This window comes from Heterocephalus glaber, unplaced genomic scaffold (genome assembly GCF_053883595.1).
Source record: "Heterocephalus glaber isolate CG9 unplaced genomic scaffold, H.glaber_assembly_v1.0 deba00000621, whole genome shotgun sequence".
Lineage (NCBI taxonomy): Eukaryota > Metazoa > Chordata > Mammalia > Rodentia > Bathyergidae > Heterocephalus > Heterocephalus glaber.
The window spans coordinates 16,143,200-16,386,992 of record NW_028258153.1 but is presented as its reverse complement, the minus strand read 5'-3'; the positions used below and the strand labels follow the sequence as shown (position 1 = coordinate 16,386,992).

General features: G+C 36.6%; 1 protein-coding gene and 3 pseudogenes across 1 annotated transcript; 2 read left to right on the top strand and 2 right to left on the bottom strand.

Annotated features, from left to right (window-relative positions):
- The first annotated feature begins 1,735 nt into the window (after positions 1-1,735).
- Positions 1,736-121,913, top strand: Pth2r (parathyroid hormone 2 receptor). Its single transcript, XM_004851337.4, has 13 exons — positions 1,736-2,245; positions 43,244-43,346; positions 53,921-54,031; positions 54,154-54,269; positions 68,819-68,916; positions 72,271-72,457; positions 73,950-74,103; positions 84,434-84,494; positions 94,955-95,018; positions 110,119-110,213; positions 116,394-116,532; positions 117,958-117,999; positions 120,705-121,913. Exons 1-13 carry the CDS (start codon positions 1,778-1,780, stop codon positions 121,098-121,100), a joined length of 2,034 nt encoding a protein of 677 aa, XP_004851394.2. The 5' UTR covers positions 1,736-1,777; the 3' UTR covers positions 121,101-121,913.
- Positions 121,914-147,509: 25,596 nt separating this feature from the next.
- On the bottom strand, positions 147,510-148,150 carry LOC101724324 (vesicle transport protein SFT2B pseudogene; annotated as a pseudogene).
- Positions 148,151-174,631: 26,481 nt separating this feature from the next.
- Positions 174,632-176,685, top strand: LOC101704922 (protein SDA1 homolog pseudogene; annotated as a pseudogene).
- Positions 176,686-187,531: 10,846 nt separating this feature from the next.
- LOC101704564 (limb region 1 protein homolog pseudogene) lies at positions 187,532-189,018 on the bottom strand (annotated as a pseudogene).
- Between the last annotated feature and the right edge of the window lie 54,775 nt (positions 189,019-243,793).

The window sequence follows — 243,793 nt, the reverse complement described above, 5'->3', positions numbered from 1 at the left end:
CTAGATCCAGCTACCTCCAAAAAGTCTCACCTATGAACTATAAGTATGTGAGGCTTTTGGGGGCCATCTGGATACAAGCCATAACAACCTCCTTTAAATGGCCAGGACTTTCCCTGTGTTAGCTGCCTTCTTCCTGACTTCTACCCAGAAAACCCTCAGTTCTGAGTGTAGAAGCCTAATTTCTTACAGTATTCTGAATCTAACAATCTGATACTCAACTTGCCAACAATTGATAAAAAGAAACTATAAAAAAGATTAATCAGTTTAGATATATAAAAATAATTTTTTAAAAATTCACTGATAATGATATTAAAAGTCAGATAAAAAATAAAGTTGGAAAAAATTTTGGCATTTATGTCAGAAAAAGTGCTAATATTTTAAATATAGACAATGCTTTTCTATATGAATAGGAAACATTCAGGTGCACCAGACCTTTTCCCATTCATAGACTACAGTCACAGACCCAAGTCATCATCTTTGTCATCATTGTCATTGTCATTGTCATCATCAGCTGCAGTAGGAGCATCAAGTAGTCTTAACCATAACAGCTCACACTTACTGAGCATTCCACCTGGACTGAGCATTGTGCTAAGTGCCTTCTATTTGGTAACTCATTCAACTTTTCCAGTCAACTTTTGGGGGGGGGGGGTGAACAATGGACTGAATGTTTATATTCCTTTCAAATTTATATGTTGAAATCCTAAACTCTAAGGTGATAGTAAGGGGTGGGCCCTGTGGGAGGTGCTTCAGTCCTGAGGAAATTTCGTAGGTTGGATTATTATCTCTACAAGAGACCCCAGAGGGATCCCTCACCCCTTCTACCATGTGAAGTACAATGCAAAGACAAGAGTGGTTATCGTGGAAGTCGACACTCATCAGACATGGAACCTGCTACATCCTTGACCTTGGACTTCTTAGAACTGTAAGAACTAAATTTTTGTGGTTTATCAGCCACCCAGTTTATGGTATTTTATAGTATCTGGAACTAAGACAAAGGGACTCTATTTTTCCTATTTTACAAGTGAGAATATTAAGACAAAAAGAGGCTAGCATCTATATTGCCCAGGATTATACAACTAGGAAATGGCAGAGCTAGAATTTAAACCCAGATTATCCAGTTTCAGAGTGCGGAGTACTTCATTTCTTCATTTCTTCCCTCAAGAGGCAAGAAAAGGAGATTTAAAAAAAAAAAGTAATACAACCACCCAACAAATGTATACATGTATAGTCAATCTTACTAATATACTAAAAATTAAAGTAATCATGAGATGTAATTTTTGCTAAATTGTGAAGTTTCTGAAAAATATTAGCAAAGAAGGCTAGACTATAGGGAAATATTTCAGCAAGACTATAATGGGTTCAGTTTTAAATATAATAAGCATTCAATTTGAGAATACTTTTGAACATTTTAATTTTTAAAAATGTATTGAAGATAATACTTAGTGGTTTATATAAAGCTGCAATTTCAAGGACAAGCATTACAGTGGTTAAGCAGGGCTGAGGTAAAAGCCAGGAATACGCATTTCAGCATTTCACCTGATTCTGGTGGCAGGGGTCAGAAGGTAACACAGTGGGCCTACAAAAGATACAAACAACAGCAAAAACAAACTGACAGAAATAACCAAGTAGTTTCCTTGGGACTGTGATTTTTCTCAGGATCGAGTCCCTTTAGTATAAAAATCCTGTTTTCCATTTGTAACTGGTGACGATGGGACAGAGACATACATTACCTTCCACCCCGCCCGGCCGGCGCGTGCACGCTTACGGCACTGGTGCAATGGTTCGGAGGAAATCAGTTTTAGAGGGCTGGGGACTGTTGAGGACAGCCGCGGACGCGCGACCCTCCCGTTCTCCGAAGCCTGTGTCCTCACGAGCGCCGCCTGCCCGGAGGGGACTTGTGGATCCTCCCCGAGGACCCACGGCGCTTGGGACCGAGAAGGGAGGAGCAGAGGCTGTGTCCGTGGAGGTAGCGGCAGCAGCTGGAGCCCCAGGAGCTACGCCCGCCTCGGTGGGGCGCAGGGGCCACCCCCTCGCGAGCCCTCCGGGAATTGGAAGACCGCGCATTCCCCAGCCGCGACGCAGCGGGGCCCGGGCTCCCCGCAAGTTTGTCCCGCGCCGGCCACGTTGGCCCTTGAAGGGGTCCTCACTTCTCCCTCCCGCAGTGTCGGGCATGGCCCGGCTGGGCGCATCGCCCTACGTCTGGGGCTGGCTGGTCCTCCTCAGCTGTCTCCTCGCCGGAGCCCAGGTAAGAGCCTCACCCGGGCCCCACGCCGCGCCCGCGCCCGCGCCCTGCGGTAGGCAGGCGGTCAGTGCGCTCCGGAGATGCATCAGGCCAGTGGTGTCCTCGGACCAGCATCTTAGCATCTGCAAACCAGGGGGCTATGTTTGAACAAAGAGATTCTGGATCAGGGATGCGAAGCTGGAAGTAAAGGAACTTTTCTTCCTCTTAGACCTCGTGATACTCGTTTAAATAATTGAAATTTCTTTCCTCTGCTGGCAATTTAGCACCGCTCTTGAAAACTTAAAACTTCTAGCATCGCTTGGCTCACTGTCTGAATGGACAATTGGCTGTCTCTGATACGGAATCGCGTAACCCCGAAGCAAAGAGAGTGGAAAGAAGAAAGATACCCTGTTAAATACAGCTCGGTTGTTAAGGAAAAGGAGTGGTTGTTGTTTTCTTGTTGCTAATATCGTGTAGGGATTTTTCTGGGCTATCTTTCACAATGAATCCTCAGGAATGTGCAAGGTGCTGTTCATCGGCACTTTTTATTTTAGTGAAATAAAATGTAAGGTTTACAGTCAGTTTTTCAGATGAGCCAGAAAGACGCGTGCGGTGGTTGAGCATCATGCAGTTTGAACGCTCAGTGTAAACGGATCCAGGTTATTTCTCTGCTGTTCGGTGGAGGGCGCCCCTTGGCCGTAACATGAAGTCCTACTCTTGTTTTTAGAATTCTTGCATTGACAAAAAGCAACGGCTTTGATTTATGTACTGATACCTATTATTGGAAGGTAAAACGATGTCATTGGCTTTAAAAATGATCAGGTTAAATTTTGATTATTTTAAAAGTACCATTTAAAACATGGGTTTGTCATAGTTATAGCCATGTGAGTTAAAATTTAAGAGGGATTTCAGAGGGAAATATGTGCATAGGGGTCCAAGATGCTTCATGTAGACTTATTTTTATTAAAAAATCAAACAATCTGTGTGTCATATATTAACTAATAATGTTAACAATGGATGCTGAAAAGTAGGGTATGCTCAAACCAGAAAAAAGTCACCAAGTTACCAGAATAATATGATGAATGTATGGAAAAAAGTCCTTAAGAATTGGATGATAAATTTGCATGAGAGTTACAGAACTTTGGTAATCTCTAGTGTTTTTCCTACTTCTCTGTCTCATAAATTATTTGGATAAAATGGGTGCAACCATCATCTCCTTGTATAAGGGGCAAATGAACTCTAACCATTTATTTTATGCAATGCTCTAGATTACTTCTTTCAAGTAAATGGTGAGATGTTGCTTAGTACAATAAATTAAAAAAACACAATTAAATAGTGGACAGACTATTTCCTTTTCCTTTCAATAAAGTAGGGCATTGAATACCTTTCCTTATTAACTTTAAACTGGAATTTTCCAACCTTGGCACTGTTGACATTTTGGGCCATGTAATTCTTTGTTTGGGGGGTTGTTTTATATTTTGTACATTTCTTATTTTGCAGTCACTAGATGCTTGTGGCATCCCCTTTGTCCCCCACTGTGAATATTTCTAGTTCTTCCCAAATGTCCTTTGGTTGGCAAAATCCTCCTGATAGAGAATGATTACTTGAAACTGCTTTTCATTTATGTTTCATTTATGTTTTAAAAATCTTATAAAATGACAGCTTGTGATAATGAATTATATATATATCAATTTTTTTGACTTTAAATAAAACCTGCAGGTTAAAGTGATTTATATTGACATATTTACACATTCTCAGTATTTCTTTGTCTTAGAAAGAGTCATCCTGGATTAAAATTCTTTTAATTTTATAATTCTTGTCTCATTCATTACCTACTCTGAAATTCCATTATTTAACCTGGAGGAATAACAGAGGCTAAACACATTCTGAATATCATTTATCCCAAGTGTGTATGAGAAACAAGTTATGAAAAAAGATCCCATCTCAATTTATTTTGAGAGGTTACTAGTGATGATAAATACAGTCCTATCTAGACATTTAAAAATTATAATATATTGATAGAGGACTAAAGAGAAAGTTTCCAAGTAGAATGAGCTGGTATAGAAAAAATGTATAGTATCCAGCAAACATTGGATCACATCACAAAATAGATAGCATAGATTAGTGTTCATCGATTATGTTAAAGATCTCTGTGCATTTTGGGTGGTAAAGATGCGCCTGTGCCTCATATGCATTTCAAGGGCTGTGCATTCATACATCAGGTGTCACTCAGCAGTGCATTTCATGTTGTGATGTCTTATTATCACATGGTAATGAGGACCACCATGTAAATATGGTTAGTGTTTCTCTATTGTGCCATGGCAACCTCCTGGAGACAGACCTTGAAATGGAAAAGTGTAAGAGTTTTAGTTGGAGCAGAGGGTAACACTTGTGAGAGATAGAAGAGTGAGGATGCAGGACTGGTCAGGGCCTCGGATCAGCAAACCACTCAGACAAAGTTTTAGCCAACTCAGTGGAGAGCTCTGGGCAAAGGCTGCTGGTCAGAGTCCCATGTGAAACTAGCCAGGTCCTACTCCGTGTGCTGAGCCCTTAACTGGAGGCTGTTTGGAAGATCACAGAGTCAGCTCCAAAGCTGAGACAGGAGCTTGAGAGCACTACAGTGGCTGCTTCCCTTACCACATTATCAAGAACTGACATTGGTTTTGCTGGACCCGAGAGTGGGATGGTCCCTTCCTGATTCTGCTGCCTGGCCATGAAACGGTGTGCCTGTCAGACAGTATGTGTGCCAGGAGAAGAGCATAAACCAGGTGGGTCCAACCTGCCTGTGCTGTGAGGACTGCATGAAGCCCTGGACAGACTTTTAACCTTATGTGATTTTTAGCAATATTTTCCATGACTTGATGGTGCAGTGTTTGACTCTGGACTATGTAAGCAACAGCAGAACACTTTCTAGGAGAGGGTGCTGTGTAGTGCTAACTCTGTCTCCTGCACCCACCCAGCACCGTCAGTTTATACTACCATCTTTTAAAAAATGTTATGGTAGAAAATATTAAAAATGGTTCTATCCCCGGTACCAAAAAAGGAAAATATTAAAAATGAGAGAGATTTTGTTACTTATAAACATTAACTATATTATAGATTTTACATGTGGCCCAAGACAATTTCTCTTCATTCAGTGTGGCCCAGGGAAGCCAGAAAACTGGACACCTATGATATGAAAAATTCCTGAAAGCTCACAGAGTGAGTGTGATGAGTGGAAGTACGCACAACCTGTACAGTGCAGTGTAAGGAAGGACCAGGGGACAGATTTTGTTTGCTAGTTCTCCCTCAGTTTTGCCTGTGTGGAATCCCAGGGCTGCTATGGGTATTCTCTTACGGGGGAAGGAGCCCTGGCCTAGGAACCTGAAGCACTCATTCACATCCCTCCTCTGGTAACATCCAAACACCTTGGACAGGGGCCTCCATCTTTCTACTTTTATTGTCCTTTCGGTGGGGTGAGGAGGCTGAGCTGTATGGACCTTCTAGTGCAAAGATTCAGTCTACTGGGCAATCTTTTCTGGAGTGGGGAAAAAAATGACAATTGTGATGCTATTTATTTACTTACCAAATGCCAAATACTGTTCTAAACATTGTTGTCTCATTTAATTCTCATAGTAACCTTAGTAGAGGCAATGTAATTGCTTACACTTTTATAAATGAGAATTTGGGGCCATTCCCAACGCACATAGCTAACAGCAGAGTAGTTGTGAGTTACACTCTGGCTTCTACTTTCAGAGTCTTCTCTTTCTAATGGTGCTTTCATGGTGGAGCTCAGCTGGGCACCATTCAGTTAAATTATGTGCACACATATCCACCAAGGAATCTATTCCATGGAATTTCTCACATAGGTTTATGATAGTCATGGCAGCAATTCTGTGATGTTATAGAATTGGGCACAATCTAAATGTTCATAGTGAGGTACTGTGCAGCAAAATTAAGTGTACACTGGGCCGAGGATTTAGCTCAGTGGCACTGCACCTGCCTTGCAAGTGCAAGGTCCTGAGTTTGATCCCTGGTACAAAAACAAACAAACAAACAAAATTAAGTGTACACTAACTAGCATGATGAGATCATCAAAGTAGAGTGAGATAATGATAGAGGAACAATATATACCATATATTATTATTTACATTTGTTTAGATACATACAAAGCAGTAAAGCATATGGCATAAACATGTTCAGATAAAATATATGTGTGCATGTGTCTCACATAAATATTTGCTAGAGAATTAAAAGTGTAGGCTAGAGACACAAGGGGAAAAATCAGTGCACAGGTAAGCCTACACTTTCTACCTCACTCGATCTCTGTGTTAATTGCAAATTGTGAAAATAGGTGAAATTATTGGTGGGTTTAAGTATGACAACAGTCCTAGGATGTAGGCATCTGCTTCAAGGTTAGGAAAGCCAGGGGACTGTCCTCAGCCAAGCCAAACTGAAACTTGACTGTGGATGGTCTCTCTATTGTGTTTATTGCCACAAACACTGTTGTAGTTAAATACCTATAATTGATTTGTTTTCTGGCTTTCCTGTTGACAGCCAGGAGGTTTCCCTTTGTCTTCTAGGGCTGTACTGTGAGTAGACTCTTCATCCTGGGTATTTGAGAGGCAGTGAGATGGAAGGAGGCCAGATGTGGCTTTTTTCTTGGCAATGCACTGAGAGTTAGGTTTCATTTCCTCAGAACTTCAATTCTTTGTGAAGAAACATCGAACATTTTTCACACAGATATGTGTTCCACTTATTTTCCTGTCTCTAGCTTTGGCTGTTTTTGTCATCTACCAGAAAACATCCATGTTCTTTCTCTTCTCTGTTTTGTTTTTGTCTTTTCTCTGGGTTATTCTTTAAAATTTTAATGGCCATTTGATTTTAGGCAGCTCATCTCATCTATTTAAGTCCAGTTTCTCCACTATAACATGAGGGCAATAATAACATTTATTTGTAAAAATGTGAGTATTGAATTTAAAAAATATATAAGCAAGCAGAACCCCTAAGGGGTTTGAGAATGAAAATGTCAGCTTTTCCCTCTTTTTTCTATTAACAGATTGGTCAAGTACTTTTTAATGAAATGATTATTAGATTGAGCTTACCTCTGAGTATGATTGGGAGTGGTAGGCTTTTAAATGGGTGCGTGTGTGTGTGTGTGTGTGTGTGTGTGTGTGTGAAAGAGAGAGAGAGAGCGAGATGGAGAGAGAAAGAGACAGAGAGACAAACACACACATACACACACACAGAGAGAGAGAGAGAGAGAGAGAGAGAGAGAGAGAGAGAGAGAGAGAGAGAGAGAGAGAGAGAGAGAGAGAGAGAGAGAGAATATATTTGTTAAGGCTGTTTCCCATCCATACAGTGACCTTCCTTTTATTCCTTTTGGCTTTCCCTTCAGAACCCAATTTCTTTCTGAGAGTAATTGGACACTATTCATAGTACTGATAGTGGTTGTAATGTATGGATTAATATTTTGATTAGTATTTCACCTCCTCTTTCATTCTGAAGACAGACCGATTATTCAGAATGAACTTGCAGCAGTATGGATAATGAAAAGTGTGGCCTTGTAGAAGCTAAGATGAAAGGAAGAAGAGAGATTCAAGAGACAGCAGGTACATTCGACTGAAGGGAGAGCGGGTTGTGGCAGGTTTGATAAATTATATTTTGGAGAGCTGAGTGTGAGACATTTAGTAGACAGCTGGATATTGGATTATAGAGCTTAAGAAAAAGTCTGAATGGGTCTTAAAAGGTCTTGGGTGTCATCAATATATAGAGAATCCCCAAGTTCACATGTGTGAATTATCCTCTCCATGAGAACACAATGGAATTAAAGGGGTTGTTCAAAGTGTTTCAAGTGAGAGTCAGGTTTTTTCCCTACCTGACAAATCACTTGGAACTTCCTGTGACAGCATAGTGCCTTAGGGGATAAGGTCTGTATAAATGTTTGAATGAACTGATTTGTATTTGTTCCATTCCAAAAAAAAAAAATCATCTTCTTTGATTCCATGTGGAACTCAAGTCTCTAATCATTTACTCTGGATTTAGGTTTCAAAAGGTTCCTCTCTTTTGGATCAGAGGTGGGTGCCCTGGGTACAAATAATGCAGTGGAACCTGAACCTGCCTGGTCACAAAGATGTACAGAGAGGCTACACCTTGTTGCTGGCCACACAAGTCTCTTAGAGAGTTTGATGTCTCCGGAGCTCTTTTGTTTTAGTAACTAACAAACAAGCTGGCTAAGTCTCCTGCATAGTAGCTCTTCCATTGGCTGATGGAATTTTGTAGGCTCTCAAAGAAAATCAGATCACTCTAGGGTGGGAGGAACTATACAAAATAGTGAAAATTAGGATTTTGATATGAGAACTGAATCTAGAGTCTATGTTTCCTGCATTCTAACTGCTACTTAACATTTCAAAAATGTGTAGCTTTTGGGAATGACCTAATGCCCAGGTCACTGCATTGGTGTGTGGATAACAAGAAAAGCTGAAGAGAAACATTTAAAATACTGCTTGTAACTGAGTTTGCTCACTATTACTGTTAGTTTTGATGTTGGTCATTATCATCTTTATCATAATTTCTATTGTGTGCAACAGATGAAAAGTGCTCAACTTTCCCCTCTTTTTTCCCTGTGATGGTTGAGGGGGCATGGCTTGACTGACACTGTTGTTTCTGCCCCTGAGAAGGGACAGGGACACCTCACCTCTTGCTGATTAGTTACTGCCAGTAGGAAGAATATTATTTTTTGACAAATTGATTTATACCTACAATTATCTCCAATATCTGAAACTGTTATTTCTTTTCATCATTTGTCTTATCATCAGGATTAGCAATATGATTTCACTTTAACTCTAAAACACTCCTACTAATGGGTTTCCTAACTAACATTTTAACTATATATCAATGATGATGTGATATTGTATGAGAAGAAACTTATCAAGGCCACCACACAACAATTGTATAAAAGAGGCCTTGATATGGAATAATCTTGCTTATCATTTCAGAAGTATTTTTCTTCACAGGATTCTTCTGAGCTTTCTACCATTCTAGTCTAGCTCCCACTCCCAAATTAGGAGGGTGCTGAACTCCCACAGGAATTAAACCTCTTAACCCACTAGAAGTTTCACTACTTAACACATCTGTCCTTCTAGCATCAGGAATCTCAATTACTTGAGCCTACTGCAGCCTAATAGAAGAAGATCAAAAACATATAATTCAAGCCTTAACAATCACCATTATTTTAGGCCTTTATTTTACACTTCTTTAAGCTTCAGAATATTTCAAAACATCATTTACCATTCAGATGGAATTTATGGTCTTACATTTTTTATAGCCACAGGATTTCATGGTGTCTATGTTATTATTGGATCAGCATTCCTTATCATTTGTCTCTTATGACAATTATATTATTATTTTACATCTAAACATCATTTCAGATCTGAAGCAGCTGCATGATATCGACATTTGTTGATGTACTCCGACTATTCCTTTATGTATCAATTTACTGATGAGGCTCATACTTTCTTAATATAGATAGTATGGTTGACTTCCAATCAGCCAGACTCAGTAAACTCTGAGAGAAAGTAATTAATATTATAATTTCACTATTAATCAACTATTCCCTAGCCTTTATCCTTATTATAATTGCATTCTGACTTCCACAAATAAATATTTACACAAAAAAATCAAGCCCTTTTAAATGTGGATTTGATCCTACAGAATTTGCACAACTTCCATTCTCCATAAAATTCTTTCTAATTGCCATCACATTTCTTTTATTTGATTTAGAAATCGCTTTACTTCTTCCTTTACCTTGAGCATCACAAAGCAATGAGCTTATTTTAATAATTATAGTATCTTTAATGCTAATTTTAATTTTAGCACTAGGGTTAACTTATGAATGATTACAAAAAGGATTAGAATGAATTGCAAGGTGTGATGAGCTACTAATAAAGTGTACTTGATACCCACTCCTTTTAATCAGTCTTAGATTTAAAGGGCATTCTCACTGGTATGAGGACTCTTGCATGTATAGTTTTGCTTGTAATTAATAAAAAAGCTAGGACCAAACATTTATGTTTATGGAGTTGGGTTAACTCATCTAGGCATTTTCAGTGCCTTGCTTTAAGTTAAGCTACATTAACTGTTTAAGCCAAAAAGAATTCATAGGTTGGGAAATATGAATTTAAGGTTTAAATAAGGAAAAAATGTGTAGAAATATATTAAGTAAATGTAATAGGTAGAATGTTGGTTGGGTTATTTTTTTGTAACTCTATGAAAACAAAGTTTTTGGGAGAGGTTATATATTATCAACAAATGAATATAAGTAGTTCTTGATTTTAGGGTTTGATAAGGGTATTATTGGTTATTTATATTTACATGTGTGTTATTTTTGTATGTCCTCTAAGCATTAAATGAAATTATGACAGAAATAATATAATGTAAGCAACAAGTACTAATTCCTTTTTTTGTATATCATTTTATTGGTACATTTTAGGTATACAATATAATAACATTCATCATTGGAGATATGCACCTTTACATACTCTCTTGGTTCTTATTTTTTCCCCCTTCCCTCTGCCCCCCTTCAACTCCTCCATCCCTCCCTATTTACAAAGACTTTGTTTCCTTTTTTTCATTTTCTCATGTTAATTCCACGCCCTTCTTTCCTTTCCCCTACCCCTTCCACTTCCCCTTCCCCTTTGCCACTTTTCTTTCTATTTCACATAACAAGTGCTAATTCTTAAAGTTTGGCTATAGTTATATATGTTTTGTGTAGGGTTATGTCCTCTGAGCATTAATTAAAATTGTGTCAGGAATATACTATGGGAAACAAGAGTTTTGATTTGGAAGTCCAGCTACAATTGACTTGTCTGAGACATGACTTGCTGGCTCTGGTGAGTCACAGCATCCTGAAAAATAAAAGATACCAAATGCATGAAACTACAGTTGTGTGTGGGCATGGGCTGATTAGTCATTAGTCCATTGAGATGTCTTTATTTAAGGGTAATGAGTGGGTGATCTTCATTTTATGGCCCTGAAGTAAGAAACAGATATCTGATAAAGTTTCAGTATAAAACCCCCACATGTTATGGGCCTGGAGCGAGAACAGGGACACTTGTCTAGCAGGTCGATGGTTTCATAGAGGATGGTAGATTAAGACACCAACCATTGGAAAGTGATAAGCATATTGACTGGGATTGATTTGGCTTAATGTGCTAATGTCAGATAATACATTCAATGTATTATGTAATTAGATAGCATTAATTGATAAGTAATATTCATGTTGTAAGGGTATTATTTGGAAGTTTAGTTTGTTGTGTTTGGAGCACTGATGTTATGTACTTGTATATAAGCATGGGGGGATGGGTTTAATGTTGATTAAATGTAGTGATTTATGTAAAATTATACATATATGGTACTAGTACCTTAATGGGGGAGTACATAGAATGCAAGAATAACATAGTTTCTTGTTTTTATTACACTCTTTGAGAATATTATCAAGGAGTAGTTTAATGAGAATTACAGCTTTGGGTGCTGATGGTGGAGGAGTTTTTTCTTCTTCCTTGAGTAATGTCCTAGGAGGAAAGAATCTTCATTTTTGGTTTATAAGACCAAAGTAATAATTATACTTCAGGGACTCTTCCTTTGATATTTTGTTTTCTGCTAGGCTTGTGAGTGATATTAGGATTTTCTGTGGAATTTTTAAATATAATATGAAGAAAGATATGAGCCTAGAATTCCCTTTACATTACAAATAAAGTGCAAATGTAAAAAAGCTTTACTTTTATATTTTCATTTACTCTTCAATAAGCGAACAATACTTCATCAATAATTACTAATAGCTACTTGACAAATATAATTTTCATATAGTATTTTGAGAAATCAAGAGACTACTGTATGTTTAGAAATTAGAACTACTCTACAATACTTTCAGATTATTTTCAATTACATTTGCCTTTTCTCTAAGTGAAGAAAGGTATAAAAAATCAGCACTTTTCAAAATTAAGGTTTTACATTTTTTGACTAATGGCAAAATCTAATTATAAAATTATTATATTCTGATATGAACCTCATTTGTTTCAGGTGATACCATAAGGCTGCATATACATAGATCAACAAGAGAAACATATGAAAGCAAATTTATCAGAATGGCTTGCAGTATCTTCTTAAGTGCAACAATTGAGAAAACATTACAAAAACTAACTTAAACACTAATAAATGAACAACAGAATTATGATGTAAATATTTGTGAATTAATATGCTTTAATATACCAAATTATTTAATCCAAGATGTGTGTTTAATAGGAAGGTGAAATCATTCATTAGATGGTGTAGTTTCCCTACATTGAAATTGGTTGTTGTTATGAAAATCAGCTTGTTCAGCTATCAAGTATTTCTGAATTTCATCGCCTTAGTTGTAAAACAGAGGTATGCCTTACAGGTTTATAGCTGTCCTCATGACTACCATTATTTTTGTTTCTGTGATCCCTCCCTCTGGATTGTTTATTTGGCCTTCCTATAATGAATTGTTCTTTTTACACTTCCAATTGTACTCCAACTATTTGTGCTATTCATTTGAATTTCCAATTCTTACGTTGTCTCCAGTCCTTGCAAATATTTCCACTTCAGTTTCATCACAGTTTGTGTTCTTCATATTGCATAAGAGACAAAATAGGATATTAAAGCTGACATGGTTATTTATCACCACTTTTACTAGACTTTGGACTATTTAATGTACACAAAAACAAAAGAAAAAGCCCAAAGACTGACACATTACTGTTTTTTAATATAATGATAATTACATTACATCAAAATTTTGTACATGGTAAAATATGGACCTTATAATGATCAAAAGTTTCCAAATTTCTGTACTTGCTACATGTTAAGGTCAAAATATGTTACAGATTTAGTTTTTTTTTTTTTTTTGTTTTGAATTTATATTAAATGCTTTATTTAAAGGCTGTAACATGAAAAAAGAAGAACACAACACAGATTATATTATGATGACCAAGTCAGTGTTCTACATGACAAAAATCAAAACAAAACAAATGTATACAGTAAATATACCAGTGCTGAACACAGTGCTTGAAATTTAACCCAAGCTACATATGCATAAAATGATCTGACTATAGGATTATGCAAAATAATTTTTTTTAGAACACCAGGATGTCAACCACTCTGACTATAAACTGACTTATTCCTCTAAAGAGTACTTTGAGACAATTTCTATATGACATGAAAAGAACTGATGTAACACTTAAATACTACAAAAATAGTTGAAAACATATTTGTAATGCAGTTCTCTATAAAATATACAGTTAATCTTATTACTTAAAAAATTGAAAAGCAAAAGACCACCCTGAATAATGGTGAAAACCTCAACAAAGGAGAATGCTCATCATTTGGATATCATTGGCAGAAAACTGATAAGATTTTGTTGAGGGGAACAAGGAAGGTATGTAATAAAGTCATTCATGTAAAATTTGTTAAAAAATGTTCATAAAGTTGTAAATTTCTGCTTGTAACATCTTAAAATATTATACCATGAACACACTTTCTACTATTTAACTGGAGGACAAAAGAACATCTTGAAGAAAGTGTTTCTCAAAATGAGGTTCAAAAGCCCAAAAGAATTCTAATGTAGGCCCAGTAATAAACATGGTAAACAAACACCCCAGGTGATTATTCTACATTCTGAAATGCCCTACGGAAAAGAGCAACACTTAAAATCAATATCCTAAACATATTCCTGACATGTTAGAATTCTCTATAAGTTTATGTTGTGAATACTGCTTTTTGTTTTAAAACAAGTTCTAGGCATTAAGAGAATCATACGTGCTTCAGAAATGAACACATGAATGTCCATAAACATTTTCCTTTGATGTTTTCATTAGTTTCAAACTAAATTATATGAAGAAAAGACAATACATGACTACAAGCTTTGGAAAAGTAATATTTCTCATGAAATGGGGCATCTGAAAAAGATTAAAAGATAATTTATTAAATGTTTACAAATTTTAAATCATTCTGAATTTAAAACCAGTTTGTTAACTAAAATTAGGATGTTATATATCATCCTTCTGTTTTAGTATCATTTTTATGCCAAGGATTTGAAAGGTAACCATCATCATCTAAATGTAAATAAGTTATAATGGTACAATCTTAGTTTAATTTAATTTTAGTTAATGATCTAGTTTTAAATTTAGAACAATTTAAAATTTATAAACATTTAATAAAATATCTTTTAATCTTTTTCAGATGCCCTATTTCATGAGAACTATTACCTTTCCAAAGCTTGTAATAGTGTATTGTCTTTTCTTCATATAAAAATGATACAAGTATATGTGTTTTTATTCACAATTGTTGGTATTTTTTGGATTTTCCTGAGGACTACATAAACTGAGCCCAAACGGTACAGGTAATGTGGTTGGAGAGAAACTAGCATAGGTAAGATATTTTACTGAAAAGACAAATTGTTTTCTTGTATCATAGGTAAAAAGAAAAAGTATTAGGCATTATGCCCCACTCAACAAATGGAATGAATATATAAGTGTGGTTAACAAGTGACTGGCTCATTTTTATTTAAATCAGTTCATAAAAATCTAATCTATGAATAAAAAATTCTATATTCTCTACTATAGACTATAAGAATCAAATATTACATCTAAATATAACTTCAAAACAATAAATTAAAATTAGCTTCTAAACAACTCTGAAATGGTTAATTTTATCCAGGCTGGTAACAAGTTTTTCCAAGCATTAAATGGCAACATAAGCAAAAATCTATAGTAGAAAAATGAAGATCAGACCCCTTTTTCTTCATACATTGTAAGACAATTGATATACTCAAAACCTCCAAATTCATATCCATCAAGCCCCTTCACAATGTCATTATTATCTGGGGTGAGCCAGACAGGTTGGTTAGTAAATTCAGGATCAAAGCTGTCCAAACCAAATCCCTGAGAGATATTTGGTTTAAATGGAGGCACCACCTGCTTTTGCTCCATCATGTCCCAGTCCACATTTTGAAAGAATGGATGCTCCTGAACATCAGCAAAGCCCCTGTGAGGATGACAACCCAGTCGTTCTTTTGGGTCCCTGTTCAGAAAACCCTCTAGGATACTTGCAACTTGTATAGACACTGAGGTATGAAAATGTCTCTTTCCAAAATTACTTGGAAGAGATTCTCAATTGAGTCTTCATAAGGGATATCAGAGCTCTCATCAAGATGGAATGGAGACTCTCCGGATCATCCTCATGTACATCAGTACTCCAAGAGCCCATCAGTCCACACCAAAACTGTAATCTTCCTCTCTTGTAATTTCTGGAGCCACAAAATGAGGAGTGCCACACAAAGTGCAGGTCGTGTCTTCTGGCTATAAGCCTTCCTTACTCAAGCAATAATCAGTGAGTTTAATGTGCCCTCTGAGTCCAGTAATACATTTTCCATTTTTAAATTTCTGTGAATTATTTCTTGCTGGTGAAGATAGTTGACTACTAAACTGATTTCTGCAGAGTAAAACTGGCATGTTCTTCAGGAAGCATGCTTTGTTGCTGCACATGAAACAGTAGATCTCCCCCACTGACATAGTCTAGAACAAGGAACAGTCTGCTTTCTGTCTGGAAGCAAGCATGCAGTGCAACTAGAAAAGACAATTGGATGTCTGCTGTAGAATGAGCCTGTCTCTCTGTACCTGATGAATGTAGAAATGCTCTTTTTTCATTGCTTTCATGGCATACATACGATCTGAGTTTTTCAGTTGGACTATCAGTATTTTCCCATAACTTCCTCTGCCAATCACGCAGAGCAAGTCAAAGTCCTCAAGACCTAGACCAGATGAGGCTTTGCCACCTTCCCCGGTGTTCCCTGCCTCATTCTCTTCATCAACTTGTTCTAAAGCCTCATGAGTTGAAAGGTTATGTGGGGTTGCTGTGTGTGCAGGGTCTGAAGCCATGGATGATGGATTGACTGGCACCATGGGCCCTGATGGTAAAGAATGCTGCCCACATTCAATTGTGACAAGTTTGTGGCACTTCTTGTGAACTGAGAGTTTGCAGTTGGTGCACTTATACATCTGGTGGCCAAGTCCCCCTACACGGTCTGTGCAGACAGCACAGTGAGCTCACCTGCTGAAGCATTTGGCTCTGAAAAGTGTGACCAGTCACATAATAGAGCTTTCTCCAGTGGCCTGCAGCTCTGTGGTGGATGGATTTCTCTCCTCCTGGACAAGGCACTTCAGCATGTTCTGGTATACAAGGTGATGAAGGAATTAAGAGCTCAGAAACATTCTTTATCTCAGAAAGCCTAATGGCCTCTTCTAACTCCAACTGAGGTGACACAGTATACAGGTCTCCTTCCTTCTCTACCCAGTGTGTGGTGAAAAGCTGTTTATTGTCCAAACACCACACATCTCGAGCTTTATCACACAGGCCTTCAAAGTGCATGGAATTCTCAAGAGACCTTGTCATGATGTCTCGTCCCAAAATCAGGGCTGATCAGGTAGAGGTATAGGTGGTGGAGGTCCCTGGGAAGAAGGGACCATAGACGGTTTGGCTGCCCAGGGAAACAGGCAGGCAGGGCTCAAAGAACGAGAGTGGCCTGACTGCCTGCAGGGACCACACTGGCCAGGATTCTGCAAGGCTTTCTGTGAAGTTGTTTCCAATAGTGGCAGCCAGGCCTGGATGGATGTACACCAGGCTTCTCAGAGTCTCTCGGGGGCTGGTGGCTGTGACTTCAATCTCCCCCCTGGACTTTGACTCTCTAGGTTTTCTGTGCCCAGCTCTGGGGAGGCCTGTCCAGAGCTACTGGGTGTTTCTGGGCCTGGTGATACTTGCCCCATGCTCTTCCCAGTTTCTGTGCCATTGGTATTTGGGCTTAGGGAGCCTTCACTGGGGTACCTTGATTTTGGTAGGTCACTGGTGGTCACTCCCAGGGAGACCATCCCTGGGGTGTCTGTGACAGTCATGCAGCTGCTGCAGCATGGCCTGCGGCATCTGGATGGAGTCAGCCATCTTCTTAATCTTTCACAGACACTTTCTCTACCTGGGGTCCTGAGGCTGCGGCCTCTCAAAGTGGAGAAGCAGTTCAGCATGTTCGCTGTTGACCATCTCTGGCCTAATGAGCTTGGGAGATGGCTGTTACTAGATTGTGACACCCATTAGCAAGGGTTCCAAGTTCTGTTTGGAGATGTTGCCAAGGAAGTGAGCTCATGTCTTGGGGTTCCATAACCTGAGTCTCCATGTAATAGAAAAGCCTATAGCCCTGTAGGGTTAGAGACCCCTAGGCAGGGAGAGATGAGCCCCTCCCCAAAGGAGTTCAGCTAGCTGGCAGAACAGGCTTAACCACCCATAAAAAGCTGACAGTCTGCTGAGGTTGCACCTCCTCTTCACGCTGTAGCCTGCAAAGCTTGGTTTGGTAAGATCAAAAGGAAAAAGAACCTTGGCCCTAAGATGTAAATGGCCCCTGAAAAGGCTCTTCCCTGTTGTCCCTAGTCATGAGCTAAGTTATCATTAGCCAATCAAGTAGGGGTGCCCTCAGCCCAGAGGGCTGCTACTTTAAAACCAGCATCTTGAGCCCCCCTGCAATGGTGGCTCCGTTTCGGGCACCCCTGCCTGTCTCTCTGAGAGAAGGCAGCTGTATTCTTGCATGCTTGCTGAATAAAAGTACAACTTTGCTCGTACACTTTTGGTCTCTATCTGATTCTTCCACAACCTTCTGTGTCGTCGGGAGAGTCAGGCCCAGGACTGTGGGGACTGTCCCCCTGTCTCCACCCGTGACAGCCATTTTTTCTTCATACTAAATAAATCAGTGGCCACTTCTTTTGTTATTTTTATCTAAGTATCTATGAATATTTTTTTCTATTTCTCATCTATCTGTTAGTTTTTCACTTTTGCATTACTGGGGCTTGTACTCTGCATCCCCTCAGTGAACTCTATCCTCAGCCATTTTACTTCAGATACCCACTAAGGGTCTCACTAACTCACCAAATTGGTGGGGCTGGACTCCACCATGTGACCTTCTTACCTCCGCTGTCCAGAGTGCTGGGACTGCAGTCACACACCATCCTGCCTGATTCAGTGTGCAACTACAGTGGTCTGGGGTGCCTTTATTGCAGAGATTTTCTTCACTTTTCCAGTGGGCTTCCCTTTTCATCAGGGAGCCTGAGAGAGGCCCTCTTTCTGTTGCTCACTTCTGTTCTGTCTTCTGGAGCTCAGAACAACGTCCTTTATGACCCCCTGAGCCTCTGTGCTGTGGATCCCAATACTGTCTCAGTGCAGCCTCCGGGGTGGGGGAGAGTGGTGCTGCTGGCACCCACGCAGCTCACGTCCTCGGCACTGGGGCGGGGGGGGGGCTCTGCTTCTCCAGTTTTTTGTTGTTTTGCACTGTGAAGTCCATCTGAGGATTTTATGTGGCTATGGTGTCCCTGGGCCTACTCTGGAAAGTTGTATAACAAATTTCTTCTACATGAGGGTCAACCTTATACCAGCAATGTTGAGCTATTGAAATCTTGATTTCAGGATCTGCAAAGAGGTGAACCTGAAGAAGATAAGCTTGTACAGGACAGTGCCCTTTGGAGCACTGCTTCATGTTTACCCTTCATGACTGTGCGGCCAGCTGGGAGCAGCAGCATTTATCAGGAAGAGAGTATCAGGTCATGTGTGGCCAGCAAATTGTTAACTGCTTCCAGATGTGGTGGAGGATGCTTGTAATCCCAGCACTGGGAGACTGAGGATATGCATTTGAAGTCAGCCTCAGCTACATACTGTGTTCAAGGCCAGCCCAAACTACATAGCAAGATCCTGTGCATGGGGCTGGTGTGGCTTCCGAACCTCCATCACAGGGGCTCTCTGATGTCCAAGAGGAGACAGCACAGCTCCTTGTCCTCCCCTCCCAGATCCTGATGTCGTCACAGGAATCAGCATCCGGGTTCAATTATCACTGCATAATGAACCATCTCAGAATATAAAGACTTCAAATATCTTCAATATTAGGGACGATGAGTCTGGTTGCATGGTGGCTTCTTCAGCTGACCCTGCTTGCATCATTCTTGAAGTGACATTCCATTAATGGACATTCTCAGTAGTATCCCTTGAAAGAACATCTACAAGACACTGATGGATACCATCGCTGCTGTGCATGATGAGAGGCACAAATCTTTCTTGCTGAGATCAGAAATAGTATATAGCAAATCAGTATATAGCAAAGATTTCTCTTCTCACAAGTTTTCTTCAATATCACAGTAGAAGTTGTAGCTGTGCCTCAGAGCCAAGCCCAGCAGCCGCTGGACACTGAGGCCTGAGCACCTGTGTGTGGTGGCAGGAGTGCCATGGACTTCCACTGCAGCCAGTGTGTTCATCCGGGGGGCGCCGGTACCTTTGGGTGTGTGGCTGGGATTTGTTGCCCTGTCTCAGCCATGACTCTAGTCCAGGGTGACTGTGCAGTTGGGCAGTGTGTCCCAGGGCAGGACCTGCTCGAGCTCCAGCCTGCTGCACACCACCTTGCCCGGGGGGCGCCTCCGCCCTGCTGCTCCCTCTGCCCGCCGCCCCCCCCGCCCCCCTTGCTTGCAGTCTGGGGGGAGCTCTGCAACTCCTCCCCTCCTCCCCCTCCTCCCCCTCCTCCTAGCAGGGCAAGCACCCCGAGCCACAGAATGAGCGGAGGCAGCAGCCGCGGCCCTGGGGGCGCCCAGAGGGCTCCAAGCTGCAGGCCGGGCCTGCGGGCCAAGCGGGTAGTGCTGGCTTAGCAGGCGGCTTCCGCGCGTGGGCAGGCGGGCGCGCGGGGCATCCAGGCGGCTGTGGGGCCGGCGCTCCTCCGCAACAGCATGCTCCTTTGTCCGAGGCCACCATGCTCGGCCTCCGGTATTAGGATTAAGATGATAGAAAGTATAAAATTGATGTTAATTGTCTAATTAAAATGAATGGTGTTCAACATGTTGTCCTCCAATTCATGTACAAGGAAGGAGATTAGCTACTAGAATTCAAAATAAACATTGGCTAGTTCGTCAAAATATTATACTTTGTTGTTTTGCTATATGGAGTATTGAAATGATAGAATTAAAATTGAAAATACTAAGGCTAATACTCCTCCTAGTTTATTAGGAATTGAGTGAAGGATGGTATATGCGAGTAGGAAATATTCTGGTTTGATGTGTGGGGGTGTATTGAGGAAATTTGAAATATAATTGATAAGGGGGCAATTTTTGTCATGTAAACAGAATTATTTCTGATATTAAATTAGTTCCTTGTGTTACTTCTGGGACTTATAGGGTAGCTGGAATGCCCAGTATGACACTGAATGGTGGCAATTATTGTGGAAATCTTACATTTCTTGCTTCAAAGAGATTGCTTCTAGATGTTTATCATTAAAATTAATATGTACTCTAATTTTTTAATAGATGTAACACCTTTTCTAATTTTGTTAAATTGTTAAATGTTAGGCTAGTGTAGAAGTTTTGAATTGTAAAATGCATGATTTTTAAAGTCGTGATGTTATTTCTTTAAAAACAGGACATATCAGTTATATTGTGTACCTATTACAGATATGGGGCTACCTGGGGACAAAAATTGAGTTTTAATCATTTTCCTATAGTGTATGGTACCCAGAAGATATTCAATAAATATTGCTAAATATTTGCATGATCATATGTAGAAAGGCTAATGTATATTCCTACTTGAGTTAGCATATACATAAGATATTCCTGTTAGTAATAAGATATAATTTGGTGACAAATTAAAATATTCAATAAACAAAAAGTCCCTTAATACTTTCTAGCCAACTATATAGGCAACAACATTGGAATAGACTTTTTTTTTTTTTTTTGGTACTGGGGATCGAACTTGGGACTTTGTGCTTGTGAGGCAGGAGACAGTGGAATAGACTTATATGTGTGACTTTCCTGAAGGTAAGCTTTTGTCTTTCCTTCACAAAACCATTTACATCCAATTGTAAATTTGCTGAAATTTCCTAAATGAGAATAATTGATACTATTCATTACTTTCCTTACTTACATGATAAAGCTACCTCTGTATTCTCTGAGACAAAGGTCTTTTTATGTTTTAAAAAAGATTTTTTTCTCTGAGAGCAAAAGTTGTTTAAAAATGAATTTAAAGGAGCTCTGTGGGCACGAGCTATGTCTAAGCTTGCATATCCTGCCTACACTGCGGAGAAAAACACTTTCAGGAAAGCACCCATGCATATAATGAATGCCAAAGCTAAATTTCTCTCTCACTATGCTTCCTAGTGTCTTGTTTTCTAGATGAATAGAGACTCTAACATTATTTCCAAGCTTTTGGTGATCATGTAAGCAAAGCTTAAGTACAATTTTCATGTTGATTAAGCTTAGGGCTCCCTAAAAGCTGGTAAAAAGCTTGATTAGACTCATGGGGCTTTCCTGCAACCTCAAAAATGCCTTTTCACACCAATCTTACAGATAGTATGCCTCTATTTCCTACCAGTTTAGTTGTATATGGCTAATGACATTTTGTTTGTTGAGCATATTGATTTTTAAAAATACTACCAGGGTTTGAATCCAGAGCCTTTGCACTGAACTATATCCCCATCCTTTTTTATTTTTTATATTAGTTTTGAGACAATCAATCACTCAGGCTAGGCTCCAACTTTGATCCTACTACCTCATCTCCCCAGAGTGCTAGGCTTATTGGCATGTACTACTGTGCCCGGTAGCTGAATTTTTTTCTTTTTCTTTTTCTAATCATTCATGAAAGCTGTGTTTTAAGAGCCTGATGCCTATATTGCATTTCCTGGCCTATAAATGGGCCAGATCTGCAAAGTGACTATCTTTCATACCTGTCTTCTAACATACTGCCTACAGTGTCTAGCCCACATCAAATCTCAACAAATATTTACAGGATAAATATGCTCAACATTCCTCACTGCTAAACCAGCAGAGTCAGGGTAAAATAAGTAAATACCAGTAGAGCTTTTTTTGGGGGAAAAAATAAAGACATTCTCTCCAATTAAAATTCTTCACCCCCTAGGTCTTCTCATTTTCAATTCAATGAAACTGTGTTAGACTGACAGGCAGTATCTTCTTGTGCAGGCTCTTAGACTGACCAAGATACAGACCAGTCCTCAGAGAGCTTGCACTCCAGAGGAGGAGATGGACTGCTAACCATGCAAGATGAGCTCTTTGCTCCAAACTTTCCTGCAGTAGGCGGAGTTTCCCCACTGTGGTTTGCCTGTCACTGACTCTCATGTGTGTGCAGTATGGATGGAATATTCTCCCCCGGGGAAGAGAAAGCCTGACAAAGGTTTCTCATGTTCACTTCTTTTTCTCCTTGTTTATTTTGTTCCTTGTTTACTTTGGTCAGATATGTTTGTGATAAAAGTATAGATTTGATGATGATAGCAATAATAATAGGCTGCATTTATACAGTGTTTATTACAGGAAGCTAAGTTAGATAGAAATGAATAGGCAGTCAGATAGGGCTAGGTCCTTGAGGGACACAGTGCAGAAGATGCAAACATATCACAACTGTGGCTAGAAGTGCATCTGTCAAAGGCCCAGGCTCAAGATGAAGAGGCAGTGGCCATGCCTATATGCCTCCCTGAGGGATAAGTGATAACTTGAGATTATACTCTAATTGGTATCACCTGGTCCAGTAAAGTCCAGATAGCAGTCGTCTAGGTGGGTGACCAGAGCATCTGGACCCATCCCTTTCCCAAAATGCCTTTTGTCTTTCCCTGTACCCTTGCTATGTGACTCACTTCCCTATTGGATCAATATTAACTAAGCAACTATATGTAATCTTAATAGCTGATCATAGTTTGGCCCATGTTGTACTCACCTCATGATTTTGTACTCACCTCAAGATTTTGCTCTATAAAACATTCTTAGGGAAGTGACTCCTGTGGTAACCCACTTCTGGGACCCCTCCTATCTCTTAGGAGCTTTCGCTCAATAAATCTTTCCTATTCTTAGTGTCTGTTGTTCCTTGGAATTCATTCTTCTATTTTGGGACACATGAATTCGGCATGTCTGACATCTAGCAGGTTGGGAGTTATATTTTCCTATATCATGTTCACTCTATGAAATGATAATTAGGCATCTCTATGTATTATTTTCTGTAATCTTCACAACAGCCTTATGAGGAAGGGAAATGTATAATTTGATTGCTTCTCCCACATCCTTCTGTTCCTCACCAATTATTACTTAGTAAAAAGAGCTTAGTGGTACAGTGAGGATACACAGAAAATGGTGAACCTGAAACTTCCTAGCTTCATTAAGTTTGCCTTCTCTCATTCTCTGGAAACCTGTCCTCCTTGTGAATTCTGATATAAATGCCAAGAAATCTCTTCATGTCATCTAGTTAAATGTATATTGGGTACAATTTATATAAGAAATAAATAAAGTTTTCCCCTTGATTATATAGATTCTGGAAAACAAAGACTAACTTACCTAGCAAAGAAAAAAACAAACATAACTCCTGGCAACTCAACTCAGCTAGTGCTCTGAGGACCTTTCCTGTCCCAGATGCTGTGATACTCACTGGAAATTCCAATACAGTGAGACACATAACCCCATTTTAAAAAAGATCATGTTCAGAATTTTTGAAATATTTCTAAATTTGTTCCAGTATTGACAACAACCTTTGAGTGATGGTGATTCCTATGGGAAAGAAATCAACCTAGTAAGCTTCTTATTTTTGAGTTGCTACCTCTTATGTCTATCCTCACCCATTCAAAACTTTGGTCCCAGATTACACTTATTTTTCACAGTCTTATCAAATGTAACTTTTTTGAGTCCTCAATGGGGCTGTACTTTGCATACTCTTTTAGAAGACTCTTACTCTTTTAGAAGCCCTTGATTGTTCCCAGACCTGTTGGCTAAATTGCTGAGTACATTTTACCACTTTTTACTTTTCTTCTATTCACTCAGCAAAGAAAAATTTTTCCTTCTGTTGGATGAGGATATCTTCATACCAGAAATTAGGGAAGCCAAGCCTTAGTTTGAATATTTACCTTTTTTTTTCTTTGAAAATTGTGTAATTTACCATTGTCATAATTTTTCTTTATGCTCTTAGTCTATATTCATAGATTTATAGTTAATGAATACACAGAATGTCTACACATTTACTTTATATTTTGTTGATTTTATTATTAGTGGTGATTTTTACCTTGTTGCTTTTGCTCAAATTTGCCCTTCTCATTGCTGATGCATATCAACCATATTACTCTTCCTAGTCCTACTCCTCCTAGGATGGCTCAGTTGAGCACTGTGGCAGATGTGGTGCAAGGGTGGGTGTGGGGTGGACTAGTTACAGACTAGTAGAACATGGGCCACTGCTGCTATTGTGTGTTTATCTGTCAGTGGTCTAAAGCCTGATTTTGCTGTAATGTCAAATCCTGGCTGCCCCTTGTATAAAGGCAAAGACCTTGGTATCTGTCATGTCCAGACTGAGGTCAACGCTGTTAGGACAGTGACGATCATAGTTGGCCTTCATTTCCACATGAAACTCCATCATAGGCCTATGCTTCAGTAGGACAGTTTTGTGTGACAGAGGAGTGCTACAGGTGTGAGAAAGTTGATGTGAGTCAGAAGAACTGGCTCATTGTCCACATTTTATTGTGAGTTAATTAGGTGGCCACACATAAGTGGCCAAACTCTGCATCTCATTTTTTCATGTGTGAGTAAAAGGTTTTAAACTCTAATACATAAGAGATTTAGATTTCTTCAGGCTATCAATACAGTTAGCTTTAAAAAGAACTGTTTTGCAGTATGTTTGTAAATATGATAGGGGTCTGAGACAAAATCTGCCCACATTTCCATTTAGGCTTTGTCTATGCGGTATTCAATTCATGAATACTTTCACTTGTATCAAAAAGGAGATTTCATATTTTTATTTGGGATTGTGCAATGAATTTTTTCACTTTCTTATAACTAGTTTCTTGTTTTATAGTCTCATTCTCCTTCCTTCTTGCTCTCGCCACTTTACCAGCCTCTCTCAATCCCACTGAGATCCTAACGTGTATTCTTCTATCCTGATCTCCATAGCCCATTTTGCAACTGTAAATCACAGGTACTGTAGTTGTTTCCGTCCTGCTTGCGTACAAGTGATGACCAAACATACACATGTGTACATGCAGGCAAGCGTGCACGTGCGCGCGCGCGCACACACACACACACACACACACACACAATGTAAAATATGCAAAAATTTCAGGTTGTTAGTTTATTTTGCAAATGAGCAGAGAGCCCCGGTTGTGGATCTTGAGTTGCATTTTAGGTCACACTCCCCACGTGGTGCCTGCATAGGAATTCCTGACACAACCACGAAGCAGTAATTGTTCCTGAAACCCAACATAGTCAAGTGACAACTTTTAGATACTATCAAGAGTTGCAGATGAGCAGAAAAAACAATTAGGCTTTAAGGAATGAAGTTGTTCATAGAAACAGTAAAGTGAGCTGTGTGAAATGGAATTTCAGTTCTGTTATGATTTTAATATTGTAAGAACAATACATAAATATCCCTGCATTCAGCATTATTTTTATAGTTTTGAAAATGGTTGACATGAGGAATGTAAAATATTTATGAAATTGAGCATGCATTATTTTTACATTTTTGAAGTGTTCTGTTACTGAAAATCTTTTATCTATATTATCTAATAAGCTACCTTGAATAATTTCATAATACGAGAATAACACTTGCTGCCTTCTCAATATAGATTATGACAATTATAGTTAGTGATTTTTTGTATTGAATCCTAGTCACTTTTCTCATCACTGGGAATAAATACACAGTCAACTAAAAAGAGAAGTTCACTTGGTTCATGTTTCAGTCCATAGTCATCTGGCTCCAAGTCTCCAAGGATAGCATGGGACAGATGCGTGGCAGAAAAGCATCTCTTTACCTCAAGGCAAGGAGTTTACTCCAAGAGAAAGAGTCAAGGGAGGAGCTGGGAAGGGAAACATGCACTTCCTGGTCAGGCCCATGGTGAATCTCCTCCTCCACACAGGTTCCAACTCCCAGTCCCAAGCCAACCCAGGTTCTATGTTCTAACAGCAAGTCATCTATAATGCCCTCATAATCCAATCACTTTTCAGAAACCCCACCTGTGAGTCCATGAGGCTTTGGGGGGACATTTAGATGGATATCTAGATATAAACCATAACAATATGAGCATGCATATTCTATTGAGTTACTTTCCCTACAGCATTCTTCCATGTTCACTGAAAGCAATAACCATTATGCTGTTTTTCTTGGTTATCATTTGCATCTTTGGTGAGTTAGTGAGAGCACTGCACATTTTCTTACAACTATTCCTACTACAATAAGTAATTTTGAGATGATGTACCCTCCATTATCAAATTTTATCCCCCAATTTTTACCTATTAGAAAATAAATTGGCAAACCAGAGTCTGGGTCTTTCAGCTCTGGCCCACTACATTTTTTTATATGCCTTGTTAGTTAGCAATGATTTTCACATTTTAAATGTTTAATAAAGATCAAAAGAAGGATCTAGATTAACATCAACAGTGAAGTCATGTTGATCTATGTATTTTGGATCTGAAGTTTTATGACTGGCACATTACCTGTATGGTCTTCTGTCCTCAAATATATGACCCTAGTCCAATCATGAGAAAACCATCAGACAAATGCCAACTGAGGGACATTATAAAATCACCTGACCAGTCCTCTTCAAGGCTGTGAAGAGAATTAAAAACAAGAAAATTTGGAGAAACTGTCTCAAGAGCCTAAGGAGACATGATGAGTAAATGTAATATGGTATCCTGATGGAATCCTGGAACAAAAGAAGACATGAGAAAATTTGAATGATGTAAGACCTTTGATTAATAATATATCAATATTGGTTTATTTTGTTATTTCATTCTATTTTTAAAAGTTTTTATTAGTTCATGTTTGGAGTACATAGTGGTTACATTCATCCTGGGGAATTGGTACATGTACTTAACATGTCTTGTTTCTTTTTATTCCCCTTCCCCTCCTCTCCTATCTTCTTTCCTCCATCTCTGTCTCTCTCTCTCTCAGTTAATGCTTGTGACATAATGATGATATTTGTGGTAGGTAGTTGGTACATACACAGTAATAAATCTTCATTCTTTTTATGCAAACCCATCTCTTGGTCTGCCCTTTCCATTTGTGAAAGATCTATCTCTCTGTTTCCTTTCATCTGTCTTTTGTTTTGCTGTTTATTTTATTTACACTTTGAATTTCTAATATAAAAGTTTATAATATTTAAGCTTGTATATCTGATTTATTTCATTTAAAATTGTGTTTTCAAATTGCATTTTCCTACAAAGTTATCCTTATTTATGGTTGAGTAATATTCCATAATGTATGGACACCACATTTTTTATCCATTTGTCTATTGATGGGCATATAGGGTGCTTCCAAGATTTAATTTTATGAATTGTGCTTCTGTAAACATGGATATGCATATAATACTTTAATATGATGTGCACAACTCTTTTAGGAAGAAGCTGAGTAGGGAAATAACTGAGTTGAATGGAATTTCTATATTTATTCTTTTGAGGAGTCTCCATAATGGTTTTATGAGTTTACATTTCCACCAGCAATGGAGGAGTGTTCCTTTTTCACCACAGCCTTACCAGCATTAGTTATTGTTTGACTTTTTTTGATGATTGCCATTTGTTTTCTGGAGAGATGAAATCTCAGTGTTGTTTTAATTTGCATTTCTTGAATGGTTAGTGATGTTTCATGTATTTATTGGCCCCTTGGAGTTCTTCTTCAGAGAAGTATTTATTCATTTCAGTTGCACATTTTTTGATTGGGTCTTTTATTTTGGGGAGGGTCTACATTTTTTGTGTTCTTTATATATTCTAGATGTTAGTCCTCTGTTCAAGGAATAGCTAGCAAAATTATTTTCCATTCTGTAGTTTGTCTCTTCATTCTGTTGTTTTCTTTGCTGTACAGAAGCTTTTGATTTATACGATCCTATTTGTTGAGTTTTGGTATTATTTCTTGTGCATTTGGGGTTTCATTCAGAAAGTCCTTGCCTATATCCATGACTTTAAGAGTTTTACTTATTTTATCTTCTAGCAGGTTTTATTTATGTTTTAATATTTAAATGTTTGATCTGTTTTTTGATTTTAATTTAGTACATGGTGGGCGGTATGGGTCTAGATCCGATCTTCTGCATATTGATGGCCAGTTTTCCCAGCGCCACTTGCTAAAGAGGCTATCTTTCATCCAGTGTATGTTTGGCCCATTTGTCAAAGACCAGGTGGCTATGTCTGAGATTGTTTCTGCATCCTCTATTCTGCCCCACTGATCCACATGTCTAGTTTTGTGCCAATACTATGCAATTAAAAAAATCATTATAGCTTTGTAGTATAACTTGAAGTCAGGTATTATAATGTACCCGGCTTTGCTCTTGTTTCCCAGGATTGCTTTTGTTATTCTGGGTCCCTTCTTGTTCCATAGGAATTTTAGGATTTTTTTCTAATTCTATGAGATATGCTATTGGTATTTCATTGGGATTGCATTAAATCTGCTTAGCAGTTTTGGAAGTATGGTTATTTTAACAATATTTGTTCTGCCTATCCAGGAACAGGGGATATTAATTTTCTGATTATCTCTTCAATCTCCTTTTTCAAAGTTTTATAGTTTTTGTTGTAGAGGTCTTTTACTTTCTTGGTTAGTTTAACTCCTAATTTAATTATTCTTGATGCTATTGGAAATGGTACTATTTTCCTAATTACTTTCTTGGTGAGTTCATTATTGGTGTAAAGAAACACTATTGATTTTTGTGTGTTGATTTTGTTTCTTGCACATTGCTGAATTTGGTCATTAATTCTAGAAACCTTTTGGTGGAGTATTTTGGATCTTCTATGTAGAGGATCATGTCATTTGGAAATAATGATGATTTGTTTTCTTCTGTTCCTATATTTATCCCTTTATTTTCTTTTTCTTTTCTGATTCCTCTGGCTAATGTTTTGAGTACTACATTGAACAGGAGTGGTGATAGTGAACATCCTTGTCTTGTTCCTGATTTTAGAGGGAATGCTTTCAGCTTTTCCCTATTTAATATTTGTTCATATCTTATAATAAATGTATAATATTAGCATATCATGTTAATAATAGGAAGCTGAACATGGGGATATATGGGAATTATTTATACTATTTTGAGTAATTTACAGTTTTTCTGTACAACCTGAAACTTAAAAGTGTAAAAAATTTAAAAATTAAAAGGGTAGTATTTGGTAGATATGAAAATTAATTTACATTAAAATTTCATCATCCTTAAAAAGTTTTATTGCAATACACATTAATTTGCTTACTTATTGTTTAAGCTGCTTTCATTCCACAAGGAAGAATTGAGAAGCTGTATTTTTTTTTGTATCAGGGATTGAACTCAGGACCTTGTGCTTGCCAGGCAGGTGTGATGCCACTGGGCTAAACCCCCAGCCAGAATTGAGAAGTTGTAACAGGTTGGTTGGTGCATTGTAAATCACAGTGATACCATTGTAACTTGACATATTTCAAGTGCCGCTTACATTAATCTACATTTTGGTTTTATTTTTATAAAACTTCCAGTTCAAGCTTACCATGTTAATAAAAGAAAAATAGACCACACACTTTGCATCTGAGGCACAGAGTAATGCAGATTCTTTTATTATCAAATAAAATGAAAAGCATTGTTTGTTATTCAGTGACACTATAGCTGTGCTATGAGAACACAATGTATGTTGACATCAGCAGACTGAGCATTAGTTACAGTATCCCCAGTTTACAGTATAACATTGAATAGGAAAAAAATAGAAGATTTAAGATGGGATATTTTACAACATAATTTTTTAAAAAATGAAGCTTCAACTAAAGTAAGATTCAAGCAATATTTTCATTTATTAGTCAAATGAGGAAAGTCATTTACTAATCATATTTGATTGTATACAGGGGTAACTGCAGGTCAGCCATATTTTAAGGGGAGGAAGGAAAGCTATCACAAAATAAACCCATCTTACTTACCACTGCAAAACATAAAACGTCAATCCCAGCTTTTTGTTAATATAAGTACCTTATGACTACTTTGGGCTTTATTCTGATGATTTTGTTATTTGTAGACATCTGTAGTACTTTTATAAAAAAGCTACTAAGAATTTACTAAAAGCTATTAATACTAAAATAATTTCAGTAATGTGACCAGGAATGATATAAAAGAAAGGTATAGTAAGTTCTTTATGTATAAAGTGACTACTTAGAAATAATAATAACATATCCTATTACTATTAACAGCTTTAAAATAACTAGATATGCACAGTGTAAGCTACAACACAGAACACCCTTCAGCCAATTGCTTCCAATGGTAACACCTTTTTTATCTATAGTACAATATTACAACTAGGAAATTCACACTGATATAATCCACCTACCAAATCCAGATTCTACAAGTTTTACATATACTCAGCTGTGTGTATATGTATTGGTTCTATGCCATTTTTAAATTAGGACATGTTGGCAGTACAGTATGGTCACATTCATCTTGGTGAATTTATACATGCATGTAAAGCATCTTAATTCCTGTTTTTGGTCCACTTCCCCTCCCCACTCTCAACTCTCCTTCCCTCTCCATTTGCCAAAGCTCTATTTCCATTTTTTCATTCAGAGTTCTTTTCCCTTCCTTCCCTCCCCACTCCCCATCTCTAGTTCCCCTTTCCATTTGAAAAAGGTCTTCCTGTGTTCTAATATCTATCTTCTGTTTTGCTCCTTATTTATAAGAGCATAAGAGAAATAATTTGTCGACCTTGCTGTTCACTTTCTGGGTATCTCCTTGAAAGAGTCAAAGTTATATTATAGAAATATATGCATACCCATGTTTATAGTAGCACAATATGTAATACTTGAATCTTGGAAACAGCCCGTATGCCCAACAACAGATAAAGAAAATGTGGTATTTACATACAATGGTGTATTACTCTGTTGTAAAGAAAGATAAACTTGAGGTACCTTCAGGTAAATGGATGCACCTGAAGACCATGATCTTAAGTAAAATAATCAGACACACAAATTCTATGCAACTTTGCCACATATGGAGTTGCATTGGTTGGCCAAAACAGAGCCATTCCAGCACAAGGATCCCTTGTCCTATCCTTTTATGGCCATAATCACTGTCTTCTTTTCTACTGTCCAGCACCTGGAAGCCTTTAACCTATTCTTCATCTCTACAGTCATTTTCTGACTCAAAAAAATTAACCATGCTTTGTTTCTAAATGGTAATTGGAGCTCTATAGATATCTACAATAAATTCACATGTAGTTAAAATCAAAGAGAAAAGGATGAATAACAGATTTGAAGGATGACAGTTCACTGTAGTCACATTTCTGTCATTTAACTGCCTCTGAGCCACGCTGGAGACAGATTGTTTTATCTTGAATCATTTCATTTTGCTTCTTGCATGAATATAGTACTGAAATTTTCATAAGCTACAGCCAAATGTGCTAAACAAACTAGTCTTCATGTTTATTTCAGAGTTAAATACATTTTGTGAAGGGATTAAAAATGTGAGAATCCCAGGCACTTTTTGATTATCTGTATGTGTGGACGTGTTGGCTTGCGTGTTTGTGTCCATATTTATGATGTGTAGTTTATCTATTTTCACTTGTTTTATGTGGAATTAGAAAAAGAGAAATACAGAAATATTTGCATGATTGGTGATTTAATTAAAGGTGGATGACTTAATATTTCCCCTGAAGCTATCACTTTCTTATATCAGATTTCTTTTCTCCATTTTAGTAGAATGTTATAGACAATAAATTTTAAAGAGTTAAAATCATGTTTTTGTTTTCAAAGTTCCTTCAGCAATATGAAAGCTTCAACTCTCCTGCCCCCTAAGGAATCCTGAGAGTGCTGTGTAAATGCCATGAAAGATGATAATCTTAAATCTATATGAGCTTTTGAGATCTATGTGAAAACATGGAATAGAGCACTAATAAATTTGATTATTTATTATTTGGCCCTTAAGTTCTAGAGTGTATGAAAACTCCTGAATTCTATGCAAATCTCATATTATAGATCACCTCACCTATCTCTTGGACCATGGAAAATAGTATATCCAGCAGTATTAAGAGTTTTTCAGAGAAATAGAATTAATTAGATTATTTATAAAAACTGTTATGAGAAGGTGACTGACACATTGTGAAGGACTTGCTGTTTGTAAGCTGGAGACCCAGGAAAGCAGGCAAGTCTGAAAGCTGGAGAACCAGCGGAAGCTGCTGGGTGCTTGAAAAGGTGAGAGGAGATGTCCAACCTTATGCAGTGAGGTGGGAGTAGGGAAGAGGGAGGAGAAGATGTGAACTTTTTCTTCCTCTGCCTTTTGTTCTTTCCAGGCCCGCAACCATTTGATCAGGGCACCTACACTGGGAGGATCTACTGAGTCTGCCAGTTCAAATCAAATCTCACCTAGAAACATCTTCACAGACACACTAGAAGCAGTGCTTAACTGTAGCACTCCATGCCCGCCCAGACTGACACAGAATTAACCATTATGTCCTCTTATTCACTGTGTCTTCCATTATATGTTCTTTCTTTTCTCTCTTTTTCCTTTGTCAGCTTGCTAGAAATTAATTTTATTGGTCATTTTAATGAACAGTCTATTTGTTTCACTGATAGACTGTATTGCTTTTGTCTTAATTTCATTGGTTCCTCCACATATCTTTATTATATCCTTCCCTCTATATGCTTTGGTTTTATTTTGCTCTTCTTTTTGTAGGTTCTTGAGGTGAAAATTTTCAAAATTGAGATGAGACATTTCTTTTTTTCTAATGGATGTATTTAGTGCTATAAATTTCCCCTAACACTGTGTGAGCTATATCCTCATCAAAATTTTTTTTTTTTGGTACCGGGGATCAAACTTGGGACCTTGTGCTTGCAAGGCAGGTGGCAGAACCACTGAGCTAAATCCCTGGCCCTCCCCATCAGTTTTTGATACAGTGAATTTTATTTATTTCAATGTATTTTAAACTTCTTTTGCTATCTCATTTTTTCACAGTCATCTTTTTGTTAATGTATATTAATTATATAGACAAATGGGTTTGATTTTGGTGCATTTCTACATGGACATCACATACTTTGATTATTTTTATCTCTCCATTATTTCCCTTTACCTTCCTTTCATTGTCCCCCGATCCTTTTCCCACCCAATATAGTCTCTCTTCTACTTTCCCATCAGTTTTTTTTTTCTCTCTCTCTCTTTTTTTTAAAGATTCCATGAATGGAGAAAATATACAATATTTGACTTTCTGAGTCTGGCTTATTTCACTCACAGTGATGGTCTCCAATTTCTTCCATTTTCCTGCAAATGACATGATTTTGTTTTTTCTTTATGGATGAATGATACTCTACTGTGTGTCTATACAACATTTTCTTCAGCCATTCATCTGTTGACCGGCCCCTTGGCTGGCTTCATAGCTTCGCTAGGAACTATGTGAATGCAGCTGTCACTGAATTCGACTCCATGACTTTGGTGCTGAGGAGTGGGGAGGAGAAAGTGAGAAAGAGGGAGAGTGAAAGAATGATTTGCAATCACTATTTTCAATGTTTTTGGGCTGGCAGGTTTCCTCAGTCTGCTTTGATTCTCAGGTGGTTCTCTGGGCTGAGACTCCAGGGTCTACTCTGATTGTAAACACAAGCTTTCTGTGGTGTTAAAAGAAAATGCAAATAATCCCAGGGCTGGAGGAAATACTGGCTCTGCTGAGAAATGGTACCATACTGACTCAAATCCATGCAATTAGGAATAAAAAGGGTGAAATTACAACAGACCCAGTAGAAATCCAGAGGATCATTAATACCTACTTTGAGAATTTATACGCCAATAAGATGTAAAATACAGAAGAAATGGACAGATTTCTAGATACATATGAATTAGCAAAGTTGAACGAAGAAAACCTAAAAATTCTAAACAACCCAATATGAATCAATGAAATTGAAAACATAATTAAAAACTTACCAATGAAGAAAAGTCTGGGTCCTGATGGCTTCACTGCTGAATTCTACAAGACATTTAGAGAAGAACTATTATCGCTTCTCGGCCTTTTGGCTAAGATCAAGTGTAGAGAAGAACTATTGCCACTTCTGTTTAAACTCTTCAATGAAATTGAAAGGGAAGCAATACTCCCAAATTCATCCCTGGAAACAAGCATCACCTTGATCCCCAAAGCAGAGAAAGACCCAACCAAAAAAGAGAACTATAGGCCAATCGCATTAATGAACACAGAAGCAAAAATCCTCAATAAGATATTGGTAAACAGAATGCAGAGGGTCATCAAGAAGATCATACACCCTGACTAAGTGAGATTCATCCCAGGGATGCAGGGATGGCTCAACATATGCAAATCAATAAATCTAATACACTATATTGACAGAACCAAGGACAAAAACCATATGATCATCTCAATAGATGCAGAAAAGGCATTCGACAAAATCCAACACCCATTCATGATAAAACCCTACAGAAAAATTTGCATATATGAAGAAAATTAATCAAAGATGAAGATGAATATAAGGTGAAGCTTGAGATTTCAAAATAAATTGGATTGCCAGCTGTGGTTGGCCAGCAGCTTCAAGAACAAACATTTGCGGGAGAAAGGAACCCTTCTCCATTTTTGGTGGGAGTGCAGACTGGTACAACCACTGTGGAAATCAGTATGGAGATACCTCAAAGAAGTAGGGTTAGAGGTCTCATTTGACCCAGTTATTCCCCTGCTAGGTATCTTCCCAAAAGAATTAAAGGAATCATACCACAGCGATATATGTGCACCCATGTTTATAGTGGCACAGTTCATAATAGCTAAAGCTTGGAAACAGCCCAAGTGCCCATCAATTGGAAACTGGATAAAGAGGATTTTTTTAAATAAATGGAGTACTACTCAGCCATAAAGAATGAGAAACTAGAGACATTTATAGCTAAATGGATGCATATTGAGGCAGTACTCTTAAGTGAAATAAATAGGACACACGTGTAAATACCAAATAGTTTCTCTAGTGTGAGAAACTGAAAGTGTAAATAAGGATTAAAATGATTAAATTAATAATTGATAATTTGAAATAGGAAGAAAAGGTTCAAAGGGGTAGGGAAGCAGGGGGAAGGGAAAGGAAAGAAGGGAAAGGAAAAATTATGAGAAAAGAAAAAAATGGAAACAAAGTCTTTGTAAATAGGGAAGGGTTGAGGGGGTGAAGGGTGCACAGGTAATGGGGAAATATAAGAACCAAGATACATCATATACAGGTACAAGCACCCAGTGATAAATGTAAATGTATTGTATACCTAAAATGTACCAATAAAAGAATTTAAGGAAAAAAAAAGAGCAAGGATTTGCATTTTCCAGGAGCTGGGTACCTTAGAGACAGCTTCTGGGCAAAGTTGGGAAGAGTTGGAGGAAAGACAGACTTGATGACCTAAGAATACAGGCACAAACTGTGCTGGCACTATGGCCTTGGAGTAGGCAAACATTACAGCAAAGTTACATCTTATGCTACAGCCAGAGAACTAAATGAAAATAGCTTAACATCAAGAATACTCTGGGAAAAGCCAAGTTCCCAGAGTCAATATGCTATCTCCTTTTTAAATTCAAGGATTATATAGAAGTATGCTTAATTTACAGGTGCTTACAGATTTTCCCATTATCTTTCTTTTACTGATTTCTAGTTTGATTCCATAGTGGTCTGAGAATATAATATACTCCATATGATGGCAGTATTTTAAAAGTTGTTAAGATTTGATTTGTGGTTCAAGATAAGATTTTCCCTTGTATTTATTCTATAAGTACTTGGAAAGAAAGTATATTTTATATTATTACATGAAGCAGTCTATAAACAGCTATTAGATTCTGTTGATAGGTGATGTTGACTTCTATATCTTTGATGATTATCTGGCTTGTTCTATCAATTGTTGAGAGAAGGCTGTAGAAGTTTTAATTTATAGCTATGGATTTGTCTCTCTTCTTTAAGTTTCAGTTTTTGTTTCACATATCTTGCAGCTCTTTTTTTGATGCATACAGACTTAGAATAGCTCCATTATCTTGGTGAAATGACCCTTTTTTCATTGTATAATGACCTTCAGAATCTGGAGTAATTTTATTTCCCCTGAAGTTTACTTTATCTAGTATTCACACAGCTGATGAAATGGGGTGACATTTTGTGTCTCACTTACTATCTCATTGCTGTGACAAAATATCTAACACCCACACTTAAAGGAAGAGAGATTTATTTTGGCTCACAATTTCTGTCCATGGTTGGCTGGTTCCAAGGCAGGAACAGGATGGCAGAAGGGCCTGCTGGAGGAGAGAGTTGCTTAACCCCTGGAAATCAGGAAGCAGAGAGAGAAGGGAGGACTTGGGCCACATACATCCTTCTGCTGACCCATCTCTTTTAGGGGACATTTTAGATCTAAACCATAATATTCCATCCTTGGCCCCAAGAAGCTCATGTCCACCTCATTATGCAATATGCATTTAGTCCATCTTTAAGTGTCACCGAAGTCTTAACAGTTCCAGATGAAAAGCCTACATTCAAAATTTCTTCTAAGACTCAAGCAAACTCTTAGCTGTGAGCTCCTGTAAAAATCAAAAAGAAAGCTAAATACTTCCAATATACAAGTGCACTGGGTAAATATTCCTGTTCCAAAAGGGAAGAACAGGAAGATAGAAAGAAATAGGACAAAAGCAAGACCAAAAACCCACAGGGCAAACATTAAATCTTGTCATTCCATGATCAGCACCTAGGGCAAGTTGTGGTAAGATGTGCACTCTAAAAGAGTTGGATGGCCCCATGTCTAAGGCATTGCTGGTTGGAGTCTACACAGGCTTTCTCTTAGGGTGGCTGCATTCACTGCTGTGGCTTTCTTTAGCAGACATTCCACATTCCTGGCATCTCCATGTTAGGGTTTCCACTGCACTTTTGTCTTCATTTTCACAGCTTCACACAGTCCTTTCAGGAGCACTGCCTGGCCTCCTAGGGCTTCTTCTGAAATATATGTAGAAGCTTCCATGACTCCATAGCTCTTGCATTCTACATGCCTCAAAAACTAGCACCATGTGGATAATGCCACGTCTGCTGCTAGCTTGAGCCGTAACAAGGTTCCCTTGCTGTAGAAGCCTCTGAGTTCCTGGATGGCTAAGCATTGTGAAATGAATCCCAGTGGACCAATTTTCTTGAATGGGGGGCCAGAGGTTCTTTTCTCAAGTGAAAGCTATACACTGTTTACTTCTGAATCAGTCTTGCTCATTCCTGAGATACCTTTAAGCCATTTTTTCTTATGGTCCTGATGCAAAATACTTGGCTTTTTTTAAATGCTAATCTTTTCAGCACCCATGCTCTCCTCTGCCTAAACTTTTTAGGCACTTTCTTTTTCTTGAAACTGAAAACTTTTCAAATAATTCAGCTCTGCCATTTGCTCCTGATTCTCACTGTAAATGTGACTAAAAACAGCCAACAGTACTCATACCACAGCCTGAATATTGGGCTGCCTTCAGATTTCCTCAGCTAGATTAATTAGTCCTCTGCCCATAATTTCAGTCTCCCATAAAGTCTCAGGATTTGGAAAAAATGTGGAGAAGTTTTCTTCCACAGTGTAACACACATGACATCTAGTCTAATGCCGAGCAGAATCCTTATTCCCAACTGAAACCTCCTGAGCTTGGCCTTTACTCTCTGAATTTCCAACCAGAATCTCCCACTGAGCTTGGCTTCGAGTTTTCTAGGTCTTCTCTACCCTGCATCTTCAAAGCTTTCCACACTCTTCCTATGAATCAGTTCCAAAGGCTTCTGAACCAATGATCAGGTATTGCCACAGCGGTAACCCCTCTTCTCTGGTATTAATATCTGTCTTAGTTACTTTCTTGTTGCTGAAAGAAAATACTAAACACTCACAATTTAAAGGAGGAGAAGTTTATTTTGTCCATGGTTTCAGCCCATAGTTGACTGGCTCTAAGGGAGGAAGAAGAGAGCAGAGGGGCATAGTAGAGGAAAAAGTTGCTCAACCCAAAGCAAACAGGAAGCAAAGAGAAGAGAAGAGCCAGGAATACTCATACTCCCTTCCAGATGCCTTCAGTGACCCTACCGTTTTGATCATCTCCCCCACTTCAGTACCTGAGACTTTCATGGAACATTTTAGATTTAATCCATAATACCTTGTTACTACTCAGTGGAGGCAGAAGTGTAGGTTCCCCAGGCAGTGATCATTGACACCCATGGAGGGTTGCTTATTGGTATTGATGGGTAGAGATAACATTCTGATCCCAATGTGGTCTCTGCTGACTGCACGGTGGGGGTTTGTTACTACTAGGCTGACTCCCCATTAGGTGTTCTCTGACACCATCCCAGCAGGAAAGTGGGTGGCACCTTGTTTCTGGCAGGTGGGGATGGAAATCCAAGCTCCCCAAACAGTGTCTACTGATATACAGGGAGTTGGGGGCAGGGAGTGGGCACCTGGGGTCTTATTAGGCTAGTGTGGGTGAATGTTCTGATTTTCTACTCTCTTTCAAACTATTTTGGGAGATTCTAGGGGTACTTTTTTCAGCCTTGCTGGGGTGGATGTTTAGGTTCCCTAGATGGCCTTCTGTGGTGTGGGCTGTGTGTAGGACCACAGTTTTTTTTCTTCTGTAGTGTTTGGCTTGAGTCAAAGCGTTAATGCCTAAAAGTTTTCTGTCTTGTCAGCTACTTTAACTCTATGTTGGTGATGTATGAGTCAGAAAGAAAACCTAGAAATTTTACTTTCTCCAGGATCCAAGGTTCCTTATCTATTTTGTTTTCTTTTCTCCACCTTTCAGAAACTTCTCAATGCTCATATTATAAAAAGTATATCAAGGCTTTTAATTGTACTTGCTAGGAACAGGAGAAATTTTTGTCTACTCCATTATGCCAGAAGTAGCAGTTCCAGAATGCTTCTTTTTAAACACACCTAACTTATGGCTTTATGTTTACCTAAAAATAGAATAAATCTGAACATTGTAATTATGAGGATTTACATACTCTGATGTAACAAGTAGTATCTATTCTGACAACTTTACAGACTTTCAATAAAATATACCCCATTGGGATTTCTTTTAGACATTAAATCTATGACATTGGAGTTCAACATTCTATTTTAAATCACAAATGATCACTTGCCCAGGATATATTATTAATATCTGTTTTTCAAAATGTAATATTTTATTTTGGGTACAATCATTGCTTTTGGAGATATTGAATAGAGAAACTGCTCTTCTGTTTAAAGTACACTATTATTTTAATGTCATTCTGCACTAAGGAACACTTGTATCTGTAACAAAGAAGGAAGAGAATGTGATATTAAAGGATATTAAGCACATTTGCTCTCGCACTGGAAATGACTAAACTGACTAAAGATCAATTTAACAGGTCATGAATCAGCATATTCTAATCAAACTTACTAAATTTCACATTTTTTAGGACAAAATATCTGTAGAAGATATAATGTATTGATAGAGAAGTGCTATATAATAAGACAGTTCCTTGCCTTGCCTCCCTTTTTTTTCCCACAGAAAGTTTTGTTTTGGAAATGTAAGTTTGTGCTGCTGGCCTCTTACCCAATGTATCAAAATGGTTTGTGACTGTTTGAACCGTGTGACCTTTCTGTTCTGTTAAGCTCTGCCTCCTCACAGGAAGGTTCTGTTAAACTCCACCCCTTTGCTTCAGGAGTGTTCAGTAACTCTGCCCTCCCCCCCCCTCCCGTTTCATTGAGCATGCTCACAGGCATGTGTTTCAGAAATGTTCTGTAACTCCGCTCCCCTACTTCATTGAGCATGCTCGCCTACCCTGTAGATCCCTATATAAGGAGGCTTTCATTTCTGGTAGAGCACTCAGACTCCTCCGAGCCCATTGAGGCTTGCCAGCGTAATAGAGGTTATTTTCAACCTCTTCAGCTGACCAAGATTCTCCAGTCTTCTAATTACGAGAGCTATAAATGTCTCTAGTTTATCATTCTTTACGGCTGAGTAGTACTCCATTTTATAAAAAAGCCACATCTTCTTTATCTAGTTTCCAGTTGATGGGCACTTGGGCTGTTTCCAAGCTTCAGCTATTACAAACTGTGCCACTGTAAACATAGGTACACATATATCGCTGTGGTAAGATTCTTTTAATTCTTTGGGGAAGATATCCAGCAGAGGAATAGTTGGGTCAAATGGGACCTCTAGCCCTAGTTCTTTGAGGTATCTCCATACTGATTTCCACAGTGGTTGTACCAGTCTGCACTCCCACCAACAATGGAGAAGGGTTCCTTTCTCCCCGCACTCCCACCAGCATTTGTTATTGGTTGATTTCTTGATAAGTGGATGCATATTGAGACCATACTTTTAAGTGAAATAAATAGGACACACACATGTAAATACCGAATAGCTTCTCTAGTGTGAGAAACTGAAAGTGTAAATAAGGATTAAAATGATTAAAATGAATAATTGACAATTTGAAATAGGAGAAGGTCCAAAGGTGTAGGGGTGGTGGGAGAGTAAGGGGAAAGGAAAGAAAAGAAAGGAAAAATTATGAGAAAGGAAAAAAAAATGGAAACGAAGTCTATGTAAATGAGGAAGGGTTGAGGGGGTGAAGGGTGGACAGGTGATGGGGGAAAAATAAGAACCAAGATACATCATGTACAGGTACAAGCATCCAATGATAAATGTAAATGTATTGTGTACCTAAAATGTACCAATAAAAGAATTTAAGGAAAAAATTATGAGAGCTGTGACCCAGAGCTGCCACACTGAGCTATAAAGCTCTGCTGCAACAGTATGGGATGCTTTGGTTCCAGAAGTTTATCCCAGTAAAAAGGCTACATCTGCAAGAAGGAAATAAAACGAATATATCTAAGTAAAAGTTGTGCAAGGGATGATTTAAAATGATCATGTTTGATAATGAAATTACATTTCTCTGAATCAAAATTTATAGTTCTGCAACTTGCTTAGAACTTTTCCAGTGTTTTTTAGGATTGAAGTAAAAGAAAGTATTTAACTGAAAAAACAGCCAGGAAAAAATAACCCAAAAGTTTTGAAAACAAAAGAAAGAAACAAATAAAAACCTTGAATGATGCCTCATTGTTCCCTGAGAATGAATGGAAAGGAATCATGTTTTTTTGTTTTTTTTTTGGCCATGCCTAGCTAGACGACTCATTTCTTTCCATTTCATTCTCTCTTTTTGATATGTGAAATTTTATGGCTCACTTTTAGTGTAGCAACTTAGATCTCAGTTGCAGTATCCTGATAGCTAAAAATCCTAGTCTGTATTTCAGTTCTCCAAATTAGTTTTTCCTTATTCTTTTCTTTAATTCATGTAAATGTGAGCATTGAGCTACGAATGTAACCATAGCAATCACCAAAACTATACACCTATATAGTATTATATATATACTATATATATATGATCATATTAGAAAATAATAAACATCATGTATAGGAATTTGATGTTTTTTTTCTTATGCTCAGAAGGTCACAGGGGACATGTTTGTATCTCACACACATTGCAGCTCCTCTGCTGATGCATCTCACTGCTGTGGGACAGCAGCCACATCCATACCTGGTTCCACTTTCTCCTGATCCTTTAGAGTCCCTGCTTCCAGGTCAAGTGTGGGTTTAGATCTGCGATACAGTCTGCTGCCTTCTCCTGTTGCACCTTACATCATCACGGTCAGAGGGCCAAGAGTGAACATGGGTTACAAAATGTCCTTGTGGTTTTGAGCCCATGTTCCTGGTTCCAGCTAATTTTTACTCTTCCTCCCTGTCTACTATAAATCTTTTCTTTTCAATTTCCTGACCTGTGGCAATTGAATCAGACACAAAACAAGTACCTTCCAGATATTTTAAAAGCAGCTCTCCCAGTTGCATAAGGTTGATTCCTTAGAACAAATCATTTATTCTACCCTATTTCTATCTATCTCATCCTCTAGAACCTATGTTAACATCTCAGTAGTTCTCTGTTGAAACCTTGACTGCTAGAATGATCTTCACCATCATCTCAAACTTGCAAATATCATGATACTCAAACTCATTAAAATAAAGAATTACCAGATTTCTGTTAAACATGGTTTACTAGTTCCACCTGTGAATATTGTATCACATTTAAAAATGTATATCATTGAAATTAAAGTTTTCCAATAACAGAATTTTCTTTTCATTTCTGGTGGTATTAAAACCAAATGCAGGTGACTTTATCCAACAAGTATTGATTATTCACTTGTTATATGTTAGAAATAATATTTCATAGAGGGAACTGGGTATTAAGTTATCTGGTGAAAGGAGAAAGAAACATGTGTTGCAGTCTTATTGAATGTTATTAGAGCTCTGTTTATTCAAATTATTAGTGTTTTTTTCTGACACCGCTTGAAGAAGCCTTGTGATTTTTGAAAGCAGGTTCAGGTGTGAAGGAAAGTTCCAATTAGTGAGACAGTGTGATTTTGCAATTGCCATCCTTAGGCATCCAAAAATGTGCCACATAAAAATATTTAAAAACTAAAGTCTAATATCAAGTTTTTTCATATTAAAATGTTTAAAAACAGTGATTAAATAGGTAATGGATATAGTGGTACATACTTTGCCATTATAGAATCTGCTTATTAAGGCAAAAAGGCAGCTAGAAACCATGTTGACTAATTGATTTATTTTCTAGATGACAAACCAAAGCTCAAAGATGGTGAATATTTTTTCCCAGGCTTCACTGGTAATTTTTTAGCATAGTTAAATTTAGTCTTATAATCCATTTCTACTTTAATGTTCTATAATTAAATAATGGGTCTTCTTAACATTCCAGAAAATTTTCAATGTATATTATTTTTAATGATATCATCTCTAATATAATTACTTAACTATATTAAAATTTTTCTCACACTTTCTGGTATTACATTTTTATCTTTAAGCCTAATCAGGTAAAAGTTAAATTTTCCATTCATGGATTTTACATTTTTTTTCAGATAAAGGACTGTTCCAGATAGCTTGATATCAAAGCTCAACATCAATTATATTAGAAGGTAAAAATAATGAAAGTTTGTTTCATGGCTTTTTAAGAAAGAGGATGGGAATATTTGCATTTTGTTCATTTTCACAGCTGGATTCTGATGGCATCGTCACTATAGAGGAGCAGATTGTCCTTGTTATGAAAGCTAAAATGCAGTGTGAACAAAACATCACAGCTCAGCTCCAGGAAGGAGGTAAGGATGGTCAGAAAACTGTACTCCCTTTGTGCTTCTCCACCCTAGTCCTCACTAGCACTGTTTCCCTCATTTATTTGGGAGATCTTCACCAGTCAGTCTGTATTTTCATGTGGAAGGGTATGTGGCAGAATAACACCATTTTCTTTTCTCTGCCCCACTTGCTCTTTCTTCCTCATGAGGAGAAATGACTCAGCCAGTTAGTGAGTTTGGAGCAGTAATGGGCAATGGGCATGTGCACATCAGGCCTACGCTGGGATCTGTCTGTAGGACCAAGCATACAGGGTTTCCTTTGATCATGTAATGAGCGTGGAGGTGGAGGGTCCGTCTCTGAGGAGATTGCCTGAGCATTTACATACTAAGCAAGCTTATTAATACCCAACCAAACCATGTTCTGCTGAAAAAGTTCTGTTAATAAACTGATAACTTATTTCCATTTGCCTGTAAATTAGTTGTAAATTCGAGTGGGAAGTGGAGTTTGCTGAGCTCCCTAAATTTCCAACAAACTGAATGCAGCACACAGCGTCCTTAAAGTTAGGCCTCTATAATAAAATGTGCATCTGGTATCTACTTCATACTGGTTTTCCAATATTGAAACCTTGTGATTGATTTCTCTGTTGATATGATCCCGAGAATGTGCTTTGCATGATATTGATTAAAAAAAATACTTAAGCTGTATGGTGGAGCATTTGCTTGTTATACACGAGCACGAGTCCTTGGGTTTAGATCCTAGCACATGCACAAAAACATGTTGAGACTTACTGTAGTTAATTCTGACAAATATTCATGTGCTACTCAAAGGAATATATACTCTCTTGTTCTGAGTATGCTGTCTTAAAGACTCCACTAAATTAAAGCTATTAGTTTGTGATTGGTGTATTCTGTATCCATAATGATTTTTAATGTGCTTGAGCAATTTACTGTGATACATATCTTAAAATGTAATACTACAATGATAAGTTTTTCACTGAAAAAATTCATTGGATGTTTTTCTTCCTTTTTTTTTGTTAGTACATATTGGCAGTACACAATGATTACATTCATTGTGAGGAGTTGGTACATATAGATAACACATCTTAATTCTTTTTATGTCTCTCTCTTTTTTTTTGTACCAGGGATTGAACTCAGGATGTTGTGCTTGCGAGGCAGGCGGTGAAACCACTGAGCTAAATCACTGGCCTCTCTTTTTATGTCTCTTTACCCTCCCTTTTCTGCCAGTTGTATTTTTTCTACTTTCCTTTCCCCTCCTCCCATTTCTTTTTTCCAATTATCTTTTATTTTGATTTTAATTTAAATTTTGAGTTTCTCATATAAGAGAAACCATGCAATATTTAAGCTTGTGTGTCTGATTTATTTTACTTAACTCTATGGTCTTTAGGTGCATCTATTTTCCACAAATGATTCATTTATCCTTTTTTATGGCAAAGTAGTACTCCATTGTGTGTAAATATCATATTTTCTTTATTCAGTCATCTGTTGATGGACATATTGACCACTTCTAAGATTTAGCTATTGTGACTTGTGTTGCTATAAATATGAGCATCCCTGTATCATTGTAATATGATGACTTTAACTCTTTTGGGAAGATACCTAGGAGGGGAATAGCTGGGTCAAATGGAATTTCTAGTTTTAGTTTTTCGAGGGATCTCTGTACTGATTTCCATGGTGGCTGCACTTGTTTACACTCCCACCAGTGTTGTAGGTGGCTATGTGACTGTCTGCTCCTGACAGCTGTCTGTGGGTGGTGAGCTGGAGATGGTGAGAGTCAGCAGAGACCCTTTTGCTTCATACATTTTGAAAATATGTCATTAGGTATGTTAGTTTAGATATTAGTTTGGAAATGTTGTATTTTCAGGTGAATTAAACCTTTTACCAATATAAAACATTCTTTTTTATCCCTAGGACTGTTTCGATTTAAATATTAAAATATGTATTGGTTAAATTATTATATTAAAAAAGCAATATTTAATAACACTAGTTTCTTTCTTTTATGGTAAGTATTTGCCTGGCATAACTTTTCCAATCCTTTAAAATGTTTTAACTGTGATAAAGTGCTTATAAAATTGCCATATTAACCATTTTAAATGTAGTATTCTATAATGTAAAGTATATTCACATTGTTGTTCAATGTCAAGAAATTTTTCATCTCGCACAGTTGACATTCTACATCCATTATATAGCTGCTTCTTCCTACCCTTTCATTAAACTTTCTACACACAGTGGTACCTTGGCTCATGAACTTAATTTATTCCATGATTCTAGAGAAGATAGGCACAGTTGTGTTCACCACTCCACGCAGAGTTCATGAATAAAAAAAATTTTGCCAAATTCTTCTGAGTGCAAACCAAATTATTTGCAAACAAGAGCATTGCTGAACTGTGGTACCACTGTAAACATTTTGGAGTATCTTTTAAAAGCAGGATACATGTCGTCTTCTTGTTATTCATTTTGATAACTTTTGTCTATTAAATGAAGTCCAATTATATAAGTTGTGACTCTCTCTCCATATAATATATATGTAATAAATTTATACATATATAATGAATATATAATATATAATGAATTTATGTACTTATATATGAATTTATGTATTTATATATAATGAAATTAACTCTACCATCTTATTTAGGCTTTCAGTTTCACTAGGTCTTATTATGTGTCCTTTCCATTCCCCTGATAACAACTTTCTTTTAAATTAATGGAGTTTTCCTGCTTATTTCATTCCATCTTGTCTCTCCCTGTCCCACAACTAGTTTGAAAGAGATACATTGTGTTTATTTATGGTAGTGGTTACCCCAGAGCAGTGATGGTGAACTTTTCAGAGCTTTCAAAGATATAAGCAGCCTGCTATGGCTCTCCTGCCATAGATTCGTTACCACTGCACTAGAGATTTTTAAAATGTCTTTTAGAGAAATTTTAGAGTTTACCAATAACCTTCTGCTTTCCAGATAATATAAGTGGTATGGCATACACTGATTGCTTCCCAAGTTATAAACTATTGCTCAGGATTGTAGTTTTGCCTTAGTTTTATGTCATTTCAATTTTTCTTCTTCCAGAAATGTTATTTATGTATTTATTATTTTCTTTATATAGGAATCTACTGGTGCTCACAGTTTCTGCTTGCCTGAAAATATCTTTATTCCATTTGCAATCTTGAACAGTACTGTTTCTGGAGATAGTACCCATGGTTGAGAATTATTTATTGTTGCCATTGTAGGTATTACTTTACTCTTTCCCTTGTGCCCATTGCTATTGTTGACAAATCAGCTCTCAGTCTTTGTTGGTGACTGGCTTTTTCTCTCTGGCTTTTAACAACTGCACTTTGACTTTGATGTTCTGTGGTTTTTATCTGTATGATCCATGTTCGGATTCACTGGATTTTCTGAATCTGAGGATCTGTGTCTTTGTTTAGTGACAGAGATGTTTCAGTTATGTCTTTGAAAATCTGTTCCCTTTCATTCTCCCTCTTTTGTCCCTCTGTAGCTTTAAGTAGATAAATGTGAGACCTTTCCATATTGCCTTCTGTAGATCCAGGTCATATATTTTCTTTTTCTTTGTTTCTCCACTGGAGTCTTTTGTGATTTCTTCAGATTTATTTTCCAGTTTGTCACTCTGTTCAGCTATAAGAGCTGTTTAATCCATCCACTAGTTAATTTGATTACTTTTTCATTTTCTGAAATCTTCATATTTGATTTTGATAGTCTCTTGTACCATCAATAATCATTCAAGTTCTTCTTGTTTCCCTAGACATATACTTCTTGTCCTGCATTTGATAATTCTTATATCCACAGGCTTTGCTGATCAATGCTGACAACGATGTGTGGTAGCTTGTGTCCTTATGTGTCAGATTTATAATAAGGTACTTGGGGTCCTTGGTTAAAATGTTTTCCTCCTGAGAAAACCTGTTTGGTTTTCCAGGTTTCTAGAATAACTGAAGTCTACTTTCAACTCAATTTAGAGAAACATGAGTGGGGGTGAATTTAGAAAGTTTTAGAGAAGCCTCCCCCCCGCCTGCCCCCCCCCCAACTATTTCCTCTTTCAACTCTTACTTCAGCCAACAGCTAAACAGGGCAATCTCTTTTTGAAGGATGGTTTGGTTTCTTATTCACCAATTAATGAGTGGGTCATTTTTTGACTTTACTGAGGGAGATTCTATCTAATTTTCCAAATTTCTTAGGCCCCAGGCTTATCTTTTGTTGCCAAAATGTTTTCCAAACCCAAGCTCTTAGCCAAATGGATAATAGGGCTAAACTAAGGTCTAAATGCAGTGCTTGCTATCCCCATAGAAAAATTTCTGTCCCCACCTTCATTATTTTACTTTATAGCCATCTAAGCCATCTTAAAGAGAGGAGGTTTTATATTAACCTAGCCTTTGTAGGTGTCTTGCACTAGGGGTCCTTTTATTAATGATCAGTCTAGTAGTGCCCAGAAAGAGAGTCAGTCACTCATGCTCCTTGCAATAACACTGACCCTGGTATCTCAGTCATGCAAACCTACTAGCAAGGATCAGCATTGTTACTGTTTGGCTGGTGAGTTCGTCGTCTCTCAACTCAGAAAGAATTACAAGGTAGAGAGTCAAAAGAAGACTGAGCACAAGTATTTATTGTAGAAGGAAAGCAGCAAACAGCATTTAAAGTAAAGCCAGAGTAAAAAGCCCCCAGGCAGATGAACCTGGGAGGGGACCTGAATGGACTACCAAAGTGACTCTTTGTCCAGGGATCTTTATACACAAAAATGACTACACCTCAGCCAAGTTGAGGTCAACCTCTAGGGTTACAAGTAGGAAAGTCTGACTTAGAAGTGGGCCTATGGGAACTCAGATGCACCATTCATTTTAACTGTAAGCAGGATAATTCCTGGGGGGGAAAATCTCACCAATCCAATGTGGCCTTTGTTTGTTGAGCCTCCTGCACCCTGGCCTTGGATATCACATCCTTCACTGAATCTTCTCTGGCTGCCTGTCCTGTCTGTCCACATTCCTCTCCCATCATGGGCCAGTGTTACTGAGAAATCTTTTTACCTTTCTTTCCTCAGGTTCTTGCTCATTTAACAGAAACCAATTGTTTAGATTACTGTTGGGTGCCTCTTATTAGGTTACAAAAATGATATCCTGACCTTAGAAAATGGAACCCAAGCCCAATCACAATCACATGAGGGTGGAGGGCTCATGGTTCTATTCTTCTCAACTCTCTTGCTATCTCCATTTCAAGCATCACCATGAAGGAATTTGTTGGGATTATTATCTGTGAGGGCTGACAAACTCTTCTCTATGAAGTCTCATGACATTTGGACTGGAAGTATCTACAAGATTACTAGGAGATTTCTTCAGTGACTCTGTTATGGTTCAGCAAATAACTATTATGTGTCCACAGTATGTTGCTTCTGTGGATGGCATTGAAGGGCATAAAAGATTGTGTCCTTAGGGCTGGGGATTTAGCTCAGTGGTTCCGTTGCTTGCCTTGCAAGTGCAAGAACCCGGACCCGAGTTCAATCCCTGGTATAAAAAAAAAAAAAAAAGATTGTGTCCTTTGCCCGTAGGCTTGACAGTTTCATAAGGGTGGTAAATATCTTTCAGGATGGTGTGTAATTTTATGACAGAAATATTCATAGCTATAGATAAAGGAGTGGGAATTAGATGTGTAGAGGAGGAAATGAAAAAGGCATTCCTGGAAGAGGGAATAGGGTGGACAAATGTCATTATTAGCCGGTCATATGCCATAATAATTACATATAGAAGAATAAACTAACTGCATGTGTAAACTTATGTAACATCTAAAATTTGTGAATATGTAAATAACATAAAAGATGTAGACAAATACTAAAAGAAAAAAATTCTTTTGATATCTTCCTCCATACAAATGGAATAGAATTGAATATGTTCATATTTTGGCCTACCTTTCAATGAAAATGTCTAATTATATGTAAATTGACTCAAAAGTTCTTCACTTAAAATTATCAAAAATTAAAATGACATTTTAATTTCACTGGATAATTTAAGAAATTGTCATTATTAAAGGTGAGAGACATATCAAAATATTTAAGATTGAACAGCTATACTGACTATAATTTATTTTTAAATTGTTGCAGAAAATAGATGAAATAAATATTATAACACATAAACAACTGCTAATTTTAGGCTATGGATATACAATATGCTGCTTTATTTCTTAAATCTTTGCACAAAAAAAGGACATAAACATTTCCTAATACTTACGAAAGAAAGAAAAGGAAATGTAAACACAAATACATAGTTATGAAACTACTGACATATTTAAAAACAAAAAGCAGGATACTATTCATTTTGGTTCCACTTCCAACCATAATCACATTTTGTTATGTGCAACTGAAGAGATTGAAAAAGAAAAAGCTAGATTCTACAAATTTTAGATTATTCTTTAAAAATATCATGGTTGAAGAAGCTTCAGGAATAATTAGTTTTTCCTGGCATACACAAAGAATTAAAGTCCTATAATTAATGATGTTATTGTATAAAGGGAGAGCAGTGAGTCATTAGGCAATTAATTAGTTTCTCACCAAATAATGAAAGTATTTACTCACATGATGATCAATGAGAAGATGTTAAGTAATATCTCTATTTTCTGTATGAGGTCAAGGATTCCCCAGTCTTTTCAACCTTTTGTGAATATTCACCACTCTCTTTGTCAAAGAGCCACCAGAGAAATAATCATGATCTACACAGACATTATTTTGAAGGAGTATTGTTTTCTGAATTTTGCAGGTTATATCTGTGTATTTACATATGTAGTGTAGCATTTTGCAGAGAACTAGAAAACTGTCCATTTTAGAACATGAGGAAAAAATCTTTTTCATAGCAATTTAAAAAGTAATTACAGGGCCAGGGATTTAGCCCAGTGGTTCCACTGCCTGCCCCGTGGGCACAAGGACCCGAGTTTGATCCCTGGTACCAAAAAAAAAAAAAAAAAAAGTCATTACAGGATAAACTGGTGACTGGGTATTACCCTTATTTGAAGACCTTTTTCCATCATAGGTCTCTTATCCAAAAATAGCATGTTAGTGCAGCATATGTTTTAGAGGGATAACTAATTATAGGAAAACAAGGACACAGGTCTGGATCGAATTTATTTAGATTGTACAGTAGACATTGGGTATTTGTCTACTGGACAGTTAGTCAACTTTCCAATAGTATAACAAATACCCTAATAATAAATTAACTTATAGAGAAGAGGTTTATTGGCTTACAGTGTTACAGGTCTTAGTCCATGACTGATTATCCCCGTTGCTTAGGGTCCATGGTAGCACATCATGGCTGGAGCATGTGGCAGAGCAAAGCTGTTTAACTCATAGCTGGGACTCAGAAAACAGAAAGGAGGAAAGAGGAAAGAGCCAAGTTCCCATGATCTGCTTCAAGCACACATCCCCAGTGACCAGAAGACCTCCACTAGACTCCACCTCTGACAATCTCTGCCATTTCCCAAAAGCGCCAAGCTGGGAACACATGTGCCTTAGGAGGATGTTTAAGATGCAAATTACAGCAACAGTTTAGATATATAGAGACATACAATTTGTGAAGGATAAATAAATGGGGAGGAGTTATATGGGATTCTCTCAAGATATAGAAGAATATCTTGTGCAAAATGGGTGGGCAGACTTCTGACCTACATGAGGTTGACTCTTTACGCTGTATAAGCAAATCAGATAATGGTGGGAAGAGAGGTAGGTAGACCTACACACTAGAAGCAGGAGCCAGTGGAACGAGCTCCAGGGTTGCCTGTGATATGCAAAGCCCAGGCTTTCATTATGTGCGCAAAGCAAGGCTGTTTCCAAGAAAATGTTCTCTTCTACAAGTACAGTGTGGGTGAGGGAAGATTTTTTTTTTTCTCTCATTCCTTCAGCAACTCATAAAGGAAGTCAAGAACTTGTTTCTATGTGCTAGGTGGATACTAAGAAGTTAATTTCAGGTTTATGGTGAGGTATTTTTTTGTTTTTGTTTTTTTGGTACTGGGGATCGAACTCGGGACCTTGTGCTTGCAAGCAGGCAGTGGAACCATTGACCTAAATCCCCAGCCCTATGGTGAAGTACTTTTTGTAGAGATCAATGTTTGTATGAGGTTCTATTATGATGACTTCAAAACTGAGCAAATAACTTGACACGGTGAACATTAGCTAAGACAAAAATCCTCAACTATAGTTAGTTTAATTGGTACCTAAACCTTAGAGAGAGAGAGAGTTACAAAGGATAGCCCTTGTGGTAGCAGAATAATACATCTTCAAAGACATCTACCCCCTAACACATGACATACTGCCTTTGTATGCTGTTTTACATTGCCAAAGGTTACGGAAGTTAAGAGGGGGAGGTTACACTAGATCATCCGGGTGGCCCAGTGTGACATATATACTGGTGAAAGTGGAAGAGAGAGGCAAAAGAAGCAACCAGATTTGTGGCAGAAAAGAACAGAGGAGGAGAATTCAAAATGTGAAAAACACTCAGTCTGCTTTGCTTACTTTGAAGTCAGAGTAAGGGGACTACAAGCAAAAAATGCAAGCAGCTTCTAAAAACTGGATCTGGCCCTCTGCTGACAGTAAGCAAAAAAAAAAAAATCCTCAGTTCTACACCTTCCAGGAACTGAATTCTGCCAAACACTGAAATGAGCAAGGACACGGGTTCCTCCCAAGAGTCTTCAGAAAGGAAAACAGGGCTGCTCAGCCCTTGATTTTTCCACTTGGGAGTCTATTAGTGGAAGCCTAGCTGAAACTGTCGACTTTTGACCTATAGAAACAAGGAAAAATAAATTTGTGTTATTTAAGATGATAAATTTGTGGTAATCTGATAGTAATAGAAAACTAACACAGCACTCATTGAAAGATATCTCTTCTTGGGAAGTTTGGATCTGACGTGGCTGACAGTGGGATCTGAATTTTCTTAGAATTTTAATCTATAATGAAAGGAAAGAGCTCTAAGGAGCACAGAACATCAACAGTGAATATGTGTTAAGCCACACCATGTGCCAAGGGCTTTTCCAGGAACACAGCTGACACACAAGACAAAAATAGACACAAATATCTGCCCTCCAGATTCTTTTCTTTTCCCCCTGCTTGTGAGGCAGGTGCGGTGCCACTGAGCTAAATCCCTGACCTGTGCCCTCCAGATTCCTAAACCACCTTAAGGAAACAATAATGAAATACACAGTATTGCAAGGTGATGAGAGCTTAGAAGAAATAAATAGTAGGAAAAGGTGGTAGGGAGTGTTTCAAGATGCAATTTTAAATAGAGAGCATGTACTCAGAAGTTGACATTTGAGTAAAAATGTGGGGCAGGTAAAGAAGTAAGCACTGAGGTGATGAGAGTCCAACACTAAGATCTAGGAAGACCAGGCAGTGTTGTAGCTCTAAGAGCTGGAATGGGAGCTCAGGTTGGTGAGAAATACTCGGGGAAATGGCAGATCCTCAGCACCTTCACATTGCCGTGACTTAGGCTTTTGCTTGGAGAATGATGGGAGCTTTTGGTGGATTTGGGTCTATTGAGTTAGGAAGAAATGAGGCCGCACCATTGGTAACCAGTTTGAGTTGGGAGAAGTAGAGTGCCCATGTACACAGCAAATTACATGCAGGGTTTATTAGTTATAGGCAGGCAGCAACAACAGAAGCTAAGATTCATTGTGAGCAGATCCCCTGTCTCAGGAAAGCTGCTAAGGTGGATGGAACCTATTGCACATGCCCCATTAATTCTGCAGCTGAGTCACTCCAAAAGACTCCCTGGAGCACATGACGGGTAGTGCTAAGGTGCGGAAGCACCTCTCATTCCTGGGAGGGACTGGAATGGAGCACAATCTGTTCTAGCCACTCTTTCCCCTTATCTCAGGATGTTGCAAAAAATTCCAGCATATTCTATAATTAATCTTGAGCACTACAAGCAAATAGAGTTGGGAAAGCTGGGTGGTTCCAGTGCCACCTACAGAACTGTCTTGCAGAGAATGAGCAGAATAGAATCAGGAAGACCAGCTAGAGACCACTGCAGTAACTCTGCATGGACATGTGGTAGACACAGGCTCCCACAGCGGAAGTGGGGGATGTGTGTAAGAACAATGGGTTCTGGATTCATCTGGGAAGAGTAGAGACTTGTCTGAGATGAGTGTTAGACTCCAAGACATTGCTGAAATTATTGGTAAAGAAAGCTCAGGATATTGAATCTGTTTTGTGTGTCATGTTGTTTAATAGCAGTTTTTAAAAATCTAGGGTGAAAATGTAGTTACTATTATGACATTTGGAAGCAGTATACTATGGTTGTTTGCAGTGGCTTCCAATGTTTCTTATACATTAACTGCTGTAACTGATACACTGAGATACTTTGAATATTTTTAATTTTACTAATCAAAGGCTCCTACTAATTGGCCTCTGAAAAGACAAGGCAGATGAATTTTGGGACATTTGTACCCTATTCACACCATTCTAGTTTCCAAAATTACCAGTTCGTTTTACATTTGCCACAGGTAGTGACCTGAGGTTTGAACAAATTTGTTCTCTAATTTCTTGTATTGTTCACTATTGTCTGCTTATTTTTCTTTAGTTGCTTTTTAATTTTTTTTTCTCATCAGAGGGCAATTGTTTCCCAGAATGGGATGGACTCATCTGTTGGCCCAGAGGAGCAGCGGGGAAAATATTGGCTGTCCCATGCCCTGCTTATATCTATGACTTCAATCATAAAGGTATTGAATTTTCTGAAATGATCAATTTAACACAGAAATTTGTCTCTCTCTCTCTCTCTCTTTTGTTTCTTAATAGACTCTAAGGGAACTGAGCCATCTCATCATCTTTCGTCTCTTTTCAGGAGTTGCTTTCAGGCATTGCACTCTCAATGGAACATGGGATTTTATTCAAAGCTCGAATAAAACATGGGCTAATTATTCAGACTGTTTTCTGCAGCCAGATATCAGCATAGGAAAGGTAACAACATTTTTATATTTTTGAATTGCTAAGGGAAAGCAGAATGTTTTTATGTATTTCTTGATTGTCTGTCATTATATATTAAAACCTTTTTTCCCTATGACACAAAGATCATGAAAGTTAATGCAAAGTTGGAATATTTTCAGATGGATTTGCACCATTCTGATATTTTCCTTAGGTTAGGGTAACCTGGTCAAGATACACACACATATATACTTACAGATGTGTGTGTATTTTGTTACAATGTGTTATGTTTACATTATATTCTGTGATATATATTTTTAAATATATATTTCATATATAGCTCCAAATAAGTAGTCAGCAACATGAGTTATGACTCATTCTGTTACCAGTGAATGTCTACATCTATATCACTCTATATTCCTGAAGGATATTCACATTTTAGAGTATTTTTTACTTCATTAGCTCTGCCAGTAGGTGACTTTATTAGTATGTGAAATATTAATTTTGTAGAATTGAAGAGGAACAAGGGGCATCACGCAGGCTTTGTAGCACAATAACTTCATTCTCAGAGATGAGTCAGCTGAGAGGCAGAGATTGTTGGTCAAAGTGACAGTGCTTGCTAATGTCAAGGTCTACAGCAGAGCCCCGGTGTCCTGATTTCACTTCAGTGCTCTTTGCAATGTAGCAATCATACATAAACCCTGAAAACTTCTAGAGTTACTTTTAAGTTATATTTAGCGATTTAATAAATACGCTTAAATTCATATTGTTTTGACTTTGTGAGAAAAAAATGCTGGAAGGGATAGGCATCTGTTACTAGGGATGAATATGTTGATGTGCAAATAATTTTTATGCGGACTCTGAAAACAGCCCATCATGCATAAGCTCTCTAGATGTCAGACACATTTTTATGCCTGCTGCCTTTTAGAGGGAGTAGGAAGGAGAACAGTAAGGAGAGAAGTGAGTTGAAGGTTTCTTTGTTCAGTTTTACAGGGTAAGAACTTTCCTCTTTTTAACACAAAGCACTACCATACCACCCCAATAAGTTATTTAGTAATTGGCCAAATTTTTCCATTTAAAATTTTAATTTTTATTAGCATAATGATTATACTCCTTGTGTGGAGTTGGTGCCTGTATGCAACACATCTCAATTCTTTTTTTCATCTCTTCCCCTCCACCCCCATGTTCCTTCCCTTGATTCCCTTCCTGTTTAAGAAAGATCTATCTTCCTACTTCCTGTTATCTCTTTTATTTCATTCCTTATAATTTGGGTTGAAAGTTCTTAGATAAATTGTGAACGTATGGAGACTGTTTTATCCTCTAATGCCAACATTGAGAAAATATAAAATGCTTCACAATAATTTTAATTTCCTTTACAGAAATAAACATTCCCTGATATTTACACTGTGATGATTATTGGTTATAAATTAAATGATGACAAATGCAAGTTTTCTACAGCTTTTAAATAGCCATTAAATTAAATCATAGTTTTATTTATGCAGAATTTTAAACTTATAACCATTTTTTGTGCCTACTATATTCCAAGGGTTAAAATAATTAAGGATAAATACAAGATATACATTATTTCACATAAAAATAATTTAGAAGTTAACTGAATTTGAAGAATTTTGTTAGCATAAACTAATTTCACCTTCCTAATTAGAAATATAAAGATTTTCTATTGTTTATAATCCTTAAGGAATGATTTGAGAAGACTCAAGAAAAGTATATTTACCCCAATAAGAGAGTTAGAAGGCTTGATACACTGTAAGTCAAAATAAAATTGCTTATTTATGAGATATAAACTATTAATGGTTAAATGAACTTTTTTATAAGAAAGGAAAAAATAAAAAATTAAGGAAGTATGTATTCAGAATAAATGCCACATAATTAAAAAAGAATAAACATCACATCTTTTTTTGGTACCGGGGATCGAACTTGGGTCCTTGTGCTTGTGAGGCAAGTGGCAGAACCACTGAGCTAAATCCCTGGCCCCACTAAACATTGCACCTTTATTGGAAAAAAAGACTAAGATTTTAAGAACTTATGATTTTTTTCTTTAAATAATTGCAGTATCATTGACATGGACAAATGAGGTGATTATTTTTAATAAAAAGAAGGAAAATAATTTTAATAATAGAACACAAGTTTATTAATGTTTTTATAGTATGATATTTCAAACAGTACCATACCATGGAAATTACCATATAACATATGTCATGTCTTATGGCTGTATACACTTTGTAGTGCAATTTAGCAATATATATTTTAAAAACTCGTCATAGCCTTTGATTTTATAATTTCACTTCTAAGATTAAGCATAAGAATTTGGAGTAGGGAAATTAAATGGAAAAATAATGTTTATTGAACAATTTATTATGATGATAAATATTTTAAGGAATTAAAAATTATAGTGGAGAACTGATTAAATAAGTTCAAATACATATATTTTATAAAGAACTTGGTAACTTTGGAAAATTCTTTTGTTATTCAATTAACTGAAAAAATCAGGTAATAAACTTGCATATAAATTGAGAATGAAGATTCTTAAAACAGTTGAAAATGATGCATAGAAATAGAATGAAAAGAAATACACGATGTACTAACAGCCTTTCTTTTGGTTGATAAGAATTTGGGAGATATTTACTCCCACATCATACATTTTATGCATTATTCAAATATTTTATATACAGTTTGAAATATTTAACAAAACAATAAATAATATTTTAAAAAAGAATAAGAAGCCTTCTGCTTTCAGTTTGCAGACAGTTACAACAATAACATTAGCAAAATGGATACTTTGTAAAGATTCATCAAGCTGAGGATCCCAAGAAATCTAAATGAACTAAATTCCAGACATCGGTCTACCTTTTGTTCAAGAGAAGAGACCCATAGCTACCTTTATCCTTGGGTTTGCAGTAGAATAGGATCAACTATGGTCTCATAGAAAGGGACAAAAAGAATAGGAAAGTTTTAAAATCAATTTTTAACAGACAAGAACAGGCATGAGGGCTTAGAATCGCAAGGAAAGCCTCAGTCACTTGGTAGCACTATTCCAAGGACTGGGGGCAGTACAAGAGAGTAAGAGAAATTCCTCAAATGTGCAAGAAGCTTTCAGAGAGTGAAAGGCGCAGTTAGCTGAATCCATGGGACAGAGTAAAAGCTGACAAAATGCACTCTCTTTGAGTGCAAGACAGCAGCATGACAAAGGAATCTGAGCAAGCTCTCTCCTAGGGATAAAGGGCCTTTAGAAAGTGGCTAGCAAAAGATTATGTAAGGCCACCACTCCTGTTCAATATAGTTCTGGAAATATTATCCATAGCAAGTAGAAAAAAGAAAGAAATAAAAGAAAGGCAGAAGTTAAACTGTCATTATTTGCTGATGACATGATAGTCTACATAGAAGACCCAAAAAACTGCCAAAGGACTTCTAGACTTAATTGACAGATTCAGTAGTGTAGCTGGATACAAGGTCAGTACTCAAAAATCAATAGCCTTCTTGTACACAAATAACAGACTCACTGAGAGAGAAATTGGGGAAACAATTCCTTTCACAATAGCAAACAAAGAAATGAAATATCTAGGAATCAATCTAATGAAGGAAGTAAAAGACCTCTACCTTGAAAACTACAGCACTTTGAAAAAAGAGTTTGAAGAGGATATAAGAAACTGTAAAGACATCCCTTGTTCCTGGGTAGGAAGAACCAATATAGTGAAAATGGTCATACTTCCAAAACTGCCATATAGATTCAATGCAATGGCGGTTGCAATACCAGTTTAAATCCCAACAGTATATTTCACAGAACTAGAGAATACAATCCAAAAATTCATTTGGAACCAGAAGAGACCTAGAATAGCAAAAGCAATTCTAGACAACGAAGACATGGCAGGGGGTATCACAATTCCCAACATGAAACTATACTACAAAGCCAGTGTGGTAAAAGCAGTATGATACTGGCAAAGAAACAGACCTGAGGATCAGTGGAATAAATTAGAAGATGAAGAAACAACTCCAGATGTACTCAGCCACCTCATCTTTGACAAAGGTACCAACCACCCTCACTGGAGGAAAGATAGCCTCTTTAATAAATGGTGCTGGAAAAACTGGATTTCAACCTGCCACAGATTAAGACTAGGCCCATATCTTTCACCATGCACTAAACTAAAATTGAAGTGAATCAAAGATCTAAATACTAAAATAAAAACACTAAACTTGCTAGAAGATAGGTTAGGTAGAACTCTTGAAGATATTGGCATAGGAAAAGATTTTATGTTCAAAATCTCAGTAGCACAGTAACTAGCACAGAGAATCAACAACTGGGATCTCATCTTATTAAAAAGCTTCTGCACTGTAAGAGAAACTACCAACAGAGTGAAGAGCCAACCTACAATGTGGGAAAAATTTTTTATCAGCTATTCCTCAGACAAAGGGCTACTATCTAGAATATATAAAGAACTTAAATAAATCAGACCCCTCAAATTAAAAGACCCAATTCAAAAATGGGCATCTGAAATGAGCAGACATTTCTCAGACAAAGAAGTAAAAGCAGCAAATAAAGATATAAAAATGTTCAACATCTCTGGTCATTTCAGAGATGCAGATGAAAACAACACTGAGATTCCACCTCACCCCAGAAAGAATGGCTGCTATCAAGAAATCAACCAATAACAAATGCTGGCTGGGTTGTGGGGAGAAAGGAACCCTTTTCTATTGTTGGTGGGAGTGCAGACTGGTGCAACCACTGTGGAAATCAATATGGAGATACCTCAAAGAACTAGGATTAAAGGTCCCATTTGACCCAGCTATTCCCCTGCTGGGTACCTTCCCAAAAGAATTAAAAAATCATACCACAGCAATATATGCTCACCTATGTTTATAGCAGCACAGTTTGTAATAGCTAAAACTTGGAAACAGCCCAATTGTCCATCAACTGGAGACTGGATAAAGTGTTTTTTTGTTTTTTTAAAAAATAAAATGGAGTACTACTCAGCCATAAAGAATGAGAAACTAGAGCCATTTATAGCTAAATGGATGCACACTGAGGTCATCCCCTTAAGTGAAATAAACAGGACACACATGTGTAAATACCAAATAGTTTCTCTAGTGGAGAAACTGAAAGTGTAAATAAAGATCAAAATGTATAATAGATAATGTAAAACAGAAGGAAAAGGTCTAAAGAGGAAGGGGAAGTGGAGGTGGTAGGGGAAAGGAAAGAAGGGAAAGGAAAAAATAGGAGAAGATGAAAAAATAGTAACAAAGTCTTTGTAAATAGGGAGGGATTAAGGGGTTGAAGGAAAGGCAGGGGAATGGGGAAAAATTAAGAAGCAAGATATATTATGTAAAGGTACATATTCTCAATGATAAATGTCATCATATTGTATATCTAAAATGTACCGATAAACTTAATGAATTAAAAAAAGATTATGCAATGCAACATAGTGGAGCAAAATCTCCTGAGATGCAGAAAGACTACAAGAAAGTTCACTCTTGCTACAGCTGCTCCCCTTTCCTTCTCCTCCTCCTCTTCTCTCTCTCCTCCTTTTCTTCCTCCTCCTGCTCCTTCTCCACCTCCCCTACCCCTACTTCTATGAAAAATTTCTTTGGTATTTCAATAGGGATTGCATTAAATCTATAGATTGCTTTTTGTAATAACACCACTTTCATGATATTAGCTCTATACAAGAACAAGGGATGTCTTTAAGTTTCTGTAATTAAATGATAATGCCAATACAACATACCAAAACTTATGAGATGCCATGAAAGTGGAACTATGAGGAAAATCTATAGTGGTGAATTTTTATATCAGAATTCCTATATCAGAACAAGCTCAAGTAAAACAACCTAAGGTTGAACCTCAAGCTTCTAGAAAAAGAAGAGTAAGTCAAGCCCAAAGAATGTGTGAGGCAGGAAATTATAAAGATCAGAGCAGAAAGTAATACTATTGAGACTAATAAAATAATAGAATCAATAAATTGAAGGGTTGGTTCTTTGAAAGATTAAATAAAATAGGCAAAACATTAGCCAACCTTATAAAAAAAGGAAAGAAAAGAACCAAACCCATGCAATTAGGAATGAAAAGGTCAAAATCACCATGGATCCTGTAGAAATCCAAAGATCATCAATGCCTACTTTAAGAATCTATACTCCAATAAGATGAAAAACTCAGAAGAAATGGACAGATTCTTAGGTACATATGAATTACCAAAGCTGAATCAAGAAGATATACAGATTCTAAATAACTCAATATCAAGCAGTGAAATTGAAGAAGTAATAAAAAATATTACTAGCAAGGAAAAGCTCAGGTCCTGAAAGATTTTCTGCTGAATTCTACAAGAACATTAGTGGAGATCTAATGCCACTGCTCCTCAAACTCTTTACTGTAATTGAAAGAGAAGCAATACTCCCAAACTCATTCCTAGAAGCTGGCGTTACCTTGATACCAAAACCAGAGAAGGATCTAACCAAAAGAGAGAACCATAAGCAAATCTCCATAATGAACACAGAGGCAAAAATCCCCAATAAGACCCTGGCAAACAGAGTGCAGCAAATCGTTAAGAAGATTATACACCATGACCAAGTAGGATTACCTCAAGAATGCAGGTGTGTTTCAGGAAATGCAAATTAATATATGTAATACACTACATTAACAGAACCAAGGACAAAAACTACAAGACCATTTCAATAGATCCAGAAAAAGTATTCACCAAAGTCTAACACCCATTCATGATAAAAATCCTACAGAAAACTGAAATAGAAGGGCCTCAATATCATAAAAGCCATATATGACAAATCAACAGCCAGCATCATATTAAGTAGTCAAAAATGGAAAGCTTTCACTCTGAAATCAGAAACAAGACAAGGATGCCCACTATCAGTACTTCTGCTCAATATAGTTCTGAAAATATTAGCCAGAGCAATTTGACAAGAGGAAGAAATAAAAGGAATAAGGATAGTAAAGGAAGAAGTTTAATTATCATTATTTGCTGATGACATGATATTCTACATAGAAGACCCCTAAAACTACACCAAAAGTCTTCTAAAATTAATAACCAAATTCGGCAACATAGCAGGATACAAAGTCAACACTAAAAAGTCTCTAGCATTCCTGTACATGAATAAACTTTCTGAGAGAGAAATTAGGGAAATAACACCTTTCCCAATAGTGCCAAGAAAAGGAAATACTTAGCAATCAGTCTAACAAAGGCAGTGAATGACTGTATATTGAAAACCACAGTATTCTGAAAAAGGATAGTGAAGAGCATATCAGAAAATGAAAAGATATCCTTTGTTCTTGGATAGGCAGAAATTATGTATATAGTAAAAATGGCCATACTTCCAAAACTGTTGTACAGATTTCATGCAATTCCAATGAAAATACCAATAGAATATTTCACAGAACTAGAGAAAACAATCCTAACATTTATATGGAACCAGAAGAGATCTAGAATAGCAAAAGCAATTCTGAGCAACAAAGGCAAAGTATGGGGCATCACAATCTCCAATTTGAAGTTATACTGCACAGGTAACATGATCAAAACATCATGGTAGTGGCAAATGAAACACAAAACAAAAATACCCCAAAACCCCAGAAACAAAACAAAACAAAACAAAACAACAAAACAGACCTGAGGATCAGTGGAACAGAAGATGTAGAAACAACTCCAAGTATACTTAGCTACCTTATCTTTGACAAAAGGGCCAAACAGCTTTAATGGAAGAAAGATAGCTTCTTTAATAGATGGTGCTGGGAAAGCTGGCTTTCCACACACTGAAAACTGAACCTAGACCCATATTTTTCACCATGCACTAAACTAAAATAGAAATGGATCTAAGATCTGTGTATTAAAACAGAAACACTAAGTCTGCTGGATACCAGAATAGGTAAAACTCTTGAAGACATAGTTGTAGGCAAAGACTTTATGAACAAAACTCTGATCACATGGAAAATATTAAAAAAGAATCAACAACTGGCATCATACCAGATTAAAAGGCTTTTGCACAGCAGAAGAAACTACCAAGAGAGTGCAGAGACAATCTACAGAATGAGAAAAATTTTTTTTACCAGTTGCTCCTCAAGCAAAGGACTAACATCTAGAATATATGAGAACTGAAAAAGAAATCAGATCCCCCAAATTTAAAGACCCAATCCATAAATGGGCATCTGAAATGAATAGACACTTCTCAGTTGAAGAAGTACAAACAGCAACTAACTATGAAAAAATGCTCAATATCACTGGTGATTCAAGAAGTACAAATAAAAACAAAATTGAGATTCCATCTCACTCCAGAAAGAATGGCTGTCCTCAAGAAATCAACCAACAACAAATGCTGATGAGGCTGTGGGGGAAAAGGAATCCTTCCTTCTTTGTTGCTGGTGGGAGTGTAAACTGGTACGATCACTATGGAAATTCTTCAGAAAACTAAAACTACAGGTTCCATTTGACCCAGCCATTCCCCTCCTAGGTATCTTTCCAAAAGATTTAAAAGTACACCAGAGTGATATATGCTTCCCCCTGTTTATAGCAGCACAATTTATAATAGCTAAATCTTGGAAACAGCCCATATTCCCATCAACAGATGAATGGATAAAGAAAATGTGGTTTTTATATACAATGGAGTACTACTCTGCCATAAAGAAGGGTATACTTAAGCCATTTGTAAGAAAATGCATGCAGCTCAGGACCATAATTTTAAATGAAATAAATTAGACACATGTTTAAATATCACATTATTTATCTTGTATGAGAAACTCAAAGGGTAGAGAAGGAGCATAATAAAGGATAGATATTGGGAAGTAAGAAAATGTTCAAAGAAGAAGGAGGGTGGGGCAAAGGAGTAAAAAAGGAAAAAAAAGAATATAAGGAAAAAGTTGAAGACAAAGCTTTTGTCAATGGGGAGGGCAAAAAGCGTTGACAGGAGGGGAGGGGAATGGTCATAAAAGAATTCAGATACATTATGTATAGGTACAAATTCCCTATGATGAATGCAATCAATATGTATGACAAATATGTACAAATAAAAATATAGTGTTAAAAAACATGTACACAATTAGATAATCATAGCTACAATCAAGATGAGACAATGAACGTTTCAATGCCTTCTTTTAAAACCCTATCATTCCGTTAGCCTCTTTAATAAATGGTGCTGGAAAAATTGGGTTTCAACTTGCCAGAGATTAAAACTAGACCTATATCTCTCGCCATGCACTAAACTAAAATCAAAATGGATTAAAGATCTAAATATTAAAATAGAAATGCTGAACTGGTTGGAACAGAGGTTAGGTAGAACTCTTGAAGCTACTGGTGTAGGAAAAGATTTTATGAACAAAACCTCAGTTGCCCGTGAACTAGCACAAACAATCAACAAGTGGGATCTCTTCTTATTAAAAAGCTTCTGCACAGCAAGAGAAACCACCAGCAGTGTGAAGAGACAACCCACAATGTGGGAAAAAATCTTCACCTGCTCTACCTCAGACAAAGGTCTACTATCTCGAATCTATAAAGAACTTAAAAAGATTAGACCTCCCAAATTTAAAGACCCAATCCGAAAATGGGCATCTGAAATGAACAGACATTTCTCAGACAAAGAAGTAGAAATAGCAAATAAATACATGAAAAAATGTTCAACATCACTGGTCATTTGAGAGATGCAAATTAAAACAACTCTGAGATTCCACCTCACTCCAGAAAGAATGGCTGCTATCATGAAATCAACCAATAACAAATGCTGGCAGGGCTGTGGGGAAAGAGGAACTCTGCTCCACTGCTGGTGGGAGCGTAGACTGGTGCAACCACTGTGGAAATCAGTATGGAGATACCTCAAAGAACTAGGACTGGAAGTCCCATTTGACCCAGCTATTCCCCTGCTAGGGATCTTCCCCAAAGAATTAAAACAATCATACCACAGTGATATATGTGCACCCATGTTCATAGCAGCACAGTTTGTGATAGCTAAAACTTGGAAACAGCCCAAATGCCCATCAGCTGGAGACTGGATAAAGAAAATAGTTGTTTTTTAATAAAATGGAGTACTACTCAGCCATAAAAAATGAGAAATTAGAGTCATTTAGAGCTAAGTGGATGCACATTGAGGTGATAATCTTAAGTGAAATAAATAGGACACACATGTATAAATACTGAATAGTTTCTCTGGTGTGAGAAACTGAAAGTATAAATAAGGACTAAAATTTATAATAGGTAATGTGAAATAGGAAGAAAAGGGGCAAAGGGGAAGGAAGTGAGAGGGCTGGGGAAAGGAAAGAAGGGAATGGAATTAATGTGAGAAAATGGAAAAATAGGAACAAAATCTTTGTAAATAGGGAGGAATGGAGGGGTTGAAGGGAGGGCTGGGCAAGGGTGAAAAATAAGAACCAAGAGAGATTATGTAAAGGTGCAAATTTCCAATGATGAATGTCATTATATTGTATACTTAAAATGTACCAATGATTAGAATGAATAATCGATAATGCAAAATAGGAAGAAAAGGTCCAAAGGGGTAGGGGTAGTAGGAGGGGCATGGTAAAGGAAAGAAGGGAAAGGAAAAATGATGAGAAATGGAAAAAATGGAAATAAAGTCTTTGTAAATAGGGAAGGGTGGAGGGGGTGAAGGGAGGGCTAGGAATGGGGAAAAAATAAGAACCAAGATGCATCATGTAAAGGTACAATTCCCAATGAGAAATGTAAATGTGTTGTATACCTAAAATGTACCAATAAAAGAATTTAAGAAAAAACAAAACAAACCAAAAACCTCTATCATTCCTCATAGCAGTAGATCCTGTACAGTACCATGCCTAATCTGTTGTTAATGTCATTATGTTATATTTTTCATATCAGATGTTATTTTTTAAAAATCACATTTCTTTTTATTATTATTGCAAGCTATATATATCATATATATATGATATATATGATTTTCAAATCTTTATGTTTGTGACCTAAATTTTTAAGTTCATTGTTTGCCAACTTCATTAGCTCTACTATTTATGGGTCTGTTCCTATTGATTGTATTTTCTCTTGGTTTTATTCCTGTTTCTGCACATACTTCGTGAATTTGATTGGGTATTTTGGCATTGTGAATTTTAGTTGTTTGGTGCTCATTTTACTACATTTTGTTTACAGTTATTTTTCTAAGCATTTAGGTTGCTTGGATCAGTTTTATCTTTCCAAGATTTTTCTTTCAAGCTTGTTATGATAGTTCATGGGGACCTTTACTTAGTGATACTTTAGCTCTAGTATTCTGACATCATGATTCTTGACAATCACTGTTATTTTTGCTTTAAGTTTTTTTGTCTTATTTTTTAAAAGTCAAAAATGAGGAAAATTATCTTATTTTTTAATAACATTAACTATTTTTGGTATCGATGCAAATTTCCTTTTGTAATAATTTTTTTCCTCTGCTTGAAGAAATTTCTTTATCATTTCATATTAAATACTAATGATCACTCAGGGTTTTTTCTCCTCCATTTTGAAAGATATCTTCTCTGTATATAGAAATCTAGAGGGATAGTTTTTTTTTGCAGTACTTTAAAGTTGTGGTTCTATTCTCTTGTGATTTGTTTTGTTTCCAGCAAGAAGTGTGTCATTTAAATCCTCATTCCTCTAGTCAATTTGTATTTTTCCATACTTTTAAGATACTCTCTTTGCTGGTAATTTGGAGCAATTTAATTATTATGGTGTTGATGTAGTTTTCTTTATGCTTCTTTCATTATATCATGACCTTAATTAAAGTGTTTTTATTGGTAGTTTTGCAGTCTTTGACTGCTAATTCCATTTCTGTTATTTTTGGTGTTCTATAGACTATTTTTCCTGGTTACAGATTATATGTTCCTTTTTCTTTGCATGCCTAGTATTGTTGACGAAATAAGACATTAAAGTTACATTGTTAAATTAAAAAGAAAACTATCAAAAAAAGGATATCAAGAAAATGATCTAATTTATATTGACTAAATAAAATAAAATAATTAGTAGAAAATTATCCAAAGAAGTGAAAGATCTATAATTGAAAACTATCAAGAACATGTAATGGAGAAGGGACAATCTTTCCAATAAATGATATTGGAAGAACTATATATATGCATTCAGAAGAATGCAATTAGACCCTTATCTCACACCATGTACAAAAATCGACTCAAATTGAATTAAAGACTTAAGTGCAACACCTGACATTAAAACTAGAAGAAAATATAAAGGAAAATGTCCATGAAATTAGTCTGGAAAATGAGTTTTTGGCTATGATTCAAAAAGCACAGGCAATAAAATCGAAATAAACCAAAGAGATTACACAAAGATAAAACCATGGAAAGAATTCACAGAGCAGAGAGACACTCTAAGGAATGAGACAAGGAGCTTGCAATCCATACAGTTGATAAGCTGTTAATATCTAAAAGATGTACAGAATGCATCTTCTATAGTGAGAAAAATCAGCTCACGGTGAGAAAAAATAGCTCACTTATAGAATAGAAAAGGGTGTAAGTAGACATTTCTCAAAAGACAACATACAAATGGCCAAATATAAGCAAAATGCTTAATATCACTAATAAGCAGAAAAATGTAAATTAAAATTACAATGACATTATCTTATGCCTATTAAAATGCTGTTATCAAAAAAGACAAAAGATAAGAGCTTGAAAGGATAATGATAAAAAGGAACCCTCATAAAATATTGGGTGGGAATGTACACTGGTACAGCCATTATGGAAATCAGTATGGAGATTTCACTAAAAAAGTAAAAATTGAACTTCCATATTATCTAGCAACCCCACTGCTGAGTGCTTACCCAAAGGAACATCAGTTTGTTGAAGAGACAGCTGACTGCACTCCTGTGTTCATTGTGGAGATACAGAAACAACCTAAGTGTTACCAGGAAACAAAAGTTGCCAGAGCTAAATGGAAAATTGCCAAACTCCATCATGTTGGAGTTTTAAAACATCGTACTCATAGAAAAATCAGACAAATTTTCCACAGGATATCTTTTAAACAATTTGATGGAATTGACATGTATAGAGTACTGTACCCAATTAACTGCAAAATTCACATTCTTAAGAACTATCCACCAAAGTTTCACCAAGATAAAACACTTGTTGGTCTAGAAAGCTCTCTGACTACAAACAGATTAATTAAAAATCAATTAAAGTATGGAGATAATTCACAAATAGAAATTATATGACCCATAGCAAATAAAAAAACTCAAATGTAAAAAAATTGTGTGACATAACTAAAGCAGAGCTTAGAAAGAATCTCATGACTTTCAAGGGATTCATTAGAAAAGAAAAAAGGTGAAAATGTGTGGGCCAGGGATTTAGCTCAGTGGTTCCACAGTCTGCCTCGCAAGCACATGGTCTTGAGTTCCATCCCTGGTACCAAAAAAATATATAGTTCAAAAGGTGAAAACGCAATGATCAAAGTTTCCACATTAAGCTATTTAACGCTAGACATGCAGTAACCACTTTAAAAAGCTGGAAAAAAGATACCTCAGGCCCGTCCTTATGGATTACATCTGGAATCCTAGGATTCTGGGAGGCTGAGGCAGTAGGATTGCAAGTCCAAGCTCAGCCAGGGCAACTTAGCAAGGTCTTGTCTCAAAAATAATTAAAAAAACAACAACAGGGTTGGGAATTTAGGTTAGTGCAAAGGCCCCACATTCAATCCCCAGTCTCTCTCTCTTTCTCTCCATAAATATATTATATACATTTTGTATATTTCTAAAAATATTAATATATGTCATATATATTTCTAAAAATTTTGAAGTAACATAGGGTGATGAGAAAGAAAAACAGAAATGAAAAATGAACAACAGAACAACAGAGAATAAAAAATGATAGATTTAGCCTTAATGTATCAGTATTTATTTAAAATAAATGGTCTAAATATACCAACTAACGGAGATTTTGAGTCTATTAAAATATGACCTAAATGTATGCTGTCTATAAAACAGTTATTTCATTGTAATTGTATCTTGAATCTTGGCTTCAGTGATGGTTACAAAAATGTACATATGTGTTAAAATGCCACAGACCTAGAAATAAGCATATTACACCAATGCCAATTTTCTGGTTTTGATATTTTAGTATAATTATGTATGATGTAACTGGAGAATACTGGATGAGGTGTACACAGAACCTTTCTTACTACCTTTTTCTACTTCTTTTGAGTGATCATTATTTTAAATTTAAAAAATTAAAAAGGAATAAAGTATTGCTATATATAGTATTTATTATCAAAAACAATATGTTGATAAAAAGAAAATATACTATGTAGTTCTAAAAAGTCTAAGAGCAGTCTAGAATGTAGTATATAAAGTCTGGGAACAGAGAAAACTAATTCATGGTGACTTAAATTGGAATAGTAGTTACCTAAGGGTGGAAAGTGGGCAGCTTTGACTAGCAAGGGGCACAAATGAACGTAGATTGTCAAAATCTATCAAAGTATTCATTTTAGATCTGCACATTTATTGCTTATGAATTACAGCAAAAAAAAACAAACAACCTGAAGAGAACTAGAAGTAACATTTCAAAAATGACATACTATTTTTACCAGTTTTCTGGTAAAATAGGCCCATTACATATGTGATTATCTCTTCCCCTACAGCAAGAATTCTTTGAAAGCCTTTATATCTTATACACTATTGGTTATTCCATCTCCTTCGGCTCCTTGGCTGTGGCTATTCTCATCATTGGATACTTCAGGTGAGTGATTCTTGGTCACTTTCTTCATGAAAGGACATGTTCTGATTCCTATCCATAGGAGCCACAAAGATCTCACAGTCTGTGCCACAAAATATTTTTCCCAAGGCAACATTTTTTTGAGACAGGGTCTTGCTAACAAGTTCAGCCTTGAACTCCCTATGTAGCCCAGGCTGGCCTTGAACTTGTAGTGATCCTCCTGCCTCAGCCTCCCTAGTGCTAGGACTACTGGTACACACCATCACACCCAGCCCAAGACAACATTTTTAACTAAGCCTAATGTTATTACATTATTTGGCAATTCATTTCCCCTGCAAATTCAGGGGCTTTTGGTTAAAAACCTAAAACATCAAAGCAATAATATCTAATAATAGATCTGTATTGCATTATATATGCTTGCAAAGTAATGCAATAAAGAGTCTAGTGAATTATGATGTAATAATTTATTATACTTTTCCCAAATGATTTTGGTGCCACTGGACAAAATGTCATTCCAAAGTATTTGATATTAGCACATAAAAAGACAGTGTTGCCTAATTTTGTTGTAAACTTGTGTCCAACTGAATTCGACTTAGTCTAAATCAACACAAATGATTGAACATCAGTATAGAGATATAAAAGAATATTGTCTAGAGGATGAATATACTCATAACACTCACAGTTGATTTGTGATACCTATATTTGGCAAAACAAGTAGTATACAATGTGAGAAGTGCTATGAAGGAGTGCACAGTAACTTGCTCTATGTGTGAGAGTGTGCCGTAATTTGGGAGGGCAGAGTGGGCAATGAAGGCGTGCCTCCCTAGATGAAAAATCCAAAATGGTACCTGGGAATAAGTAAGATTTAACCAAAAGATGAGACCTGGAAAGAGTTCCAAACCTGCCTTGACATCAAGAAAAAGGATGGAACATTTGAGAATTCAGAACTTCTTTATTGGCTGACTAGTCCATTTATTTAAGACTTTTCTCTACTGTGTGATACGCTTTTTGGTACTGATGGAGTCTAATTGAAAAGAAAAGTAGCATAACACAAAAATTATACATAGGAATGGACTTATTGAATCATTATAAAAGTGTGAATCCTGTAGTACAGATATAGGGTATTGGGAGTACTGAGGAGTGAGTGCAGAGCTGCCCAGGTATGAGGGAGAGACTTCCCAGAACAGCTGACCTGTGAGGTAGAATTGAGCAGTGAGAAGGAGAACAGTGTGTTCCTGATGGTGGGATCAGAATGTGCAAAGACAAGAGGCATAAAGGAGTTGAGCAGACTCAGGGAACATAGAAGAGTTGCAAGTGTGTGTAGCTTACAGGAATGGTCAGGAAGAAAGTAGGAATCGTGGCACTAGGTTTTAGACCTTCATGTAGGACTTTGAGTTTTGTCCTATGAAGGTAACAAGAAGCTAATGAAAAAAAGTTTTTTTCCAGTAGCAAAATTTTCTTGTCTTAGAAAACTGTAAAAAAAAGTGACTTTGTGAATCTTGCAGGCTGTACATCATAGTGAATAAGCCTCTAAGGCATCTCATTAAGAATGTTTTGTTTTCCTTTTTGAGAATGATGATTGTGTCCATGATTTCCTAAAATCATTTAAATTTTAAAAAACTAGTTTAGAAAAAACTGTGAATATTTATGGGGTATGATGTGGTGTTTCAATACTTGCGTATATTGTGTAATATTTAAATTATATTAGCGATATCTATTTTCTCAAATATTCATCCTTTCTTTTTTTCAATTTGTTTTATCTATTTTTTTCTTTCACCTTTTTTATTAGCACATGTTTGCCAGACATAATGACTACATTCACTGTGGGGAGTTTACATATATACATAAAACATCTTAATTCTTTTTACTTCCCCTTTCCCTCCCCTCTCCTCTTTCCTCCATTGCTTGATCTCCTTTTCATTTGCAAAAGATCTATCTCCATGTTTCCCATTATCTATCTTTTATTTTGCTCTTTAAATTATTTCACATATTGAGTACTTATGTAAGAGAAACAATGATATATAAGGTTGTGTGGCTGATTGTTTTCACTTAACATTATGGTCAGAAGGTGCATTCATTTCCCCACAAATGATTCATTTGTCCTTCTTTATGGTAGAGTAATACTCCACTGTGTATAAACGCCATATTTTTTAATTCATTCATCTGTTGATGGACATATAGCTCACTTCCATGATTTAGTTATTGTAAGTTACTGTGCTTCTGTAAACATGGGTATTCATGTATCACAATAATATGATGTCTTTAATTCATTTGGGAGGATACCGAAAGGGGAACAGCTGGGTCAAATGGAATTTCTAGGTTTAGCTTTTTGAGGACTCTCCATATTGATTTCCATGGTGGTTGTACTAGATTACTCTCCCACCAACAATGTAAAAGAGTTTCCCTTTTCCCTCAGCCTCTGTAGCATTTGTTATTATTTGATTTCTTGTTAATAGCCATTCTTTTGGAGTATTACGGAAATCTCAGTGTTGTTTTAATTTGCAGGTCTCTGAAGGCCAGAGATATTGAACACTTTTTCATATATTTATTGGCCAGCTTTACTTCATCTGATTCTTGATGTTATTTCTAGTGCTTTTGGGGCTCTGTTCAGAAAGTCTTTGTTGATGGTTATGTCATCAAGAGTTTTACCTATTTAATTTTCCAGTGGATTCAGTGTTTCTGTTTTAATATTTAGATCTTTAATCCATTTTTATTTATTTTAGTAGATGGAGAGAGATTTGTGAGTCTAGATTCAATTTTTGGCATTTGCATAGCCAGGTTCCTCAGCACCATTTGCTCTAAAGAGGCTATCTTCTATTCAACATATGCTTTTGGCCCTTTTGTCAAAGATTAGATAGTTTAATGTGCCTGGGTTGTTTCTGAGCCCTCTATTCTGTTCTAATAATCCACAAGTTTGTTTTTGTTCCAGTACTATACTGTTTATATTACTATAGCTTTGAAAGATGACTTGAAATCTAGAATTGTGATGCCTTCTGTTTTGCTCTTGTTGTCCAGAATTGCCTTTGCTATTCTGAGTCTCTTCTATTTCCATATACATTTTAGGGTTGTTTTTTCTAGTTTTATAAGAGATGGTGTTGGTATTTTGATTGGGATTGCATTAAATCTGTATATCAGTTTTGTAAGTATGGCCATTTTGACAATATTGGTTCTGCCTATCCAAGGACAGAGGATATCATTTAATTTTCTGATGTACTCTTTGATCTCCTTTTTCAGAGTACCATAATATATAATAATGGGCTTCTGTCTTTCAGTTTATCATGTTTTCCTCTTTTCAGAGGAGGAATTTGGGCTCATTTTATTTTCTTCTCCTATTTCCAATTTTTTTCAAATGTAAATACTGGCTGTTTCTCTGCATAGACGATTGCATTGCACTAGGAACTACATCCATCTGCATTTATTTGTGTCTTTCATGATGAGAGCTATAAGCATCTTTGTCAAGGATAAAGTGGCCCATGCTCACCTAAGAATAGGGGAACTACAGTCCCTGATGTTGAATGACCTACAAAATTCCATTGGAGTGCCTTCTGTGGACAAATCGCAATATGTAAGTGTTTTCACCATTTTCTCTCAGTAAAATTTTTGTCACATTGCAAATAAGTAAAATTTCACAGTCTACTAAACATTTATTAATGTGTTTTGGCTTATTTTATCTCTGAATTACCTAAATTAAATAATTGATACTTCCTCAATTCTCTCTCCTGTTTTGTTAGTCAACTTTTTGTTGCCATGATCAAGTATCTGAGATAAAAAAGCTTAAAGGAGAAAAGATTTGTCTTGGCTCATAGTTTCAGCCTAAGGTTGTCTGGCTCCAAGGCAGAAACATGGCAGACAGGCATGATGTGGAAAGCTGCTTACCTCATGGGAGCCAAGAAGTAGAGAGAAAAGAAAAGAGTCAGAAAGAGGGAGGGGCAAGGGAGTGGTTATACTCTTCAAAGGCACGCCCTCTGACTTCTTCCTCCAACTGAGCCACAACTCCTAATAACCCATCCAGCTCTGAACTTATCAATAGGTTAATTCTCCTCTTAAGTACCACCTCTGAATATTAGTGCATTGGGAATCAGACCCTCAATACATAATCTTTAAGGCAAGAGTAAATATGACAGCATATTTAAACCACCACTTAAGTCTAATCACACATTTTAGAGTATTAAAAAGGCACTTGGGCTCTTTCCTACAGAACACTCTAGAGTGTACTACAAAAAGCATATGATTGGAATGACATTTGATGTATAAACTATAGCAACTCTCATGGGCCACTGCTTTCAAAAGTGAAAAAACAAAAAAACCAATGCATCAGCAAAACTAGAAACTTAAAAGCCCTTGGTAATTGGCTCCTCTATTGCGTCTTCAAAGTCCTGTTCCCATGTACAATCCCCATGGTGTCCTGATGGTACAAATTAAAGCGCTGTCTGTATCTCTGCTGTTTCTCTGTAACTTTGTAGTGCCTGTTGATGCTGATTCTAGATGGGCCTTGTGCTTTGCTTTACCCAATAGCGTGAAGTGGAAGGGGTAGTGAGCCAGGTGAAGGGAACCTCCATGAGTGAGCCTGGCCAGGATTGGCTGAGCCCAGCCAGGTCAGCAGAACTCCTCAGTCCATCCACAGATACATGAGACATGAGAATTTATCGTTTTAAGTCATTAACTTTTGGGGTGGTGTATTTCTCTGCAATAGCAGCATAAAGAAGACCAGAATGAAATAAATTCATGATAGAAAGATGGATACTTTTCTTCTTTAGGTTTCCCTATACTTCCCATTTTCTTTGATAATCATGTGTTATTTTTATAAAGGGAAAATTTATGAAAAAGTGACATTTTTGTAACTTTAAAAAAATATAATTCTAACAAAAGAATGAAGTCCATAATCTTAAAAAGTGCTATGTTAAAATAACTTCATTCTCATCTCTTTTACATTCTCAGCCTTCTTGTGTATAGGAGACATAGTAAACTATGCAAAGGAAACAGCAGAAATGTTTTCTAGTCGGCCTCCCATGCAATTAAGAGTTTAATATGATGTAATTTTGGTTTATTTGTAATAGATCGGGTGCAAGATTGCTGTTGTGCTGTTTATTTACTTCCTGGCTACAAACTACTACTGGATCCTGGTGGAGGGTCTCTACCTGCACAATTTAATCTTTGTGTCTTTCTTTTCGGACTCAAAATACCTGTGGGGCTTCATCTGCATTGGCTGGGGTAAGGCACTTAAGTCTCCTTTCCTTTTAAACTGGTCATGTTCTTAGGCCAGATTCTCAGGAGGATGTTTTGAAAGAAATTCAAGACAGCATAGTTTTTAGCCATGTATGTTTAGAACTGCTGGGCTCACACCTTATACCAATATTCTGCTTTACCCATAATTTCTTCCTAAAAATTTTGGATTTTTGAATTGCTAAGCTATAATGATGCATCCTTGATTGGTATTTCTAGGTCATATATAGAGAATTCTAGCAGGAAATTTATAGGACTATATTGACTGCCTTTAGCAAATACAAACCACAAACTAATTTTGGAGGTTCACTGTGTCTTTTAGAAGGAGATCATTTAAATTCCTTTTGGCAGAGTAATTTTCTTAAAAAGGACATTCAGCTTATATTTCAAAAATGACAGTGTGGAACAATTATTGGATTAAACACTAACTCAACATGACATGGAGAAATGCATATTGCTTGTTAAAATTTAAGAGAAATTAAAACTCATACAGTATATGGCTAAAATATAGAATAATATGAAGGTTAACAATTACAGATCTTAGCTGCTACTCGTATTCTAATTATGAGGTGCTTAACATAGGAAGAAAGATCGTTAAAGTGACTCAACATTAAATTTGAAGATATTTGTTCCTTCTCTCTAAATAACACCAATTTGCCTGTTTGACCTTAACATTATTTTAACAAATGACAATCGGAGTAAGTTGTATAACATTTACTACTAACTAGCTAAGAACTTTTAAAAAGAGTCAAATTACTGTAAGACTTTATTATGAAATAATAATTGTTGAGAATAAAGTTTTATTTCTGAAGGCAGCTCATCTTTTTTTTTTTTTTACCGGGGATCGAACTCAGGACCTTGTGCTTGCAAGGCAGGCATTGGCACCATTGAGCTAAATCCCCAGCTGACCTCATCTTGTTTAAGGCTCTCTGTTATTTTTTTTTCAGATAAAAAAATCAGCAGTTTATTTTTTATTTTATGATAAAATTTCATAACCAAATAAGAGAATAGCAATAGTATTACACTGTGTATTGATATCTTCAAAGTAGAGTACAAGACATAAACCAAAAAGATTCTTACAAAAAAGAAACAGATAACACAAAATTTTATCTTATTTTTTACATTTTTTATTAGTACACGTTTGCAGCACATGATGATTACATTTCATGTGGGGAGTCGGTACATGTACATAACACATCTTAACTCTCTTTCATTCCCTCTCCCTCCCCTGTCTCTTGATCGCCTTCTCATTTGAGAAAGATCTGTCTTCTACTTCCTGCTTTGCAAGACCTTTTGATAACATAATCCACAGTGAATTCAATTTCATAAATTTTCTCAATGACATTATTTATTGGTTTCATTAGTTTTAAAGTTTTTTGTTTGTTTTTTTTGGTACTGAGGATCAAACTTGGGACCTTGAACTTGTGAAGCAGGCGGCAGAACCACTGAGCTAATCCCTGGGCCCTGTTTTGAGGTTTTTATTGCTCATTTGGGCCAAGTTGTTATATCTTTAAGTTCTCTTCAGCTAGGTAAATACTCAGAAATGTGTTACTTACATTGCAGTGATATGTGTAGTTACATTATTTACATTGATTTTGATGATTCTTAACAACAAACTGGAAGGAAAGGAAATTTATAGTCCAAAGTGGAACTTATGCCATATCTGACTTTTACTAAACTGAAGGCAAATATTTAAAAACGACCATTTTATGTTTTTATAACAAACAAGAAGTGACTACCAATGACTGCTGTTTATTTTTTCTTTCAACCAACTACTACCTTATCTTTGCCTCAGTTTTTCCATAGATAAAAGCATTTTTCCTGGTTCTATTTTATACTTTCATCTACATATTTTTGCTATGTTTTAATTCTGTATTTCAAAGATTTCCCGTTTGTTATTATCATTATTGAGTGTGGTGGTTAACCTGGATATCAGCAGTCATCTTTAATTTGTAGCTGTTAGATGCAATACCAGTATGTGCAACTTCTCAAATAAAAGGATCTATTGTGGTAATTTTGTACAGTCCTATTCTTATGGCAAAGCATATTCATGTAGAATATTTTTATATTCTGTTATCTATGCTTCCAGTTTTATTATCTATAAAATGCTCTTAATCCAGCAAACATTTTTCAATCATCTGTTTGGCAGCTAATATAATTTAAATACAGAGGTATGTGTTAAAGTCTGTGTCTTAGTCTATTTTATGTTTCAACAACAAAATTCCTGGAGCTGGATAACTTATTTTTAATTAATTTTATTGGCATATTTTAGATATACATAATCATAAGTCATCATATGGAATTTGTACCTGTACATGATATATCTTGATTCTTCTTTTTTTATCCTTTCCTCCCCTCCCTTCAATCCCTTTCCCCCCTTATTTACAGAAATGTTGTTTCCATTTTTTTCCTTCTATTCTCTTTTTCTTTTTGCCTTCTTTCCTTTCCTCCACTTCCCTCCCTAGTTCCCTTCCCATTTGAACATTTTCTTCCATTTTCCCAATATCTATTATATATTTTGTCCTTATTTACACTATCAGTTTCTCATACTAGAGAAACCATGATATATTTGAACATGTGTGTCTGATTTATTTCACTTAAGAGTATGGTCTCAAGGTGCATCTATTTACCTAGCAATGTCACAAGTTTATTCTTCTTTATGGCAGAGTAGTATTCCATTGTATAAACAAACCACATCTTTATCCATTCATCAGTTGATGGGCATTTGGGTTGTTTCCATGATTTAACTATTTAAAACTATGCTGCTATGAACATATGTATGCATATATTGCTGTGGTATGATGCTTTTAATTCTTTTGAGAAGATACCAAGAAGGGAAATAGCAGGATCAAATGGAACCTCTAGTTTTAGTTTTTTGAGAAATCTCCACACTGATTTCTACAGTGGTGGCACCAATCTACACTCCCACCAACAATGAAGAAGGGTATCTTCTCCCCCTCAGCACTGCCAGCATTTGTTATTGGTTGATTTCTTGATGATAGCCATTCTTTCTGGACTGAGTTGGAATCTCAGTGTTTTAATTTGCATCTCTCAAATGACCAGTGATGTTGAACATTTTTCATATATTTATTTGCCATTTCTACTTCTTCATCTGAGAAGTGTCTATTCATTTCACATGCCCATTTTTGGACTGGGTCTTTAAATTTGGGGGGGTCTGATTTTTTTGAGTTCTTCATATATTCTAGATATTAGTCCTTAGTCAAAGGAACAGGTGGCAAGAATTTTTTCCCACTTTTCAGGTTGTCTCTTCTCTCTGTTGGTGGTTTCCTTTACTGTGCATAAGCTCTTTCATAAGATAAGATCCCAGTTGTTGATTCTTTGTGATATTTCCTGTGTGATTGGGGTTTTTTTCATAAAGTCTTTGCCTACACATCTGTCTTCAAGAGTTATACCTTTTGTATCTTCCAGCAGATTCAATGGTTTTGTTTTAATATTTAGATCTTTGATCCATTTTGATTTTAGTTTACTGCAGAGATATAGTTTAGCGAGAGATATGGGTCTAGTTTTAATCTTTGGCATGTGGAAAGCCAGTTTTCCTAAACCATTTATTAAAGAGACTATCTTTCTTCTAGTGAAGGTATTTGTACCCCTTGTCAAAACTAAGGTGATTGAGTGTATTTGGAGTCATTTCTGCATCTTCTAGTCTGTTCTATTAATCCTTGGGTCTGTTTTTTGCCACTACTGTGCTATTTTTATCATGGTAGCTTTGTAGTATAATTTCAAGTCAGGAATTGTGATGCCCTCTGCCTTGCCTTTGTTGCCCAGAATTATTTTTGCTATTTTTAGGTCTCTTCTGCTTCCAAATGAATTTTAGGATTGTTTTCTCTAATTCCATAGAGGTATTTCACATCTTTTGATAGACTAATTCCTGAGTATTTCTTTTCTTTGGATGCTATTGTAAAAGGTATTGTTTCCCTAATTTCTCTCTGGCAAGTTTGTTATTTTTGTACAAGAATGCTCTTGAGTTTTGAGTGTTGACTTTGTATCCAGCTATGCTACTGAATTTGCTTATTAAAACTAGAAGTCTTTTGGTGTAGTTTTTTGAGTCTTTTATGTAGAGTATCATGTTGTTCACAAATAATAATTTAACTTCTTTTTGTGTCTTTATTCCTTTTATTTCTTTCTCTTTTCTAATTTCTCTGGCTAATATTTACACAACTATAGTGAATAAGAGTGGATATCCTTGTCTTGTTGCTGATTTTAGAGTGAAAGCTTTCAGTTTTTGCCCATTTAGTATGATGTTGGTTGTTGGTTCATCATAGACAGCTTTTATCAGATTGAGGCCTTCCTTTTCCAATTTTCTGTAGGGGTTTTATCATGAATGGGTGTTGGAGTTTGTCAAATGCTTTTTCTTTATCTATTGAGGTGAACATGTGTCTTTTGTCCTTGGCTCTGTTAATATGGTGTATTCATTTATTGATTTGCATATATTGAGTCATCCTTGCATCCCTGGGATGAATCCTACTTGGTCATTGTATATAATCTTCTTGATGATTTGCTGCATTCTGCTCACTAGTATCTTACTGAGGATTTTTACATCTATGTTCAGTAGGGAAATTGGCCTCTAGTTCTCTTTTTTATTGGATCCCTCTCTGGTTTTGGAATCAGGGTGATGCTTGCTTCCAGGAATGATTCTGGGAGTATTGCTTCCCTTTCAATTTCATTAAAGAGTTTGAGGAGTAGTGGCATTAGATCTTCTCTAAAGTTCTTGTAGAAATCAGCAGTGAATCCATCAAGACCTGGGATTTTCTTTGTTGGTAAATTTTTAATTACATTACATTTAATTATATTTTATTGATTGATATTGGGTTATTTAAAATCTCTATATCTTCTTGATTCAGCTTTGATAATTCATATGTATCTAGGAATCTATCTTTTTCATGTTTTCCATCTTATTGGAATATAGGTCCTCGAAGTAGGTGTTAATAATTTTTTGCATACTGCATGATTCTTGTCATTTCATCCACTAACATTCCTAATTGACTGGGTTTGAATCTTTTCTTTGCCTTTTTTTTTTGATGAAGTTGGGTAAAATTTTGTCCATTTTATGTAATATTTCCAAGAACCAACTCTTTGATTCATTGCTTTCTTAGTCTCAGTTGCATTAATTTTTTCTGTAATCTTTATTATTTCCTCACTCATACAAGCTTTGGGCTTGACTTGCTCTTCTTTTTCTAGAAGCCCAAGGTTCAAAATTAGGTTATTTATTTGAGCTCATTGTGTTTTGTTTATGTGGGAAATTATTGCTATAAATTTCCCTCATAGGACTGCTTTCATTATGTCCCATATGTTCTGGTTTTTATCACTTAATTGTAGAAACTGTCAAATTTCTTCTTTAATTACATCTGTGACCCATTGGTCATTCAGGAGGATATTATTTAATTTCTATGTGCTTATGAATTTTTTGTGGTTTCTCTGCTATTGATTTCCAACTGCATTACACTGTGGTCTGATGATATGCATGGGATAACTTCAGTTTTTTTGCACTTACTTAGGCATCTTTTATGAGCTAGTAAGTGGTCTATTTTGAAGAGTGTCCCATGTGCAGCTGAGAAGAATGTCTATTCTGATGTTGTGGGGTGAAACACTCTGTAGACATCTACTAAGTGCATGTGCTCAAAATTTGGTTCAGTTCTGATTTGTTGATTTTTTTGCCTATCAGTTGATTTTTTTTTGTCCATTTCTGACTGTTTGGTATTGATATCCAACATTATAAATGTATTAGCTTTTATTTGATTTTTCATGTCCAAAGTAACAAAGCAAATAAATGAGGCTCTAGAGAAAAACACATCAGAAATAATTTCTCACATAACTTCAGAGATGATGACCAAAATTAAGGGGGATCATTAGTGAATCTAGAGAAGATACAGATACAGATGAAAAATAGAGGATGCCCTTATATTTGGTGCATAGATGAATTTTTATCTCTTCCTCTTGGGTTGTTCCCTTAAAAAGGATGTTGTGACCTTCTTTGTCTCTCTTGATCAGTCCTGGCTTGAAATCCACTTTGTCTGTGAATAGAAAAGCTACCCTTGCTTTTTTCCCAGGTTCCTGTCACATGGAGTATCGTTTTTCATCCTTTAACTTTCAATCTATGAATTTCTTTTTCAGTTAAAAAAATGTGTTTCTTGTAGGCAGCATATTGTTGGATTGTGTTTCTTAATCCATTCTTCCAGTCTGTTTCTTTTGATTGGTGAATTGAGACTATTTACATTGATGCTTATAACTGATATGTATTGGCTTATCTTTGTCATGTTATTTTCCTATTGTTGGTTCCCTTTCTTTTCCCTCTGTTTAATTAGTTGCTTTGCCTAGTGGATTCATTCTGTTGGGTTTCATAGAGTTGCAGTCTTCATTATTTCTTTCTAGACTGTCCTTCAGAAAATTTTGGAGTGCTGGTTTGGTGGTCATGAATTTCTTCAGGTCTTCTTTGTCCTGAAGTACTGTATTTCTCCATCAATTTTGAAAGATAGTTTTTTTTTTTTGTACCAGGGATTGAACTAGGGTCCTTGTGCTTGTGCAGCAGGGAGCAAAACCACTGAGCTAAATCTCCGACCTTTGAAAGATAGTTTTGCAGGGTACATCAATTTGAGTTTGAGGTTGTTTCCTTTTTTTTCTTTTGTACTGGGGATCAAACTCAGGACCTTGTGCTTGCAAGGCAGGCGCCATGCTGCTGAGCTAAATCCCTGGCCCTGGAGGTTGTTTTCTTTCAGGTCTTGAAATACTTCACTCCAAGATCTCCTTGGCTTAAGGGTTTGTGTTGAGAAGTCTGCTGAAATCCTGATGGGATTTCCTTTATAGGTGATTTGTTTCTTTTCTCTAACAGCTTTCAATATTCTGTTCTTATCTTCAGTTCTGGAATGTTGACTATTATATGCATTGGGGTAGATTTTCCTTTGATCATGGCTAATTGGAGTTCTATATCCTCACTTATCTGTATGTCAAATTCTTTTTCTATGCTTGGGAAGCTTTCTGCCATTCCTTCCATGAACAGGTTTTTCACACACTATCTCCTGCTTTTTCAATGACTCTGATCAATATTGTTATTCTTCTTTACATCATCTACAAACTGTTTGATTCATTTATTGTGATCCTTTGCTATTTTAAAAAAAATCTTTCTTTTCATGATCGCTAACCAAAATCCTGTCTTTTAGATCTAATATTCTGTCCTCACATTGGTTCATTCTGCTGCGTATACTTTCAATAGAATTTTTAATCTCCTATATATCTGATTGAATCTGACTCATGGATTCCATTTCTTTCCTATGTTGGGCATTCATGGTTTCCACCATTTTCCTAAGCTCCTGTATTTTTTTTTATACCAGGGATCAAACTCAGGATCTTTTGGTTGCAAGGCACATGGCGGCACCACTGAGCTAAATCCCTGGCCCCACTCCTCTATTTTTTATCTGTATCTTCTCTAGATTCACTATTGATGCCCTTGATTTTGGTCATCATCTCTGAAGTTTTCAGAGAAATTATTTCTGATTTGATTTTTTTCTAGAGCCTCATTTATTTGGTTTGTTACTTCTGCTGTTACCACTTCAGAGAGTCCGGGTTTCAAATTGTTCCTCCTCATTGCCCCCTGGGATTGCCTTTGACAAGCTGGAAGTCTGAGGTGGCATCTGGGGTTGCATCTTGCTGAAATGTCTTCTCATTTTCTTTTCTTTTTTTTTAGTTTAATTTCTGTGTTGATGCTTGTAAATTGTTTATGGTAGATATCCTTATTGCTAGTATTGAGAACCCTTAGGAAATGACTACTTCTTGAAAATATCTTCCACATGTAGCTGGCTTTTGGGTTTTGAATCTATCACAAGATCCTACCTCTTTAAGTTATTTGGAGTGTGAAATTGATGCCTATTTGGTCTAGCCTCTTGTTCTTTAGCCCTAGACTATGACATTGTTTATGACCCTCAGGCAATCCCAGTCTTGGCATACAGCTAATTAGAACAATTATGTCACCTTGGCTAAGGTGGTACAATCATTACTAATAACAGCATGAGACACACCCCAGAAAATGACAAACTGTGCTAAGTAATAATTTGCCACCTTTAACTATAACAGGATTTGTGGTTATACAACAAAAGCTAAAACAAATCAGAAAATTGTGTACAATAAATTTTCTCTCAATATGGTGATTTTACCCTCAGGGGAGAAAATTTCAAAGGAATTAGGGGGAAAACAGAGAAATAGAAGAAGAGAAAGGGATTAGCACCAAGGCTGGATGACAAAAGAAGATTACACAAGGTTTGGGAACTTGTGAAGAAGACTGGAGGGAAAGATAGAAGGAAGAAACACAAACAAGAACAGAACTACTAAAAAAATCTAGAAACAATGTTTTCATTCATATAAAAATAACAAACAGTCAAGAAAAACAGGAAAAAATAGAAAAAAAAGAAAAAGAGGAAAAAATAGAAAAAAAATGAAACAGCAAAGATAGGAAGAAAAACAGATGTAATAATGTCCACTTCAGGGTGTTTCTCTGCTATTTCTTGCCAATTGAGAGAGGGGATATACAGAGCCTAGATCTGTGTTAATTGATCCCAGTAAGCCAACAGTAGAATTATGGAGGTGGTGGATAATCCCAGCCATCCTAGGCCTTTAGTTCCATTGAAGTTCAGGCTGCTTCTGCTCTCTGCCTGTGAGGCTGTGACCTGTGTTTTTCAGCCAGCAACACTGAGTGCCTCCTGCTTACTTGAACTGTACTTATGTTTCAAAATATGTAATAAAATGATAGATAGTAAGACTGATGACCAAAAATCTTTTAAGAGCTCTAAAATGATTTTCCACTCTTTATTCCTCTCAATAGAGTACACATTTTAAGAAAACAGAGACATTGACTTTTTTATTATTTTATCTTCTGATACTAGCATAATTCTTAACAAATAAATGGACATTTACTAGGTGTGTCATGGTTCAGTGGTTGGAGGGATGCATAGATGGACAGATGGATGCATGAATAGCTAGCTGGACAGAAAGTGTATGCAAGCTAAGCCTAAGAAGTAGCCAGAATTAGGTAGGTTTACTTTGACAAAAATTTCTTAAAACATAGAAACTGAGAAGATATAAAACTCATTACATGAAAGTAATGAATATAATTGGAATATAGAATCATAAAATTCAATAGTCATTTCATTTCATTGTGAATTTCATTGCTTAGAAAAAATACCTGAAAATTTACACATGTGGTTTTTAGAAGATTAAGAATTTAATATTGTGCTTGGTAAAAGTTCTAACCTAAGTTAAAGTTTTTTCTTCCTTTGTAATGTGTTTTCTGCCTTCTAGAGTGTTTGAATTATAGTCTCTGTATATCCTTTAAACATCTTTCATAAAAATCACAAATAAAAAGTCACATACAATTTTTTAGTCTTTTCTTGCAGTATTTCATGAAAGTCCAGGCTTGTGTGCATTTTTTTTGTAGTGTCAGATTCTAATCAACTACAGCATGATATGAACTGTCACTTTTTGTGAAAACTCATTATAATAGATTTGCTATTGCAGGCCTAGAGGGGTTTATCATTGACAAAAGACAAATATCACATGTTTAAATCATCCAGCTATCATGGTAATCACCAATGTTCATACTATTAATGCATGCAGGTGTTTTTGCCTTGAGTTGATATGAGTCACAGAAAGGAAAAGGCTAAGGTTTTTTAAGGTTTTTTTAAAGAACCATTTCTTTCAGCTTCTCAGGAGTTACTCTTGTGGTTTCACTCCTTAAAAGTGTAGGGCTGGGCTGGACAGGGTGATGCACATGTGTCCAAAGTCCCCGCACTTTGGAAGCTCATGCAGGGGGGTTTCAAGTTCAAGCCTAGCTTGGGTAACTTAGATCCTGTCTCAAAAAAAAAATTAAGAAAAGATTTTTAAAAGGGCTGAAGGTTTACCTTAGTGGTAAGTGTATCTCTGGATTTGATCCCTTATACTACAAAAATAAATAATTTAAAAAAATGTGTGGCTCTCAGTGGAGCAAAAGTCAAACTATACCATCCACTATTTACTTCTGGCCCCATGAACTTCATTTCCCTCTAAATGTGGCTTCAACCTACATCCTCCAATTGGAAATCAAACCAAACTTCACCTTCATACTTTCAGGGACAAATGACATCAACGTCATCACTTGTTTTTCAAATTAACAACATGGAAACTAGATAGACTTTTCTTATTCACATATCAACATTTTTTGTATCTGTTTTTCTCTATCAACTGCTAATAGTATATTACTACAATGTGTGGCAAATATGGGAAAAACTCTTACTATTAAAAACAATATGGTCTCTTAATTGTTTTCTGATTACAGGGTTTCCAGCAGCATTTGTTGTGGCCTGGGCAGTGGCACGAGCAACTCTGGCTGACACCAGGTGAATAAAAAACAGAAGAGGTGAAGAGAGAACCTCAGGTTTCGCAGGCTCAGACTTCCTGCTTGGAATCCACACTGGCTACTGTTTTTGGATGCCATTGTCCTTCAGGGACACCATGTGGGAAGTGGCCTTGATAACAATTCCAACCTCCAAGACATTACCAGCAAACTCCCTATCCCAAAGGACCTTGGTCAGAAAGACTCACAGACCAGGTTGAGTTGCTTGAGCTCCCTGGATATGAAATCAATTTAACATGCTGTGAGAAACAAAGGGAAAAGGATGAGTAAGGAAGCACATTACGGTATTGTGAGAGCAGGTAGAAGGACCACACTGCTTTAATACTGGACTAAGCAGTGTTCCTACTTCCTATCTTTTTCTCTGCCACATCAACCTCCCTCAGTTTTGGTGTGGTTTTGAGGGCTGGAGATAGACGCTTGCAGCAAGGGGAATCCTAGGTCACTTGCAGGGCCAGTGACACATGCTGGCTGATTTAGAGACAGAGGAGCAAGTGCATTGGCTATAGATGTACATTCTTTGCCTGCTGAGTAGCTCTAGGTTTTATTTTCATTTTTGGGCAAAGGACATATGAGAATAAGTTTTACCAATAACTAGCTGAATTAAGACCTCAAGAGTATTGAGCACTTCCTGTACATTGGCAACATTTAATGTCGTTTATCTGTTTAGTATATCATAAAAGTTTACCTTGTAGTTGTCTTGTATATGTTTAATACCTATATTTAAAACATGTGCTCTACATACTATCACTTATTTATATTTAATGCAAAGTATGAGTTCCATTCATTCCATTTATTTTCTTATCTTGTAATAGCAGAATTGGTAACATAATACAATTATCCACTGATTTGTACATTGTATACATGTTGTTAGCTTCTTGAAAGCTATATTAGTTACCTTTCCCATTTTTGGGACAAAATATCTGATACCTACACTATAAAGGAGGAGATATTTATTTGGCTCATGCTTTCAGAGAGTTCAGTCCATGGTAAGTGGGGTCCAAGGCAGAAATGGTACAGTGGAAGGGCCTGGAAGAAGAAAGCTGCTCAACCCCTGGCATCCAGAAAGCAGAGCAAGGGAACAGCACCAGAGTGGAAGAGGCCAGGGAGCAGATATAGCTCACAAGGTCAGGCTTCCATGGCCCATATAGACACACCTAGAAGTATGCAGTACTAATCCTCTAGGCAGTTCTCAAGCTAATCAAGTTGACTAGCCAGTGTAACAGGACTCTCTTTTTAAATTACAGTCAGTATACTTGTTTTGAATTACTAGGTTATTTCCTTCAGAAATTAGTTTGTCTGCTTTGCACTTAATGGAAAGAAAGATCTTATTCCATGAGCACCAAACTCTGTAAAGAACCCACCACTTGCTGTTCCAGAAAATCTGAACTCTGAGTCACTGACTTTAGGAGCAGCCTTCACCCTACTTCCCTACTTGCTTCAGTTTCCCATGATTAGTTTCCCTCAGTCCTGAAATTTATTGGCTTCAGATTTTCACTTGTTTATATCCCTTTGTGCTATTTGGAATCATTAACAATTGACAAATTGGGTTAATATTTTCTACATTGTTTTTATTATTGTTAAATTTACACAGTGATGTTGAAAACCTCAGAAAAAACTTGTAGCATCTGCTATTTGATTTCTAGGGAAAGGAAGTTGAGTTATTAAGTAAGAACTAATTAATGCTGGAATAATCACATTCTGAGATATGTAACAGTATAAGATTTTTAGAGTCTGTAGGACATCAGGTATTTTCTGATCTGATGTCATCATTTTAGAGATAGATAAAATGATACCTAGAGAGAGCAGGACACATTCTCAAAGTTTATAGCCATCTTGGAACAAAATTTTGACTCTCCTTCATCATTTGAACACATTCTAGGTCTTGAGAATAGAAAGAAAGTAAATACATTCACAGTGTACTTTATATTGAACTAGATGGTTTTCTTAATTATCTTGCTTTCTTAAAGATTATAAACTAAATCTTAAAATACTAATATTTGTAGGTCTTTACACTGCAAAAAATAAATGTAAGTTTATTATTTTTGATGGGAAACACCCATTGAGTGCATAGTATGTATATAACTGATGATAAATATTGTTCTAAAATAGTTGAACTAAAGTAAAACAATTAAATATATATTATATTCTGTGACTCAACCATACAAAACTTTCATTTTTCCCCTTTCTTATGTAGAATAAAATTTAGAATTGTACAGTGTCTTATTAGAAGATTAGAGAGTCATTTTAGATTCAATTTTACATATACACTAAGCTACATTACTATTTATCTGGCATGATTTCAAAACTGCCTGTTTCAATTTCTCACGAGACTCATAGACAGAAAGTTTTTGCGGTTTTTCTTGAATAGGATTTGGCATATATAAAGAGCCACGTCACAAAGTTTGGTAAGAGAGAAGACTTCATGTATTTCCAAAAGAAAAATAGGGCTTATAGTCATGATTCTTACATTTGAGATTCAATTTTTGTTTTGGTATTTCAAAGATAGAACTCTGATTTTTTTTCTGCATCTTGGCCATTTAGAGCTATACAGAGTAGATAGAAGTTTAAAAATACTTCATGAATGGGGTATGGGTATGAGCAAAATGTATTCTATGTATTGAGGCCCCTGTCCTATGTGAAACCAGAGGAGATGGCAGAGCTAAGGGAGGGATGGAGGGGGATTGAAAATGATCAAAATATGTTAAAAACACTCTACTGGAAATGATTGGAATTACAATGAAAGTCTCTTCCAGTTCTAAAATTCTATCAAGCATTATTCAACTGAGGGAGGCTAGGATGATTTAATAAATTAGAATGAACAAAGTTTTGCAGTGAGTAATTTTGAGTTTTTATTTACAAAAGCAACATCTTACAAGATAACCTATTCCCTTCTCCTTAGCTCTTTCAAAGAAGGTAAGAGATGCCAACAACTGGGGTTATCCGTAACTTTTTTGCTATATTTTTGTTTCACCATTCAGAAGGACAGGTGGGGTCATGAAAAGATGCTCTCTAAGATTCCTAGGACTCTGTGTGGGCTCTTGGGCCAGGCCTCTCTGGTCAAGGAAATTAAAGGACCCCTCTGCCACACAGCACATTTCCAAATCTAATGTAGGAAGTTCTGTTTTCTAGTCAGACCTTTGTGCCTTATGTCTTAGCATTCAGAAATGCATTTCCTAGAATGTTAAAAAATCTATTTAAAAAATTTGAATGGAAGGTAGGTTCTGGGTCATGCTAATAAAGAATGTGAAATAAAACAAAAGATTAATAAATTCATTAAAACAAAAGATTCATAAATTAAAACACAGATTCATAAATTCATACCACTTAAAAATGTTTTAAATCTCCATTGCACCTCTTATATCAAAAGGCTAATTGAAACTTTGATGACCAAAATTGTTAAAATCAAGTTTTTCATGTTTTTAGAAGTGGCTGATTTTGACCTACTTCCGAGTGAAAGTATTTTATAGAGCTAGAATTTTAAATAGAATTTTAAATTGAATCCCAGTGTGTTAGGAGATACCATGATGAAATGTCATCAAGACAAAGAAAGAAGACTGTGAAAATATTATTAAATGTCAAAAACTGAAAAGTTTGTAGAATCTAAAATCATTGTAGCTAGTGAATCAATATTTATTTTGAATTCTTACAGTACATTTGCCACTTTCCTTATTGAAGAAAAATTTTTATGGTACTATGATATATGCTCTGTGCAACCCAATTTTGATGTCTTTTGTATTTCTTATCTGGTTGAATTATGTAAAAAGTAGATGCCTTTATATGAAGTTAGGAAATGTTCAACAACGTGCAAGTGTGACCTTAGATTAGTGTGACCTGTGTCTTAGATTTACATGTTATTTAGACTTCCAGTTCATTGACTGAGCAGATTTCAGATGGGCTAGAGTGGAGTTAGACTTTGGTGTAGGAGTCTGGTTGACTTCTGTGGTACAGCTTCACAATGGAATGCTGTGAGATGGAGCTCTCTTGGCATTGATAAGGGAAAAATTTGAAAAATACACTTTAAAGGATAAAACAAATCACCAACAGAGAATATGTTACTTTTTTTTTTTTGCAGACATGGATGTTTGCTTTCTATTACTGTGACAAAATACCCAAGATAATCAGTTAAAAAGGAGGAAAGCCTTTAGTTTGAGTCACGTTTTCAGTCCATGGTTGCTTGACCCTGTTGCTTTAGCCCTATGGGAGCATGGTACATCATGGGGAGTGTGAGTGGCAGAAGAGACAACTTACCTCATGTCAATTGAAAGGAAAAAGAAAGAGAGGAAGTACCAGGGTCCCAATATATCTCTCAAGGGCACATCCCCCAACCACCCAAGTTTCTTTCACTTAGATTTTCCATTCTAAAGGGTCTACCACTCCCAAAAAGTACCACAGGCCAGGGACCAAGTTTCAACACATGGGTCTTCAGGGAATGTTTTAAATCCAAACTAGTAATAGGGGAAAATAAGAATGTAACATTTGTATTTGTATTTCATAAAGAATCACTGGAAGCTAATACCGTAAGGTAGGTAACAGAAGATGTTATCTATGAGGAGCAGGGTATGGCAAAGGTAGACAGGAGCATGGGGGAAGGTTGAGACATCTCAGTATCTTTTTATATAGTTTGATTTTTGAGATGAGAATACATCACCTATATAAAAATGTTAAAATTTAAAAATATGTAGTTGAAATTAAATAACACACTCCTGAACAACCAGTGGATCATAGATGAAATTAAAGAAGAAATTAGATAGTTTCTACAATTAAACTATAATGACAGTACAACATACTGAAACTTATGGGACACAATAAAAGCAGTCTTACAAAGGAAATTTATAACTCTGAACACCCATATCAGGAAATAGAGTGGGTTCCCATAAACAACCTTATGTTGAATCTCAAGCTTCTAGAAAAAAAAGAGCAAGTCAAGCCCAAAGCTTGTACAAGGGAGGAAATTATAAAAATCAGAGCAGAAATTAAAGCAATGAAGATCAAAAAGCAATACAAATAATCGATGAATAGAAGAGTTAGTTCTTAGAAAGAGTAAATAAAAATGACAAACCCTTAGCCAAACTTATCAAAAAAAAGGAAAGAAAGGACTCAAATCCATGCAATTAAAAATGAAAAGGGTGAAATCACAACAGACCCTGCAGAAATCCAGAAATCCTACTTCGAAAACCTGTATTCTAATAAGATGGAAAATGCAGAAGAAATGGACAGATTCCTAGACACATATGAATTACCAAAAGTGAATCAAGAAGATATAAAAATTCTAAATAAACTAACATCAGCCAATGAAATTGAAGACGTAATTAAAAACTACCAACAGGGCTGGGAATTTAGCTCAGTGGTTCCACCACCTGCCTCGCAAGTGCAAGGACCCGAGTTCGATCCCCGGTACCAATAAAATAAAATAAAATAAAATAAAATAAAAAGCTACCAACAAAGAAAAGCCCAGGCCCTGATGGATTCACTGCTGAAATCTACAAGAAATTTAGAGAAGACCTAATGCTACTACTTCTCAAACTCTTTAAGTGAAATTTAAAGGGAAGGAATACTCCCAAATTCATTCCTGGAAGCAAGCATCACCCTGATTCCCAAACCAGAGAAGGATCCAATCAAAAAAGAAAACTACAGGCCTATCTCACTAATGAACACAGATGCAAAAATCCTCAATAAGATACTGGCAAACAGAACTCAGTGAATCATCAAGAAGGTTATACACCATGACCAAGTTGGATTCATCCCAGAGAGGCAGGGATGGTTCAACATACGTAAATCAGTAAATGTAATACACTGTATTAATAGAGCCAAGGACAAAGACCATATGTTCCTCTCAATAGATGCAGAAAAAGCATTTGACAAGGTCCAACACCAATGTTTGATAAAAATCTTACAGAAAATTGATATGGATGGTCTTTATCTCAATCTGATAAAAGCCATCTATGACAAACCAACAGCCAACATCATACTAAATCGACAAAAACTGAAAGCTTTCACTCTAAAATCAGAAACAATACAAAGATGTTCACTGTCACCACTCTTGTTTAACATAGTTCTGGAAAAACTAAGCAGAGCAATTAGACAAGAAACAAAAATAAAAGGAATAAGGAGAGGAAGGAAGAAATTATCATTATTTGAAGATTGCATGATACTCTACATAAAAGACCCCAAAAACTCCATCAAAAGACTTCTAGATTCGATAACCAAATTCAGTGGAGCAGCTAGATACAAAGTCAACACTCAGAACTCCTGCCTCTACATGAATAACAAACTCACGAGAGAAATTAGAGAAACAACCCCTTTCACAGTAGCATTCAAAAAAATGAAATACCTATGTATCAAGCTAATAAAGGAAGCAAAATATCTTTACACTGAAAACTACAGTACTCTGAAAAAGGAGATCCAAGAGGGTATCAGAAAATGGAAAGATATCCATTGTTTTTGGGCAGGAAAAACCAATATAGTGAAAATGGCCATACTTCCAAAACTGTTATACAGATTTAATGCAATCTCAATCAAAATTCCAACAGCATAATTCACAGAATTAGAAAAAACAGGCCAGGGATTTAACTCAGTGGTGCTGCCGCCGGCCTCACAAGCACAAGGTCCTGAGTTCGATCCCCAGTACCAAAACAGCAAAACAAAACAAGAATTAGAAAAAACAATTGTAAAATTCATTTGGAATCAAAAGAGACCTAAAATAGCAAAAGCAATTCTGGGCAGCAGGGGCAAGGCAGGCGGCATCAGAATCCCTGATCTGAAATTATACTACACAGCTACTGTGATCAAAGCAACATGTTACTGGCAAAAGAACAGATCTGAGGATCAATGGAACTGACAAGACGATGCCAAACAGCTTCAGTGGAAGAAAGATAGCCTTTTTAATAAATGATGGTGGGAAAACTGGCTTTCCACATACCCCAAACCGAAACTAGACCCTTATTTTTCACCATGGACTAACCTAAAATTGAAATGGATCAAAGATCTAACTATTAAAAAGGAAACACTAAATCCACTGGAAGAGAGAATAGGTAGAAGGCTTGAGCACATAGGAATAGGCAAAGACTTCATGAACAAAACCCAGACCACAAGGGAGATACTACAATCAACGACTGGGACCTCATCTCATTAAAAAACTTTTGCACAGCAAGAGAAACCACCAATAGAATGAAGAGGCAACCTACAGCATGGGGATTTTTTTTTTTTTTTTTTACCAGCTATTCATCAGATAAAGGACTATTATCTAGAATATATAAAGAACTCAAAAAAATCAGACGCTCCCAAATTCAAAGACCCTATCCAAAAATGGGCATCTGAAATGAAAAGACACTTCTCAGATGAAGTAGAAACAGCAAATAAATGTGAAAAAATGTTCAACATCACTGGTCATTCGTGATATGCAAATTAAAACAATGCTGAGATTCCGTCTCACTCCAGAAAGAATGGCTGCTATCATGAAATCAACCAGTAACAAATTCTGTCTTGGCTGATGGTAAAAAGAAACCCTTCTCCACTGTTGGTGGGAGTGTAGACTGGTGCAATCGCTGTGGAAATCAGTGTGGAGATACCTCAAAAAAAACCAAACAAAAACTAGAGGTTCCATTTGACCCAGTTATCCCTCTTCTAGGTATCTTCCCAAAAGAATTAAAAGCATCATACCACAGCGATATATGCACACCCATGTTATAGTGGCACAGTTTGTAATAGCTAAATTTTGGAAATAGTCCAAATGTCCATCAACCCATGAGTAGATAAAGAAGATGTAGCTTTTGTATGGAGATACCTCAAAGAACTAGGACTAGAGGCCCCATATGACCCAGCTATTCCCCTGCTGGGTATCTTCCTATAAGAATTAAAAGACTCATACCACAGTGATATATGTGCACCCATGTTCATAGCGGCACAGTTTGTAATAGCTAAAGCTTGGAAACAGCCCAAGTGTCCATCAACTGGAGACTGGATAAAGAAAATGTGGGTTTTTATAAATAAAATGGAGTACTACTCAGCCATAAAGAATGAAAAACTAGAGTCATTTATAGCTAAATGGATGCATATCGAGGCCATCCTCTTAAGTGAAATAAATAGGGCACACATGTGTAAATACCAAATAGTTTCACTAGTGTGAGAAACTGATAGTGTAGACAAGGGTTAAAATGATTAAAATGAATAATTGATAATTTGAAATAGGAAAAAACATCCAAAGGCGAAGGAGTGAAGGGAGGGGAAGGGGAAAGGAAGAGAGGGAAAGGAAAAACTATGAGAAAAGAAAAAATAATGGAAATGAAATCTATGTAAATAGGTACGGGTGAAGAGGGTGAAGGGCGCACAGGTATTGGGGAAAAAAATAAGAACCCAGATACATCATGTACAGGTACAAGCACCCAATGATAAATGTAAATTAACTGTATACCTAAAATGTACCAATAAAATGTACCAATAAAATTAATTAAAAAAAAGATGTGGTTTTTTTATACAATAGAATACTGCTCTGCCATAAAGAAAGATGAGCTTCACACATTTATAGCTAAATGGATGGACCTTGAGACCATACTCTTAAGTGAAATAAGTTGACACATATGTTTTTGTGCTGCATTGTTTCTCTGGTGTGAGAAACCAAAAATTGAAATAAGGACTAAAATTGGGGAGATTGGATCAGTACTGTCTTCCAATTCTGGGCACTAATGCTATTCTTTAATTAATTTGTTATGAAATTTTGCTTTTTCATAGATGTATGAAGACTATTTCTAAAAAATATTTTCTTCATTAATATCTACTTGTATTGCATTGAAATAAAGTTTTTAAAAAACAAAAAACATGTAGTTGATAGATAAGTACTGAAAATATTTTACCTTTAAGAAATAGTTGAAATAGCATTTCATTATCCATAAGTTTTTCATTAATAAAATAGCTTAATTTCTCACATAGAATTTTAAAATTATCATTATATCTCCCAAATTTCTTTCTATGATGTCATTTACTGTTGCCTCAATCAATGTTAAATTTTGCCTGAAAAAGAAATTGAAGGTTTTTATTTATGTCTTCAATTTAAAAAAAATCTTTAAATTGCCAAATTAAAGTTTCAAGTGAAACTAGGTCTTTTAAAAAAATAACTGTACTATTTATTATAATGTAATAACTTTAACAGTACAAACTAGATTGTGTGAGGCTGAGTGAAAATTACTTTGCATTTAATTTTTGCCAATTCATTCCAACAAATATTTATTGACTATTTATATACTCCGTACTGTTCTAGGCACTTGAAATAACTCAGAACAGAAAAACAATAATGATCCTTGACCATGTAGAACTTAAATTTTAGTTAGGAATCAGAAAATAATTGGTGAATTATGTGGTGTTTTTTAAAGTATTGTTAAAACAAAGTTTTTAAAAATTAAGATAAAATAATAGGTTGTATACAAATACAAAGTGAATGCCTGTCAAAGATTCTTTTTTTCCATTTAGTTTATTGGTACATTTTAGGTATACAGTACAGTTACATTCATCATTGGGATCTTGTACCTTTACATGATGTATCTTGGTTCTTATTTTTTCCCCATTTTCTTGCCCTCCCTTCGTCAAAGTTTTTTTTTTTTGGTACCAGAGATCGAACTCAGGACCTTGCGATTTCGAGGCAGGCGCCAGAACCACTGAGCTAAATCCCCAGCCCCTTCAAAGATTTTTAAAGCTCTATTTAATGAGGAAACAAATAAGATATAACTGGTTCAAAAAGTATATCAAAGAACCACGTTTATATTCAGAAAAATGAATACTAAAAATTTACAAATATATATAAATACTAGTTAATTGTCATAGGACAATTATATCCCATTGAATAGAGCTAATTTTTCTTTCTATGGCAAGAATCATTTGCATTGCTTTTTATTGTATCTCTATGGCTAAGAATGATTTGTATTGTTGTTAAAGTTCTACCATTTATGGACTTGTAAAGTAAAATTGCTTTGTCATCTGAAAGGGAGAGGACTTTATCAACAAGGTTAAATTATTATGTTTCATTTTGATTATTATAAAAACAAAATATCAATTGCACCACACTTAGAAGACTTTCTTTTTGTTATTGTTGTTGTTCTGGAAATAAGATTTTGACTCTGGTCATTGTAAAACTTAATATAATTTATTATTTATAACACTGTGCTTATATAAGAGGAATCTAATAATACGGAACTCAAGATCCAATCATTACATTTAGATGTTTTAAAATAAAATTGTTTTCATTTATTTGTTTCTTTTCTTTTTTTGGTACTGGGGATTGAACTCAGGACCTTGTGCTTGCACAGGGCAGAACCACTGAGCTAAATTCCCAGCCTCATCTATTTATTTCTTAATCAATAGATTGGGGCTAGGTTTTTGGTAAAACTTGAAATACTACTTCTCATTAATTTGCTTTACCAAATGTATTCATGAAAGTTCTTTTTCATGTTTCAGATGCTGGGAGCTTAGTGCTGGAGACAAGTGGATTTATCAGGCCCCAATCTTAGCAGCCATTGGGGTAAGTTTTAAAGTTTATACAGTCAAAAAAAAAAAAAGATAAAAAATTAAACTGCTGTTAAAACTCAGAGGAAGTTTGTCTCTTCATAATAGGTTAGGAAACTCACAAGTACCGTAATAGGTATTGGGAAAGTCAAAGTTGTGGAATAGATTCTTATTTATGGTTGATATTGAGATCCATGCAAGAAAACGGATCATACTTGTTGTGGTTTATATCTAGATGTCCCTCATCAACCTCACGTGGTCATAGGTGGAGCTTTTCAGAGGTGGCTGGATCTAGAATGCAAATGTCCCAGGGACAGCTCTGAAACTTCAAAACATCCATGAACATTTGTATGTACAGAGAGTTAGAAGGTCCTGAATCTTTTCCCCTTTTCGTCCATCATATCTCCACTGTCTGATTATCTAGTAGTAAGTTGGGCTGGTGGAGAGGGAAAGATAGAATGGCAGAACAGAGAAATTGCTGAGAGAGAAGAACAGTGCTGTCTTAGTAACTTTTTTCTCATTACTGAGACAAAATACCCTACATCCAAAGTTAAAGGAGGAAAGGTTTATTGTAGCTCACAGTTTGTAGAGGTTTCAGTTCATAGTCAGGTGGCTCCAAGGCAGGGTGGAGTGGCAGAGGGGCATCACAGGCAGGCAGGAGGCAGGAGCAGACAAGCAGCAAGCAGCAAATAGCAAGTGACAGCAGCAACCCCTTTGTGTCCCTTATATTCCATCCAGGATACTGGGCAGGTAGCACTCACACCCTGGGTGGGTCAGCCTTAATCCTACCATCACACTGTGAATCAATCCTAGCATCACATCCTTAATCCCAGTATCACACACTCTAGATACAGCCACCTCTGAAAAGCTCCACCTATGACCACGTGAGGCTGAGTGGTGGTGGGGGGATCTAGATATAAGCCATAACAAGCATGATCCATTATAAAGTATTGCCCAAAGCTTTTAATGGGTGCATTCCCCCCAAGCAGTTAAGTGAATTCTATACCAAGAAATATCCTGTAGAATCCTGTTTAATAGGTAGTGGGGAGGAAGGCTAGAGTTGGCAGTGGGTATTACACAGGACCTTGTGTGCCTATTATATTTCTATTGTATATTGTGCTTGTGTTAAAAAAGAAAACACATTTAGACATTGTATCTACCAAACTCACCAAAATGTTAACTCCTAACCTTTCTTGAAAACTTTACAGCATCAGCTTTTCTGTGGTTCTGTGAAGAAAGTATACTATCTTGTGTTTTCCAGATGTTCATGTAATATAAGATTATAAGCACCTTAAAAATAGGATTAATATCCTCATACTAAATGCTAAATCATTAGAAAATAATTTAACATTCATTGTTTATTAATTTGTCTTCCTTTGTTCTCCAGTTTCTTGTTTTTCTTATTTTGTTTTCTTTTGAACAGTGTGTCACTTGCTTTGTGAGCATATTTGTAGGCGGGATCCAGAGGGAGAGCTATTAATCTTCTGGAAGTTTTGTAGGATAATCCCTAAAAGCAATTAGAAGCTTATTTACCTCTTAAGAAAATTTTCAACAGAAAACTAGAAGAGATTAAAAAAAATCTTCAGTTTAGAGACCCAGTATGTAAATGTTTGGAGGGAGAAAGAAAATTCAGAGCACTATTAGAAAAATCAGTTTTATCCTTGCTAAAATATCTGGTTGTCAAGCTAGACCCAATCCCCTGTGTTTTAGGAGAAGATCAACAATGGGTTAGGGATGAATGACTTAAATTTATTAACTCTTACAATTTAGGTTTTTAATGAAATGAAATGCTGTTCTGTTAACATAGTGATAAGCCATCTGGGAACTGCAGCTATTTCTATGAAAGAGAATCAGTGAACTTAAAGTTGAGAAATAACTTTATAAAATAGGATCTGGCATTTACTACTCTGATTTCCCTTTTATTCATTAGAACTCTCTCCTTATCTTTATGTCCAACTCATTTATTTTCCTTTTTTCTAGTTTCTTCTCTAGCTGATTGCTCCTTTATCCTTGTTATTATCTTTTTAGGGAGACGATCTCTGAACTTTTTTTTGTGTCTTCAGTAACCTTTTCTGGGATAGATATATGAGAGACACTTGAGGCTCTTGACCTACATTTATAGTGATTAAGTTTGATTTTTTTAATCTTATGAAAAAGAGAAAACCTGTTAAAATCCAAGAGATCCTTTCAAAATTGTTGGGAATTGAAGCACAGGGCAGTACAGACAAGTAAATCATACAGTATTTTCCATTGAAAGAATTGATTCTTACTCAAACTTCTGTTGTTTGTTTATAGATCTGACTCAACATGAATGAAAGTTTTATTTGCTGAGATTTCTAAATCACAATGTAAAGCAGTAGAGTTAGGTGATTAAAGAGCGTCTAAAAGATTCACCGTTCATGAAAGAGAACTAGAAATGATAGTGTACTCAGTAAGTTTGAAGAAAGCCTAGGTAGAAGGCCATTTTCATCTTGAACTAAAATTATCATAGCTATGAAACAAGAATCCTTAAATACATTTGCAATATTACAACATCCATTTAACCTGAAAAATTGTAGAAAGGAATGAAGAGCATCTTTCTGGTCTTTCTTTTTTGTTTCATTGTTACAGTTTAGGGTTATCAGAATTCCCTTGAAAGTTCATAACCTGCTAATATATCTGAAAAGTCTCATAAAATGTGAAAAATTGGACATGAAATTAATATTCACTTATTTTTATCATTAACTTAGAGAAGGTTGAGTTATGAAAGAGAAAAAACTAGAAAGCCCAAGGGAAAGAAAAAGTAGAATTACAAAGAGAAATATCTGAGACACACGAAGATAAACCCCAAGAGTAGAGAGCATCCAACAACGAAAGCCCTGTGTAGATAGTTGTATTGGTAATAAAATTGCCAGTGGCAATGGCTCAGAAGATCATCTGAAAGCACATGCAGAAATCCTGGAGACGCTGGAATTAGAAGACATATAGTAAACTTGGCAATATATTTTAAATCTTGAATTCCAAGGACAGTGATGATTTTACTCGAAATTCCAAAGACCAGTGTTATAGGCAAGACTGGCCTTCAGGAAAATTAAGGTCATTCAATGTTTACTTTGGAGGAAAGTAGTGAATGGTGGGCATATTCATTTATTTGTTACTGTGGATTGGGAGCAGATGGGAAAGAATCGTGATGGGTCTGACTCAAGGGTGTGGAACAATGTAAAAAACTGAGGCTGAAGAAAGGGCAGAACCCGAATCTTGAAGGGGCTCATGGGCCTCACTAAAAGATTAAGACCTCATCCACAGAGTGGTAACAACCAAAGTTTTTCACACTAGAGAGGAATGGAACTAGATTTCTTGTTCATCAAGTCCCAGGGCTTGGTTCAGATTGCCCGGTTGGGCAACCAGATAATATTAGGTGCCTTCCAGGGGAGAGTTTAAGTCAGAGTGGTCATGAGTGGACAGGACATGAGCCTGAGAGAGTGAGGAGGCAGAGACAACGTAGAACCTGGGTTTGAAATTCTGGGCACTTTCCCTTTAGGCTTGGAATCAATTGTCCTTATTTCCATGACTTGGTCTGTTGTTTCTCCACCCAACTTCATGTCACATCACCTTCCCTCTGTGCTACTTTAGCTCCAGACAGTGGTTTTCTTTTAGTTCTGTGAACATGCTACACTGTTCCTCACCTCAGGGCCTTTGTTTGGGCTATTCTGTCTGCCTGTTCCTACTGCCTGTCACTTGCCTTATGTCCATCCTCCTTTCCAGTCTCAGTTTATGTCACAGTAATTAAGAGCATAGTCCTGGGTCTGCCCTGAAATTTTGTTACTCAGGCTGGCCTTGGAAAAGCTGTTTAAACTCAGCATCCACTTTTGCTCTTTGTAGAATGGAGATGACAGTATAGGTCACATGAGTTAATAATTGGATTCATTAGGAACACTAGATGGCACATAGCACAGAGAACATTTTAGCTATTATCATTTCTATTTTTCATGTGTTAATGACTTGCCAGCAACCCAGGCATACACCCTGACACGTTATCATAAAAATATCTCTATACAGCAATAAAAATAATGTGTTTCTAGACAGTAGTAATGCTAACACTTGTGTCTTGTGTATAGATGAATGCCTTCTTCGACCTGAAGGGCTTCCCAGGGACTGTCTGGCTTCCTGATTCCATAGTGCTCCACCTCGACACCCTGAGGACTTGTGCAGATGCCTTTCTGGTTATAGAATGGCCTCGCTACCTGTATCCATGAGGGCCACCATGCCATTAGTTTGACCATTTTTTAAAAAATGATAAAGCCATCTACCAAAATACGATATAAATATTATCTCTTATTGGTATGATTAGGGGTTACTTTTACTCTTGCTAGTAAACATTTTAGTAATACATATGTTTGCTATTAGAAGGTTTGACTCTGCAATCAAGAAAATAGATTTGAAAAAAAGTCATCAAGCTCTTTTTGTAATATTTTTTTCGGTAAACTACAATTCAGTTTTTATTAAAAAACCTCCACCTTTAATCTTTTTGCTCAAGATTGCTTTGGCTATTTGAGGTCTTTTGCGGTTTCAATGAATTTTAGGATTTTTTTTTCCACATCTTTAAGAATCCAGTTGGGATTTTGATAGGGACTGCAGTAAATCTTCGGTGGGTAGTACGGACATTTTAACAAGTTAATTCTTCCAATCCATAAACATGGGATATCATCTCATTTATCTGTGTGTCTTCTTTAAATCTACTTTTTGGTATTTTATAATTTTTAGTTTATAAGTCTTTTACCTATTTGGTTATGTCAATTCCTACATATCTTACTCACTTTGTTGTTAGTGTAAATTGAATCATTTTTCTTAGTTTCTTTTTTTGAGAAAATAAGTTTTCCTTATTGTTTGTGCAAATTGGTAAACATTTTAGCAGCTTTTGGCATCTTCTTCAAGGAGGAAAGTGCTCACTTTCCATTTCTCCTTGGAGATACCAGGTTTTTTTCTTAGATTTCAGGTTAATTGATCATCTTGCAACTTTGCAATTTTGGTGAACTTTGAAAGTCTAATTTTTTAAAATTTGTGTATTTTGTAGGTTTTCCAGCATTTCTTTGTTAGAAAGATGGGTGTAAGGTTCTTTCTAGCTTTCTGCTATTGGAGAAATATTATTCGGTTTTTTTTTTTTTTTTTTTTTTTTGGTACCGGGGATCGAACTCGGGTCCTTGTGCTTGCACAGCAGGCGGCAGAACCACTGAGCTAAATCCCCAGCCCTCGAGAAAGATTATTAAAAAATAATCTCCTAACTCAGAAATCCTTTCCACAAAGGTAGTAGAGGAAAACACGCTTTTATATTGAATTATTAAACTAGAATGAGATGTGCATTACAGGCAATCTGCTGGGAAATTGCGAAGCCAAAGAAATCTCACTGTCACCACAAAATAACACATTATATGCAACTTTTCAAAAGAAACAATAGATAATTCTCAAGCAAAACAACTTGATGACAGGTTAGTCATACATGATCCATCCTAACTTTAACTTCGTAATGAGGGTGATTACCTGTGTTGGCTAATTACCGTTATGTGGAGGAAAAATAAATTTCTCATCTCTCTGTGGCAGGAAGGTAGGTAGTTTTGCACTTTGAAGAAAGGAGCCTACAGAAGTTCAGCTCCTACCCATACACCTGGACACCATCTGCCTTGAAGTTTGCATTTTAAAGAGATGGTTACAGGATTCTGAGGAGAAAAAGATGAAAGACATTCCTGAGGCTGACAAAAGGCTTATGTGATCTATCAAAGGATTTATATGCATTTCAGAAAGATGAGAATTTATAAGTTTTTATTCTTTTATAAGTATTTATAAGTTTTCTAAGGTAAATGCTGTGAGAAAAAGGAGGATAGGGAGATCTCCTCGTTTTCACCAGGGAGAATGAAGCCTCTGGCTTTTAATTTGTATTTGTCCTTAAACTGTCTCCTAAGAAGAAGCTTAAGTCTCTGTGTTAATTTGACTATGAAACTGTCTTGTCACAACTTCCAGGAAGACTTGCATTTCCCTCTCCTATGTGTTTTCCTCCTGGGAGTTCAGAACCATATGGGGTTTTAGAGTCCTGAAGTACATATCCCAGTTTATTGTAGTGCTGCCCTATAAAGGCATAAATGAGCCCAGAACTTCAGCTCAGTGCCTGGTGCATGGTCTCCTTTCTCTTGGTTGTGTATTGTTATTGGGAAGCTAGGTCTTAACACCGTGAAGTCCTATCACCTCCAGGAACTGGCAGTGTGACTCAATTCTTCACATCTTTGATGAAAGATTTCAGACAGGATGGATAGGCCATTGTACAGAGCACAGATAGAATTTGTTGCAAAATGGTAGATTTTCAGAGTGTGAGAGAGAGAATATACCTTCACTCATGAAGGTGGTCAAGTGTCAAAGTGCCTGTTGTACTGAGTGAGGTCTCTGGTTAAATTTATTTGATTAACTGGGTCTTTGAAGGACTATACTTTCCTTCCTCTGAGGTTACTGTTCTAGATCAAACAAAATGAGCTGTGTTTACCAACTTCAGAGAAAATTGGGTCCCTATTTACTCCTTAGGTGGAGTTTCCATGTAGTTAGTTTTCTAACTCCTCACCTCTGGTCTAGAATTGTGCAGGCTCTGGACCTTGTCAGTGCAGAGGGTGCTCCTTTCTCTTGAGCTAGATTTTAAGCTACAAGTTTGTGTAGATTTTATCTATAGCAAATAATTAAGACAGTAAAGGAAAAGACAATGTCTTCTTTGCTTTTTAATTAGCCCCATAGCTGCCCGTCTCCAGCCTGCTGATCACTTTCTGCCCAACATTGTGAAGCTAGAAAGAAAGATAGTAATAATAAAGACACATATAACCTAGTGTTTACCATGTGCTGAGCACTAGTTTGAGCATTTTACTTATATCAATTTAATCCTCACCATAACTCTAAAAAAAAAATGGTCAGGGCCCGGGCATACAGCTATGAAGTGAAGGATCTGGGATTTTAACTGCAGGATCCATATCCTGATGCTTTATGATAAAATCTAGCATCCCCAACAGTGCCGAAAACAGCTATCTCTCATGCTCACACCCCTTTATGCACTGCCCAGCATGTTGTTTTCCTGCCAGTTCCTTGACTTGTCCACTTCTGCCTTAGTCAGGGTGTTCACACATCTCAATGTATGTCTAGAAGGCGGGCATCTGCTTCTTTCTCTTCCTCACTCTGAATACCACATCATCATTGTAGCCTCCTTGATGCTTCTCAATCCAAATAAGGTCACCTCTTATAATCCTTAGAGTGAGGATTTTTCCTTCTCAATATCATCACACCATGTGATGTTTCTGACAGTTGATTGTCCATCTTGTCCACTGAACTGCAAGATACATTGTATATGAATAAGGACTAAGTTTCCCCCTGAAGTTATTCCTAGCATCTGGCAAGATTGTCCCGGCACATAATGTTGCAGGAGGGTGGGTTGTATGCACCGCTCCTCATCTGGAACGTGAAACTGCCAGGAATATAACTCTCAGATTCAGTAATGAATTAAAGATGCAGAATTTAAAATAAAATAAGATGGTTTATTTGGAAAAAAGATGGAAAGGAAAGAAGATAGATAGCTACCTTGGGAGGGTAGAGGGCAAAAGAGTTGAATACCCCCAAGCTCCCGTCCTGGGCTCCTTTTATTTAGCACTAGTGTTTTTCCATCCCCCATGTGGGCACCTAGGAATTGTCACTGTCTGGCTCTTTTGGCTATCTTTGATCCTAACCTGGACAATCTGCCTACATTCTTTCTGGCTGTTTGATTTCTTCCTGCCCTTTTGTGATGAATAAGTGAAGAGAGCAGGGCTTATAGGAAGGTAGCTTAGACTTAATGATTAAGTAAAGGGGACGTGTGTACATGTGCATATCTGGTGCAATACTATACTGATGTTAAAGTGAGAACATACATGTGTATATGCGTAGGTGTGTGTGTGTGTGCCTGTCTTACATACGAAATGAGTGCTCAGATGGCTGTCCCTTGTCTCCTTTGCATTTTATCAGGTGAGTGAGGGGGGCTGGTTTTCCTGGTCTTTTATGTTTCTGGCTTCCTCCTGTTCTGTTAATTCTTCCTAATAAATTCTTACGGTAATTGTGTTACCTGGTACCTCTCTCAGTCTCTTTCTTTTGTCTTTCTAATTGCTCTAACTGTAGAGTCTACTTGTCAAGCAGAAACTGCTTTTAGTAAGTTTCTCTATTGATTTTTAATAAAGACTATCTTTTCACTACAATAGTGATAACTCAATTGATAATTTTTGAAAAAAACAAAACATGCACACAGAGTACATGTCCTAGGAAATAGGAACAGGGCAAGAGGTGAAATAAGAGCCAGGCAAGTAAGAGGACACAATGCCTGTGTTTGTTTTAGGCATACTATTATTTTGTCAAGAGGAAATAACCCACACACCTAAAGGTCACACGGTGAGTCTGAAAAAACAAAAATTACAACCTAAATGTTTTGACCGTGTTCTTTCCACCCACATTAAAAAAGATGGCAAACTGTTTCCTGAATCTTACTCAGCTCAGGGAGCAGGTGATGCAGCAGTCAGAACAGCAAGGCCTGGAAGAAGAGGTAAAGATGAAGTGGGCAGATTCAGTAAGTCTGCACTGAGGTTTCCACTACACATCTTAATTCCTTTTTCATCCCCTTTCCTTCCCTCTCTGCCCCCTGCATCCATCCCTTGATCCCCTTCCTCTTTTTTTTGGACATGTTTGCATCACATGTTTACATTCCTTATGTGGAGTTGCTCCATGTACAGAAGATGTTACAGGTTTGGGAAAGAAACCAGGAGCTCCAGTATTTGTTCTCATTTACATTTCTCTTCTTCCTATGTTAGGTTCCCCATTCATCCATCACTTTATTCTTTATCAGTTGTTAGGTGATCAAACGGCCTCTCAAGAACTTGTTCAGATTTTAACTTTACCACAAAGTCTTCGGTCCCTTAACAGAGTCAATCTCCTACATTTTATTAATCATTTAATGAATAAATATTTTGAGTGCTTGTTTTCCTTCAAGAAAGCTCAGAACCTATGTTTGCTTTCACCGTCAATTATCTTTCAGATAGATATTTTCATAATTCTCAATTTGAGTCCAGGAAAGGTGAAAACATGCCTCAGGTTACACATTTAGAAGGTGCCAAAGCCAGAATAAAACCAGGCAGTGTGGATCATGTTGATAGTGATGTGGAAAAATATAACCTCTGCCTGTTAGATGTTGAATGTGAGTTTGTGATCTTACAACATTGAGAAATAAAGTCATGAAGCAAAGAAGGAAGTTAAGGAGAGTTTTATTGGAAATATGGAGAAGAAGAATAGCTTCTCAGTGGGTGGCTGCCAGGGCCGTTGGTCAGGGGTAATTTGTACAGCAAAATTGCAATGTGGCTACGACGTGGTTTAAACTACACTCAATCTATGAGATTACAAGTACAGTCACTTAACTAAAATCAGTCTAATAGGGCAATGAGTCAGTCACATAGCAAGGGTACATGAGAAGAGCAGGGGAAAACTTGGAAAGGGAGGGGAATATGGGTCCAGGTGTTCTGGTCACCTACTTATGCATCTGAGGGCTAACTGGGCCCAGGGGATGCTAATCACAGAATGACCTCAAGTTGCTATTTATATTTTATGTGTTGTCCATGTATTGGTCCACACAGGCTTGTCTAAGTTTTCCTGTGCCCATTGTGAAGCCAAGAATCAGGATAAGAAGGCAATAAATTCTGTCTAGAAGGCTTAGAAAAACAAACACTAAGAAGGTAAGATTTGAACTAAGAGTATGAAAGAGAAGTATAAGTCACTGAATTGGCAAAAAGTAGAGAAATCTTCCTGGCCTAGAAATGCATGCCAAGGTGTCAATGGATGGGCATTATTTCCTGTGTCTGGATGGAGGGTGCTTCTGCAGGAACTGTGGGGATCAGACTATAAAGTTGTATGGGAGGAGAACCATGGTTGGATTCCTAGTCTATTTAAAAGTACATGGGAGTTTTTCTTAACACTGTGGTGAGACATGAAGTAAACTAAAACAGGTAAAAGTTTTGATTAGATTTGAGTTTTGAAAAGAAAACTGGAGGCATTGTGGTGGATGGATTAGACAAAAGTTGTTTGGAGGAGCTGATATCTATTGAAGGTAGGCACTGATTATTTATTTTGAAGTGCATAGTCCTATCTGGTGGACTCTGACATCAATATGATATCTCGAAGGTTTGTACAGTTTACTCTGAGAGACTTTACCACTCACCAAATCCATTTCTCCAGGGTCGCCTTGAAGCCTCAATGTCTGTTCTTGTACCATGTGTTGCTTCATCTCAGCTGGCTTAAAATGTGGATGTGCAAAAAGAACTATTTTTAAGGAAAAAAATGGTAGAATCTGTAATCAATAAAAATAGAAATGGATAACTAATTTATTGACATAAGTTTTATACTGGAAGGATACAAACTTCTTCCAGAATCACCTTTCTTATAATAGAAACATCAAAGCAAGTTTTGTAGAATAGGGGTAATGATATAGAAAATCCAAAACTTTGTCTTGGAGTAACTTTCAGTTGGCATTAAAAAAAGCACTAAAACTGAAATTGGAAATCAGGGTTAGTCACTCATTGAGACTTTTGAATTTATATGGTTATTTTTCTCTGCAGGCAATAGTTCATTTTCCAGTAACTCCTTAAAAATAAGCCATAAAATCAAAGAATCTCCAAGCTGGGCTGCATTTTGGTAATATTTTGTCTGATGTTAATCTACCAGCATTGTTGAAGAGATTTTGATCTTTGAGTAAGCCCTCAGAGAATTGATGTAACTGTGAGAGTTTATAGTTGTTAGTGAATATTAGGGAAGAGGGGTCAGGAGTCATTATTTCTTTTGTGAGTCACTTTTTATTGGCATATATTTACATGCTTTTAGATGCTTACTTCATAGTGCCACTGTGTATCCAAGCTAAGAACTAACCTCTGTGTCCAACAAATAGTTTTTGATGTTACTCATTACTCATTGTGTGAGTAATGCTCTAGTTCGAATGACTAACCAAGTAGTGACTCCTCAGGATGCTGAATACTATGCAGGGTGCATTATTAAACAGACAGCCCCTGTTTCTTTTTCTGATGAAGGTTTTGTTTAACATACCTGTCAAAAAATTATCTCGCAGACTCCTGGCGGGGGTAAGACAACAGTTCTCATAAAAGCCTTTAGGAAAAACTTTAAATGATGCATTTAAAAAATATTATACCCAGTGCTCTTTTCAAAATATGAAAAGGAGACAAAGAAGGTACAAATTTCTCTCTACAGTTTGACCGATTCAGTTTTCCTCAATTTTTATTAGAGGAGGCTCCAAAAACACCTCCAAAAATGAGGTATGGGGATGAGAGAGATAATTGGTAAGGAAGGAATTTTAAGAAAAATGGAAAAAAAGTTAATCTCTAATCTTTGACAGAATTGCAAATACCAAATCAATTTTCCCCCAGAGAAAAATCTCCCTTCCAGAACTCCTTTCCTTTCTTAAATCAGTCAGAAATAGAACCTCAAATAAAACTAAAGATGTAACATTTACCATAGATCCTGTCCTTAAATTACAAGTTGAATTCCAGCTGATAACAAATTAGCTTTTGTCTTTATTCTTGTCATAGAGCTAATCAAATTATAGTATTTGATATAGATTAGGAAGTTTACTGCTTATTATTTAAAAGTTCATTCTTTACTTCCATTTTGCACAAAATAGAGTAAAAATATTTATGTTTATGATGTTGAAAAATAAGCCAATATCTGGGATGTGTACACAGGGTGTATTCAGAGGGTTTCTGGGATAAAATAAGCATAACATCCTCCTTTGCTGCCCTAATTTTAAACAAGTCAAGTTCTAGGACAAAATGGGTAGAGGGAGAATGAAAACAAAATCCTAGAAACAAAATTGCTACTAGAGGCTGAGTTGGAGGATGTGACCTTAGGTTTGTTAGCCAAGTGGGCCTGCTGAAGAAGTTCATAATTAGTGAAGGCCTCTCTAGCCAGGCACCGCATATGGAGGGACAGGCGCCCGTCCTTGGAGAGGCTGAACACTGTCTGCTCACTGCAAGTCCTCAAGAGAAAGGGGGATGAGCTGCCTCAAGCACTCTTGGTATCTCTTCCCATATTTACTCATCACATACACCAATCCAACGCCTCCAAGAATGGGAAAAAGATAGGGCAGGGGAGAGGGAAAAAATGTGTATCAGTTGAAACTCCTCCCTTGAAAAGAAAAATCAGGACCAAGGAGAAGACATTTCTTCCAGTGTTCATCTAAAGGCACTGATGACCATTTCAGGCGCAGAAAGGTTGTTTTACAGATCTTTTCAACTGCCAGCTTTCCTAGAGCTAAATTTTGATTTCTTTTTATGATTTTGTCTTTTGGAAGAGATATCACAAAGGGGTGTATGAAAAGGAGAGCTGCTGATTTACTCCAATATAAGCAGTGCTTAGATCAGGTGTATCTCATTCATTCATTCATCCACGAACTCATTTAGTAAGTCTTCACTAAGCATTAAGAATATTTCAGGCACACCACGAGGCAATGGAGGTGCAAGGTGGAGGAGATGAACACCAAATTCTGCTCGGTCTAAGTGTAGTCTAAGTGTTGTAGGTGAAGCTAACACTTCACTGTGTCAAGTACTGTGCTGGGGTGGGGGAGTCAAGAAGAACTTCTGAAAAAAGGTGATGTTCAGCCTGAAGCCTGAGAATGAGCTGACCCAGTGAGGTCATGTGAGTGGAGGAGTGGGCCAAGGAGGCAGCAGGCAAGGCAAACTCCAGGGTAGTCTCAGGGCAGATGGCCCAGGAGCTGGAGCTTCCTGGCTGAAATTTCCAGCTCTTTGTTTAATTTATTCTAATGACGATTTTAAAACTTGATTATATTTTAGGTTCTTTGTAATCTGTTGTTAATCTATCCTGCTCTCAAAAATATTTTGTTCTGTACCTCAGTCAGATATCAAGGCAGCTCTGTTTGATGGACAGGATTGTGGAGTGGTTAAGAATGCACCCTGTGAGTACAGGCTGCATAGGATGACGCACTGGGATTCTGCCACTTGCTAGCTGTGTTGCCAACGATAATTTGTGTAACTTGTGCCTCAAATTCGTCATTTGTAAAATGAAGACAGTAATACAACTGCCTTGTACTGCTGTTGTGAAGACTAAAGAACCAATTCATTCAAAGCATTTATAACATTAAGTACTCAGTAACTTAGTTTCTAACTACCCTATATTCTATATTTTCTTAAATTATTCAGAATAATCATATGGAATTTTATCCAACTATTGTTATGTATTTCAGTATGAGTATGTGCATGCATGTATTTCATCAGTCTTCTAAGTCTATTCAATCTTAGTTTTTCTGAATTCTTTCTGAAATCCATTTAGTTGTCCTTAAGTTTGTCTTCTCAGTTATTAAATAGATAGATTAGTTGTGTGTATCTCTTCCAGTCAAATTTCTGGGAACTTTTAGTATTCATTTGTGATCTTCTGACCTGAGAGCAGCATCCTTGTTTCTGGGTATTTTAGTGGGGTAGAACTTAAGGCTGGCTCATCTGAAGCCATTTGTAATTCTTCCTTTTTAAGAAATAGGGAATGATGAATGGCAAGGCCCAGCCCACATTGCTCCCACACCTCTTCCGGCTTCAGTTCACCCCATTTAATGCTTTACATGGGAGTTATGCATCCGTGCTTGCCACTCTACATCCCAGATACACTGGACATGAACCAAATTTGGCCATTGAGAAAGTCAACCCATGTGATAGATGAATAGGATCTCACATTCTTATTGAAAAAGGTTGTGTCTGTGAGCAGCATGCTGTAGTGGGTGGAAATTGAAATCCTCAACTCTCATGTTTTACATCTTTTTATCTATCTGAAAGGAAGGTATGAGATTATAATGAAGAATTCACAATAGCAACTCACAATGACGTGGCTTAGATTTCAGCTGATAGGTGGTTAGCCTAGACCAAATCAGTTAATCTCTTTGAACTGGAATTTTTATATGTAATAAATGGACATAAGAAAAATGTCTGTCCCATACTCATATGGGACTTAGACAGTGTTTCAAAAAATGGCAGCTATGATTAGCTTAGAAATATCTTTCTTCTACCAGCTCACAAGCTGTGAAATTGTTGAGAGGTCCCTATAGGGCAGTCAACGGTAGGAGGTAGTAAATAGGGTAGCAGGGGATTTGTAGTTGATACAACCAATCAGCTGAATTGATAACTCAGGCACATAAAATTACCCTATAACCCAAATTCTCCAAACTCCAGACATGTTGAGGTCTTTACAGGAGAGGTTATCTTTGGGAATGCAGAACCTGATGTCTTCTCTCACCTGGGTCCTGCTCTGGGACTCACACCATGACTACTCTTGGCAAGCTACATTCCTATTATTCCCAAGTATTAGAGCTTTTCTAGACAGGAGCCTTCTCCCTGAATGAAGGAACCTAGGCTCTCATCTCCTTGTGATCTCCAGAGACCTCTACTTTCTTCTTCATGGTGGATTTCTTCACTTATCTTTGAGGTCCTTGAACAGAAAAGTGTGCTACCCCACTAGCACACCTGACTCCATTTTTAAAACATAGAACTTGGTTGTCCCTCATGTGCCCACATCCTTATCATGTCAAATTCAATTGATTCCCCTACACTGCAGCAGGTGTTTTCTTATACAACATCTTTTTTGTTCAGTTTTAAATCTTAATATACATTGTCAAATACCTTTTCTACATCATAGGTGAGATCCCTAGGCAACTTTACTTTTCCTCTCCCTAAAGATACAGACAGAAGGTAGACATTAATTAAATTTAAATAGGGCATTTATATAATTGCATTTGTATAATAACTATTATTTCTTGCCCTGCCAGTTCTGCCCCAGGTTTCATCTGAACTCTGGTTTGGAAATTGGATCCTGTCAGATTATTCTCAGATATTTCTGGTTTTCAGTGCTGAAATTTTTTTAACCTTCATTTGTGTTTTTATGAAGGCAAGTCAAGAATCAGTAACCTTTCAGTGTCTTAGCTAAGATTCCCTCATCCACATTTGTGGAGTGGGCAATCTTTAATTTTGAATAGTGTAAATTTCTATAAAAATTTTGAAGATTAATTTAATAATTTGTAATATCATCTTCTCTTTCAGTTGAATTTTGTTCTTTTTCTGAATACCGTTAGAGTTCTGGCCACCAAGATTTGGGAGACCAATGCAGTTGGGCATGACATGAGAAAGCAATACAGGTAACTCCAGAATGAGCTCCAGGAGAGGAAATATTTGGGGTTTAGAATATTTAGAGTAAAAGAGTATTAGCAGAGTATTATTAGTGTATTAGAAGTATTTAGAGTAAAAAACAAATATAAATTATCTAAAATGTCTTTAGGAGGCTAAATTTATCAATTTATTTACTTGGGTTTGGTTTAATTATATGATTTCTTTGATATATATGTTTGCATATGTTCAATATATTAAATAATCTAAAATGTTTCTTAAATTCTAAGGGTATTTCTTATTTACTCTCAGCAAATTGGTATTTTAAAATATGAAACATGGAAAATCTATCAATGATATTAGACAATTTTATTTGCATTTAAAAATATGTCATAACTGAAAATAAACAAGAAAGCTTATTTACTCTACTGTGTCCAACTCTGCTATCAAATTAGCATCTACCAAATATAAATTTTTAATAACTTTTAAACACACTGATTTAGGGAATTCTGTTATTTATCCTTTCATGAAAATGGTAAAATTGAGTGTTAATAATCATCGATCAAAACTACCTTGAGAGTATGTACATTTGTCCCAGTGAACACACCTTGGAGATTCTGATTGATAGTGGCCACTATCTACCTGAACATGTACAAGCAGTATCAGGTGGAGGTAGATTAGTCTTTATAACCATTAAATCAGTAATGCTCTGTGGCAGATAGTTATGAAATGCTGTTTCAGACATAGAGAGAAGGTCTCAATCCTTGTCAGAATTTTGATCTTTATTGAAAGATGTTCTTGAAGTCTTTTGGTGACTCATCCTCCTTCATCATGTGGACACCATTTGCTGTTAAGCAGTGGAGAGTGCAGGTATGGCCTGGAGTCTCCATAGCATGCACAATGTGGACAAACTAGAAGCTGCTAGCTCCAGTTATTTTCAGTGTGCTGTAGTGGTAATATTATAATATGAATCACTCCTAAGAGTTTACAGCAAAAGACCTATGCTATACTAATATAGCTTGTCTCATGTTATATCCCATTGGGGAAGACAGAGGCCAAAGGATGATAGAGCAACAGAAGATGTAACTAGCCTTTTGTTCTTCTTCATAAAGTGAAAGAATGCAATGGTGCTTGAACACTACTTATTTCTCTAGTTCTGAATGATGTATACATACACATATATGGATATGTATATATACATATAGACATATATACATCTATAAAGATAAAACATTATATATATTATATACGTTTTCTTGGGGGGTACTAAGGATTGAGCCCAGGACCTTTGCACTGAGCTACATCCTCAGCCCTTTTTTATTTTGAGATAAGTCTTGCTAAGTCACTGAGTTGCCCATGATGGGTTGGAACTTGGGATCTTCCTGAATCAATTTCCCATAATACTGGGATTATAGGCAGGTGCCCCCACATCCAGTTTAAATCCAGTTATTTAAAAACAAAATTGATGTTAACTATCAGATTTAACAACAAAGTTAATATATTTCTCCCCTTTTTATATTACAGTCCAATTCCTTTACAAAGTTAAGATGAGTTGACAGTAGCAGAAAACATAAGATATATGAAAAATGCAAGATTGAATGACAAAGAATCTTTGAATGTTTTGGCTAATTTGATTTTCCATTCCATGTTAAACAAATTCACATTTCAAGTTTGTTATTTTTAGAATAAATCCAACCAATGCTTGCTACGCAGTGTGACATTTAAGAGGACAAATTTTAAGGCTGCCTCACACTTACTATGTAATTTTGGGTGAGCACTTTCCTTCTCTGGACCTCTCTCTTCACTGGAAATGGGGTAATAATAGTCTTCTCACATGGTGATTGTCAGAGTAAAATGAGGCAATCAGAAGAAGCCGCAACAGGGCCATGTGCTAAATAGGCAACTGCTGTATTTGCTGAGTGCCTTCCTTCTACCCACAATCTAGTACAAGGGAGAGAAGGAGAGAATGATTTAATCTCTCTGCTAAAGTAGGAAGAGTATCAGTAAACATGCAGGTACAAACTGCTATGTGCATAGAAAAGAGATAAAGATTAAGTAGGGATCAAGATAGGCTTAAGAGAAATAGGATTTTATTTTATTAGCTAAATCTAAAGAAATTAGAGAATTTCCTGAACTATTCACCTGTGGAAAGATCACCTAGGGACAGAGACTACAAGAATGGGGCAGCTATTTTCTGGACAGTCCAATGAGTCTCCAAATCATTTGACTTCTTTGGATTTCTCTCATGACTTTAACCCTGGACACAGAAGAACCATCGCCATATTTCCATCAAGCCAGAAGACCACTGTCATTGTTACATCTCCGAATCATCTCAATAGACAGCTGTGCCTTTTCAGAGGCAAGCTGTAAAGCTGCACAATGTGCACTGGTGACCAGATGGACATTGAAAGAGATCGATGCTCAGAATTTCTGGATGCCCATTCTGACATGAATGGAAATGCAACAGTCTATGTGTGCATTTGCTTGGGACATCCCTTCAAGTTATTCTTTGCCATTGCAGAACACATTCTAAAAAGAAAAATGTAATCATAGCTCATACAAACAACACACCTCCAATATCTTACTGAACTTGTTAATGACAAAGAGGTAAAATATTACAACTGATTAAAAAATGTAGGGTTAGATAATGAATGCTGAAAAAAATTTACAAATGAATGCAAATGAGCAAAATGTGTCAGTATTTATGGGGCTACAATCAGTGGTATTCTACTGGATTAATCTGCATTTCTCTGGACAAAAATTATTTTCATTGGTGTCATAGACTAACTTCTAAGGTGGTCCCCAAGTTTCCTAGCCCCTGATGTACATGCCTTATATAATCTCTTCTCTGTCACCTTTCACTTTGAATGTGGGCAGGACTTCTAATGAAATAGTTGCCTTTCCCTTGATTGGGTTATAGTACATAGAAAAGGAGGTGGGTCTGCCTCTCCTTTGATGATATTAGACTCCATACTGGCACCCTGAGGAGAGATTCTCCTGCTTGCTTTAAGACACGATCTGATGCACTGTGAAAGCCTATGGTTAAGACCTGGTGACAGCCTATAGTAATAGAGTGAGCCCTGACCAACAGCCAACAACAGTCCTACAACTACAAAGAATGGAAGGCTTCAAGAAATCTGAGTGAGTTTACAAGAGAACCCTCAGGCCAGCTAAGAATGCAGCCCTAGCTGATTTGTTATGCAGCAACAGAAAATGAATGCAATTTATATCTGTTTTCTACATATTAATTTTTATCTCTATGGCTTTGTAAAGGAGGCAAGTAATAGACAAAGAGAGAGACAACTCAGATGACTAAGCTAACAGGATATCCAGTAGAAATAGATTTAATTGCCAAATACAACTTTTCCTTCATCTGCATGAAATCAAAGCATATCTGAACTTTTACATGTATGACCATGTTGCTCTGGTTGATCATATATAAGCAATATATGATTGGATCTGTTGATGCTCTTATAATCAATAGTTAGCTCAATTTTGAGAGCAGTCTCTAGGGGGATTTAGCCTTCATCTTAAAGAAGGAAATGTAATTGTCTTTTCAAAGTGAGGTTAGACAAGATTTTTAAGGTTTTACAAGTGTAGTTAATGCTGGCTCCTTGGATTAGATTGAAATGAAATGTCTTGAAGGCATTCAAAGTGTTGTGTGCAGTTTTATAATCATGCAAAGACAATGCTTACTGGTCAAGATTTAGGAAGAGGACAAACATCTTCAAGGAGCTCTGACAGTGGGAAAAATCAGTTAGGTCAGAAAAACACATTGCTTCTCAGGGATGCTGTCTTGAACAAAATGGACTTAATATGGAATTTTTCAAACTGAATTGCTGTAAGTAATGCAAGTTATGAGGTGTGAGGGTGAGGAGCAGCAGAGGAAAAGTGGCAGAGGCTACAGGAGAAACTATGAATGAGGGATAGATGAATGGCACTGATCTGGGAGGAACAGATGGTCCAGAGACTGTTGAGAATAAGACAGGAAAAGGAGAATGAAGTAGAGCAAATGTGTAATTGTAGCCATCTAATTTAGGCATTGTGATATGAATTTTGTGGGATTCTTCATCTTCTGAAGAAGTTGGAATATAAATGTTGTGATAAGAAAGCGTATGTGTGTGAGTGATGATTCCTAGTAAAGCTGTAAAATATCAGAACTCTTATGGACATCTGGGCCCTATTTCATCATTTCAAAGAGAAAATTCAATCACACAGGTAGTTAAAATCAGGTGCAGAATCTGAATCCAGTTCTCTTTAATCTTTGTCTAGTGTGATCTCAACTCATCTACACAGCTTGTTTCCAATAAGCAAAATAAATAATAACTAAAACAGCTGAAGGAAAGACTAGTGAGAAGAGGTTAGATTGTTTGAGATTACTAGAGAGGAAATAATTCATAGGTGGAAAGAAAAATTTGAGGAGTAAGAAAGAAGCCACGTGAAACAATTATTTTGAGATAAAAGTGCAAACAACACAAAATAAAACAGCTGTTGGTGGGATTCAGTTGCTTGCTGGCTTTGGTGCAGAAGCCACTTATTCTCACCACATGGGCCTCTCTGGAGAGCAGCTCATAGCATGGCAGCTTGTTTCCCTGAAGAAGCAAAGGAGAAAGTCTTCTAGGAAGATGCAGGTTACAGTCTTATGAAACATAATCACAGAAGTGGCATCCTGTTGTCTTTGTCACAATCTGTCAGAAGCAAGTCCCTGGTCCTGCCCAAAACCAGGAAGAAAAGATTAACAGGAACATGGGTAATAAGAGGTGGAGATCGTTAGAGATCATTTAGAGTAACCCCATCCATATTAGTCAGGGTTTCTCAGAGAAACAGAACCTATAGGACAGATAGATATAGCTGTAGATAGGTAGACATATAGATAAATAGAAGACATAGGTAGATACATGAGAATTGGCTCATGCAATCATAGAGGCTGAGAAGTCCTACAATAAGTTTTCAGCAAATTGGAGTACCTAGGACACCTAGCTCATTTCAAGTCCAAAAGCCTTAGAACCAGGAAGAAAATTGTGTAACCCTAAGTCCAAAATGAAGGCCTGAAAACCCAAGGAGCTTCTAGTATAAGTCCCAGAGTCCAGTGGCTCAAGAACCTGGAGTTCTGATGTCCAAGGGCAGAAGAAGAGAGAACAAGTTCATCTTTCATCTGCCTTTTTGTTCTGTCTGGTCCCCCAGCTGATGGGATGTTGCCCATTCACATTCAGTCAAGATTTTCCACACCAATCACCTCAGGATTCACTTTCATAGACAGACAGAAATAATGCTTTACTAATTTTCTACGTATTCCTCCATTCATGCAAGTTAACGTGTAAAATTAACTATCACATGATCCTATTGGAAAACCCAGGATTTCTCCAAATGCACAAGAAAATGTGTGTGAAAAATCAGCTAAGGGAAATAGTGTCAGCCAACTCATTGTCTTGAAAAACAAAATTAGACAAAATAGAACTATAGAGAGTTTCCTATAGAATTTGACAGAGAATATTATGAGAAAGCAGGAGAACTTGACCACAGGTAGCTCACACGAATATGTAAATTATTTCTAAAAGTAGATGAATTTTAGCTGTACAAAACAAACTAAATGCTGCCTCTGAAAGTGAGGGCAGCTAATATTAGTAGAGGAAATGCTTATTTCAGTTTCAAGCATAAGATCTAAAAAAGTCTTCTGATAGAAAAAAATGCTATTTAACAACTTTATAAAAATAGTATCCTGTAATCAAGAAGACTGCAAATGAGATGAGAGATTTAAGGGATACATAAAGATTTAATGTATGTGCTGGCACATGCCTGTAATCCCAGCACTCTGGGAAAGTGGAGGCAGGATAATCATGAGTTTGAGCCTACCCTGGGCAACTTAGACAAGGTGGGCATGGCAGAGGGATATTACAGAGAAGAAACAGTCCATAGCATGGTAGGCAGGAAGCAGCAGCTTTCTCTCTGCTTTCCATTTTATTCTGTCTGTCTTTAAAAAAAAAAAGCAGAATCAACTACATGATTTAGTATAAGAGTTATAGAAAGAGGAGGAAGAACAAAGAGCAACCAACCAACCAAACAAACAAAAACAATAACTAGCAAAAGTGGTAGGGTCCAAAGAGATAGAGTACAGTCAAGTCTTGTTAGCACTGCTTAAGTATTTCTCTCAAGCTGCCTCTATTGAAAAGCACTCTAGATTAATTAATAAAAGTCTTGCTCTTCTCTTTCAGGAAACTCTCCAAGTCTACACTGGTTCTGGTTCTGGTCTTCGGTGTGCACTACATTGTATTCATCTGCCAGCCACACTCATTCACAGGGCTCTGGTGGGAGATCCGCATGCACTGTGAGCTCTTCTTCAACTCCTTTCAGGTAAACTGTCCTGCCTAATCACTGAGCCCTTGTGGGCTTTTTGTTTTCGCTGGCAAATTTTTCTCTGCTCTGTTTCTGGCTTTGATGGGCCCAACTTCCAGGGGCCACGACAGGGCACTGTTCTTTGGTGCTCGTGGTGTTCCCTCCTGCAGGGGTCAGCTTAAGTCTGACCCCAGCAGAGGCAGCTCTGGTGCTGTTTCTCACATCAGTAACCCTGGCTCTGAAATAAGCAGCAGATTATTATAAAGTCTGTAACTCCTGAAGAGCAGGGACCTCTGCTTTTGTGTATGGAAAAGAAATAAAAGTAAAAGATGAAGGGAAGATGCAGAAAAAAGGGAAAAGGAGGCAGAAAAAAGGGAAAAGGAGACAAAAAAGAGAAGACCTTATTGGACACATTTCATCTTCTTTGAACTATGATGACTGTCATCTCTCACATGGATGAACCTCTGCCCTACCACTCCTTGTCTCCTTAAATGTAGTCCATGCACGATGGTCTGAAATATCTTAAAAATATTCATTTTATTCTATCACTTACTTGCCAGAAATAAACAAAGTTTTCCTGATGCACTCAGAATAGAGTTCAAATGCCATTGCCTGACACCTGCAGCTCTGTGTGATGTGGACCTTGTCACACCTTACTCCATGGATCCCTGTATGTTCCAGCCACCCAAACCCACGATTACTTCCACACTTTCTGTTCCTCAAGCAGCTCACACTTTCTGAACCCTTTGCTTGCAATGCTTTCCCCCTAATCACTACACAACACAACTGGTTTCTTATTCTTGCCACTCAAACCAGCCTAAATGTCACCCCCTCAGAGAAGCCTTGTTGAGTTCCTCATCTAATATATCCACTCTATCATTCTGACAGCATTTATTCTGTCAGCTTAACCCTTATTATCTTGTCTTTCTCATGTGACTGTTTGTATTTGACCCATGTCTTCTCTTACAGAGCTGTTTTGGTTGCATTGTTTACCCCTGTCATGCTGAGCAGCTCCTAGCACACTGTATGTGTTCAACAGAGATTTTTTAGTGAATGAAAATATTTTTTTGTGTTTTTACCTTGGAATATTTTATGTTTGCAGTTTCTAGCATTCACAGAGTATAAATATATTTCACCAAGGAGGGCATGGGTATTATGTGATCTATGAGTGACAATATAAATGAAATCAGAATAATAGAAGTCATTTCCTTATCTTAGAGCATTTTATTCACTTATTTGGAGCAGCTGACACCAAAGAAAGATCTCAAACAAATTTAGTATAAACTTAAGGATTTGGAAATATTAGGAGAGAAAATAATTTGTATAATTTTCTGAAGGAATCATTTAAAACCAGTTTTTAAACTTAGTAATTTGGCACAAGATACTTTAATGTTATGAATTTCATGAATTGTCAGTGGGCTCATATTCTTTTCTGTTCTGCAGGGTTTCTTCGTGTCTATTGTCTACTGCTACTGCAATGGAGAGGTGGGTATGAAGGAGCCCTCCAACAGTGGACAGGTCTAGCTTCAAAAAAGCTTGTATGTTAGTGCATTTTGTGTTGCTGTAACACAATACTTGAGATTGGGTAATATATAATGAATGAATGGATGTTTATTTCTTATGGTTTTAAAATCTGGAAAGTCCATGGTCATGGGGCCCACATCTGGCAAAGGCATTCTTGCTGGGTCATTCCATGGCTGAGAGCAAATCAAGAGACCAAACTCACAACTTCAAGCATTTTCCTAATTCATGAGAGTAGTGCTCTTAAGACCTAAATACCTCCATAGACCTCACCTCCTAATGCTGTTCTATTGGAGATGAAGTTGCAACACAAGGACTTTGGGGAACCAAAGCTGAAATCATAGCATCTTATAAATGGCCAGGATAATGTGTTCTGAATTTCTTTAGAGGACTTCAAGGATTTATAAGACTGGGTGGTGGAAAGGGAGATATTTTAATTATTTTAATCATAAATTATTTTGAGAAAGTGAGCATTAATGTAAATAAGCTAAGGCTTTATCATTGTTAAATGTCAACTCAGTTGCATAGTCTCGTATTAAAAAACAAGTTGTTGAAATACAAATTGATGCTTACATGGCCAGTGAATTTCATATTCTAGTTAATACTGAAATTTATATTCCATTTCAAATTCTATTAAAAACTCAAATATAAGTTTCCCTGGGACAAATCCATTAGAATATTTTATTTTTTAAGGTACAAGCTGGTGATGTAACAGTCTTAATTCATTTAGGAGGTGGCCAAAGAGAAGTGACCACATTGGATAACACATTTCACTTTGTAATGTTTAACATCTGTTGGATGAGTTGCCACCTTGTCTCAGATTTTCAACTTGGTGCAACTTGATACTTATTATTGTGATAGATCACTAGATACTTCTGATCACATTTAGGCTTTTGGCATTGTGGGATGCTATGCCAGTCTTCACAGAAAGAAGTTAAATTAAATAGCAACTTGTTCATTTTCTGAGTTACTTCTGCATTGTTTTCATCTTATTTTGCAGCAAGGGTGAGTAGTATGGGTGTTTATTTTTTGCCAAAATAAACAGGTGGGAATTTGTTGTTTTAGTCAGCTTCCCAGCATTCTACTGTTTCTCTTAGACCTTAAAAAAAAAAAAAGCTTCCTTCTGGAAATGTGCAATAGTGGTAGAATTTAATCTTCAGTAGAAGGATTGAGAACAAAAGCCCCACCTGACTAAAAGCACATTTACAGTGCATGCATTTCTGTTTTACCAGCCTTCTTTCATTTCTTTTTCTGTAGTTTGCCTATGGTAATTATAGTATGGGCATTAAATTTCAAGTTGAATTTCTTTCTTTTTTTTTTTTTTTTGGTACCGAGGATCGAACTCAGGACCTTGGGCTTGCGAGGCAGGCAGCGGAACCATTGAGCTAAATCCCTGGCCCTCAAGTTGAATTTCTTCCATGACATTGCTCAGCTTCAGCTGTTGTCAAAGACCCAGCCACTAGTTGAAGTAGACATGAATTTTCTTCAGTAACTACTGAGAGTAGGGGAAAGAATTGAGCTCATTCTAATTTGAGCAAGAGGATGTTTTAAAGTGAGAAAGGGCTGGAAGGCAATTAGGGGCTCAGTAGAGTCAGAGAAGTGAAAAAGTATACAGCTAGTCCATGTGGATGCAGTTATGAAGCGTGACAATATAGACCACCCAGAAACAGAGAAGGAGCAAATCACCTTAAAGAGCTGTTGGCTCACAAGGGATTTCTGTTGCCTCTAACAGCAATGTACTTACATTTTTATATCTTTGTGTATCTATGGGGAGGGGAAACAGCAACCATGGCTGCTCAGTGAAATAGCCAGCAGTTCAAGCATGATTACATAAGCAGAGGAGCGGTTAAAGGGGAATGGAGAGGTTTGGCAGGGCTTTCCAAGATTGTCCCGCTCTACTGAGTTTTCATTATAGTTGTGGGCATAGCTACTATCTATCTTTCACAACAGAGAGAGTTGCAGTTTTCTCTCTCAGACCAGCTATGCCTGTAGCTTAGTTGTCAAAGCTAGGTTTCTTGTGAGGATTACAACGTGAAGAAATGGCTCTCCAACCCTTGAGAGAGAAGATTCCAAGTTGCCAGAACCACATATTTATGATGTGAGCCCTTTTTGATAAATGTCCTAAGAAAGGAAGTCAGGAAGCTGTTATCAGGTGTGCTGGCTAGAACAAACAGTGAACTTTCCCGGCATTGTTGAGCTTTTCCAGTAGGTACTTTAAGGAGTCTGGGATCATCCTAGGGTTGTAAACTTGTGCTCCTAGAAGCCATACAAGAGTTGGGTCAGGTTTCTCTAGTGTAGGGGTTTGGATGAACTTGTCATATGCAGAGAGTTCTGCAGTCCATAGTGCCTCTGTTTAATTATTTCTTCTCCAACCGGAATCCTCTTTTTTCTGTTCCTTGTGAGATATTTCTATTGGACACATTTCAACTTCTATTTAAATACTGGTCTTGGAGAAGTCCCTTTGACTCACTCTAAGCTTGTGTTTGCTCATCTCCAAAAATAACACCCATCTGGAAGGTTTTTTGAAGTTGAGCGACTATGTATCTCTACAATCCCAGGCACATAGAGGAATTTCATTAAGTGATTATTACTATAATTTAAACATCCTTGTAACAAGATTGCAGGGTCTCTTATTATTTCTAACACACAACATGTTTCTGGTGGTTTAGGTTCAGGCTGAGGTGAAGAAGATGTGGAATAGATGGAATCTGTCCATCGACTGGCAGAGGCCGCCACCGTGTGGCAACCACAGATACGGCTCAGTGCTCACCACAGTGACTCACAGCACCAGCAGCCAGTCACAGATGGCGGCCAGCACGCGCATGGTGCTCATCTCTGGCAAACCCGCCAAGACTGCCAACAGACTGCCCGACTGTCATGTGACTTTACCTGGCTACGTCTGGAGTAACTCAGAACAGGACTGCCTGCCACACTCCATCCATGAGGAGACTAAGGAAGGCAGCAGGAGGAAGGGAGATGCTATTCCAGTGGAGGGGTCCTCCAGGCCATTGGAGTTCACCCTAGACACTGAGAGATGTAAGGGAGAAACTGAGGATGTTATCTGAATCATCATTCGTGGCTTTCGCAGGACTGGTGGATCCAGTTGGCTGGCATTCCTCTGTTTGAGTCCAAAGGCTGAAACATTCAGGGTTAATTTAAATGTTTATAGGCTACATGAGTTGCCTCCTGTCCTCAGACACAAAAGAGGAAGTATTGGTGAAACAATTACCTTTTTTTTTTTGTCATCAAATTTTTTTCTAAATTGATGTGTGATACTTGCTCTGTGGTTCATTTTTTTTAATGAGTGTGAATGCTACATCTGAGTAGAAAATGTTTTAATGGCTGGGCTCATTCTCATAAATACCACCCTAAATATAACACAAATCACTTAGTATGTATCATTTTCTTTTTAAGAAATAAGTACTTTTTGTCTTTCTCACTTTAATGTACTTACATCATTGGATTCCTTTTGCCTGTGCCTAAGAGCAGTAAGTATCTGAAAAAATGTATATTGAAAGAATAAAGATCAATGAAGAAGCATGCACTGGGAAATTAGTTGGGTTGATATTGATAAAATAATCAATTTATGATAAATATGATCATTTCTTTCTAGGAACAAGGAAAATTGCTCAAAACTCTTTTGCATATTTCTCCTTTTGAATGTTCCCTTTGTGACCAGCCAAACCTCAGGTCTTCACTCTTCTACCATGACATGCTAAAGGTTTTCTCAGTGAGCTTGTGTCTGCAAACTGATTTTGTTTGTACTCCTTTATATTGGTAGTAAATTACATTGGACCTATATCTTTTTCTTCCCAGTTCTATTCTTAGTGCCATTATAGATAGCATGTAGGATAAATTAAAAGTCTGTTTAAAAGTACATTTTGAGTCACTTTAAAAATTTTCTTTTTAGCATCCAATATTATTTTTGGGAACCAATAAAACTTCCCTTCTCCAAATTTATACTTGTCAATATCTATCTCCTGTACTTTACATTGAAAATTGCAATAAATCTTGCAGGTATGAAAACATTCATTAAGTGCATGCCACTAAAGAGGTATTTCTTCTAGATTTTTACAAACATTAACCTATTTAATTCTCACTGCACACTTTGGAGTAAGTCTTGTCATTCTCATGATGCAGTTGATAGGGTAGAGTGTAACTCGATTGGCTTTGGGATCCTTGGGAAGTTGGTAGAGTACACTCTCGGTGTGTCTGTGTGGGTCATGAAGACATGGCCTTGGCAATCTATGATTAGTCCCTTGCCTTTTCTTTTCTGGTGCTACTCTTCTGCTATGCTTCCCAGTCCCCATGAACTAAGCAGCTTTGTTTTTCTATGCCCTTCCACCATGATGTTTCTGCTTTGGAGACAGCCAACTGTGGACTGAATCCCCTGAAACTGTGAGCTAAATTAAACTCGGGTATTATGTTGCAGCAAAAATAAAGCTAATACAAAAAATTAGTACTAGAGAAGTGGGGCTCTTTCTGTGACTATACCTGCATTTGGAAGTGGTTGTGAGAGGAGTTTGGAAATGAGGACTAGAGCAGACCTAGAATGCTGTAAACAGAGCCTGATGATGGTTCTGGTCAGTGGTTTGTAGACCAGAATGCTGATAGGAATGCAGAGAGTAAAGGCAAATCTCAGGAGCTTTCAGTTTGGAATAAGGACTCAATTGGCAGTTGGGTTAGAGGCCAGGATGTATGTTATACTCTGGCAGAAAATTTTCTATTTTTGTTCATGTCCTGAGACTTTGGGGGAGACTGAGACTAAGGGCAGTGGACCAAGTGAAAGGTAGCCTAATATTCAGTCTGTGCATAGGTACCACTAGCTACCCTTAGCCAGATTCACAGCAAGAATTGGGAGCAAAAGGAAAAGCAGAAAAATTTGAAAAACTTAATTTTTTTATTAAGTTTATTGGTACATTACAGGTATACAATACAATGACATTCATCATTGGCAACTTATACCTTTACATGATATATCTGGGTTCTTATTTTTCCCCATTCCCCTGCCCTCCCTTCAACCCCTCTACCCCTCCCTATTTACAAAGATTTTATTACCACTTTTTATCTTCTCATATTTTTTACTTTCCCTTCTTTCCTTTCCCCTACCCCTCTCAGTTTCCCTTCCCCTTTAGACCTTTTCTTCCTATTTCACATTATCAATTTTACATTTTGATTCTTATTTACAGTTTTAGTTTCTCATACCAGAGAAACTATTTGGTATTTACACATGTGTGTCCTATTTATTTCACTTAAGAGTATGGCTTCAATGTGAATCCATTTAGATATAAATGTTTCTCATTCTTTATGGCTGAGTAGTACTTCATTTTATTAAAAAAACCCCACATCTTCTTTATCCAGTCTCCAATTGATGGGCAATTGGGCCGTTTCCAAGTTTTAGCTATTACAAACTGTGCCACTATAAACACAGATACACAGCATATATCACTGTGGTATGATTCTTTTAATTCTTTTGGGAAGATATCCAGCAGAGGGATAGCTGGGTCAAATGGGACCACTAATCCTAATTTTTTGAGATATCTCCATATTAATTTCCACAGTGGTTGCACCAGTCTGCATTCCCACCAGCAATGGAGAGGGGTTCCTTTCTCCATTTTTGATCATAGCCAGATCTTAACTTCCTAAATAAATGCAGCTCTCCAATCTTGATACCTGGCAACACCTAAGGACTGGGTCAGCAAAAAGCCATCACCAGGTGCAGCACCTTGACCTCAGAACAGAACTGTGGGCCCAAATAAATTGCTTTTCTTTGTAATTTACTCTAGTTGTTGTACTGTGTTATTAGTAACAAAAAATAGTCTAAGATACATAACAGAGTACATGAGTAGACTGGAGGAATCTGGAGAAGAACTTTGAGCTTATTATCCCTTATAAATTATCAAAGTTTCAATTAAGAAAAAATAGAAACTCTATGAAGCATTGCCTAAGGATTTCATCCATGTATACATTCCTCCAGATACACTCCAATCTTTTCTTGGATTAACCAGATCAGTGCAAAGCTTTGCACCTGCTGCATAATTAAATCTTTCCACTTCCATAGAAGTGGATTTTGGGATCTGCTACAAACCTAAATTGAGTAATGTAAATAGTCTCATGAATATTTCTCCTCTGCCTACTTAAAGGAACACATAAGGGCCATGTTTACTCCTTCTCTGTAATTGTTCCTTTATTGCTTCCATCATTTTTTATTTCTACTACATTATTGCTTTCAATATACAACATACTTTAATACCTCTTATCTTAGAAGAAAAAATCTTTCTTTCTCTGCCATTCCTCTACAGATACTGCCCAATTTCTCTGCTCTATTTTAAGCAAAAATTTCTTCAAAATTTTTTTCTACTTGCCTTCTCCATTTTGTTCTCCATCTACTCTCCCTTCCACTTGCCCTGACCAGAATTATAGCTACACAGTTTTAATGCAAATATACTTGTCAATGTCAACAGTGACTATGGCCTGAACTCAGTAAACATGGTATTCAGTTCTTGGTTCTCAATTCGTTATCCAGTTGGTTACTCTAAGTTGCCACAGGATCTAAGTCTACTCCTTCCCAATTTTTCCCATTTCCCCGTCAATGGAGTCTCTATTCTTCCAAAAGTTAGAGCCAAAATCCTTTGTTCATCACATTCTCTTTCTCTAATTACTCCAGAACCCCACATGTCTCTATATTCAAAAGATATTCAGAATACAACCAGTTTTTTCCATCATAACCGCTACCTTTCTTACCTAAGCCATCATAGCCTCTTACTAGATTATTTGGGTGGAATCCTAACTTATCTGCCTGTTTCTATTCACTTTCTACTCAATTCAGCATCTAACCCTTCCAAATGGCTTCCACCTCACTCAGAGAAAATTCTTTCACTCTCTTCCTTCAGGTCTTCTTGTTTTCCACAGAGCACACCAGGCATGTTACCACCTCAGGGAATTTGAAGTGGATTTCCCCTTGACCTGGAAAGCTTTTTGCCCAAATAACTGCATGGCTCAGTCAGTTATGTTTTCCAGGATGCTTTCAAAATGAGTGTTATCATTAGAGAAGCTCTAACTGAACACCACTTCCTCATCTACTCATCCTCCTCTTTCTCTTTTTCTGCCTTCCTTTTTTCTTTTTGATATAATCCATGGTTTTCTTTTGCTTATTATCTGCACCTTTGCAATAGAATATAAATTTCATGAGAGCAGACTCCTTGTTTTTGTTCACTCTTATACTTACAAAATTTAAAACAGTACCTGACATATAGTTGTTACTTAACTATATTTTTGCAGTGAATGAATGAATCATATACCACTTTATAAGGATTTAAGGGAGAATTTTTTTTCTGTGTTGACAATAGTGTTATTCTTCTCTTTTTACTCACTTCTGCAGTACTTAAAGCCAAATTTTGGAACTCCCTACAACGTCAATCTCAGCTTCATTCCCTTTTTTATTTTTCTCTTTTGTAATAAATTTCCAATTAACTGGTATTTATTCTGTAATTTTATTATATTAATTTTGTTACTTCCTTTAATTCTATTAACTAATGCATAAAAGGTAAACAATTATGAAATTATATTTCATGGTTAACAAATGAAGGAGCTAGTAAAGTCTGTCTGGTATAATTATGATAATTAATATAATATAATAATTATGATGTGAATTCTAAGACACTTCAAATCACTCCTAAAGATACCTTTAAAAATCTTAACAAAAGTTTCTTTTACTAGTTAAATAGTGGAACTAAAATTAACTTATTTAACCTTTCTGCAAAGATTATGGAAAGACCACTTTTAAGGAAGTATAGTTAAATTCTATAGCAATAACTCATATCATGTTCTGAAAGTGATCATTGTTTGTTAGGTGGCATAATTTTAAAGGCCTTCTAATAGTATTTTCTTCTTATTAGTATACTTTATTAATGTTAGACAAGTGGAAAATAGTTTTCCCTAAAAAAGACATGTATATATGTATTGATGTTATTCCTACTTAGGTTTATTTATAATCTGGTTATGGTCCATTTTTATTCCTTGCTTTATGGAGGGACTTTAGTGGGAGGAATACAAAATATGTCCTTTTTAATATGAAGGATACTGAATTCATTAAACAGCTGGTTATTGAGACAATTCAATATTCCCTCTAGACCTCAAAACAATGACAAACAACTGAATTTATTCTTTATAAAATTTTCATTGTTCTTTAATGTGAAATGCATCAAAAATGTGCTAAATTTTCGCCACCTGCTGCACAAGCGCAAGGACCCAGGTTCAATCCCCAGTACCAAAAAAAAAAAAAAAAAGTGCTAAAGAACAAATAGCAGAATTCACCAAATAATCCCACTGAATTGTCAATGGCTGCACTATACTATAAAATTGCGCTCATGTGTGTATACAAAGTAAAACGTAATAATAAAGTAGATGTGTGATGTATTAATCAGTTTAGTTTGCCATAACAAAATACTATCAACTAAGTGACTTAAACAATAGAAATTTATTTGCTCAGAGCACTGGAGGTTCAAAGTCCAAGATCAGAATGCCAGCAAGGTTAGGTGTGGGTGAGCGCACTCTCTCTCTCCCTCTCTCTCTCTTTTTTCTCTCTCCCTCCCTCGCTGATGGCTGACTTTTCCCTGTTTCCTCACTTGGTGGAGAGAAAGCAAGCTCTCTTCTATCTAAGCTCTCTTCTTAAAAGGGCATTAATCCCATCATGAAGGCCCATCCTCTCTTCATCTGAGCCTAATAACTAACCTTCCAAAAGCACCATCTCCAAATACTATCCCACTGGAGGTTCAGGCACTAACATACGAATTTGTAGGGACATTTAGTCCATAAATCATACTAAATGTGAATTTTTACATTTTCAAATAGTGTCAAATGAAAACAATTGTTTCAAAGATAATTTAGACCCATGGTAGATCTGAGTTTCACTTTTCAGTAGGCAGAATTTTAAATGCCCCAAGATCACTACCCACTCCCGTGGTCACCCTGTGTAATCCCACCTTTCAAGTGTGGGGACAGAATCTAAAAACATGATGGTATTCATTTATGTCATTAGAATGCAAATCACAGAAGCCTTTCAAAGAAAGAGAGGCATTAGATTGCTTTTTCAGGGGCCATAGAGAAATAAACTGCCCTGAGTTCCACAGATGCAGGGGGACGTTACACCACAGGAGAAGGGAAGAGGTCCCGGCCTCCAGGTAAGAGCCTGCATCCACTGCAGCTTTGTGTGAGGTCCTAAGCAGAGGGCCCAGCTAGGCCACACCTGTGTTCATGATCCACAGAAATTGTGAGATAATTAACATACATTGTCTTAAGCAACTAAGTTTGTGGTAACTTATTACAAAGCAACGGAAATCTAATACATCAGAGTTAACTATTCAATTTGATAAGTGCCGCAGATTAATGATAAAGTTGAAATTTTTAGAACTTTCTCTGAATTTTTAGAACTCTTCTTTGCAGAAGAGAAAAAGAATTAATATCATGGAAAAGCTAACTTAAATTAAATGGAATTCTATATGTTTTCTGACCATTGATTAGGCAAAATTAAAAACTATTTTTTCATTTTAAATTTTTTAGTAATTTTTAAATATAGCAGGTAACATATTTTAAAAGTCAACTAATAAAGTACACTTAATACCTCCAATGAATCAATGTGGCAAAGAACTTTTACTGAATCCGAAAGCTTTATAGATTAGATGGAATATTAAGTAACTAAGTAAAATTCTCATAACTTTGTAAAATTAAATGTCAGGGAAGATACAATGTCTCAGCACTTAAAAACTAGCAAATTCTCTTTTGGTGTAATTTACAGTAGGATTTACAATAGAATTCTCACATGGTGGAAAACCAACCCCAAATTACAGGATTGCCAAGATGAATGAATTATAAATTTAAAGATTTTAACTTTTAATAGGTCTTGCTTCCAACAGACAAACTCAGTTTTAGAATCACATTATTATGCATAATGCACTACTTGTGCAGACATCGTACTACAGAAAGTTTTTAATCTCTGTTATGTCTTGTGTCTAGATGCCCCCCCCCCCAAGACTCATGCAGTCACAGGTGGGGCTTTTTCAGAGATGGCTGGATGTAGAGTGTGTGATGCTGGGATTGATTCATGGTGTAATGCTAGGATCAAGGGCACTAGGATTAAGACTGTGAGTGTTGCACACCCTAAGTAACCTGGGTAAAATATAAGGGATAAAAAGAGCTGTGGTCATCTCTTGATTGCTTTGCTACCTTCTTCCTGTCATGAACTGTTTCTCTTCTGCAATGCCTCTGCTGTGCTACCCAGCCTTGAAACCAGCCAATTATGGACTGAAAGTTCTACAAACTGTGAGCTAAATAAACCTTTCCCCCTTTAACTCTGGGTTTCACGTATTTTGTCTCAGCAATGAGAGAAGAGTAACTAAGACACTTTCTATGAAGTGGAAGTCAATTAAGATCAACAAGGAAGTTAAATTTGACAGGCCGCCCAGATTCTAGCTCATGACCTAATCACAGGTGTTATTAACAGCCCAGATCTTGTGTTTCTTAGAATGGTTCTAAGGAATGACTTCTGCAGAATCCATTCCATTAAAGGCAGGATGACTAAGTAGGAATGACACAAAAGACTTTCAGAAGAGTGACTGGTTATAAAATAGAATTGTGACTCTGGCTTTTTCATTTAAAATTTCTCTTTGTATGGTTGCCAGTTTTCTGTCCTTTTACTTGCTATTGATGGATTTACATATGAAAATAGGTCTCTATTTTTTGTTCTTACAGTAGTCTGTACTTGTGTTTGCAGCACCTTGAATATTTGTAATTATTTAATTAATCACACTGTCAACATTTATCTACCATCTATCAGACTCACATCTAAATATATACTACTGTCACATTTTCTCCAGAGCTAAGTTGGCACAGAGCAAACAGCCATATGGAATAATTTTAATGGCTGCCTTTCTATCATCTGGTTTACCCACTTACACTTTCCCTGATTTCACCACTATAAAAATTTGAGCAAATTGGAGGAAGCATAAAGGTGATTTCCTTTGTGTTTTACAGTTTATTATAACAGAATATCTGAGACCAGGTAATTTATAATGAACAGGCATTCATTTGATTCCGGAAGTGGGAAGTCCAAGATCATGGTGCTGGTATCTAGGTCTTCAGGCTGTATCACCACAAGTCAGAAGGCAAGAGAGGGTGACAGTGAGAAAGGAAGAGAGAGATGAACTCATTTTTATAACAATTCCACTCGTGATAACTGACACAGTTCCCTGGATGATGACATGAATCCACTCATGAGTGCAGAACCCAGAGAGCCTAATCACCTCTTATTAGGCCTCACCTCCCAACATTCTTGAACTGGGGATTATGTTTCCAGCACATGAACCTTGGGGAACACATTCAATATAGCACTTTGGAACTTAAATCCTTCCAGAAAAGTTTCATAACTAAGAATCACTTCCTTTGAAATGATCCCCATTAAATAAAAATTTCTAGGCTTTAGGGTTTAGGCCTCAGAATTTTAAGTCCCAGATGATGTAGTTACATAGGGGAACTCAGCTCTAAACCTATAGTTCTCCAAGTACTTAGAATCACCTGAGGTGTCTAAGAGACATATTTCCTAGCTTCATTGCAGAATAAATAGTAGATGAGATAAATATGTCAACTCTTTCTCCATCCACATGTTTCCCCTATAAGTATGTGGCATCTTCTCCCTCTGGATGGGGAATACTTTCTCACTCTCTGACATCAGCTGAACTATGTGATCTGCTTTGACAAAAGGGTGTTACCAAACGTGGCAGAGCTAAAAGCTTGGAAGGGACTTGCATATCAGGCCTGCATGCTAGCACCTCTGTTATTGCTATGAGAACATCCCTGACTTAGCCAGCTCATGTCAGGAGGAGGTTGAAAGAAGGGCAGCAGAGCCCCATTAATCTGGCCAAACTCAACTGACTTTTGGGTGAGTGAGAAAGCCAACAAGATCACGAGAGTTGTTAGCCCATTGTCCCCTAAATCAGATGACCTCTGTCATCCGTATATATGTATGTATGTGAACAAAATGCTCATTGAAATTTTTTAGCTGTCTATAATATAGGAATAAATAGGTGACATTATCTACATAAGAAACTCATTTGGTGATTACTCTAGTCAGGATTCTTTTGTTCACAACTAATAGTAAGCTAACCCTCTTAGAAAATTTTAAATGTTCTGAATTACAGAATTAATATGGAAGTCAGCAAACATCCAGGAATGACAAAATTCTAGTGTTTGAACAGTGTTGCCAAAATGTATCTATCTGCACAGCTCTGTTGGCTTCCTTCCCAGGGATGCTCTCTGTAGCTAATGTAAAATATGGTCACTTGTGGCTTCAAGTGTGCATTCTATCTGCTGTACCACATTTGTAGAAAGATCACTTTCAATACAGTTTCAAGAGAAACTCAAATGATATAATTTTCACTGGTTCTAATTGGGTCACTCACAAATTTCAGAACCAATATTTATGACCAAGCTAGTGTACTACAGTATGCCTATTCTTTAAGCTGAAGTAGCATTATTCAAACCAAACTACATGAACTGAGTGGGTAGAAGTACAAAGGAACATGTGGGTACTGTTAAAGAAGAAAAAAAATGCAAAGCAGCCAGTGTAAGGGTTCACAACCATGTCTGAGTTGGGGATAGTATAACAGGCAATTCTATGTTGTGGAAACAACATTTACAAAATCATGGATAAGATCCCCTACTGGAAGAGAAGATTTGTGATTTTAAAGTATCACAAATAGTGTTTTGTACTGTTAAATGATATGTGAATATTCCCTGATTAATAATGATTAATGATTCAAATCACATCCCTAGGATTTTGCTTCGTGAAGGAGGTGTTATTTCTTGGTCACATACTAGGATTTATGGGTTTTCTTTTTTCTTTTTGAATTTTCGTTTCAGTTCTGATTACCTTTCTTGAATAAAGACACCATTTATTTTCTTTTTTTAAAAATTAATTTTATTGGCACATTATATTGGTACATTTTAGGTATACAATTTGTTTACATTTATCATTGGGTGTTTGTACCTGTACATGATGTATCTTGGTTCTTATTTTTTTCCTCATTACCTGTGTGCCCTTCAACCCCTCTGCCCTTCTCTATTTACATAGATTTCATTTCTTTTTTTTTTTTCTTTTCTCATAGTTTTTCCTTTCCCCTTCCCCTCCCTTCACTCCTTCATCTTTGGACCTTTTTTCCTATTTCAAATTATCAATTATTCATTTTAATCATTTAAACTCTTGTTTACACTATCAGTTTCTCACAGTAGAGAAACTATTTGGTATTTACACATGTGTGTCTTATTTATTTCACTTAAGAGGATGGCCTCAATATGCATCCATTTAGCTATAAATGACTCTAGTTTTTCATTCTTTATGGCTGAGTAGTACTCCATTTTATAGAAAAACCACATTTTCTTTATCCAGTTTCCAGTTGATGGGCACTTGGGCTGTTTCCAAGCTTTAGCTACTACAAACTCTGCCACTATAAACATGGGTGCACATATATCTCTGTGGTATGATTCTTTTAATTCTTTTGGGAAGATACCTAGCAGGGGAATAGCTGGGTCAAATGGGACCTCTAGTCCTAGTTCTTTCAGGTATCTCCATACTGATTTCCACAGTGGTTGCAACAGTCTGCACTCCCACCAATAATGGAGAAGGGCTCCTTTCTCCCCACAACCCCTCCAGCATTTGTTATTTTTTGATTTCTTGATAGCAGCCATTCTTTCTAGGGTGAGGTGGAATCTCAGTGCTTTTTTCATCTGCATCTCTGGAATGATGAGTGATGTTGAAAATTTTTTCATATATTTGTTTGCTGCTTTTACTTCTTTGTCTGAGAAATGTCTGTTCATTTCTGATGCCCCTTTTTGAATTGGGCCTTTGAATTTGGGGGGTCTGATTTTTTTCAATTCTTTACATATTCTAGATAGTAGTTCTTTGTCTGAGGTACAGCTGGTAAAAATTTTTTCCCATATTGTAGGTTGTCTGTTAACTCTGTTGGTTTCTTTTGCAGTGCAGAAGCTTTTTAATAAGATGAGATCCTAGTTGTTGATTCTCTCTGCTAGTTCCCGTGCTGCTGAGGTTTTGTTCATGAAGTCTTTTCCTATGCCAATATCTTCAAGAGTTCTACCTAACTTATCTTCCAGCAAGTTTAGTGTTTCTGTCTTAATATTTATATCTTTAATCCACTTTGATCTTAGTTTAGTGCATGGTGATAGGTATGGGTCAAGTTTTAATCTTTGGCGGGTTGAAATCCAGTTTTTCTAACACCATTTATTAAATAGGCTATCTTTCCTCCAATGATGGTGGTTGGCTCCTTTGTCAAAGATGAAGTGGCTGAGCATGACTGGAGTTCTTTCTGGATATTCTATTCTATTCCACGGATCCTCAGGTCTGTTCCTTTGCCAATACCATGCTGATTTTATCACAGTAGCTTTGTAGTCAAGTTGGGGATTGTGATACCCCCAGCCATGTCTCTGTTGCTTAGAATTACTTTAGCTATTCTAGGTCTCTTATGGTTCAAAATGAATTTTTGGATTGTTTTCTCTAGTTCTGTGAAGTATATTGTTGGAATTTCAATAGGCATTGCATTGAATCTATATAGTAGTTTTGGAAGTATGGCCATTTTCACTATATTGGTTCTTCCTACCCAGGATCAAGGGATGTCTTTCCATTTTCTTGTATCCTCTTGGATCTCTTTTTTCAGAGTGCTGTAGTTTTCAGTGTAGAGGTCTTTTGCTTCCTTTGTTAGATTGATTCCTAGATATTTCATTTTATTGGATGCTATTGTAAAAGGAATTGTTTCCCTAATTTCTCTCTCAGTGAGTCTGTTATTTGTGTACAAGAAGGCTATGGTTTTTTGAGTGTTGACCTTGTATCCAGCTACTCTACTGAATCTGTCAATTAAGTCTAGAAGTCTTCTGGTGGAGTTTTTTGGGTCTTCTATGTAAAGTATCATATCGTCAGCAAATAATGACAGTTTACCTTCTTCTTTTCCTCTCTTTATTCCTTTTATCTCTTTCTCTTTTCTAATTGCTGCAGCTAATGTTTCCAGAACTCTATTGAACAGGAGTGGTGATAGTGGGCATCCTTGTCTTGTTCCTGATTTTAGCATGAAAGTTTTCAGCTTTTGACCATTTAGGATGACGTTGGCTGTTGGTTTTTCATAGATAGACTTAATCAGGTTAAGATAAAGACCTTCTATTCCAATTTTTTATAGGGTTTTTATCATGAATGGGTGCTGGATTTTGTCAAATGCTTTTTCTGCATCTATTAAGATGATCATATGGTTTTTGTCCTTGACTTTGTTAATATGGTGTATTATATTTATTGATTTATGAATGTTGAACCATCCTTGCATCCCTGGGATAAAGCTGACTTGGCCAGGGTGTATGATCTTCTTGATGACCATCTGTATTCTTTTTGCCAGTATCTTGTTGAGGATTTTTGCATCTATGTTCATTAGGGAGATTGGCCTGTAGTTCTCTTTTTGGGTTGAGTCTTTCCCTGGTTTTGGAATCAAGGTAACACTTGCTTCTAGGAATGAATTTGGAAGTATTGCTTCTCTTTCAATCTCCTTGATGAGTTTAAATAATAATGGCATTAGTCCTTCTTTAAATGTCTTGTAAAATTCATCAGTGAAGCCATCCAGACCTGGGGTTTTCTTTGTTGGTAAATATTTTATTACATTTTCAATTTCACTCATTGTAATTGGGGTGTTTAGAATTTCTATATCTTCTTCATTTAACTTTGGCAATTCATATGTATCTAGGAATCTGCTCATTTCTAATGTTTTCCATTTTATTGGAGTAGAGGTTCTCGAAGTAGGTATTGACAATCCTCTGGATTTCTGTTTGATCTGTTGCAACTTCACCTTTTTCATTCTTAATTGCATGTATTTGTGCATTTTCTTTCCTTTTTTTGATAAGGTTGGCTAAAGGTTTATTGATTTTATTTATTTTTTCAAAAAACCAACTCTTTGACTCATTGAGTTTTTGTATTGTTCTCTTAGTCTCCATTGTATTGATTTTTGCCCTGATCTTTATAATCGCCTCTCTTGTATGAGCTTTGCATTTGTTATGCTCTTCTTTTTCTAGGAGCTTGAGGTTCTGTGTTAGTTTATTTATCTCAGTTTTCTCTGTTTTCCTAATATGGGCATTCACTGCTATAAATTTCCCACATAGAGCTACTTTCATTGTATCATATAGATTCCTGTATGTTGTACTGGGATTTTCATTTACTTGTAGAAACTGTTTAATTTCTTCTTTAATTACTTTTGTGACCCATTGGTTGTTCAAGAGGGTGCTATTCAGTTTCCATGTGTTTGTTGGGGTTTGGCAGTTTCTTATGTTATTGAGCTCCAATTTTATTTCACTATGGTCTGATAATATACAAGGGATAATTTTAATTCTTTCACATTTACTTAGACATGTCCTATGAGCTAGCATGTGGTCTATTCTGGAGAATGACCCGTGTGCAGCCGAAAAGAATGTGTATTCCAATTTTGTGGGGTGGAACACTCTGTAAACATATATTAAGTCCATTCGTTCAATAGCTTGGTTCAGTTCTAGAATTTCCTTGTTAACTTTTTGTCTAGATGATCTGTGTATTTGTGATAGTGGGGTATTGAGGTCCCCCACTAAAATTGTGTTAGTGTTTACTTGGTTTTTCATGTCTATTAATATTTGTTTTGCATAGTTGGGGGCATTCATATTTGGTGCATATATATTTGGGATTGTCATCTCTTCCTCTTGGATTGTTCCCTTCCCAAGGATGTAGTGACCATCTTTGTCTCTCTTGATTAGTTTTGGTTTGAAATCTACTTTGTCTGCAAACAAGATTGCTACCCCTGCTTTCTTCTGGGTTCCTGTGGCATGAAGAACTGTTTTCCTTCCTTTTTGAGTTAGGTGTGTTTATTGTATACAGCATACTGTTGTCTTTTCCTTTTTAATCCATTCTGCCAGTCTATTTCTTTTGATTGGTGACTTGAGGCCATTAATATTGAGGGTTATAATTGATAGATATTGATTTACCCTTGTCATGATGTTTTTCTGTTGTTGGCTCTTTTATTTCTTATTTTTCCCCCTTTCCCTTTAATGTCTTACCTTGCCTGGTGGCTTCCCTCTGTTGGGCCTCATGGAGTTGTAGCCTTCATTGCTTTTTTCTAGGATATTGTTTAGAATTGCTTGTAGTGCTGGTTTGGTGTTCATGAAATTTCTCAGGTATTCTTTTTCATGGAAGTATCTAATTTCCCCATCGATTTTGAAAGATAATTTTGCAGGATACAACAGTCTAGGTTGGAAGTTATTTTCTTTTAGGGCTTGAAATACTTCACTCCAGGCTCTCCTTGATTTGAGGGTTTGTGTTGAGAAGTCTGCTGTGATTCTGATGGGCTTTCCTTTGTAGGTGATTTGTTTCTTTTCTCTAACTGCTTGTAGGATTTTGTTTTTCTGTTGGGTTTCCGGGATCTTGATTATTATATGTCTAGATGTAGATTTTTTTTTTATCCTGGCTAGTTGGAGTTCTATATGCCTCACTTATCTGTATGTCCAATTCTCTACCTCTGTCTGGGAAGTTTTCCACTATTACTTCTGTGAACAGTTTTTTTATGCCAATTGTGCTTTCCCCTGTTTTTTTTATGGACTTCTATCAGTTTATGTTATTCTTCTTTCCATTGTCTAGCAGTTGTTGGATTGATTTCTCATGGTCCCTTACTATTTTTGAGAAATCTCTATTTTCATGGTCTCTAACTGCGATTCTGTCTTTTATATCTGACAGTCTATCTTTAGATTCCCTTAATCTGCTGTGGATACTTTCAGTGGAGTTTTTGATCTCCTGAATATCTGTTTGAATCTGTTTCATGGATTCCATTTCTTTCTTATGTTGGTCAATCATGGTTTCCATTTCTTTCTTATGCTGGGTATTCATGGCTTCCAGCATGTTTCTGAGCTCATCTATTTTTTTTATCTGTTTCTGTTCTAGATCCTCTAATCATGTCTTTCACTCTGCTCACCGTCTCTGTAGATATCTGGGAGATTATTTCTGCTTTGAATTTTTCTAGAGCCTCATTCATCTGTTTTGTTACTTCCTGTGCCATCAGTTCAGGGTATCCAGGTGGTTGGTTATGGGACTTTTCCATCTCATTTCCCCCAGGATTTACCCTTGATGGGGTGGAAGTCTGAGTTTGTGCCTTGTTTAAATGTCTTCTCATTTTTGTTTTTGGTACTGTCCTTGGTTTAACTCCTGGGTTGATAGTTTGAAATTGCTTATTGTAGGTATCTTTGTTGTTTGTAATTAGAACCCTTATGGAATGATTGCTTCTCAGAGGTGTCTTCCAGATAGCTGATCTTTAAATTTTGAGTATCTAATGACTCTAAGGCTATCTCATTTTCCTTATACTATTAAGGTTCATTGACTAGATCAATAACAACACCTTAGCCCAAGTGATACAATCAGCAACACCACTGCATCAAGTACATCTTTGAAAATGACATTTTGTGGTAGTTATTAATCTATCACCTTTAGCTGTGTGAATTAAATCAAGATCGAGGACCAACCCAACATATAGTGAATAAACTCCTCAATATAACAACTTTACCCTTTGGGATGGGGAGTTAGAAGGGGTTGGGAAGGGAGGGACAGATGGGAAGAAGGATAGAGGAAGGTTAGCAGTGTGGCCAGAGAACACAGGTGAGAAGGAAAAAGAGAATAATAGGAAAATAAAGAAGAACTCCGAATGAGGACCAAAATGGACAAAAAGGGAAGATGAACAATGTGGGAGAGCCAAGAGAGTGAGTGTAAGAGAGAGAGAGAAAGAGAAAAGAAAGAAGAAAAGAAAAGAAAAAAAGGAGAGAAAAACAAATATTTACAAAGAGTAGGAAAAAATATTAAAGATAAGAGGAACAAAAGAAAAGAGAAGAGAAAAAATAAATTAATAATACTAATTTTGGGAATAAAAAACCAATGAAGATGAAGGGCCTCCTTCAGGGTATTTCTCTGCTGTCACAATAGACAACGTGGGTAGCAGTGTGCAGATATAAGTCAATGAGTCTCAGCAAGCTAGTCGCAGACCCATGAGATTCAGGCAGATTTCTGGCTGCAAGTCCCAAGTTGAGCTCCCTGTCCTCCTATAGGGTTGAACTCTGCAGAGATGTATTGCAAGTTCCAGTTGACCTTCCCCTGAAGATAGACCCGGTCCTGATGGGAGGTGAAGATGACTCCAACCTACCCAGTACAGTGGTCTGGTGGTCTAATGTCCTCTGCATCTTTATAGTGTGGAACCAGGTGGCTATACAGAGAAGATGCCAGAGGAGCGGGTTGGGGGGGGTGTCCAGTGGATTGCTGCTGGGGCACAGGCTGATTTGGCATGTTCCGTGCAACTCATGACCTTGGTAGGGCATCTGCAGACCTGCCTGTCTGCAGCGGGCTGATTCTGCATGACTCGCCACCATTTATTTTCTTGACTGCTACCACATAGTTTTGTTGACTTTGAAAGAGCTGCTTATTTCTCTCTGCTTGACATGGAAGAGCAAGTGAAAATCAAGCACTGGTGCCATTTGGATTAGAATTTCTATTGTGAGATGCTTGAGTTGAAATGTTGGAGCCAAAACAGTTACTGGCTTAATGTACTAGAAGGTCATTTTCTCATTCAGTGAGAGCCCAGTCTTTCTGTTTTGATAAAAGGATAAGACAAACAAGAAATGCAACCACTAGATCAGATCAAATTCAAGTAATTGATGACATCTTTGCCACAAATTCATATTGCTCAGCAATGCTACTCATTTCCCTCCAGTTTTTTTCTGTTCAATTCAAACCTAGAGTCCAATTATTTTTGAAACCAATTTTCTTTTTATCAAATGTCATGCAAAGCTTCTCTTCAATCATACTTTTATATAAACAATATTTCAATAGTCAGTAAAACAATTTTAAAGTAATTTTATGATGCCTTTAAAATTAAAAATAAATGAGACTATGAATAGTTGTGACTCAACTAAAATTATTAACTTTTACAGCAGTGACATAAAGTGTTTCATTAAAAGTCCTTACAAAAATTGGAACATAGCTAATTGGTACTTTACTTATTATCAAAAATGATAAGTGAGTGGGGCTATGAGACAACTGTAAGCTGTAAGACTTCACTACTTTCCAATGCTGTTCTGTATTTTTGGTGAAAAAGAATCACAGTGCCAATCCAGATCTGAGGGATTTCACAAGGACCGGATTAATGGAGTCAATAGATAGTAATTTCTCAAAAACAAAACAGAAGTTCTATGTGGTTACTGTTCCATGGAATTCTGCAATCCAGGTGGACATATGTCATTAATTCCTCAAATGGAGTCCAGTTCTACCTCCTGAAAAATATTCATGGCACTTTGCACAGCTTTATGGCAAATGGCCCTGAACTCTGCGTTTTTCTTCTTTTTCAGTAAGAAATGGTTCATAGTTCTAGCTGAGTAGCTTTCAGATTCTACTTCCTATCAGTTGAGGGTGCAGAGTCTCTTTTAGTTTGTATACTTAGGATAATTCTTGATGTTTCAAAGTGCTGCATGTTCTGGAAATGTATAAAGTCATTTGTTGGCTATTAAAATATCATACCAAATTGTTCTTATCACTCTAATGAATACCATGTATGTCACCTACTCAATGCTGCCTGCTCCACAAATCCCTTGGCAAGCACTGCTCTGTGTTGTCTCTACATTACCTTTTCAAGAATGTCATATAAATGGAATTCTTTTAAAATACTTTTTCTTTTAACTTCACAATGTGCACTTAAGATTTACTCATGCTTTTGAGTGTTTGACAGCTTATTCTTTTTTGGAATCAATAACATTCCAATATATGGCTGTACCATATTTGTTTATCCATTTACTTACAGAATTACATTGCGATTCCTTCCAATTAGGAAAACCTACTCATCTTTTCTTCATAGACATCACCTAAGGAGCCATAGTAGGCAACAGGTTAATAAAGGCCTCCTTTGAGAATCATTAAGATGACCAACACAGATTTTTACATGCTGTAATACAGAGTGACTGAAGCCAATACCAAAACTTCCCATTAAGATCAGACAGAATAGTAGGTAGTGACCTCATCTAAACTAGCATAGGTAAAAAGGTAGAATATTTCTTCTGAAACAAATGAAGACCAAGGGTTAAGGCAGTAAATAATAGCAGATTTTATTTACAGTGAGTTTAAAGGAAGATCTCTCTCTCTCTCTCTCTCTCTCTCTCTCTCTCTCCATCTCTCTCTCTCCTGTCCCTCTCCCTCTCCCTCTTTTCTGTCTCTATCTCTGTCTTCTGTCTCTCCTTTTCTCTACTTTTTATAATGAAGAAGCAATTTTAAAATCTCTTTTAGAATTGCAGAAAAATATTCTGTTTTGTCTCTGTACTATCTCTTAAGGTAAAGATTGAATTGTCCAAGAATAGATCCTGCCCAGTGATAGATACCAACCCGTTCTAGGGGCTATGTATTGCAGTTTCAGGCAGAATACCTGGGAAAAATTAATCTGCATTTTCAGGACAGGAATTATGTGTCTTCTTTAAATAGAGACAGATTTCTTGAGTGCATGTCATGACACATCATAAAACTCAAAATGCTTTAGAATTTTCTGAGATTGATATATAAATCATGCATTTGATATAATCATAATACATAGTAAGATAATTTTTTATCCTTGCATTAATTTGATTATCTCACTACAGAAACCATGGCTTCCCTGTAGAAGCAACTACATCCAATGCAAGCTGAGAAAATAAGATTAGGTTTTGGCATAGATGTTTAGTCTGTTCCCTGATACCAAATTCATCTTTTTAAATGTCTTGCTAGTTAAAATGCATTGCATTCCTTTTGCCAGACAAAATAGAAATGAGTTTTTGTGTGTGGAAATCAAATTTGCCATTGAGGAATTAGTCATATGTACCAGGATTTTTCTTCCATAAATAGAAACATACCCTGTCTTAAATCTAGGATGATAATTAACCTACAGGCTACAGTAAAGATAATTGTAAATAATGCAATTCATTTTGGTTGTCAAGCAGGTGATATAAGATTTCTCATTGTAATACAACCATGTGATGTGCTTGCCACAACACTACCTTATCAGTGACAAAGTAATTATTTCAACTTGAATTCTACGCCAAATGAACTAATTTTTATTAAAAGTTGGAAAATGCTAACAAGAATATGGAAAATAGTGTTAGGAAAGTTTATAAGCAGCCCCTCTGTGTAAGCACTGAACAATCTGGACTCAGGGATTGCTACAGGCAATAACTTCAGCTCTAATAGGAGTACTAAATCAAGTAACAGGGAGTTTTGGGTCACTCAAGATCCTGGAAAATAAAGAAATGTTTCAAGTCCATGATGGTATGAAATGGCAAGAAAAATTGAAACACTGGTGAACAGGAAGCAATCTTCATTTTACTTTATAGAGAAATTGGGACTTGGTAAATGTATAATAACCAGGAGATTTAAGAGCTATATATCACCAACCTTTCTTGGAACTAGTTTCCTTCACGGTCAGATAAATTACACCTCACCACCACCTGAGTTTTCTTCATGTAGCCTCATTTGTCAGACTCTCCACTGCTGCTCAGGGTTCTTGTTACCTTGGAGCACTGGATCTTATGGACCAAGATTTCTGTTTTATCAGCAAAATTGCTAGCATCTTCTTGAGTTGACATCTCCATGCTTTCTCTCTGTGGGAGCTGAGATATGTCAGTCAAAGCCTGGGTATCTGAGGGCTCCAGAAGGATAAGACTTCATCATTAGTGCAGGCACATGATGGGCTTACTCATATAATCATAAATCAACCACACATGTGCAGTATGGTCATACAAGGTCACACAGCAGTTGTTTTTCAGTATGTCTCAGTATGTTATAATGGGCACTATAACTGCTGAGAAAATAAAGAAGCTTTGCTGCTGTGGCTTGTTTTTTTTTTTTTTTTTCTTAAATTCTTTTATTGGTACATTTTAGGTATATAACACAATTACATTTCTCATTGGGAACTTGTACCTTTACATGATGCATCTTGGTTCTTTCGAGGCAGGCGCCAGAACCACTGAGCTAAATCCCCGGCCCTTGCATCTTGGTTCTTATTTTTTTCCCCATTCCTAGCCCTCCCTTCACCCCCTCCACCCTTCCCTATTTACAAACACTTTATTTCCAGTTTTTGCATTTCTCATCATTTTTCCTTTCCCTTCTTTCCTTTCCCCTGCCCCTCCCACCACCCCACCCCTTTGGACCTTTTCTTCCTATTTTGCATTATTAATTATTAATTCTAATCATTGGTACATTTTAGTTATACAATATAATGACATTCATCATTGGAAATTTGCACCTTTACATAATTTCTCTTGGTTCTTATTTTTCACCCTTGCCCAGCCCTACCTTCAACCCCTCTATTCCTTCCTGTTTACAAAGATTTTGTTCCTATTTTTCCATTCTCTCATATTAATATCATCCCCTTCTATCCTTTCCCCTAGCCCTCCCACTTCCTTCCCCTTTGCCCCTTTTCTTCCTATTTCACATTACCTATTATAAATTTTAGTCCTTATTTACACTTTCAGTTTCTCACACCAGAGAAACTATTCGGTATTTATACATGTGTGTCCTATTTATTTCACTTAAGAGTGTCGCCTCAATGTGCATCGATTTAGCTATAAATGTCTCCAAAACCACACTTTCTTGATCCAGTCTCCAGTTGATGGGCATTTGGGCTGTTTCCAAGTTTTAGCTATCACAAACTGTGCTGCTATGAACATGGGCACACATAAATCACTGTGGTATGATTCTTTTAATTCTTTGGGGAAGATCCCCAGCAGGGGAATAGTGGGGTCAAATGGGACTTCCAGTCCCAGTCCTTTGAGGTATCTCCATACTGCTTTCCACAGTGGTTGCACGAGTCTACACTCCCACCAGCAGTGGAGCAGGTTTCCTCTTTCCCCACAGCCCTGCCAGCATTTGTTATTGGTTGATTTCATGATAGCAGCCATTCTTTCTGGGGTGAGGTGGAGTCTCAGCATAGTTTTCATTTGCATCTCTCGAATGACCAGTGATGTTGAACATTATTTCATGTATTTATTTGCTATTTCTACTTCTTTGTGTGAGAAATGTCTGTTCATTTCAGATGCCCATTTTCGGATTGGGTCTTTACATTTGGGAGGTCTGATCTTTTTAAGTTCTGTATAGATTCGAGACAGTAGACCTTTGTCTGAGGAAAAGCAGGTGAAGATTTTTTTCCCATATTGTGGGTTGTCTCTTCACACTGCTGGTGGAAACCATCATATTTTTAAAAAGCTAAAATTTTAAAAAACATATTTTGAGCTTTGTGTTTTTAAAGAAATAGCTGTTCTTTTGTTTTTTATAAATTTTAAAAGACTGATAGGTTTTTAATAAGTAAGCCCAAATCCTAGATTATATTCATCTCCAGGAAGAGGAGCACATATACCTTAATCATACAGAAGCCCTGTCCTCAGGCTCTCCCCAGCTCCCAACTCCTAAAGGTGGAGGCATTTCTCACTTGAGCCATGCCCAGATTAGTCTTGGTTTTCAGTGGGCAGGACTCCAGGTTATGCATCCACATTGTGCATCCCTGCTTGTCCAATTCCTAGGTACTACCTGATTTCCCAGGGGAACAATGCTCATTTGTTTGCTGAATCTTCCATTTATTGCAGTAGATTTGTCAAAGGGATTCAACCGCTATGTTTGTAGAGAGTGTCTTCCTTTTGTCCTTACAGAAATTTTTCTGTGATAATAACACACAACTCCAAGCTTTTCCATTTCCATAATTTACAGTTGGGGAGGTAGGAGGATTTAAGTGTACAAGTTATCCATTCTCAGTCTTGCTCCAATCTTCTGCAAGTTGACCCCTACAAATAATAGGGCAATAAAATAATAGGACTTCTTGTTGTGTTTAGCCAATGGGAAGCATTGGTAGAAGTTTGGAGTGTAGGGCCATAGAGTTGGGATAATTTTCCTTCCCTCCCCAGCTAGGGCCCCTCGATGCCCACTTAGGGCACTGGTTGCATTTCCTTAGATTGCAGTTCTTTTCAGTGTCTTTCCAAATGTCTAGTAATCATTGGGTTCTTGTAATACTTATTCTTCTTGTAATACCCTTGGTCTGTCAGGCTTTGGGATAGGGGTGAGTAAAAGCTTCCTGCTGTTGCTATTTGATGGGTGATTCACTTTCATTTGCTTTCTTATCCTTGTCTATAATTGTGTAAGTAGCTTCTTTACTCAGTTCAGTTCAACACTGCCTGTACACTAATTTCTTGCCAGGACCATGACTGATAAAATAACTAAGCCAGCATATCCTTTCCATATAAGCCCACTTAATTGTGATGTAATTTTAACTAAAAGTAAATCTCCGACACATTTGTATTGTCATTAATAATCTAGAACTTTAAATGCCAAGTAAAGAAAGGAAGATCAGAGGGGTGGATTCAGGCATTCCTTATCCTTGGAAAAAGTAACATTCTAGCACTGAGAAAATATCACCCTTGATTTCTTACTGCTGTTGTCTCTGAGCTTTGCATACTTCCTGCCACATACTAGACATTCAGTAAATAATTGTTAAACAGGGGCATTTTTGAATGAGTGCACACAGTCTTACAGTCTTACATTTGTCATGTTCATATTATATGCAATCTTATAATTTTTAACTCAATTTTTTTTATTAAAGATTGTAATACTACCATTTACTGTAGAAGGGAAAAAAAGCAAAAAATGTGACAGGACGGAGGGAATAGACAGCTTAGTTACCAGTAACATTCTTTTTCTTTGAAATCAGTAAAGAAAAACAGTATTATATGAAATAGATTCACAAGATAGGCTAAGCAGAACTCAAGAATATATTTTGTAATACAAAATTGCATTATGCAATCAGTAGCATTCAAAATTAGTTGTATCTATACAATTACAAAAAGTGACTCATTTTAACAAAGTGTTTTAAAAGTTCATCATATTCAATAGGCACAGTGTTTGTACAAATTCACCATAGGCTTTTAATATTCTTGGTGCTGGGGATGGAACCTTGGGCCTCGGGCATGGTAGTTAAGTGCTCTACCACTGAGCTACATTCCCAGCCCTCACCATAAGCTTCTGAAAGTCCTTACACCAAAAATCACAATTAGAATTTACAAAAGATCAAAGTTCGGAGGGTTATTTTTTTCCTTTCCTTTCCTTATTCAAGTTTGTTAAGTCAAGCAAATATATTGGGGGGGCAAAATGAACATTTTTCATTGAAAGACCACAAAATTGAATGTAAACTATAGTTCCTTAGCCCAGCTTCACTTCCTGTTGCAGCATGGACCTTCGGTGGGCACACTGGTCCAGATTCCAATTTCTTTTTGATCTCAAAGGTTGCCTCACGAAGATGTTATGTCGAGGCAGCCAGCCCATTTAGATCAGAGACAGTATTCCTTTTGCTGTTGCTTTGCTTTTTGGTGGCCATTTATTAATATAATGGTATTATTTCATTGTGACTATATACATCACTATTGTTTGTCACAATGCTGTGGAATGAACTTCCACTTCAAAGAGCAAAGTTTCTCCAGTCTACTGGCCTCATTTTCGCTGGTTTCAGATCAGCCAGTCTATAGAAAACCATTTTCAGGAGCTGGGTGGTGTGCCTCAGTGGTTGAGCTTGCTTAGCAAGTACAAGGCCCTGGGTTCCATCCCCAGCATTAAAAACAGTAACAAAAAGTTGCGAGAAAATAATTTGGTACATTTCTAAGTCTAGTGTCAGTTCTCAACTCCTGCTAGGAAGGATGTGATTTTATTTTATCGATTTGCACTAGTGAAGGCTCCGCTACTCCCCACCCATCATACAGCAGCAGAAACCTGAGGAGCCGACGGCAAAGCTTGACTATCAGGTGCTGGGCGCCACCTGCGAATCTGGAGTAGAAGTGGAAACGACCAAACTGGAACCAAATACCCTGTCCCGAGTGACCTGGGATCAAATAAACCACCACACTCTCTTCCTCACCAGACTGAAAACACACAAGATCCCAGAACTTCATAAAAGTGTGAGTCTGGAGATCCTTTAAGATCACCTGCTGATTTTAGCAAATATTTCCAAACAATTTAGACTTCTAGTGTTTTTTATTTTTATATCAGGAGTTACACAGACATAACCTATACTTAATTTCCACTGCAGGTCTATTCATTTTTTTAAAATGCTATCGGTAAACTATTGTGTGTTGAATATACCCCAAAAATCCTGGATGTTGAAATATTTAAAAAGTATGCCAAAAATTCTAGCAAATGATTTAATTTACCTTTAAACACTGATTATTTTTAATTTTCTGGACATTTTTAGCTAGGGTGTGAATTTTACAGTTTTTATAATTCTGCAATTGATTCTCGACAGAAGTCCTCTAACAAGAGAAGATAAAGGCCTGGTGTCCGCCGCCCCATAGATTACAAAGTCTGTAGGCAGAGCTGTGCTTCAACTTCCCAATTCACTATTTCTCATCACTTAGGTTAAAGAAGCAGAAGCCAAACCAGCCAAATTCTCCACTTTGTTTTTTTTTTGGCAGTATTGGGGATCGAACTCAGGACCTTGTGCTTGCAAGGCAGGCGGTGGCACCACTGAGCCGAATCCCCAGCCCTCCACACTGTTTAAAGGTATCTTCTACTTGTTAATTATTCTAATGACAGTATCAAAAATAACTGTATTTGGAATGCATTTCATGGTTTTATTTCTTGTTCTCTCAGCACACAGTGATTAGGTGGAAGGGAAGTAGCAGCCGGGCAGATAATGCTCAGTCACCATTAAAGGGTATGGTCAGATATTCCAGCACTGAGATAACCACACCAGGAAAATGCTCAAGTAGGGGCCGTGTTTCATGCTTCCCAGAAATGAGACACCTTGAGCTGGGTCTGAGCAGCAGCCATACAGAGGAGCTGAAGAACTAAAGGCTCCCTCCCCTGAGCTCACTCTGCAAAAGGAGAAGCCTTTCAGCTAGTGAGGCAGGAGAGGAAGTCATGAGTTAGTTCTTAATCTGGCTAATAGCCAATAAGCAGGCTCAGGGCATGGAGAAGGGGGAGAGGGCCACAGGGACCCATCTGGAGGGCAGCAACCTCCCAAAGCTCACAGAGCCAAGAGCCCAGGGCAAGGAGCATGTCAACCCACGGTTCCATGCCGCTGGAAGCTGTGGGAGCAGCTAGAAAGGTACACAAGGAACCATGAACCCTCTACGGACCCAGGAGGTAGCTGCCAAAAAAGGAGGTGGAGGCAGGAGCAGGTAGGAGATGGCACAAGCGATGTAAAGACAGGAACCAGAAATGGCGCAAGCTAGGCTGATAGCAACAAGGAAAAGAGTTCCAAGAGGTTACCCAGGCATGACCAGAAACGTGCCAAGAAGCAGTCACAGTGGAGGCCAAACTGGGGTCCCTGGGCTCTGGGCTCAGCCTGGCCACAGCTGTGGCTTTGGGTGGATGTGGAGACCAACTTGGGCCTCAGTTTCCCTGACTGCACAGCAGGGTAACAAGCCCTGCTCTCCCCTAAGTCTAGGCTTCCCAGGTTGGTTCTTCTAAGAGGAAGAGCCTTGTGGGGCGAAGGAAGGTGGGGGACAGAAAAGCACTGTGTGTGTGGCCAGGCATCCGGCTACGATGTGACCACGTGCAGCTCAGCGTCCTCAGTGTCCCCGCTTGGCCCCACGTCAAATGACGGCACTGTTCAGGGGTCACCGGGCAGGGGCAGCGACTTCCTGCTGGCTCACACCAGGGATCTGTCTTCCTACACACTCTCCCCTGGCCCTAGTCCAGGGAAGAATGGAAAATACAATCAGTTTGAAAGCAAATATTTATAAATAATGAAGAGGAAAAAGTACAGGAGGAAGCGGCAAGGTTTTTCACCTCCTTTTGGCTCTTGTCCAAAAGGAAGGAGCAGTGTTTTCTGCAACTTTGATCTCATTTGACCTAGCATAAGAAGGTCACAAATAAAGATATGGGTGGGAGGGGCACAAAGCAAGAAAAAAAGTTTCTGCGTTGAACACCAGAAACATGTTCCACAGTCAGGCGTGTTTCAGAACTGCAACAGACCCTAGGTCCAGATCAGGAAAGAACATGAATCACCAGAAGGTGTTATTTCTCCCGAACCCCTTGGCCGGGCTCCCCCCAGCCTGGGGTGGGCAGAATCATTTGTTCCCGGACACTGGGGTACAAGCGTGTCCCACTGGGTGGGGGAGTGGCGATGGCCTCCATGCGGAGGGACAAATATACAAAGTCCATGTTGACCCCAAAATTCTGTGTCCCTCACTGTGGCACCCCTGTGACCTCTAATGGAGCTGCCTGCTTCCACCGGAGGCTTGGCTGCTGCTGTTTAGCAAGGTTTTATTTATGAGAATTCAGTGGGGCAACAACCCAAGAGAAAACAGTTGTGGGAGGAAGATTCTGCTCCATTAAGACACAGAACCCACTTCTCGTACCGTGTTAGAGACACTGGGTTTGGGAATCTACTGCTGCTTGAAAGGCCACCCTCAAATGTTCTAGTTGCAGGCAACACCCTAGTGTGAGACACAAGGCACATGTCTGTAAAAGAGAGGTTGAGAGGATATTTACAAAGCTGACCACCAACTTCCAGCCATGGTGCCTTCAAAGGTTTGTAAAACTGGCAGTGAATTATACAAGACACACAGTGAAACACTTCTTCACAGCGTCCCTTGCAAACGAAATGAAGGAGAGGCTGTACCATAAGGCCAAGGACTGTAAAATGCAGAAGATGAGTGCAAGTACCTTTTTTTTCCACCAAAAGGCAGAACACAAGGTGAGTGCAAAGCACAACAGGATCGTCACAATCAGACGCGTGGGCTCAAACATGCACTTCAGCTGCTTCCTGGGGCCCATGAGGAAGATAGTGCTCCCAATTGATTCAATGTTACCCAAGGTGTAGAACACTGTGAAGAGGGGGAGTCCCTTACTGGGCACCCATAGCAGAAAATTTCCCAACAGTGAGCAGAGGATTCCTATAGCAAAGCATGCGATGAATCCTTTTATCCTGGTACCCCAGCTTAATGATGATGCCTCAACCATCTTGGACAGGCCGCTCGGGTCCTTGGTGTCCTGCCTGCTCAGCACCTTCTTCAGCTTGTCCATCCTGAGCCCAGCTCTGGCTGCAGCCCTGCGCACAGCCTGTTGTGCTCAGTCCTTTTAACTCAATATTAAGAATAGTAATTCATGCTAGTAAATAAAATTAAGAAATAATTGAGATGCAACAGTTCAAAATAAATATTTTAGATGACAATAGATTTGACCTCCTTTTTTTTTTTTTTTTTTTGCTAAGAAGACACAGGTTTTCTTTTCACTCTCAGAGGAAAAAAATACTACTTTTTTGAAAGATAGTTGCTGTCTTAGTTTCTGATTGCTGGAACAAAATACCCAACACTCAAAGTTAAAGAAGGAAAGGTTTATTTTAGCTCACAGTTTGTTGAGGTTTCAGTCCATATTCAGCTAGCTCCAAGGCATGGCAGCATGGCAGAGGAGAAAGAGCTCATGGCATGGAAAGTGTGATGCAGCAAGCAGCAGCAACTTTCCTTCCTCTTTTATCCCATCTGGGCTACAAGCCTACAAGCCAATTCAATGGTGTTACCCAGACCCAGGGTGGGCCTTCCCATTATCCACATCCAGAAGTATTCTAAACCAATCAGTGGGCTAATCTAGTACCACAGACCCTTAATCCCAATGTCACATGCTCATGATCCAGCCCTACCTATGAGCATGTGAGATTTGGGGGGGGGCATCTTGATACAAACCATAACAATTGCTTACTGTGGGTCTAAGAGGCCAAGTTGACAATACACAAATCATGCTACTTCAACTCTATCTTCTGTCAGGCTATGCCAGCCTTTACCATTAAACATCCAATGTAGGAAGTCATATTGCCCAGTATGTCACTTTCAAACACAAGCAGTAGTAGGTGGTTGTTATATGCCATACCTGAAAAATGTGTCTGTACAAGTGACTGATTTTCTTAGCATAAAGTGATTGAATAAAGAGAGGTCTGGTTGAGGAGACCATCTGTGAGGGGACTATTTTTGCACATCACCTCTCTTGCTTTATAAATCATGGATGAGCCAGACCTTGGCTGACCTCAGGGAACACCTGCAGCCCAGGTGAACCTGTCCCATAGATGACACATTGGCATGGTGCCTAGCTACTCCACAATGTCTCACCCCACTTCCAGTACATTTCTAGAGCAGTGGTTCTTAAGGAGTGGTGTCCAGACCGGCAGTTTCAGCATTACCTAGAAACTGCTTAGAAATAGGAAATTTGGATTCCTACTCCTGAATCAGAAACTTTGTGATGTCCAGCAATCTGTGTCTTAACAAGCAGGTTACTCTCCTGCTAAAGTTAGGAAACCGCTAGATTCAGGCACTAGAATTTAACAAATACTCAATAATTCATGTGAATGTATGAGTGCAGAGCAGGGGCATGACGGGGCCATGGAGGGACATGATAAGTCAAATCTTATCTCAAGGTAGGGAGAGTATGAGACATAGGAAAGCATAATCTTTATTTTACGTACTAGTTTGCATCTCATGAAAGTGGTCAAGCTGAGGGACATCTATCACAATGGGTTTTAAATGGTGCTTTACTTAGGAGATGAAAAATGAGATGCAGAGGGAATATAGGTTCTGTGTAGGGAGCAATGCTACATAATTTTAGGGAAAAATCATTTGGTTAGCCTAGTTCTCCTGCCTACAACCCAGCTATGGAATTCTGAGACATAATTGCATTTTGGCCTCCGGTCACAACTGAGACCTCAATGATCTGGTGATGCTGTCTGTGATTCTCCAGGACAAGAAACATCCTGGGAGCTGAAAACATCCTGGGAGGAACAAACATCTACTCAGTTACTCATTGTTCTTGGATTGTTATATCTTATTTATGCAGGATGTATTGAACTCTCTGCAAGTCATTTGTTATATTTGTTTCTCCCGATGTACTGAATAAAAGGTGTGGTAAACTGGGGGCTTTTGTCTTTGCTGCCCAGAGCAGTACTGACCAGACCCAAAGCTCAGCTTCTTCTCAAAGTCTCATTTTTCTACCTTTCCTGTAATTTGCCTTGTGCTGCCATGGCTTGCAGGAGGCTAGGACTCACTGCAGAGGTTCTGGTAATGTCCCCTTTCCCTGTTCCCTATAGTTCTGGGATGTCGCTTATTCATGTGACATCCCTAAGAGGGAGGGTCTGTGCCACCCAGTGTTCCCCAGACTCTCCAGATCTAGCCCAGCCAGGTTGGATCAGGGTGCTCTTTCTCCCTTAACAGTCTCTGCAAATGCCCATGGAGTCCTGGTATGTGGGAATCTATTCCTCCTTGCTGAAGAGTCAACACTAATATAGGCTAGTGTAGAGAGACAGATGCTTGTTGTGGGAATGACAGAAAATCCACTGTTAGGTGCCCTTGGTAATAGAGTACTCTTTACCTTTAACCCTGGGAAGGGAGAACAGTAGCTCACGAGCATCTTTAGCTTTCAGCCTTGGAAGAAAACAACTTTCTCGGTGTGTTCTTTTTATTAAGGTGGTACAGATTCTTAGAAAAAAAGCATCATCTATTACTAATTGTGTTAGTTACTTTCCCCTCATTGCTGATATAAAATACCTGACACCCAAAGCTAGAGGGGAAGGGATTTATTTGGCTTACAGTTTGTAGAGGTTTCATCCATATTTGGCTGGCTCCAAGGCAGGGTGGCAAATGGAAGACAGGCATTGCAGAGGAGAAAGTTCATGGTGTCCACAAGACAGCAAAAGCAACAAAAGAAGTTAGCAGTGTCTTTCAGCCTCTTTTATCTTATTCAGATTACTGGGATTAAAATGATGCCAAACCAGTCACTCATGTGTGGTGGTTAATAATCACACGCCCTTAATCCCAGCCTCACACATTCCAGATTCAGCCACCTCTGGAGAAGAAAACCTTGTTTCAACTGCATGAGGCTTTGGGGGGACATCTAAACACAAGTCATAACACTAACAGTGATAATTATTATAATAATTAGAGCTAATTGATAGCATCTTGAGACCATTGGGACTTCTTGTCCATGTTTAATATGCATGAGAATTACCTGGGAATCTAGTTACAAGGCAGGTTCTGATTCAGTACATCTAGGTTAGGACCCGAGTTGATGAGAATAATGCTGCCTCCCAGACCACATATTGAGTACCAAGGATATGAGAATAATAAAATCTATACCATGTTCCTTTCTCAGAAGAAAAGAGTACCATGCAAGTCTCACATGTTCCTACAACTAGCAAGAAGCTTTTATCTCTGGTTGTCACAGTTGACAAAAGAACTGCCAGTGACATAATACTACAGCTTTATCAACATTACAGGAGGAGGATATTTAGTATAATTTGTGCTGCAGTTCTGCATAACAACTGAAGAATATGTGGACATGTTTGGCCTACTTTATATTCAAAATCTGAAATTACTTTTGATTAAACTTTTATTATAGATTGCAGGAGTTTAAATTCTCAAGTCTGTAGTGCTTTCCTGGAAAGCAGTCAAGGGGACCATTAGAAACAGTGCATCCTAGAAAGCAGAAAGAATGTGTTGCAAACATCTGGGAAATTAGCCTACTATGTTCAGGTTTAATTCAACAGGATCTGCCAGATCAGAAGTCCTGATTTCCAGTTAAGATCTAATGCTGATGCTTACTAGCTACTGGAAATTAGAGATGAAGGACTTCTAAATATTGAGTGGCTTACACGCTTTTTGCATCCTGATTGCATATAATCTATTTATTAATATCACTGGTCAATAATCTTGAGATGCCAATATATATTATTAAGCTTACCTAGAATTTTGATCTCAACTTTGTATCTCAAGGAAAATGTATTAAGCCTGCTAATAAAATAGTTTTCCCTATTTTACAGATGTAGAAAGTATTAAAATAATGTTTTGGATATTGTATTTTTAGAACATATATACTTCTGCCTTTAGGAAAATTTCTCAAGTATATTTTCTTGGAAATAAATTTCATTACCTCCAAATCATTCTCAAAGTATAATCACTCTCAGTAACTTCATCTTACTGCTATGAAGATGATGATGGCTTTATTATTCAAATTTCTGTCTTGCTAACAATGAACTGACTGAATAAGCAAACAACAATGCTTAGTTCTCTCTGTAGAAGGATGAATTTTTAGCAGTCTCCATGACAGGCTTGAAAATAAAAATCCTGTATCACTAACACAGTTATTATTATCAGCCACTTGACTGACAGTTTTGGTGAAAGCAGGAAATTTAAATTGCTGAACAGATTTCCAACCTCCCAGTATAGACTTTGTTGAACAGAGTCTATTCTCTGGGGATGTGTGTAGATGTCTCATACTATTCAGAATAAATCCCTTACTGAGATATGAGACATTAGGTACCTTCCATCATTAGCATATGTTCTTATAATTTTCCTGAGCATATAAATTAAATCTCCCTTAAATACCTTAAGTAGAAAAATGACTGTTTTTTAGGAATATCAACATAAGTAACTGATTCAAGATTCTTAAAATGTTTCTTTATTATTTCTTAGATGAATTATTTTTGTATTCTCTATGGTATTAAAACTGACTGAATACATGATCAGAATTTATTTTTTATAACCTTGGGAGATTAGAGAGTATCAATTTTAGTCAAGATAGAGGGAAATAAAAATATTTATAAAATAAAGTTATAATTTTATGTTTTATGATCATTTACAAAAGTGTAATTTTAAGGGCTGGAGATTTAGCTCAGTGGTTTCGCCGCCTGCTGTGCAAGCGCAAGGACCCTAGTTCAATCCCTGGTACCAAAAACAAAAACAAACAAAAAAAAGTGTAATTTTAGTTTTATAATTTTTGTAATTATAGAGTGATATTTAAATTTTAAGTTGTGTCATTGTAAGTAAATTTTACATTATATAATTATAAAATCATACATTTGCTTATATAATTGTAACCTTCTTGAATCATAATTTTAATGTTGACTGAGTTGCAAAACCATACAGTATAATTGCTTCAACTTATTTAAAACATTCAGTTATTTATCCTAGTAAGGTATACACCAAGAATAAAATGCTATAAAAATGCTAGGTTCTTTGCCATAATCATATTACTTAGGAATACTTTTGATTTTGTACTCTGGAGTCATGGTTTGTGAATTGTTGGATAATCAAATTAATAATGAGAATTAGAATTTTCAGTCTGGGTAAAATGCTGTACAGCTAAATATCAAAATCTAAGTGAAGGGTGGAACCTTTAGTCCTGAATTAATTAATTAATTATTTCACAAAGACAAAATTTAAAACTCAAGAACAAGAGGAGAGAGATCCAAAAGCAACCTAGCCACTATGACTATAGAATGGGAACTGATAGTCCTCAAATGTTACAAGCTAAGTCATTTCCCCCATCTTGAGAGCACTCTCCCAAAGAAATTAGTAATTCACTTGTATCACTAAAAATTTCTCCTTTGTAATGGGTCTCTCAATCACAGCAGATTTATTCAATGTTTGGAAGGGAGCATAAAACTACCATTCTAAGATCTAAGTGTCTATATAACACTGAAATGTACAAGCCTGGCAGTATGAATTAGTAACATAAAGTTTTTTGGATGAGTTAGACTTCCAGCCCTGGAACATTGGCAAAAAGGCTGTTTGCTGTCCTCCTCACCTTCTCAGAAGCATCTGTTTGCAGGTAGAATCTTCCCTCAGAGACATTTAGCACTGATCCCAGACTCAAATATTTTCATAATCAACTGTGTGGCCAAGAATTATTGGATCTGCTCCTAAACATCTTGTTACATCTCTACTGCCATGTGATTGATAGACATCATGGTCAGAGTTATTATACATGACAGCATTCTGCAACATCAGGATACTCTCATGCCAAAATTCAGCTGTGTTGCAGATCAGTCCATTTTCAATGTTTTTCTTAATATTTGGCCAATCCATAGGCCTCTGTACAATGCAGTAGTAACCAGGTGCTATAGTATCTGTAACAGGCTTCAGAAAGATGTTAGCATACTTATGATTAGCTGCAGCTTTCCATATGAGCATGATGGCTTTATTCCAGATTTTCTGGGCCTGAATAGCTTCTTAATCCTCACTACAGACAGAGAACTATGAAGAAGTAGGGCTGTTAGGGATGAAGTCGGCCAGTGTGTGTGACTGCAGTGTAGCAGTGTGTATGCTAAAAAAACCAGCACTCTGGCTCAAGGGGGTTCATTATCCATTTCTGACAAAATTTCCTTGCTTAGGTTCTTCTAGGCTGGCTGATTCACTGACTCCATCTACCTCCTCATCCTCACTTGAGGCATCCTTTATCTGGCTTCTAAAAATAGCTTGTGATTCTTCTTTCAATGCGTCTGACATTTCAAACTTGTGCTGTGTCTCTGGCTCTACAGATTCTTCAAAGGGATTTAAATCATGTGGTGGAGACAACATGTTTTCAGGGGATGCCTCTGGCTTCACAGATGTAAGTGGCACTTCATCACTTTTCCCACTGGAACCATCTGGTTCAGCAATCTCTCCAGTTGCAGCACTTCTGGGTTCCTCATCTAAATCTTGACTCTTGAGTTCTGGTGGCTCCATACTTGTAGTTGGAACAACTCCAGATACTATTTCAACCCCATAAATGCCTGGCTCTGGTAAATTATACATTAGAAGATGTTCATGAAATTAAGTGATTTGAAATGTGCATCTTGATTTCTGAAAACTGTAATTTATTTGCCTGTGTGTTATTTTACTGAGAAAACCTTAGTGGATAGTACCCCCTTACTAATATTTGAATAGAATGCAATTTATATCTTTTGTTTATATGGATGACTGGCACTATATCTTCTGATAGATGGTCCTGCTTCACATGGAGATGGAATTTTGTGAGTCTGGAATCCTACACATATGTTGAGTCGTTCTGAGAAGTATATCAAACTTTTATGCTAGCCAGCCACTGTGGTCCTGCATTTCAGCCTGGGCATCACCTTTAAGTGGTATCAAACAAACATAAAACCTCTCTAGAGACTCACCATTACAACACAGGCTGGTTTCCCTCTTCAACCTTCAACACATTAAGATAGATGGCTAACTCAATGGACCTAATTGAAAGGAGTTTAATAGAGACCATCAAGAAAGCCAATTTGAAGTAGATTGAAATGGACAAATCAGTAAGAAAATAAATAGTGGAATTAAATGGATTATAATCCATTGGATTAAATATAAACCCATGAGCCTACAGTGGTATAAATGCTTTTTAAAAAATACATGGGAGAGAAATATTTCTGTTATGATAGAATTCCAAACAATCAATATAGGAAAAGGAAAATTTCCATTTGGTGAATATCACAGTAATAATTTCTGCAGATAAGAATCATTAGTGGAGGCTAAAATTAATGGCTGCAAGTATGATAGAAAACAGATTACTGAAATTACATAATCTTAATTTATCTCTCCATAAGATACATATTAATTACTAAGGGAAAAATAGTAGCATTGTAGTGAACAAATGAGGCAGACACCACCTAATTTGGATTGAATTGTATTCTCCCTGTCTTAAATTATGAAACTGAAGCTCTGACTCCAAGTACTCCAGAATGTGACCTTATTTAGAAATGGAGTGAGTCATTGCACACATGATAATAAGGTAGACCTCTAATCCAATTTAATTGATGTCCTGATAAAACACAGAAATTCTGACACAGACACCCACATAAGCACAGGGAGAGGGCATGTGAAGATGAAGGTGGAAGTCAGGATGGTGCTTCTATAGCCAAAAGACATGAAATGTGACCAGGAAGGCACCAGAAGCTAGGGGTGTGGCATGGAACAGATTTTTAATGAGTCTTCAGAAAGAACAAATTCTGCCAAAACCTTGACCTTTAATTTCTAGTTTTCAGAATGATAAGACAATAAATGTCTGTGGCACTTTGTTATAGTAGCCCTAGAAAACTAATCTATAACCTTAACTGAGTGATCAAAGTTAACACCACCAGTAATAGAACAAGTGGACATTGTTATCCTAGCAGAATGCACCAAGAAAGACACATCATTACTTTTCTGAATTTTGTTAAAAATTCATAACCTGAATTTCATAATGATGAAGTGACTGACAAATGCATGTTGAGGAACAGTATATAAAATAACTGGTCAGTATCTTTTGTAAGTGTGAAGTTTATAAAGACAAAAAAAAGGGCTGAGGACTTGTTTCAGATTAAGGGATACAAGAGACATCATACATGAGTCTAATTTGTGATTCTGAACTGGAACTTAGGCTGGAAATAGGACACCAGTGGTACATCTGGAAAATTTTGAATGAAGTTCTCAATTAGCCAGTATTATTATAAGAATATCAATGATAAAATTTTGATAATTACACTATGGTAATATAAGATGTTAATATTTGGGGACTCTTTATTAAAAGAACACAGGAGTTTTTGTACTATTTTTACAACTTTTTTGAGTCTGAAGTTTTTTCAAAGTGAATAGTTAAGAAGGTTAAAAACAAAGATACTATAAATGAAAGAGAAATTTTGATTTTTGGCTTATAAACTTCCTTATCAAACAGTAAATGAGGTACCACTGCTCCCAGTGCACACGTAGGGGCCTCTGGGCCACTGTTCCACCACTCCCAGCTCAGAGAAAGGGGCTTCTGGGCTGCCATTCCACTGATCCTAGTGTGGAGGAAGGGGCCTCTGGGCTGCTGTTCCACCACTCCCAGCACAGAGGAGTTGAGGCACGTGGGTGCCAACAACACTCCCCCCACCCCCCATCGAAATGAGAAGACATTTAAATAAGTCTCAGAAACCAGACTTCCAGGACACCTACAGCAACCCCAAAGGCAATGAGATGGAACACTCTAATACTCAACCACCTGGACTCCCTGAACTGGTAAAAAAAGGATCTGGAAAAAATGAAATCGGAAATAATTTCTCAGATAAGAGCAGAGATTTTGCTCATAGTGCAAGACATGATTGATAAATCTAGAGAGGAGCTCAGGAACATGATGGAATCCCAACATAGGAAACAAATGGAATCCATAAAACAGATACAAACAGATTTTCAGGAGATTAAAAACTCCATTAAAGTCTACACAGCAGAATGAGCCACTGTGAGGACAGAATTTCAGATATAGAAGATAAGATTGCAATTAGTGACTAGAAAAGAAAAATTGCTTCAAAATGATAAGGGAACATGAGAAATCAATCCAGCAGCTGCTAGATGATGCAAAGAAGAATAATATAAGACTGATTGGAGTCAATGAAGAAACAGGAGAGAGTACAGATGACATAAAAAAATGTTCACAGAAGTAATGGCAGAAAACTTCCCAAGCAGGGGAAAAGAACTTGGCATACAGATAAGTGAGGCATACAGGACTCCAAATAGCCTTGATAAAAAAACTACACATAGGCATATAATTGTTAAGATTCCAGAAACTCAACAGAAGAACAAAGTTGTACAGGCAGTTAGAGAAAAGAAACAAATCACATACAAAGGAAAGTCCATTAGAATCACAGCAGACTTCTTAGTGGAAACCCTCAAGGCAAGAAGAGCTTGGAGTGATGTATTCCAAGCCCTAAAGGAAAACAGCCTCCAACCCAGATTAATGTACCCTGCAAAACTATCTTTCAAAATTGATGGAGAAATAAGATACTTTCATGATAAAGAGAACCTTAGGAACTTCATGAATACCAAACCAGCACTCCAAAAACTTTTAGACAATATCCTAGGAAAAGACAATGAGGATCACAACCCCAGGAAGCAGAACAGAATGAATCCATTGGGTGTGACAAGAAATTAAATGCAAATGGGGAGAATCCAACAAAAAGGAAAAGTCATGGCAATGATAAGTCAATACATATCAGTTATAACCATCAATGTTAATGGTCTCAACTCACTAATAAAAAGAAATAGACTGGCAGAACAGGTCAAGAAGCAAAATCGAAGAATATGCTGCATACAAGAAACACACTTAATTCAAAAAGAAACTCCTAGATTGAAAGTTAAAGGGTTGAAAACACTCCATGTGAAGGGAACTCTAAAAAAAGCAGGAGTAGCTATCCTCTTTGTAGATTTCAAATCAACACTGATTAAGAGAGACAAAGAAGGACACTATATCCTTTTAAAGGGAACAATCCAACAGGAAGAGTGACCTGTTGGTGCAAATATATATGCACCAAAGCTAGTGCATGCAACTATATAAAACAAATACTAACAGACATGAAAAGTCATATATGCACTAATACAATAACAGTGGGGGACCTCAATACCCCACTGTCACAAATAGATAGATCAACTGGCAAAAAATAAGTAATTAAATACTAGAACTCAATCCAACTCTTGAACAAATGAACTTAACAGATGTTTATGGAGTGTTCCATCCCACAAAGTCAGAATACAAATTCTTTTTAGCTGCACATGGGTTCTTCTCCAAAATAGACCACATACTCGCATAGAACATGTTTAAGCAAGTGCAAAGGAATTGAAGTTATCCCTTGTATATTATCAGACCATAATGAGATGAAATTGGAAATTAATAGCAAAAATACCCTGCAAGAATTTCATAAACACATGGAAATTGAACAGCACACTTCTGAATAAACAGTGGGTCACAGAGGAAATTAGAGAAGAAATTAGAAAGTTCCTTCAATTAAATGACAATGACAATACAACATACTTGAATCTATGGGACACAATGAAAGCAGCCTTATGAGGGAAATTCATAGCAGTGAAAACTCATATTAGGAAAACAGAGCGAGCCCAACTAAACAACCTTACGCTGAACCTCAAGCTTCTAGAAAAAGAAGAGCAAGAAAAACCCAAAGCTCATACAAGGGAGGAAATTATAAACATCACAGCAGAAAACAATTCAATGGAGACTAAGAAATGACACAAAAATAAATGAAGCCAAGAGTTGGTTCTTTGAAAGAATCAACAAAATTGACAAACCCTTAGCCAACCTTATCAGAAAAAGGAAAGAAAAGGCCCAAATCCATGTAATTAGGAATGAAAAGGGTGAAATGACAACAGACCCAGCAGAAATCCAGAGGATCATCAATATCTACTTCCAGAACCTATACGCCAATAAGATGGAAAACACAGAAGAAATGGACAGATTCCTAGATACATATGAATTACCAAAGTTGAATGAATAAGACCTAAAAATTCTAAACAACTCAATATCAATCAGTGAAATTGAAAAGGTAATTAAAAACTTACCCACTAAGAAAATCCCAGGTCCTGACAGTTTCACTGCTGAATTCTACAAGATATTTAGAGAGGAACTACTGCCACTACTGTTTAAACTGTTCAATGAAATTGAAAGGGAAGCAATACTCCTGAACTCATTCTTGGAAGCAAGCATCATGATCTCCAAAGCAGGGAAAGACACAACTGATAAAGAGAACCATAGGCCAATCTCATTAATGAACATAGATGCAAAGATCCTTAATAAGATACTGGCAAATAGAATGCAGAAGATCATCAAGAAGATCATACACCCTGATCAAGTGGGATTCATCCCAGGGATGCAGGGATGGTTCAACATATGCAAAGCAATCTATGTAATACACTATACCAATAGAGCCAAGGACAAAAATCATATGATTATCTCCATAGATGCAGAAAAAGCATTTGACAAAATCCAACACACATTTATGATAAAAACCCTACAAAAAATTGGAATAGATGGACTCTACCTCAATCTGATAAAAGCTATCTATGCAAAACCAACAGCCAATATCATACTAAATGGTCAAAAACTGGAATCCTTCACACTAAAATCAGGAACAAGACAAGGATATCCACTATCACCACTCCTCTTCAATATAGTTTTGGAAACACTAGCCACAGCAATTAGACAAGAGAAAGAAATAAAAAGAATAAAAATAGGAAATGAAGAAGTGAAATTGTCATTATTTGCATGACATGATACTATATTGAGAAGACCGCAAGAATGCCACCAAAAGTCTTCTAGCATTAATAACCAAATTCAGTAGAGTAGCTGGATACAAGGTCAACACACAAAAATCAATAGCTTTCCTCTACACGAACAATAGATTCACTGAGACACAAATAGGGCAAACGATTCCTTTCACAATAACATCCAAGAAACTGAAATACCTAGGAATCAACCTCACAAAAGAAATCAAAGACCTCTTCTCTGAAAACTATAGCATTCTGAAAAGTGAGATTGAAGAAGATATCAGAAAATGGAAAGACATCCCCTGCTCCTGGGTAGGAAGGATGAATATAGTGAAAATGGCCATACTTCCAAAACTGCTATATAGATTCAATGCAATCCCAATTGAAATGCCAGCAGCATACTTCATGGACCTTGAGAAAACAATCCAAAAATTCATTTGGAACAAGAAGAGACCCAGAATAGCAAAAGCAATTCTAGGTAACAGAGACATGGCAGGGGGAATCACTACCCCCAACTAGAAACTATACTACAAAGCTACTGTGATAAAAATAGCATGGCACTGGCAAAGAAACAGACCCGAGGACCAGTGGAACAGATTAAAAGATGCAGAAACAACTCCAGACACACTCAGCTATCTCATCGTCAATAAAGCAGCCAAATAGCCTCACTGGAGGAAAGATAGCCTCTTTAATAAATGGTGCTGGAAAAACTGAGTTTCAACTTGTCAAAGATTAAAACTAGATAGACCTATATCTCTCACCATGCACTCAACTAAAATCGAAATGGATTAAAGATCTAAATATTAAAATAGAAATGGTGAATCGGCTGGAAGGGAGGTTAGGTAGAACTCTTGAAGACATTGGTGTAGGAAAAGATTTTATGAACAAAACCTCAGTTGCCTGTGAACTAGCACAAACAATCAACAATTGGGATCTCTTCTTTTTAAAAATCTTCTGCACAGCAAGAGAAACCACCAGCAGTGTGAAGAGACAACCCACAATGTGGGAAAAAATCTTCACCTGCTGTTCCTCAGACAAAGGTGTACTATTTTGAATCTATAAAGAACTTAAAAAGATCAGACCTCCCAAATTTAAAGACCCAACCTGAAAATCGGCATCTGAAATGAACAGACATTTCTCAGACAAAGAAATAGAAATAGCAGATAAACATATGAAAAAATGTTCAACATCACTGGTCATTCAAGAGATGCAAATGAAAACAAGGTTAAGATTCCAACCTCACTCCAGAAAGAATGGCTGCTATCATGAAATCACCCAATAACAAATGCTTGCAGGGCGGTGGGGAAAGAGGAACCCTGCTCCACTGCTGGTGGGAGTGCAGACTGGTGAAACCAGTCTTTCCTTTCCTGGGAAAGGAAAGAAGCGAATGGAATTAATATCAGAAAATGAAAAAATGGAATCAAAATCTTTGTAAATAGGGAGGGATCGAGGGGTTGAAGGGAGGGCAGGGGAAGGGGGAATAATAAGAACCAAGAGAGATTATGTAAAAGTGCGAGTCTCCAATGATGAATGTAATTATATTGTATACCTAAAACGTACCAATAAAATAAAAAGTAAAAAAAACCAGTCCATGAAACCATCCAATTGTGTAAGGTAGTGGGTTATAGGTTCAATGACTTTAGGCATTCTTATTTGTAAGCCATCAATAGCTCCATAATTTGGCAATAACTGTTGAATATACCTGCTTTTAATGCTATTTTAAAAATCTCTATTTTAAAAGTATTTTAAACTCCTCAAAGATAAGAATGAGCTCTTCTAATTATCAAACATTGCATTTAAATTTCATAAAAATAAAGGTACCTTGCAGAAAACCTAAGAGGACTTCACTACACTGCATTGATAAGGTCACAGAAATGTGTCTTGATCTTCAAGATGATAAGGACACTCTAGTAGCTGACAGAACAGTTTTCTGATGATACCAAATGATTTCTCAACACAAGATGGTTTCTTCAGTGCCATTAACAATGATGAAAGCTTTAATCTCTTTTCGGAAATCCATGACACAGTTAAGTAGAAAAATGTTTGATGGTTTATACATCACGCAAACAAGATGAAGTAAGAATTTTTATCCTCTTAAAATTATGGCTTACACATGAACTTCTTTGGTCATACTTAAAATGCACAGGAAAGAAAGGCCATCATTACCATATCATATTTTATTACAAAGAATGAAGAGTTCCAGGCTCTTCTTTTATTCTAAGATATGGACATTAAATGATTTCTTATAGTGAAGTTGGGCACTTGGTATCACTATAATAACAGCTGGCAGACAATTCCTACCATCTGGTACATTCGATTTATGCTTAAAATTCTGAGCTGATGATTGGAATTTAGAGTAAATCCACTCCGATATTGCTATTTCCCTGAGCCTTTGAATCCCTCCATCAGCAGTAAACCACAGATTATTGGGGATCTCCAACTCATTCACAGTAAGTCATCTTTTGATCCATACTTCTGCCAACCAACCAAATAAACTATTAACATCTTTTTAAACTCCACAAGATGCAATATTAACTTCAGAATCTCAATATGATGGGCCCATATTGACAAACTTGGCCTGATCCAAGTGTATGTTTTTGCCACCATTATCCCATACCCTAAGATACATTCCCACACATGTTAATCAGGTCTCTGCTTATAAGAGTGAGAAAACTCAAGAAGTTCTTTGGGCAGATAGTGGACTTCCTCATGGATTACACTATGTATTTCATTCAATGTTAGGAGCTTTCTGTGATTTGAGCCTGGCTATAGAGGGAAAAGTGGGTGGTTTAGGTGGGTCCTGTGGAGTGTGAATATTACCACTCTTGGTCAACACAGGTTTAATTTCCTCAGGTATAGGAAAAGAGGCCTACAACACAGGGGGTGGGAGTGGAGATGCCTCTGCCATTGTTGGTGGGGAAATCTCTTCCTTGGCAAAATAATCTCATTAGGGCCTAGGAGCTCAATATGCTCAGCCTCATCAGGATCCTCCCAAACATCTCCATTCCACTTAACAGGATGCTATTCCTTTCACCTTTACTTCAGATACCTTTAAAGGCTAAACGTTAAACTTAACACACTGTATTTTAGCCACTTGAGTTATGAAAGGCTTTTGTTTGGTTTTCTGCAATCTCAGTCCTGTGGCTAAAGATTCTCTTTCAGGAAACACTTAGGAACCTTCCGATTTTTATGTATGTCTAGAGCTGGGAATTTGAACCTTTGAGCACCTTAATTTCCTGTATTAATTTGTTTTCACATTTAGAAGTCTTTAAATCTTTTATTCTTGCTTTGAGCTCATTATTTTCTTTTACTAGCTTGTCCAGATGTGCTAAGGCAACCAGCCAGTACCATTATATTTCTCATTCTGGAAAAAATATTCAAAAGCCTCATATATGGAGTCACTAAATTCCTAATTCACCACTGATAATTTAGGATAATCAAATGTACCTACACTGTTTGTCATATTAAAGAATTCACACTACAAAATATCAATACCCTGCCCATTATCAGAAGGGGAGACCATGGCATCTTTGTGTCTCATCAAATTAGAATGCTAACTTCAGGAACCACTAAAGCCATTAAGAAATTTCATCTTTACAATTATGTTTCACTAGTGAAACTCTTGGTACCAAAATCTTTAAAGATTTACAAGGTAGGCTTACAATGGCCATCAGCAGAATTAAGTGTGGAAGAATGCAAAAGGGCTATCTGTGCACTGGAGAGCCAAAGGATCAAAGGGCTGGAGCTCACTGTAGAGTCCCCTGTGAATCCATATCAGGAGACCAAAGGGTCTGTGATGGAAGGCTGGAACTGGAAGCCAGGAGACAGAGATCCAAGGTAGGTGAAGATTGGAGCTCCTCCAAAGAAAGAGAAGTGAAGAAGTTCCTCCTTTCCCCTTTTATTCCATCCAAGTGACAAGACTAGTGACAAACCCACACCCGGAGTGAGGCTTCTGTCTTCAGTAAATCTCTTCAGCCACACCCAGAACTACGCTAATTCACTGTTGGGTGTTTCTTACTCAAGTTGACCCAAGAGTTAACTATCACATAAGTCAATATTAGAGAAAACCTGGCCCAAGTTGTGTTCTCTACTTGGGAAAGAATTACCATATCTATGTCCATTCACTATAAGATTTCTTTTACTTTCTGTGGGAGCACAATGCACATTTTCCTGGTAGAGAGTATCTGTTGCTTCTTGTGGAAGACATACCCTAAGGAGACCCCCAGTGGGTCACATATGTGTGTGAGTCCATCTGCTTGAGCATGAACAGGACATGTCCTTGCTTCTAACCAATAGAATATGGCACAGTAATAGGATGCTACTCTTTTGCGTTAGGCTACATTATGACTTCCTTTGCTTCCATAGACTTCCTCTAACACAGACTGGAAAGAGATTTTCCTTTCTGGTTTTGAAGAAAAATGCTGTCATGTTCTGATGGCTTCCAGAGAGAACCACATGGCAAGAATCTGCTAGTGGCTTCTAAGGGCTGAGATAGTCTCTGTCCAGTATCCAGCAATAAATCAGGGACCTCAGTCCTATAGCTGAAAAGACATGGATTCTGCCAACTACCTGAGGAAGACTGAAAGTGGATCATTTGGGTTACAGTCTAGATGAGCAGATAGCCTCTGCTAATACCTTCATTCCATTTAGTGAGACCCCGAGGGACAGAACCCAGATAAGCACACTTAAAATTCTGACCAAAGACAACTGTAAGATATGTATTGGTACTAAATTATTAAGTTTGTAGTAATTTGTTGCCCATCAAGAGAAAACTTCTCCTCTTCCACCTTTACTTCAATCCTTATATTACCATAAAATACTTGGACTGTCATTAAAATATAGTCACTTATTTGTCATTCAAAAAAGCATGGAGCGGTTCCTGGCCAGTTTTGTTGTTGTTTTGGTTTGGTTTTGCTTACAAATAGGAGTGGTAGATGTTACATTATAAATTTAAATGTAATGACTTAAGCATAGACAATGGCACATTCTCCAGTGCTGAAAATCATATATTTATAGACTATTAGGTGACAGGAGAAAATGCCTATGGCAAAATGTAGTGCTGCTCACCTAGTACTGATCCCTTCCCAGGGCTATATGACTCTTCCGTGCCACCCCTACAGGAGCAGAAGTGTGATTTCACTTTCAATCTGAGACAGGGATAAGCCTATTTAGACTGTTGGATATCTCCAGACAATAGACCAGTCAGTAAGGTCTCTTTCTAAAGTCTTCCCAATCAAATAAGATGGAATGAGATTTATCTTGAGCATATGCTTTGGCATCAATTCTTTCTTCCCCTGAAATGACAACTGCTTGGACATATGTTTCAGATGACACCACCAAGGTTGATGGAGCTTCCTTCATCCTGCATCTTGGACACTCCTGGAGAGGAGCCCCTATCTGGAGCCATTTTACATAATTTTGGGGAAAAACCATTTCACCTGGGGAGGGCCAAATTCCTTATCAGGTTAATTTACCCCACCTATTATTGTTAGAACATTTTGCTCATCTCATCATTTTAACCATTTTAAACTTCTTATCAACCTAAGATCCTCATTAGCATAAGATCCTCATCATCTAGGATTACCACCACCCTCTGTGTCATCTGATACTTCATACCAATTATAAGATCCTCATCAATTTAGGATTATCACTACCCTCTGAGTCACCGGATACTCCCTATGAACCCAATAAATAGTAGCAAGCTCTGAGTGCCTTTGCCTTTGCCTGTCCTGAGGCACTGACCTCCTGGCCCCATATACTTTGAAACTACAGTCTCTTGTCTTTTTTTCTTTATCCTTTGCCATCTCCCTTTCTAGGCAGTCAGAGGATGGATCGACCTCTGATAAGCCCCCTCAGACCTGTACAATGCATTTAGCATGCCGGAGAAATAATGATTTGTTGTCATAAACCACTGGGATTTTTTTCTATAATCTAGTTTATCCTTATTAATTTAAATCCTACTATATTAAATTTAATAAAAGTATAAAATATTTTATAGAGACAAAATAGCTAAAATGAAAAGAAATAGCGTAGATACACCCTGAAATGTTAATAGACTACTGACTTAATGATGAGATTACAAGCAATTGATAGATAATTTTTGTTTTATGAAAAATATTCCAAAATATCTGTGGTGAATGCACATACACAAATCATAATTAAAATTAAAGATTATTTTTAACTGGAATCACCAATGAGAGAACCTGATGATTGGTTAAACTTTTCCCCTTATGTCTAAAACTTCGTCAATAATAAGTTCTACCAGTTACCAAGATTGAATGCCATCCTAAACTGAAATGGAAAGACACAGTATGATGCTGTTTATTTTTCAAGCTTTCAGAAATAAAAATAAAGAAAACCTACATTTATTTGGAAAGGAATATTTGGAGAAAATTAAAGCATGAAATAATTGTCTTATGAAAGCAAAACTGTAAGCTATTATTTCTTTTTTAATGCAAATTTCTGAAAGTTTAAAGGCTAACAATTAAATTTTAAAAATAATATAGCAACTAATTACAGGTGCAGTCTTTGACAATTTTCAAAATTCTGAAATCTTTGTATTTCACCATAGATGAACAAAGTCTGACAGTTGCCTTTTAAAGTATTTTAAATGGCTAAATTTGGTTCATCCTAGAAACATTTATTTTTTCCCGGAAAATTCTCTGCAATTAAAGTACTTGATTGTTGAGACAGGAGATAGAAGGTTGATGGATCTTAACTATGTTAGCATTTCATCTACCAAGCAATTGCTCTTAATTGTAGATAATCTTTGTCATTTCATGAAAATAATCTGGTTTGGCTTATATCTAGAGTCCTACCAAAACCTCATGCACTCTTAGGTGGCTTTTTTAGAGGTAGCTGGATCTAGGCTGTATGAATATGGATTAAAAAGTTGTGATAATTGGATTAGTCCACTGATTTTCCTGGGCATGGGTAATGGGAAGCCCCACTTTGGGTGTGGCTGACACCAACCATTAGGCTTGTACCTTGGATGGAATAAAAGGGAAAGGAAAGAGGTCCACTGCTGGCTGTTTGCTGCCTCCTGTCTGCCATGCCATTGACTGTTTTCCCTCTGAAATGCCCCTCTTCCATGACATTCTGCCTGGGACCCAGCCAAATATAGACTGAAACCTCTACACATTGTAAGCTGAAATAAACCTTTCATCTTTTAATTTGTGAATGTCAGGTATTTTGTTGCAGCAGTGAGAAAGCAACCAAGACATAGACCTTGTTCTTAGCTTAAAATTGGAGAACTCCTAGGTAATACAATACAAATATTACTCTGTTAATGAACTACCTGTTTAATGACTGTTTGGACTTATGACCAAGGCATGCAGTTAAGACTTTTGACCCACCTCTCAGACTTATGACCTGAATTTGGACTTAAGATGCAGGAACGGAGCAGCAGTGCGGCCTTATGGTGGCTTCTTCTAAAGTACACTACTGTATTTTTTGCTGATTTTACTGTATAGTATAGTACTGTAGTTTTATGTTCTGTTACACATTATAGTACCACATGTAAGAGTTATGGAAATAAAAGCAAAATCATCAAACTGGAGTTTCCTTTGATCATTTGTTTTCTTTTTTGGTACCGGGGATCAAACTCGGGACTTTGTGCTGGCAGGGTAGATGGCAGAATCACTGAGCTAATTTCCAGGCCCCATTTGACCATTTCTTTGTTATGAATATTATATACATACTATACAGCATAAAACTTTTATAGAAACATTCATCTAACAGAGTACCCTACCGTCCAAACTCTTTTTCTATTTTCAGTCAGCAGATCAGTTTGATCTTTTCTGAGGTCTTCCTAACTAAATATAAGTAAATGAGTTTTTCCTTGTGTTAGTACTTCTCACTTATCTTCCTTCCTGGGTTCAACCTAATGACAACAGAACCTCATACATTTTATAGTTAAGAACACCTAGAACTTGAGAGCTGCATGAGGGTATCTTTGACCTTCAGAATTTAACTGAAAACTAGGCTGACTTTATAACAAATTGTGTTGAATTCAGCCTTTATATTAGGAAGGATTCAGATTATCTTGAGATTCTTGCTGTTGCTTTAAGACTTTAAAAGTTTAATAATGATCAATATTCCAATTCTAGAAAGATTTCTATTTTTCCTGAATTAAATACTGAATTAAACTCCAATTTATGGAATAATCCACAAAGCATCACTAATTAGGGAAAATTTTTTGGTTCCAGTGTCACATTACTATTCCAATTTAGCAAAGCATCAAGTATTGGACTGGTATGACCTTATTATTCTCTCATCCTGATTTATTTGATTTAAGAAAAATTTGGGGGGCATCTTTTATGGAGCAAAGAAATCAGGCACTCTTATTGTATCTTTCTGTTGCTGTGTCCTTCATGCAACACTAATACAAAGGAAAATTTCTGACTTAATGAGTTATCCGATGATTCTCATAGGACATTTTTTCTCAAAGGAGTTCTTAGTGTGTTTTTTTTGATAAATGGTGGAGTGAGAGCCCTAACAAGGATTATCATAATAAAGTACAAAACTTACCCAGCATGCTTTTAAATCTAACCCAGAATTCTAACACCATTATCTAGCCTTCTTATGTAAGGCTGGCATTAAAGAACCAAGCCACTTTCCTAATGTTCAGTTTTTCTAGAGAATAACCAGTCTTGAACAGAGAGTCCATGATTTAGAAATAAATGAAAATAGAAGTGTTCAGATGAACTCAAATGAATTTTTTACTGATCCTAGCTTTTTAGTTAATGATACCCATGGGCAGCTGGAAAGACAATTGATGGTAATTCTTATGCAGGGACTGCTCCCCTCAGTTCAATATTTCAAGAGTTGAAATGGAATGGAGGATATGGTACAAGCTATTCTTTTTACCAATTGGTCACTGAATGAATTTTGTTATTAAAATAGGAACACGGAAAAGATACCATTTTATTACATTAAAGTTAAAATGGATTTATGAAAATTGATTCCAGCAAAGGCAAAAAACCAGAACATTTAATAACCTAATCAAATAGTCTTACCAATAGGGCCAGATCAGATATTTTAAGTGTTTTTTTTAATTCTTGTATGAGGAAATGAGTTTCAGTGAGACATCCACTTTTCTCCCAAAGATACCAATTCCTTTTTATTTTATTTGCCTTCATTGCATTTACATTGTTTTAACACAAACATCTCATGGGCTCAGATCTGCCCCACTCAGATCTGTATGTGTGTGTGTGTGTGTGTGTGTGTGTGTGTGTGTGTGTATGAGCTGTGTGAGATATGGATATTTGCCCATGACATACCTTAGTCCTGTCGGAAGCTGGATCTACTGTGTTCATGGTATAATGATGCTGTAATACATAGAATCCCTAGAGAGAGCCTGCTGAGCCAAATTTGCTCTTTGAGAGGTGTATTTTGCCTAACAAATATTCAGCAGAGTATTTTGCCATACATGTCATACTCTAATCAATTGATGGCTCCCACTGAGGACTTGTGTTTATGAGATTTGACGTTTACATGCTCTTTTACTGAACTCCCCATTGTGAACTGTGAAGGAAGGCAGTATTGTTTTGATAACTGAGAGATTATTCAAATCCCACTTCACATTAGACCCACCTGGGGCCCGTGAATATTGAATCAGAATTCACAGGCACATATTAAATATTGATATTTCCCCCATGAACTCCAGGTGAATTCTGATGTCAGGCAGGTTGAGGACCTGGGCACTGAATAATGCTTGTGAAAGGAAAACATCTGGTTAAAGTGTGTTAGTGTGTTACCATATGAGATGCCATAATTTGGTCTGGATTCTATGCTCACTGAGCTTGGACAAAGGAGCCCTCCAGGCACTGAGAACAACATAAACACAAAGCTTTCCAGTTTCCACAGCAGAGCTGGGCAGTACTGGGTAATGCAGGACCAGCATGGCTGTAGAGATGTTGGACAGTGCCTTTGGCGTGGCTTCCTGGGCTCTAGACATCAGCAAGTACCAGGATCAGTGGCCATATGAGATGGCTTGCATAGAATGCCAGGTAGTTGAATCCCCTATTGAAAACATGGTGCAGGACATCTCTATCAGGGAAGCGATGAAAGGGCAAATGTCACATCTGTGAGCACATATGAGACATGCCCTAGAGATACAGAAAAAGACTTCAGAAAGAGCTAGAGGGCTTTAAATAATGAGCAGGAGCAAGAAGCAGAATATTTTTTATGGCTAATATTCCTTCAGGCTGAAGAGGTCTATGCATATATGGGTTATATACTCAGAAACAATATTTAAAGTAGTAAACAAACTTTACTCAGTACCTGATTGGGCAAATGATGAAAGTTATCCAATTTTGAAAGTTATCCAGTTATGAAAGTTATCCTTTTTTCACGGAACACATTTTTGCTAACTCATTTTTCTCTCAAAAAATTATATGTAGACTTAGGAAAATTATTATGTAGGGTTAAATTAAGTACTGAGGTCTGAATTATGGTTCCTAAGTGATTAACTATGTAAAAATCAGTACTTCTGTCATCGTAGAATTGTGGATATTAAATGAGATATTTAGGCATTCAGTTAGAACCTGGCACATAGTAAATTTTCAATAGATAATTATGTTTTTAAAATATATTTTAATATAATTCCATGAAAAAAGACTGACTTAAAGCTTTAGTGATATTTTTGGTCAGAGTTTTGTCATATTTCCGAAGTGTACTTTATGAAATTTAGATTCTAATCATTGAGTGATATTTTAGTAGTTATGATAATAAAATGTGCATCTTTAAATTATCATGGTATGTTTTCAAGAAATACTTAAAGTGCTTTAAGGACAATGTCAGAACTTCACACCAGTGTCATTTTGTTTTCCTATCTTCCTGTCATTATATTCTTTTCATATTTTACTTTTACATATAATAAATCCCAGAACATAGTGTTAATGTATAAATTTAAATTAGGTAATAGTTTTTAAAAATTCTTTAATAGTTTTTAATATATATTACATGTAGATATATATATATTCTGCTCTTGTTTTGCTATCTATCTAGAATCTACTGGTTGATGTCTTTCATAAATCTTGGAAAAGTCTTGGTTAATATCTTTAAAAATATTTATTGTTTCCTATTTTGTGTATCTTTATGGCCTCCAATTTCTTATTTTTTTATAGGAGCTAATCCTGTCCCAAAATCTTGACTTTTTTTTACTAATTAGTTTGTGTAATTTCTGTTGACCTTTCTTCAAATTCAGAGTTTTTTGTTCTGCTACATATTATCTTCTGATGTGCCTTTAGATGAGTTAATTTTTTCAGTTTGAAAATTGTACTTTTCATATGTAGCATTTTGATTTATTTTTCATAGTTTTATTCCTCTGCTGAAATTCTTTATTCTTCAATAAAATATACAATTTATGAACATTTCTGTCTCTGATATATTCTCTTTGTGGTTCTTTCCAGTTGCTGCTGTCCATTAGCACTGAGCTTCAGGCAACTATTGATCTGGTTTCTATTGTGACATAGCATCTCTGTTATAATTCCATATAGATTTAGATTCATCCCTTCTGCTCTATTTTATGCTTGATTTTTTTCATTTAGCATATTTTTTGATACTCATTCACAATGGTATTTATATTAGTATTCCATTTACTTTTATTGTGGTGAGATATTCCATGTATAGGTATTTTGTGGTTTGTTTATCTCTTCACCAGTAGTTGAAATTTGGACTACTCAGAGTTGGAGCATTTATAAGTAATACTGTTCTGAACATTTGTTATATACATCTTTGTGTGGACAGAGGTTTTTATCTCCTAGGTAAGTCTGTAAGAGTGAGGTGCTGGATCATATGGTAAGGATGCTTAACTTATAAGATACTGCCATGTTGTCTAAAGCAGCTACACAATTTTGCTTTCCAGCCAGCAACATATACAGTATGATGCCCAGATGCTTCCCCAGCTCACTAAATATGATATGGTCAATCTCTGCCATTCTAATCAGTTTAGTTTACAGGTAAGTATCTTGAATGGCGGTTTTAACATGAATTTCCCTGATGACCAATGATGTTGAAAATCTTTTCTTGTGCCTATTTGCCATTCACATATCTTATATAGTAACATGTATGTTCAAGTTTTTGCTCACCTGGTACTATTTTTTAAATAATTGAGTTGTAATGTTCTTTGTACAGTCTTTCTGAGGCATGAATTTTGCAAACCTTTTTGTCAGTGGCTTGTGGTTTTATTTTCTTAACTGATTTTCAAAGGACAAAATTTCTTAATTTTTAAAAAAATATTTTGTATAACATTGAGGTTTAATTTACATACAGCACAATTTGTTGTTAGGTGTATACGTCTATGAATTTCACAAATTTAAAAGTTGTATAACTCTTACCATAATGAAGCTATAGCATATTCCATCACCAGAAACGTTTTTCAAAATTGTCTCTTCCTACTTCCCTAGTCCTTGTCAAATATTGGTCTCATTTCTTTTCCCCAGTAGCTTTATCTTTTTCAGAATGGCATACAAATGGGATCATTGTAGTATGTTGCCTTTTAGCTTTATAGCTTTTCATGATACTTAAATTCCCTATTACCAAGTTTTCTTTCATAGTCCTCATTTGTTTTGTCTTGTTTAAGAAATCATTCGGTAACCTCTGATTGCTGCTGAGCTAGGTTTGTTTTACCAGCTGCATAGTATACCTATCTCTAAAACAGCAAGTGTTGCAAAAGATAGATTATTTGCAAAATGACCAAGTGTAGAGACAGAAGAGCAAGTCTCATATCCACCTTCTCTAGGAGGGCTTAGGAATAGTTATGGGATAAAGAAGTAGAAAGAAGCAAGATTATGTAAGGTAAGGGGGAAGATGACTGAAGGTGAAGTAACCACTCTGTAAGGTGAACCACTCTGTGCATGTGTTTTCCTAGCTCTTCATAGGAGCATGTTCAGAAAATGGCAGCACCAGTGCCCTCTGGAGTCAGGGGTTTAATGAAAGTGGCCAGTAAATTTCTGAAAAGTAACTTAGGCAACGGTTATCATTATGACCCGTGTGTTTGAGGTTTTATGTACAGTAGGGATATAGATTATTAGTGGGAGACTAATAATATATTACCCACTTTGTGGCCTTCAAAGTGATGATTTTAAAGTCAGGTAAAAATCAAGTACAGTGAGTTAAGAAAATTGGTTTTACTTAGGTTTCCCATTCTTTTTATTATCACATTTTTTCTCCTATGTTTTTGTCTATAAGTTAAATAGTTTCAGCTCTAACATTGGGGGTTTGGTGCACTGCAAATGAGTTTTTGTGTGTGGTGTGAAAAACGGGTAGAGGTTCATTTTTTCCAGACATCTAATTGTTCAAGCACCATTTATCAAAGACTGACTTTTTCGCCTTTGACAAATCTCATTACATTTGCTAAATATCAACTGACCATATAAGTGTGGTTCTGTTTCAAGACTCTAATTTACTTTACTAATTTTTATGTCTGTGATTACAACATCACACTGTCTTGATTACTGTCTCATATGTATTTTATATAAGTTTGGCATCAGAGTAAGTCCGTCAAACTTGGTGATTTTTAATTTTTTTGAAAATTATTTTGGTGATTTCAGTTACTTTTTCATTTATATTTTAATAAAACTACATCAATTTAATTTTAAAAATCCCTGGTACAATTACGATTATAGACACATTAAATAATGCATACGTTTTGGGAAAGAAATGCCATCTTAATGGTGAATGTTGAATAAGTGAACATAGTGTTTCTCTCCATTTATTTAAGTCTTAACTATCTTTGACAATATATTTTAGTGATATCTTTGTGGTACTGAGGATTGAACTGAAGGCCTTTACAGTGAGATACACCCCAAAACATGTTTTTAAATTAAATTAATTAATTTATTATTGAGACAATTGTTACATTGCCCAGACTGGGTTTGAACTTGCAATTCTCTTGAATCAGTTTCCCAAAGTGCTGGGATTATAGGCATGTGCCACCATATCTGGTTTATTTAGTCTTTATATAAATATTATATAAATATATTCCTGAGAATTTTATGTCTTTATTTAAATATATTCATGTCTTTATACAAATATATTCCTGGGAGTTTTTTAATGCTATTGTAAATGGGGTTATTTAAAAAATTCCACTTTCTTGTAAAATTATACTTTATTTAATTATAATTATATTTTTATTAATTATAATAAAATTAATTTATAATATTTAATTATAATTAATATAAATTATAATTGTATATTTTTATATATTATAGTTATAATTTATTTTAGCCATATATCTACCTTATATCCTGTAATCTGGCTATAATCACTTTGGAGTTATGGTAACTTAATTGTGGATTTGTTAGGATTTTCTATTAAAATATGACATTTGCCTGGCAATTCCATTTTTTCTTTTGAATCTTTGTGCCTTTTTCTTTTATTACATTATTACACTAGTATAAAAAAAAGCTATTCAGAGTTCATACAACTTTGAAGATCCATCCAAAGGGGGATTTGAAAACTTTTGGTGATATATCTCAAATTTTCAATCTTGACATATTATAATTTTTTTATTCTTTAGTTGAGGTTAACTTTTAGAGACAGAAAAAGTTGTGGTGGTAGAGGTAGGAGTATACACCTATATTAAAAGTTTCAGTGCTGTTTCCAGCTGGGCTCGGGAGCTGGAGTCCCAGCCATGGCTGGGTTCAAGCTTTTCTCGAACTGCTCCACGAGGAGGCAGACTGCACCCAACATGTCCAGCAGAAACAACAACAAACTCCCAAGCAACCTGCCACAGTTATAGAATCTGATCAAATGGGACCCGCTGGCCTAGGTCAAGAAGTTTCTACAGCAGTATAATCACTACCAATCCAATGTGGAGATGTTCAACTTACAACCAAATAAACCCAGGAAAGAACTGGCAGAGCTGGTGATGTTTATGGCACAGATTGGTCACTGCTACCTGGAACATCTAAGTAACTTCCCTCAAGAGCTAAAAGATCTTTTCTCCTACAATCACACTGTCTTAGAGCCAGATCTGCAGATGATGTTTTGCAAAGCTTTGATCTTGCTGAGAAATAAGAATCTCATCAGTCCATCGAGTTTGCTGGAGCTCTCCTTTGAACTGCGTTGCCACGATAAGCTTCTGTGAAAGACTTTATACACACATATTGTGACTGATATTAAGAATATAAATGTAACATACAAGAGCAATAAAGTGAACATAGTACTACAGAATTTCATGTACACCATGGTGAGAGACAGCAGTGCAACTGCAGCTAAGATGTCTTTGGATGTGATGATTGAGCTGTACAAGAGCAACATCTGGAATGATGCCCAAACCATCAATGTTATTACTACTGCATGCTTCTCCAAAGTCACCAAGATATTGGTTGCTGCTCTGATGTTTTTCCTTGGGAAAGATGAAGATAAGAAAAAGGACAGTGACTCAAGAGTCTGAGGATGAAGGACCCACAGCAAGGGACCTGTTAGTGCAATATGCCACAGGGAAGAAGAGCTCCAAAATAAGAAGTTGGAAAAGGCAATGAAAGTGCTCGAGAAATGAAAGAAGAAGAAAAAGGCAGAGGTGTTTAACTTTTCAGCTATTCACTTGATCCATGACCCCCAAGATTTTGCAGAAAAACTACTAAAGCAGTTAGAAAACTCAAAGGAGAGGCTTGAAGTGAAGATGATTCTTATGAACCTTATCTCCAGATTGGTGGGAATTCATGAGTTTTTTCTCTTCAATTTCTACCCCTTTCTCCAAAGGTTTCTAGAGCTCCACCAGAGAGAAGTAGCAAAGATCCTTCTGTTTGCTAGACAAGCCTCTCATCACCGTGTACTCCCAGAGGTCATTCAATCATTGCTCATGACTGTTGCCAACAATTCTGTGACTGACAGGAACTCTGAGGAAGTCATGACAGTAGGTATCAATGGTATAAAAGAGATAACAGCTCGGTGTCCTCTAGCCATGACTGAGGAATTTCTCCAAGACCTGGCTCAGTATAAGACACACAAAAAAGAATGTAATGATGTCTGCTAGAATTTTGATCCAGCTCTTCTGGACACTGAATCCTCAGATGTTACAGAAGAAATTCCAGGGCAAACCTACAGAAGCTTCTGTAGAAGCAAGAGTACAAGAATATAGTGAATCAGATGATAAAGATTACATTCCAGGAGCAGAAGTTCTGGAAATTGAGAAAGTAGAGGATGCTGAAAATGATGAAGATGAGTGGGAAAGTACCAGTCTCAGTGAAGAAGAGGAGGCCGATGGTGAATAGGTCGATGTGCACTGCTCCTCTGATGAAGAACAGCAAGCGATTTCCCAGAAGCTGAGCAGCATGGCCACAGAGGAGCAAAGAGCCAAGGCCCCAGCCATCAGCACCAGACTGGTCTTGACTCAAGAGGACTTCCAGAAAATCCGAATGGCCCAAATGAGGAAAGAGCTCGCTGCTACCCCTGGGAAAGCCCCATAGAGGAAATATATTGAAATAGACAGTGACAAGGAACCCAGGGGTGGATTACTGTCTCTGAGACTTTGAACGCCTTCATAAAAAGCCTAAGTCTGACAAGGAGACGTGACTAGCAACTGTAATGACCGGAAAGATAGACCGAAAGGAATTTGTGAGGAAGAAAACCAAAATGAATCCATTTTCCAGTTCTACAAATACAGAGAAGAAAAAACAGAAGAACTTTATGATGATGCGATCCATACAGTATCTTCTGTCTAAAACCAAGTGATCCTTCCAAGAAAAGCAGCTCTCACTGAGAGATGAATTTCTGAAAAAGAGGAAAAGAATGAAGTAACTTCCAAGCAAGTTTTTCATTCCAAGGAGAATGCTAAATTTGTGCAATTACTCCGAAAACTAATAAATGTAGAATGTACATTAAAAAAAGTTTCAATAATCTTGAAGACCATTCCCTAACATATCCAATTATTGCTACTACCTTTAGCTCCAAACTATCTTTAGAAATTTATCTGTATGTTCCTTTCATTGTACATCTTTAGAATGTATCCTGTGTGTACTCTTTTTTACCTCATTCCCAGGTTGTTACCGTTGCTACAATATAATGAGTAAATTTAGAATGCCATTTTCTAGTTCTTTGATAACCAGGATTCAGTGAAGAGAAATATGTCTCTTGCCTGTTGAATTCAGGTATCTTTCTATTCCATTTCAAATGGTGTTATCAGGGCCGGCAATTTAGCTTAGTGGTGCCGTGCCTACCTTGTGCTTTACCAAAGGCGGGGGGCAGGGGGCGGGCAGCAGGATCAAATGGTATTATCATTTAAACAAAATATAGCAGGTCATTGAATGTGTTTTCTAAAATAAATTAAAAATCTTAACATAAATTTTCTTAAATTCAAGAAGAAACTCAGCACTATTTCCAAACTATTACCGATACATCCTTTTGCTTTAGAAAAGATTATTAAACCAGGAATGTCAGAGAGAGAGAGAGAGAGACAGAGAGAGAGAGAGAGAGAGAGAGAGGGAGAAAGAGGCTAAAGCAGTCAGGTTGTTTATTTTATGAAGCTGATTATTGTTACTATAGCTACAATCATTTGTAGAACTGGATTATTGCTTTATTTGTTGTTGTAGTTTAAAATTTTAAAATAATGCATATTATCCTTTAACTACATCTGAAGAAAATGTCTCCTTTCATATGTGAATCTTTTATTCCATAGAAATATATGAGTTATTTTGTGCTTTCTAATATATGTGTACATATCTAAATTCATTTTCAGCTGTTAGATGTCAATGTGATAAAACATTATAAGGGGAAATCATATTTTGGATAACATATTAAGTTAGAATTTTCAAGAAACATTATCTTATTTTCAAAGCCAATGTCAAAAAATGGCAAATATTTATGTGTTTTAAACTTTAGTTTTGTTTGTCCTTCAGCTAAAATATAAGTGAGGAGAAAGAAATGATCCTTTTAGTCATGCAGGAGGAAAGTATAAGGAACAAAAAATCATAAATGTGGGCTTAGAAATAACATCAAGGTTCGACATCACACAAATATGTACAGAAATCCTGGGATAGCTTGATTTATAATTTTGCTGAATCTTTATGGTTACCAATAATAATCATTGAGGAAATCTTTTCACTTTCTATGTTTGAGCTGGGTTTTTAAAGTCTAGATTTGCAGAGTTATAGAAAGTGTTAAAGATGATCTAATTCAACTATCTCATTTAATAAGGGAAATTATTGAAATTCAAAGATTGCACAACTTACTCTTGGTTATGTAGCTGTGTAGAGATAGCTGATCATGGGGTTTTGACCTTCATTTTCACTTCACTTTATCATAACTCTGTCTCTAGGTTATTTAAATTTATTCTTCTAAATTTTCTTTAAACTACATTTGGAGATTTTGGACTTTTCTCATTTAAGAAACAAATACATTTGTCCAAAGGTCAAAAATCCTGTGTCTTTAGGGATGTAATAGCTAGCATTGGAAGAATATATATAAGCTTTGGTATAAAACCGATAAGTTAGAATCAAGTATCTGTCACTTACTATCTTTGTGATTTAGGGAAAACTATGACTTTCTGAAGCTTTAACTCCCATCAAGATAATAAGGCAAGACCTTTCACTTTTATAACTAATACTTACGATGCAGAGTTTTATATCTAGAAATTTACTTGCTATTGCATACCTTGCATTTTGTCTGTTGCCTTACCCCAAAGAAGTTGGATGACCTGTTAGGATATTATCTGTGTCTTAGAATGAGGATCTTCTTACAGTGGGCTTGTTAGTATACATATGAATATGTTTTAGGTCCCGAGTGTAAAAGAACAGATTGCATGGCTCTTTTGTGCTTCTAACTAATAATTGTCCATAAGTTTGTCATTCATTTCCCTGACAGTTGCTTTACAATTACGTGGCAGAAAGATTAATGGGAAAGGAGAGATGTAGATTTTTCTTTTTTCTATTCACTAGAAGCCATTGATACCCCAAAGTACATGCTATTACTCCAAGTTAACCAAGTATGGACTACACAGCCAAATAAAACAGTGTTTGAAAAAATATGAGACATTCAACATATTTTCCCTTAAGATCTGATTGTCTAGCCTCTCTGTTGATGACCTGACTTTTTTCTGCCTTCTCCTATGGTCACCTGAAACATGTAGAGCAAACAACAAAACTATTTTATATATTTTGTAGAACATTTTAATAATACACATGAAACTATGGTCCTACAATAGAAATATACCTTCTTTCCTGTAGCTGCTTTAAGATCTATAGAGAGAAATCAAGGAGATCAAGATATGAGACTTGGAAAATTTTAAGTTTTCAGTGGCTGGTAGGAAAGTAGGAAAAAGAAGGTAGTCTTGATACAGAGACCCTCATGTTGCACAGCAGAGTTTTTGAGTTTCTACTATACAGAAGATATTGACAAAGAAGAAAAAGACCTAAAATAGAATTCTATGCCTTAAGGAACAATAATACAAATATAACTAGGAGACAAAGGAGATGTCCAAGATGAGAAATCAGCCAGTGGAAACTCTTAGGTGAAAACTAAACAGAATATTTTCATTTGCTTTTCTTTGTTTATCCTGAGAAAGATTCATTTCCCCTGCAGAGAGAAAGTGACATTGTTATATGTGGGAGATGAACACTGCTGCTCTGTTGTCTGAGCAGCCCCCTGGGATGGTAACTCAGCTCAAATAATGAATTAGAGGGACAAAGTTTAACAAAAGGAAGACACTTTATTTAAAAAGAGAAAAGGGGGGACCACCTTCATGTGACATCACTGGTGGGACCACCTGAGAAAGTGATGGCCAGATCTGGCAGAGAGCAGAAAGATCATTCTGAGCTCAGGAAGATGGCAGAGTGGTGAACAGCAGAGACAAGGCCCCTCTGAGGCTTGTTGTTGAGCACTGAAGCAGAGAGCAGAGAGAGTCACTGTAATGCAGCAGACTACAGTGGTTGGTGAATGGTTGGGATCAGCCACTCCTACCAGAACCCAGACTTGCTGTGGGGAAGGGGTGGCTTGAACCTGCAGCAGAACCATTCAGAGTTCAAACTCACAGGAGGTCAGGAAGCTCAATTCCAGCCTCACAGCCAGAAACCAGGTTGAATCTCAGTGGACTATGGGTGGCATGATGACATTATTTGACTTGGATCTGCACACTGCTGCCCATGTTGAGAGACATGCCTTGAAGGGACATTTTTCTTTTTCTTTCTTTCTTTCTTTCTTTCTTTCTTTCTTTCTTTCTTTCTTTCTTTCTTTCTTTCTTTCCTCCTCCTCCTCCTCCTCCTCCTCCTCCTCCTCCTCCTCCTCCCCTCCTCCTCCTCCTCCTCCTCCTCCTCCTTTCTTGTTCCTGTTTTTCTGTTTTGGTGTTTATTGATTGTTCTTATTTTGATAAGAACATACAGTCTCTAGTTTACCTGTTGCCATTAGTTTGTTATATTCTTGTTTTAGTTCCTTCCTTCTCTCTTTTCCTCTTGTCTTCACCAGTTTTCCAAAGTTTACATGATATTCTTGTGTCCTGTAGCCCTACTTCCAACCTTCCCCTTTCCTTCTATCACTGTATCCTCCCCTCAACTCCCTTTATGTCTTCTTCTTGGAGGGTAAATTCACTAAATTAAAGGGCTTATTTACAGTAAAACTATTTTTGGTTGGTTCTTGATTTTGATATATATCCACAAGTCTAGTTCATGCAGTTATAGGTGACAGATTAATAGTTAACACAATTTGTCATTTTAAAAACTGTGTTTGATATTATTGTTGATGCTGAATGTAATACTTTGGCCAAGGTGATGTGATTGTTCTAGTCAGTTGTCCTCCTTGGTATACCAAAACTGAGATTGCCTAATAGTCATTACAGTTTCAAAACCCAAAGACCAGCTATATCCAGAAGTCATCTCTGAGGAGTACTCATTTCCTAAGGGTTCTAAATACTAGCAGTAAAGATACTCATAATAAGCAATATACAAGTATCAACCCAGGAATTAAATAAAAAACATCAACAACAAAAAGTAAAAATGGGAAGACACCTAAATAAGAAGCAAACTCAGACTTCCAGCTCACTAAAGGCAAAACCAGGGGGCAATGAAGTGGAACAATCCAAAAGTTATCAGGACTCCCTGAATGGTAGGTAACAAGGGAAGTAAGAAAACAGATGAAAGAGGCTCTGGAAAAAATGAAATCAGAAATAATTTCCCAGATAACTACTGAGGTGACCAGAATGGAAGATAGCTTAGTGACTCTAGAACAGATACAGATAAAAAAATAGAGGAGCTTAGGAACATGATGGAAACCATGAACACCCAGCATAGGAAAGAAATGGAAACCATGAAACAGATTCAAACAGATATCCAGGAGATTCAAAACTCCATTGCAAGTATAATCAACAGAATGAGCCAAAGTGAGGACAAAATATCAGATATAGAAGACAGGATTGTGGTTAGTGATCATGAAAAGAGACAGAGTTCTTAAAAATAGCAAGAGACCACAAGAAATCAATGCAGCACCTGCCAGGTGATGCAAAGAAGTATAACATAACATTGATCAGAGTCATTAAAAAAGCAGGAGAAAGGGCAAATGACATAAAAAACCTGTTCACACAAGTAATGGCAGAAAACCTCCCAAACAGAGGAAAAGAATTTGACATACAGATAAGTGAAGCATATAGGACTCCAACTAGCCATGATCAAAAAAATCTACACCTAGGGATATAATAGTCAAGATTCCAGAAACCCAACACAAGAATAAAATATTAAAAGCAATGAGAGAAAAGAAACAAATTACATACAAAAGAAAGCCCATCAGAATCACAGAAGACTTCAAATCATACACAAAGGAAAGCTCATCAGAATCGTAGCAGACTCATCAACACAAACACTCAAGTCAAGGAGAGCCTGGAGTGAAATATTTCAAGCCCTAAAAGAAAACAATCTCTAACCCAGAATGACGTATTCTGCAAAACTATCTTTCAAAATTTAGAAATCAGATACATTCATGACAAAGAGCACCGAAGAAACTTCATGAATACCAAAACAACACTCCAAACAATTCTAAACAATGTCTTAGAAAAAGACAATGAGGATTACAACTCCATAAACCCCAACAGAATGAAGTCATTAGGCAAGGCAAAAAATTAAATGGAAAGGAGAAAAAAGAAAAAAAATGAGAGTCAACAACAGGAAAATATCACAAGGATAAGTCAATGCATATCAGTTATAACCATTAATGTTAATGGTCTCAATTCACCAATCAAAAGAAATAGACAGGGAGAATGGATCAAAAAGTAATATCCAACAATATGCTGCATAAAAAACACACATAATTAAAAATTTCATAGACTGAAAGTCACAGGATGGAAAACAATTCTCCATGTGACAGAAACCCAGAAAAAAGCAAGGGTAGCTATCCTATTTGCAGACAAAGTGGATTTCAAATAAAAACTAACTAAGAGAGACAAAGAAGGTGACTACATCCTTGTAAAAGGAATAATCCAGAAGGAGGAAATGACAATCATAAATATATATGCACCAAACACTAGTGTAGCCAACTATATACGACAAATATTAATGGGCATGAAAAATCCAGTAAGCACTAATACAATAGTAGTGGGGGACCTCAATACCCCCACTGTCACAAATAGATCAACTAGACAAAAAAATCAACAATAAAATACTAGAACTGAACCAAACTTTTGAATTAATGGACTTAATAGTTGTATATAGAGCGTTCCACTGCACAAAATCAGAATATACATTATTTTCAGCTACAAGAGCTCATTCTCCAAAATAGACCACATGCTAGCTCATAGAACATGATTAAGTAAATGCAAAGAATAGAATTTTTTCCCTGTAGATTGTCAGATCATAGTACAATGAATTTGGAGATCAACAGCAAAAGAAACCACAAGAACTTCATAAACACATGGAAATTGAATAACACCTTCCTGAAAAATCAATGGGTCACAGAGGAAATTAAAGAAGAATTAGACAGACAGTTTCTACAATTAAATGAAAATGCCAATACAACATAGCAGAATTTATGGGACCCAATGGAAACAGTCCTATGAGGAAAATTCATAGCAGTGAATGCCCATATTAGGAAAATAGAGTGAGCTCAAATAAACAACCTAATGCTGAAACTCAAGCTTCTAGAAAAGAAAAGAGCAAGACAAATGCAAAATTCAAGCAAAGGAGAAAATTATAAAGATCAGAGCAGAAATTAATGCAATGGAGACTAAGAGAAGATACAAAAAAAAATCAATGCATCAAAGAGTTGATTCTTTGAAAGAATAAATAAATTTGACAAAACTCTAGCCAACCTTATCAAAAGAAGGAAAGAAAAGACCCAAATTCAAGCATTTAGGAATGAAAAGGATGAAACTACAAGAGATCCAGAAGAAATCCAGAGGATCATCAATACCTACTTTGAGAACCTGTACTGCAATAAGATGGAAAACACAGAAGAAATGGACAGATTCCTAGATACATATGAATCAACAAAGTTGAAGCAAGAAAATATAAAAAGTCTAAACAACCCAATAAAAATCAATAAAATTGAAAACATAATTAAAAAATTCTCAACAAAGAAAATCCCAGGACTTGATGGCTTCACTGGTGAATTCTACAAGACATTTAGAGAGGAAATATTGTCACTACTGCTCAAACTCTTTAAAGAAATTGAAAGGGAAGCAATACTTTCAAGTCAGTTCCTAGAAGCAACCATTACCTTGATTACAAAAGTTGAGAAAGACCCAAATGAGAGAACTACAGACCAATCTCCATAGATGAACATAGATGCAAAAATCCTTAATAAGATACTGACAAACAGAATGCAGAAGATCATCAAGAAGATCATAGACTCTGACTAAGTGGGATTCATCCCAGGGATGCAGAGATAGTTCATCATACATAGATCAATAAATGTAATACATGTTATCAACAGAGTGAAGGACAAAAACCATATGATCATCTCAATAGATGCAGAAAAAGCATTTGACAAAATCCAACATGCATTTATGATAAAATCCCTATAAAAATTGGAATAGATGGTCTCTACCTCAATCTGATAAAAGCCATCTGTGAAAAACAAACAGCCAATATCATACTAGTCAAAAATGGAAACTCTTCACACTAAAATCACGAATAAGACAAGGATGTCCACTATCACCACTCGTGTTCAATATAGTTTTGGAAACATTAGCCACAGCAATTAGACAAGAGAAAGAAAAGAAAAAGAATAAAGATAGGAAATGAAGAAGTCAAATTGTCTTTATTTGCAGATAACATGATACTTTATATTGAAGACCCCAAGAAATTCACCAAAAGTCTTCTAGACTTAATAACCAAATTCAGTCAAGTAGCTGGATACAAGATCAACACACAAAAATCAATAGCTTTTCTGTACACAAAAAACAGACTCACTGAGAAAGAAATAGGGCAAATAATTCCTTTCATAATTGCATCCAAAAAACTGAAATACCTAGGAATCAACCTAACAAAAGAAATCAAAGACCTCTACTCTGAAAACTATAGCACTCTGAAAAAAAGATTGAAGATGATATCAGAAAATGGAAAGACATCCCTTGCTCCTGGGTAGGAAGAATCAACATAGTGAAAATGGCCATATTTCCAAAACTGCTATATAGATTCAATGCAGTCCCAATTGAGATTCCAACAGCATACTTCAGTCCTTGAGAAAACAATCCAAAAATTCATTTGGAACAAGAAGTTACCTAGAATAGCAAAATCAATTGTAGGCAACAAAGACAAGGTAGGGGGTATCACAATCCCCAACTTGAAACTATACTACAAAACTACTGTGATTAAAACTGTATGGTACTGTCAAAGAAACAGACCCGAGGATCAATGGAACAGATTAGAAGATGCAAAAATGACTCCAGGCATACTCAGCCACTTCATCTTCCACAAAGGAGCCAAACACCCTCACTGGAGGAAAGAGCCTCTTCAATAAATGTTGCTGGAAAACCTGGGTTTCAACTTGTCAAAGATTAAAACTAGATCTATATCTCTCACCCTGCACTAAACTCAAATCAATATGGATTACAGATCTAAATATTAAAACAGAAAGACTAAACCGGCTGTCTTCTCTTGAAGACATTGGCATAGGAAAAGACTTTATGAACAAAACCTCATTTGCATGTGAACTAGCAAAAAGAATCAACATCTGGGATCTCATCTAATTAAAAGGCTTAGGCACAGGAAGAGAAACCACCAACAGAGTGAAGAGACAACCTATAATTTGGGAAAAAAATTTTACCAGCTATTCCTCAGTGAAAGGACTACTATCTAGAATAGCTGAAGAACTTAAAAAAGAGCAGACCCCTCAAAATTAAAGACCCAACACAACAACTGGCATCTTAAATGAACAGACATTTCTCAGATGAAGAAGTAGAAATAGCAAATAAACATATGAAAAAATATTCAACATCACTGGTTGTTCCAGACATGCAAATGAAAACAACACTGTGATTCCATCTCACCCCAGAAAGAATGGTTGCTATCAAAAAATGAACCAATAATAAATGCTGTCAGGGCTGTGGGGAAAAAGGAACCTTTCTCCACTCTTGGTGGGAGTGTAGACTGGTGCAACCACTGTGGAAGTCAGTATGGAGATTCCTCAAAAAGTCAGGATTAGAGGTCCCATTCGACTCAGGTATTCCAGTTCTGAGTATGTTCCAGAAGAATTAAAAGCATCATACCACAGCAATATATGCACACTCATGTTTATAGTGGCACAATCTGTAATAAATATCTAAGTATTGGAAACAGCCCAAATGCCCATCAACTGGTGATTGAATAAAGAAGATGTAGTTTTCTTTATAAAATGGAGTACTACTGAGCTATAAAGAAAGACAAACTGGAGACATTTAAAGCTAATGGATGCACTTTGAGGCCATACTCTTTATTTATTTATTTAGTTTTACAATGAAAAGTGTGATATTTTACTAGAAAACTTTCAGACATCTTACAAATTCCCAGGAACTCTTTCTCTGGATGTGTATGCTCTGACACTGATGTAGAAGTGATTTTAGTGTACTTCTGAGAATCTTTCTGTTCTCCCCTGGACTTGGTCTGAAGTGTGGACTCCAAGATTGAGTAAAAAATCAAAGCCTGCAATGAATACTAATGTAGACAGAATTAACAGTGAAATTACAAAGAAGCTGTCTTTTTATTAAGTTTCTAGGCATATAGATCTTATACTGAGAAATCTACCAATACTAGGTGGGTGGCATGTTTAAAGCTAAGTGGGATTTTCAAAAGATGAGATGCTTAGAAGGAAATGCAGAAGTATAAATGAGAAGTATACTCAATGGAACTTATAAATATACAGTACAGATTAAGTTTTCTTGTTGTTTGGTTCTATGTGGAAATTTTTGGTGTCAACAGATCCAGGCAATTTTTTATAAATTTTGCCCCCCAAAAAACTTTAAATTCAACCATTTGAGAAAAAATGCTGTTTTTATCTTTGTCTGAACACAGAGAACCTATCACTGTACACATGGTGCATATGAACATACCTATTTGTACAGATCACAGAACTATGAACTGTGTGCAAAGGGGAGAACCTAGTATTTTTACATGGAGTACTTGGGATCCTGTCCTAGAGGGTGACAATTCAGAGCATATGCGAATGGTTTTTGATCAGTGGACTTAGAGTAAAGAAACCATCCCAATGATTATTTACAATGTAATAGCTGAATGATTATCAGATTATGTTACAGTGTAAACCTATTCTAGCATCAAGAATGCTGACTCTGTAAGCTCTGGGTGTTGAGCTGGTTTCTTTTATAAGTAGGAGGCTTAAATTGGTGTATATAAAAGTAACGAAAACCTGAAGAATGTAAGAAGGGATTTCTACCATTCATCACTGAAATTTCTCATAAACATCATAGAAGTACAGAGAATTAAGTGATTTCTTTTAAAAGAATGCTTTAAAAAAGTGAGTATACACATAGCCTATAAGGCAAAGTCTAAGTTACAAGTGTACCCAACACTGGCAACTGTGCTATGAGAGGTAATACTGAGTCATACAGTCAGCTGCCCTTCAGCGTGATGACTCAGTGCTCATCAGAGCTTCCTGCAGCAAACACAAGATGCTCCTGAGGCTTGTCACCAAAGGACTTAGTATTTTTCATTGGCTCAAAGTCTAGTGAAAATTCTGTAATCTAAATTGGAAACTATGTTTTTCTTAAGGAAATAAAAAATAAATTTTCAATTATTGTAGTACCAGTGCAGCTACTATAGTGACAGCCTCTACAAGCAGTCTCTGAAGGGCCTGGAAGCCTCCCTTGGTGCCAGGGAGCCTTTCAGGTAGGTGTCTCCATGCTAAGTAAGACACATAATGGGAAGGAATGGATTTCAGAAAATCTCACAGTTTGCCATTTCTGACATGGTTTTTATATCAGGATGATGTATTTACTGATGCAAGCCATAGATGTGTGTGCTTCCCCATTTGTCTCCAGGAATCTGTGCTGAACTGGCAACTACCTGGTTTATCAGAAAGCTGAATTTAAAAAACAAGATTACCAATAGCCAATTTCTTAGATTATAATGAAAAGACACGTCTAGGGCCAGGCCCTAAACCTGCACCAAGGTCAGTGTAAAAATGCTCTATGCATCTGGCAGGTGGGAATGTCACAAGTTCAGACCTCTCTGGACTCTTGCTTGCAGAATGCTTGCCCACTGTGGGTCTCACAGTGCTTTCTGATGCCCATTTGCAGATGGTTTGGTTGCTTCTGAATCCCTTGAAGTATTGGATAAATGAAGTTTATGAAGCCCTAGGGCCTTGAAAAGTTCTTCTCGAACACCAGAGGTGAATTTTCTGACCAGGCACAATGCTGTCACAATGGCAAAGAGTAAATTGTAGGACAGGACAACATAGAAATTGCCCAGCCAGTTAAACCTTCTGAAGTCTCCAAGTAGGTCAAATCTAGTGATTCCCATTCTTCTGGACATCAGAGTTCAAGACCAAGATTGATACACAATTCCCAGTGACCTTTGTCATGATTGTGTCATCCTTCTTGGGTGTAAAGTTTCCAAAAAATCAGAGGCTACAAGAACCAACAATGGAAGACACCATAAGATAGAAAATCAAAATGATTTCAAGTGCAGCTCCCATAAAACCAAAAGTAGAGAGAGAAGCATTTCCTATTCCAGGACCCCTTTTTCCCTTTAGCATTGCTGTTTTGTCAACCAACAGGCAAAGAATATTACACGCCACCAAAAGGACTGAGATGGATGTCTTGATAAAAAGTAGAACCATAACAGCAGGATACGCCAAATTTCTTTCCCATGCTAAAACCTTTTTCCGTCTATCTAGTTTTGTCTTAAGAGTCTACATTTTCAAGTTCTTGTTCCAACTCCATTATGTTGTATTCCACTGATGAAGACATCCCATTTAGCTGTCTCTGGAATGCTTCTTCCTCTAGGGTAATAATATAAATTTGCTCATCGAGGTCTTCAAGAATAGTTGGCTTCACTAGCAACTGACCCATGACTGTGAACATGCGGGAGAGGCCCACTGGTGTGCACAAGAGAAGTAACAAACATCCCATAAATGATATACAGGAATATAAATAGGGTAGGTAAAACTCCCAGCCAACATATAAAGACTCCATGCTAGCTGCATCATTGTCAATCAGCCAAAGCCACCCAAACTATCCCAAGAATCAGTAATGCAAGAAGCAGCAGCATGACCAGTGTCTCCAAAACACGGGTTCAGATGCCCTTTTTCAGGCCAGCAAAACCTTCAGATTCCAGAAAGAAAAAGGCAAAGGGCATCAACACAAATAAACAAAGGTTGGAAAAGAGAAGCAAGATTCCACAAACCATGTATCAGGGAGCCATTAAGCCACTGAATGTAGTAGTTCTGAGGAAAAGACAGCAGGATTTCATTGCTGATTATCGAGAAGGGTAAAAGCAGAACAGCCCCAGCTGAAACAGCAAGCGTGAAGGTGCTCAGAAACAATGAAACCCTGTTGACTATGGCATCTTCATCTTCTTGTTCATCTGATTCTCTCTTGTATCTTGTGATGATAAAGTAGGAAACAACATAAAGAATGGCAAAAAGAAGAAAACATATCGAGGACTCCTGCATCTGGCTGTGGAAGTGCTGCTCCCGTGCTGACACCTCTCCCTGTCCTTCCATCCTGCTTCATGCTCGCCACTCAGCCACACCATTGCTCTAGGGACAGAGGCCGAGCACAGCCAGGTAGAGAAGCAGTCTCCTCAAGCAGTCTTAAGTAAATTAAATAGGACACACATATAAATACGGAATTGTTTCTCTGGTGTGAGAAAGTGTAAAATGTGAAAGTGTAAATGTGAACCAAAATGTGTAATAGATATTGTGAAATAGGAAGACAATGTTCAAAAGGGAAGGGGAGCTAAGGAGGGGGGCATGGAGGCAAGGAAAGAGGGGAAAGAAAATAATGATAAAAGAAGAAAAAAAGGAAGCAAAGCTTATGTAAATGGGGAGAGAAGGAGGGGTTGAAGGGAGGGAATGGGAATGGGAAAAAATAAGAACCAAGATATATCATGTACAGGCACAAATTCTCAATAATGAGTGTGACCATAATATACCTAAAATGTATCAATAAACTTAATGAATAAAAAATTAAAAAGTTAAAAAAATTAAAAATTGAAAAGAGGAAAAGGAAGGAGGAGAAAGGAGATTGATAGCTATCCTGATAAGAAAGAATCAGGGTAGCGGGTACCAGAAAGATGGAAGTTCCTTGGGCCTTTGTTCTCAGTTGCTTTTATGGGGGAGTTTTAATCAGGGTCTGCAAGGGAAATAGATTTAATGCACAAACTTTATAGGATTATTTTGTAATAGTCACCCCAAAAGTCAAATTCAGATGAGTGCAAGAGATCTAACAGCACACTAGGGACCCAAAGAATTCAGCCACGGGTCTGGATCCCACAGTAATGTCCCCCACAAGTACAGCTGAAGGCCGACAGTCCAAGTTAATATCCTCCATTAGCCCCGTCGGTGCTTCCCAGGGGAATCTCTCTAGTAAAGTTTGTTTCTAACTCTTTCCAGTCAGATTAGCAAAAAGACTTAAGGAGGCCCCTATTTTATTTTCTCATCTAACAGTCCCTTATCCCTACAACATTTAGGAACGTCTTTAGAATATATTCTAAAATATAGACTATTAAAATATAGACTGAGAGAACTAAGATTATAAATGGGATAAAATGTCCCTAAAGATCCTTTCTATTTTAAGCTTCTATTGTCTGTTTTGAGAAGACTGTTAGTCCTTTTATTTGTAACCAGTATTTCTTGAACCCCAACATGCACTCAACACCCAAATATAGTTTCAATGTCAGTGAGTGGAAGCCAGGTAAAAGCTTGCTATCACCAATTGCTTTATCTACTTCCATGAAATCATTTTCTTCAGCAAAGAGCAAGTCATTTTTATCTTAAAAATTGGGGTGAATAATTATTCCTTTCAGGTTGGATTGAATGAATTGTGACTAGTATAGTGTATTCTTTAAAGCTCTAGGGTCACAAGGCTATTATTATTCTTAATAGCACCTCTCTCTGGCTACATTTCCAAGATTTTTAATGAAGTCTAAACATGCCCTTTTTGCCTCTCTTTTCCCCTGTACAAAACACATTTTCAGTTGCTGAAAACCTGAAATCTTATGAGACCCATGATTCCCAGCTTAAGCCTTATCCATGGCAATTCAGTCGTAAGAAATTTAAAAAACTTTTAAAGTAATATCTAAAGTGGAGGATTTGCACTGTGACTCCTGGATTGGGTGAGGATAACACAGGGGATACATTTACATATTTTCTGATATCTCTGGTACATTTCACATTTAAATCATCAAGAAGATAAATATTGATTGAATATTTGTAATTGCACACTTCTATATAATTTGACAATAGGATAAGGAATAGTCTAGTCATCCTCAGGTACGTCTGACTTGTTGGACATATTGTCTTTTATTATTTATAGATAGACTAGCTGCTCGTGTAGTCTAATAGTCCCCATATCTTCTAGTATTCTTGACCTCCCTTTTCTTTAAAGTACCGGTGGAGTAAACAATGTAATATAAAAATGGAAACCACAAATTCCTTGCCTATGTTATTCAGGGTGCTAAGAATGGCATTTATTTTTTCTTGGCAGTTTTTCATTGCTTCCTTTCCTTCCTGCCTTGAATTTCTCTTTCTAACTCAATTTCAGAATTTTGTCCAGATACCTCTCAAGGCTGCTGTCCTACCTTTATTTCCCTCTTAAAATGGCCTGAAATATCTTCTTCTAATTTCTTCTAATATCATTTCTTCTAATATCACTAGCACAAAGCTATTATGTAATAATCTTTTGCCATAGTTTCTCTGTAAGGGTAGGAGTTACTGGAAAGGAAAAGAGATCAGGCACCCTGAATTTCACCTTTTTAGTTGTGTCTCAGAAAATTCATTTCCTGGTGCCGTCCCACTACATGGGTTTTTTATTCAGTCTCTTTTTTCCCTCTTTTCTCACATATTTTCTCTCTACACCCCAAAACAACCAAAATTTTCCTCTTGAACATTCATGAATCATATTACTAATCTGCTTTATTTTACCTAAATCAAGCAATTTATCTCTTTTTAATCTCTGATGTCTTTTAATCTCATATTTGAGCTTTCTTGCTCAAAGTCTCCATAGGCAGTTATTTCCAAATTAAAAGCACTATTTACTGAAATGAGGAAATTAGTTCAATTTTTCATTTCATTTTCAATGAAATGAAAGATTTCATTTTTAATGTTCACATTTTGTATTTTCTTCCTATGATATTTACATAATTGCTAATTACAATTTATATATGCTGTCTATTAAATTCTTACAAGAATACTGTAGAGAACATAATCATAAAACTCCTGAAAACCAGGGATAGTGGCACACTTCTGTAAGCCTAGCATTCTGGGAGGCTGAGGCAGAAGGATCACTTTAAATCTGTATGGTGGAAACAAATTGCATGAACTCTGAGTCTGGGTTTCAAGAGAGTATGTGTTTTGCTCTCTTGAAATCTTGCCATTAGAACAAGCTTGGCCTAACCTTTTGGACAATGAGAGACACATGGTCCAACTAGAATCCTTCCAAGACCCAGAGGCAGTGATTCTTGGCCAAATCAGCATGGACACAAACTCAAGAGTGGACAAAGTGAGACCAGTAGACACACCCTCTGTTGAACTACAGGATTAACTCAACATTTTAATAAATGGTTGTTATTTTAAGCCACTAACTTTTGGGGTGGTTTTCACCCAGTTGAAGTCCAATGATATATTTAGAGAGAATTTATGTATCCCTGCTTAGGTAAAATAGTCCCCCATTATCTGTGAGGGATATATATGTTCCAATCCCTTCAGTGGACACCTGAAATCTTGGATAGTACCAAACTCTGTATATATTATATTTTTTCCTATACATAATTATGATAAAGTTTAATTTGTAAATTAATCACAGAGATTAACTATGCCAAAATGGCTAATAATAAAATAGAATGAATATAACAATATTCTATAATAATTATGTGACTATGATCTTTCTCAAAATATCTTATTGTACTATAAAGTTTGACAATCTCAGGGTATGATTTTTTCTTGCCTCTTAAATTGACAACTGTCATCTTTTCACAGAAAAAAGCACTTTAAAGCTTCTTATTGGCATATCTGAGTTGCATCATTACCAATGGGGGCCATTATTAAATAAAACCAAGGTTACTTGAACACAGTATTATGATACTGTGACAGTTGCTCTACAGCCAAGATGGCTACTCAGTGACAAAGGGGTGAGTAGCATATATACTGTGGAAGTTCTGGGCAAAGTGATGATTCATATCCCATGTGGGATGGAGAGCAAGGGATAGTAGGAAATTTCATCACACTTCTCAGAATGATGCGCAATTTAAAAATTGTTTATTTCTGGACTTTTCATTTAATATTTTCAGACCACAGTTGACTTGGTAACTCAAACTGAGTAAAGAGAAACTGAAGATAAGGAAGAGAACACTGAAGTTTGTTTGCTATGAGTGTGATCAGTAATGTGTTTCAGTTCTAGTGGATGAATTCTACTTTATTCCTGTGGACAGTACCCCAGCTCATCATGTACTTCATTCAGTTCCAGTAATTTCAGAAGTAATCTTATCTTCTTTTGAGCTTGAGTCATTCTGACAAGTTGAGTTCTTTCCTGGCTCTCTACAGTGTTCCTATGAAGGGGTTTTGACTTTGAAGTAGTCCAAGTGTAGGCTAGAGCCAAACTATAGTTCCCAGTTCTCATCTGCCATGTAGAGTGGGTCTCTCTGTATTTCTTGGGTCCTGCCTGACTCCTGGTCTCTGTCTTTCTGCTAGAGTAGCCCCTCTTCTTTCTTGCCAAGATTCACAAACATCAGTCATTCAATCAGCTTATTACCTTGGTCACTAAACTATATTCCCAATGAGTGTCTAATTCAGAATTCACTGTTAGCTCTGTAATTCTAAGAAAAAGTCCAAGTTCCTCAAAATTCCATACTAAAATCTTCTTCATGTGCCTTCACATCTCTATTATTTCATCCCTATGACCCCACACTCTGCAGCCCTGATTTGGTCTTGAATATATATTTTTACCATTCTCATTTATTCATATCACCTCTTCCTAATTCCTCTTCCTTTACGTGGCTTATCATGTCTGATAATTTCCTTCATTATTAAGTGCCCTTTAAGTATTCTATTCATAGTTCTTAAAATTTTTTTTATTAGTACATGTTTATAGTACACAATGTTTACATTCCTTGTTTGGAGTTGGCACACGTACATAACAAATCTTAATTTTCATCCCTTTCTCTTCCCCTACCCTTATCTCTTGATCTCCTTCTCCTTTGAGAAAGATCTATCTCCCTGTTCACTTAACATTATGATCTCACGATATAACCATTGTCCTACAAATGACTCAAGTTTATCTTTCTTTATGGTATCAGGAGGGGTCTGGAAGGCACATTATGGAAGCATGATTAATACTATGCTTGTGGGTTGATGAACAATTGAAAAAATTGCCTGGAAAATGAATGGATGGATGGAAATGTAACTTTATCTTTTTGAATGAACTTCTTGCCATGAGCCGGTGGATGTGACAGCTGGGCTTGAGGAAATAATGGGCTTGGCTCATAGATCTCTAAAAGTCATTTTCTATAGTGGCTTTCCAAAAAAGATAATGACAAGATTTGAGGGCTTATCTCTTCTAAGTTAATTTGAGTTATTATAACCTAGTAGATGCCTCTGGCTATTTCTTTATATGAATGGAGACACCTGCTGAATAGGTAGATATCTGAACCAATGAAATAAACTCAAAGGCTCTGAAATATATAATTGAACACTTGTATTAAGGATGTTAAATAATAATTAATAATATGTCTCAGGTACTTCCTTAGAGATAGGCATTCTATATTTGTACATATTAACATTTTTGTTAATATTAAAATTAATATCAAATATTTAATTTATTCATTAATTAAATTATTATTTATTTATTTTATTATTTATTTTGTTTAATTACCATTAAATATCAAATATTAAAATGAAATTTTTTGGAAAGCACAAATCCTTAAGATCTGCCGGGTCTATGCTGTCTTCCAATGAGCTATTTTTTTCTCTGAATTCAATTGCTCTATTAAATACTTATATTGCATCTTCACAGAAGTGTATATATATATATATATATATAAAAATATATATTCTAAAATACATTGTAAAATTCAGTACCTCTAGTAGAGAGTATAGTAATATATATCACAACATACCACATCATTTTTGTCAACATCTAACAAAAACATTAAAATTGTATTTAATACCTCACAGTTCCATAGTTTACCATCCAGGTAGGCTCAGATATTTTCTGCTTAATTTCTGACAAGACTGAAATCATGATGTCAGCCAAGATTCAGTCTCATTTTGGGGACCTGAAGAAAAATTAATTTCCAAACTCATTCAGGTTATTACCAGAACTTTGTTTCCTGTGGCTTTTGGAACAAGGTTCCTGTGTACTTACTGACTGTTGGTTAGAGTTGCTCTCAGCTACCAGAGACCATTCATAGGCCATTTGCATGTGACTCCTTACCATCTTTAACATCAATGATGATGTGGTAAATTATTCTCATGCTTTTAATCTTTCCACAACCAGAGGAAACTGTGTTTTCAAGGGGTACATGTGATTATGTTAAGGCCACTTGGAAAATGTCTGTATTTTAGGCTCTCATGTACCACACAACATAGCATCATCATTTTTTCTTCCTATGCTTTAGAGTATGACATAATTACATAGCTCACAATAGAACATACCATGATTGCATTTTCTCTCTACACTAGAGAGGAGAAAATATGCAAGGAAGAGCAAAGGTCATATTGGGGTCATTTTAGAATTCTGTCTACCCAGTGAGGGTACAAAAGTCATTAATAGACCTTCTACCTAGATAAGGCCATAACCTATCTGTGTTTTCTGAATCTCTTTCTCACTCAAAAAGAACATCTAATAGATTTACCAAAGGAGAGATGCTAATTTTAGAAGGAAAAATGTTATTTGTAAAGGTATCTTTATTTTGACAGGGGCTTGACTTTTCACAATAATACCAAGATGGAGGGTATTGCTAGACACCAAGTCCTAGGAAGGAAATCAGAAAATCTGTACTCATTTGCCACATCTGTTATGAATTGACAGAGACCACTTATATGTTCTGTTCCTTGCTCAGAAAGTAAATTTTCTGACATTTTCAGGGCTACAGAATAAGGTTCAAGAAACAACTTGGACAGCAAGAAATTAAGGAAAGTGATCATAGATTTGTGATGAAAAAGTATGTGTTGGATTAGAAAGTGTGGAAGACAAACTCTTTTTGACTTAGAAATATAATTAAAATACTCAGAAGCTCTTTGGTTTTCTTTAAAGTGCTATTTTGGAATTTTGAGTCACTGTGCTGAGTTTTCTTTATTTGACTTAAGAAAGCATAGTTATTTTTTTCCTCCATATACTTCCTGGCTAGTCCTGCAAAGCCCAATGTCTTTCAGTTTGTAAACAAAGCCCTCATGTTCAATTCCTGGTGGAGTTTTGCTATTATGTAAAAAAAAAATCTTTCTCTATAAATAAGCACTTTTACTTGTCAGGAAGTAAAAGTCACAGAATGATGTCAAATTCACTACACAAATTGTATAATGTATTCATATATTTTACAGTAAATGAACTCATCTAATTTATCCACATATAGATTTTTTAAAAATTACACAGGAATCTCTTGTACTTTCAGAAAGAAGCTTGACATAAACTTTTGGAATAATAGTTTGGGAAATCTAGGAAAATGCTTATGGCTCTCTGTCACTTAAAAAGAACACACACCCCCTCCACCCAGCTCTAGACAAGGTGCAATGTTCTTTGAGAACCAACTGTGAAGCTACCTGTGCTGTACAGTATTTCAAAAGAGTTATTTTTACCTCTGGTATGGAGAGGATTTGGAATAGGGAGCTTTGCTTTTTAGTACAATAATGGAAAGTATAAGAGAGAATTTCTGAGTTAATAAAAGTGAATTTCAATCATTTCTTTACTCAGAGGTACTTAGAACTTTCTTTCCATTGCCCAGATAGCCTTCAAAATCTATTTTTTTTCCACAGCGTGGAAGCAGCTTAAGTGAAACTTCAATTTTAGATTTATTTTGTTTCACAGGTAGACTCTTCCTACCCCTTTTAAAAAACTTCCTCCTTCATACTATCCCTTCTACTTCTTTCTTACCATGCTGTATATAATAAAGTATTAAAATTCAGTAGGTTACTTTTCTTCACCATTAATTTATATACAAATGCAAATTTTTATATGAAAATTTTAAGGCCAAAAAGCATTAAAAAATAAAAATAATCATCTCTCATTGCAGACTGGCGTTCTGTTAGACTGAATGGGGCAATTTAATTATCGATTTTATTGGTTCAATTACATATTATTTTTCTAAAAGAAGGGAGTTGTGCAATCTTCATGACAACGTAAATCACAGGTGAAAATACACAGTTTCTTCAATAATCTCATGTCATTTTTTAAAAAATTAAAAATGACATTACAAAACTTGACCCACAGCTTTTTTCAAAGACTTGATTAATGTTGTATAATTTTAAACTATTTCCATAAACTAATTCCAAGCACAATAGAAAATTTGTCATCATCGTCAGTGATCAAAAAAAAATGTGTCAAAAGCTATCATGGTATTTGCAAAAGAAAGTAATTCCAGAACACCTTCTCTAGGCAGCCCCAATAGGAACCTTATTTAACTTCCTGTTGGGACTATTTGCAAGATCCAGTATGTAAATTTTAAGCTATTTTGTTAAAAGATTGAGATATGTTACTATGTGAGTGATGGGATTTAGTGATATGAACTTTTGTCATTTTTCTAATGTTGTGCACCTACTGTTTATACCTGGCTACATAGCAAATGAAAAACACACTAAAGATCTCTCACTTTCTAAAGCTTGTATCATGACCCATGGAAGTTCAGTGGGCAGCTGTATACTTGCCTCTGGCTGGTCCTATGTTCTGTCTCTGTGAGTGCAAAAAGGGTCAAAAGATGCTTTTTTGACTTTGACTTAAAATGTTAAAAGAAAGAATAAAAATTTTACATTTTTGTATTATTTTAAAAGCAGGTACTTATATTTTCCCATGTGAAGATTTCTTTCAAAAATGTGATTGTTTCTGGCTTTTTAGACTTTAAACTTCAAATCATAATTGTCATCAAGATGTTGATCTCATACATAATGAAAACTCACCCAGAAATATACTAGAATTAGTGTTATCAGAGAAACAACTATAATTTAGAATGTTTTCAGTTGCACCATACTGAAAACTCAAACTAAATTAAGAAAAAAATAGAGAAAAAAGACAGCAGTGCAGAAGCCAGAAGCAAATCACAGCTTCTCTGGAACCTGGAATTGACTCACTTGGAAAACAGCTACTTAGCAATGAGAAAAAGAAGAGCTTTGGGAATCAAGAAAGAGTCATTAGAAAAGCTAAAAATCTTGGAGAAATGGAAGACAACCCAGAGAAAAGACAGAAGCAGTCTGAAACACTGACCCCAGCTCACAGGGATGGGACCTAACTCCACCAACACAATGTAAGCCAGAGAGTGTCAGCAGCCCCAGTGATAAACAATGGACTGACAGTGCCAGTCCCAGGAAAAAAAAACCCATAGCTACTGTAAACTTTGAATATAGTGAGGGGCTTGTGTTTTTGTCTAAATGATTATTGCTGATTTATTTTCTGTTGTTAAAATTAAAATAATTGTTGCTTTTAATTGATTTTTGCCTTATGTTAATATCTATAGTTTGTGTTTCAATGTACATTAGTATTTCTGATTTCTTTTCTATTGTCAATGATGACACAGTTGTTGCTTTTGATTGGTATTTACTGTATATCAATATCATATTTCCCTTTGTGTTGTTGATATTACTTAGGGTTGTTTTATCCTATCTGAGTGGTGGTGGTTATTGAGCCCTCATAAGAAGGCTGGAAACTAGGAGGACCCTCAAATAGAAATGGAAGACATATCTATCCAAAAGGACACAAAAATCACAATACAGGAAAACAATAAATATGAAAAAAAATGGCAATATGATTCTTTTGGATTTCCATAATTTATTAGTAATTGAATGCAAAGATATCAAAGTGGATTAAACACTGGACAAACAACCCAAAAGACTGATTTATAAAATGATTGATGGAGCATTCTTTTAGATCATGATGACCCCCTAGTTGGTGGCAGTGAGGAACAGAGAGCGTGATACACGCAATGAAGCAGAGCAGGTGTGCTGAGGTGGATGCAATAGAGAAAACCAAATTCAGGAAACTAATTAAAAGAAGAAACCCACTGGACCAAAATGTAACTCTAGATGATTTAGAAAAGGAAGCTAGACCATTCCTGGACTGTGGCATTTCTTACACTCTAAATTCAGTGTACACTGTGTCTTGAGAGGATCAGGCATTTCAGCAGTGACCTGGACAATGGAATAGATGCTCAATCACTCTACCTTTCCCAGTGGAAAGAGGAAGATACCCAGTGAGATGCTTGTAAACCAAGGCAGCAGAGAAACTGAAAACCAGAGAGCCAACACCAACACTAGTAGCCCCTTGGGAATTTTAAAACAATTTTGCCATGTTGACTAGGGACCTGAATGCGAGTGCTGCAAAAACTGCAGCCTGGGAACTGTGCAAACTATCAGTGTCTAGGAGTGGTGGGATTCTGGGGGAAAGAAGAGGCCAGACCTATTCAGAAATAATTGCTTGCCCATTCCTTCCTCATACACCAGCGTGTTGTGCTTACAGGTCATTCTGCTTGTTGCCTACATCCACCAGCAGGTGCCCACAGGTAATCTCTCAACTCTTGCTGGGGTCTGAGGAAAGCAAGGAACCCTGGGGCTTTACCAAGTTTGTGGGTTATACAGAGAAAATTTGGAGAGAGGAACCGAAAAAGGATGGCATGCTGAAGACAGAGCATGGGATCCAGGTTAGAGGGCATCTAGGGACTTGATTTAGAGAAAACCCTAAAATTCATATGGAAGCAAAAAACCTACCTCTTTGCTGCTTGACAGAAACACACCTCTTTAATCAAGACACACACACACACACAGTAAAAATGAAAGGAAGGAAAACAATAATGCTAATGAAATACAAAAGCAAGCCGAGGTAGGTATAGTTATCTCTACCAAAGAAGACTTCAAGACAAAATTAAGTGAAACAAAGTAGGCTGTCACTTATTAGTAAAGGAAACAACTCATCAAAAGCCATATCAAGTAAAAATGTATATGCATCAACATTGACACACTCAATTTTTTAAAACAAATATTCAATATAAAGGGGCACAGAGGTCTCAATTCAATAATAATGATTGACTTCAATAGTCCACTCTCACCAATGGATAGGTCATCCAGACAAAAAAACAAGCAAACAACAACAAAATCACCAACAAAACAAAACAAAAATACCTCAACAAAGAAATATAGGGTTAAACTAGATCATAGATCAAATGGGCTTAACAGATGTTTACAGAATAGTTCATCCAATAGTTACAGAATACATATTATTTTCAGCAGATCACGAAATATTCTTCAAAATAGATCATATTTTAGGTCATAAAGCAAGTCTTAATAGATACAAAAATTGAAATAATGTCATGAATCTTACATAATGAAGTAAACCTGGAAATAAACAGCAAGAAAAATCTCAAAAATTATATAAAAACATGGATATCGAACAATTGACTTTCGGCCAATGAGTGGTTCACTGATGAAATCAGAAGTCGAAAATTTCTAGAATTAAATGAAAATGAAAATGCCATATACCAGCATCTCTGAGATACAGCAAAAGGTATTCTATGAAGGAATTTTACAATTATGAGGACATGCATTAAAAACTTAGAGAGATCTCAAATAAATAGCCTAATCATGAACAAGAACAAAGAAAAACCAAACTCAAAAGAAGAAAGAAATAATAAAAATCAGAACTGAAATTAATGAGGTATATCCTATAAAACAATTTACAGATTAATAAAACAAATATTTGATACTTTGAAAGCATAGACAAGATTAGATAGACAAGCTAACCAAAAGAAAAAGAAGTTGCAAATCAATACAATTAGAGATGAGGAGGGTAATGTTACAGTGGAGATCACTGAAATCCAGAGGTTTATTGCACACTATGTTGAAAAACTATATTCAAATAAACTGGAGAATCTAAAAGAAATAAATTAATTTGTAGACAAAGGTAACCTACTAAATCTGTGATGGCAAAAGTGTTAAAATTCTCAGTACCCCAAATTTTTTGATGACACAATCTTACCCATGAGGCACTGCAATATTGTTCACTGGAAATAGCACAAAATAAAAATATGTACAAAAAACGTTTTTCTTTCCTATGATCTTTTCCTAAGCAGTTAAAACACACAAACATGCTTCTCTGAGTCTGAAGTGCCTTTTGTGAGACCTAAGCAAGAGACCTTGACAGTTTGCAACTTTAGTGTGCATATTCTCAAAAAGTAAGAGTTCCTAAAGGTACAGCAGAAACTAGACAGCCCAGAAGAAATATTCTGGAGATATCTAAATTTGCTAATATCTAAATCTTATGTCTTTATATCCTCATAAAAACCATGATTTCTCACCCTAAATGCATAATTTCTCCCTTGGAAACTCACCCACCACCCCTGTTCACAGTGTACTCTGATCTGAATAAACTCTTTTCTATATTCCTCAATTTTTTGTAAATTCTGTTACCACTGATATCATTGGTCCTCAATACACTGAAATGGCAAAACTGAACCAAGAGATTATAAAATCCCTAAATAGAAGAATAACAAATAGTGAGATTAAAATAATAAGAAGTCTTCACACATGGAAAAGTTTAGGACCAGATAGGCTTATGGCTATGTTTTACCAAATCTTTAAAGAAGAGATAACATCAAATCTTCTCAAATTATTCCATAAAATAGAAAGGGAAGGAATAGTTTGAAACTCATTCTACAAGGTCAGTGTCACTCTGATACTAAAAATAGACAAGGATACACACAAAAAAATACCATAGACTAATATCTTTGAGGAACACAGATACAAAGATCCTTAATAAAATACTTGGAAACCAAATTCAACAACACATTGAAAGGATCATACACCACAATCAAGTTTTTTTAATCCAGGGATACAGTATGGTCCAACATTTGCAGACCAATAAACTGAACATATCACATAAATAGAAGTTGGGATAAAAATCATATGAGACTCTCAATTGATGCAGAAAAAAATCAATAAAATGAATGCATCAATAAAATGAAACCTACCTTTGTAATTTTAGCCCTAAAAAAACTAGATATTGAAGAATCATTCATTAATATACTAAAAGCCATACATGCAAAACCCACAGCCAACATCATTACAAATTTTTTATTAGTATATGTTTACAGTGCGTACCATTTACATTCCTGTGAGGGATTTGTACATGTACAGAATGCAGGTTAATTCCTTTTTGCATCTCTTTCCCTTCCCTTCCCTTCCCTCACTTCCCCCTCCCTCCACCTCTTGATCTCCTTCCCATTTGAGAAAGACCTAGCTCTTTGATTCCTGTTGTCTATCATTTATTTTGCTCTTTATTTATTTACAAATGGCTTTCTCATATAAGAGAAACCATGTGATATGTAAGCTTTTGTGTCTGGTTTATTTCACTTAACCTTATGGTCTTAAAGTGCATCCATTTTTCTAGAAATGACTCGTCTATCTTTATGGCAGAGCAGTACTGTATTGTGTGTAAATACCATATTTCCTTTATCCATTCATCTGTCGATGGACAGATAGGCTGTTGCCATGATTTAGCTATTATAAATTATGCTGCTGTAAACATGGGTATGCAGGTATCACAGAAGAAGAAGTACAAATGACCAACATCATTTTGAATATGGAAAAAATTGAAAGCATTCCTCTCAAGTCAGGAACAAGATTAGGATATCCACTCTCCCAGCTCTTATTTTATATAATTTTGAAATTTTGTCTATAGTAGTAGGCATGAAAAAGAAATTAAAGTGCAAAAGGAAAAATTTTAATTGTTTTCATGTGCAGATGATGTGGCTCTATATTTAGAAGATCCTACTCTACCAAAAGACTTTTAGAGCTGGTAGATGAATTCAGCAATGTAGTAATATAAAATCAACATTTAAAAACAATTGCTTTACTATACCACAACAATGGACTAGCTGAGAAATAAATCAGGAAAATAATTCTATTTATAGAAGCTTCAAATAATATAAAATACCTAGGATCCAATCTAACCAAAGAGATGAAAGACCTATATAATGAAAATTTCAGAACACAGAAGAAATAAACAGGAGAACAACAGAAAGAAAAACTTCCCATATCAAAATTAATGGCACTAATTAATATTGTCAAAATGGCCATATAAACAAAAGCAGTGTATATTTGCAATGCAATCCCCATCAAAATACCAATGATATTCTTCACCGAATTAGAAAAACAATCCTAAAATTTTATGGAAACACAGAATTTCCAGAATGGCCAAAGGAATTTTAAGCAAAAACAGCAAGGCTGGAGACATCTTTATACCCAACTTCAAATTTTACTAGAAAGCCATAGTAACAAAAACAGCAAGGAACTGCCACAAAAATAGACTATTTACCAATGGAACAGAAGACTCAGATAAAAACCTGTGCAACTGCAGTCATTTGATTCTATCCCAAGGAGCTAAAAATACACTGGAAAAAAGACAATCTCTTTAGCTAACGGTGTGGGAAAACTGGATATCCATATGTACGAGGTTGAAATTAGATACTTAAGCTTTCACCCTGCACAAAAATCATGTCCAAGTGGAACAAAGGCCTAGGTATAAGATCTGTATCTTTGAGCTTCCTGGAATAAAAAATGGGGAAAGCACTTGAAGCCATAGGCACAGACAAAGACTTTTGAATAGGATTCCAATAACACAAGAAATAAGAGGAGGTATAAAAAATACTACATTAAATTAAAATTTTTCTGCCCAGCTAGAGAAACAATTAACAGAATAAAGACTCAGAATAAAGAATGGAAGAAAATCTTTACCAGGTACTCTTCTGAGATGGTTGGTACCTTTAATATATAAAGAATTCAAACAAAAACATAACATCAGATAAGCTAATAGCCTAATCAATAAATGGGAAAATGAATTGTACAGACACTTCTCAAAGAAGAAGTATAAATGGCTAGTAAGTATATAAAATCTATTCAATACCATTAGTCATTAGGGAAATACAAATTAAAACTAGATTGAGATTTTATCTTATCCCAGGTGAAGCAGCTCTTACTGACATAACAAAAAACAATAAATGCTGGTAAGGGTGTGGGGAAAAAAGGAGCACTTCTACACTGTTTGTGAGAATGTAAATTTGCACACCCACTGTGGAAATCAGTCAGGAGTTTCCTCAAAAAAAATGAAAATAAAGTTACCATTTGATCCAGTTACCACTGATCCTTAGTATATAAATGAAGTCATTAAAGTCAAGACAGTATAGGGTTAACTGCATACCTGTGTTTATTGCAGCACAATTCACAATAGTAACATATGAAACCAGCCTAAGTTCTCAACAGATGATTTGATAGAGAAAGAATGTGGTATATAGACAAGAGAGTAGAGTGGTGCCTCAGTTCATAAACTTAATTCTTTTCACAATTCAGGTTGCAAGGTGAATTGGATGAGAACTGAATTAAAATTCCCCATAAGATTAACATTGAATTTGGTTCAATTCTTGTCCAATTTCGTTTGTGACCAGAACTGTGAAAAGAATTAAGTTCATGAACAGAGGCACCACTATATTATTCAGCCAAAACAAACAAAAAAAGAAATTTGCAGGAAAACAGAAGGATCTGGAGACCATTATGTTGCACAAAATAAGCTGAGTCAGAAAGACAAATATTTCCTGCATTCCTTAATATGTGGAATATAAGAAAGATGACAAGAAAGTAGAAGGGAGATTATTATTAGACAAAGGATGAGAATAAGAGGGAGGGAAAAGAGGTAAGGGTGAGTAAAATGGGCAATGAATGTGAGGAAAATACTATACACATTAAAATCACCCCATGTGAAACTGGGGAGGGACAGGACAAGAGAGGCAACAGGGGTGTGTGAAAATGGTCAACTATGTCATGTGCATTTAGGAATCCACTATAATGGAACTCTTTAATCTGCATAACCAATTAAAAGAAGAGTGAAGAAGAAAAGACAGATGTCTCAGACCTTTAAAAAAAGAAAAAGAAATAGAATTTTCTGGTTTATGTAACTCTATAGTCCAGACTAAGTATAACTTTACCCAGTCAAATATTTATAATACACTTAGTTCTCTCTCCCCCCCCCCCCTTTATTTCTCTACATTTTCTGCAAGCAAAGTCCAGATGTTCTTACAAGGCATTTAGAACAGTGACTGGTTTTGTGGAAGACAATCTTTCCATGGCCTGGAATATAGGGCCTAGTAGTTTTTAGTCTCTCTTTTTTAGTATCTTTGTGATACATAATAATTACATTCCCTAGAGCATCACCACCTTAGCTCCACTTCAGATCATTAGGCACTGGATTCTCATAAGGAGCACCCAACCTATATCCTTCACATGCATTGTTTAGAGTAGGGTTTGTGTTCCTATGAGAATCTAATGCCACCAGTGATCTGACAGGAGGTAGAGATCAGAAAGTAATGTGCACTATGGGGAGTGGCTGTAAATACAGAAGAAGCTTCACTGGCTCATCTGCCACTTATCTTCTGCTTTATGGCCTTGTTCTAGTCCACAGCCTGGGGTTTGGGGACCCCCAGTTTAGAAGATGAGATTGTGCAGATTGTATGAAAGAAAATAGATGGTTAGATGAAGTTTCTGGAGTTCCATTAAATAAAAATAACGAAACAGTGAACATGGAGGAGGGAAGAAAGGAGGGAGGGAGAGAGAGGGGGATCTTAGAGGGAGTCTCAACAAATCTTTTTGGGAGGTCTTAAGCTAAAGTCAAAACTTCAAAGAAATCCTGTAGTTCTATGTCTTTTAGGAAGTCAGTCATTGATGCGCAACAGTCCTCGGGAGTCAAAATCTTCAGCAATTGTGAAGTGAAGGCTCAAGTCCCTCTCTGTCATGTTTCTTGGTAAAGTTTGCAGGAGCATTCCATGACTGATGGAGGCAGACTGTGTTGTCACATGTCAAGATGACTGACATTAGCACATGCATCTTCATTTATATTTATGTAGAAATAAAAAGAAAGCTTTTTGCTATAGTTTGGAAGCTGAATGTCCCCCATTAATACAAATTCCATTTATGAAGATCTTGGTCATGTTATTTGTGTACAAGAATGCTTTGATTTTTGATTGTTGACTTAGTATCCAGCTATGCTATTGAATTTGGCTATTAAATCCAGTAATCTTTTGGTGGAGTTTTTGAGGTTTACTATGTAGAAAATCATGTCATCTGCAAATAATCATAATTTAGCTTCTTCCTTTCCTATCTTTATTCCTTTTATTTCTTTTTCTTCTCTAATTGCTCTGGCTAATGTTTCCAGAACTATATTAAATAGCAGTGGTGATAGTGGACATCCTTGTTTCATTCCTGATTTTAGTGTGAAAGCTTTCAATTTTGGACCACTTAGTATTATGTTGGCTGTTGGTTTGTCATAGATGGCTTTTATCAGATTGAGATAAAGACCACCTATTCCTATATTCTGTAGGGTTTTTATCATGAATGGGTGTTGAATTTTGTCAAATGCTTTTTCTGTATCTATTGAAATGATTATATGGTTTTTGTCTTTGCCTCTGTTGATGTGGTGTATTACATTTATTGATTTGTATATGTTGAACTATCTTTGCATCCCTGGGATGAATCCTACTTGGGGTATAATCTTGATGATTTGTTGGATTTTATTTGCCAGTATCTTATTGAAAATTTTTGCATTTATGTTCGTTAGGGAGATTGGCCTGAAGTTTTCTGTTTTGATTGGGTCTTTCTCTGGTTTTTGATATCAGGATAATTAATACTTGCTTACAGGAATGTTTTTGGGAGTATTATTTCTCTTTTTATTTCATTGAAGAATTTGAAGAGAATTGACAGTAGATCTGTAAATTTCTTGTACAATTCAGCAGCGAATCCATCAGGACCTGGGCTTTTCTTTGTTGCTAAGTTTTTAATTACATTTTTATTTCATTGACCATTATTGGGTTGTTTTGAATTTTTATATCCTCTTGATTCAGCTTTGGTAATTCATATGTATCCTAGGCATCTGTCCATTTCTTCTGTGTTTTCCATCTTGTTAGAATACAGTTTCTCAAAGTAGGTATTGATGATTGTCTGGATTTCCATGAGATTTGTTATAATTTCACTCTTTTAATTCTAATTACATGAATTTGAGTTTTTTCCTTCCTTTTTTTTGGACAAGGTTGGCTAAGGGTTTGTCAATTTTATTTAATCTTTCAAAGAACCAGCTCTTTTTTAAAATTAAATTCTTTTATTAGTACATTTTAGGTACACATCACAATTACATTTCTCATTGGGAATTGTACCTTTAGATAATGCATCTTGGTTCTTATTTTTTCCTCATTCCTAGCCCTCCCTTCACACCCTCCACCCTTCCCTATTTATAAAGACTTTATTTCCAGTTTTTCCATTTCTCAGCATTTTTCCTTTCCCTTCTTTCCTTTCCCCTGCCCCTCCCACTACCCCTACCCCTTTGGACCTTTTCTTCCTATTTTGCATTATCGATTATTCATTCTAATCACTGGTACATTTTAGGTATACAATATAATGACATTCATCATTGGAAATTTGCACCTTTACATAGCCTCTCTTGGTTCTTATTTTTCACCCTTGCCCAGCCCTCCCTTCAACCCCTCCATTCCTCCCTATTTACAAAGATTTTGTTCCTATTTTTCCATTTTCTCATATTAATCCCATTCCCTTCTTTCCTTTCCTCTAGCCCTCCCACTTCCTTCCTCTTTGCCCCTTTTCTTCCTATTTCACATGACCTATTATACATTTTAGTCCTTATTTACACTTTCAGTTTCTCACACCAGAGAAACTATTCAGTATTTATACATGTGTGTCCTATTTATTTCACTTAAGAGTATGGCCTCAATGTGCATCCACATAGCTCTAAATGTCTCTAATTTCTCATTTTTTATGGTTGAGTAGTACTCCATTTTATAAAAAAACAACCATTTTCTTTATCCAGTCTCTAGTTGATGGGCATTTGGGCTGTTTCCAAGTTTTAGCTATTACAAACTGTGCTGCTATGAACATGGGCGCACATATATCACTGTGGTATGATTCTTTTAATTCTTTGGGGAACATCCCCAGCAGGGGAATAGCGGGGTCAAATGGGACTTCCAGTCCTAGTTCTTTGAGGTATCTCCATACTGATTTCCACAGTGCTTGCACCAGTCTACACTCCCACCAGCAGTGGAGCAGGGTTCCTCTTTCTCCACAGCCCCGCCAGCATTTGTTATTGGCTGATTTCATGATAGCAGCCATTCTTTCTGGAGTGAAGTGGAATCTCAGCATTGTTTTCATTTGTATCTCTCGAATGACCAGTGATGTTGAACATTTTTTCATGTATTTATGTGCTATTTCTACTTCTTTGTGTGAGAAATGTCTGTTCATTTCAGATGCCCATTTTCGGACTGGGTCTTTACATTTGGGAGGTCTAATCTTTTTAAGTTCTTTATAGATTTGAGATAGTAGACCTTTGTCTGAGGAAGAGCTGGTGAAGATTTTTTCCCACATTGTGGGTTGTCTCTTCACACTGCTGGTGGTTTCTCTTGCTGTGCAGAAGCCTTTTAATAAGAAGAGATCCCACTTGTTGATTGTTTGTGCTAGTTCATGGGCAATTGAGGTTTTGTTCATAAATTCTTTTCCTACACCGATGTCTTCAAGAGTTCTACCTAACCTGAGAACCAGCTCTTTGATTCACTGATTCTTTGTGTTGTTTTCTTAGTCTCAATTGCATTAATTTCTGCTGTGATGTTTATAATTTCTTCTCTTGTGTGAGCTTTGGAGTTGACTTGTTCTTCTTTTTCTAGAAGTTTGAGGTTCAACTTTGGGATATTTATTTGAGCTTGCTCTGTTTTCCTGATGTGAGAGTTCACCACTATAAATTTTCCTCTTAGGACCACTACCATTGTGTCCCATAAGTTGTGGTATGTTGTGTCATCATTGTTATTTAATTATAGGTACTGTCTAATTTCTTCTTTAATTTCCTCTGTGACCCATTTGTTGTTCAGGAGGGTGTTATTTAATTTCCATGTGTTTATGGTGTGTTTATGGTTTCTTTTGCCATTGATCTCCATTTTTATTGCACTATGGTCAGATAACATGCATGACAAAATTTCAATTCTTTTGCATTTGCTTAAGTATGTTCTATGGGCTAGTATGTGGTAAAATCACTGAAAAATTACTAAGGGAAACAACACCTTTCACAATAGCACGAAAAAATACTTAGGAATCAATGTAACAAAGGAAATAAAGGACCTATACATAGAAAATTACAGTACTCTTAAAAAGGAGATTGAAGTGGATACCAAAAAATGGAAAGATATCCCCTGCTCTTGTGTAGGAAGAACCAACATAATGAAAATGGCCATACTTCCAAAATTGTTATACAGATTTAATGCAATCCCAATCAAATTACCATTTGCATACATCACAGAACTGGAGAAAACATTCCTGAAATTCATGTGGAACCAGAGGAAACCTAGAATAGCAAAAACAATTCTGAGCAACAGAGACAAGTCTTGGGGCATCACAATCCCTGACTTGAAACTATACTACAGAGCCACTGTATTAAAAACAGCATGGTACTGGTGAAAAAACAGACCTGAGGATCAGTGGAACAGACTAGAAGAGGCAGAAACAGCACCAAACACACTTGAAACCTTATCTTTGACAAAGGGGCCAAACATGTTCACTGGAGGAAGGACAGCCTTTAATAAGTAGTGGTGGGAAAACTGGCTTTCTACATGCCAAAGATTAAAACTAGACCCACGATTCTCACCATGCACTAAAGTAAAGTCAAAGTGGATCAATGATCTAAATATTAAAAGAAAAACACTAAATCTTCTGGAAAATAGAATAGAGTTCTTGAGGACATAGGGGTAGGTAATGACTTCATGAACCAAACCCAAACTGCATTGGAAATAATGCAAAGAATCAACAACTGAGATCTCATCTTATTAAAAAGTTTTTGTACTGCAATAGAAATTATCAAGAGATGAGATAACCCACAGAGTGCAAAAAATATTTTAGCAGTAGCCCCTCAGATAAAGGACTAATATCTAGAACATAAAAAGAATTAAAAAAATCAGATCCCCCAAATTTAAAGAACCAATCCTAAAATGGGCATCTGAAATGAATAGACACTTCTCAGATGAAGTAGAAACAGCAAACAAATATATGAAAAAATGTTCAACATCACTAATTATCTGAGAGATGCAAGTTAAAACAGCACAGATTCTACCTCATTCCAGAAAGAATGACTATCATCAAGAAATCAACCAACAACAAATGCTAGTGAAGCTGTGGTGAAAAAGGAAACTTTCTACAAGGTGCAAACCTTGTGAAAATCAGTGTGGAGAGTTCTCCAAAAATTACGATTAAAGGTCCCATTTGACCATTATTCCCTTGCTGGATATATTTCCAAAAAAATTGAAAGCATCATACAACAATGATGGGTCACTGTGGAGCTCTATTCCCTTCCTCTTGCTTTTATGTTTTATGACCTCACTGTCAGTACCTTTGCTCAGTCACATGTTTTCACCATGGGGTGCTGCCTCCCCAGAGGCCCAAAGCTGCAGGGTCAACTGATCATGGACAAGAACTTTCCAAAAGAAACCTATTTTCTCTATAAGTTGACTACTTCAGGTATTTTTCTATAGCAATGGAAAGCTAACACATGAACTTCACCAAATGTTCAAGATTCAGAGTTGAATTGCTTTAACCATGTTACAGCCCTTTTCTGTGCCTAATTTTGACCTCATTATTGGAAAGGTTCAGATAAAATTTAACTTAAGCTCAAGAAAGCCTGTTCTGAACCTAAAAGGGATATCATTCCCTGTCCTCTTCCATTAGGTTGTTCTTTTGCTGCATGTGAGAGATATTCTAATGTACATTAACTTAAACAAGATGTTTATATTACAAAGTATAAACTCAGGGAATAGTTTCCAAGCATGGATCTACCATTTTAACATATACTATTATTTCCTCTTTTTATTGTACATAGTGGTATAGTTGTTGTTTTTAAATGGTTTTTACTGTATGTCAATATTTGGTTTGTCTTTGTGTCATCTTTACTGCAGTTTGTTTTGTACCCTGTAAGTGATGTTGGGAATCAAGCCCACAAAAGAATGCTGGGTACTAAGAAGAATCTCACATAAAAATAGTTGATTTATCACAACATGCACAAATATCAATATAGAAACACAAGAAATATGCAAACGTGAGGAACATGACTCTTCTTCAAGTCCATAATCTATCAGTAGCTGAATGTTATATTATTTTTTTTCAGTTTTATTTATTTATTTATTTTTCCTTAAATTCTTTTATCAGTACATTTTAAGCTTACAATACATTTACTTTTATCATTGGGTGTTTGTACCTGTACATAATGTATCTTGGTTTTCATTCTTTTCCCCCATTACCTGTGTGCCCCCAACCCCCTCTACCCTTCCCTATTTACATAGACTTCTTTCCATTTGTTTTAATTTTCTCATAATTTTTCCTTTCCCTTCTTTCCTTTCCCCATCCCCTCCCACCACCTCTACCCTTTTGGACCTTTTCCTATTTCAAAGTATCAATTATTCATTATTAATCCTTTTAATCCTTATTTACATTTTCAGTTCCTCACACTAGAGAAACTATTTGGTATTTACAAGTGTGTCCTATTTATTTCACTTAAGAGTATGGCCTCAATATGCATCCATTTACCTATAAATGAATCTAGTTTCTCATTCTTTATGGCTGAGTAGTACTCCATTTTATAAAAAAATACACACCACATCCTCTTTATCCAGCCTCCAGTTGATGGGTACTTCGGCTGTTTCCAAGCTTTAGCTATTACAAACTCTGCCGCTATAAACATGGTTGCATATATATCTCTGTGGTATGATTCTTTTAATTCTTTTTGGAAGATACCCAGCAGGGGAATAGCTGGGTCAAATGAGACCTCCATCTTGAATGTTATATTATTGAAGTGAATAAAATCCCAGACAAACAATTGAAAAGATTAATTTTAGAGCAGTGATGACTTTAAAGAGGATGAACTACATAGGACTATGCAGGATATGAAAGATCAATTAAGAAAAGACTGAGATTCCATATTACTTCAGAAAGAATTGTAATCATTAAGAAATCAAATAATAACAAATGCTGAAGAGGCTGTGGGGAGAAAGGAGCCATTCTACATTGTTGGTGGGACTGTAAACTAGTACTACCACTATGGAAGACAATATGGAGATTCCTCAAAAAACATGAAATAGAAATTTATTTTGACCGAGTTATTCTTCTAGATATCATCTCAAAAAATTAAAAACATCATATTACAGTGATACATGTATACCCATGTTTATAGAAACAAATTCATAATAGCTAAATTGGGGAAGCAGCATATATATAAATATATATATATCAATAGATAAAAAATATATATATACATAAATAGATAAATTGATAAAGAAAATGTGATATTTATACACAGTTGAGTACTACTCTGCTATATAGGAGGATAAATTTTAGTCATTTGTATGAGAATGGATGTACCTTGAATCCATAATATTAAGTGAAATAAGTAAGATACACAATCTTAAATATTGTGTGATTTCTCTTATATGGGCAATCCAATGTATAAGTAAATCAATGAGCAAAATAAAAAGTAGGCAATAAAAAATAGGGAGATAGATCTTTGGCAAGGGAAGAGGACTAAGAGATGTTGGGAAGGTGGAAGATTTTATATATATATATATGATATATATATATATGATGAATATATTCATTGCAGGAAGTTAGTACATTCACATGACACACCATATATATAGAGAGAGAGAAAGAGAGAGAGAGGGAGAGAGAGAGAGAATACAAGTGGAGATGAAAAGGGGATATTACAACAGACATCACTACCATTATGCAGGAGGTGGCTTTATTATCAAGTTAACTTCTCTGAGGCTTTCATCCTAGCAACACCTGAAACAATATGCCCCCTTTTGTTCAAATCAAGGATGAGGCAGACAAAACTTCTGTACTGAGGAATGACAGACATTCCTTTCAGCCTGTCTTACTCTGCATTGTGATATTATAGCAGAATACCACAGAGTGGATCATTTACAATGGATAGAAATTTACTGACTCACAATTCTGAAAGATAGGAAGTCAAGGATCAAGGGGCTGCATCTTTTGAGGGCCTTCTTGCTCCATCTTGATTTGAAAGAAGGCATCACATGCCAGAGAGGCAAGAGAGTGAGAGAAGGCAAGCAGAAGTAAACTTCTTCCCCCAGTAATAAACCTACTTCGGTCATAACACATTAGTCCAGCTCTGAGGGAGCCTTCATGATCAAAACACCTCCTGTAGGTCTCACTTACCAATGCTGTCACAATAGAGAGCACACTTCAAATTGAGTTTTGGGGAGCACCAGCATTCAAACTATTGTATAGCCTATGGGGACCACATGCTCATTTTTATAAATATTCCTGAATGAATAAGAGCTTGCAGAGGATCTTGCCATATTCTTTTTGTCTTATGCCTAGCTTCTAAAGTGGCTACTAGATTAGAATATCAGGACTCAGACCTGATCTGGGGATGATATTAAGTTCTTTGAGACATATAGGCCATGTGATGATGAAGTTTAGTTTTAATTGGCTGGGCTATGCCCAGTTGTTCAACACCAATGTGGAATGTTTCTGCAAAGATAGTTTTTAGATAGGTTTCATTTTCCACAACACAGATGGATCTCAGTCAACTAGTTTTAGGGCTAATGTGAAGACTGAGCCTTTTCCAATAAGAAGCACTTTTACCACAAGACAATATTTTTTTTCTCGGTTCTCAGCCTGCTGGCTTGCCCTTCAGATGTCAGACTGAAAACTGCAGAAACGCTTCTGTAAATTCTAACTTGTTGGTTTGCCCTTCAAATTTCAGACTTGACAGTCTCTACAAGCACATAAGCCAATTCTCTAAAATTAATCTCCCTTTCCTTCTGTATATCATATTGGCTCCAATTCTTGAGACAACCCTAATTCAAGCCACATATAATAAGATTGGATATGTGATTGGAATTCAAGTACTGCCAGAAGTAGAAGGGAAGAAATGGGTGAGAGAATTTCAGCAATGATATTCATTTAATTGCTGTAACCCAATAGTCAGTAATTTCAGAGAAGAAAGTAGAATTACTGATGGGAAAACTGACAACAAATGGCCCTACAACAATGCAGCTTTTTCCATAACAGATTTTTGTTAATAATGTGTATAAACACTTACCTTAGTGAATTTTGATAATTGGAATTAGCCAATTCTGAAAAAATTACAGATTTCAATTTAAAATAAATTATGAAGGAAACAATCAGTTCATTTAGTTTTGGCTGGAGTTTTAGGGAAGGCAAAGACTGAATTTGAGGCATAATTTGCTAGGGAAGAGAGAGGAAAATATAACTGATTTTATCAATTTAAGCCAGACACATATTAAATAATGTATGTGTATTTTAAATCTAAAATTATTGTGTATCCTTGTTATTGTCTGATTTCACTGTGCCCAAACTATTTTTTCAGAATTGATTATCACCGGTTCCTTTGACAGAGTCAGTGTACACACTCAGCCTTCTATCACTGAAGGAGAGACAGGGCTCTATCACTTATACCTTTCTATCAATTCTTCCCCTTGGTGAGTCCGATCACTGGAATAGAATTTGATTTCCTCAATACAATACAATAAAATGAAGTTTTTAGGATGAACCCTGAGAAATCACCAGATCTTCTCTATTCAGTCATATTTTTTGTCCTAAAAGAGATTGCTTCTTTCTGCAGAACATACTCATTTCTCCATTGCTTATTCCTTGATCTTCAAAAGGGAGATTTCTATTTTATTGTAGCACTTATTTCACATTGCACCATTCTAGTTGGCAAATGATAGCTAACAGACGAAATAGACAAACATTTTGTTTCTCAGATTAGACCAGATTTCAGTTCCAATGCTTGCTGTTCTCTCCCTGGGGAACCCCTCAGGCTTCTTTCTTTCCTTTCCTTTTCCTGATCAGTCTATCACATTGCTGGCAAAAAGCAACAGGACTAGCATAAGTAAAACTTGATAAGTGGATACTAAACCCTTAGGTATTGTGTTATAAGAACATGTTCTGGACTGTGAAATAATTTTCTGGTGAGTATAAAATATAAATGCATGCATGAAATTCTATCAATATGTCATGAAGCATTATCAGAGTTCAGGGAACCAAGTATTTCTGCTCTAAGCTATTTTTCTTCTTATTTTGTCAGTCAATGATGATAGTTCAGGGAAAATCAACTACCATATGTTAGTTTTTAATTTTCAAATGTCCTATTAAACCAATACAGTTAGCTATAAGTTTTAAGTCTAATAATTTTAAATGAAGAAAAGAAATTAACCTAATATTTATTGAACATTTACTATATGCCAGACACCGTGCTTTTATTTCTCTCAATATCCCTGTTTTACTGATGAGTAAACAGAGGATCAAAGAGGGTAAGTTGAGGTGGCTGAGTGTGTCTCGTGTTGTTTGTGCATCTTCTAATCTGTTCCACTGGTGCTCAGGTCTGTTTCTTTGCCAGTGCTATGCTGTTTTTATCACAGTAGCTTTGTGTATAGTTTCAAGTTGGGGATTGTGATACTCCCTACCTTGTCTTTGTTGCCTAGAATTGCTTTTGCTATTGTAGGTCTCTTCTTGTTCCAAATGAATTTTTGGTTTGTTTTCTCAAGATCTGTGAAGTATGCTCCTTGAATTTCAGTTGGGATTGCATTAAATTTATATAGCAGTTTTGGAAGTATGGCCATTTTCACTATATTGGCTCTTCCTACCCAGGAGCAAGGGATGTCTTTCCATTTTCTGATAATCTCTTCAATCTCTTCTTTCAGAGTGCTATAGTTTTCAGAGTAGAGGTCTTTGATTTCTTTTGTTAGGCTGTTTCTTAGGTATTTCATTTTTTGGATGCTACTATGAAGGGAGTTTTTTCTCCAATTCCTCTTTCAGTGAGCCTGTTGTTTGTGTACAGGAAAGTTATTGAATTTGATTATTAATTCTAGAAGACTTTTGGTGGAGTTCTTGGGGTCTTCTCAATAGAGTATCATGTCATCTGCAAATAAAGACAATTTCACTTCTTCATTTCCTATCTTTGTTCCTTTTATTTTCTTCTCTTGTCTAATTGCTGTGGCTAATGTTTCCAAAATGATATCAAACAGTAGTAGTGATAGTGGACATCCTTGTCTTGTTCCTGATTTTAGTGTGAAGGCTTTTAGTTTTTGACCATGTAGTATGATAACAGCTGTTGGTTTTTCATAGATGGCGTTTATCAGGTTGAGGTAGACAACTTCTATTCCAATTTTTTTAGGTTTTTATCATGAATGCTTATTGTATGTTGTTGAACACTTTCTACATCTATTGAGGTGATCATATGGTTTTTGTCCTTGGCTCTATTAATATAGTGTATTATACTTATTGATTTGCATATGTTGAACCATCCCTGCATCTCTGGGATGAATCCCATTTGGTCAGAGTGTATGATCTTGATGATCTTCTGCATTCTGTTTCCCAGATCTTATTAAGGATTTTTGCACTGTGCTCATTAGTGAGATTGGCTTGTAGTTCTCTTTTTCAGTTGAGTCTTTCTCTGCTTTTCGGATCAAGGTGATGCTTGATTCCAGGAATGAATTTGGGAGTATTGCTTCCCTTTCAATTTCATTGAAGAGTTTAGACAGTGGCAGTAGTTGTTCTCTAAATGTCTTGTAGAATTCAGCAATGAAGCCATAAGGACCCAGGCTTTTCTTAGTTGGTAAGTTTTAAATCATGTTTTCAATTTCATTTAGTAATATTAGGTTGTTTTGAATTTTAAGTCTTCTTTGTTCAACTTTTTTAATTCATATGATTCTCAGAATCTGTCCATTTCTTCTGTGTTTTTCATCTTATCAGAGTATAGGTTCTCAAAGTAGGTATTGATGATCCTCTCGATTTCTGCTAGGTTTGTTGTAATTTCACCCTTTTCATTCCTAATCACATGGATTTGGGCCTTTTTATTCCTTTTTTTGATTAGGTTGGCTAAGGGTTTGTCAATTTTGTTTATTGTTTCAAAGAACCAACTCTTTGCTTCATTGGTTTTTTTGGTATCATTGTCTTAGTCTCCATTGAATTGATTTCTGCTCTGATCTTTATAATTCCCTCCCTTCTATGAGCTTTGGGTTTGTCCTGCTCTTCTTTTTCTAGAAACTTGAGGTTCAGAATCAGGTTGTTTATTTGAGTTTGCTCTGTTTTCCTAATATGAATATTCACTGTTCCCCCATAGGACTGCTTTCACTGTGTCCCATAGATTCCATATGTTATACTGACATTGTCATTTAAGTGTAGAAACTGTCTGATTTCTTCTTTAATTTCCTCTTTGACCCATTATTTATTCAGAAGTGTGTTGCTCAATTTAGGAAATTCCCGCAGTTTCTTTTGCTGTTGATCTCCCATTTCATCCCACTATAATCTGATAATACACAAGGGGTACCTTCAATTCCTTTGCACTTACTTAAACATGTTCTATGAGCAAATATGTGGTCTGTTTTGGAGAAAGACCTATGTGCAGCCAAAAAGAATGTGTATTCTGATTTTGTGGGGTGGAGCACTTTGTAAACATCTATTAAGTTCATTTGTTCAAGAATTTGATTGAGTTCTAGAATTTTGTTTTTTATTTTCTATCTAGTGGATCTATCTATTTGTGACAGTGGGGTAATGAGGTCCCATAGTACTATTGTATTAGTGCTTATTTGATTTTTTATGTCCATTAGTATTTGTATTAAATAGTCGGGTGGACTAGTGTTTGGTGCATATATATTTATAATTATCATCTCTTCCTCTTGCATTGTTTTCTTTACAAGGATGTAGTGACCTTCTTTTTCTATTTTCATCAGTGTTGGTTTGAAATCCATTTGATCTGCAGAGAGGGTAGCTATTTCTGCTCTTTTTTTGGTTCCTGTCCCATGGAGTACTGTTTTCCACCCTTTAACCTTCAGTATATGAGTTTCTTTTTGAATTAAATGTGTTTCTTGTATGCAGCATATTGTTTGATCTTGCTTCTTGAGCTTCTGCCAGTCTATTTCTTTTGACTGGTGAATTGAGACTATTAACATTGATGGTTGTAACTGATACATATTGACATCATTCTCATGACTTTTACTTTTTGTTGGATTCTCCCCCTTTGCATTTAATTTCTTGTCATGCCTGATGGATTCATTCTGCTGGGCTTTCTGTGATCCTTATTGTGTTTTCCCAAGATATTGTTTAAAATTTTTTGGAGTTCTGGTTTGGTATTCATGAAGTTCCTCAGGTATTCTTTGTCATGAAAGTATCTTATTTCTCCATCAATTTTGAAAAATAGTTTTGCAGTGTATATCAATATGGGTTGGAGTTTGTTTTCCTTTAGGGGTTGAAATACTTCATTCCAGGCCCTTCTTGCTTTGAGGGTTTGTGTTGAGAAGTCTGTTGTGATTCTGATGAGCTTTCCTTTGTATGTGATTTATTTCTTTTCTCTAAGTACTTGTAGAATTTTGTTCTTCTGTTCAGTTTCTGGAATCTTTTTTTTTTTTTTGGTACCAGGGATTGAACTCAGGACTTGTGTTTGCAAGGCAGGGGGTGGCACCACTGAGCTAAATCCCTGGCCCTGGTTTCTGGAATCTTAACTATTCTATGCCTAAGTGTAGATTTTTTTGATCATGGCTAGTTGGAGTCCTGTAGGCCTCACTCATCTGTATATGAAGTTCTTTTCCACTGCTTGGGTAGTTTTTTTGCCATTACCTCTGTGAACATTTTTTTTTGTGTGTCATTTGCACTCTCTCCTGTTTCTTCATTGACTCTGATCAATCTTATGTTATTCTTCTTTGCATCATCTAGCAGCTGCTAGATTGATTTGTCACAGTCCCTTACTATTTTTAAGAAATTTTTCTCTTCCTGGTCACTAATTGCAGTCTTGTCTTCTGTATCTAAAATTCTGTCATCGCATTGGTTCATTCTTCTGTTTAAACTTTCAATGAAGTTTTTAGTCTCCTGAAAATCTGTTTGTATCTCTTTTATTAATTCAATTTGTTTCCTGTGTTGGGATTCATCATGTTCCTCAGCTCTTCTATTTTTTATCTGTGTCTGCTCTAGATTTATTTATTAATCATGTCTTGTGCTAGGCACACAGTCTCTGTTGTTATCTGGGAAATTATTTCTGATTTCATTTTTTCCAGATCCTCTTTCATTGTCAGTTCTGGAGTCCAGGTGATTATCAGTTGTTCCATCTCATTTCCCTCTGAGGTTGCTTTAGGTGATCTGGAAGTCTGGTTTTGAGGCTTGTTTACATGTCTTCTCATGTCAACAGATGCAGCCTGCTGCACCTCTTTTGAGGCGACTTTTTGCTTACCCTGTGGTCTTCAATTCTCAGCAAGACACCGGCACTGTTGCTCACACCTGCAACATTTCCTGGGTTCCGAATGGTGGCCTTCTGGATCCCTGCACTACCCTGTTGTCCAGGCCAGGTTCTGGTTAGGACCTGTGCACACTTGGGATGGTATCTGGGCATGCCTCTGGCTGGGCCATGCCCCCCCACATAGCTGTTGTTTGGGAGGGCCTGTTACTGGGCACTATCCTCCCCAGTTGCTGGTATCTGTGTTGGCTTCTGGCTGGGGTCTGCATGCACTTACCAATGTCATTGGAGAAGACCTCTGGCTGTTGGTTGTATGCCTGTGCAGCTGTTTTCCAGGTGGCCCTTTGGCTCAGACTGTGAGTCTGAGCTGCTGTGGTCAGGGTGTGGCCCTGGCTAGGACCTGCCCACAACTGAGTTGCTCTGGTCCTCGTGGGCTCCTTGCTGGGATCTGAGTGCACTTAACAATGGTATGTGGTTGGGCCTCTGGCCCCTTAGTAGTCTTAATGAGATAAATGGAGCAGAAAGATACTGTTAAGGTCCCTTGTTGCTTCTACTACCATGTGGGTACCATGAACTTTTTCTCCTCTGTGACAACCCTCAAGCTTCTCTTGTTACTTTTGCTGTCTTCCACCACCATGAACTGTTGCCCCTCTGCCACCTTGCCTTGGAGCCAGCCAATTATGGACTGAAACATCTGTGAAGTGTAAGCCAAATAAACCTGTCCCTCTTTAACTTTAGGTGTCAGGAATTTTGTCACAGCAATGAGAAAAAAGTAATTAACACATTTGGTAAGTTAATTTACATGGGGAAAGATGAAGGTTGTTTAGAATTTTTAGTTTAAAAGCACCATTTTACTCTAAACATTAAAAAGTAATGTTCAGAAGGGCATTTGCTCCCCCATGCCCTTTTGCTGATCTGGATTTCTGAAATTACCATGGCATGAGCCTACCTTTCAAATACACACTACACTGAATTTTATCTGGGGATTTCTGATTTGGCTCAGTGTGGATCCACCCATTTTAATATGTTAATTTATATTTTCAATAAGTAAGGTATTCATGGCTTAAAGTAACTAGAGTGTAGGATCTCTCGTGAAATGATGGTGTGCACTGGTTCTTAAAAAGCATTCATGAGGATGCTGGGAATATAAGGAATTCAATAAATAGGTTAAAATTTAAGAGGCTTAGTATTAGTCATTTTTCCATCATGTGACAAAATACCTGAGATAACTTATAAGGAGGAAAGAATTATTTTGGTTCATGGTTTCAGAAGTTTCACCACACTGTTACTTGGGGCAGGAGCAGCACAGTATATCATGGAAGAAATGTGTAACGAATGATGTTTCTTAATAGAGGGTGGCTGAAAAACAAAGAGAAAGGAAGAAGCTGGTGTCCTAATATCCCTATCAAAGAAATTCTCCCGATGAGCTAACTTCTTTCCACTAGACCTCATTTCCAAAAGGTTCTATCCCTTCCCAACAGCCCACAAACTAGGGACCAAACCTTTGACTTGTGGGTCTTAGGAGGCATTTTCAAACTTACCTCAAGTCAAGATTTGGAATTGACATCATTCTTCTGTTGATATTGCTCAAGTACTTTAAAAATTATGCTAGTGTTGGATAAAAATGCAGAGTTTTTGATGCTCAATCTTCTGAAAAGATACACAGCCTCACTATAATAAAAGAGATCTCAATTGAAAAAATTCAAATTTTGCCAATGTGTTCTATAGGAGAGAGCAAGTGATCTACTCACTTTATATTGATGTTGGAATTATAATACAGTAAACTATTAAAGAGGAGAGGAATTTTGTAGTTATGAAGAGCATAAATCATTAATTGCTAGGAAACAATTTTGATACTACAAAACATAATCTTAAAACAATAACCACTTATTCAGTTTAAAGTTCCGTAGCTGGGTAATGTAGGCAGAGTTCAGCTGAGCAGTTTATTCAATCTGACTCAGTTCTCATACATCTGCAGTCAGATGTATTAGCCTTGGTAATTTTGACTAGAGTCTTTCATATATATGGGACATTGAGGAAATCAAGTTGAAGTTGGACTGGGCATGTGTGATGGTTAGGCTTAATTGTAAAGTTGATTGGCTTGGCAGTCACCTAGGGGATTAGAAAAGGACAAGTCTACATGTGTCTAGATAAACAATGAAAGTGTGACTTTGGGTACTATATGTGGTCCCTAACCCCTTCCTCTCTGGTGGTGTTTCTCTGCTCTGTTTCTGAGCAACTATGAAGTGAGCAGCTTTGCTCCATCATGTCTTTCTGCCAGGGTATTCTTGCTGTGGATCTGGTCAATCATGGACTGAACCCTATAAAACCATGAGCCAAAACAAATTTCTTCTCCTTTAAGTTGTGTTTTGTCCAGTGATAAGAAATCTGGCTAATATAGAAAATTGGCACCAGTGAAGTGGGCTCATTGCTATGACGATACTTGACCATATAATTCAGAAGCATTTGGAACTAGTTTTTGGGAGAAGTTTGGAGAAGTGGGCTAGAGAAAACCTAAAATGCTGTAAACAGAGATTGATAGATAATTTTAGTTGGAGCTCAGAGGACTAGAATGCAGATAGATATGTTGAGTATATAGGCCATGCTTATGGAATTTCAGATTGGAGAAGGTACTTTTTTGAGAACTGGACTATATGTCATGCATTTTACATTCCTACAAAGAATATTTCTACACTTTTTCTGTATTCTAAAAATTTGCAAACCTGAGATTAAGGGGGGGGGATGAATGAATCTAGTGAGGAAAATTTGAAGCTATTCCTATGTTCAGGCTGTGGCATGGATGTTTCTGATTGCTTTCTGACATATCTATAGTGTGATGAGGAGCAAAAAGCAAACCCAAATGCTTGAAACCTTAAATTTTGGCCTGAGAAGGACCATTTGTAAATTTGGAGCCAAAGTAGGTGGAGTTGCTAAAAAATTAATGCCATTAAAAAACAAGTGGTTTGAACTGTAAAAAAGAAGAAAGATGCCTTAAAAACGTATCAGGAATAAGTAAGACCCCGTCCTTTGCTGCTTCGAGAGTGAAAAAATGTAAACCTTTTGTTTGAGAAGAAAGCCTGCTTTACAGAATGGCCATTAGGGAATAGATTCCCAGGGAGTCACCATGCTCAGTCATCCAGGCACTCAGAGGTCACTGTAGCCATGCTCTAAGGAGGCCTGTTCACTGCTTTGGCTGGCAGCAGTCCTTGGTGTCATCCACATGATGCTGGTTGTTCAGGCATGCAGAATTCAAGAGGTACTGGGTCATGGAGGCTTCCATCCAGATTCCAATAGAAAGCTTGGGAGGTGAAGACATGTTTCCCTGAGAGCAGTGTGCATTAGGCTGTGGGAATTAAGTCTGAATTTGTAGTGGAAATCCCAGGGAGGGGAGATGGAACCTTAGGAGTCAGAAACATGGAACATCAATCAAGGAAAGCTGCAGACCATAAGCCAATCCAGCTCAGGAGAGAGGCCACTTAGGCTGAAACCAGCAAGGCCATAGAGGTGGGTCTGCCCAAGTCCTTTGGACTCACATTTCAAGCTTACATGTTTGGTTGCCAAACATGGAGCATACAAGACTTACTATTTGCCTTGCTGGGTATCAGTCCTACTTTAATTCTATTCCTTTCTGTACATATATTTGTCAGACTTCGAATGGGTATGCTTACCCTATATCATTGGATATAGGGAATATGTATCTAGTCTTTTGATCTTAAGATATACACAACTAAGAGTTTGCCTTGAGTCTCAGAGGAGATTTTGATTTGGACTTTTCAATAATGCTGTAACTGTTGAAACTTTAAGGGAAGGGGTCAGTGTTTTGGGTTGTAGGCAGAGTAGTTATATCCTGCTAGGTAGAATTAAACCCTTGTTATTGTGTTTATTTGGAGAGTAAGTATGGTTTAAGGAGATGTCTTTGGATGTCAGAATGTCAAGGGATGAAATTGAGGGTTAAGTTGAATTGTCAACGTGCCTGGTTTGGGAGCCACCTTGGTGATTAGTTAAAGCACACTGCTGGTGTGTTTAGATGGGTAATGGAGGTGTGACCTCGGATACTATATATGGTCCTTGATTCCTTTCTCTTCAGTGATATTTCCCTCCTTTGCTTCCAAGCCATCAAGAAGTGAGCAGCTTTACTCCACCATGTTCTTTCACCATGATGTTTTTGCCTTGTAACTAAATAAACCTGGACTAAACTCTCTCAAACTATTAGCCAAAATAAGCCTCTTTACTTTAATTTGTGGGTGACAAGGAAGGTGAGTAATATAGCGTGTTCAATAAATGGAGGCAATGATCTTGGGAGTGTGTCAAAAGCCTGAAAAGCCTAAGTCTGGGACCAGAATTACACATGACCTCTTTTGCTGTAGTCTGTTGATCAAAGTAAGTCATAAAAACATTCTTGATTCAACAAGTGGGAATACAGACTCCATTTGTTGATAAGAGAGTTGCAAAGCTATAAGCCAAAGGCATGAAAATATAGAGAAGAATAATTGAAGTTGTGTTTACAAATCTACTCTATCAAAATTACAATTACTTTTACCCTGTAACAAAAAATTCCAAGTCTAGGTATCTGTTCCACAGAAAATATATGAAAAAGTCAGATATTCTTTGAAGCACTTTTATTGCCTTCTAGCAAAAAACCCCCAAAAAACAAAACAAAACACATCCAACAGTCTACCAATAGTGAATTGGTTGCATAAAATATGGTGCACCACATAATAACATATTGAGTAGGCATATATCTGAAATGAATGTCTAGGAGTCAAATATTCTTAAAGCTAAGTCTTAGTTTATTATGCTTTTCTATCTGCTTTCACAAATATAAGAAATTTTCCGTGATAAAAGAGAAAATAAATAAACCTGATTCCTTTTTCTCATGACCAAGTAGAACCATAACAAAGAAAATTAAATAGAAAATAAACTCCACAACCTAATTTGTGCCAGAGGATAATGTCATGTCCCTGCGAAGTCAGTTATTTACATTTCAAGTGCTGTAAATAATTTTTCAGCAGTCAAAAAAATTCATCAAAATTCCAGGGTTTTTTTGGCAAAGACATTTCCTTCAGTCAGCAAGCCTGACAGCATCTCCCTAGGGGTACAAATGTTGCAGGGAGGAAATAATTTCATGTTCAGAATAAACATTCCTCAACTTTCTGTTGCCTGCACCTTATTGAATAAACTACTTGGATTGAGTTTTAGGGAAAATGTAAATAATGTAAAAAATAGTTTGCCTTTTGATATGCCTTTTTGCTTTATCTTTGGTATAACAGCACTTTGTTTTAAAAATACACTGCTTATGGGGCTGGGGATTTAGCTCAGTGGTTCCGTTGCTTGCCTTGCAAGCATAAGGACCCGAGATAGATCTCCAGTACCAAAAAAAAAAAAAAAATACACTGCTTATTAAGACCTTATGCATCTCAAATTTCAGGCTTTACATAATGGATTTCTTAAAATAACCCTGGTTCTCATATCTCAAGTTTCATAAAGATTTACTCTGATCCAACTATGTGACAAATGTTTTCAGTCACATAATTGCTTGAAAATATCAGAAGTGTCACATTTTTTGAGGGGAAAAGTCTCTCCCTGTGAGTCCTTCTATGTTGAAAGTGAAGAGCAGGATTTTGTATCATCCCTTATTTGGAATGGTAATTTATTTTGAGAACTGAGTAAAGGCATATAGATGTGTTAGACTAATCAATAGGGCAGGAAGCATTTTGTGTTCCCAGTTTGTGAAGTTATCTTTCTGGACCTCTCAATGTTTAAAACTATAACAATCCTAGAAAACTTCTAATTGGATTGTATTATTTGACCTATTTTTGTAACTAAATGAATACAATAAGTAAGCACAAGAATGCTGCATATTAAAGTGACATTGAGCTTTCTTAACTACTCATATTCAATTTCTTGACTTAGTACACAGTTGAAACTGTTAATGATCATCAGATTGTATAGCTTCTTCTCAATGTTTATTTTCAAGTGATTTATCATTTATTCATTGTTTTTTCATGGATTTGCTGTCATTATATCAGCAGGAGCCTCCATTCATCATCATCATCATCATCATCATCATCATCATCATCATCATCATCATCATCTGTAAGCTACCTCAAATGCTTTATTCTGTACTCTCTTAGGCACTTTAGACACATTCATGGGTCAGCCATTACCTCCACAGAGTGTATTCCCAAATCAGCATGTCAGTGGTCTTTGTCTGAAGCCTCCCCAGTGATTCTCTGCTGAATTGTGTCTCTGTAATCTTCTGTGAGACTTGCTCAACTTTTTGGCCAGTAAAACAAAAGTTATGTGGGAATAGAGCATGAGATAATAATTTCTTTCCTCCCTTCCAGTATATTGCTGAAGCTTAACACGATGAAAGGAAGAAAGAAAGCTTCATTCACTCCATTCTCTCATACAGTACATAAAACAGTATAGACAACTGTGATCCAAGGGCTTGAGCATTGCAGCAAAGTGACAGATGCAGCAAATATCTTGGCAAAAGCTGTACAAAGCAAAGTTTCCAGGCTATGAGTGAGATGAACTCATGAGAACAAACCTCAGAGAAGGTGGCAGAAATGTACTTCTCTTGGTAACAACATTTCTAAGGTGACAGTTCATCCATTGCAAAAATCAAGATCTGCAACAGCTGCAGGAGAAGAGGAAAGAAGGAAGAGAAGTACATCACAAGAAGGCTCACAGGATGTGCTATTTACCAAAGTAATTGAGAGTTTACTGGTCAGAGAGGGACCAGTATGACCAGTGGTGACTCCTTAGGCAAGGACTGACTTGTTGGTACTAAAGATTCACAGAGCTTGTCCTGTTAATAGCCATAGGTATTACAGGGCCTCAAACCAAGAGCAGCTGTGGAGTGGCTCTTAACCATCCAAATATAAGTTGTTTTAATTATTATACAAGGTCACAGTGGCACCCAAGGGAGCCTGACCTTCAGAGAAATTTGGGGACAGTTAATGGGACACAGCTTTCCTAGAGGAAATAGATATGCTGCCATCAAGGAGACTTGCTGAATTGATGTAGTCAAAAAGAAAATCAGAGTAGATGAATGCTGAAAGGTAAGTCATTTTTATGAAAGAAAAAAATCACATCCATTGCCTAATTTCTAGGCCATAATCAGTTAATTTTATAGGTCAGCTGGTCCCAAGAAAGGAGGCCTCATCACACTGTGGCAGTGTATAATATGATGAGTCCCATCTTTTCCAAAATGTAGCACAATGCATTAATTATATTTATTACTACATTCTTCTATTGTGTTATTAAATTTTATAAGTAACCTGAAGAGTAGGTTGCAGTTTAGGAATCTCTAAATGTGGCTTTCTACTAACAGTTACATACTCAGAATTACAAAAGTTCTAATGACTCATTACCTCCTCTGTATATTTTCCCTATTTCTCCTGGTATCAAATATACATACTTAACCTTCCTTTCTGGGAAGCTGATGGTTTTAGACCCTTGAGTCAGAACACTGGTTCTGACTGCCCGTTACTGAGGTTAATTGCCAATGCCTTCAAAAGAGAAGGAAATGCACACAGACAAGGAGGGATTGTGAGCATCAGAGAGTCACATGTGTGTCAAACCTACCAAAATAAGTAGAGCTACAGAGGTTATGAAAGAAGATTCTTATAATAATTGTCTAAAAACAAAAAAGCCATTCTAGGAAATATAGCTGTTAGTTAACTCCTGACTAGCTTTGTTTTGTATTTGACTTCACAATTTTTAGTGATGCTTTTTTTCAGGTTCAGTGTCTGTCTTCCCTTTACTTGTGCTCCAGCTACATTTCATAGAACTTATCCTCCCAAACAACATGAGACAGCCAGATGATGTGTCACCTCCAGGCCAGCATTGAGGGCTGGACTAAAGCAAGGGGAGTGTTATATCTGGTACCACAAAATGGAATTTCAAAAGCTACATTTTTTCACTTACAAACATGTGACTTCTCCAAACTTCCTCAGGTCTATAGTGTAAATAGCCACCTCTACCTCTCCTCAGCTCAGATTAATGGACAAAAAATGTAGATAATGGGGACCTGGGATTTAGCTCAGTGGTGCAGCCACCTGTCTCGCAAGGGCAAGGTCCTGAGTTTGATCCCCAATACCAAAAAAAAAAAATGCAGATACTGGCACTAGGTAGTGTTATGATTTGTGTCTAGATGTCCCCCTAAAGCCTCATGTAGTCACAGAGGGGCTTTTTCAGAGATGGCTGGATCTAGAATGTGATTCATGGTGCAATGCTAGGATCAAGGACATTAGGATTGAGGGTGTGAGTACTGCCTACCCTAAGTGTGGGACACCCTAAGTAAAGGACAGAAGGACCTGTGGTGGTCCCTTACTTATCTGCTTTGCTACTTACTTCTCACCATGAACTGTCTCTCCTCTGCAATGTTTGTCTGCCATGTCACCCTGGCTTGGAGCCAGCCAATTATGGACTGAAACCACTACAAACTGTGAGCTAAATAAACCTTTCCCCTTTTAACTTGCGGTGTTGAATATTTTATCTCAGCAATGAGAGAAAAGTAGCTAAAACAGGGGATCAAATACAATTTTATTCCTTTAGGCAAGGGAGGGAGAGGTCAGGCCCAAAAAGGTATGAAACAAGCCTGAGTATGTCTATTGTCTCATTGTCTTCCTTCCCTCATCCCACTGTTCTTTGTTATAAAAAACCCTAACACACCTGTATAAAGTCAGATGGTGATTTGAGACAAATGTGCTCCTCAGAGCTAGATTGGAATAAATCATTTTTTGTTTTATAAGAGAAAGAAAAAAACAAAAGAAAGAAAGAAACAGAAGAAATAAAGCCCTGCCTTCCACACTTTCAAGTTCCCCAGAGTGGCCATGTCTTTTCTGGCCCTGCCATCACCTCTTGGTCACTCTGGCCAGAACATCAAATTCAATAGATTGCCCAGGCTGCTGTGTGCCTGTCTCATGTGTCACATCTGTAAATGTCTGTGGAGAGAGACTTTGCTCTCTATTTTAGGGATTTCCATGTGTATTGGTTTTTACTTTTTATCTCATTTCTGTAAGCACTTATGAATTTCAACTGTTTTTACTAAAAATTTAATTCTTAACACCTTAATTTCTTTAAGAAAAAACTATCTTTCATTAAGCTAAAGAAAAAGCTGAAATCATACTGCTCAAAAATGTATCTGTGATGCATAAGAAAGTAACAATCTCATGGAAAAGTCATTAGTAGATATATATTGTATCTTTGTTATTAACTTGGCCATTTTTCTCCTGCTTCCTTTCTATTTAATATTTTGATATATGTACCATATGGTACTGATTTATAGGCAGAAGACAGAGAATCTTGCTTCAATTGAAGTTCAAACTCTATCACACAGTCTACTTCTTCAATCTGGTGGTGGGGAGGAGTATATGATTTCATATTTTTGGGTACACAGACATGAAAAATGGAAGATCAAATTGTAAAAGACAGTTACCTGCCTGGGAAGATAGATTGCATCCAAGAGTTGCAGAATTTTCTGCTTGTGCTTTATAGATGATTGCTTACTAATTAGCAAGTGACTTTCTTTTCAGATTGCTTCATGAGCATGTAGTATAGAAAGGCATATTTGGATTCTGTGTAAATGTTTAGCCTTCTGCCTTTTTCTAATATCAATGCCTGAGTAAGGGCTATGAGCTTTGCTTTTTGAGCAGAGGTACCTGGGGGATGATCTTTGGCCTCAATGACCTACTGTGAACTGACAACTGCATAAACTGCCTTTCCATGTCTTTCTTAGACAAGGCTAATTCCGTCAGTGAACTAAACCTCATCACAGTCTTGGAGGGACAGGTCACTGATGTCCTGCCTGCTTGCATAGGTCTAGAAAGCCACCTATTCACAAGAGAGGACAAGCTCTGAGCTTGTAGGCATCAGTGTGGCAGAATTAGGAGTAGTGCACCTCTTTATGGTAAGCTCATTGGTGCCTAGAAGCATGGCCCGGTAAATGGTAAGCTATTCCCTTATAAATCAGAAGCAACACTTTTCCTCAAGAATAGCCTTGACATGCTGGAGAGTTGGGACTTCTATGTTTTCCTCAAAGTTAGGTAGCACAACTGTAACTGGTGCAACATTCTGTTACAATTGAAACATTCTATTAGCCCAACTGTAACTGCTGTTCCTCTCAGGAAGAGTGGCCATTTAGCACCCATTCTGTCTGACTTTTTTGAAAAGTATGCCACTAGGCAGAGTTCTTGTCCTAGGCTTTAGGTCAAAAAACCTGAAGCAATTCCTCCTTTTTCTGATATGTAGAGGAAGAAGGGTTTTATTTTGTAAGGTATTAGTGCTGGAGCCTGAGTGAGGACGTGTTTTATTTCTCAAAAGGCATTGTCAGTCACTTTTGTCCATTATATGGGTACAGACTCAAGACCTTTAACTCCTTCATATACAGGTTTTGCAATTAGTCCAAAATTAGGTAATCAGTTCTGGTAGAAGCCAGCCATTCCCAGGAAGAAACAAAGCTGTTGTTTGGTGGCAGGGGGCCTGAGATCACCGACAGCCTACACCTAGTCCCTAGAAGGCTGTCATTCTCTGGGTGTAAAAATGCATCCCAATTATCCCTTTCTGAAGGAATATCTGAACCTTTTCTGTTGAGATTTTTCACTCTTTTTAGATTGAAAATTGAGAGTTTGGATAGTATTATGGTTATATAGCTTTCAGTTTGGGCCTGTAGATTAGAATATCATTTACTTACTGTAGAATACTTCCTTGTTTAAGCTTAGGTTCCTTAAGTCCTTTTCCAGTGCCTAAACAAAAAGTGAGAGCTATCTCTAAAGCCCTGTGGGAGAATGGTCCAAGTATATTGTTGTTTTGCCTTTGAAATGGGATTTTCTCATTCAGATGCAAACAGGAACTGGAAATTTGGATGTAGGGGAAAAGAAAAGAATGCATCTTTGAAGTATAAGACTGAGAACCAATTTGTTTCTCCTGGAATTTGGAAGAGGATTATATATAGATCTGCTACCTAATGGAGGATTGGGCTTACAGCCTCATTAATGAGGTGGGGGTCTTGTACCATTCTATATTCTCCTGAAGGTTTTATTGCAGTTAGAATGGAAATATTGCAAAGCTACTGGAACAACCACAGAGAGCTATATTTGAGAAACATGTCTGTTAGAGGCTGAAGAGCTTTCTAGGCCTCTTCTTTGATTATATATTGCTCTCAGTTGAGAAATTAGCTCTTATATATAGATGTGAGTATTATATATAGATATAAGCAGTGTACATTTAGAAAAGCACATACAAAAACACTTGGAAAGTAAAAAATTCAAAAACTTTGTTCTTAAATCTTGCAAGCCTTTTCTGTAAAATCAATTAATTTTTTAAAAAATTCATTTTAAGTCATTCATTTAAACAAAAACTGTACAGTAAAATAATAGCAGCTTACCTATTTATTACTGTACAGTGATGGAATCAAAGCTTTTTTGAGTTTCTCTTAAAACAATATTGGGCCATATCAACAAAGTCATTAATAAATGAGGAAAGTCATACTTATTAATTCTTTATAGCAAATAATTTTGTTTTTTTAAAATCAACTGTCATTAGACTATTAAATAAATTGTACTTATAAGATTATTAACTTTAGGGTATATTAAACAGTGAAAAAATTTAACCTTCATTTATTTTAATACTATTTAAAGGCTTTTTAACTTATTGACCTATAGTTTGTCAAAAGTGTCCATTTTCAGATACTTGTTGTACCTTGAGTAGTTATTATGAAGCATATTAGATTAGATGTCTTTTGATCTTGCATCATAATATTAAACATATACATATATATCAACAGTTCATTAAAAGCATTTAAAACACGGTATCATTTGTAAATTTTAAGAAGCAAAGAAAACATGAATTTATACATAGTAAATGTCTTTATTATTTTAAGTTAATGATAAATAATTCAAATATTTTGGTTATATGTCCTTCTAATTTTAATAGTTCTATGTTGCTTATAAAATACAAAACATTTCCACAAACACAAGTCAATGTCCCAAATCAAATTTTTTGTTGAGAAAAAAACACTTTTAACATTTGTAGTAAAGACTTGGACATTGCATTTACATGTGCTAAAATAGGATGCTATTTAAAACCTTTGAAGTGTTTTCTGAGGCATTTGAATTTGAATAATTACATTGACCCCAATGAATTATTCTTTAACTATATTTTTGTGTCACCAAAATAGAACTGTCCCAGATAATAAAGATGACTGTAAGTAAATTCACTTGGAGGACTACAAAATAAACTTTAATAATGTGGGCATTTAAAATGGCAAAGCTCATAAGTCTAGAAAGAGCTATAGACTGCAAGGAGAAATACTCATCTCATATCAGCACCTCCTGGCTTTATCATTCCAGAATTGCAGAACTTATTACCCTGGTAAATGTGGCCCCAGCTCTTTCAAGAAATTAGGAAGAAGCACAGCATGGCTCTACAAGGTTTACTCTGACACAAGTTAATGCATAAGGTAAAACCATCTATTCCCCTTCATACTCTTAGGAAGCTCTCAATGGTCATTTAATAGATAATGAGTAATAACAGAAACTTTAGGTCTTTCTTGAAGGAGAACATAGTGGAAGATTTGCAACCACGTCTTAGATTGAATTGGTAACTCTCTTACTTGCAAGTAAAGAAAACCTAATTTGCATCAGCTGAAACTAAGAAATGAATTTATTAACTCACTTAAGTTGAAAGATTAGAGGATGCTGCAATCAGTAAATTAGTAGTGGATTTTAGTGTTCAGGAAGGCTGTTGATCTACATGTCTTCATCTTTTGGTTCTATTTCATCTGGGTTAATGCCATTCTTGGGCAAATTCTCCTAACAATGGCAAAGAAACCCCCCACATTACTAGGCCTACATATTAACCCTTTAGTAACCTTAGAGGTAGAGGGCCTACTCTAATGGAAAATGCAAAGCAAAATTCTATTTGGTCTGGAGAGGGTTTGTGCACATACTTAGGCTGGGAAGACAGGTTCAACCCAGTTTGATTGCTTAAGATGCCTTCATAAACAAGGAAATCTGTTATTAAAAAAATTGGAAGATAATTTTGGACAGGTAAAAACAATGGACATCTCACTAATAACCCTCTGGATTACCCTTGAACTCTGATTTTTTTCTTTGGTGGGTCATATTTTATTCTATTACCTTCATGTTAGGAGTAGACAGCTAGAACATTTGATGTCATAGAAACCACTTCCACCCTTAAGTAGAAGAAGACAAAGATGCTCTTCTTGGTAGAATGAACACAGGGCTAGACCCTTCTTTTAATTCACTGTACATCTGTATAATATCTACATACATTCCCACTGCATTACATTATATCTGCTAACTTATGTGTTCTCTTCATTAGGTTGAACTTCTCAGAGTTGGGAATCTGGTAAGGCTGTTCATCTGTGTATCATGAGTGGTTAGCTCAGTGTCTGACACTTAATTTGTATGTATATGTCTGATGCATAAACATGTAGATACCGAAGTAAATTTATTAAAATATTTTAATTATCATCAATGTAATAAAGAAAATTAGAAAAAAAGGGGTATTACTGATTTTGTTCCAGAGTTTATGAATTGAAAAATTTGTCATTAAAAGCTTTCATTATTCATTGCTGCTGTAAATAGCAATAGAAAACCCTTTAATTTGTATAAAACTTTACCATTTTCAAAGAGTTTTTAGCTACTTTTATCTTTTTTTGGACTGACATTAATCATGTTTCTCAAAGCTATTATTATAATCCATATACCACGATGATAAAGTGAATTTAAGATTTTTGTAGGTATATAGTTAGTAAGTATTCAAGCTATTAGAAAAAGTCAAATATTTTTGTTCTATAAAAAATCAAATTTTTCCATTGTTCTTTTTCATTATGGTTATACATGGCACCATGAAATAAAGCCTGAAAGAAAAGAAAATGTGAAAAACAGATGAGTGGTTATTGGCAAAGTCACAATGTTTTTAATTCATGCTGTATATTAAAAAAATTCCCAGAACACAGGGTTTAATTGTGTGTGATTGCTAGCCATTTATGAGGGACAGGTCTGCCACAGAAATCTAGATTCAGAATCTCCCAAGTGCAAATATATTGAGAGCTTTTCACAATGGTGAAGTCTTAAAATCAAGTGTTCTTAATCTTAACATAGCAAAAGGCGTAAGATGTGTACACTAAACAAAATGTAGAGCCACTACCCACTTCAGGATACATGCCAAATAGAGTTATTAATAACTTAAAGAAGCAGGTTGGCTTTGGTTAGCACTGCAATCATGGTTATGCAACTAGAATATCTTGATAGAAGTATAGTAATTGTGTCAGTAGCAAAAATGAAAAGGTCAAATGCTCCTTATCTCATGGTATCCTTTATGAGACCTATGAACATTTAACTACCCACAGAAATGAGTATACATTACAATGGGAAAATTTTAGGCATTAGGAATAAAGGCACAGCTTGAATGGCAGAGTGTAGCATTGTTAGTTGTGCTGTCTGACAGGCATTCTTTCTCCTTTATTTAGAAGACAGAATAAGTCTATAAATAGCTTAACAATAAAGCTTTTTGTAAATGGAATTTGAGCACAGTTTTTAGTATCTATGCCTATATCTGCCGCCTACTCTATGAAGTAGTAGTTAAACTACTGACATATAATTGTCCATATAGAGATTTTTGGTGATGGTGATTTACCAGATCTTTTTAAGTAGGATTCCTTATTCTTGTGTACATGAATATGAGCTTCAGTGGACAAATGGACAGTTGACAGTTGAATGGTAATATTATGGGTCTAAACTTGGAGGCATTAAAAAATGGAGAGGAAATGAAAGCTTATTTTAGAATAGCAAAGGCACCTCTGACAAAATAAAACCTAAGAACCACTGTTGTGGAGACTGGCTACTTACATCTTGCATGAATTACTCTAAGTCTGAAGTAGTTAAACTGGGGGATTATTATTAATCATCTCTGATTTTTTTCCAGTGTGATACTTAATCTTTCATATATTAATTTAAACATTAAATGTTGGATTTCTTTTTTTTTTTTGAAGTTTTATGGTCAGTTTATTAAGTTCAATGGTGAACGTTATCAGAAGAATATTCTCCTGAGAGTTATTTTTTCTTAGAAAAAAAGAAAGGAAAATTAAAAGCCTCTCAGCACAGCCACAGATGCTGTGGCTGTGGAGCTCTCCGGAGATGGTGCATCAGTCCTCTGAGTCACTCCCTGGGCCAGCAGGGCTGTAGTCTGAGTCCTCCTCAACATCCTCCAGCTCCAAGTCACCCAGTTCCTGGAACAAAGACTAACCTACTTCCACATTATTTCCAGCATCCTCCAAGAACTGGATGTCAGATGTGTCAAGATTATGATTGGTTTCAAACAGCTGTTTGCCACTTAATTTACTTTTTCCTGCTTGCTCTTCTTTTATCTGTTTCTTTTTAATTTCCAAGAGTTCTGCATCAAACTTGGCTTTCCAACATAAGAAATTCTCAATTGTAACAGGGGTGCCGTGGAATAATTGCTTCTCTGCTTCTTCTGCTTCTTTTCCTTTAGTTTCTTTTCTTCCTCTCTTCTCATTTTTATCTGATCTACTATTTCATTTAATTTTTCTTGCACTGCTGTCACTAGAGTAAAGATCATGACCACACCAAGATTTTCCTCAGCCTGTAATTCTAAAAATTTTAAAATGTCTATGACATCATTATCTTCTAGGTTTGCCTGGGAAAATATTCCACGAAGAGGAGCTTCATCTGGGTGTTTTTCACTGTATGTGAACTTGAGGGTGGTCTGGACAGTTTCATCATTGGCTCCAGCCTCAGATGCCACAGCGATGGTGAAGCCGGGTGGATTTTCTGATGATACTGTGAAGGAGTCGGGGTAGATGGACTTCAGAGCCTCCAGTTCGTTTCGCTGCTCCTCGCTGTAGTCTGTCATCATCGAGCCCTGGCTGCTGCCCATGGAGCAGGGCGACGCTCAGGCAGCGCGCCACAGCCGAGTCCCGAGGCCTCCAGCCAGGCCTGGCCTGCTGAGCCACAGCCCCGCACCGCTCTTGGCCAAGATTGCTAGTTCTGCCAAACATTGGATATCTAAAATGACTTTTTATTTGAACGAGTTTGCACTTACATAGTCTGACAAATGTCATATTTTCTGGACTTCTGAATGATAAACATGTAATTTCTTTCCAGGCTAAAATTGAAAATAACTCCCAAATATATTCAAGTTCCTATTTAAGTTTCAACTATGCAGGAAAAAAATGTTTGTCCATTAAGTTTAGTGGTACATTTTAGGTGTACAATACAGTTACATTCATCATTGGGATCTTGTACCTCTACATGACGTGTCTTGGTTCTTATTTTTTCCCCATTCCCCTGACCTCCCTTCAACTCCTCCACCCCTCCCTATTTACAAAGACTTTGTTTCCATTTTTTTCCTTTTCTCATATTTTTTCTTAGGAAAAAATACTAAGTGAAGATAATTACTGTGGCTTTTTTCTCTTTCACTGTCTTCTCACTTTGGTTATATTACAAATTTGAGATAATCAGTTGATATGCAAAGCTGAGATAAAGATTTTCCCTTGCTACTTTTTGCCTGAAGCCCTTTCTCTCTTGTGAACACTAGAAACACTTTTAAATCCATGCCAGTTAGTAATTAGTCACGTTTACTATTCCCTATGACTTATGTTTTGTTTTCTTTTGTTACTATATATTTCAGTCTTAGTTTCTCTGTAATTTTTACACTTCTGTTATCATTTCTCCTCATAGGTTACAAACTGTTAAAATGAAAGAATCATAATGCATACTACTTTGCATCTTTACTGTTTTTTTAATATAGGGCACCAGGCAATTACCTTTATTTGATTTATCAAGTCAAATGTATCATTTCTTATGACAATCTATTAAATTTATCACTTCTACACCAAGTCTTCCTAAGAGAGGAATACTTCCTTTTAATCAGGAATTAGCTTCAGATGTACTATGAACAAGAGGTCAAAAACTACAAGTTAGCAATTTCCCATCTCTTTCTCATTAGTTTCTTTTTAAAATAGTTTCTTTTAAAAATTCAAATGCCTGCAGAGGCCAAGCAGGTTGTTATGTCTGTGCATCAATGATTAAGCTTTTAACAATTCCTAGGACACTGAATGTTATCGTAAAGCAAAAAGCCTTAAAAAATGAGCCTCCCTGATGGTGTAGAATGTTTGTAGAAGCAACTGAACAAAATGTACTTTCAAGAGAGAAGAATAGCTCATTAGTGGACTCAATTAGGTCAGCCCATTAATCTCAGAGAATGTCAGTTCCATAGTGGATGCCAAATGAAAGAATCTTTGTAGATATTCACAGGAATTCAGAAGTCCAGAGGTTCTGGGTTATCATAAGATGTTTTCTGGTACATTAAATAATCAGGAGTACAACACGGGGGAAAAGTAATAGCAGGAAGACACTAAATGTGGCCTAACTGGGTATTCAGTATGACAGAGGAAAGCCTCCTTGAGCTACAAAACACAAAGTCATGGCTGAATCAGTCAGCAACAAAGGGAGACCCAGAAGGCCAAATGCGCTTCTTATAGCTAGGATGTGAGAGTAAAATCTCGAGACTGGATGGTCATAAAACAAATTAAAGGAAAATTTAGAACATTTAGAAAACCTTGGATACCATCATAGCTCTAGGAATATGCAGTGCTCTTTCCTCCAAAAGAGCTCAAGTTCAAAATCAAAAGATGAGTCTAAACACTTTATGAAGAGTAAAATTCTTGATATTTGTTGTTCTTTATTTTTCTATATTTGTCTATAAACATGTACAAATTCTGATTACAGGAAAGATGAGCTTTATGTTTCTAGGTTGTTGTGTGACATGCACATACAGAAAAGCTTCTATGCTTGCATTTTTAAAAAAATTACATGATGGACTTTTAATGTATTTGTATAGCTTGTGACTGTCCTTTGCGAGATTACTTTTTCAAGGATGTTTGTGTAATGAAAGGCTTCAGATTATGGACATTGTTTCTCCCCCTGGGAAAGTCTAATAAGAGTCTTGGAGAATGGAGAGCGTATCATTCTCTGGAGCACAGGTGGGCATGCTTACTGTCCATTATTAACACTGTGGTGCCCTGTGCTCTGAGTTCTCTCTTGTAATACAATATGGTGTATATGCAAGCACCCTCTAACTCTCTTAATTTTGCTATGTGGGAATTGGATTCAAAGACTCAGCGCAACAATGTTGGCAATTAAGTAGGCTTTGTTTTTTGCTATGAGTAATAAACCTTTCTTTTAGTCTCAGGTCCTGACATCTCAGGTCTTTTATAGATATCCATAAGACTGTAATATCAGTTCATTCACTGTCACACAAAATTTCTACTTGTTAGAATGTATCTCAGCACTCTATTTTATTGAGTCAATAAAGAGTACCCAGAGAGTTTAGCTCTGTACTTTTCTTTTTGGCTAAAACACATGGCTTTCTTTTCCTTTTTTCTTCTGTATTGTAGTCTCCTCATATTTGTTTCATGTAATTTGCACTGAACTATATCTTTAGTCCCTTCTTAGTAGGAGACAGTGCGGCTATTTTTTTCAGAAAGACATTAGTTTGGAATATTACCACAGTTTAATTTTATCTAGACTGTAGGACATTTATAGTTATTTTCAAATCCAAGATTAGGACTATGTGTGCCATTTTTGCATACAATATATATCAGTCATATACATAAAATTTGGATAGCATCTTACCATTATCACATCTACAAAAGCAAAAGTAAAGATGGAAAAGCAAGATCACTTGCAAAAAAGTGCAGCAATCCCAATTGGCTGTGAAAAAGATTGGTGAGAAAACAATCCAGCTTTGAGGTAGGATAAAAATATCTAGTTAATCCATAGCTACAAATGAATTGGTAGTCTATGATCTATATTCCTCTTTGTGAATAACTACTTTATCAAAATCTTGGAAGTCTCATGTGCAAAACAAGTAAAATCTCATATTTGGGTCCAATATTGATTGATGAGTAGGCTCAGAGTCCAGGGACTCCATTAGAGATCTAAAATTCATCATCTGGGTTTTCCACCTTTAAGGTTTTTAGTAACTCTTGTGTAAAATTGTCATCCAAGAAAAGAGAGAAATAGGAATGGTAGAGTTTCTTGGGTAACAGCTCTGGTATGAAGACTTGTGTTCAGGAACTATTTTGGGGCAATTTTCTTGGAATTTGTAGTCTGTGAGAGGAATGAAAGAAGTAGGACTTGGAAGAGAGAGAAGTTGAGTTGTAATGCGGTCAGGACAAAGGTCTCAGCTAATCCACAGGAAGCTCTGAAGCTGGAGTGGTCTCTGCAGAGGAGTCTGAAATGTAGGATAAGAACCCAGAGCTCTATAACCCACACATGGAGAAAGCACTGAAGGTAGGCTGTTCCCAAGATGTAAATATAATCCACAGAAGGAAGGACAGCTCTCTCCAGCCAAAAACAAAAATAGGAGAAGGTATTCAACTGTGATCTGGGAGCTACCAGCACTGCTAGTGGCTGGAAGAATGAGAACTTCAATCCTGAATGAAGAGATCTGGATGGCATGTTACAGGGTCCAGGACAAATATCCTGACTGAAGTTGACTCATGTTAGCTGTGTTCCCACATTACTGGGAGTAGTCATGTGTCCTAACTCTGTAGTTTGCAGAATGTTGTCTTCTGCAGAGCTGCTCAAATAGTTGTTCTCCTAAACCCTTGAAGTTTTAAATGAGAATTTAAGTGAGAGTATAAAAGGCAACACATTGCCCTTTTTTGTTTGTCAAGAAAGACTTTCTGGGAAAGAAAATGTTAGCCGAACATAATTACGTGTTTATGGATGTAGCCAATTTATATTGTTGTCTTAGCTTCTTATTGAATTGTGGATAAGTAACAATTTGTAGCTAGCATGTGACCAAGGATCACATTTGAGTTCAGGTCTGGTGAAATGCCTGGGAAGAGAATGCCTGGACATGCTGAGTGCTGATGTTCCCTTTCTAGGATTGCAGCCCGCCAATTTCTACCTATGCCATTCATCATTGTTTTATTGACTCCTTGCATCTCAATTAATATTATAATCTGAGATAAATTAGTTGCCTTTTCCCTTTGTTCATGTTATGTCGATGCTATGGTGCTTGCCACTGCTTATTTTCCCAAGATCTACAGATAACAAGGAATGTTATAAAGTGGCAAAGGGTCTTGTGGAGATTATTCCACAGGGCACTGGGACAAAGATATTCAGGAAGATACAGCTTAAGAGATTCTGGAATATTAAAGGGAAGACATTTATGTGGATAAATATTTTATTTTATTTAATAGATTTATAAACCATGATGGCTATTGTTAATGTTAATGATAGTATACTATATTCTTTAAAAGTGCAAGGGGAATGGACATTTATTGTTCTCACCACAAAATGATAGCTATACAAGGTAATTTATTTGGTGATCAGCTAGATTTAACAATTGAAATATATATGCATATATCTCAAAACATCATGTTGTACACAATAATTTTATGTTATCTATCAATTTAAAATGAGAAAAAAAATCTTGTTTTAAATGTTTATTATTATTTTTTTTAAAAAGGCTAATTGCTCCTTGGTCTCCCTTTTAATCTATTTTTTAGAAAAACATTAGCTTCAAATTCCTTTATTTTTTGACAGAGATGATCCTGTTAACTGAAATCAAACAAAGTCTGAATGAGTTTCATGTATAAAATAGATTTATGTCTTTTAACTATTTGATACAATGATAGTATTCCAGGGAAAATTATGTCATGGCCTGAATAATTTTAGGAGGACACAGAGAACATAAGAAAAGAGTAACTTAAAATTTGGATACCCTTTACCCAAGAAGTGACAGAATGACACTGAAAGGTGGGGCTGTTCTCTGCCAATTAATATCCTTTTTTCAATGATTACAACAAAAGTTACAACTCTGTGGTGATGTTTGATGAGCTATCATTCAACTGAAGTAACTTAATTTTGTGTGTCAAGGGATTAAAAATGTAAAGAAGTCTTAAAATATTGCCTGAAATAGTAGAGTCCCATCCTATGGTGGAGAAAAATACTAACTGGAGAAACATACTCTAAGTATTATGAGAGAAAGGAAACATATTCATTGTCAGTCACACTTGGGTGTCCTGTGGCAATGCACACTTAGCCCAATCACTGAACACTGAGTATATTGATATTTTATGGCAAGATTTGGGGAAATGTTAAATTTCTTTCAATTTTATTCCACATATGTTAATCTTCTTAAAAATGATGGATTTCATCTAACGAAATCATTCTTTTTATACCTGAATTCTAATTTGAAAATTTCATAACAGAAAAAATAAAGAGGGGTTTTAAAAATTAATGGGCTGCTGAGGCCGGGGATTTAGCTCAGTGGTTCCAGAGCCTGCCTCACAAGTGCAAGGTACCGAGTTCGATCTCCGGTACCCAAAAAAAAAAAAAAAAAAAAAAAAAAAATTAACGGGACTGCTTTAATCTTTACTGTTTCTTAAACTGTATTTTTTTTTGCTTATAATGATGAGTACTGGTTGGGATTTTTCTACATTACATTAGTGAGAATAGTTAAGCATCCTGATTCTTTAGTTTGTAAAATGTTGTTTATGACTATAAGCTTTATAACTATTATAGGATAGTTTTTCTAAAGAACAAAAGTCTTATTATCATTTTGTTTTGTGATTGCTAGTGGCTATTTATTGTCTATTAGTTCATCTTTGCAGAACTAAATTTCTGGAGAAAATTCCATTATGATTATTTCTAATGACTGGATATTTAGAAATGACATTTCAAACTAATGTAGAATAGCTTCTTTTGGGAAACCCAATAACACACAGAATTATAAGTGTCCCAATTCAACTGGTGTTGTTAGATTCTGGTCAAATTTAATGAAATTGAAAAGCTGCAGAGTTTTAAACATAAATTCAGGATGTAATTATACATTTCTACAACTCATCATCTAGGGAACAGCATGAGAAAAAACACTTCTGCTGCAGACCAATCAATGGAGCAAATCAGAAGTTTTGGAAACAGCTGCTTGTTTAGATTAAAAGATTCTCAGCAAGAATTCTAAAACTTGAGTCAGATGACCACATTAACAAGCTCAATGCATTTTTTTCACCTTCAGTACAGGTTTATACTCTCAAACACTAATGAGGATTCCAAAGGCCTTTTGCTTATATGGGTTATATTATCACTATTTATATTATTAGAAATTAAAACTGAACTTCAGAAAGCAAAATTTTAAATATTCTATTGGAGAAAAATATTGTAATATATTTTCCCGAAAATGATAGGCTCACTCTATTCATTTTTAAGAATAGGTTTGTCAAATATAAAAATCTTGTAGTCATAGTTTGTAAGTCATTTATTCTTGGTGAAAATGTCATGTGATGAAATTTAGACTTTTTAGTTAACAACTCAATACCACAACTACTTTTCCTTAAAATAACTGTATTGATTTTCTATTACTGCTTTAACAACCACAGACATTTAACATTTTAATATAACACCCTTTATTACTGTTATGACTTGTATCTAGATGTCCCCTCAAAGCCTTATATGCTCATAGATGGGCCTTTTGGGAGGGACTGGATCATGGGTGTGTGATACTGGATTAAAGGTGTGGTAACTAGATTAGTCTGCTGATTGGTTTAGCATAGTTCTGGGTATGGATAAAGGGAAGGCCCACTCTGGGTGTGGTTGGCACCAACTGATAGGCTTGTAGCCTGGATAGAATGAAAGAGAAAGGAAGGCTTACTGATTCCTGCCTGTCCTGCCATGGACTATTTCTTCTCTGCCATGCCTTGGTGCCAACTCATTATGGACAGAAACCTCTATAAACTGTAAGCTAAATAAATCTTTCTTCCTTTAACTTGTGGGGTTGGGTATTTTGCCCCAGCAATGAGAAAAGTAAGTAAGACAATTACCTTACAGTTTTTCAGGTCAGAAGTAAGCTTGACTGAGTACTCTGGTAAAAGTCTCAGCATATTAGAATCAAGATATCTAATGTTCTGTTCTTATCTGTGATCTGTGATCTTGGGGAGAATCTACTTTTAGTCATGCAAGTTTTTGGCAGAATATTGCATGATTTTTCTTATATGAGAAACTCAAAATATAAATAAATAAAGAGCAAAATTAAAGATAGATAATAGGAAACAGGGAGATAGATATTATGTAAAAGGGAAGAGGACCAAGAGATGAAAGGAGGGGGAAAGGTGAATAGGTCCAAACTCCTAGGGAGTACTCAGGTAATTATTAGTTTACAAGGCTTTCCTGGTCTTCCTATATAGGTGAACTCTTGAGAGTAATAAGAATTCCTTTCCTGTACCTATTTAATCAATTCTTAAAATTAGTAATTGTTCTGCCTCTCTAGGAGAGACTGATGAGAACCATATTTGCCTTAGAAAGCCCAGCTTTTGCCTTTTTATAATGCTCACCATTAAACTATTGAACTACTACTACTACACCATTCAACTTCTTTGAACTACTCTGGACTAGAAAATATCTTCTATCCCACTGTGCTTACAATGGGCTTTGTGTCTGCACTCAGCATCCATCATATATGGCTGTAAAAGTCCACTAGCCTAGAGGATCACTGTTTTCTGCCATAACTTAAGGGAGACAATTCCTCCTTTAAACAATTGGACACCTGCATATTTGAACTCTTAAGAAAGCAGCTGGATAAGTGAAAGTAGTCTTTTAATTTTCACTGTTATATGAGTGTGAAGCTGTATTATTCTTAAATAATTAGAATAGCAATGACAAAGTCTGTGAGAACAAGAAAATAATCTTTTATTTCCCATTAATTCCTTACTAATTCCAATTTCAGGTAAAGATGATGTATTTTCTGAACCCCAGATGAAGTGAAAGGCATACTGGGGTCCTCTCCTTTGAAAACTGGTTCATGGGATGAGCATCAGCTTTTTGTCTTTTAAGACCTATGCATCCTTCTCAAAACCCAGGGTGGCTCTGAGGTTCTGTTCTCCCTATCATTTCTAAAATTCACTGCAACAACCTGGATGGCATATGGAAAATTTTTTTCAAGGTTATGTCTTTAAAAAATCATACTAATGATTTGGCCTTGGTTATACTTCATGTTGAAGCATAAAAGAAAGTGGTGCAGTGAGAAAAAAGTGTCACTTTTGATTTTGAATTATGCTTAACACTTGGGAACCTTTTGCCAAAGATTGGATCCATGAAGTTAGTTCTAAAAATCCTGACCTGGAATATGTCAAGACCTTTGCATATTCTGAAGGTCACCTGTCTGAGTTTACAGCCAATGTCAGCTGCCCTGGCCCCTGTGTCTGTGATTTTCAAAGCAAGGTTTTCTGGATTCTTTCCAGTGTTTTAGCAATTCTTGTTAACAGTAGTAATGCTGCAGGTGGCTATTGAAGAGATTTCTCATTGTGACTTACACAAAATATTTCCTTTTTCTTGACCACTGTACTGAATTGTTCTTATGGATTTGAGATGAGCTGAGTGGTGTAAATACCCTTAAAAATCTTTAGTCCTGGCAGACAGGCAGGTGTGTGCACACCCTACCAAGGTCCTGAGTCGCGCGGAAGATGCCGAATCACCCTGCTGCAGACAGGCAGCCACCTGGTTCCACACTACAAAGACACAGAGGACACCGGACCACCAGACCATGGTACTGAGTCCCGCTGCTCCCAGGACAGAGGTAGGGGCTTCTAAGCAGCTGTCCCACTGCTCCTGGTCCAGAGGAAGGGGCTTCCCAGTCACCATCCCTCCCTCTGCTCCCAGCCCAGAGGAAAGGGCTTTTGGGCCACCTTCTGTCCTGTTGCTCCTGGCCTAGAGGAAGGGGCTTCCA

Excerpts from the sequence above, each read along its gene's own strand:
- Pth2r (XM_004851337.4), top strand. The coding sequence starts at position 1,778 with ATGGTTCGGAGGAAATCAGTTTTAGAGGGCTGGGGACTGTTGAGGACA. Across the intron at positions 68,917-72,270 it reads CTCATCATTGGATACTTCAG|ACGATTGCATTGCACTAGGA; the intron begins GTGAGTGATTCT and ends TTCTCTGCATAG. Across the intron at positions 84,495-94,954 it reads GCAACTCTGGCTGACACCAG|ATGCTGGGAGCTTAGTGCTG; the intron begins GTGAATAAAAAA and ends TTCATGTTTCAG.